Source organism: Pseudophryne corroboree, chromosome 12, assembly GCF_028390025.1.
Source record: "Pseudophryne corroboree isolate aPseCor3 chromosome 12, aPseCor3.hap2, whole genome shotgun sequence".
Lineage (NCBI taxonomy): Eukaryota > Metazoa > Chordata > Amphibia > Anura > Myobatrachidae > Pseudophryne > Pseudophryne corroboree.
Window position 1 is genome coordinate 101,628,948 of NC_086455.1, and position 288,358 is coordinate 101,917,305.

Genomic DNA, 288,358 nt, shown 5'->3' on the forward strand with positions numbered 1-288,358 from the left:
GGGTGCCATCACTTCCAAGATAAAATGATCAATTATACAATTAACTGATATACATTTCCTTGAACCTGGCCTTGAAATAGGTAAGATATGTATTTTCTTTATTACACTTAACAAGTTAAAGTTTTCGCTTACTTACTACTTACTTACATCTAACATGCATGAAAATCGTGTAGTTTTCCATGCACAACAGTCCCTTCTCCCAAACACTGACACTTTTTTATTATCTTCAACAACAAATAGATCTATAGCACTGTGTTATATAACAATTGCTGTGTACCTGGTGAGAATCTGTTACTGCCGGCACGGCGCCGGTGTCCGTCAGCACCGTACTGCACTAGTGATCAGACTAGTGTCCGGCAGCACCGCACTTGTAATCAGACTCACAATAAACTACAGTTCCCAGCAGCCCTTGCTGCCGGGAGCTCCCAGCAACAAGGGCTGCTGGGAGCTGTAGTTTATTTTGAGTCTGATTACAAGTTCGGTGCTGCCGGACACCAGCGCCGCTCCAGCAGTAACAGACTCTCACCAGGTACAGTCAGACAGTACTGCTTTTCTATCCTTTGGCCGCGAGTGGCGCAGCCAGGCGGCGCCCCCTCCTTGCCTGGCGCCCCTGGCGAGTGCCATCCTGGCCAATAGGTAGATACACCCCTGGCGGGGAACGTTCTATCACCTCAGGAGCTCAGTGTCCTGTCAACGGAGATAGTGGCTCAGACCCCGCAGGGCGGATACTACTCCCCCCCTTAGTCCCACGAAGCAGGGAGGCTGTTGCCAGCAGCCTCCCAGTAAAATAATAAACTCTAAAATAAACTTTACTAAAGAAGCTCTTTAGAGCTCCCCTAGCTGTGACCGGCTCCTACGACAAGATTTTCTAAACTGAGTCTGCTAGGAGGGGCATAGAGGGAGGAGCCAGCCCACACTCTCAAACTCTTAAAGTGCCAATGGCTCCTAGTGGGCCCGTCTATACCCCATGGTACTAATGTGGACCCCAGCATCCTCTAGGACGTAAGAGAATAATAGCTACCTACTAGCCCCTATTGGCGTTATTTTATCACCATCATTTCTCTAAAACCAGTAAGAACAAGAAGGTGTATTTCTGTTCTGAATTCCCCACATGCATTCTCATGTCAGTAAGGTCGTGCCACCATTGAGAGAACACTAATCACTGGTTTACTCAAAGCCTCCACTCGCTCAACAACTGAGTCCGACTCCTTAATCAGAACTCTTCACAGATCAGCTGCTCCAACAACAACTCCTCCTCCACAGCAAGACTGAGTATGCGCTGCTGTCCGGGCACAGGGAAGTGTGTGGAGCTGCAGACTGAGGCCGCTGGAGAGAGACGGGTACAGTATGAGATTACACGGGAAGGGAGGCGAGCTGACATGCTGGGATCAGTTGTGCTGTGATTATTCCCTGGTTGTAGAAAATAAAGCAGGCAGTGATCCCTTGTAGTCTTATTACACCATAAATAAACATCCAGTGAGCTAAGGCTGTCACTTCCCCCTGCCCCAAACAGTGACGCTAATAGAAAATTCCGGATGTTAATAAGAGACAATAGTGGCCACATTTTATAAATCCTGCCTTTACAATGGTATTTGCAGCATTGCAATCCCCTGCTGTCATTCTGTAGTAGAGTTAAGTAATAATATGATTAATGCAAGACACTTACAAAAAATACACAAAGCCGGTTTACTAGCATCACATGACAGTCGTTTGCAATGTAGCATGTTCAGTCCGTGTATGTTTTGCTGATAGGGAGGGAACCTCCCTTCTGCCAGGAAATTCTTCAGACACTGAGCTTGTGTCATATGACAGGAAGGAGGGGCAGCAGCAGATCAGTATGGTTACTCCTCTCTTAGCGCCCACACACTGTCTGCAATTATTGCTCTTCCTTACATGTTATTAGTCATGGCAACATGCAATTCTTGTGTATAGAGTGCTCTTTCTCTTTCCTGGTCTCATGTTGTCAGCCATGTGATCAATAAGTAGAACTTGACACGGATTGACCATATATTGCTCTCCAGCTTGTGTGTAATAAGTTTCAGTGTGCTGGGGCTTGTAGTACTGTACCAGTCTTTAGGTGCAGTCTGGTTTAGTTTAGTCTGTAGTTGCAGTCTGGTTATTATACCTGTATTACCTTTTGTGTCTATATATATATATATATATATATATATATATATATATATATATATATATATATATATATATATATATATGTATATATGTATATATATGTATGTATATATATGTATATATATATATATATATGTATATATATATGTATATATATGTGTATATATATATATATATATATATATATATATATGTGTATATATATATATATATATATATATATATATATATATATATATATATATATATATAATATGTATATGTAATTATTTTTCTCTGACGTCCTAGTGGATGCTGGGAACTCCGTAAGGACCATGGGGAATAGACGGGCTCCGCAGGAGACTGGGCACTCTAAAAGAAAGATTAGGTACTATCTGGTGTGCACTGGCTCCTCCCACTATGACCCTCCTCCAGACCTCAGTTAGATTTCTGTGCCCGGCTGAGCTGGATGCACACTAGGGGCTCTCCTGAGCTCCTAGAAAGAAAGTTTATTTTAGGTTTTTTATTTTACAGTGAGACCTGCTGGCAACAGGCTCACTGCATCGAGGGACTAAGGGGAGAAGAAGCGAACCTACCTGCTTGCAGCTAGCTTGGGCTTCTTAGGCTACTGGACACCATTAGCTCCAGAGGGATCGACCGCATGGAACTGGCCTTGGTGTTCGTTCCCGGAGCCGCGCCGCCGTCCCCCTTACAGAGCCAGAAGCAAGAAGAGGTCCGGAAAATCGGCGGCAGAAGACTTCGGTCTTCACCAAGGTAGCGCACAGCACTGCAGCTGTGCGCCATTGCTCCTCATGCACACTTCACACTCCGGTCACTGAGGGTGCAGGGCGCTGGGGGGGGGGCGCCCTGAGGGCAATATATGACACCTTGGCTGGCAAATCTACATCATATATAGTCCTAGAGGCTATATAGATGTAAAATTACCCCTGCCAGTATTCCAGAAAAAGCGGGAGAAAGTCAGTTGAAAAAGGGGCGGGGCTTCTCCCTCAGCACACTGGCGCCATTTTCTCTTCACAGTGCAGCTGGAAGACATCTCCCCAGGCTCTCCCCTGTAGTTTTCAGGCTCAAAGGGTTAAAAAGAGAGGGGGGGCACAAAATTTAGGCGCAATATTGTATATACAAGCAGCTATTGGGAAAAATTCACTCAATATAGTGTTAATCCCAAAATTATATAGCGCTCTGGTGTGTGCTGGCATACTCTCTCTCTGTCTCCCCAAAGGGCTGTGTGGGGTCCTGTCCTCAGTCAGAGCATTCCCTGTGTGTGTGTGCGGTGTGTCGGTACGGCTGTGTCGACACGTTTGATGAGGAGGCTTATGTGATGGCAGAGCAGATGCCGATAAAGGTGATGTCGCCCCCTGTGACACCAGAGTGGATGGATAGGTGGAAGGTATAAACCGACAGTGTCAACTCCTTACATAAAAGGCTGGATGACGTAACAGCTATGGGACAGCCGGCTTCTCAGCCCGCGCCTGCCCAGGCGTCTCAAAGGCCATCAGGGGCTCAAAAACGCCCGCTCCCTCAGATGGCAGACACAGATGTCGACACGGAGTCTGACTCCAGTGTCGACGAGGTTGAGACATATACACAATCCACTAGGAACATCCGTTGCATGATCCCGGCAATAAAAAAAATGTGTTACACATTTCTGACATTAACCCAAGTACCACTAAAAAAGGGTTTTATGTTTGGGGAGAAAAAGCAGGCAGTGTTTTGTTCCCCCATCAAATGAGTGAATGAAGTGTGAAAAAGCGTGGGTTCCCCCGATAAGAAACTGGTAATTTCTAAAAAGTTACTGATGGCGTACCCTTTCCCGCCAGAGGATAAGTTACGCTGGGAGATATCCCCTAGGGTGGATAAGGCGCTCACACGTTTGTCAAAAAAGGTGGCACTGCCGTCTTAGGATACGGCCACTTTGAAGGTACCTGCTGATAAAAAGCAGGAGGCTATCCTCCCGAAGTCTGTATTTACACACTCAGGTTCTAGACTGAGACCTGCAGATAGTGCTGCTGCAGCGTGGTCTGTAACCCTGTCAAACAGGGATACTATTTTGCGAACATAAGACGTTGTCTTATATATGAGGGATGCACAGAGGGATATTTTGCCGGCTGGCATCCAGAATTAATGCAATGTCCATTCTGTCAGGAGGGTATTAGAGACCCGACACTGGACAGGTGATGCTGACTTTAAAAGGCACATAGAGCCTTATAAGGGTGAGGAATTGTTTGGGGATGGTCTCTGGGACCTCGTATCCACAGCAACAGCTGGGAAGAAAAATTTTTACCTCAGGTTTCCTCACAGCCTAAGAAAGCACTGTATTATCAGGTACAGTCCTTTCGGCTTCAGAAAAGCAAGCGGGTCAAAGGCGCTTCCTTTTCTGCACAGAGACGAGGGAGGAGGGAAAAAGCTGCACCAGTCAGCCAGTTCCAAGAATCAAAATTCTTCCCCCGCTTCCTCTGAGTCCACCGCATGACGCGGGGGCTCCAGAGGCGTAGCCAGGTACGGTGGGGGGCCGCCTCAAAAATTTCAGCGATCAGTGGGCTCGCTCACAGGTGGATCCCTGGATCCTTCAAGTAGTATCTCAGGGGTACAAGCTGGAATTCGAGGCGTCTCCCCCCGCCGTTTCCTCAAATCTGCCTTGCCGACAACTCCCTCAGGCAGGGAGGCTGTGCTAGAGGCAATTCACAAGCTGTAATACCGAAACCGGACGGTTCGGTGAGACCCATTTTAAATTTGAAATCCTTGAACACATACATAAAAAAATTCAAGTTCAAGATGGAATCGCTCAGGGCGGTTATTGCAAGCCTGGAGGAGGGGGATTACATGGTATCCCTGGACATCAAGGATGCTTACCTACATGTCCCCATTTACCATCCTCACCAGGAGTACCTCAGATTTGTGGTACAGGATTGCCATTACCAATTCCAAACACTGCCGTTTGGACTGTCCACGGCACCGAGGGTCTTTACCAAGGTAATGGCAGAAATGATGATACTCCTTCGAAAAAAGGGAGTTTTAATTATCCCGTACTTGGACGATCTCCTTATAAAGGCGAGGTCCAAGGAGCAGTTGTTGGTCGGAGTAGCACTATCTCGGGAAGTGCTTCAACAGCACGGATGGATTCTATACATTCCAAAGTCACAGCTGGTTCCTACCACACGCCTACTGTTCCTGGGGATGGTTCTGGACACAGAACAGAAAAAAGTGTTTCTCCCGCAGGAGAAAGCCAAGGAGCTGTCATCTCTAGTCAGAGACCTCCTGAAACCAAAACAGGTATCGGTGCATCACTGCACACGAGTCCTGGAAAAAATGGTAGCTTCTTACGAAGCAAAATTCCATTCGGCAGGTTCCATGCAAGAACCTTTCAGTGGGACCTCTTGGACAAGTGGTCGGGATCGCATCTTCAGATGCATCTGCTGATATCCCTGTCTTCAAGGACCAGGGTATCTCTACTGTGGTGGCTGCAGAGTGCTCATCTTCAAGAGGGCCGCAGATTCGGCATACAGGACTGGGTCCTGGTAACCACGGATGCCAGCCTTCGCGGCTGGGGGGCAGTCACACAGGGAAGAAATTTCCAAGGACTTTGGTCAAGTCAGGAGTCGTCCCTACACATAAATATTCTGGAACTGAGGGCCATTTACAATGCCCTAAGTCTGGCAAGGCCTCTGCTTCAAAACCAGCCGGTACTGATCCAATCAGACAACATCACGGCAGTCGACCATGTAAACCGACAGGGCGGCACAAGAAGCAGGATGGCGATGGCAGAAGCCACAAGGATTCTCCGATGGGCGGAAAATCACTTCTTAGCACTGTCAGCAGTGTTCATTCCGGGAGTGGACAACTGGGAAGCAGACTTCCTCAGCAGACACGACCTACACCCGGGAGAGTGGGGACTTCATCCAGAAGTCTTCCAACTGTTGGTAAACCGTTGGGAAAGGCCACAGGTGGACATGATGGCGTCCCGCCTAAACAAAAAACTAGATATTGCGCCAGGTCAAGGGACCCTCAGGCAATAGCTGTGGACGCTCTAGTGACACCGTGGGTGTACCAGTCGGTTTATGTATTCCCTCCTCTGCCTCTCATACCAAAGGTACTGAGAATAATAAGAAAACGAGGAGTAAGAACGATACTCGTGGTTCCGGATGGGCCAAGAAGAGCTTGGTACCCAGAACTTCAAGAAATGATATCAGAGGACCCATGGCCTCTACCGCTCAGACAGGATCTGCTACAGCAGGGGCCCTGTCTGTTCCAAGACTTACCGTGGCTGCGTTTGACGGCATGGCGGTTGAATTCCGGATCCTAAAGGAAAAGGGCATTCCGGAAGAAGTCATTCCTACGCTGATAAAAGCCAGGAAAGAAGTAACCGCAAACCATTATCACCGTATTTGGCGAAAATATGTTGCGTGGTGTGAGGCCAGGAAGGCCCCAACAGAGGAATTTCAGCTGGGCCTAAACTTGGGTTCCATTAAGGTCCAGATTTCGGCTCTGTCGATTTTCTTCCAGAAAGAACTGGCTTCACTGCCTGGAGTTCAGACATTTGTAAAGGGAGTGCTACATATTCAGCCCCCTTTTGTGCCTCCTGTGGCACCTTGGGATCTCAACGTGGTGTTGAGTTTCTTAAAATCACATTGGTTTGAGCCACTTAAAACTGTGGATTTGAAATATCTCACGTGGAAAGTGGTCATGTTATTGGCCTTGGCTTCGGCCAGGCGTGTGTCAGAATTGGCGGCTTTGTCATGTAAAAGCCCTTATCTGATTTTCCATATGGATAGGGCAGAATTGAGGACTCATCCCCAGTTTCTCCCTAAGGTGGTATCAGCTTTTCACTTGAACCAACCTATTGTAGTGCCTGCGGCTACTAGGGACTTGGAAGATTCCAAGTTACTGGACGTAGTCAGGGCCTTAAAAATTTATATTTCCAGGACGGCTGGAGTCAGGAAAACTGACTCGCTTTTTATCCTGTAGGCACCCAACAAAATAGGTGCTCCTGCTTCTAAGCAGACTATTGCTCGCTGAATTTGTAGCACAATTCAGCTGGAGCATTCTGCGGCTGGATTGCCGCATCCTAAATCAGTAAAAGCCCATTCCACGAGGAAAGTGGGCTCATCCTGGGCGGCTGCCCGAGGGGTCTCGGCTTTACAATTTTGCCGAGCTGCAACTTGGTCAGGGGCAAACACGTTTGCTAAATTCTACAAAATTGATACCCTGGCTGAGGAGGACCTTGAGTTCTCTCATTCGGTGCTGCAGAGTCATCCGCACTCTCCCGCCCGTTTGGGAGCTTTGGTATAATCCCCATGGTCCTTACGGAGTTCCCAGCATCCACTAGGACGTCAGAGAAAATAAGATTTTACTCACCGGTAAATCTATTTCTCGTAGTCCGTAGTGGATGCTGGGCGCCCATCCCAAGTGCGGATTGTCTGCAATACTTGTATGTAGTTATTGCCTAACTAAGGGTTATTGTTGAGCCATCTGTTGAGAGGCTCAGTTATATTTCATACTGTTAACTGGGTGTAGTATCACGAGTTATACGGTGTGATTGGTGTGGCTGGTATGAGTCTTACCCGGGATTCAAAATCGTTCCTTATTGTGTCAGCTCTTCCGGGCACAGTATCCTAACTGAGGTCTGGAGGAGGGTCATAGTGGGAGGAGCCAGTGCACACCAGATAGTACCTAATCTTTCTTTTAGAGTGCCCAGTCTCCTGCGGAGCCCGTCTATTCCCCATGGTCCTTACGGAGTTCCCAGCATCCACTACGGACTACGAGAAATAGATTTACCGGTGAGTAAAATCTTATTTTTTTGTGTATAACCTGCATAGTTTTTAAAAAAATATATATTTCTCTAACGTCTTAGAGGATGCTGGGACTCCGTAAGGACCATGGGGAATAGAAGGGCTCCGCAGGAGGCATGGGCACTTTAAGAAAGACTTTGGACTCTGGGTGTGCACTGGCTCCTCCCTCTATGCCCCTCCTCCAGACCCCAGTTTTAGACTGTGCCCAGAGGAGAATGGGTGCACTGCAGGGAGCTCTCCTGAATTTCCTGCTTAGAAAGCATTTTTGTTCGGATTTTTTCTCTTTTTTCAGGGAGCACTGCTGGCAACAGGCTCCCTGCATCGAGGGACTCAGGAGAGAGGAGCAGACCTACTTAAATGATAGGCTCGGCTACTGGACACCATTAGCTCCAGAGGGAGTGAACACAGGTTCGTCCTGGGCGTTCACCCCAGAGCCGCGCTGCCGTTCTCCTCACAGAGCCATAAGAAACGAAGACAGAAGACTTTTCAGGCGGCAGAAGCCTTCGGTGCTTCACTGAGGTAACGCACAGCACCGCAGTTGTGCGTCATTGCTCCCATACACCTCACACAATCCGGTCACTGTAAGGGTGCAGGGCGCAGGGGGGGCGCCCTGGGCAGCAATAAAACACCTCTCCTATGGCAAAAGTCTATATACATGTACAGGTGGGCACTGTACATGTATATAAAAGAGCCCCCGCCTCTGCTGAGAGGAAGCTCCCCGGACTCTCCCCTGCTTGACACACGGTGAAAGGGTTTTTAAAGTAGAGGGGAGACACATTATTGGCGTTTATACATTAAGCAGTGCTACTGGGTAAACAATCTGTGTTTTTCTCCAGGGTTATATAGCGCTGGGGTGTGTGCTGGCATACTCTCTCTCTGTCTCTCCAAGGGGCCTCAGGGGGAACCTGTCTTCAGAAAAGAGATTCCCTGTGTGTGTGAAATGTGTCGGTACGTGTGTGTCGACATGTTTGACTAGGAAGGCTCACCTAAGGAGGAGGGGGAGTGCATGATGGTCAGGTCGCCGTCGGCAACGCCGACACCGGACTGGGTGGATATGTGGAATGTCTTGAATGCAAATGTAAATTTACTGCATAAACGATTAGACAAGGCTGAAGCTAGGGATCAGTCAGGTAGTCAGACCATGCCTGTCCCTGTGGCACCAGGACCTTCGGGGTCTCAAAAACGCACCATATCCCAGATCACTGCCACAGATTCCGACACAGATACTGACTCTAGTGTCGACTATGAGGATGCAAAATTACAGCCAAAGGTGGCGAAAGGTATTCGTTACATGATTATTGCCATTAAAGAGGTTTTGCATATCACTGAGGAACCCCCTGTCCCTGACACGAGGGTACACATGTATAAAGGGAAAAAGCCTGAGGTCCCTTTTCCGTCCTCATTTGAACTAAGCGACTTGTGCGAAAAGGCTTGGGAATCTCCAGATAGGAGACTACAAGTTCCCAAAAGGATTCTTATGGCGTATCCCTTTCCACAAAAGGACAGGATACGATGGGAATCTTCGCCGAAGGTAGACAAGGCGCTGACACGCTTATCCAAGAAGGTGGCACTGCCTTCTCAGGATACAGCTTCCCTCAAGGATCCTGCTGATCGTAAGCAGGAGGTTACCATGAAGCACATTTACATACATTCCGGTACTATCGTTAGACCGGCTATGGCATCGGCCTGGGTGTGTAGTGCTGTCGCAGCATGGACAGATTCCTTATCTACGGAACTTGACACCCTAGATAAGGATACTATTCTAATGACCCTAGAGCAGGGGTGGGCAATTATTTCAGCTGGGGGGGCCACTTAACACTTCCAGTGAATAGTCGAGGGCCACATACAAAATATCTTGTAAATCGGGTCTGAACTGCACCGCAATGTGTAGGTGCATCGGTCCGCAGCGACGGGATGGTACGAACAAAGCGATCGCACGGGCGATCGCAAGGTGATTGAGAGGAAGAGGACGTTTGTGGGTGGCAATTGACCATTTTAGAGGAGTGTCCGTAAAAACGCAGGCGGGACCTGGCGTTTGAAGGGAAGGTTTCTGACGTCCGCTCCGGTCTCGATCATCGCACTGGAAGAGTAAGTCCTGGGCTGTGCAGAGACTGCACAAACTTTTGTTTGTGCAGCTCTCTCTAGATGCGATCACACCCCTGCACAGCGATTACCCCCTCCCCTGTAGGCGGCGACTACCGGATCGCAGCAGTGCAAAAATCGCCTGCTAGCGATCAGGTCTGAATTAGGCCCATAGTTATGTATATAACAATAAAAATATAGTGTGTGTGTGTGTGTATATATATATATATATATATATATATATATATATATATAAAAAAAAAAACATACACTACAATATACATTAAATACGTAATTTTTTACAGGCAAAATACAAAATGTCTAAAGAAAAGTAATCCAGTAATAAAAAATAAATAAAATAAAAAAAAAAACTGCTGAAAACAAACAGCATTCTGTGTAATGCAGGTATTCACAGCTCCTGTCTCTCCCTGGGCACAGTTACTAGCTCCCCCCCCATCCTCCCCTGGACCCATATAGCAGTCTCTACCCCCCTCCCCGCTGGACCTATATAGCAGTCTCTATCCTCCCCTAAACCCATATAGCAGTCCCTCCCCTCCTAACCAACCCTCCCCTCCCCTGAACCTATATAGCAGCTTTTAAAGTAAAGCATAGATCCCTTTACCTTTTTTCACAGTGGCAGATCCGCTGCCTGATCCCCGCTGCCTGCTGTGCCGCACGGAGTCGCTGCTGCCCGCTCCTGCCGTGGCCCCGCCCCCCGTACCACCCAGCGCCTGACCTCACAGTGGAAATCCCGGTCAGCAGACCCAGAGACGTGACCGGGATTTCCTCTGCGGCGCCGCTTCTGGGAGCTAGGTAGCGCAATGACGTGCGGCTCAGCCAGTCGAGCCGCTTGTCATTGCACACTGGTGTGGGACAGCAAGGCCGGACAGGATCGGTTCGATGGCCGCATCCGGCCCGCGGGCCGCACGTTGCCCACCCCTACCCTAGAGCATATCAAAGATGCTGCTTTATATGTGAGGGATGCTCAAAGAGACATTTGTTTACTAAGCTCCAGAATAAATGCTATGTCTATTTCTGCTAGGCGACTCCTGTGGACCCGACGGTGGACGGGGGATGCCAACTCAAAGCGGCATATGGAGTCGTTGCCTTACAAGGGGGAGGAGTTGTTTGGAGAAGGCCTCTTGGACCTTGTCTCTACTGCTACGGCCGGTAAATCGAATTTCTTACCTTCTGTCCCCCCGCAGCATACTAAAAAGGCACCTCATTATCAAATGCAGTCCTTTCGTTCCAATAAAAGCAAGAAGGTACGGGGATCGTTCTTCCTTGCCAGAGGAAAAGGCAAGGGAAAAAAGCTGCATGCAGCTAGTTCCCAGGAGCAGAAGTCCTCCCCTACATCTGCAAAGTCCACCGCATGACGCTGGGGCTTCCCGGGGGGAGTCAGCTGAAGTGGGGGCACGTCTTCGATCTTTCAGCCAGGTCTGGGTTCACTCACAGGTGGATCCCTGGGCATTAGAGATTGTTTCCCAGGGATACAGGCTGGAATTCGAAGACTTGCCTCCTCGCCGGTTTTTCAAATCAGCTCTGCCAGCTTCCCCGTCAGAGAGGGAGTTAGTGTTGACTGCAATTCAAAATTTGTATCTTCAACAGGTGATAGTCAAAGTTCCTCTTCTCCAGCAAGGAAAGGGTTATTACTCAACCCTGTTTGTGGTCCCGAAACCGGACGGTTCGGTCAGGCCCGTTTTGAATCTAAAATCCCTGAACTTGTACTTGAAAAAGTTAAAGTTCAAGATGGAATCGCTCAGAGCGGTCATCGCCAGCCTGGAGGGGGGGGGAATTGGATGGTGTCCCTGGACATAAAGGATGCATACCTTCATGTTCCGATTTTCCCTCCTCACCAGGCGTTCCTGAGATTTGCAGTACAGGACTGTCATTACCAATTTCAGACGTTGCCATTTGGGCTTTCCACAGCCCCGAGAATTTTCACCAAGGTAATGGCGGAAATGATGGTGCTCCCGCGCAAGCAGGGTGTCACAATTATCCCACACTTGGACGATCTCCTCATAAAGGCGAGATCTCGGGAGAAGTTGCTGGACAGCGTGTCGCTGTCGGTGAGGATGTTGCAGGGGCACGGCTGGATTCTCAATATACCGAAGTCCCAGCTAGTTCCTACAACGCGCCTGACCTTTCTGGGTCTGATTCTAGACACAGACCAGAAAAAGGTTTTTCTTCCGATGGAAAAGGCTCAGGAGCTCATAGCCCTGGTCAGGAACCTATTAAAGCTAAAAAAGGTTTCAGTGCATCACTGCACGCGTGTCCTGGGGAAGATGGTGGCGTCGTACGAGGCCATCCCCTTCGAAAGGTTCCATGCGAGGACCTTTCAATGGGATCTACTGGGCAAATGGTCCGGGTCCCATTTACAAATGCATCAGAGGATCACCCTGTCTCCCAGAGCCAGGGTTTCTCTCCTGTGATGGCTGCACAGTGCTCACCTCCTAGAAGGCCGCCGGTTCGGAATTCAGGGCTGGATTCTGGTGACCACGGACGCAAGCCTCCGAGTTTGGGAAGCAGTCACACTGGGAAGAAATTTCCAAGGTCTCTGGTCGAATCTAGAGACTTGTCTCCACATCAACGTCCTGGAGTTGAGGGCCATATACAACGCCCTACGCGAGGCGGAGGCATTGCTTCGGGACAAACTTGTTCTGATTCAGTCAGACAATGTCACAGCAGTGGCTCATGTAAACCGCCAAGGCGGCACAAGGAGAAGAGCGGCCATGGCAGAAGCGACCAGGATTCTTCGCTGGGCGGAAGGCCATGTAAGCGCCCTATCAGCTGTATTCATCCCGGGGGTGGACAACTGGGAAACGGACTTAATCAGCAGGCACGACCTGCATCCGGGAGAGTGGGGACTTCATCAAGAAGTCTTCGCACAGATCGTGGGTCGGTGGGGACTGCCTCAGATAGACATGATGGCATCCCGTCTCAACAAAAAGCTAAAGCGGTATTGCGCCAGGTCAAGAGACCTTCAGGCGGTAGCGGTGGACGCTCTAGTGACACCTTGGGTGTTCAGATCGGTCTATGTGTTCCCTCCTCTACCTCTCATACCCAAGGTGTTGAGAATAATAAGACTAAGAAGAGTAAGAACAATCCTCATTGTTCCAGATTGGCCACGAAGGACTTGGTATCCGGATCTGCAAGAGTTGCTCACAGAAGATCCGTGGCCTCTTCCTCTAAGACAGGACCTGCTGCAGCAGGGGCCCTGTCTGTTCCAAGACTTAGCGCGGCTGCGTTTGACGGCATGGCGGTTGAACGCCGGATCCTAGCGAAAAAAGGTATTCCGGGGGAGGTCATTCCTACCCTGATCAAGGCTAGGAAGGACGTGACATTGAAACATTATCACCGTATATGGCGAAAATATGTTTCTTGGTGTAAGTCCAGGACTGCTCCTACGGAGGAGTTCCATTTGGGTCGTCTGCTTCACTTCCTGCAAACAGGAGTGACTTTGGGCCTTAAATTAGGGTCCATAAAGGTCCAAATTTCGGCCTTATCCATTTTCTTTCAAAAGGAATTGGCTTCTCTTCCTGAAGTACAGACATTCGTGAAGGGGGTGCTGCATATTCAGCCTCCTTTTGTACCTCCGGTGGCGCCGTGGGATCTTAATGTAGTATTAAGTTTCCTCAAGTCACCTTGGTTTGAACCACTCACAACAGTGGAGTTGAAATATCTCACTTGGAAAGTGGTCATGTTGTTGGCCTTGGCTTCTGCGAGGCGTGTTTCGGAATTAGCGGCTTTGTCACATAAAAGCCCCTATCTGGTTTTCCACGTGGATAGGGCAGAATTGAGGACTCGTCCTCAATTTCTGCCTAAAGTGGTCTTTTCTTTTCATATGAATCAACCTATTGTCGTGCCTGTGGCTACACGGGACTTGGAGGATTCCGAGTCCCTTGATGTGGTCAGGGCTTTGAAGATTTATGTGGCCAGAACAGCGAGGGTTAGGAAAACTGAAGTGCTGTTTGTTCTGTATGCAGCCAACAAAGTTGGCGCGCCTGCTTCAAAGCAGACTATTGCTCGCTGGATCTGTAACACGATTCAGCAGGCGCATTCTATGGCAGGATTGCCATTGCCTAAATCAGTTAAGGCCCATTCCACTAGGAAGGTGGTCTCGTCTTGGGCGGCTGCTCGAGGGGTCTCGGCATTACAGTTGTGCCGAGCAGCTACTTGGTCGGGGTCAAACGCCTTTGCAAAGTTCTATAAATTTGATACCCTGGCTGAGGAGGACCTCCTGTTTGCTCAATCGGTGCTGCAGAGTCATCCGCACTCTCCCGCCCGTTTGGGAGCTTTGGCATAATCCCCATGGTCCTTACGGAGTCCCAGCATCCTCTAGGACGTTAGAGAAAATAATAAGAATTTACTTACCGATAATTCTATTTCTCATAGTCCGTAGTGGATGCTGGGGACTCCGAAAGGACCATGGGGAATAGCGGCTCCGCAGGAGACTGGGCACAAAAGTAAAAGCTTTAGGACTACCTGGTGTGCACTGGCTCCTCCCCCTATGACCCTCCTCCAAGCCTCAGTTAGGATACTGTGCCCGGACGAGCGTACACAATAAGGAAGGATTTTGAATCCCGGGTAAGACTCATACCAGCCACACCAATCACACCGTACAACTTGTGATTTGAACCCAGTTAACAGCATGATAACAGAGGAGCCTCTGAAAAGATGGCTCACAACAATAATAACCCTATTTTTGTAACAATAACTATGTACAAGTATTGCAGACAATCCGCACTTGGGATGGGCGCCCAGCATCCACTACGGACTATGAGAAATAGAATTATCGGTAAGTAAATTCTTATTTTCTCTAACGTCCTAGTGGATGCTGGGGACTCCGAAAGGACCATGGGGATTATACCAAAGCTCCCAAACAGGCGGGAGAGTGCGGATGACTCTGCAGCACCGAATGAGAGAACTCCTGGTCCTCCTCAGCCAGGGTATCAAATTTGTAGAATTTTGCAAACGTATTTGCCCCTGACCAAGTAGCTGCTCGGCAAAGTTGTAAAGCCGAGACCCCTCGGGCAGCCGCCCAAGATGAGCCCACTTTCCGTGTGGAATGGGCTTTTACAGATTTTGGCTGTGGCAGGCCTGCCACAGAATGTGCAAGCTGAATTGTACTACAAATCCAACGAGCAATCGTCTGCTTAGAAGCAGGAGCACCCAGCTTGTTGGGTGCATACAGGATAAACAGCGAGTCAGATTTTCTGACTCCAGCCGTCCTGGAAACATATATTTTCAGGGCCCTGACTACGTCCAGCAACTTGGAATCCTCCAAGTCCCTAGTAGCCGCAGGCACCACAATAGGCTGGTTTAAGTGAAATGCTGAAACCACCTTCGGGAGAAATTGAGGACGAGTCCTCAATTCTGCCCTGTCCGTATGAAAAATTAGGTAAGGGCTTTTATAGGATAAAGCCGCCAATTCTGATACACGCCTGGCTGAAGCCAGGGCTAACAGCATTACCACTTTCCATGTGAGATATTTTAAGTCCACAGTGGTGAGTGGTTCAAACCAATGTGATTTTAGGAATCCCAAAACTACATTGAGATCCCAAGGTGCCACTGGAGGCACAAAAGGAGGCTGTATATGCAGTACCCCCTTGACAAACGTCTGAACTTCAGGAACTGAAGCTAGTTCTTTTTGGAAGAATATTGACAGGGCCGAAATTTGAACCTTAATGGACCCTAATTTGAGGCCCATAGACAGTCCTGTTTGCAGGAAATGCAGGAATCGACCCAGTTGAAATTCCTCTGTAGGGGCCTTCCTGGCCTCACACCACGCAACATATTTACGCCAAATACGGTGATAATGTTGCACCGTTACATCCTTCCTGGCTTTGATCAGGGTAGGGATGACTTCATCTGGAATGCCTTTTTCCTTCAGAATCCGGCGTTCAACCGCCATGCCGTCAAACGCAGCCGCGGTAAGTCTTGGAACAGACATGGTCCCTGCTGGAGCAGGTCCTTTCTTAGAGGTAGAGGCCACGGGTCTTCCGTGAGCATCTCTTGAATTTCCGGGTACCAAGTCCTTCTTGGCCAATCCGGAGCCACGAGTATAGTCTTTACACCTCTCCTTCTTATGATTCTCAGTACATTGGATATGAGAGGCAGAGGAGGGAACACTTATACTGACTGGTACACCCACGGTGTTACCAGAGCGTCCACAGCTATTGCCTGAGGGTCCCTTGACCTGGCGCAATATCTGTCCAGTTTTTTGTTGAGGCGGGACGCCATCATGTCCACCTTTGGTTTTTCCCAACGGTTCACAATCATGTGGAAGACTTCTGGGTGAAGTCCCCACTCCCCCGGGTGAAGATCGTGTCTGCTGAGGAAGTCTGCTTCCCAGTTGTCCACTCCCGGAATGAACACTGCTGACAGTGCTATCACATGATTTTCCGCCCAGCGAAGAATCCTTGCAACTTCCGTCATTGCCCTCCTGCTTCTTGTGCCGCCCTGTCTGTTTACGTGGGCGACTGCCGTGATGTTGTCCGACTGGATCAACACCGGCTGACCCTGAAGCAGAGGCCTTGCCTGACTTAGGGCATTGTAAATGGCCCTTAGTTCCAGGATATTTATGTGAAGTGACGTTTCCATGCTTGACCACAAGCCCTGGAAATTTCTCTGACGTCCTAAGTGGATGCTGGGGACTCCGTCAGGACCATGGGGAATAGCGGCTCCGCAGGAGACAGGTCACAAAAGTAAAAGCTTTAGGATCAGGTGGTGTGCACTGGCTCCTCCCCCTATGACCCTCCTCCAAGCCTCAGTTAGGTTTTTGTGCCCGGCCGAGAAGGGTGCAATCTAGGTGGCTCTCCTAAAGAGCTGCTTAGAGTAAAAGTTTTGTTAGGTTTTTTATTTTCAGTGAGTCCTGCTGGCAACAGGCTCACTGCAACGAGGGACTTAGGGGAGAAGAAGTGAACTCACCTGCGTGCAGGATGGATTGGCTTCTTAGGCTACTGGACACTAGCTCCAGAGGGACGATCACAGGTACAGCCTGGATTGGTCACCGGAGCCGCGCCGCCGACCCCCTTGCAGATGCTGAAGAGAGAAGAGGTCCAGAAATCGGCGGCTGAAGACTTCTCAGTCTTCATGAGGTAGCGCACAGCACTGCAGCTGTGCGCCATTGCTCTCAGCACACTTCACACCAACGGTCACTGAGGGTGCAGGGCGCTTGGGGGGGCGCCCTGGGCAGCAATGAAAGTACCTATGCTGGCTAAAAATACATCACATATAGCCCCTGGGGCTATATGGATGTATTTAACCCCTGCCAGGTTGTCAGAAAAACGGGAGAAGAAGCCCGCCGAAAAGGGGGCGGGGCCTATTCTCCTCAGCACACAGCGCCATTTTCCTACACAGCTCCGCTGCTAGGAAGGCTCCCAGGCTCTCCCCTGCACTGCACTACAGAAACAGGGTTAAAACAGAGAGGGGGGGCACTTATTTGTCCCTGTATAATATAGCGTTTTGGTGTGTGCTGGCAAACTCTCCCTCTGTCTCCCCAAAGGGCTAGTGGGGTCCTGTCCTCTATCAGAGCATTCCCTGTGTGTGTGCTGTGTGTCGGTACGTGTGTGTCGACATGTATGAGGACGATGTTGGTGAGGAGGCGGAGCAATTGCCTGTAATGGTGATGTCACTCTCTAGGGAGTCGACACCGGAATGGATGGCTTATTTAGGGAATTACGTGATAATGTCAACACGCTGCAAGGTCGGTTGACGACATGAGACGGCCGGCAAACCAATTAGTACCTGTCCAGGCGTCTCAAACACCGTCAGGGGCTTTAAAACGCCCATTTACCTCAGTCGGTCGACACAGACACGGACACTGACTCCAGTGTCGACGATGAAGAAACAAACGTATTTTCCATTTGGGCCACACGTTACATGTTAAGGGCAATGAAGGAGGTGTTACATATTTCTGATACTACAAGTACCACAAAAGAGGGTATTATGTGGGGTGTGAAAAAACTACCTGTAGTTTTTCCTGAATCAGATAAATTAAATGAAGTGTGTGATGATGCGTGGGTTTCCCCCGATAGAAAATTATTGGCGTTATACCCTTTCCCGCCAGAAGTTAGGGCGCGTTGGGAAACACCCCTTAGGGTGGATAAGGCACTCACACGCTTATCAAAACAAGTGGCGTTACCGTCTCCAGATACGGCCGCCCTCAAGGAGCCAGCTGATAGGAGGCTGGAAAATATCCTAAAAAGTATATACACACATACTGGTGTTATACTGCGACCAGCGATCGCCTCAGCCTGGATGTGCAGCGCTGGGGTGGCTTGGTCGGATTCCCTGACTGAAAATATTGATACCCTTGACAGGGACAGTATTTTATTGACTATAGAGCATTTAAAGGATGCATTTCTATATATGCGAGATGCACAGAGGGATATTTGCACTCTGGCATCAAGAGTAAGTGCGATGTCCATATCTGCCAGAAGATGTTTATGGACACGACAGTGGTCAGGTGATGCAGATTCCAAACGGCACATGGAAGTATTGCCGTATAAAGGGGAGGAGTTATTTGGGGTCGGTCCATCGGACCTGGTGGCCACGGCAACAGCTGGAAAATCCACCTTTTTTACCCCAAATCACATCTCAGCAGAAAAAGACACCGTCTTTTCAGCCTCGGTCCTTTCGTCCCCATAAGGGCAAGCAGGCAAAAGGCCAGTCATATCTGCCCAGGGATAGAGGAAAGGGAAGAAGACTGCAGCAGGCAGCCCATTCCCAGGAACAGAAGCCCTCCACCGCTTTTGCCAAGTCCTCAGCATGACGCTGGGGCCGTACAAGCGGACTCAGGTGCGGTGGGGGGTCGTCTCAAGAGTTTCAGCGCGCAGTGGGCTCACTCGCAAGTGGACCCCTGGATCCTACAAGTAGTATCCCAGGGGTACAGATTGGAAATTCGAGACGTCTCCCCCTCGCAGGTTCCTGAAGTCTGCTTTACCAACGTCTCCCTCCGACAGGGAGGCAGTATTGGAAACAATTCACAAGCTGTATTCCCAGCAGGTGATAATCAAAGTACCCCTCCTACAACAAGGAAAGGGGTATTATTCCACACTATATTGTGGTACTGAAGCCAGACGGCTCGGTGAGACCTATTCTAAATCTGAAATATTTGAACACTTACATACAAAGGTTCAAATCAAGATGGAGTCACTCAGAGCAGTGATAGCGAACCAGGAAGAAGGGGACTATATGGTGTCCCTGGACATCAAGGATGCTTACCTCCATGTCCCAATTTGCCCTTCTCACCAAGGGTACCTCAGGTTCGTGGTACAAAACTGTCACTATCAGTTTCAGACGCTGCCGTTTGGATTGTCCACGGCACCCCGGGTCTTTACCAAGGTAATGGCCGAAATGATGATTCTTCTTCAAAGAAAAGGCGTCTTAATTATCCCTTACTTGGACGATCTCCTGATAAGGGCAAGGTCCAGAGAACAGTTGGAGGTCGGAGTAGCACTATCTCAAGTAGTTCTACGACAGCACGGGTGGATTCTAAATATTCCAAAATCGCAGCTGTCTCCGACGACACGTCTGCTGTTCCTAGGGATGATTCTGGACACAGTCCAGAAAAAGGTGTTTCTCCCGGAGGAGAAAGCCAGGGAGTTATCCGAGCTAGTCAGAAACCTCCTAAAACCAGGAAAAGTGTCAGTGCATCATTGCACAAGGGTCCTGGGAAAAATGGTGGCTTCTTACGAAGCGATTCCATTCGGCAGATTTCACGCAAGAACTTTTCAGTGGGATCTGCTGGAAAAATGGTCCGGATCGCATCTTCAGATGCATCAGCGGATAACCCTGTCTCCAAGGACAAGGGTGTCTCTTCTGTGGTGGCTGCAGAGTGCTCATCTACTAAAGGGCCACAGATTCGGCATTCAGGACTGGGTCCTGGTGACCACGGATGCCAGCCTGAAAGGCTGGGGAGCAGTCACACAAGGAAAAAATTTCCAGGGAGTGTGATCAAGTCTGGAGACTTCTCTCCACATAAATATACTGGAGCTAAGAGCAATTTACAATGCTCTAAGCTTAGCAAGACCTCTGCTTCAAGGTCAGCCGGTATTGATCCAGTGGGACAACATCACGGCAGTCGCCCACGTAAACAGACAGGGCGGCACAAGAAGCAGGAGGGCAATGGCAGAAACTGCAAGGATTCTTCGCTGGGCGGAAAATCATGTGATAGCACTGTCAGCAGTGTTCATTCCGGGAGTGGACAACTGGGAAGCAGACTTCCTCAGCACGACCTCCACCCGGGAGAGTGGGGACTTCATCGGGAAGTCTTCCACATAATTGTGAACCGTTGGGAAAGACCAAAGGTGGACATGATGGCGTCCCGCCTGAACAAAAAACTGGACAGGTATTGCGCCAGGTCAAGAGACCCTCAGGCAATAGCTGTGGACTTTCTGGTAACACCGTGGGTGTACCAGTCGGTGTATGTGTTCCCTCCTCTGCTTCTCATACCTAAGGTACTGAGAATTATAAGACGTAGAGGAGTAAGAACTATACTCGTGGCTCCGGATTGGCCAAGAAGGACTTGGTACCCGGAACTTTAAGAGATGCTCACAGAGGACTCATGGCCTCTGCCGCTAAGAAGGGACTTGCTTCAGCAAGTACCATGTCTGTTCCAAGACTTACCGCGGCTGCGTTTGACGGCATGGCGGTTGAACGCCGGATCCTAAGGGAAAAAGGCATTCCGGAAGAGGTCATTCCTACCCTGGTCAAAGCCAGGAAGGAGGTGACCGCACAACATTATCACCACATGTGGCGAAAATATGTTGCGTGGTGTGAGGCCAGGAAGGCCCCACGAAGAAATTTCAACTCGGTTGATTCCTGCATTTCCTGCAAACAGGAGTGTCTATGGGCCTCAAATTGGGGTCCATTAAGGTTCAAATTTCGGCCCTGTCGATTTTCTTCCAGAAAGAATTGGCTTCAGTTCCTGAAGTCCAGAAGTTTGTTAAGGGAGTACTGCATATACAACCCCCTTTTGTGCCTCCAGTGGCACTGTGGGATCTCAACGTAGTTCTGGGATTCCTCAAATCACATTGGTTTAAACCGCTAAAATCTGTGGATTTGAAATATCTCACATGGAAAGTGACCATGATGTTGGCTCTGGCCTCGGCCAGGCGAGTGTCAGAATTGGCGGCTTTGTCTCACAAAAGCCCATATCTGATTGTCCATTCGGACAGGGCAGAGCTGCGGACTCGTCCCCAGTTTCTACCTAAGGTGGTGTCAGCGTTTCACCTGAACCAGCTTATTGTGGTACCTGCGGCTACTAGGGACTTGGAGGACTCCAAGTTGCTAGATGTTGTCAGGGCCCTGAAAATATAGGTTTCCAGGACGGCTGGAGTCAGGAAAACTGACTTGCTGTTATCCTGTATGCACCCAACAAACTGGGTGCTGTTGCTTCTAAGCAGACGATTGCTAGTTGGATGTGTAGTACAATTCAGCTTGCACATTCTGTGGCAGGCCTGCCACAGCCAAAATATGTAAATGCCCATTCCACAAGGAAGGTGGGCTCATCTTGGGCGGCTGCCCGAGGGGTCTCGGCTTTACAACTTTGCCGAGATGCTACTTGGTCAGGGGCACACCCTGGCTGAGGAGGACCTGGAGTTCTCTCACTCGGTGCTGCAGAGTCATCCGCACTCTCCCGCCCGTTTGGGAGCTTTGGTATAATCCCCATGGTCCTGACGGAGTCCCAGCATCCACTAGGACGTCAGAGAAAATAAGAATTTACTTACCGATAATTCTATTTCTCGTAGTCCGTAGTGGATGCTGGGCGCCCATCCCAAGTGCGGATTGTCTGCAATACTTGTACATAGTTATTGTTACAAAAATCGGGTTATTATTGTTGTGAGCCATCTTTTCAGAGGCTCCGCTGTTATCATGCTGTTAACTGGGTTCAGATCACAGGTTGTACAGTGTGATTGGTGTGGCTGGTATGAGTCTTACCCGGGATTCAAAATCCTTCCTTATTGTGTACGCTCGTCCGGGCACAGTATCCTAACTGAGGCTTGGAGGAGGGTCATAGGGGGAGGAGCCAGTGCACACCACCTGATCCTAAAGCTTTTACTTTTGTGCCCTGTCTCCTGCGGAGCCGCTATTCCCCATGGTCCTGACGGAGTCCCCAGCATCCACTACGGACTACGAGAAATAGAATTATCGGTAAGTAAATTCTTATTTTTTTCCCTGTGTGACTGCTCCCCAGCCTCTCAGGCTGGCATCCGTGGTCACCAGGACCCAATCCTGAATGCCGAATCTGCGGCCCTCTAGGAGATGAGCACTCTGTAACCACCACAGGAGAGACACCCTTGTCCTTGGAGACAGGGTTATCCGCTGATGCATTTGAAGATGCGATCCGGACCATTTGTCCAGCAGATCCCACTGAAAAGTTCTTGCGTGGAATCTGCCGAATGGAATCGCTTCGTAAGAAGCCACCATCTTTCCCAGGACCCTTGTGCATTGATGCACTGACACTTGGCCTGGTCTTAGGAGGTTCCTGACTAGGTCGGATAACTCCCTGGCTTTCTCCTCCGGGAGAAACACCTTTTTCTGTACTGTGTCCAGAATCATCCCTAGGAACAGCAGACGTGTCGTCGGAATCAGCTGCGATTTTGGAATATTTAGAATCCATCCGTGCTGTCGTAGTACTACTTGAGATAGTGCTACTCCGACCTCTAACTGTTCTCTGGACCTTGCCCTTATCAGGAGATCGTCCAAGTAAGGGATAATTAAGACGCCTTTTCTTCGAAGAATCATCATCATTTCGGCCATTACCTTGGTAAAGACCCGGGGTGCCGTGGACAATCCAAACGGCAGCGTCTGAAACTGATAGTGACAGTTCTGTACCACAAACCTGAGGTACCCTTGGTGAGAAGGGCAAATTGGGACATGGAGGTAAGCATCCTTGATGTCCAGAGACACCATATAGTCCCCTTCTTCCAGGTTCGCTATCACTGCTCTGAGTGACTCCATCTTGAACTTGAACCTTTTTTATGTAAGTGTTCAAGGATTTCAGATTTAAAATGGGTCTCACCGAGCCGTCCGGCTTCGGTACCACAAACAGCGTGGAATAATACCCCTTTCCCTGTTGTAGGAGGGGTACCTTGATTATCACCTGCTGGGAATACAGCTTGTGAATGGCTTCCAATACCGTCTCCCTGTCGGGGGGAGACGTTGGTAAAGCAGACTTCAGGAACCGGCGAGGGGGAGACGTCTCGAATTCCAATTTGTACCCCTGAGATACTACCTGCAGGATCCAGGGGTCCACTTGCGAGTGAGCCCACTGCGCGCTGAAATTCTTGAGACGGGCCCCCACCGTGCCTGAGTCCGCTTGTAAGGCCCCAGCGTCATGCTGAGGACTTGGCAGAAGCGGGGGAGGGCTTCTGTTCGTGGGAAGAGGCTGTCTGATGCAGTCTTTTTCCCCTTCCTCTGCCCCGGGGCAGATATGAGTGGCCTTTTGCCCGCTTGCCCTTATGGGGACGAAAGGACTGAGCCTGAAAAGACGGTATCTTTTTCTGCTGAGAGGTGACCTGGGGTAAAAAAGTGGATTTCCCAGCCGTTGCCGTGGCCACCAGGTCCGATAGACCGACCCCAAATAACTCCTCCCCTTTATACGGCAATACTTCCATATGCCGTTTGGAATCCGCATCACCTGACCACTGTCGCGTCCATAACCCTCTTCTGGCAGAAATGGACATCGCACTTACTCTTGATGCCAGAGTGCAAATATCCCTCTGTGCATCACGCATATATAGAAATGCATCCTTTAAATGCTCTATAGTCAATAATATATTGTCCCTGTCCAGGGTATCAATATTTTCAGTCAGGGAATCCGACCAAGCCACCCCAGCACTGCACATCCAGGCTGAGGCGATTGCTGGTCGCAGTATAATACCAGTATGTGTGTATATACTTTTTAGGATATTTTCCAGCTTCCTATCAGCTGGTTCCTTGAGGGCGGCCGTATCAGGAGACGGTAACGCCACTTGTTTTGATAAGCGTGTGAGCGCCTTATCTACCCTAGGGGGTGTTTCCCAACGTGCCCTAACCTCTGGCGGGAAAGGGTATAATGCCAATAATTTTTTAGAAATTAGCAGTTTTTTATCGGGGGAAACCCACGCTTCATCACACACCTCATTTAATTAATCTGATTCAGGAAAAACTACGGGTAGTTTTTTCACACCCCACATAATACCCTTTTTTGTGGTACTTGTAGTATCAGAAATGTTCAAAACCTCCTTCATTGCCGTGATCATGTAACGTGTGGCCCTACTGGAAAATACGTTTGTTTCCTCACCGTCGACACTGGAGTCAGTGTCCGTGTCAGTGTCTGTATCGACCTGAGGTAACGGGCGTTTTATAGCCCCTGACGGTGTTTGAGACGCCTGTACAGGTATTAACTGATTTGCCGGCTGTCTCATGTCGTCAACAGTCTTTTGTAAAGTGCTGACACTATCACGTAATTCTTTCCATAAGACCATCCAGTCTGGTGTCGACTCCCTAGGGGGTGACATCACTAACACAGGCAATTGCTCCGCCTCCACACCATTTTCCTCCTCATACATGTCGACACAACGTACCGACACACAGCACACACACAGGGAATGCTCTGATAGAGGACAGGACCCCACTAGCCCTTTGGGGAGACAGAGGGAGAGTTTGCCAGCACACACCAGAGCGCTATATATATATATATATATATATATATATATATATATATATATATATATATATATATATATAGGGATAACCTTATATAAGTGTTTTTCCCTGATATAGCTGCTGTATATATTTATCTGCCAAATTAGTGCCCCCCCCTCTCTTGTTTTACCCTGTTTCTGTAGTGCAGGACTGCAGGGGAGAGTCAGGGAGCCTTCCTCCAACGGAGCTGTGAGGAAAAAATGGCGCCAGTGTGCTGAGGAGATAGGCTCCGCCCCCTTCTCGGCGGCCTTTCTCCCGCTTTTTTATGGAAAAATTGGCAGGGGTTAAATGCATCCATATAGCCCAGGAGCTATATGTGATGTATTTTTTGCCAAAAAAGGTATTTTTATTGCGTCTCAGGGCGCCCCCCCCAGCGCCCTGCACCCTCAGTGACCGGAGTGTGAAGTGTGCTGAGAGCAATGGCGCACAGCTGCGGTGCTGTGCGCTTCCTTATTGAAGACAGGACGTCTTCTGCCGCCGATTTTCCGGACCTCTTCAGTCTTCTGGCTCTGTAAGGGGGCCGGCAGCGCGGCTCTGGGACCCATCCATGGCTGGGCCTGTGATCGTCCCTCTGGAGCTAATGTCCAGTAGCCTAAGAAGCCCAATCCACTCTGCACGCAGGTGAGTTCGCTTCTTCTCCCCTTAGTCCCTCGGTGCAGTGAGCCTGTTGCCAGCAGGTCTCACTGAAAATAAAAAACCTACTTTAAACTTTTACTCTAAGCAGCTCAGGAGAGCCCCTTAGTATGCACCCTTCTCGTTCGGGCACAAAAATCTAACTGAGGCTTGGAGGAGGGTCATAGGGGGAGGAGCCAGTGCACACCAGGTAGTCCTAAAGCTTTTACTTTTGTGCCCAGTCTCCTGCGGAGCCGCTATTCCCCATGGTCCTTTCGGAGTCCCCAGCATCCACTAGGACGTTAGAGAAAAGATTTTACACTTACCGGTAAATCTATTTCTCGCAGTCCGTAGAGGATGCTGGGCGCCCGTCCCAAGTGCGGACTTCTTCTGCAAGACTTGTATATAGTTATTGCTTACATAAGGGTTATAGTTTCATCGGTTTAGACCGAGACTATGTTGTTTGTTCATACTATTAACTGGGTAGTTTATCACAAGTTATACGGTGTGATTGGTGTGGCTGGTATGAATCTTGCCCTGGGATTCCCAAAAATCCTTTCCTCGTACTGTCCATCTCCTCTGGGCACAGTTTCTCTAACTGGGGTCTGGAGGAGGGGCATAGAGGGAGGAGCCAGTGCACACCCAGAGTCCAAAGTCTTTCTTAAAGTGCCCATGCCTCCTGCGGAGCCCGTCTATTCCCCATGGTCCTTACGGAGTCCCAGCATCCTCTACGGACTACGAGAAATAGATTTACCGGTAAGTGTAAAATCTTATTTTTTTTGTGAAACATTCTGTCAATCCTATTACCTGCATTGAGGAGTTGGCATGGCAATGGATTGGAAATGCTGCCATCAGCACCTTATGTCCCTGCCTCGCATCCGGATCACGACCCAGACTTGCGGATGTTTGTATGCAGCCCCTTGGGTCTGTGAATAAACATCAGTGAGTCAGGTGCTGCATGTACTATAGCTGCGCTTACCCTGTCTAAAGGGGGATACACACTGGGCGATTTTAGCCTAAAAGATAAACAATCACGTTATAAATGTCGTTATCATTTATTTTTAGGCTTATATCGTCCAGTGTGTATGGAGGCAATATTGGTGAACGATGCGCGCTCCTACACGTCAGCGGTCACCAATATTGAGCTGACATGCAGCTCAACCGTCAATGTCGGGCTGAGCTGCATGTCTGGGAATGCCGGCCATGATGTCAATATGTATGCGCTATATCGTTCAACTATATAGTCGCCCATCGCTGGCATTCCTGCATCGGCTAGTGTATACCTGCCTTAATAACCCTTTCAGACATAAGCAAAAACCAAGGATATTGCCAGGGCACAGCGAGTCGATCCGGGTCCTGATTTATGTTTGAAAGAGTCAGACCCGGGTTGACAGTCCCAGGTCCACAACCCTGCAACAGACCAGGGTTTATCCCCGGGACTTGCAACCAGGGTCAGTCCTTTGGCTTGTGTGTGATAGATGTAACCCTGTTCTTGATGACCTGGGTCATGCCTAAAAGAAGTTCATTGTCAGGGACAGTAGCGATTGGAGATAACAACATCTCCAAGCAACTACTGCTTGATGGAAGACCCAAGTCCGATGTGAAAGGTGACTATCTGGGAATAACCCCGGAGTGAACGGTGGGTAAGTACAACAAAAATGTCACCAATTATACCCCTTTCAGATATAAACCCTAGCTTCAACCCATGTTCTGTGTCCAGGGTTATTATCTGACTGGTATAAGTGGTAACATTTTTGTTAGCATTACAAAGTTCCCCCTTCATATAAAAATCATGTTGAAGAACACAAAATCCATTGACCTTTTAATTAAAAGATAACACATTAAGGGGGAGAGGTATCAAAGCTTGGAGAGTGATAACGTTGAGAGAGATTTAGGGTCTATTTACTAAGCCCGGAGAGATAGAAAATACCAGCCAATTAGCTCACCTAACTGCAATGTTACAGGCTGTGTATGAAAAATGAGTTAGCAGCTGATTGGTTAATATTTTATTTCTCTGCAAGCTTTGATACATCTCCACTCAATTGTAAAAATTACACTTAGGGCCCTATTTATTAAAGTTTTTTTTTTACTTAAATTCAGCATTGACACTGTTTGTCAAGTCCAAAAGTGCTGATGATGAAGCCTTTTTTTATTTTTGTTTTTTTTTTTCCAGTTATCAACGCATGCGCAGTGAGACCTTTTTCTTTGGACAAATGGACATCATTAAAGTTGATGTACTTAAAGTTCTATTTTTTTTTTTTTTTTTTTTTTTTTACTCATCAATTTATTTTATAAAGGCTTTTTTGAAAGTTTTTGTGGGGGTGGGGGCGGCAGGTGGGAGGGTTTTATTTTGCTTCGCCGGGGATGTGCTGTGTAACCTTGTGAGACTTCAGAGAGGAGGCAGACAGCAATGCATTGAGGATCTGAGGCATCCAGCTGGTAGGTTTTTAGGGGCAGCCCCTCACACCAGTTGGCAGCAGGTGGCACTGGGTGCAGCGGGCACAGGGCTGAGCTCTCTACAGAATACATGGTTTGCATGCACACTGTTCATCTGCAGCTTTAAAAGTGGACATAAGCCAATCTGCAGGTATGCAGTTGAGTTGCCGGCAGTCAGGATACCGATGCCGGGATCCCGACTGCTGAGAATGCCGACAGCCGGAATCCCATCTAACAGGGGCTAGTATTCCCACTCGTGGTTGTCCACGATACCTATAGAGTGGGAATAGAACCTGTGGTGAGTGCAGCGAGCCCACAAGGGGACTATTTGTGTTCGACCCGCTGCCGGCATACTGACGATCGGGATGCTGTTGTCGGTATACTGACATCCGGCATCCCGATCATCAGTAAATACTGCTGATCCCGATCTGCATGCTCCAGCATGCAAAACTCTCCACTCCACTCCACCATCAGTCCCAGGCCCTGAGAATGATAGTGTTCCTTCTAGCACCCTGCACCTTTCAAAATCCGTGCAGTTCCTCTTTCCTGCCTGGGGTGTCGCTCTCTGCTGTGATGCTTCTCAGCATACTCTGGTCTGTTACTCAGTGCTGTGATACAGACCTGTGTGTGCTGGGAATCACCAGAGCAAAGAGCGACACCCCAAGCAGGAAAGAGGAACTGCACAGGATTTGAAAGGTGCAGGGTGCTAGAATGTAGACAAGAATTACATCCTGAGACACTTCCAGTTTGAAAGAGCTATAGAAACTCGGCGGCTGCTAAGGATTATGGGTGTAGACTTGGGTGCCGGAGGGGGTCGCCGTGACCACAGCGCTGGTAAGCGCTGTTTAACAGCAAAAGAAAGCAGGCGAGCAGAAATCAAGTGAGCAATACTGCTTGTTGTTAAATAGTATGACACTGTTACTTCATATGCAGATATGAAATTCTAGTAGCACTGCCTATCCGAAATGATAAATAGCTTGAGCTGAAATTAACATACTTAAGGAGTTTAAAATAGATTCAATTTGTTGATAAATGGTCCCAATATTTTCCAGTGAACATCTTTTCCACTAAAATATATCATTCAGCTGTATTTTGACTTTATTCTACTCTGCTTTTCTGTCTTCTTCTTAGTAAATAGGTGTGGTCCACTTATCTGGCAGTTTAATTTTTACTGTTTTAAAATATATTCCAGACATAGGAGCTGGTGCAGAATGAGCACTGTGCCAGGTTACGTAATGCATCTTGCATTATTTTGCTCTGCAAGTGCTCAAAATGGGAATGCACGTAGATCAGCGGGATGTGGTTAATTTGCCGGCTGTCGCGATCCTGGCGGTCAGTATACCGATGTAGGAATCCCGACAGCCGGACTCTCGTCACACTAAGGAGGGTTATGTACAGTTGTGCGGAGAGGGATGGTTAGGGTTAGGCACCACCAGGGTTGGCTACGGTTAGGCTGTGGGGAGAGGGGATAGGTACCACCAGGAATGGTTAGGGTTAGGCTGCTGGGGGTGGGGGGGGGGGGAGGGTTAGGGATTAGGACTAGTATACTTGGCAAGTAGGTGTTGGGATCTTGAGTGTCGGTATTCTGACTGTTGGCATCCCAATTGCCGGGATCCCGATACTATCCCTACTTCTAGATGTGGCCGACCAATTATCACAGGGGCGTAACTAGAAATTTTTCTCCCCCCAAGCCAAAACATTCTCTGGCACCCCCCACCCATAATTGCCACTAGTAAAGTGATGGGTGTGGCTTTGCTTAAAGGGGCATGGCATTGCAGGAAAAGACTACCTTATACCCCAGTTTTGCAACCTGCACACCCAGACGTTGGCCACCACAGGGAAAAAAATTATCCTGATTCATGCCCCTTACATTATTTGTCATTTTTCCTCCTTATACTAATGCAAAGTATATATTATGCCAGATACTGTAATGGCCCTTAGACATTATGCCACACACAATAATCCCCATTACACAATATGCCACACACCGTAATGCCTGTGACACATTATGCCACGCATAGCAATGCCTGTTATACATTATGCCACACACTGCAATGCCTGAGACTTTATAGCACATACAATGCCTGTGATACAGTACACCACACACCGTCATGCCTGTGACACATTATGACACACACCGCAATGCCCATTATGCATTATGCCAAACACTACAATGCCCCTGAGACATTATACCACATACCACAATGCCTGTAATATAGTATACCACACACCGCAATGTCCGTGACACATTATGACACACACCGCAATGCCCATTACACATTAAGCCCTACAGTAAGGCTTCTAATTACTTTTCTCTGACGTCCTAGTGGATGCTGGGGACTCCGTCAGGACCATGGGGATTAGCGGCTCCGCAGGAGACAGGGCACAAAAATAAAGCTTTAGGATCAGGTGGTGTGCACTGGCTCCTCCCCCTATGACCCTCCTCCAAGCCTCAGTTAGGTTTTTGTGCCCGTCCGAGCAGGGTGCAATCTAGGTGGCTCTCCTAAAGAGCTGCTTAGAAAAAGTTTTTAGGTTTTTTATTTTACAGTGAGTCCTGCTGGCAACAGGCTCACTGCAACGAGGGACTTAGGGGAGAAGAAGTGAACTCACCTGCGTGCAGGATGGATTGGCTTCTTAGGCTACTGGACAACATTAGCTCCAGAGGGATCGAACACAGGCCCAGCCATGGAGTCCGGTCCCGGAGCCGCGCCGCCGACCCCCTTGCAGATGCCGAAAAGTGAAGAGGTCCAGAAACCGGCGGCAGAAGACTTTTCAGTCTTCATGAGGTAGCGCACAGCACTGCAGCTGTGCGCCATTGTTGTCACACACTTCACACCAACGGTCACGGAGGGTGCAGGGCGCTGCAGGGGGCGCCCTGGGCAGCAATGAGAATACCTTGTTCTGGCTAAAAAATACATCACATATAGCCCCTGGGGCTATATGGATGTATTTAACCCCTGCCAGGTCTCACAAACTCCGGAGACGAGCCCGCCGAAATAGGGGGCGGGGCCTATCTCCTCAGCACACAGCGCCATTTTCCTGCTCAGCTCCGCTGCGAGGAAGGCTCCCAGGACTCTCCCCTGCACTCCACTACAGAAACAGGGTAAAACAGAGAGGGGGGGGCACTTTTTTGGCGTTTTTTGATATATATTAAGCTGCTATAAGGGAGACAACACTTCTATAGGGTTGTTCCTATATATTTATAGCGCTTGGGTGTGTGCTGGCAAACTCTCCCTCTGTCTCCCCAAAGGGCTAGTGGGGTCCTGTCTTCGATAAGAGCATTCCCTGTGTGTCTGCTGTGTGTCGGTACGTGTGTGTCGACATGTATGAGGACGATGTTGGTGTGGAGGCGGAGCAATTGCCGGTAATGGTGATGTCACCCCCTAGGGAGTCGACACCGGAATGGATGGCTTTGTTTATGGAATTACGTGATAATGTCAGCACATTACAAAAATCAGTTGACGACATGAGACGGCCGGCAAACCAGTTAGTACCTGTACAGGCGTCTCAGACACCGTCAGGGGCTGTAAAACGCCCTTTACCTCAGTCGGTCGACACAGACCCAGACACGGACACCGAATCTAGTGTCGACGGTGAAGAAACAAACGTATTTTCCAGTAGGGCCACACGTTATATGATCACGGCAATGAAGGAGGCTTTGCATATCTCTGATACTGCATGTACCACAAAAAGGGGTATTATGTGGGGTCTGAAAAAACTACCTGTAGTTTCTCTAACGTCCTAGTGGATGCTGGGACTCCGTCAGGACCATGGGGAATAGCGGGCTCCGCAGGAGACAGGGCACATCTAAATAAAGCTTTTAGGATCACATGGTGCGTACTGGCTCCTCCCCCTATGACCCTCCTCCAAGCCCCAGTTAGGTTTTTGTGCCCGTCCGAGACATATAGCCATTAAGGCTATATGTATGTATTTAACCCAGGCCAGTTTTCTTAAAACCCGGGAGAAAAGCCCGCCGAAAAAGGGGCGGAGCTTATTCTCCTCAGCACTCAGCGCCATTTTCCTGCTCAGCTCCGCTGGTGAGGAAGGCTCCCAGGATTCTCCCCTGCACTGCACTACAGAAACAGGGTAACAAAGAGAAGGGGGGCATAATTTGGCGATATTGATATATTAAAAGCGCCTATATCAAAAACAACACCTTCTAGGGTTGTTTATATACATTTATAGCGCTTTTGGTGTGTGCTGGCAAACTCTCCCTCTGTCTCCCCAAAGGGCTAAGAGGGTCCTGTCTTCGATTAGAGCATTCCCTGTGTGGCTGCTGTGTGTCGGTACGTGTGTGTCGACATGTATGAGGACGATGTTGGTGTGGAGGCAGAGCAATTGCCGGTAATGGTGATGTCACCCCCTAGGGAGTCGACACCGGAATGGATGGCTTTAGTTATGGAATTACGTGATAATGTTAGCACATTACAAAAGTCAGTTGACGAAATGAGACGGCCGGAAAACCAGTTAGTACCGGCTCAGGCGTCTCAGACACCGTCAGGGGCTGTAAAACGTCCCTTACCTCAGTCAGTCGACACGGGTACCGACACAGATGAATCTAGTGTCGACGGTGAAGAAACAAACGTATTTTCCAATAGGGCCACACGTTATATGATCACGGCAATGAAGGAGGCTTTGCAGATCTCTGATACTGCTGGTACCTCAAAAAGGGGTATTATGTGGGGGGTGAAAAAACTACCTGTAGCTTTTCCAGAATCAGAGGAATTGAATGACGTGTGTGATGAAGCGTGGGTTAACCCAGATAGAAAACTGCTAATTTCCAAGAAGTTATTGGCATTATACCCTTTCCCACCAGAGGTTAGGGCGCGCTGGGAAACACCCCCTAGGGTGGATAAGGCGCTCACACGTTTATCAAAGCAAGTGGCGTTGCCGTCTCCTGATACGGCCGCCCTCAAGGATCCAGCAGATAGGAGGCTGGAAACTACACTGAAGAGTATATACACACATACTGGTGTTATACTGCGACCGGCAATAGCCTCAGCCTGGATGTGCAGTGCTGGGGTAGTGTGGTTGGATTCCCTGACTGAAAATATTGATACCCTGGATAGGGACAGTATTTTATTGACTCTAGAGCAATTAAAGGATGCGTTTCTTTATATGCGAGATGCTCAGAGGGATATTTGTACTCTAGCATCAAGGGTAAGCGCGATGTCCATATCTGCCAGAAGAAGTTTATGGACGCGACAGTGGTCAGGTGATGCGGATTCCAAAAGGCATATGGAAGTATTGCCATATAAAGGAGAGGAATTATTTGGGGTCGGTCTTTCGGACCTGGTGGCCACGGCAACTGCCGGCAAATCCACTTTTTTACCTCAGACCCCCTCCCAACAGAAAAAGACACCGTCTTTTCAGCCGCAGTCCTTTCGCTCCTATAAAAACAAGCGACCAAAAGGACAGTCTTATCTGCCGCGAAGCAGAGGAAAGGGTAAGAGAGGGCAGCAAGCAGCCCCTGCCCAGGACCAGAAGCCCGCCCCGGGTTCTACAAAGCCATCAGCATGACGCTGGGGCTTTACAAGCGGACTCAGGAGCGGTGGGGGGTCGACTCAAGATTTTCAGCAATCAGTGGGCTCGCTCACAAGTGGACCCGTGGATCCTGCAGATAATATCTCAGGGTTACATGTTGGAGTTCGAAAGGTCTCCCCCTCGCCGGTTCCTAAAGTCTGCTTTACCAACGTCTCCCTCAGAAAGGACGTCGGTATTGGAAGCCATTCACAAGCTGTATTCTCAGCAGGTGATAGTCAAGGTACCCCTCCTACAACAGGGAAAGGGGTATTATTCCACACTATTTGTGGTACCGAAGCCAGACGGTTCGGTAAGACCTATTCTAAACCTGAAATCCTTGAACCTGTACATACAAAAATTCAAGTTCAAGATGGAGTCACTCAGAGCAGTGATAGCGAATCTGGAGGAAGGGGACTTCATGGTGTCCCTGGACATAAAAGATGCTTATCTGCATGTCCCAATTTACCCCTCACACCAAGGGTATCTCAGGTTCGTGATACAAGACTGTCATTATCAGTTTCAAACGCTGCCGTTTGGTTTGTCCACGGCTCCTCGGGTCTTTACCAAGGTAATGACCGAAATGATGGTTCTTCTACGAAGAAAAGGCGTATTAATTATCCCTTACTTGGACGATCTCCTGATAAGGGCAAAGTCCAGAGAACAGCTGGAAGTCGGTGTAGCACTAACCCAGGTAGTGCTTCAGCAACACGGGTGGATTCTGAATCTTCCAAAATCTCAATTGACCCCGACAACACGTCTGCTGTTCCTGGGAATGATTCTGGACACGGTTCAGAAAAAGGTGTTTCTCCCGGAGGAGAAAGCCAGGGAGTTATCCGAACTTGTCAGGAACCTCCTAAAACCAGGAACTGTGTCAGTACATCAATGCACAAGAGTCCTGGGAAAGATGGTGGCTTCTTACGAAGCAATTCCATTTGGCAGATTCCATGCACGAACATTTCAGTGGGATCTGCTGGACAAATGGTCCGGATCGCATCTGCACATGCATCAGCGGATAACACTGTCACCAAGAACAAGGTTGTCTCTCCTGTGGTGGTTGCAGAGTGCCCATCTGTTAGAGGGCCGCAGATTCGGCATACAGGACTGGGTCCTGGTGACTACGGATGCCAGCCTACGAGGCTGGGGAGCAGTCACACAGGGAAGGAACTTCCAGGGCGTGTGGTCAAACCTGGAGACGTCCCTTCACATAAATATACTGGAGCTAAGAGCGATCTACAATGCTCTAAGCCTGGCAAAACCGCTGCTTCAGGGTCAGCCGGTGTTGATCCAGTCGGACAACATCACGGCAGTCGCCCACGTAAACCGACAAGGCGGCACGAGAAGCAGAAGAGCAATGACAGAAGCGGCAAGGATTCTGCGCTGGGCGGAAAATCATGTCATAGCACTGTCAGCAGTGTTCATCCCGGGAGTGGACAACTGGGAAGCAGATTTCCTCAGCAGACACGACCTTCACCCGGGAGAGTGGGGACTCCATCCAGAAGTCTTCCACATGATTGTGAACCGTTGGGAAAAACCAAAGGTGGACATGATGGCGTCTCGCCTCAACAAAAAATTGGACAGATATTGCGCCAGGTCAAGAGACCCTCAGGCAATAGCTGTGGACGCTCTGGTAACACCGTGGGTGTACCAGTCAGTGTATGTGTTCCCTCCTCTGCCTCTCATACCAAAGGTACTGAGAATTATACGGAAAAGGGGAGTAAGAACAATACTAGTGGCTCCGGACTGGCCAAGAAGAACTTGGTATCCGGAACTTCAAAAGATGCTCACGGAGGATCCGTGGCCTCTACCTCTAAGAAGGGATCTGCTTCAGCAGGGACCTTGTATGTTCCAAGACTTACCGCGTCTGCGTTTGACGGCATGGCGGTTGAACGCCGGATTCTAAAAGAAAAGGGCATTCCAGAGGAAGTTATTCCTACCTTGATGAAGGCTAGGAAGGAAGTGACTGTACAACATTATCACCGCATTTGGCGAAAATATGTTGCGTGGTGTGAGGCCAAAAAGGCCCCAACGGAAGAATTTCAATTGGGTCGATTCTTACATTTCCTGCAAGCAGGATTGTCTATGGGCCTAAAATTAGGGTCCATTAAAGTTCAAATTTCGGCCTTATCAATCTTCTTCCAGAAGGAATTGGCGTCAGTTCCTGAAGTACAAACTTTTGTCAAAGGTGTACTACATATACAACCCCCAATGGTGCCTCCAGTGGCACCGTGGGATTTGAACGTAGTTTTGAATTTTCTCAAATCTCATTGGTTTGAGCCTCTAAAATCGGTAGATTTAAAATACCTTACATGGAAGGTAACCATGTTATTGGCCCTGGCTTCAGCCAGGAGAGTTTCAGAGTTGGCGGCTTTATCGTACAAAAGCCCATATCTGATTTTCCATTCGGACAGGGCAGAACTGCGGACACGTCCTCATTTTCTCCCTAAGGTGGTTTCGGCTTTTCACTTGAACCAGCCTATTGTGGTGCCTGCGGCTACTAGCGACTTGGAGGACTCCAAGTTACTGGACGTTGTCAGAGCATTAAAAATATATATTTCAAGGACAGCTGAAGTCAGAAAATCTGACTCGTTGTTTATATTGTATGCACCCAACAAGATGGGTGCTCCTGCGTCTAAACAGACGATTGCACGTTGGATCTGTAGCACAATCCAATTTGCACATTCTGTGGCAGGCCTGCCACAGCCTAAATCTGTAAAGGCCCACTCCACAAGGAAAGTGGGCTCATCTTGGGCGGCTGCCCGAGGGGTCTCGGCATTACAACTTTGCCGAGCAGCTACGTGGTCAGGGGAGAACACGTTTGTAAAATTTTACAAATTTGATACTCTGGCTAAGGAGGACCTGGAGTTCTCTCATTCGGTGCTGCAGAGTCATCCGCACTCTCCCGCCCGTTTGGGAGCTTTGGTATAATCCCCATGGTCCTGACGGAGTCCCAGCATCCACTAGGACGTTAGAGAAAATAAGAATTTACTTACCGATAATTCTATTTCTCATAGTCCGTAGTGGATGCTGGGCGCCCATCCCAAGTGCGGATTGTCTGCAATGTTTGTACATAGTTATTGTTACAAAAATCGGGTTATTACTATTGTTGTGAGCCATCTTTTCAGAGGCTACTTCATTTGTTGTTATCATACTGTTAACTGGGTTCAGATCACAAGTTGTACGGTGTGATTGGTGTGGCTGGTATGAGTCTTACCCGGGATTCAAGATCCTTCCTTATTGTGTACGCTCGTCCGGGCACAGTACCTAACTGAGGCTTGGAGGAGGGTCATAGGGGGAGGAGCCAGTACGCACCATGTGATCCTAAAAGCTTTATTTAGATGTGCCCTGTCTCCTGCGGAGCCCGCTATTCCCCATGGTCCTGACGGAGTCCCAGCATCCACTACGGACTATGAGAAATAGAATTATCGGTAAGTAAATTCTTATTTTTTCCTGAATCAGACGAATTGAATGAAGTGTGTGATGAAGCGTGGGTTAACCCCGATAGAAAACTGCTAATTTCAAAGAAGTTATTGGCATTATATCCTTTCCCGCCAGAGGTTAGGGCGCGCTGGGAAACACCCCCTAGGGTGGATAAGGCGCTCACACGCTTATCAAAACAAGTGGCGTTACCGTCTCCTGAAACGGCCGCCCTCAAGGATCCAGCGGATAGGAGGCTGGAAACTACCCTGAAAAGTATATACACTCATACTGGTGTTATACTGCGACCAGCCATCGCCTCTGCATGGATGTGCAGTGCTGGGGTGGTTTGGTCGGATTCCCTGACTGAAAATATTGATACCCTAGATAGGGACAGTATTTTATTGACTTTAGAGCAATTAAAGGATGCTTTTCTTTATATGCGAGATGCTCAGAGGGATATTTGCACTCTGGCACCGAGAGTAAGTGCGATGTCCATATCTGCCAGAAGAAGTTTATGGACGCGACAATGGTCAGGTGATGCGGATTCCAAACGGCATATGGAAGTATTGCCGTATAAGGGGGAGGAATTATTTGGGGTCGGTCTATCGGATTTGGTGGCCACGGCAACAGCCGGGAAATCCACCTTTTTACCTCAGGTCCCCTCCCAACAGAAAAAGACACCGTCTTTTCAGCCGCAGTCCTTTCGTTCCTATAGGAACAAGCGGGCGAAAGGACAGTCATATTTGCCCCGAGGCAAAGGAAAGGGTAAGAGAGTGCACCAAGCAGCTTCTTCCCAGGAGCAGAAGCCCCCCCCCGGCTTCTGCAAAGCCCTCAGCATGACGTTGGGGCTTTACAAGCGGACTCAGGGGCGGTGGGGGGTCGACTCAAGAATTTCAGCGCACAGTGGGCTCACTCACAGGTGGACCCCTGGATCCTACAGATAGTATCTCAGGGTTACAGGTTGGAATTCGAGAAGTCTCCCCCTCGCCGGTTCCTAAAGTCTGCTCTGCCAACGTCTCCCTCAGACAGGGCGACGGTATTGGAAGCCATTCACAAGCTGTATTCTCAGCAGGTGATAGTCAAGGTACCCCTCCTACAACAGGGAAAGGGGTATTATTCCACACTATTTGTGGTACCGAAGCCGGACGGCTCGGTAAGACCTATTCTAAATCTGAAATCTTTGAACCTGTACATACAAAAATTCAAGTTCAAGATGGAGTCACTCAGAGCAGTGATAGCGAATCTGGAAGAAGGGGACTTTATGGTGTCCCTGGACATCAAGGATGCTTACCTGCATGTCCCAATTTGCCCTTCACATCAAGGGTACCTCAGGTTCGTGGTGCAAAACTGTCGTCATCAGTTTCAGACTCTGCCGTTTGGATTGTCCACGGCACCTCGGGTCTTTACCAAGGTAATGGCCGAAATGATGTTTCTTCTGCGAAGAAAAGGCGTATTAATTATCCCTTACTTGGACGATCTCCTGATAAGGGCAAGGTCCAGGGAACAGCTGGGGGACGTAGTAGCACTAACCCAAGTAGTGCTGCAACAGCACGGGTGGATTCTGAATTTTCCAAAATCTCAATTGACCCCGACGACACGTCTGCTGTTCCTGGGAATGATTCTGGACACGGTTCAGAAAAAGGTGTTTCTTCCGGAGGAGAAAGCCAGGGAGTTATCCGAACTTGTCAGGAACCTCCTAAAACCAGGAAAAGTGTCTGTGCATCAATGCACAAGAGTCCTGGGAAAGATGGTGGCTTCTTACGAAGCGATTCCATTCGGCAGATTCCACGCAAGAACTTTTCAGTGGGATCTGCTGGACAAATGGTCCGGATCGCATCTGCAGATGCATCAGCGGATAACCTTATCGCCACGGACAAGGGTGTCTCTTCTGTGGTGGTTGCAGAGTGCTCCTCTGTTAGAGGGCCGCAGATTCGGCATACAGGACTGGGTCCTGGTGACCACGGATGCCAGTCTGAGAGGCTGGGGAGCGGTCACACAGGGAAGAAACTTCCAGGGAGTATGGTCAAGCCTGGAGATGTCTCTTCATATAAATATACTGGAGCTAAGAGCGATTTACAATGCTCTAAGCCTGGCAAAACCCCTGCTTCAGGGTCAGCCGGTGTTGATCCAGTCGGACAACATCACGGCAGTCGCCCACGTAAACAGACAGGGCGGCACAAGAAGCAGGAGAGCAATGGCAGAAGCTGCAAGGATTCTTCGCTGGGCGGAAGATCATGTGATAGCACTGTCAGCAGTGTTCATTCCGGGAGTGGACAACTGGGAAGCAGACTTCCTCAGCAGACACGATCTACACCCGGGAGAGTGGGGACTACATCCAGAAGTTTTCCACATGATTGTGAACCGTTGGGAAAAACCAAAGGTGGACATGATGGCGTCTCGCCTCAACAAAAAACTGGACAGGTATTGCGCCAGGTCAAGAGACCCTCAGGCAATAGCTGTGGACGCTCTGGTAACACCGTGGGTGTTCCAGTCAGTGTATGTGTTTCCTCCTCTGCCTCTCATACCAAAAGTACTGAGAATTATACGGCAAAGGGGAGTAAGAATGATACTCGTGGCTCCGGATTGGCCAAGAAGAACTTGGTACCCGGAACTTCAGGAGATGCTCACGGAAGATCCGTGGCCCCTACCTCTAAGACGGGACCTGCTTCAGCAGGGACCGTGTCTATTCCAAGACTTACCGCGGCTGCGTTTGACGGCATGGCGGTTGAACGCCGAATTCTAAGGGAAAAAGGCATTCCGGAAGAGGTCATTCCTACACTGGTAAAAGCCAGGAAGTAGGTGACTGCACAACATTATCACCGCATTTGGAGAAAATATGTTGCGTGGTGTGAGGCCAGGAAGGCCCCCACGGAGGAATTTCAATTGGGTCGATTCCTACATTTCCTGCAAACAGGATTGTCTATGGGCCTCAAATTGGGGTCCATTAAGGTTCAAATTTCGGCCCTGTCGATTTTCTTCCAGAAAGAATTGGCTTCAGTTCCTGAAGTCCAGACTTTTGTTAAAGGAGTACTACATATACAGCCCCCGGTTGTGCCCCCAGTGGCTCCGTGGGACCTTAATGTAGTTTTGGATTTTCTCAAATCCCATTGGTTTGAGCCACTCAAATCGGTGGATTTGAAATATCTTACATGGAAAGTAACCATGCTACTGGCCCTGGCTTCAGCCAGGAGAGTGTCAGAATTGGCGGCTTTATCGTATAAAAGCCCATATCTGATTTTCCATTCGGACAGGGCAGAACTGCGGACGCGTCCTCATTTTCTGCCTAAGGTGGTGTCAGCGTTTCACCTGAACCAGCCTATTGTGGTGCCTGCGGCTACTAGCGATTTGGAGGATTCCAAGTTGCTGGACGTTGTCAGGGCATTGAAAATATATATTTCTAGGATGGCTGGGGTCAGAAAATCTGACTCGCTGTTTATACTGTATGCACCCAACAAGCTGGGTGCTCCTGCTTCTAAGCAGACGATTGCTCGTTGGATTTGTAGCACAATTCAACTTGCACATTCTGTGGCAGGCCTGCCACAGCCTAAATCTGTCAAGGCCCATTCCACAAGGAAGGTGGGCTCATCCTGGGCGGCTGCCCGAGGGGTCTCGGCATTACAACTCTGCCGAGCAGCTACGTGGTCGGGGGAGAACACGTTTGTAAAATTCTACAAATTTGATACCCTGGCTAAAGAGGACCTGGAGTTCTCTCATTCGGTGCTGCAGAGTCATCCGCACTCTCCCGCCCGTTTGGGAGCTTTGGTATAATCCCCATGGTCCTGACGGAGTCCCCAGCATCCACTAGGACGTCAGAGAAAATAAGATTTTACTTACCGATAAATCTATTTCTCGTAGTCCGTAGTGGATGCTGGGCGCCCATCCCAAGTGCGGATTGTCTGCAATGCTTGTACATAGTTATTGTTCCAAAAAAATCGGGTTGTTATTGTTGTGAGCCGTCTGTTCAGAGGCTCCTACGTTTGTCATACTGTTAACTGGGTTCAGATCACAAGTTGTACGGTGTGATTGGTGTGGCTGGTTTGAGTCTTACCCGGGATTCAAAATCCTTCCTTATTGTGTACGCTCGTCCGGGCACAGTATCCTAACTGAGGCTTGGAGGAGGGTCATAGGGGGAGGAGCCAGTGCACACCACCTGATCCTAAAGCTTTATTTTTGTGCCCTTTCTCCTGCGGAGCCGCTAATCCCCATGGTCCTGACGGATCCCCAGCATCCACTACGGACTACGAGAAATAGATTTATCGGTAAGTAAAATCTTATTTTAAATTACCTGCTCGTTGCCAGAGGTTTTCATGCTCTTGGTTCCATGCATGGTGCCAGGGGTTTTCATGCTCAGGGTGTCATGCTCGTTGCCAGGGGTTTCATGTGCTAGGTGTATTGTTTGCTGCCAGGGGTATCATGTGCTGGGTGGCAAGCTCGTTGCCAGAGGTTTCATGCACTGGGTGTCATGCTCGTTGCTAGGGAGTAATGCTTGTTGCCAGGGATTTCATGAGCTGGGTGTCGTGCTTGTTACCAGAGGGTAATGCTTGTTGCCAGGGCTGTGCCCCCAGTGCCAGATACTCCCCCACAGTGCGAGATAAAAATATGCCCCTCAGTGCCAGAAACACATACTCCCACAGTGCCACATATGCCCCCCCAGTGCCCCATATGCCCCCACCCGTGCCAGCTACACATATGCCCACTGTGCCAAATATGCCCACCCCAGTGCGAGCTACATACCCTCCCCCCGCTGCTGTGTTATCCGGGAAGGAGGTTAGTGGTATAGACCGGGAAGCGCGCCTCTCCTGTGATCCTCTTGGCGGCGGAGTGTCAGTCAAATGAAGTTCCGGTTCGTGAGCCAATCAGAGCTCGCGGACTGGCAGCTGCGGCTCCTGATTGGCTGCCGGTCCGCAAGCTCTGATTGTCTCACGAACCGGCACTTCATTTGACTGACACGCCCACCCCCAAGCGCGCTGTGCCCTCCGGCTCCTTCCCGGACTCAGTCTCTGCAACAATCAGTGGCGGCGCCCCCGCAGCCCTGCGCCTCCAAGCCTCCGCAGTGGCTGCGGGGACTGTAGTTACGCCATTGGCTATCTGACAATCGCAAAACGGTCGCTTCCATCATTATCATCTTGATCTGATGATAATCTGTGGCTCGGGCTGATAATTGCATAATGTATTACCCACTTTAGGGAGTCTGACTGATTGTCGATGTGGTAAGTCTGTGCTTACTGCTGCCTAACGGTATAGCCAGGGAGCTCTGCATTGTTCAGTAGCCTCTGTTCAGCAGCCTTTTCAGGGCTATTTGATATACAGACCATGAAGTGACTACATGCACAATTTATGATCACCTGCTACAGTTTAGTCGTGCTTCCAAACATTCGGGAGTTAGTAAAGGGTTGTGACCGAGTCACAGGGACGTGGCCTTGCAACACGCCCGTGTTGTCTATTACTCTGAGCTATTGGACTGCCCCATCTTCTTTTACATGCAGTATGTAACAATAAAACGCACACATAGGGTGGAATTCAAATGTTTGAAAAGTCGGTTGGGAGTCTGTTTTTTCCTGACTCCCAACTGACTTTTCAAACATATTGAATCTCCCCCAATACGTTTAAATATTATTACATTTACCAGAAAAATTTATATACACATGCTTTACATGTTTTTTGCTTGTCCACATTTACATGTAATTAAAAATTAAATAGAAATAACTATAATCTACTGTATGCATAATTTAAACAAAACCTTACATTGTATAAATAAATTAAGCTTCTGCACTCCTACAGTCAATGTACTGAAACATTTGTTACCCGAGCTACTGCCACATATTGTTAGACACACAACATGAATGTATATAGAATACAAGAAATGTGATTTTATTTTGGATTTGTCTGGCTGGGTCCACGGGATTATCCACAGGATAACATTGGGATATTGTCGAGCGACAGCGAAAATGGCACCAACGCGGTCACGAGCTTTCTGACCTCCCAGGATGCATTGGGGCCTTCACAATATAGTCCCGCCCACTGACTCAGTCAAATCAGTTTTTTGCTTGGTGCGGCAGGAAGCCTCATGGTCGCAGGGCTGCTGAGAGTAGCAGCCTCAAGCTTTTATTATTTTATTTTTATAGACTTACTATATTGGTTTTTTGAGCGACTTCTCTTAACAGCGTCTTAAACGCATACTAGAAAGAGTCGCTCCAACAACTCCCCACCGGGTCGCAACAACGCTTACCTTCGGGTATCAGTGCTGTCTCGACGGGCGTCTGTGTCGGATGTTCTAGCAGGTCCAGCAGACGTTACCAGGCTGTGGCCGGAGCATGGGGAGACGGTGAGTCTATGGACTTCCTCTTACTAGAGGGGCCAGGACACAGCTACACTGATTTGGTGGAGACTACAAACAGTGTGTTGATGCGCCGAACATCTCGAGTGTGACAGCGCTACGCTCCAGGGATCATAGGCGCCAGGACTAGGTAGAGGCCGCGATCCTGGGAGTTTAAGTCAACAGGGGGATTCAGACGCTCTCCTGGCCGCCCCTCCTCCGAGTTCATGCCAGTTTCCGCGCGTCTCTCGTTTCATGATCTGAATGACCTCACTTTCGGCTCAGACGCTAGCACGAGGGTACTCGGTCGCAGCTTAGACGCTGCGGTTGTGTACACTAGAAATCCCGCCCAGACCAAGTCGCAGGCCTTAGCGTCTGCATACACGTGGAAGCCGCTCAGCGTCCGTGTCCGCCAGTGAGCGACTGTGTCCGTTATCAGTTATCAAGTGCGGTAGTGTACATCAGTAGCGTCTGAATCCACTCAGCGTCTTACGAGCGTATTTGCTTGGATATGGTAGTGTGGTGAGTCTCCCTGTATCCCGCTCTCCGGAGGCAGGGTATACAGTACTAAAAATTCCCTCTACTTCTTAGTATGAATAGTTAATTTTTAGTACCTATTGCATATGAGACCTGTATATTACTGTGTTTTCTGCATGTTATGTTGAAAAAAGAACCCGTTTAAAAACAGAAGTACAATTTTCCTACTTATGTATAAGTTGTTATGGGGGTTGTATTCTCATATGGCAATGTCTAATGCTTTAACATGTGACTGACTGCTAGTATGTGTGCTGACTTTCTGTGTAATGTCAGTCCTGTTCTGACCCTCAAATCAGGTGCACTGTGGTCAGATTGATCTCACCTCTATATACTGACATACAGGGTTATTTTCAGTCACAAATTGTGTAGTCAAATAACAGATTATTACCATGTCTGTGAGCGGCAAAAGTGATGAGGAAAATTTATCAAGCACTCCTACAGCCCTAACATGCTTATCTTGTAAGTCAGGGATAATTGATATGAATCAATTGGTCACTTATGAGGGTTCGTGTGCAAACTGTTTCGCTTTTCAGCGAAGTAAAAAACAGGAGTTGGTTCAACCGGTATCCGGACTCCAGGTCGACAACAAAAAGGTCGACACACCTTAGGTCGCCGCCAATTGGTCGACACACCTTAGGTCGACATGGACAAAAGGTCGACAGGAACAAGGTCGACATGGAAAAAGGTCAACATGAGTTTTTCACAATTTTTTTCTTTTTTGGAACCTTTTCATACTTAACGATGCACGTGGACTACGATTGGAACGGTAATTTGTGCTGAGCGAAGCGAAGGCACCATGCCCGAAGCATGGCGAGCGAAGCGAGCCATGCGAGGGGACGCAGTGCACTAATTTGGGATCCCGGTCACTCTATGAAGAAAACGACACCAAAAAAAAACATTAAAAACTCATGTCGACCTTGTTCCTGTCGACCTTTTGTCCATGTCGACCGTTTGCCCATGTCGACCTAAGGTGTGTCGACCAATTGACGTCGACCTAAGGTGTGTCGACCTTTTTGTTGTCGACCCTGAGTCCCAGACCCAGTTCAACCACCAACAGAGCCACCATATGTTCGCAAAGACTTCCTATGGTTTGGTTCCAGTAGCCTCTACAAGCAACCAGGGGACAGGTAATACTAAGACAGATACGTCTGTGTGGCAGACTACACAAGATGATACATCGGATGATGATACAATAGATTTGAATACTCCGTATGATGATCAGTCGCAGAGTTTTAGTTCAGAAGATGTAGCTGAACTTATTAATGCTGTGAAGGCTGTTCTCTCGTTGGAAGAGCCAGCCAAAACAGTGTTTAAAGCTAAAGCACCTGTATTTAAACGAACAAAATCAGTGAAAGCTGAATTCCCAGCGTCAGATGAGCTGACGGAAATGATGAATGAGTCTTGGTCAGCGCCCAGTAAAAAGTATAAGATTCCTAAAAGATGGTATTCTTATTATCCATTTCCAGCTGTGGATTGTTCGAAAAGAGATGTTCCTCCAAAATTAGATGCACATGTTCTGCGACTCGTGCATAAATCTGCTTTACCACTGTCATCTACCTCACTAAATGATGTCACAGACAGAAGGGTAGAGAGCCTTTTGAAAAATATATTTTCTCTAGTAGGAGCAGTGGTAAGACCTGCTATGGCTTCGGCCTGGGTATCAAAGGCAATGGGCGAATGGATGGAGGAACTAGAGAATTACATCCCTTCTCCTACAAGGGAGCAAGAGGATCGTTTTTGCCGTTTAAGACAATCTGCCCAGTATTTGGAAGAAGCAGCAATTGATGTAGGTACAGTTGCTTCTAAAGCTTCAGCCTTGACAGTAGTCGCTCGCAGAGCAGTTTGGCTACGGACCTGGAAGGCAGATGCGGAGTCCAAGAAAGAATTGGAAGCATTGCATTTTGTCGGTAATATATTATTTCGAAAACCTTTATCGGATATCCTAGAATCAGAGGCTGAATCGAAAAAGGTCAGATTTCCGGCTGCTTATAATCCTAAATCCAAGGGTTTAAAATTTTGCTCATTTCGTTGGCAAAGCAAAGCGAAAGCTAAAGAGGAGCCTAAGCAACCCCAGTTTAAATCCAGGTGTAGGAAGCAGTGGGCTAGCAAAAAGCCAGCTTCCAAGCCTGAACAGAAACGGTCAGCCTGAAGAGACGGGCCTCCGCCTGGAGGATTCCAGGGTTGGGGGCCGACTCCTTCATTTTGCACACATATGGCAACAGTCAACAGCAGATGCTTGGGTGCAGAAGGTAGTATCTCAGGGGTATGGGTTCCCATTCAGGAGGCAGCCTCCTCAAAGATTTTTTTGCACCATCCCGTCTCGTATAGAGTCAAAGGCCAATGCCCTGCAAGAAGCAGTCCAAAAATTACTGCAGTCAGGTGTGATTGTCCCAGTACTTCCATCACAAAGGGGACAGGTGTTTTACTCCAATCTATTTCTAATCCAGAAGCCAAATGGGTCATATCGACCAATTCTCAATCTGAAAATGTTGAACAAATACATATGGATCCCAAAGTTCCACATGGAGACGTTACGCTCCATAATGTTGGCTATGGAACCGGGAGACTACATGGTATCTCTGGATGTACGGGATGCTTACCTACATGTGCCTATAGCACTGTTGCATCAGTGTTACCTCAGGTTTGCCATCCTCCAAGAACATTTTCAGTTCCAAGCTCTGCCCTTCGGGCTAGCTACAGCACCCAGATCATGGTGGTTATGGCAGCTTGTCTGCGCAAACAGGGGATAAGAATATTCCCATACCTAGAAGACCTGTTAATCTTAGCACAGTCGCAAGATTTACTGTTGAGCCATCTTCAACAGACGATAGTTTGTTTACAGAGACACGGGTGGCTCATAAATTGGGAAAAGTCGTCCCTGAATCCGTCACAGCGGATGGTTCATTTGGGGACCATATTGGATTCAGACCTACAGAAAGTTCTCCTACCAGAGAAAAAGATAGTCAAGGTGCAGGTCATGGCTCAGGAAGCGTTGCACGCCCAGACAATGTCAGTCCATGCAGCAATGCGACTGTTGGGTCTGATGGTATCAACCTTCGACATGGTGGAATATGCGCAATTCCATTCCAGACCATTGCAGCACCTTATTCTGACCCAATGGAATGGAAATCATCAGACGATAAAAAAGCAGATGATAAAGTTTCCAGTAAGCGTAAAAAGGTCTCTAGCGTGGTGGCTACAGACAGACCATTTAAACAAGGGGAGACCCTTTTGGATAAGAATGGCAAGTCCTGACAACAGATGCCAGCCTGCAGGGCTGGGGGGCGGTACTCGGAAGCCTATGGTTCCAGGGAAATTGGACCGCAAGGGAAAGTCGCCTGCCAATAAATCTTTTAGAAATCTGTTAGAAATAAGGGCCGTTTACTTGGCTCTAGTTCAGGCAAAGGACAGTCTGCAGTGAAGACCAGTCCAGATTCGCTCAGACAATGCGACGGCAGTAGCATACCTCAATCATCAAGGAGGTACTCACAGCAAGAGACTGATGGAGGAAGTAACTCCCATTCTAAGATGGGCAGAACTCCATCTCCCAGCATTGTCAGCAGTATTTGTCCCTGGTGTACTAAACTGGGAAGCGGATTTTCTCAGTCGACACACCATTCAGGAAACCGAATGGGCACTACACCCAGAAGTGTTTCAGACACTGGTGAACAGATGGGGTCTACCAGAGATAAGACCTTATGGCGTCTCGTCTAAACAACAAAGTTCCAAGGTACGGATCAAGAACAAGGGACCCAGGAGCGGTCCTTGTAGACGCACTGTCAGTAGAATGGAGGTTTCAGCTGGCGTATCTGTTCCCTCCAATATCTCTGTTACCCAGAGTAGTGAGAAAGATAAAACAAGCAAAAGGAGCAATGATTCTAATAGCTCCAGCTTAGCCAAGAAGGCATTGGTACACAGATCTGTTGAGAATGTCCATGGAAGCGCCGATACTGCTCCCTCAACTTCCAGATCTACTAATGCAGGGTCCTTGTTGCCACAATCATCTGGATCGCCTGTCTTTGACGGCGTGGCTGTTGAAACCTCTATCTTAGAGGCTAAAGGATTTTCGAAACAAGTAATCCAAACTATGCTTAGAGCAAGAAAGCCTTCTTCGGCCTGTGTGTATCCTAGAATTTGGCACACCTATATTCATTGGTGTACTGGAAAAAATTTAAATCCGAGATCCTTTAAAGTGTCCAGGATTTTGGATTTCCTTCAAGCAGGATTGGATAAAGGTTTGAAAGTTGCTTCCTTGAGGGTTCAAGTATCAGCGTTAACTGTATGGTTTCAGCAAAAGATTGCTGATTTACAGGATGTACGTACGTACATATTCAACCTCCATTTGTTCCTCCTGCAGCTCCCTGGGATTTGAATTTAGTTCTTAAATTTCTCCAGGGTTCTCTGTTTGAACCACTTAGGAGAGCAGATCTTAAGTGGTTAACGGCTAAAGTTTTTTTTTTTTTTTTTACTGGCAATGGCGTCGGCAAGAAGAGTGTCAGATTTAGGAGCATTATCGTGTAAGTCTCCTTTCCTAAGTTTTTTTCCAAAGGTGGTATCAAAGTTTCACCTGAAGGAAGAAATTGTAGTCCCAGCTTTTCAGGTATCGGGACTTTCTGTTGGAGAAGCGTCGCTGGACGTGGTCCGGGCTTTAAGAATCTACATAGATCGTACTAGTGCCATCAGAAAAACAGATTCTCTCTTCATTCTCTACGGATTCCATAGAAGAGGATGGCCTGCTAGTAAACAGACGCTGGCGAGATGGCTCCAAATGGTAATATCAGAAGCTTATTCTCATGCAGATCTCCATATTCCAGCTAATGTCTCTGCACACTCTACACGTAAGGTAGGTCCTTCTTGGGGCGGCCACTGCAGCATAAGCATAAGCATCAGTTGCTAGTATTCACTCAGTCAGTAGTAGTACCATGGGGTATAGATGGGTCCATTATGAGCCATGGGCACTTTAAGAATTTGATAGTGTGGACTGACTCCTCCCTCTATGTCCCTCCTACCAGACTCAGTTTAGAAAATGTGCCGGAGCCGGTCACGCTGAAGGAAGCTCCTGTTTTTTTTGCATTTATTTTCTATGTTTGTTGTTTTCAGGCAGGGCTGGTTAGCACCAGCCTGCCTGCTTCGTGGAACTTAGTGGGGGAAGAATGGCCCAACCTCTTGAAGGGCTAATGGTCCCGTTCCCTGCTGACCGGACACTGAGCTCCTGAGGGAACTATTCGCAAGCCCCACCACGGCGAGCGTACATTCCCGCAGCACGCCGCCACCCCTAACAGAGCCAGAAGAATGAAGAGTGAGTACTGAGCCGGCGTCCCAGCTAGCACGGCTTCTAAACGGTGCGTAATGCGTCTCCAGACACAGTACACAGCTGCGTCTTAGTACACTGTACACAGTACCCAGACTGGAAACACAGCCTTAAAACGATTTCTCTCCGTTTTAAGCACCAGATTCCTTAGCCTGTATAAAAAAAAAAGCGAGAAGGCCGTGCGCCATAGAAGTTGCGGGTCTTCACTGTGAGAGGATCCAGCAGCTCATCAGCGCCATTTTCCCTCTGCAGTGGACACAAACGCTGACAGGACAGGGATGCACAGCTCCTCCGGTGTGACTCCAAATTACCTCAGCGGTACCAGGGGGTCATAGCAAGGGGGCAGCGACTATTAGTGTACTAAGTCCCCTATCAGGGTACTTAGTCTGCGAACCGGCTAAGCTTGGCATTAGCGGTAAGGGCTGGCTCCAAACAACTCTGTGTCTACCTGAAGGGCTCTTTGTGGGTTGTAAGCTTACGAGCAGGGCCTTCCTACCTCTATGTCTGTCTGTTTCTACCCAGTTTTGTTCTATTACTGTTGTTCTAATTGAAAAGCGCAACGGAATATGCTGCACTATATAAGAAACTGTTACTAAATAAATAATTATGCTTAACCTTTTCCTCTGTGTGTGTGTGTGCTGTCACATTTACATTATGTCAGGCAAAGAGTGTGTTTCTTGTACAGCGGAGTGTTCCTCTTCAACAGGGGGCTTACTACTGGGTACTCAGGGTTCACAAGCTAGCGGGGCTGAACCGGAGTGGGTTAATTCTCTCGAAAGAATACTTTCCACTTTTTATACAAAATTGTCCCGCAATGAGAAAGAGACGCAATACTTAAAACAAACTGTGGATGAGTTTATGAACAGAGACTCCGTCCCCAAAAAAGCGTCTCAGTCCCCTCCCATTTGTCCGCAAAAGCGGTCTCTGGACCATATCCTGCAATCTGACTCTGACGCTGATGGGTCAGACTTGGAGGAGGGTGAGGTAGACTTGTTGGGGGGGGGGGAGGAGATGTTCTGCATATTCCTGACAAGGTGTCAGAGGAGTGTGAGGGATCTTATTTTAATGTAAAGAAGAAGTCCTCAGTTACTGTACTTTTCCTGTGTCAGAGGAATTGAATACCCTGTTTGAAGAACCATGGGTTAATCCTGGTAAGAAGTTTCAGATCCCTAAAAGGTTGCTCTCATCTTTTCCTTTTCCTCTGGAGGATAGGAAAAAATGGGAAAATCCACCGATAGTGGATGCATCAGTCTCTAGACTATCAAGTAAATTTGTATTGCCTGTTCCTGGTGCAGCCTCCCTAAAAGACACGGCTGATCGTAAAATTGAGAATACACTCAAATCATTGTACACAGCTGCTGGCTTGGCCTAAAGACCCACTATTACATAGGTCTGCAATCTCGGTCCTCATTACCCCACACAGTGCATGTTTTGCAGGTAACCCAGCAGGTGCACAGGTGTATTAATTACTCAGACACATTTTAAAAGTTCAGCAGGTGGAGTTAATTATTTCACTTGTGATTCTGTGAGGAGATCTGCAAAACATGCACTGTGTGGGGTAATGAGGACCGAGTTTGCAGACCTATGCACTTGCGTGGATCACTAAAGCCATTGCGAAATGGTCAGGTAACCTAATGGAGGGGTTAGATTTCTTATCTAGGGGGGATGTTGTCTTACTCCTGCAGCATATACAGGACTCTGCGAACTTTATGGTGGAAGCTTAACGCACGCACCACCACTGTGGCAGTGACGGCACGCAGGGGCTTGTGGCTACGCCAGTAGACTGCTGACGCGGACTCCAGGAAAGGTGTGGAAGGCCTACCATTCACAAGAGAGGCCTTGTTTGGAGATGAACTAAACATATGGATCTCCACAGCTACTGCGGGTAAATCTACGTATCTTCCTTCCGCAGCCCCCCTGACCAGGAAGGCTTCTAAGTTACAGTCCTTTCGGATGGCCAAGTTCAAGGGCAAATCCAGAGGTGCTTCTACGTCCTCCAGCGGTACAAGAGGTAAACCACGCAAATCAGCAACTGCAGGTGCTCAGTAACAGAGCTCAGGCTCTGCTTCCTCAAAGACTTCAGCATGACGGTGGACCACAATGCCTGGAAGGCTGTTAGGTGGGAGCCCGACTCCAATTCTTCAGTCAGATCTGGTCAAAGTCATGCCAGGATCATAGTTCTTATTTCCCAGGGCTACAGACTGGAGTTCCAAGAGCTCCCACCTCACAGATTCTTCAAATCAGGCTTGCCACTTTTACAATAGGGTTTTTGAACACGTACTTACGAGAGTTCAAACTCAAGATGGAGTCTCTGAGAGCGGTGATCTCAGGTCTGGAGGAGAGGGAATTCCTAGTGTCTCTGGATATCAAGGATGCGTACCTTTTATATTCCAATCTGGTCGCCTCATCAGGCTTATCTACGGTTTGCACTGCAGGACTGTCACTACCGGTTCCAGGCCCTGCCATTTGGTCTCTCCACGGCACCAAGGGTGTTCACCAAGGTGATGGCAGAGATGATGTTTCTACTCCGCAAACAGGGAGTGAACATAATTCCGTACCTGGACGATCTCCTGATAAAAGCGCCGTCCAGGAAGAGGTTGCTGGACAGCATTGCTCTCTCAAACAAACTACTCTAGGATCATGGGTGAATTCTGAACCTTCCAAAATCTCACCTAGAGAGAACACGGATGCTCCCATTCCTGGGAATGATACTGGACACGGAGTCACAAAAGGTGTTCCTTCCATTGGAAAAGGCATTGGTAATCCAGTCGATGGTTCGGGATGTCCTGAAGCCAACTCTGGTATCTGTGCATTCACCTTCTGGGGAAAATGGTGGCCTCTTACGAGGCACTTCAATACGGAAGGTTTCACGCAATACACTTTCAGATCAGCTCAATCTGTTGGACAAATGGTCCGAATCGCATCTTCGCATTCCACAGAGGATCCGTCTGTGGCCAGAGGCCAGGATCTCCCTTCTGTGGTGGCTACAGTCTTCTCATCGCAGGATGGAGGTTTGGAATTCAGAACTGGATTCTGTTAACCACAGACGCAAGCCTCAGAGGTTGGGGAGCAGTCACTCAGGGGATGCAGTTTCAGGATAGATGGTCAAGTCAGGAAGTCATCCTCCCAATCAACATTCTGGAACTCGGGGCCATATACAATGCCCTTCTGAAGGCCGCACATCTTCAAGATCGGGCAATTCAGGTCCAGTCGGACAATGTGACGGCAGTAACATACATAAACCGACAGGGCGGAACGAAAAGCAGAGCAGCAATGTCAGAGGTGTCAAGAATTCTTCTCTGGGCAGAAAGAAACGCTGTGGCGTGGTCATCGGTCTTCATTCCGGGATTAGACAACTGGGAAGCAGACTTCCTCAGTAGACATGACCTGCACCCCGGGGAGTGGGGCCTTCAGCCGGATCAGGTGCTTGCAAGTCGATGGGGATATCCACAAATCGACATGATGGCCTCTCGTCTCATCAAGAAGCTCAGGCGGTATTGTTCCAGGTCGAGAGACCCACAGGCGGTGGCGATAGACGCCCTAACAACTCCATGGGTCTACAGAAGGGAAGAAAAAGAAAGAAGACTCTCTCTTTTTTGGGTGCACTCTTAAAGAAGTCAGCAGATGACTACAGTGTAGAATAATAAAATATTATTATAAAACCTTAATATACATCTCACGCATTCCATCAGCAAAGAAAGAGTATCATTCTTAGACCTGAGCATCTACAAGACTGAGGATGGAGTCCTTGCTACAGAACTGTTTCTTAAAGATACACCTACCAACAGTATTCTTGCTCAGACCAGCTGCCATTTTCCACCCACATTAGAAAATATTCCCAAAGGCGAGTTTCTTAGACCGAGATGCAACTGTTCAGAAGACTATATATCTTCAAACAAAAGAGTCAGGAATTGTGCAAACGACTAGCTGCATGTGGATACAGCAAATGTTCTTTAAAACGTGCATAACACTCAGTTTCACAAATGAAGAGGGAACCCCTCATATTTCAGGATATACCTAAAACCAAGAAAAATAACGCCATGGTTAGATTTGTGGGCACATTTTCCCGAGTGGCGTTCTCTTAGGGACGCAATTCAAAAACATATGCCCATTTTACACCTTGACACTATTCTTTCGACCCTACTGGACTCCAGATTACAAATTAGCTGGCGAAGATCCTGAAACATGAAGGACCAGCTGGTACGAAGTCATTTCATCCGAGAGCCCACTAAAACGCCAAGCATAGCTGGATCTTTCCCTCGTGGACCGTGCAAGAGTTGCCCTCAGATTGAAAAAATTAATTGTGTCAAGGACAGAATGGGACATGATGTCATTATTAAACACTTCTTCAATTGCAATACACAAGGAGTAGTATACTGCATCACGTGCAGTTGTAACTTAAGATACATGGGTATGACCACGAGGAAGCTGAAAACACGAATCCTGGAGCATATGGGGACAATTTGTAATGCCACCTCTGATTAAGCCAAATCCAAAAAGTTAACATTTGTGGCCAGACATTACCACACCCAACAAAAAGACTCTCCGAGTGAAATGCGGGTATTCCGCTTAGGTATCAGAGAAGGTGACCTCCGCAAGGAACTGATCAAGAAAGAAAGCGAATGGACCTTCCTTTTGGGGGGTCTTAAACCATCTGGCTGGAATGAATACATTAATTATAGTGCATTCTTAGAGTGACTCTCTCTCTCTCTCTCTCTCTCTCTCTTTTATATATATATATATATATATATATGTATATATATCTCTATATATCCATTAAGTCCACACTCACTGCTGCAGTCCACAACATTGGCGGTGCTCCATAAAGGACTCCCAAGGAGTCCAAAATATATCCAGGGAAAGTACAGGCACTCACCACTTCCTTGATGATAAAGAAATTTATTGCCACTCACAGGTATGTCTCACATAGAGACGGTCAACAACATGTCAGCATATCGTGACATGTTGTTGACCGTCTCTATGTGAGACATACCTGTGAGTGGTAATAAATTTCTTTATCATCAAGGAAGTGGTGAGTGCCTGTACTTTCCCTGGATATATCTCTCTATATATATCTCTATCTCTCTCTCTCTCTCTATATATATATATATATATATATATATATATATATATATATATATCTATATATATATATATATATATATATATATCTTTATATATATATATCTATATCTCTATATATATCTATATCTCTATATACATATATATATATATATATATATATATATATAAAGACAAATACTCTCCCTCTGCGCTTTAACACAACAAGAAAATGGGGAATTAGATATGGCTGCCCAAATTCCGCTAAGTCCCTTGTTAGGAGGGACTAAAAATAGGAATATGTAGCAATAGAGGAATAGGCGCCTTTGGGATGTATTTCCTCCCAATAATAAATAGGATTCAGCAGGAATCTCTAGACGTATATTAATATATGTTTGCTCAATATTTTAGAGCATAAAAATCACATTAACATGTTCCATATAAAATGTATTAAAACATAAAAACACAAGCAATGGTACAATGAATTAAGTATCCATCCTTAACAAATGACACCGAACAATTATACAGAGGACAAGTAGAATAACTTTTACAGACTCCTCCTTCTCCTTATAGCAAGTTTGGAGATTGGTGTGACAAATAGAAAAACCCAACGCGTTTCGTCTTGCTCAAAGACTTCATCAGGGGTATATCTATAAGCGTAAAATAATTTATCAGAATATTCCACTAACTATACATATATACAAAAATAAAGATATAAAAAATGGGAACATGTCAATAGATGAAAAAGGTACAGGAACATGCAAAAACAGAGCTGGATAATAAAGTGCAAATCTACACCAATCGGGAACACTTACTACAGTAAAGTACTTTCAAATAAGTTGACAATGAGTCACAAAGGTTAATGATTATACACAGAAGAAAAGAGAAAGAAATAGAAGAAGAATGAGAACATCAGAACATGTCAAGGAAACTTCATATGACATACCTCGAATGCTTGATAAAAATTGATAGACTGTCACATGAATTAACACATAGGCGTTCAGGATACTTGAATACTACCCACACATCAGTGGGATATATAGATGAAAAATAGATTGGGCCTAGTTAGGGAAATATTAGTTTTAGTAACTTTAAAACCACATGATATGTACATAATAACTAATTTATAAATCAATCAGTGTGCTGGTGAATGGGAACACATACCTTTTATTTCAAATGCTTGACTGACAAGTTCAAATACACAGGTCTAACAAGGGTTCATATAGATGTGTGACCTGATAAAATTATTGATATTAGCCAATTAGAGAGAGAATCTCACTGGTCTATATAAATTCAAGAGGCTTACCAAGTAAATTTATATTCTCTAGGACATTAAAAATGCAGAATTTTGATAGGGAATATCTACCAATCTAAACCGCCTCAACACAAATCTTAGACTCAAACCGTTTTATTTATTTATATATATAGTACTGGTATTACAATTAACTTCCCTCATTGTCTATATGAATTCTAATTCACAGTAACATAATACCATAAAAGATGTGGGAATAATTACAGACCAATCAAAATAGTAAATGGAGCCATATTTTAGGGTGATGCCTACATAGTATCACATAAAATAGTCCTTACCCTCCAGCAGATCAGCAGTGTTCAGCTCAGTTCCAGTGGAATGAAACTGTGTTCTAATTTTTACCCTTAAATAGGGGGAAGGTGATGACATCACTTCCCATTAGTGCAGTGATTGGAAGGATGAATGTGTCCCATGATGCATCTTTGGACCGGGACTAGGTGTTTCATGATTCCTCTATTGCTACATATTCCTATTTTTAGTCCCTCCTAACAAGGGACTTAGCGGAATTTGGGCAGCCATATCTAATTCCCCATTTTCTTGTTGTGTTAAAGCGCAGAGGGAGAGTATTTGTCTTTGTGTATAGTGCTTTTTTGTTAGTTACTCTCCATTTGCTGCTAGGTGATATGCCTTTATTCAATGATCGTAAGAGTAGGAGTCAGAAATGCAAAACCATTTTCTTAGAGGACATGCAAGACATTGAGCAAACGGAGGATGATGATGAATACTTTCATCTACTTAATAATATGGAAAAGCTGGCTACCAGGGAGCTTAAAAGTTGGTATGACCTCATTACACTCGAGAAATATTTAGAAGTTGGACGTATTCCCAGAGGCTTGAGGTTAAATAAAACCCCGATTATGGGGTCACAGAATGATGATTTTAATAAAAGTTGGAATAAGATTTTGGATGAGAGCGCAGCCAGATTAGTAGAATTGATTGTGAAGGAGAGAAAGAAAGAGTTGGGAATTTTGGAGGAAGATCTAGCTAAATTGGAGGCCCTACTTACTAAATTCAATGAAGATGAGGAATTCAAAAGGGATGTGGCGGATCTCCAGTATAAACTTGATTCATTAGAAAAAGAGATTATTCTGCGTAAGCAAAAAAAGTTTACAAGGGATAAACTCGATTATGAGAGTGGTAAAATACACGATTGGAGTAATCATATAAATCAGAAATCTGATCAGAGAAGATTCCCTGACCAGGGTGGTTGGAGAAGAGAGGCTGAGATATTGGATGACGAAGTGTTCCATCGGAAACGGGAATATGCCCCCTCCCACCACCAAGGCCAACGAGGAGGCTACAGTATGAGGAGGAAAAGTTCATATACCTCCCCTCGTCGTAGATACGGGAGGATTTCCTCTTATCGTAATCAGTATTCCCCCACAGGGAAACAGCAAAGGCTTGCACAACGTAACAGGTATGAACAACTTAGACACGAATCCCCCAGGAGCAAGGCTTTTTTAGGGGAGAGAAAAAGAACGGTATTACCACATCTCCAAGAAAGGGAACATCTCCACACCAGGTTAGATTCCCCACAAGGTGTGAAAAGACAACTTTACCCAGGAGAAGAGGGACAAGAGGTGGAAGAAAGATCACCAAACAAAAAACGAAGAGCGATCAACTTCACTCAAGAACCGACGAATCAAGCATCATCAACCTTTCTAAGAAGGAATTATCAGCCCCACAGATCTCGGTACTAAATAAAGGTCTAAAATTCGCACCTAACCAGCATGTAGACAAGTTTAACCTTTTTGTGGACCTTAATAAGTACGTACGCAGTCTAACCTTGAAAAGACATTTTTTGAAAAATCCCACACCCAAATTGTCATACGAATCTAAGAACAAACCTTTGGTAGCACCGCCATCTAGGTATTATCCTGTTGAGTCGAGAGGGAATCATATCGATTTCTTCTTTGATGCAGTTAAGGAAGATTTTAGGAAATTAAAAGTTCAGAGTGATAAGTATTGTGGTAATCTTAATCCGCAGGAGAGGCATGCCGTCAAACAGCTTAAGAAAGATAACGAAATAGTTATCAAAACGGCAGATAAGGGAGGAGCTGTGGTCATTCAGGAGAGGACAGCCTATATTAAAGAAGCCATGACTCAAATTAGAGATGCCGCAACATACAGAGTATTAAATGAAGATCCAACTATTGAATATGGGGATGAATTGCATAAGTTGTTGAATAGAGCATTTAACAAGGGAATTATATGCAAAGATGAGTTCGATTATCTGTACAATAGAAAACCTCGAGTCCCAGTGTTCTACCATTTACCGAAAGTCCACAAAGGTGTATTCCCGCCCCCAGGCAGACCCATAGTGGCGGGAGTGGATTCCTTAACGTCCAATTTGTCTCACTTCATCGATCTAAAATTACAGCCGTATGTGAAAGAACAGCCCTCATTCTTGAAGGATTCAACCAGTCTCCTTAGGATACTTAATGAATTCCAATGGCAGCCTACTTATAGATGGGCAACAATTGACGTCCAGGCCCTGTATACCTCCATCCCACATTCTAAGGGACTTGAAGCTGTCAATGACATCTTAACTGAAGACAACAGTGTGGTCGTGGAAGAAAGAATCTTTCTATTGGAAAGCATAAAATTCATTCTGAATCATAACTACTTTGAGTTTGAAGGGGAATATTACCTACAGGAACAGGGCACAGCGATGGGGACCAAGTTTGCCCCATCATATGCCAATATCTATATGGACAGCTGGGAACGTGAGACTATCTATGCGGATAGTAATTTTCGTTGTTCAAACATCAAATTCTATAAGAGGTATATCGACGACTTGATCCTCATTTGGGACGGAGGGGTGGAGAATTTGGAAGATTTTGTTTCGGAGATCCAAAATAATGCTTTTAATCTCAAGTTTACTTCAAAACAACACCCTGTAGTTATCGATTACCTAGATGTTCTATTAAGTATTGATGATAAGGGCATTCTCAATACCAAAACATTTTTCAAGGAAACGGACGCAAATAGTTTCATACCAGCAGACAGTTGCCATCTGTCTAGATGGAAAACCTCGGTACCTTATTCACAGTTTGTGAGAGTCCGGAAAAACTGTAGCCGTTTAGAAGAATACTGGGAACAGTCTTCCGTCTTGGTTGAACAATTCATTGATAGGGGCTATAATGAGACTCACCTAAAAAGTGACCAGATCCGTGCATCCAAAATTGATAGGAATAGCCTATTAGAAGCTAAAACAAACAAGAGAGAAAAATGCCCCACTGAAAGACCTTTCATCACGCAGTATAACCAAGAGAGTACCAAGATCAAGTACATCATGAACCGACATTGGCATCTTCTTCTAAAAGATCCATTATTGGGTCCACATTTATCCACTAGACCCAATATAATTTTTAGGAAATCTAGGAACCTTAAGAGCATACTGGCTCCCAGTCAACTACAGAAAGGCAGAGATAAAGATGAGATCCTGGTTGAACATCCAGTAATGAAGAGATCAGGGCTTTTTCCGTGTAACAAATGTAAATGTTGTCGCTTCATAGACAAGAAAGGTTTCTGTTGGAGAGATGACAGCAAACGTATCTTCAAGTTGAGGACCATAGTTACCTGCAATACCAACTATGTTGTTTACAAAATAGACTGTAGTTGCAAACTCTCTTATATAGGTAAAACTAAAAGATGTCTTAAGATTAGAATACAGGAGCATTTACGAAATATTACTAATAAGGTTCAAAATCATAGTCTACCACGACATTTCCAGGAGAAACATAATTCTGAAGTTTCAGGTCTTTCATTCACGGTCGTTGAACACATTTTGTTAGATAAGAGAGGAGGTGATAGGGATAGACGGTTAGCCCAGCGTGAATCCTTTTGGATTTATACATTGAATACCCTTATCCCTTTTGGCCTAAATGAAAGTATAGATATGGTGGCATTCTTGTAGGGGTTCATGTATAGATTTTACACATTTCATATTTTATACTTTTTGTAATAAGTACCTATTTAATTATTTTTGAATACCAAGATACCATTTAATTAATGTCTTCTTGTAAAAATGGAGCCAATTTTTGGGGATGGTGCTTTAACACCTTGATAGGTAGTTCTTATTAGATAGGATATTATTAAGTATAATATTATTCATTGAGTAATATTTTCCATTCATCACTATTAGAGTTATTGGGGTATTTGGGATATAATAGTGGGTGTAGTTTAATAGTTTAATAATTTAATAATTATGGGGTGTGTCAATGATTATATTTATTGAGTATATTTATTAATTATATTTATTATATTTATTTTATTATATTAAATATACATTTTACACTTAATATATGTTTATTATCACACTAATGATGTTATGTATACACTGATAATTAGTAAAAAAAAGGATTAAAAAAAAAAAAAACAAATTTACATTTTAATTTTTTTTAATTTAATTTTTTTTATTTTTATAACATTGTATAATTAGTCCTTCACGAATATCAACCATATTAGTTATAACCTCAGCGGTCTCCTAGGTTACAGAGGGGAACGCGTCTATTGGCCGTCCGGATCACATGTCCACTAGTTCTATTGGTGAACATTGCTGTCAATCATGAAACACCTAGTCCCGGTCCTTGCTGTCAATCATGAAACACCTAGTCCCGGTCCAAAGATGCATCATGGGACACATTCATCCTTCCAATCACTGCACTAATGGGAAGTGATGTCATCACCTTCCCCCTATTTAAGGGTAAAAATTAGAACACAGTTTCATTCCACTGGAACTGAGCTGAACACTGCTGATCTGCTGGAGGGTAAGGACTATTTTATGTGATACTATGTAGGCATCACCCTAAAATATGGCTCCATTTACTATTTTGATTGGTCTGTAATTATTCCCACATCTTTTATGGTATTATGTTACTGTGAATTAGAATTCATATAGACAATGAGGGAAGTTAATTGTAATACCAGTACTATATATATAAATAAATAAAACGGTTTGAGTCTAAGATTTGTGTTGAGGCGGTTTAGATTGGTAGATATTCCCTATCAAAATTCTGCATTTTTAATGTCCTAGAGAATATAAATTTACTTGGTAAGCCTCTTGAATTTATATAGACCAGTGAGATTCTCTCTCTAATTGGCTAATATCAATAATTTTATCAGGTCACACATCTATATGAACCCTTGTTAGACCTGTGTATTTGAACTTGTCAGTCAAGCATTTGAAATAAAAGGTATGTGTTCCCATTCACCAGCACACTGATTGATTTATAAATTAGTTATTATGTACATATCATGTGGTTTTAAAGTTACTAAAACTAATATTTCCCTAACTAGGCCCAATCTATTTTTCATCTATATATCCCACTGATGTGTGGGTAGTATTCAAGTATCCTGAACGCCTATGTGTTAATTCATGTGACAGTCTATCAATTTTTATCAAGCATTCGAGGTATGTCATATGAAGTTTCCTTGACATGTTCTGATGTTCTCATTCTTCTTCTATTTCTTTCTCTTTTCTTCTGTGTATAATCATTAACCTTTGTGACTCATTGTCAACTTATTTGAAAGTACTTTAAGTGTTCCCGATTGGTGTAGATTTGCACTTTATTATCCAGCTCTGTTTTTGCATGTTCCTGTACCTTTTTCATCTATTGACATGTTCCCATTTTTTATATCTTTATTTTTGTATATATGTATAGTTAGTGGAATATTCTGATAAATTATTTTACGCTTATAGATATACCCCTGATGAAGTCTTTGAGCAAGACGAAACGCGTTGGGTTTTTCTATTTGTCACACCAATCTCCAAACTTGCTATAAGGAGAAGGAGGAGTCTGTAAAAGTTATTCTACTTGTCCTCTGTATAATTGTTCGGTGTCATTTGTTAAGGATGGATACTTAATTCATTGTACCATTGCTTGTGTTTTTATGTTTTAATACATTTTATATGGAACATGTTAATGTGATTTTTATGCTCTAAAATATTGAGCAAACATATATTAATATACGTCTAGAGATTCCTGCTGAATCCTATTTATTATTGGGAGGAAATACATCCCAAAGGCGCCTATTCCTCTATTGCTACATATATATATATATATATATATATATATATATATATATATATATATATTGTTTATATATATATATATATATTTATTGTTATATAGGTCTATGAAGTGCCTACTCTATTCACCCTGCTTCTTAATTCTAATTGACACAATAGTGTTCCCAATTTTCGTCACGGTTACCTTCACTCCTCTTATTCTACACTTCTTCACCATATTTCTCTTCACATGTACAAATGTCTAGTCATATTGACAGTCAGTGTTTAAAATATATATCACTATTTCACACCTATTTGACATTTCATCTCTTCTGTGTAGACTTGTAAATCCCCATCAAGTCAGACATTTTTATTCACATATTTGTCATTTGCATTTCTCTTACGTCCTAGAGGATGCTGGGGTCCATTTTAGTACCATGGGGTATAGACTGTTCCGCAGTTGCCTTCGGCACTTTAAGACTTTTCAACAGTGTGAACTGGCTCCTCCCTCTATGGCCCTCCTCCAGACCTCAGTTTAGAAAATGTGCCCAGGAGACTGGATGCACGTTAGTGGAGCTCTACAGAGCTTTGCTGGAAAAATACTTTCTTAGGTATTTTATTTTACAGGGAAGCTGCTGGCAACAGCTTCCCTGCTCCGTGGGACTTGGGGGAGGAGGAGGGGGGGGGGGGGGGAGTAGGAACCAACTTCTCAATTAGTTAATGGTTCTGCTTCTGCTGACAGGACAGCATTAGCTCCTGAAGGGTACTGAACACAGCCCAAGCCTGGCCAGCGGTTACTCCCACAGCACTGCCGCCACCCCGAAGTCAGAAGGTTGGTGAGTATATTACCGGAGTCCTGCAGAGAGGGGATCCTCCAGTCATCGTTGGCAGCATACAGGTATATGCGCAGCGCGCGCCATGTCTCTCAGCACAAGGGTGCAGAGCGCGGGGGAACGTGCGCTGAGGGCATGTTTTAAAACCTTACTCTCACTGGCAAAAAGGGTACATACATGTACAGCCGCTGATGTGCCATCCGCAGCCAGTATATTACATTGCTGAGGCCGAAGGGCGGGGCTTCTCCTCAGACTTGCCAGAACACTCACTGGGTGCCATTTTCTCCTGCAGGAACTCCAGTGTGAAGCTCCTGAACAATGTTTCTCCTCATGACAACGCTGATACAAGTACAGGGTGTTATAGAAGGGGCAGAGAGTGTTCATTATAATTAGGTCTGTGGGCCTATTATTGGTATATGCACTGTAAGTGGGTAATTTCTCTGACGTCCTAGTGGATGCTGGGAACTCCGTAAGGACCATGGGGAATAGACGGGCCCTGCTGGAGACTGGGCACTCTAAAAGAAAGATTAGGTACTATCTGGTGTGCACTGGCTCCTCCCTCTATGCCCCTCCTCCAGACCTCAGTTAGTATCTGTGCCCGGCCAGAGCTGGATGCACCTAGTGGGCACTCCTGAGCTTGCTAGAAAGAAAGTATTTGTTAGGTTTTTTATTTTCAGTGAGATCTGCTGGCAACAGACTCACTGCTACGTGGGACTGAGGGGAGAGAAGCAAACCTACCTGCTTGCAGCTAGCTTGTGCTTCTTAGGCTACTGGACACCATTAGCTCCAGAGGGTTCGAACACAGGGCCTGACCTCGATCGTCCGTTCCCGGAGCCGCGCCGCCGTCCCCCTTGCAGAGCCAGAAGACAGAAGAGAACGACGAAAACGGCGGCTGAAGACTCCTGTCTTCATTAAGGTAGCGCACAGCACTGCAGCTGTGCGCCATTGCTCCCACAGCACACCACACACTCCGGTCACTGTAGGGTGCAGGGCGCAGGTGGGGGGGGGGGGGGCGCCCTGGGCAGCAATTATAATACCTTTTGGCACAAATTATACACATAATACAGTCTGGCACTGTATATGTGTGCAAACCCCCGCCATTAAGTCACACAAAACGCGGGACAGAAGCCCGCCGCTGAGGGGGCGGGGCCTTCTTCCTCAGCACACCAGCGCCATTTTCCCTTCACAGCTCCGCTGGAAGCAGCTCCCCAGGCTCTCCCCTGCAGTATCTGGATACAAGAAGGGTAAAAAAGAGAGGGGGGGCACTTAAATTTAGGCGCAAATAAGATAAGTAAGCGGCTATTGGGAAAAATCACTTATTATAGTGTACATCCCTGTGTTATATAGCGCTGTGGTGTGTGCTGGCATACTCTCTCTCTGTCTCCCCAAAGGACTTTGTGGGGTCCTGTCCTCAGTCAGAGCATTCCCTGTGTGTGTGCGGTGTGTCGGTACGGCTGTGTCGACATGTTTGATGAGGAGGCTTATGTGGAGGCGGAGCAGGGGCAGATTAGTGTGGTGTCGCCCCCGACGGGGCCGACACCTGATTGGATGGATATGTGAAAGGTCTTAACCGACAGTATCAACTCCTTACATAAAAGGTTCGATGACGCAGCAGCCTTGGGACAGCCGGGGTCTCAGCCCGCGCCTGCCCAGGCGACTCAGAGGCCGTCAGGGGCTCATAAACGCCCTCTGGCTCAGATGGTAGACACAGATGTCGACACGGAGTCTGACTCCAGTGTAGATGAGGATGAGACAAATGTACAGTCTACAAAGGCCATCCGATGCATGATTACTGCAATGAAAGATGTATTGCACATTTCTGACGTTAACCCGGTTACCACCAAGAGTGGTATTATGTTTGGGGAGAAAAAGCAGCCAGTGACTTTTCCCCCATCTGATGAATTAAATGATTTGTGTGAAGAAGCGTGGAGTTCCCCTAATAAGAAACTAGTGATTTCTAAGAGGTTACTGATGGCGTACCCTTTCCCGCCAACGGATAGGTTACGTTGGGACACATCCCCTAGGGTGGACAAGGCTCTCACACGCTTATCTAAAAGGGTGGCACTGCCGTCTAAGGATACGGCCGCCCTAAAGGAGCCTGCGGATAGAAAGCAGGAAGCTATCCTGAAGTCTGTGTATACACACTCTGGTACTCTACTGAGACCTGCTATTGCTTCAGCCTGGATGTGTAGTGCTGCAGCAGCATGGACTGATACCCTGTCAGACAACATTGATTCCCTCGACAGGGATACTATTTTGCTAACCATGGAACATATAAAAGACGTCGTCTTATATATGCGGGATGCCCAGAGGGACATTTGCCTGCTGGCATCTAGAATTAATGCAATGTCCGTTTCTGCCAGGAGAGTATTATGGACTCGGCAGTGGACAGGTGATGCTGATTCTAAAAATAACATGGAGGTTTTGCCTTATAAGGGTGAGGAATTGTTCGGGGACGGTCTCTCGGACCTCGTATCCACAGCAACAGCTGGGAAGTCGACTTTTTTACCTCAGGTACCCTCACAGCCTAAGAAAGCACCGTATTATCAAATGCAGTCCTTTCGGCCTCAGAAAGGCAAGCGGGTCAGAGGCGCATCCTTTCTGGCCAGAGGCAGGGGTAGAGGAAAGAACCTGCACCAGGCAGCCAGTTTCCAGGAACAAAAATCCTCCCCTGCTTCCACTAAGGCCACCGCATGACGTTGGGGCTCCACTGGCGGAGCCAGGTGCGGTGGGGGCGCGTCTCCGAAACTTCAGCAACCAGTGGGTTCGCTCACAAGTGGATCTCTGGGCTGTACAAATTGTATCTCAGGGATACAAGCTGGAGTTCGAGGCGACTCCCCCTCCCCGTTACCTCAAATCAGCCTTGCCAGCTCCTCCCAGGGAAAGGGAGATAGTATTGGCGGCAATTCACAAGCTGTACCTCCAGCAGGTGATAATCAAGGTCCCTCTCCTTCAACAGGGAAGGGGTTACTATTCCACAATGTTTGTAGTACCGAAACCGGACGGTTCGGTGAGACCCATTGTAAATTTAAAATCCTTAAACACTCATATAAGGAAGTTCAAGTTCAAAATGGAATCGCTCAGGGCGGTTATTGCAAGCCTGGAAGAGGGGGATTTTATGGTGTCGCTGGACATCAAGGATGCTTACTTGCATGTCCCCATTTACCCACCTCACCAGGAGTACCTCAGGTTTGTGGTACAGAACTGTCATTACCAATTCCAGACGTTGCCGTTTGGTCTCTCCACGGCTCCGAGAATATTTACCAAGGTAATGGCCGAAATGATGATACTCCTTCGAAGAAAGGGAATTATAATTATCCCGTACTTGGACGATCTCCTCATAAAGGCGAGGTCCAAAGAGCAGTTGTTGGTCAGCGTAGCACTCTCTCAGGAAGTGTTGCAACAGCACGGCTGGATTCTGAATATCCCAAAGTCGCAGCTGATTCCTACGACGCGTCTGCTTTTCCTGGGAATGATTCTGGACACAGAACAGAAGAAGGTGTTTCTCCCGGAGGAGAAGGCCCAGGAATTGTCATCTCTGGTCAGGGACCTCCTGAAACCAAAACAGGTGTCGGTGCATCACTGCACGCGAGTCCTGGGAAAGATGGTGGCTTCTTACGAAGCAATTCCCTTCGGCAGGTTCCATGCAAGGATCTTTCAGTGGGATCTGTTGGACAAATGGTCCGGATCGCATCTTCAGATGCATCGGTTGATCACCCTGTCCCCAAGGGCCAGGGTGTCTCTGCTGTGGTGGCTGCAGAGTGCTCATCTTCTCGATGGACGCAGGTTCGGCATACAGGACTGGGTCCTGGTGACCATGGATGCAAGCCTCCGAGGATGGGGGGCAGTCACTCAGGGAAGAAACTTCCAAGGACAGTGGTCAAGTCTGGAGACTTCTCTACACATAAATATATTGGAACTAAGGGCCATCTACAACGCCCTGAGTCAAGCAGAGCCCCTGCTTCAAAACCAATCAGTACTGATTCAGTCAGACAACATCACGGCGGTCGCCCATGTAAACCGCCAGGGCGGCACAAGAAGCAGGATGGCAATGGCAGATGCCACAAGGATTCTTCGATGGGCGGAGAATCACGTGCTAGCACTGTCAGCAGTGTTCATTCCGGGAGTGGACAACTGGGAAGCAGACTTCCTCAGCAGGCACGACCTCCACCCGGGAGAGTGGGGACTTCATCAATAAGTCTTCACACAGATTGTAAATCGTTGGGAACTGCCACAGGTGGACATGATGGCGTCCCGCCTCAACAAAAAGCTAAAAAAATATTGCGCCAGGTCACTGGACCCTCAGGCGATAGCTGTGGACGCACTAGTGACACCGTGGGTGTACCAGTCGGTTTATGTGTTCCCTCCTCTTCCTCTCATACCCAAGGTACTGAGGATAGCAAGAAAGAGAGGAGTAAGAACTATACTCATCGTTCCGGATTGGCCAAGAAGAACTTGGTACCCAGAACTACAAGAAATGAGAATTCCAGCTGGGTCGATTTCTGCACTTCCTACAGTCAGGGGTGACTATGGGCCTAAAATTGGGGTCCATAAAGGTCCAGATTTCGGCCCTATCTATTTTCTTTCAAAAAGAACTGGCTTCACTGCCTGAAGTTCAGACGTTTGTTAAGGGAGTGCTGCATATTCAGCCCCCTTTTGTGCCTCCAGTGGCACCTTGGGATCTTAACGTTGTGTTGGATTTCCTGAAATCACACTGGTTTGAGCCACTTAGGACCGTGGAGCTAAAGTATCTCACATGGAAGGTGGTCATGCTGTTGGCCTTAGCTTCTTGTCAGAATTGGCAGCTTTGTCATGTAAAAGCCCATATCTGATCTTTCATATGGACAGGGCAGAGTTGAGGACTCGTCCCCAATTTCTCCCTAAGGTGGTATCAGCGTTTCATTTGAACCAGCCTATTGTGGTGCCTGCGGCTACTCGGGACTTGGAGGACTCCAGGTTACTTGATATAGTCAGGGCTTTGAAAATCTATGTAACCAGGACGGCTGGAGTCAGGAAAACTGACTCGCTGTTTATCCTGCATGCACCCAACAAACTGGGTGCTCCGGCTTCAAAGCAAACTATTGCGCGCTGGATCTGTAACACGATTCAGCAAGCTCATTCTGCGGCAGGGTTACCGCATCCTAAATCAGTAAAAGCCCATTCCACAAGGAAGGTGGGCTCTTCTTGGGCGGCTGCCCGAGGGGTCTCGGCTTTACAGCTTTGCCGAGCTGCTACTTGGTCGGGTTCAAACACATTTGCTAAGTTCTACAAGTTTGATACCCTGGCTGAGGAGGACCTTGCCTTTGCTCATTCGGTGCTGCAGAGTCATCCGCACTCTCCCGCCCGTTTGGGAGCTTTGGTATAATCCCCATGGTCCTTACGGAGTTCCCAGCATCCACTAGGACGTCAGAGAAAATAAGAATTTACTCATCGGTAATTCTATTTCTCGTAGTCCGTAGTGGATGCTTGGCGCCCGTCCCAAGTGCGGACTCTCTGCAATACATGTATATAGTTATTGCTTAACTAAAGGGTTATTGTTATGAGCCATCTGTTACTGAGGCTCAGTTGTTGTTCATACTGTTAACTGGGTATGGTTATCACAAGTTGTACAGTGTGATTGGTGTGGCTGGTATGAGTCTTACCCTGGATTCCAAATCCTTTCCTTGTTGTGTCAGCTCTTCCGGGCACAGTTTCCTTAACTGAGCTCTGGAGGAGGGGCATAGAGGGAGGAGCCAGTGCACACCAGATAGTACCTAATCTTCCTTTTAGAGTGCCCAGTCTCCTGCGGAGCCCGTCTATTCCCCATGGTCCTTACGGAGTTCCCAGCATCCACTACGGACTACGAGAAATAGAATTACTGGTGAGTAAATTCTTATTATTTCCACAATTCACAATAAGGCGCAGTGTGTGGATTGACGAATCCCTCTGTGTCTTTCTGACAGACTTTAGTGTGGGTCTGTCCCCAATAGCTCCCCTGTGTGATAGAGGTGTGTGTTTGTGTGTGTGTGTGTGTGTGTGTGTGTACAAGTGTGTAACATGTCAGACATTGGGGAGGGTTCTTCCCAGGAAGAACCCATTTTAGATGCACAAGAGGGTAATGTGGTGGCCCTTCCCTCTCAGAAGGAGCTGGAGTGGGTGAGAATGTTGCAAAAGAATATGTCAATGCTTGCAAAGAAATTCTCTGAGTCTGAACAACAGACTAAATATTGGAGGCAGTCTGTGGACTGTTTACTGACCCCTCCATATCATCCACTTGGGTCCCATCCAGTTCCCAGAAAAGGTATCTGGCCCAGATAATGCAAGGGGACACAGACACAGATTCTGACTCTGACGTCGACACTGGGGATTTGAGAGGGGTAGACCCCAAATTAGCCAAAAGCATACAATGTATGATAGTTGCTATAAAGAAAGTGTTGGAGTTTCCTGAAACACATCTGGTCCCAGAGGAAAAGGATTATTTTAAATTAAATAAAAAGCAGGTTGTGACTTTTCCTCCTTCAAAGGATTTGAAAAATCCTGGGCTAACCCTGAGAAGAAATTTACCCTTCCCAGAAGGATACGTGTAGCGTACCCTTTCCCTGAGGAAGACAGGCACAAATGGGAGACACCCCCAATGATAGACACCTCAGTTTCTCGGCTGTCTAAGAAAATAGTGTTGCCTGCCCCTGGTTCAGCCGCCTTAAATGATCCAGCTGACCGTAAATTAGAAACAACCCTAAAATCCATATATACGGCTGACGGAACGGTGCTCAGGCATACCATTGCTTGTGCGTGGGTAGGTAACTCTGTAAAAAAATGGTCTGACAACTTGCTTGTTAACACAGTGTAACACTGTAGGGCAGGCCTGGCCAACCTGTTGCTCTCCAGCTGTTGTGAAACTATACTTCCCAGCATTCCCTGACAGAGTTTTAGCATCCCCTAATAGCAAAACTGTGGCAGGGCATGGTGGGACTTGTAGTTTCACAACAGCTGGAGAGCCACAGGTTGTCCAGGCCTGCTGTAGGGGAACAGGGTGCTGTTTCCTGGAGTAGATGGCAGCAAGCAGCAGCTGAGAAATCGTACAAGTCCAGTTTGTGGTGCAACTGGCCGCAACCAGTTTTATTAAACAGAAAATAAAACAAACATCATAAGAAAATACCTTGCCTCTCCGGCACTAACTAAACAGAAGACGTTCCTAACTGTCTCTAAACAAAAACACAAAGTTTTCCAGTCAATACTGTATGGCTCACTTGTATAAGGAAGCGTGTTTCTCTCACAGTTTCTCCAGTCTCCTCAGGCAGTCTGCACACACTAATCATCCTAGCAGCCCTATAAGGCTCTTGCACAGCTGAAAGCCCTGATTAGCCCTCTGTGAGGCCAAAGAGCTCACGGCTTGGATCCCGGTACCACAGATGCAAGCCTCCGAGGTTGGGGAGCAGTCACGCAAGGGGAAAGCTTCCAAGGACGATGGTCAAGTCAAGAAGTACTCCTTCACATAAACATTCTGGAATTGAGAGCTGTGTACAACAGCCTTCATCAAGTGGCACACCTTCTTCAAGGTCGTCCCATACAGATCCAGTCAGACAATGTACCGGCAGTAGCTTACATAAACCGCCAGGGCGGAACGAAAAAACAGAGCGGCAATGGCAGAGGTGACAAAGATTCTCCTCTCGGCAGAAAGACATGCAAAAGCTCTGTCGGCAATTCTCATTCAGGGAGTGGACAACTGGGAAGCAGACTTCCTCAGCAGACACAATCTCCATCCAGGAGAATGGGGCCTCCACCCAGAAGTCTTTGCAGAGGTAGCAGATCGTTGGGGCGTTCCTCAAGTAGATATGATGGCATCATGTCTCAACAAGAAGCTTCAGAAATATTGTTCCAGGTCGAGAGACCCACAAGCAATAGCAATGGATGCACTGGTGACCCAGTGGGTGTTTCAGTCGGTGTATCTGTTCCCTCCACTTCCACTAATACCAAAAGTTCTCAAGATCATCAGAAGAACAAGGGTTCAAGCAATTCTCATTGCTCCAGACAATCTCAGACAATCCAGATCTTCAGGAGTTATTACTGAGAGATCCTCAGCCTCTTCCTCTTCGCAAGGACTTGCTTCAGCAGGGGCCGTTTGTTTATCAAGACTTACTGCGGCTGTGTTTGATGGCATGGCTGTTGAGCGCCAGATCCTAGCCCATAACGGTATTCCCAATGAAGTGATTCCACACTTATTCTGGTCAGGTAAGGTTTAACGTCCAAACATTACCATCGTATTTGGAGAAAATATGCATCTTGGTGTGAATCCAAGAAGTCTCCTGCGGTGGAGTTTAAATTAGGACGTCTTCTCCTATTTCTACAGGCGGGTGTGGATGCTGGCTTGAGATTAGGGTCTATCAAGGGCCAAATTTCGGCCTTGTCTATTTTCTTTCAGGAACAGTTGCCTTCCATTCCTGAGGTACAGACGTTGGTGAAGGAGGTTCTGCGCATTCAACCTCCCTTTGTGCCTCCTGCGGCGCCATGAGATCTTAATGTGGTGTTGCAGTTCCTTAAATCGGACTGGTTTGAACCTCTACAAGAGGTAGAGTTGACGTTTCTCACTTGGAAAGTGGTCATGCTGTTGGCCTTGGCCTCAGGCAGACGAGTGTCTGAATTAGGGGCTCTGTCACACAAGAGTCCTTATTTGATTTTTCATGAAGATAGAGCTGAACTGCGGACGCGTCAGCATTTTCTTCCAAAGGTTGTGTCTTCTTTCCATATCAACCAACCTGTGGTGGTGCCAGTGGCTTCTGACACCTCAGCCGTTTCAAAGTCCTTGGATGTCGTCAGAGCGTTGAGGACTTATGTTGCAAGAACGGCTCGGATAAGGAAAACAGAATCTTTGTTTGTCCTCTATGACCCCAACAAGATTGGGGGTCCTGCTTCTAAACAGACTATTGCGCACTGGATCAGAGGTCTCATTCAGCACGCTTATTCCACGGCAGGATTGCCATTACCGAGTTCGGTAAAGTCCCACTCTACAAGGAAAGTGGGTTCTTCCTGGGCTGCTTCCGGGGTGTCTCGGCATTGCAAATTTGCCGAGCAGCTACTTGGTCAGGGGCAAATACGTTTGCTAAGTTTTACAGGTTTGACACCTTGGCTGCTGACGACCTTCAGTTTGGTCAGTCAGTTCTGCAGGAACATTAGCACTTTCCCTCCCGTACTGGGAGCTTTGGTACATCCCCATGGTACTAAAATGGACCCCAGCATCCTCTAGGACGTAAGAGAAAATAGGATTTTAATTACCTACCGGTAAATCCTTTTCTCGTAGTCCGTAGAGGATGCTGGGCGCCCGCCCAGTGCTAATTTTTCCTGCAAATTACATTTTGTCTTTTTACACAGGTTCTCATGTGTTAAGATGTTTTATAGCAGTTGCTGTTACGTTATGCATGCACGTTAGCATGGGTTATGTTAAAGCCCATGTTAGGCGACATGTGTTTGGTATGGTGTGAGCTGGTGTGAATCTCGCCACTAGTTTAATATAAAATTCTTCTCTCGAAGTTGTCTGTCTCCTCGGGTACAGTTCCTATACTGAGGTCTGGGGGAGGGGCATAGAGGGAGGAGCCAGTTCACACTGTTGAAAAGTCTTAAAGTGCCGAAGGCTCCTGTGGAACCGTCTATACCCCATGACACTAAAATGGACCCCAGCATCCTCTACGGACTACGAGAAAAGGATTTACTGGTAGGTAATTAAAATCCTATTTTTCCATCACTCTGGCTCATCCTGTTCACAAGTTTAGTACAGTCAGTTTAGGCACTGTTTTTTCACTGTTGTTCACATCTCCAGTTCTTTCCTTACTTGACACTCTGTCACATGATCATCAACTTCATAATACTACACTTTTCATATACCATTCGATCCTAATCTCTATCCCCCCTCCTTTTCTTTTCCTTCCCTTCTTTCCCCTTTTCCTTCCTCTCTTCCCCTTTCTATTTCTGTTCACCCTCGTCTACACTTTAGCGTCACCATGGGAATGATACAAGCAAATGGAAACACCATTGACCGTTTCCGGGACGAAAATGTGTACACTGGCTACTTAGCAACTTTAATTGTATTGTCACACCCCCCTCAGTGATTGGATTACGATGGATGCAAGCCTAGTTTAGAGTTCCGGGACATCGTGGTCACAAGACGAGAAGTGATCAAGCCCTAGTGATGGGTGAAATGCGTCTTCCACCAGCTATGCCACCGTCAGCCTCCTGGATCACGGGTATATGCTGCATCCGGCTCCCCGCCAGTCCGGCTACCTCAACCACATGTATTTGCCGCATCCGCCTTTCCACCAAACTCCGCTGCTGCTAGAACCTCTGATTTCAGACCAGTACTGTGGATTAATGCCAGCGCAGCCCTTACCTCTGCCTGACTGTATTCTGGATTGGGTAATGAGATACATGTTCATATTCATTTAGCTACAGTAATTTATAAGGTTTTATTATAGCTCGTACCACATACTGGACCTAGCCTTTTATGAAACAACCCATAAAAGAACTCTCCTTCAGTTTATTGTTTATACCTTATATGCTGCTGCTTTCACCTATATATTTGTGTGCTTTTTTCTGTGCACCATCTATCTGGATTAAGACATGTTATACCCTAGAGGATTGTCTTTATGAATAGAACCCTGGTGAAACCTTACTTTGCACAGGCTGCTGTGAATTTATTATATTTTTATCTCTTCTGCGCTTTGAATTTCTGGACTCTCACCAGTGATCCATTGGTATATGGTAGGGACTTGTCACTACCTTATATACCTCTGCCTAACACGGGCAGCAGATCCACCTTTTTATTCTCTCATCTAATTCTGAATTATTCTACACTTTTTTTTTTTTTACATGAACTCTCATCAGTGATCCCAGAGTAGAACGGGTATTAATGCCCCTACTATCATACCACACTGTAAACGCCCGACCCCGTCTGATCTTGGAAGTGAAGCAGTGTTGGGCTTTGTCAGTACCTGGATGGGGGACCTCCCGGGAAGACTGAGTTTAGTAGAGGTTTAAGTGGTTGGCAGACTCTGTGCCTAACACTGACAGCAGATTCACAACTGCCTTCTCTTACTATAATCTCTTATGATTGCAATTTTCTTTGTATTTTCCTATATTTATATCCAAGAATTCTTATAACCTATGAACTTACCCTTTCCCTACGGTCATTAACTTTGAAGAATAATCTCCGTGAGCATACCTGTGGGTCTTTGGAGTATCAACCCTATGTGGGTTCCATTGATTATCACTGACTGTCCATTTCAAATTTCCGATCCATCCGATATGAGATCATCTCATGTATCATTTGCATTTCAGTAATCTCAGATGTGTAATTTTAAAACTCTGTGTCTATTATATGTTTAAATATGATATACCAGCTGTTTGAATTTTTTTAGTAGTAATTAATAAATATAATATATTTTATTTTTCTGCACTGTATTCTTCTGTTGACTTCTTTAAGAGTGCACCCAAAAAAGAGTCTTCTATCTTTTTCTTCTCTTCTGTTGTCCAGTATCCTACTGACTCAGGGTGCACCACAAATGCAAACATCAAGAGGAATTTTGTCCTCATGTTTGTGTAATTTTGGTCTACTTTCATGCTGACTAGCATAATGTCTATGATCAGTGCGGTATCCCCCCACATTTTTTTCATACGTAACTCCATGGGTCTATCAGATGGTGTACGTGTTTCCTCCACTTACTCTGATCCCAAGAAGTCTAAAGCGAATAAAAAGGGAAACGGTTCAAGCAAAACTCATTGCTCCGGACTGGCCAAGAAGGGCCTGGTACGCGGACCTTCTGGAGATACTCCTCGAAGATCCGTGGCCTCTTCCTCTTCGCGAGGTTCTTCTGCAACAAGGCCCGTTTGTCTATTGTGAATTACCGCGGCTACGTTTGATGGCATGGAAGTTGAACAGCTGATTCTAGCCAGGAGTGGGATCAATGAAAAGGTTATCCCGACTATGATCCAAGCCAGGAAGGGGGTAACGTCTAAGCATTACCATCATATTTGGAAGAAATACGTCTCTTGGTGTGAGTGCAGAAATTATTCTGCAGTGGAATTTCATCTAGGATGTTTCCTGCTTTTTCTTCAGGCAGGCGTGGATGTGGGCCTGCCTCTGGGCTCCATAAAAGTCCAGATATCGGCCTTGTTCATTTTCTTTCAGAAACAATTGGCTTCTCTCCCTGAAGTCCAGATGTTCTTGAAACGTGTTCTGCACATCCAACCTCCCTTTGTGCCACCGGTGGCACCATGGGATCTTAACGTGGTGTTGCGGTTACTCTGCAATCTCATTGGTTTGAACCTTTAAGTAAGGTAGAGTTGAAATTCGTCACTTGGAAATCATGCTGATCATGCTGTTGGCCTTGGCCTCTGCAAGGCGGGTGTTTGAATTGGCGGCTTTGTCTCACAAGAGCCCCTATTTGATCTTCCATGAAGATAGAGCGGAGTTGAGAATTCGTCAGCATTTTCTGCCTAAAGTGGTGTCATCGTTTCACATGAACCAACCTATTGTGGTGCCAGTGGCTACTGACGCCTTTGAGGAATCGAAGTCTCTAGATGTGGTCAGAGCTTTGAAAATGTATGTAGCCAGAACGGCTCAGGTTAGGAAAACGGAGGCTCTGTTTGTCCTGTATGATCCCAACAAGATTGGGACTCCTGCTTCCAAGCAGACTATTGAACGCTGGATCTGTAATATGCTTCGGCAAGCTCATTCTACGGCTGGATTGCCGTTACCGAAATCGGTGAAGGCCCATTCTACCAGAAAGGTGGGCTCATCCTGGGCGGCTGCCCGGGGGGTCTCGGCATTGCAACTTTGCTGAGCAGCTACTTGGTCAGGTTCAAACACTTTTGCAAAGTTTTACAAGTTTGATAACCTGGCCGATGATGACCTCAAGTTTGGTCAATCGGTGCTGCAGAGTCATCCGCACTCTCCTGCCCGTTTTAGAGCTTTGGTATAACCCCATGGTTCTAATGGTGACCCCAGCATCCTCTAGGACGTATGAGAAAATGGGATTTTAATACCTACCGGTAAATCCTTTTCACTTAATCCGTATGCTGGGCGCCCGTCCCAGTGCGTACTGTATCTGCAGGTATTGGTTATGGTTACACACGTGTTGTGTTGCGATTATAGTCAGCCTGTTGCTGTCATTATTCATGCCGTTGCATGCGTTGGGTTGAATGCCATGTTGTACGGTATGTTTGAGGTGTGAGCTGGTATGTATTTCACCTTAGTTTAAATCAAAATAAATCCTTTTTCCTTGAAATGTCCGTCTCCCTGGGCACAGTTCCTATAACTGGAGTCTGGAGGAGGGGCATAGAGGGAGGAGCCAGTTCACACCCCTTTTAAAGTCTTAAAGTGCCCATGTCTCCTGCGGATCCCGTCTATACACCATGGTCATGAAGTGGACCCCAGCATCCTCTACGGACTAAGAGAAAAGGATTTACCGGTAGGTATTAAAATCCTATTATATACCATTGCTAATTTGAGCCACTTGCCAAGAGGAGGGGGGTTCTAAAACAAATCAATATTTGGTATGTCCACCCTTTGCCTTCAAAACAGCATCTGTTCTTCTAGGTACACCTGCACACTGTGTTTGAAGGAACTCTGCAGGGAGGTTGTTTCAGACATCTTGGAAAACTAACCACAGATCTGTGGATGTAGGCTTGCTTATACTCAAATCCTTCTGTCTCTTCATATTATCCCAGACCGACACAATGATGTTAAGATCAGGACTCTGTGTGGGCAAGATCAGGACTCTGTGTGGGCAAGATCACTTCCGGGACTCCTTGTTCTTCTTTACACTGAAGATAGTTCTTAATGACATTGCAGGTTGTTGTCCTGTTGCAGAATAAATTTGGAGCAAGTCAGACGCCTCCCTGATTCTATAGCATGATAGATAAGTACCTTGCTTCACCTTGACAAAGTGGCGGCTGTTAGGCTAAGCATCTTAGTAAATTATGTATTAGAACTACTCACTAGCTGGGCTTTCTTTCAATTTTGTATTGAAATATGCAATCTGGGCCTGAACTTTCATGCCGTGTTATTACAACTTTGTGTTTGTCTACGCTATATATGTAAGCATGGCTGCCTTAACCTGGCCATACACCTAAAGATTCATTGTCGGATCTGGCTGCTTGAAATAAAATCTGCTAATGTATGGGAGCAAATGACAAAGCCTTGCAAATGCCATCTGAATGTGGTCTCCAACGAATAAATTAATCAAATGACCTTATAAAATAATTAATACTTTCTGACCGCAGCATAGCTTTATGAAGCATTAATAAATGTGCCACTGAGCTAGTTTGAGACCAGGTCCATCATGCCAGTCTGTATGCATCCTTCGCTTTGGTAGACTGGGGGGCTGGAGGGTAATTCCAACAACAGATACATTGATTTGCCCCCTAATAACTACGGAACTAATGCAATTAATGTTATCGTCCCATGTATGTTAAAAAGACTAATCGCTTGGGAGAGATAAAGTACCAACCAACCAGCTCCTAACTGTCTCCTCCTGTAAAATTACAGGAGCGGATTGGCTGATACTTTATCTCTTTCCAAACTTTGATAAATCGCCCTCTAAATTGTTGGCTGACTTCTTACACTTGTTCTTGAAGAAATATGTTTACTTGCACTATTAGTTAAACATTATTAACATCACAACTCACCTTCTTGGCTGAAGGCCTTATTTTACAGCAACTTGAACTTGCATTTATTTACATCAGTTCCTCTGTTTTTTTTTCCCAGGTGTTCATAACATTGCCCTGGCCACTTTTTCCTGAAAACAGAATTGCAAAAGCACAGCAGCCATGGCTTTTACTACCACACGGGACCCAGCACAGCTTGCACAGACCATAACTGCGAATATCCAGAGGATAACACAGAACTGTATGTCACAGCCTCATTGCTGCATATATATATATTTTGGTTTAACTAATTTACCTGTTTGTTATTATGCTATTTATGTTACTTACCACTCAATATTTTCCATTGAAAAAATGTAGACAAAATAGAACACCACCTTGTTCTGCCCAAACCATGACCGTTTCTAGCATTACCAGGCCCCTTTCTAGTTGCACAAACCATACCTCTCAACTTTGAAATTGGAGGAAGAGGGACCCCTGCGCGACCCGAAAAGTGGGTGTGGCTCACCGTGGACCCGTTTTCGGCATTTTGGGGGCGTGCCCAGCGCTCCCCTAGCACCTGGGCAGCCCCTGCTCCCCTCCCAGCATTGAGCACGGCATCTATTCAGTGATCACCGGTTGCTTTGCAGAGCAAAGCAGCAGGTGATCAAAGCCTCCCCCAACTGCCCCCCCGCCCGCGGGACACTGCGACCCGCGGGAGGGACAGCGGTACAGTGTCCGAATAGTGGGACTGTCCCGCTGAATCGGGACAGTTGGGAGGTATGACAAACCCAATCTACTGGGGAAGGGGTTATATCAGTGATGTTGGCACAACAGTCTTAAAACGGTTTCTCTCCATTTTAAGCACCAGATTCCACAGCTAGTATAAAAAAAGCGGGAAGACCGCACGCCATTGAAGGGGCGAAGCTTCACTATGAGAGAATTCAGCAGCTCGCCAGCACCATTTTCCCTCTGCAGTGGACACAGATGCTGACAGGACAGGGATGCGCAGCTCCTCCAGTGTGACTCCAGATTACCTCAGCGGTACCAGTGGTCATAGCAGGGGGGAAGCGACTATCAGTGTACTAATGCACTAAAATTACTAAAGTGACTCCTCCCACTTAGCGCTAATCCAATGCTACACTTTTTGCAGGAACTTCTATTTTCTCAATAAAATGTAATGAACCGGCTTGATGTGAATAAAATATGAATTTTAATACTACACAATGATTAAAAGTGAGACAAAAACAGAACCCAACATGGGAAACAGAGTCCTACCAAGATGATAATCGGAGCCGCAGGTGTTATGAATGCAAGGTATTTCCCGGGAACAATACCCTGCATGTGGCTCCGTCAAGCGTGTTCCCCAGTGGTCCCTTTCACAGTCAAGGATGTCCAGAAGCAGAGGAAAGTACTGGAAAGCAGGTTCCGACGCGTTTCGGGACATCAAAGTCCCTTTTTCAAGACTGTATGCTTCCAGTGTGTCAGGAGGAGTTCTTATACTGTCAAAAAATGGAACTTCCGGACCGCCGTCCGCCGGAACCGGAAGTGACCTCTGTTTACGTTCCAAAATAATTTCATCATAGAGTCTATCAACTTCATTTTGATAAACAATTTCTTCTTCAATGGAGACTATTTCCTTCAGAGCAAAGGAACCGCTATGGGCACCCGATTTGCCCCAAGTTAAGCCAACCTCTTCATGGTCTATTGGAAAGCCACTACCATCTTCTCTGGCGTAACTTGGAACAGACAGCTTAAGAACTGGGGCAGATACATCGATGATGTGATATTCACTTGGACTGGAGAGAAAGAAGAACTTGAAACATTCTGTAATTCCCTTAATGAAAATAATGTGAATTTACAACTTTCTTTTATTAATTCCCTAATGAAAATAATGTGAATTTACAACTCTCTTTCACCATCAGTCAAACTGAAGTCAATTTTTTTAGATCTTCAAATCTACATTAAAGCTGGAACAGTCCATACTAAAACTTATCACAAGCCCACTGACACGCAGAATTACATCGCGGTGGATAGTGAACATCATGCCAATTGGCTCAGGGGGATCCCAAAGGGTCAGTTCATAAGAACAAAAATAAAGTGTAGTGAACTCTCCATATGTGAAACCCAGATTCAAGACCTTAAAAAATAATTTCTAACGAAAGGATATAAGCCAGAAGATATTGAGACAGCAATCCAACAGACAATGGCTACAGACAGATCTGCACTCATTGATGAACATACAAAACCCCTTTCAAAATCCTCCAAAGATACTCAGTGGGCATTCCTTTCGGGCTTTGATTCCGACCATAGATGCTTTGAACAAATTATAAAGAAGAACTGGCATATTTTGCAGGGTGACCCCATACTTAAAGATCTGATTTCTTCATAACCTCAGTTTATTTATCGCAAAGCCCCAAACTTAAGAAACCATCTGGTACGAAGTGCTTTACCCTTCAAAAAACCGAACCCCATAAGGACTTCAGGCTTTCATCGTTGTGGAGTCTGTTTGGGGTGTAGAAACATTAAGTCTGAGAATTCAAAATTTACTGAGGTCACCGTCAATGGAACCGTTTTTAGAATCCGTGACTTCATCACATGTAATACCACAAGTGTTGTATACATGATCATATGCAAATGTGGGAAAAGCTATATAGGCAGGACATCCAGATCACTGAAAACCCGCATAGGCGAGCATCTTTGCAACATTCGCAGAGGCTTAACAACTCACCATCTTTCGGAACATTTCAGAATAGAACATCTATGTTCCACTAATTCCATCACAAACTTCATCGGTCTTATTCATATCAAAGCAACATGGAAGAATCGTAATCTGGAGATTAACCTGGCTAAAGCTGAAATGAAAACTATTTTCAATTTACAAACTCTTGCACCTATGGGTCTTAACCAAGATTTCGAAATCAAGTGGTTCCTTTAATTCCTTGTCCATATATTTCTCTAACGTCCTAAGTGGATGCTGGGGACTCCGTAAGGACCATGGGGAATAGCGGCTCCGCAGGAGACTGGGCACATCTAAAGAAAGCTTTAGGACTATCTGGTGTGCACTGGCTCCTCCCCCTATGACCCTCCTCCAAGCCTCTGTTAGATCTCTGTGCCCGAACGAGAAGGGTGCACACTAGGGGCTCTCCTGAGCTTCTTAGTGAAAGTTTTAGTTTAGGTTTTTTATTTTCAGTGAGACCTGCTGGCAACAGGCTCACTGCATCGAGGGACTAAGGGGAGAAGAAGCGAACTCACCTGCGTGCAGAGTGGATTGGGCTTCTTAGGCTACTGGACATTAGCTCCAGAGGGACGATCACAGGCCCAGCTTGGATGGGTCCCAGAGCCGCGCCGCCGGCCCCCTTACAGAGCCAGAAGGCAGAAGAGGTCCGGAAAATCGGTGGCAGAAGACGTCCTGTCTTCAACAAGGTAGCGCACAGCACTGCAGCTGTGCGCCATTGCTCTCAGCACACTTCACACTCCGGTCACTGAGGGTGCAGGGCGCTGGGGGGGGCGCCCTGAGACGCAATAATAAACACCTTGGATGGCAAAAAATGCATGACATATAGCTCCTGGGCTATATGGATGCATTTAACCCCTGCCAAAATACATAAAAAAACGGGAGATAGGCTCCGCCCCCTTATTGGCGGCCTTATCTCCTCAGCACACTGGCGCCATTTTCCCTCACAGCTCCGTTGGAGGGAAGCTCCCTGGCTCTCCCCTGCAGTCACTACACTACAGAAAGGGTTAAAAAAGAGAGGGGGGCACAAATTAGGCGCAGTATTAACTATACAGCAGCTATAAGGGGAAAAACACTTATATAAGGTTATCCCTGTATATATATAGCGCTCTGGTGTGTGCTGGCAAACTCTCCCTCTGTCTCCCCAAAGGGCTAGTGGGGTCCTGTCCTCTATCAGAGCATTCCCTGTGTGTGTGCTGTATGTCGGTACTTTTGTGTCGACATGTATGAGGAGAAAAATGATGTGGAGACGGAGCAGATTGCCTGTAATAGTGATGTCACCCCCTAGGGGGTCGACACCTGAGTGGATGAACTGTTGGAAGAAATTACGTGACAGTGTCAGCTCTGTATAAAAGACAGTGGTTGACATGAGACAGCCGGCTACTCAGCTTGTGCCTGTCCAGACGTCTCATAGGCCGTCAGGGGCTCTAAAGCGCCCGTTACCTCAGATGGCAGATATAGACGCCGACACGGATACTGACTCCAGTGTCGACGGTGAAGAGACAAATGTGACTTCCAGTAGGGCCACACGTTACATGATTGAGGCAATGAAAAATGTTTTACACATTTCTGATAATACGAGTACCACCAAAAAGGGGTATTATGTTCGGTGAGGAAAAACTACCTGTAGTTTTTCTGAATCTGAGAAATTAAATGAGGTGTGTGATGATGCGTGGGTTTCCCCCGATAACAACTGATAATTTCTAAAATGTTATTGGCATTATATCCTTTCCCGCCAGAGGTTAGGGTGCGTTGGGAAACACCCCCTAGGGTGGATAAAGCGCTCACACGCTTGTAAGGGCTCTATCCTCTCCTGAGATGACCGCCCTTAAGGATCCTGCTGATAGAAAGCAGGAGGGTATCCTAAAATGTATTTACACACATACTGGTGTTATACTGCGACCAGCAATCGCCTCAGCCTGGATGTGCAGTGCTGGGTTGGCGTGGTCGGATTCCCTGACTGAAAATATTGATACCCTAGATAGGGACAGTATATTTTTGCCTATAGAGCATTTGAAAGATGCATTGCTATATATGCGTGATGCACAGCGGAATATTTGCCGACTGGCATCAAGTCTAAGTGCGTTGTCCATTTCTACCAGTAGAGGGTTATGGACACGTCAGTGGTCAGGTGATGCGTATTCCAAACGGCATTTGGAAGTATTGCCTTATTAAGGAGAGGAGTTATTTGGGGTCGGTCTTTCAGACCTGGTGGCCACGGCAACAGCTGGGAAATCCACGTTTGTGCCCCAGGTCGCCTCTCAACATGAGAAGACGCCGTATTATCAGGCGCAGTCTTTTCGTGGATAAGCGGGCAAAAGGTTCCTCATTTCTGCCCCGTGACAGAGGGAGAGGAAAAAGGCTGCAGAAATCAGCCAGTTCCCAGGAACAGAAACCCTCTCCCGCCTCTGCCAAGCCCTCAGTATACGCTGGGGCTTTACAAGCAGAATCAGGCACGGTGGGGGGCCCGTCTCAATGAATTTCAGCGCGCAGTGGGCTCACTCGCAAGTAGACCCCTGGATCCTTCAGGTGATATCTCAGGGGTACAAATTAGAATTCGAGACGTCTCCCCCTCGCCGTTTCCTAAAGTCGGCTTTACCGATGTCTCCTTCTGACAGGGAGACAGTTTTGGAAGCCATTCACAAGCTGTATTCCCAGCAGGTGATAATCAAGATACCCCTCCTGCAACTGGGAACGGGGTATTATTCCACACTGTTGTGGTACCGAAGCCGGACGGCTCGGTGAGACCGATTCTAAATCTAAAATCTTTGAACACTTACATACAGAGGTTCAAATTCAAGATTGAGTCACTCAGAGCAGTGATTGCGAACCTGGAAGAAGGGGACTACATGATGTCTCGGGACATCAAGGATGCTTACCTTCATGTCAAAATTTACCCTTCTCACCAAGGGTACCTCAGGTTTATGGTACAGAACTGTCACTATCAGTTCAGACGCTGCCGTATGGATGGTCCACGGCACCCCGGGTCTTTACCAAGGTAATGGCCGAAATGATGATATTCCTTCAAAGGAAGGGAATTTTAGTTATCCCTTACTTGGACGATTCCCTGATAAGGGTAAGATCCAGGGAACAGTTGGAGGTCGGTGTAGCACTATCTCAGGTAGTGTTGCTGCAGCACGGTTGGATTCTCAATATTCCAAAATCGCAGCTGGTTCCGACGACTTGTCTTCTGTTCCTAGGGATGATCCTGGACACAGTCCAGAAAAAGGTGTTTCTCCCGGAGGAGAAAGCCAGGGAGTTATCCGAGCTAGTCAGGAACCTCCTAAAACCGAGCCAAGTCTCAGTGCATCAATGCACAAGGGTTCTGGGTAAAATGGTGGCTTCCTACGAAGCAATCCCATTCGGCAGATTCCACGCAAGAACTTTCCAGTGGGACCTGCTGGACAAATGGTCCGGGTCGCATCTTCAGATGCATCAGCGGATAACCCTGTCACCAAGGACAAGGGTGTCCCTCCTGTGGTGGTTGCAGAGTGCTCATCTTCTAGAGGGCCGCAGATTCGGCATTCAGGACTGGGTCCTGGTAACCACGGATGCCAGCCTGTGAGGCTGGGGAGCAGTCACACAGGGAAGGAATATCCAGGACTTATGGTCAAGCCTGGAGACATCACTTCACATAAATATCCTGAAGCTAAGGGACATTTACAATGCTCTAAGCTTAGCAAGACCTCTGCTTCAAGGTCAGCCGGTGTTGATCCAGTCGGACAACATCACGGCAGTCACCCACGTAAACAGACAGGGTGGCACAAGAAGCAGGAGGGCAATGGCAGAAGCTGCAAGGATTCTTCGCTGGGCGGAAAATCATGTGATAGCACTGTCAGCAGTATTCATTCCGGGAGTGGACAACTGGGAAGCAGACTTCCTCAGCACGACCTCCACCCGGGAGAGTGGGGACTTCACCCAGAAGTCTTCCACATGATTATAAACCGTTGGGAAAAACTCGACAGGTATTGCGCCAGGTCCAGGGACCCTCAGGCAATAGCTGTAGACGCTCTGGTAACACCGTGGGTGTACCAGTCAGGGTATGTGTTCCCTCCTCTACCTCTCATACCCAAGGTACTGAGATTGATAAGATGGAGAGGAGTAAGCACTATATTCGTGGCTCCGGATTGGCCAAGAAGGATTTGGTAACCGGAACTTCAAGAGATGCTCACGGAGGATCCGTGGCCTCTACCTCTAAGAAGGGACCTGCTCCAGCAAGGACCCTGTCTGTTCCAAGACTTACCGCGGCTGCGTTTGACGGCATGGCGGTTGAACGCCGGATCCTGAAGGAAAAAAGGCATTCCGGATGAAGTCATCCCTATCCTGATCAAAGCCAGGAAGGATGTAACCGCAAAAACATTATCACCGCAATTGGCGAAAATATGTTGCGTGGTGCGAGGCCAGTAAGGCCCGACGGTGGAAATTCAACTGGGTCGATTCCTACATTTCCTGCAAACAGGAGTGTCTATGGGCCTGAAATTGGGGTCCATTAAGGTTCAAATTTCGGCCCTGTCAATTTTCTTCCAAAAAGAACTAGCTTCAGTCCCTGAAGTTCAGACGTTTGTAAAAGGGGTACTGCATATACAGCCTCCTTTTGTGCCTCCAGTGGCACTTTGGGATCTCAATGTAGTTTTGGGTTCCAAAAGTCACATTGGTTTGAACCACTTAAATCTGTGGAGTTAAAATATCTCACATGGAAAGTGGTCATGCTGTTGGCCCTGGCCTGGGCCAGGCGCGTGTCAGAATTGGCGGCTTTATCCTGAAAAAGCCCTTATCTGATGTTCCATTCGGACAGGGCGGAATTGAGGACTCGTCCTCAGTTTCTCCCTAAGGTGGTTTCAGCGTTTCACCTGAACCAACCTATTTGTGGTGCCTGCGGCTACTAGGGACTTGAGGACTCCAAGTTGCTAGACGTTGTCAGGGCCCTGAAAATATATGTTTCCAGGAGGGCTGGAGTCAGGAAATCTGACTCGCTGTTTATCCTGTATGCACCCAACAAGCTGGGTGCTCCTGCTTCTAAGCAGACTATTGCTCGTTGGATTTGTAGTACAATTCAGCTTGCACATTCTGTGGCAGGCCTGCCACAGCCAAAAATCTGTAAATGCCCACTCCACAAGGAAGGTGGGCTCATCTTGGGCGGCTGCCCGAGGGGTCTCGGCTTTACAACTTTGCCGAGCAGCTACTTGGTCAGGAGCAAATACGTTTGTAAAATTATAGAAAATTGATATCCTGGCTGAGGAGGACCTGGAGTTCTCTCATTTGGTGCTGCAGAGTCATCCGCACTCTCCCGCCCGTTTGGGAGCTTTGGTATAATCCCCATGCTCCTTACGGAGTCCCCAGCATCCACTTAGGACGTTAGAGAAAATAAGAATTTACTTACCGATAATTCTATTTCTCATAGTCCGTAGTGGATGCTGGGCGCCCATCCCAAGTGCGGATTGTCTGCAATACTTGTACATAGTTATTGTTACAAAAATCGGGTTATTATTGTTGTGAGCCATCTTTTCTAGAGGCTCCTCTGTTATCATGCTGTTAACTGGGTTCAGATCACAGGTTATACGGTGTGATTGGTGTGGCTGGTATGAGTCTTACCCGGGATTCAAAATCCTTCCTTATTGTGTACGCTCGTCCGGGCACAGTATCCTAACTGAGGCTTGGAGGAGGGTCATAGGGGGAGGAGCCAGTGCACACCAGATAGTCCTAAAGCTTTCTTTAGATGTGCCCAGTCTCCTGCGGAGCCGCTATTCCCCATGGTCCTTACGCAGTCCCCAGCATCCACTACGGACTATGAGAAATAGAATTATCGGTGAGTAAATTCTTATTTTCTTCACCATAATTCTCTAAATTTATATATTTTATAGTTTTCATATATATATTTTATATCTATTTTTCTCTTACGTCCTAGAGGATGCTGGGGAATAGACGGGCTCCGCAGGAGACATGGGCACTAAAAAATAACTTTTAGCTATGGGTGTGCTCTGGCTCCTCCCTCTATGCCCCTCCTCCAGACCTCCGTTTGACACTGTGCCCAGAGGAGACTGGGTGCACTACAGGGAGCTCTCCTGAGTTTCTCTGAAAGTAAGAATTTTGTTAGGTTTTTTGTTTTCAGGGAGCCCTGCTGGCAACAGGCTCCCTGCATCGTGCGACTGAGGAGAGAGAAGCAGACCTACTTAAATGCTAGGCTCTGCTTCTTAGGCTACTGGACACCATTCGCTCCAGAGGGAGTCGGAACGCAGGTCTCCCCTCGCCGTTCGTCCCGGAGCCGCACCGCCGTCCTCGTTACAGAGCCGGAAGATAGAAGCCGGGTGAGTATAAGAAGATAGAAGACTTCATAGGCGGCATAAGAATTGCTCCCACACACAACACACACGGCAGGCACTGATGGGTGCAGGGCGCAGGGGGGGCGCCCTGGGCAGCAATTTTAAACCTCTAGGACTGGCCAGACGTTATATATAGGCTCTGAGGGCTGTATATAGAAAAACCCCACCAGTTTTTAAAGAAATCGAGCGGGACCGAAGCCCGCCACTGAGGGGGCGGAGCTTGATCCATCAGCACTAACCAGCGCCATTTTCTCCATATCACACCGCTGAGAAGCTGGCTCCCCGGACTCTCCCCTGCTGAACACGGTGACGGAGGGTTTTAAAGAAGGGGGGGGCACATAATTTGGCGCAGTTGATATATATATATATATATATATTTCTCTGACGTCCTAGTGGATGCTGGGACTCCGTAAGGACCATGGGGAATAGCGGCTCCGCAGGAGACAGGGCACAAGAATAAAAGCTTTAGGATCAGGTGGTGTGCACTGGCTCCTCCCCCTATGACCCTCCTCCAAGCCTCAGTTAGATTTTTGTGCCCGAACGAGAAGGGTGCAGGCTAGGTGGCTCTCCTGAGCTGCTTAGAATAAAAGTTTAATTTAGGTTTTTTTATTTTCAGTGAGTCCTGCTGGCAACAGGCTCACTGCATCGTGGGACTAAGGGGAGAAGAAGCGAACTCACCTGCGTGCAGAGTGGACATTAGCTCCAGAGGGACGATCACAGGTACAGCCTGGATGGGTCACCGGAGCCGCGCCGCCGTCCCCCTTACAGAGCCAGAAGAGACGAAGAGGTCCGGTGAAATCGGCGGCAGAAGACAATCCTGTCTTCAGACTAAGGTAGCGCACAGCACCGCAGCTGTGCGCCATTGCTCTCAGCACACTTCACACTCCGGTCACTGAGGGTGCAGGGCGCTTGGGGGGGAGCGCCCTGAGACGCAATATAAATGATAATACCTTAGGTGGCAAAAGAATACATCACATATAGCTCCTGGGCTATATGGATGTATTTTAACCCCTGCCATTTTTACACAAAAAAGCGGGAGATAAGGACGTCGTGAAGGGGCGGAGCCTATCTCCTCAGCACACAAGCGCCATTTTCCCTCACAGTTCCGCTGGAAGGACGGCTCCCTGACTCTCCCCTGCAGTCCTGCTTCAGAATCAGGGTAAAAAAGAGAAGGGGGGGCACTATTGGCAGCAAATGACAATATAAACAGCAGCTATAAGGGAATAACACTTATATAAGGTTATCCCTGTATATATATATATAGCGCTGGGTGTGTGCTGGCAGACTCTCCCTCTGTCTCTCCAAAGGGCTCGTGGGGTCCTGTCCTCTATCAGAGCATTCCCGGTGTGTGTGCTGTGTGTCGGTACGTGTGTGTCGACATGTATGAGGAGGAAAATGATGTGGAGGCGGAGCAATTGCCTGCGTTAGTGATGTCACCCCCTAGGGAGTCAACACCTGACTGGATGATCGTGTTCAAACAATTAAGTGATAATGTCAACACTTTGCAAAAAACTGTTGACGACATGAGACAGCCGGCAAATCAATTAGTGCCTGTCCAGGCGTCTCAGACACCGTCAGGGGCCCTAAAACGCCCGTTACCTCAGTGGGTCGACACAGACCCAGACACAGATACGGAGTCTAGTGTCGACGGTGATGAGTCGAACGTAATGTCCAGTAGGGCCACACGTTACATGATCACGGCAATGAAGGAAGCATTGCACATTTCTGACACTACAAATACCACTAAGAAGGGTATTATGTGGGGGGTGAAAAAACTACCAATAGTTTTTCCTGAGTCAGATGAATTGAATGAGGTATGTGATAAAGCGTGGGTTTCTCCCGACAAAAAACTGCTAATTTCTAATAAATTATTGGCACTATATCCTTTCCCATCAGAGGTTAGGACACGTTGGGAAACACCCCCTAGGGTAGATAAGGCGCTCACACGTTTATCTAAACAAGTAGCGTTACCGTCTCCTGATACGGCCACCCTCAAAGAACCAGCTGATAGAAGGCTGGAAAATATCCTAAAAAGTATATACACACATACTGGTGTTATACTGCGACCAGCAATCGCTTCAGCCTGGATGTGCAGTGCTGGAGTCGCGTGGTCGGATTCCCTGACTGAAAATATTGATACCCTGGATAGGGACAATATATTGGTAACTATAGAGCATTTGAAGGATGCATTACTATATATGCGTGATGCACAGAGGGATATTTGCACCCTGGCATCAAGAGTAAGTGCTATGTCCATCTCTGCCAGAAGAACGTTATGGACGCGTCAGTGGTCAGGGGATGCGGATTCAAAACGACATATGGAAGTATTGCCGTATAAAGGGGAGGAGTTATTTGGGGCTGGTCTTTCGGACCTGGTGGCCACGGCAACGGCTGGAAAGTCCACCTTCTTACCCCAGGTCACTTCACATCAACAGAAAAAGACACCGTCTTTTCAAACTCAGTCCTTTCGTTCCCATAAATACAAGCGAGCAAAAGGCCATTCCTTTCTGCCCCGGGGCAGAGGAAGGGGAAAAAGACTGCACCATGCAGCCGCTTCCCAGGATCAGAAGCCTTCCCCTGCTTCTGCCAAGTCTTCAGCATGACGCTGGGGCTTTACAAGCAGACTCAGGCTTGGTGGGGGCCCGTCTCAAGAATTTCAACGCGCAGTGGGCTCACTCGCAAGTGGATCCCTGGATTCTACAGGTTGTATCGCAGGGGTACAAACTGGAATTCGAGGCGTTTCCCCCTCGCCGGTTCCTGAAGTCTGCTCTGCCAAAGTCTCCCTCCGACAGGGAGGCAGTTCTGGAAGCCATTCACAAGCTGTATTCCCAGCAGGTGATAATCAAGGTACCCCTCCTACAACAAGGAAAGGGGTATTATTCCACGCTGTTTGTGGTACCGAAGCCGGACGGCTCGGTGAGACCAATTTTAAATCTGAAATCCTTGAACACTTACATAAAAAGGTTCAAATTCAAGATGGAATCACTCAGAGCGGTGATAGCGAACCTGGAAGAAGGGGACTATATGGTGTCTCTGGACATCAAAGATGCTTATCTCCACGTCCCAATCTACCCTTCTCACCAAGGGTATCTCAGGTTTGTAGTACAAGACTGTCATTATCAGTTTCAGACGCTGCCGTTTGGGTTGTCCACGGCACCTCGGGTCTTTACCAAGGTAATGGCCGAAATGATGATTCTTCTTCGAAGAAAAGGCGTATTAATTATCCCTTACTTGGACGATCTCCTGATAAGGGCAAGGTCCAGGGAACAGTTAGAAGTCGGAGTAGCACTATCTCAGATAGTGTTACGTCAGCACGGGTGGATCCTAAATATTCCAAAATCGCAGCTGATTCCAACGACACGTCTTCTGTTCCTAGGAATGATTCTGGACACAGTCCAGAAGAAGGTTTTTCTCCCGGAGGAGAAGGCCAAGGAGTTATCCGAGCTAGTCAGGAACCTCCTAAAACCAGCCCAGGTGTCAGTGCATCAGTGCACGAGGGTCCTGGGAAAAATGGTGGCTTCTTACGAAGCAATTCCATTCGGAAGATTCCATGCAAGAACGTTTCAGTGGGATCTACTGGACAAATGGTCCGGTTCGCATCTTCAGATGCAGCAGCGGATAACCCTGTCACCAAAGACAAGGGTGTCTCTCCTGTGGTGGTTGCAGAGTGCTCATCTTCTAGAGGGCCGCAGATTCGGCATTCAGGATTGGATCCTGGTGACCACGGATGCAAGCCTGAGAGGCTGGGGAGCAGTCACACAGGGAAAAAACTTCCAGGGCTTGTGGTCAAGCATGGAAACATCTCTTCATATAAACATTCTGGAACTACGGGCCATTTACAATGCCCTAAGTCAAGCGAAACCCCTGCTTCAGGGTCAGGCGGTATTGATCCAATCGGACAACATCACGTCAGTCGCCCACGTAAACAGACAGGGCGGCACGAGAAGCAGGAGGGCAATGGCAGAGGCTGCAAGGATTCTTCGCTGGGCGGAAAATCATGTGATAGCTCTGTCAGCAGTGTTCATTCCGGGAGTGGACAACTGGGAAGCAGACTTCCTCAGCAGACACGACCTTCACCCGGGAGAGTGGGGACTTCACCCAGAAGTCTTCCACCTGATTGTTAACCGTTGGGAAAAACCAAAGGTGGACATGATGGCGTCACGTCTAAACAAAAAATTAGACAGATATTGCGCCAGGTCAAGGGACCCTCAGGCAATAGCGGTGGACGCTCTGGTGACACCGTGGGTGTACCAGTCAGTGTATGTGTTCCCTCCTCTGCCTCTCATACCAAAAGTACTGAGAATCATAAGAAGGAGAGGAGTAAGAACGATACTCGTGGTTCAGGATTGGCCAAGAAGGACTTGGTACCCGGAACTTCAGGAGATGCTCACGTAAGACCCGTGGCCTCTACCTCTAAGAAAGGACCTGCTCCAGCAGGGGCCTTGTCTGTTCCAAGACTTACCGCGGCTGCGTTTGACGGCATGGCGGTTGAACGCCGGATCCTGAAGGAAAAAGGCATTCCAGATGAAGTCATCCCTACCCTGGTCAAAGCCAGGAAGGATGTAACCGCAAAACATTATCACCGCATTTGGCGAAAATATGTTGCGTGGTGTGAGGCCAAGAAGGCCCCTACAAAGGAATTTCAACTGGGTCGTTTCCTCCATTTCCTGCAAACAGGACTGTCTATGGGCCTAAAATTAGGGTCCATTAAGGTTCAAATTTCGGCCCTGTCGATTTTCTTCCAGAAAGAACTGGCTTCAGTACCTGAAGTTCAGACATTTGTAAAAGGGGTACTGCATATACAACCTCCTTTTGTGCCTCCAGTGGCACCTTGGGATCTCAATGTTGTTTTGAGGTTCCTTAAGTCACATTGGTTTGAACCACTCACCACTGTGGACTTAAAATATCTCACATGGAAGGTGACGATGCTGTTTGCCCTGGCTTCAGCCAGGCGTGTGTCAGAATTGGCGGCTTTATCATATAAAAGCCCTTACTTAATTTTTCATTCTGACAGGGCAGAATTGAGGACTCGTCCTCAATTTCTCCCTAAGGTGGTTTCTGCTTTTCACATGAACCAACCTATTGTGGTGCCTGCGGCTACTAGGGACTTGGAGGACTCCAAGTTACTTGACGTTATCAGGGCCCTGAAAATATATGTTTCCAGGACGGCTGGAGTCAGAAAGTCTGACTCGCTGTTTATCCTGTATGCACCCAACAAGCTGGGTGCTCCTGCTTCTAAGCAGACTATTGCTCGTTGGATTTGTAGTACAATTCAACTTGCACATTCTGTGGCAGGCCTGCCACAGCCTAAATCGGTAAAAGCCCATTCCACAAGGAAAGTGGGCTCATCTTAGGCGGCTGCCCGAGGGGTCTCGGCTTTACAACTTTGCCGAGCAGCTACTTGGTCAGGGGCAAACACGTTTGCTAAATTCTACAAATTTGATACCCTGGCTGAGGAGGACCTGGAGTTCTCTCATTCGGTGCTGCAGAGTCATCCGCACTCTCCCGCCCGTTTGGGAGCTTTGGTATAATCCCCATGGTCCTTACGGAGTCCCAGCATCCACTAGGACGTCAGAGAAAATAAGATTTTACTTACCGATAAATCTATTTCTCATAGTCCGTAGTGGATGCTGGGCGCCCATCCCAAGTGCGGATTGTCTGCAATACTTGTACATAGTTATTGTTAACAAAATCGGGTTATTGTTGTTGTGAGCCATCCTTTCAGAGGCTCCTTCGTTGTTATCATACTGTTAACTGGGTTCAGATCACGAGTTGTACGGTGTGATTGGTGTGGCTGGTATGAGTCTTACCCGGGATTCAATATCCTTCCTTATTATGTACGCTCGTCCGGGCACAGTATCCTAACTGAGGCTTGGAGGAGGGTCATAGGGGGAGGAGCCAGTGCACACCACCTGATCCTAAAGCTTTTATTCTTGTGCCCTGTCTCCTGCGGAGCCGCTATTCCCCATGGTCCTTACGGAGTCCCAGCATCCACTACGGACTATGAGAAATAGATTTATCGGTAAGTAAAATCTTATTATCTGGGAGTTTTTTTCCAGGGTCAGTGGCGCTAGGTGTGTGCTGGCATACTCTCTCTCTGTCTCTCCAAAGGGCCTTGTTGGGGAACTGTCTTCAGATTAGAGATTTCCCTGAGTGTGTGGGGTGTCGGTACGCGTGTGTCGGCATGTCTGAAGCGGAAGGCTCTTCTAGGGAGAAAATGGAGCAAATGAGTGTGGTGTCTCCGTCGGCAACGCCGACACCTGACTGGTTGGATATGTGGAATGTTTTAAATGCAAATTTGAATTTATTACACAAAAGGCTGGACAAAGCAGAGTCCAGGGAATGTACAGGGAGTCGAGCCCTGCCTTTCACTATGTCACAGGGACCGTCTGGGTCTCAAAAGCGCCCACTATCCCAAATAGTAGACACTGATACCGACACGGATTCTGACTCCAGTGTCGACTACGATGATGCGAAGTTGCAGCCAAGGTTGGTAAAAAGTATTCATTATATGATTATTGCAATAAAAGATGTGTAGCATATAACGGATGACCCCTCTGTACCTGACACGAGGGTCCACATGTTTAAAGAAAAGAAGCCTGAGGTTACTTTTCCCCCTTCACATGAGCTAAACGAGTTGTTTGAAAGGGCTTGGGAAACCCCAGACAAAAAAACTGCAGATTCCCAAAAGGATTCTTATGGCGTATCCTTTCCCGGCTAAGGACAGGATACGGTGGGAATCCTCCCCAAGGGTGGACAAAATGTTGACACGCTTATCCAAAAAGGTAGTGCTGCCATCTCAAGATACCGCAACCCTCAAGGATCCTGCTGATTGCACGCAGGAGACTACCTTGAAGTCAATTTACACACATACTGGTACGTTACTCAGACCGGCGATAGCGTCGGCTTGGGTTTGTAGCGCTGTTGCAGCATGGACAGATACCTTATCTGCTGATATGGATACGCTGGATAAGGAAACCATTTTAATGACCCTGGGTCATATTAAGGATGCTGTCCTATAAATGAGAGATGCTCAGAGAGACGTTGGCCTACTGGGTTCCAGAGCCAACGCTATGGCAATTTCTGCTAGGCGAGCCCTATGGACCCAACAATGGACGGGTGATGCCGACTCGAAGAGGCATATGGAGGTTTTGCCTTACAAGGGTGAGGATTTATTTGGGGAAGGTCTCACGGACCTGGTTTCCACAGCTACTGCAGGTAAATCAACTTTTTTGCCTTATGTTTCCTCACAGCCTAAGAAAACGCCTCCATCAGATGCAGTCCTTTCGGTCGCATAAATCCAAGAGAGTACGGGGATCTTCCTTTCTTGCCAGAGGTAAGGGCAGGGGGAAAAAGCTGCCAACTACAGCTAGTTCCCAGGAGCAGAAGTCCTCCCCGGCTTCTACAAAATCCACCGCATGACGCTTGGCCTCCGCTGAGGGAGTCCGCCCCAGTGGGGGCACGTCTTCGACTTTTCAGCCACGTCTGGGTTCAATCACAGGTGGATCCCTGGGCAATAGACATTGTTTCCCAGGGTTACAAGCTGGAATTCGAAGAGGTGCCTCCTCGCCGGTTTTTCAAATCTGCCCTACCGGCGTCTTCCCCAGAGAGGGAGATGGTTTTAAATGCAATTCAAAAATTGTGTCTTCAACAAGTGGTGGTCAAAGTTCCCCTGCTTCAGCAGGGGATGGGCTATTACTCAACCCTGTTTGTGGTCCCGAAACCGGATGGTTCAGTCGGACCCATTCTGAATTTAAAATCCTTAAACCTATACTTAAAAAGGTTCAAGTTCAAGATGGAATCGCTCAGAGCGGTCATCGCCAGCCTGGAGAGGGGGGATTATATGGTGTCTCTGGACATAAAGGATGCTTACCTTCATGTCCACATATATCCTCCTCATCAGGCGTTCCTGAGATTTGCTGTACAGGATTGTCATTACCAATTTCAGACGTTGCCGTTTGGGCTTTCCACGGCCCCGAGGGTTTTCACCAAGGTGATGGCGGAAATGATGGTGCTCCTGCGCAAGCAGGGAGTCACAATTATCCCGTACTTGGACGATCGCCTAATAAAAGCGAGATCAAGAGGGCAGTTGCTGAACAGCGTGTCACTCTCCCTGAGGGTGTTGCAGCAGCACGGCTGGATTGTCAATCTCCCAAAGTCACAGTTGGTTCCAACGACCCGTTGGCCTTTCTTAGGCAATATTCTGGATACAGAGCAGAAAAGGGATTTTCTCCCGAGGGAAAAGACCCGGGAACTCCAGAACATGGTCAGAGACCTGTTGAAGCCGAAAAGGGTGTCGGTGCATCAATGCACTCGAGTTCTGGGGAAGATGGTGGCGTCTTACGAGGCCATTCCATTCGGCAGGTTCCATGCGAGGACTTTTCAGTGGGACCTTCTGGACAAGTGGTCCGGGTCACATCTACATATTCATCAGATGATCAGCCTGTCCCCCAGGGCCAGGGTGTCTCTCCTGTGGTGTCTGCAGAGTGCTCACCTTCAAGAGGGTCGCAGGTTCGGCATTCAGGACTGGGTTCTGGTAACCACGGACGCGAGCCTCCGAGGATGGGGAGCAGTCACACAGGGAAGAAACTTCCAAGGTCTGTGGTCAAGCCAGGAGGCTTGTCTAAACATTAACGTACTGGAATTAAGGGCCATATACAACGGCCTTCGTCAAGCGGAGAATTTGCTTCGCGACCTACCGGTTCTGATTCAGTCAGACAACATCACCGTAGTGGCTCATGTAAACCGCCAAGGCGGAACAAAGAGCAGAGTGGCAATGGCAGAAGCCACCAGGATTCTTCGCTGGGCGGAAAATCATGTAAGCGCTCTGACAGCAGTCTTCATTCCGGGAGTGGACAACTGGGAAGCAGATTTCCTCAGCAGACACGATCTACATCCAGGAGAGTGGGGACTTCATCAGGAAGTCTTGCAGAGATTACATGTCAGTGGGGACTGCCTCAAATAGACATGATGGCGTCACGCCTCATCAAGAAGCTTCCGAGGTATTGCGCCAGGTCAAGGGACCCTCAGGCGGTAGCAGTGGACGCCCTGGTGACACCGTGGGTGTTCCAGTCGGTCTATGTGTTCCCTCCTCTTCCTCTCATCTCAAAGATTTTGAGAATCATAAGACGAAGAGGAGTACAGACAATTCTCATTGTTCCAGATTGGCCTCGAAGGGTCTGGTATCCGGATCTACAGGAAATGCTCACAGAAGATCCGTGGCCTCTTCCTCTCAGAGAGAACCTGTTGCAACAGGGGCCCTGTCTATTCCAAGACTTACCGCGGCTGCGTTTGACGGCTTGGCGGTTGAACGCCGGATCCTAGCTGAAAAGGGCATTCCGGATGAGGTCATTCCTACTCTGATAAAGGCTAGGAAGGAGGTGACAGCAAAACATTATCACCGTATATGGAGGAAGTATGTGTCTTGGTGTGAGTCCAAGAATGCTCCTCCAGAAGAATTCCATCTGGGCCGTTTTCTTCATTTCCTACAGACTGGAGTGAATTTGGGCTTAAAATTAGGCTCCATTAAAGTTCAGATTTCGGCCCTATCCATTTTCTTTCAGAAGGAATTGGCTACTCTCCCAGAAGTCCAGACTTTTGTGAAGGGAGTGCTGCATATCCAGCCTCCTTTTGTGCCTCCAGTGGCACCATGGGACCTTAACGTGGTGTTGCGGTTCCTTAAGTCTCACTGGTTTGAGCCACTTCAAACGGTGGACTTAAAGTATCTCACTTGGAAGGTGGTCATGTTGTTGGCCTTGGCATCTGCAAGGCGAGTATCTGAGTTAGCGGATTTGTCTCACAAAAGCCCCTATCTGATTTTCCATGTGGATAGAGCTGAGTTGCGGACTCGTCCACAATTTTTGCCTAAGGTGGTTTCCTCTTTTCATATGAACCAACCTATTGTGGTGCTTGTGGCTACGCGGGACGGAGGATTCCGAGTCCCTTTATGTGGTCAGGGAATTGAAAATTTATGTAGCCAGAACGGCTCAGGTTAGGAAAACAGAGGCACTGTTTGTCCTGTATGCAGCCAACAAGGTTGGCGCTCCGGCTTCTAAGCAGACTATTGCTCGCTGGATCTGTAACACGATTCAGCAGGCTCATTCTACGGCTGGATTGTCGTTACCAAATTCGGTAAAGGCCCATTCCACTAGGAAGGTGGGCTCTTCTTGGGCAGCTGCCCGAGGCGTCTCAGCATTACAGCTTTGCCGAGCGGCGACTTGGTCGGGTTCAAACACCTTTGCAAAATTTTACAAGTTTGATACCCTGGCTGATGAGGACCTCATGTTCGCTCAATCGGTGCTGCAGAGTCATCCGCACTCTCCCGCCCGTTTTGGAGCTTTGGTATAATCCTCATGGTCCTTACGGAGTCCCCAGCATCCTCTAGGACGTAAGAGAAAATAAGATTTTAAACCGACCGGTAAATCTTTTTCTCCTAGTCCGTAGAGGATGCTGGGCGCCCGTCCCAGTGCGGATAACATTCTGAAAGACTTGTATATAGTTATTGCTTGCATAAGGGTTATGTTACTGTTTGATCGGTATTTGACTGATGCTGTTTGTTTCATAATGTTGACTGGTTCGTATATTCCAGGTTATACTGTGTGGATGGTGTGGGCTGGTATGAATCTTGCCCTTGGATTAACAAAATCCTTTCCTCGTACTGTCCGTCTCCTCTGGGCACAGTTTCTCTAACTGAGGTCTGGAGGAGGAGCATAGATGGAGGAGCCAGTGCACACCCATAACTAAAGTTCTTTTTTAGTGCCCATGTCTCCTGCGGAGCCCGTCTATTCCCCATGGTCCTTACGGAGTCCCCAGCATCCTCTGCGGACTAGGAGCAAAAGATTTACCGGTAGGTTTAAAATCTAATTTTGTTATTTACACTTTTGGGTTATCATTATCTCATGTCATTTATTGTTTTGTTCTTATTTTTATGGCGCCATACTGGAGACAATATGCCTTGGGAGAAGTTTCACATTCAAAGAATTACATCCACCTGCCGGGAATACATCTAAAATTGGACCTGTTTAAAAAAAAAAAAAAGGGGAGTGAATTGTGACTCACTTCCGGTCAGTGGAACGCACCCCACTTCCGGTTTTGCGGGTGGAATGCAAACAGAGGTCACTTCCGGTTCCGGTGGACGGCGGACCGGAAGTTCAATTTTTTGACAGTATAAGAACTCCTCCTGACACACTGGAAGCATACAGCCTTGAAAAAGGGACTTTGTCCCGAAACGCATCGGCACCTGCTTTCCAGTACTTTCCTCTGCTTCTGGACATCTTTGACTGTGAAAGGGACCACTGGGGAACACGCCTGATGGAGCCACATGCAGGATATTGTTCCCGGGAAATACCTTGCATTCATAACACCTGCGGCTCCGATTATCATCTTGGTAGGACTCTGTTTCCCATGTTGGGTTCTGTTTTTGTCTCGCTTTTAATCATTATTAAAATTCATATTTTATTCACATCAAGCCGGTACATTACATTTTATTGAGAAAATAGAAGTTCCTGCAAAAAGTGTAGCATTGGATTAGCGCTAAGTGGGAGGAGTCACTTTAGTAATTTTAGTGCATTTTTACCGTTTGGAGTTTGAAGGGAACTCCCAGACTACCCCCAGGCCTGCATAAATCCTTACAGCGCAACTATCCACCTCTATTCTTCCTTTTTTATTAGTGTACTAAGTCCCCTATAAGGGAACTTAGTCTGCGACCCGGCTAAGCTTGACATTAGCGATAAGGGCGCCGTGGGAGCTGGCTCCAAACAACTCTGTGTCTCCCTTAAGGGCTCTTTGTGGGTTAATTGTGCTAAACCTTTCCTGTGTGTGTGTGTGTGCTGTCACATTTACATTATGTCAGGCAAAGAGTGTGTCTCTTGTACCGCAGAGTGTTCCTCTTCACCTGGGGGCTCACTACTGGGTACTAAGGGTTCACAGACTAGCGGTGCTGAACCGGAATGGGTCAGTTCTCTTAAGGGAATGATCTGATCTCTTTCTACAAAATTGTCCCACAATAGAAAGACGAAATACTTTAAAACAGACTGTGGATGAGTTTATGAACAGAGACTCAATCCCCAAAACAGCGTCTCAATCCCCTACCATTTGTCTGCAAAAGCAATCTCTGGCCCATATTCTGCAGTCTGACTCTGACGCTGACAGGTCAGACATGGAGGAGGGGGAGGTGGACTCAGAGGGGGGGATACAGCTCTGTCACAGGGAATATAGGCTCTTACAGAGGCTATCAGAGATGTTCTGCATATTCCTGATAAGGTGTCAGAGGAGTGTGAGGAATCTTATTTTAATATAAAAAATAAGTCCTCAGTTACTTTTCCTGTGTCAAAGGAATTGAATACCCTGTTTGAAGAACCATGGGTTAATCCTGATAAGAAGTTTCAGATCCCTAAAAGGTTGCTCTCATCTTTTCCTTTTCCTCTGGTGGATAGGAAAAAATGGGAGAATCCACCGATAGTGGACGCATCAGTATCTAGGCTGTCACGTAAAATTGTATTGCCTGTTCCTGGTGCAGCCTCCCTAAAAGACACAGCTGATCGTAAAATTGAGACTACACTCAAATCATTGTACACAGCTGCTGGGGTGGCATGTGCGTGGATCACTAAAGCCATTGCTAAATGGTCAGGTAACCTAATTGAGGGGTAGATTCCTTATCTAGGTGGGATGTTGTCTTACTCCTGCAGCATATACAGGACTCTGCAAATTTTATGGTGGAAGCCATAAAGATAATAGGTGTGCTTAACGCACGCACCACCGCTATGGCAGTGTTGTCACTCAGGGGCTTGTGGCTACGCCAGTGCACTGCTGACGCGGACTCCAGGAAAGGCATGGAAGGCCTATCATGCACAGGAGAGGCCTTGTTTGGAGATGAATTAGACAAATGGATCTCCACAGCTACTGCGGGTAAGTCTACGTATATTCCTTCCGCAGCCTCCCCTACTAAGAAGACTTATTCAGCTTCTAAGTTACAGTCCTTGCGGACGGCCAAGTTCAAGGGTAAATCCAGAGGTGCTTCTACGTCCTTCAGCGGCGCAAGAGGTAAACCACGCAAACCAGCAACAGCAGGTGCTCAGGAACAGAGCTCAGGCTCGGCTTCCTCAAAGACTTCAGCATGACGGTGAACCGCAATGCCTGGAAGGCTGTCAGGTGGGAGCCCTACTACAATTCTTCAGACAGATCTGGTCAAATTCGTGCCAGGATACCTGGGTCATAGTTCTTATTTCCCAGGGCTACAGACTGGAGTTCCAAAAGCTCCCACCTCACAGATTCTTCAAATCAGGCTTGCCAGTTTCACAGAGGCAAGTATAACTTTACAGCATGTCATCCAAAAACTGGTACAGACTCAAGTCATTGTTCCAGTTCCACCTCATCTACTAAACGCCCAACTTGTTCGTAGTACCGAAGCCGGACGGTTCGGTAAGACCAATTCTGAACCTCAAGTCTTTGAACCGGTACTTACGATTGTTCAAATTCAAGATGGAGTGTCTGAGATCTGAGAGCGGTGATCTCCGCTCTGGAGGAGAGGGAATTCCTAGTGTCTTTGGATATCAAGGATGCGTACCATCATATTCCGATCTAGCTGCCTCATCAGGCTTATCTAAGGTTTGCATTGCAGGACTGTCACTACCAGTTCCAGGCCCTGCCATTTGGTCTTTCCACGGCACCGAGGGTGTTCACAAGGTGATGGCAGAGATGATGTTTCTACTCCACAAGCAGGGAGTGTACATAATTCCGTACCTGGACGATCTTCTGATAAAATCGCCGACCAAGGAAAGGTTGCTGGACAGCATTGCTCTCTCAACCAAACTCCTCCAGGATCACGGGTGGATTCTGGACTTTCTGATACCTCACCTAGAGCCAGCACGGAGGCACCCATTCCTGGGAATGATACTGGACATGGAGTCACAAAAGGTGTTCCTTCCGTTGGAAAAGGCATTGGTAATCCAGTCAATGGTTCGGGATGTCCTGAAGCCAACCCGGGTGTCTGTGCATCTGTGCATTCGCCTTCTGTGGAAAATGGTGGCCTCTTACAAGGCACTTAAATACGGAAGGTTTCACGCAAGACCCTTCCAGCTCAATCTATTGGACAAATTGTCCAGATCGCATCTTCACATGCACCAGAGGATCCGTCTGTCGCCAAAAGCCACGATCTCCCTTCTGTGGTGGCTACAGTCTTCTCACCTCATCGCAGGACAGAGGTTCAGAATTCAGAACTGGATTCTGTTAACCACAGACGCAAGCCTCAGAGGTTGGGGAGCAGTCATTCAGGGGGTGCAGTTTCAGGGAAGATGGTGAAGTCAGTAAGTCATCCTTCCAATCAACATTCTGGAACTTAGGGCAACACCCTTCTGCAGGCCTCACATCTTCTTAAAGATCGGGCAATTCAGGTCCAGTCGGACAATGTGACAGCAGTAATGTACATAAACCGACAGGGCGGAACGAAAAGAGGAGCAGCAATGTCAGAGGTGTCAAGAATTCTCCTCTGGGCAGAAAGAAACGCTGTGGCATTGTCGGCTATCTTCATTCCAGGAGTAGACAACTGGGATTCAGACTTCCTCAGCAGACACGACCTGCACCCGGGGGAGTGGGGCCTTCACCCTGAAGTGTTCAGGTGCTTGACAACTCGATGGGGATATCCACAGATCAACATGATGGCCTCTCGTCTCAACAAGAAGCTCAGACGGTATTGTTCCATGTCAAGAGACCCACAGGCAGTGGCGGTAGACGCTCTGACGACTCCATGGGTCTATCAGATGGTGCATGTGTTTCCTCCACTTCCTCTGATCCCAAGAATTCTAAAACGAATAAAAAAGGAAAAGGTTCAAGCAATACTCATTGCTTCGGACTGGCCAAGAAGGGCCTGGTACACGGTTCTTCTGGAGATGCTCCTTGAAGATCCGTAGCCTCTACCTCTTTGCGAGGATCTTCTGCAACTGGGCCCGTTTGTCTATCAGGACTTACCGCGGCTACGTTTGACGGCATGGACGTTGAACGGCTGATTCTATCCAGAAGAGGGATCCCTAACAAGGTTATCCCGACTATGATCTAAGCCACGAACGGGGTAACGTCTAAGCATTACCATCATATTTGGAAGAAATACGTTTCTTGGTGTGAGAGCAGAAATTATTCTGCAGTGGAATTTCATCTGGGACGTTTCCTGCTTGTTCTGTAGGAAGGCGTGGATGTGGGCCTGCGTCTGCCTCCATAAAAGTCCAGATTTCGGCCTTGTCCATTTTCTTTCAGAAACAATTGGCTTCTTTCCATGAGGTCCAGACGTACTTGAAAGGTGTTCTGCACATTCAACCTCCCTTTGTGCCTCCTACGGCACCTTGGGATCTCAATGTGGTGCTGCAGTTCCTCCAATCGGACTGATATGAGCCTTTACAGGAGGTGGACGTAAAATATCTTACGTGGAAGACCATCACACTGTTGGCCTTGGCTTCAGCAAGACGTGTGTCAGAGCTGGGGGCTTTTTGTCACAAAAGTCCCTATTTAATTTTCCATGAGGACAGAGCTGAACTCAGAACTCATCAGCATTTTCTTCCTAAAGTGGTGTCCGCATTTCACATCAACCAACCTATTGTGGTCTCGGTTGTCACTGACACCTCTACTACTTCAAAGTCTTTGGATGTTGTGAGGGCTTTGAAGGTGTATGTGAACAGAACAGCTTGTCACAGAAAGACGGACTCGCTGTTTGTTCTTTATGATCCCAGTAAGATTGGGTGTCCTGCTTCAAAGCAGACAATTGCACGCTGGATCAGCCTTACTATCCAGCATGCTTATTCCACGGCAAGTTTGCTGTGTCCAAAATCTGTACAGGCCCACTCTACTAGGTCGGTGGGTTCTTCCAGGGCGGCTGCCCGGGGTGTCTCGGCTTTACAGCTCTGCCGAGCAGCTACTTGATCAGGTTCGAACACGTTTGCTAAGTTCTACAAGTTTGATACTTTGTCCTCTGAGGACCTTCAGTTTGGTCAATCAGTTCTGCAGGAACCTCAGCACTCTCCCACCCGGTTTGGGAGCTTTGGTACATCCCCATGGTACTAAATGGACCCCAGTATCCTCTAGAACTCAAGAGAAAATAGAATTTCTCTAACGTCCTAGTGGATGCTGGGGACTCCGTCAGGACCATGGGGATTAGCGGGCTCCGCAGGAGACAGGGCACATCTAAAAAAGCTTTTAGGTCACATGGTGTGTACTGGCTCCTCCCCCTATGACCCTCCTCCAAGCCTCAGTTAGGTTTTTGTGCCCGTCCGAGAGGGTGCAATCTAGGTGGCTCTCTTAAAGAGCTGTTTAGAAAAGTTTTTTTTTAGGTTTCTAATCAGTGATTCCTGCTGGCGACAGGATCACTGCAACGAGGGACTTAGGGGAGAGACTTGCAACTCACCTGCGTGCAGGAGGATTGAAGTCTTAGGCTACTGGACACTGAGCTCCAGAGGGAGTCGGAACACAGGTCAGCCTGGGGTTCGTCCCGGAGCCGCGCCGCCGATCCCCCTTACAGACGCTGAAGAACGGCAGAACGGAGGTCCGGAAACAGGCGGCAGAAGACTCCTCAGTCTTCATGAAGGTAGCGCACAGCACTGCAGCTGTGCGCCATTGTTGCTACACGGCTCACTGATCTCGGTCACGGAGGGTGCAGGGCGCTGCTGGGGGCGCCCTGGGCAGCAATATAGATTACCTTAGAGGCAAATAAATACATCACATATAGCCATTAAGGCTATATGTATGTATTTAACCCAGGCCAGTTTTCCTAATAACCGGGAGAAAAGCCCGCCGAGAAAGGGGCGGAGCTTATTCTCCTCAGCACTCAGCGCCATTTTCCTGACCAGCTCCGCTGGTGAGGAAGGCTCCCACTCTCCCCTGCACTACAGAAACAGGGTTAAAGAGAAGGGGGGCATAAATTGGCGATATAATTATATATTAAGAGCGCATATATAGAAACAACACCTTCTAGGGTTGTTATATACATTATGGCGCTTTTGGTGTGTGCTGGCAGACTCTCCCTCTGTCTCCCCAAAGGGCTAGTGGGTCCTGTCCTCTATCAGAGCATTCCCTGTGTGTGTGCTGTAGGTCGGTACGTGTGTGTCGACATGTATGAGGAAAATGTTGGTGAGGAGACGGAGAAAATTGCCTGTAATGGTGATGTCACTCTCTAGGGAGTCGACACCGGAATGGATGGCTTACTTATGGAATTACGTGATAATGTCAACACGCTGCAAGCCGGTTGACGACATGAGACAGCCGGCGGACAAATTAGTATCGGTCCAGGCGTCTGACACCGTCAGGGGCTTGTAAAAACGCCCATTTACCTCAGTCGGTCGACAGACACTGACACGGACACTGACCCCAGTGTCGACGGTGAAGAAACAAACGTATTTTTCCTTTAGGGCCACAAGTTACATGTTAAGGGCAATGAAGGAGGTGTTACATATTTCTGATACCACAAGTACCACAAATAAGGGTATTTTGTAGGGTGGGAATAAACTACTTGTAGTTTTGCCTGAATCAGATAAATTAAATGAAGTGTGTGATGATACGTGGGGTTCCTCCGATAGAAAGTTATGGGCGGTATACCCTTTTCCCGCCAGAAGTAAGGGCGAGTTGGAAAACACACCTTAGGGTGGATAAGGCGCTCACACGCTTATAAAAAACATGGCGTTACCGTTTCCAGATACGGCCGCCCTCAAGGAGCCAGCTGATAGGAAGCTGGAAAATATCATAACAGTATATACAATACTGGTGTTATACTACGACCAGCAATCGCCTCAGCCTGGATGTGCAGCGCTGAGGGGGCTTGGTCGGATTTCCTGACTGAAAATTTTGATACCCTTGACAGGGACAGGATTTTATTGTCTATAGAGCATTTTAAGGATGCATTTCTATATATGCGTGATGCGCAGAGGCATATTTGCATTCTGGCATCAAGAGTAAATGTGATGTACATATCTGCCAGACGAAGACACGACAGTGGTCAGGTGAGGCAGATTCCAGACGGCATATGGAAGTATTGCCGTATAAAGGGGCGGTCCATTGGACCTGGTGGCCATGGCAACAGCTGAAAAATCCACCTTTTGTTACCCCGAGTCACATATTGGCAGAAAAGGACACAGTCTTTTCAGTCTCAGTCCTTTCGTCCCCATACGGGCAGGCGGGCAAAGGCCAGTCATATCTGCCCAGGGGTAGAGGAAAGGGAAGAAGACTGCAGCAAGCAGCTCATTCCCAGGAACAGAAGCTCCTCACGGCTTCTGCCAAGTCCGCAGCATAACGCTGGGGCCGTACAAGCGGACTCAGGTGCGGTAGGGGGTCATCTCAAGAGTTTCAGCAACACTCGCAAGGGAACTCCGGGATCCTACATGTAATATCCCAGGTGTACATTGGAAATTCGAGACGTCTCCCCCTCACACAATTCACAGGCTGTATTCCCAGCAGGTGATAATCAAAGTACCCTTCTTACAACAAGGAAGGGGGTAGTATTCCACACTATATTGTGGTACTGAAGCCAACCGGCTCGGTGAGATCTGAAATATTTGAACACTTACATACAAGCGTTCAAATCAAGATGGAGTCACTCGGAGCAGTGATAGCGAACCAGGAAGAAGGGGACGATATGGTGTCACTGGATATCAGGGACGCTTACCTACAGGTCCAAATTTGCCCTTCTCACCAAGGGTACTTCAGGTTCCTGGTACAGAACTGTCACTATCAGTTCAGACGCTGCCGTTTGGATTGTCCACGGCGCCCCGGGTCTTTACCAAGGTAATGGCCGGAATGATGATTTTTCTTAAAAGAAACATGGACGCTTTCCTGATAAGGGCAAGGTCCAGAGAACAGTTGGAGGTCGGAGTAGCACTATCTTAAGTAGTTCTACGACAGCACGAGTGGATTCTAAATATTCCAAAATCGCAGCTTTTTCCGACGACACGTCTACTGTTCCTAGGGATGATTCTGGACACAGTCCAGAAAAACGTGTTTCTCCCAGTGGAGAAAGCCAGGGAGTTATCCGAGCTAATCGGGATCCTCCTAAAACCAGGAAAAGTGTCAGTGCATCATGGCACAAGAGTCCTGGTAAAAATGGTAGCTTATTACGAAGCAATTCCATTCGGCAGATTTCCCGCAAGAACTCTTCAGTGGGATCTGCTGGACAAATGGTCCGGATCGCATCCTCAGATGCATCAGCGGATAACCCTATATCCAAGGACAAGGGTGTCTCTCCTGTGGTGATTACAGAGTGCTCATCTTCTAGAGGGCCGCAGATTCGGCATTCAAGATTGGATGCCGGTGACCACGGAGGCCAGCCTGAGAGGCTGGGGAACAGTCACACAGGGAAAAATTTTCCAGGGAAGTGTGATTAAGTCTGGAGAATTCTCTCCGCATAAATAAGCTTAGAGCAAATTTATAATGCTCTAAACTTAGCTAGACCTCTGCTTCAAGGTCAGCCGGTATTGATCCAGTGGGATAACATCACGGCAGTCGCCCACGTAAACAGAAAGGGCGGCACAAGAAGCAGGAGGGCAGTGACAAAACTGCAAGGATTTTTCGCTAGGCGGAAAATCATGTGATAGCACTGTCAGCAGTGTTCTTTCCGGGAGTGGACGACTGGGAAGCAGACTTCCTCAGCAGGCATGACCTCCACCCGGGAGAGTGGAAACTTCATAGGGAAGTTTTTCAACATGATTGTGGACCATTGGCAAAGACCAAAGGTGGACATGATGGCGTCCCGCCCGAACAAAAAACGGGACAGGTATTCCGCCAGGTCATGAGACCTTCAGGCGATAGCTGTGGATGTTCTGGTAACACCGTGGGTGTACCAGTCAGTGTATGTGTTCCCTCCTCTGTTTCTCATAAACAAGGTATTGAGAATTATAAGACATAGAGGAGTATGAACTATACTAGTGGCTCCGGATTGGCCAAGAGGGACTTGGTACCCGGAACTTCAAGAAATGCTCACAGAGGACTAAGGGCCTGAGGAGCTAAGAAGGGATTTGCTTCAGCAAGTACCATGTCTATTCCAAGACTTACCGCGGCTGCGTTTGACGGCATGGCGGTTGAATGCCGGATCCTGAAGGGAAAAGGCATTCCATAAGAGGTCATACCTACCCTGGTCAAAGCCAGGAAGGAGGTGACCGCACAACGTCATCACCACATGTGGTGAAAATATGTTGCGTGGGTGAGGCCAGGAAGGCTCCACGACGGAAATTCAACTAGGTCGATTTCTACACTTCCTGAAAACAGGAGTGTTTTGGGCCTCAAATTGGGGTTCATTAACATTTAAATTTCGGCCCTGTAGATTTTCTTCCAGAAAGAATTGACTTCAGTTCCTGAAGTCCAGATTGTAAAGGGTGTATTGCATATACAGCTTTTTTGTGCCTCTAGGGGCACCGTGAGATCTCAACATAGTGTTGGGATTCCTTAAAATCATATTGGTTTGAACCGCTCAAATCTGTGGATTTGAAATATCTCACATGGAAAGTGACCATGCTGTTGACCAATATCTCACATGGGAAGTGACCATGTTGTTAGCCCTGGCCTCGGCCAGGTGATTGTCAGAATGGGCGGCTTTGTCTTACAAAAGCCCATATTAAAATTTTCCATTTGAACAGGGCAGAACTGGGACTCGTCTCCAGTTTCTTCCTAAAGGGGTGTCAGCGTTTTCACCTAAAAACAACCTGTTGTGGTGCCTGCGGCTACTAGGGACTTGGAGGACTCCAAGTTACTAGACGTTGTCAGGGCCCTAAAAATATATATATATATATATATATATATATATATATAGTTAGGACGGCTGGAGTCAGAAAGTCTGACTTGCTGTTTATATTGTATGCACCCAACAAGCTGGGTGCTCCTGTCTATTGCACGCTGGATTTGTAGTACAATTCAGTTTGCACATTCTGTGGCAGGCCTGCCACAGCCGAAATATGTAGATGCCCATTCCGCAAGGAAGGTGGGCTCATCCTGGGCGGCTGCCCGAGGAGTCTCGGCATTACAACTTTGCCGAGCAGCTACGTGGTCAGGGGAGAACACGTTTGTAAAATTTTACAAATTTTGATACTCTGGCTAAGGAGGACCTGGAGTTCTCTCATTCGGTGCTGCAGAGTCATCCGCACTCTCCCGCCCGTTTGGGAGCTTTGGTATAATCCCCATGGTCCTGACGGAGTCCCCAGCATCCACTAGGACGTTAGAGAAAATAAGAATTTACTTACCGATAATTCTATTTCTCGTAGTCCGTAGTGGATGCTGGGCGCCCATCCCAAGTGCGGATTGTCTGCAATGCTTGTACATAGTTATTGTTACAAAAATCGGGTTATTACTATTGTTGTGAGCCATCTTTTCAGAGGCTACTTCGTTTTGTTATCATACTGTTAACTGGGTTCAGATCACAGGTTGTACGGTGTGATTGGTGTGGCTGGTATGAGTCTTACCCGGGATTCAAGATCCTTCCTTATTGTGTACGCTCGTCCGGGCACAGTACCTAACTGAGGCTTGGAGGAGGGTCATAGGGGGAGGAGCCAGTACACACCATGTGACCTAAAAGCTTTTTTAGATGTGCCCTGTCTCCTGCGGAGCCCGCTAATCCCCATGGTCCTGACGGAGTCCCCAGCATCCACTACGGACTACGAGAAATAGAATTATCGGTAAGTAAATTCTTATTTTTAATTACCTACCGGTAAATCCTTTTCTCATAGTCCATAGAGGATACTGAGCGCCCGCCGAGTGCTTCGTTCTTTCTGCACTGTTACTTGTTTAAGTAATGTTGGTTAAGCCGTTGCTGTTCCTGTTTCAAGTTTGGTTAGCTTGGCTTTCCTCTTGTTGTATGTGCTGGTTCGAAATCTCACCACTATCCTTATCTATCCTTCTCTCGAAGTATGTCCGTCTCCTTGGGCACAGTTTCCTAGACTGAGTCTGGTAGGAGGGGCATAGAGGGAGGAGCCAGCCCAATCTATCAAATTCTTAAAGTGCCCATGGCTCCTAGTGGACCAGTCTATTCCCCAGTACTAAATGGACCCCTGTATCCTCTACGGACTACGAGAAAAGGATTTACCGGTAGGTAATTTAAATCCTATTTTCTGCTGCGGGGTACACTGGGCTCCACAAGGAAAGACAATGGGTGTAGAGTAGGATCTTGATCCGAGGCACCAACAGGCTCAAAAGCTTTGACTGTTCCCAAGATGCATAGCGCCGCCTCCTCTATAACCCCGCCTCCCTGTACAGGAGCCCAGTTTTGTAGTTGGTGCTGCAGATAGCAGGCACATAACAGAGGGGCTGCTCCAAGCAGCCCTAAGAAGAGCTTTTTTTGAAGAAAAAGTGAAGACTACAAGGGCAGCAGCAGTGTGTAAATGTCAGGAGACATTCACTGCTGCAGCTCCAGCTCTCCCCAGTGGCGCTTTACACTCCCGTGCCCTGGTTGCCGGGTAACTACAGCAGGAGGCTCCGTTTTTTCGTTTTTTTTCCAGTTAGAGACACACGGCTGGGGCTCTCCGGGATCGCGTGGCCGCGCTTCGGGAGGTGGTAAGTGGGTCCCGTTCGCGGGACCCGCGCTGTATCGCGATCCGGCGCGGCTGGTGGGAGGCGGGCCGCTCGCGCTGGGGGTGGACACTGGCATACAGGCGACCCCACTAGATCACTAGGGCAAGGGTACAGGTCAGGTTTTCTCTCATAAACCTGTTTACTGTACATTGGCCCGCAGTACCAGTTGGTTTTGCCAGCAGAGGGGATAAGGCTTAGACCTGTAGCCCCTCCCCCAACCCCAGGGCGCCATTTACAGTAAATGTTCCCGCCCTGGAGCTGCATATCTGTCTCTCCCTCACTCCCAGTCAGTGTTTGGGCGCCATTTCTCTCAGCTACACGGTTCCTGGGACTGCTTGGGCAAATCCTCCTTTGTAAAGCCGCCTGATAGTCAGCGCTGTGACTTTACAAGACACTTAAGTATTCTACATGTCATTTAGACAGTGGTAGTTAAGAAAAAGTGCATTTAGTCAGGGTTCTCTGGTACAAGTGCCCTGTGATATACATCCAGTTTTTTACAGTGCAGTGTTATATCTATTGACTACATAGCTATATATAAGCTAGTCCAGTGCAGTATTATTGTTTGTAATAACCTCTGCATTGTACAACTGTGACTATATGTGTGTGCATTAGCTGGCTGGTTGAATTTCATTTCGTGTCTCTCACTCAACTTGCTATCCCTATATTCTATAACCTGAGGGGGCTTGGTGCGTCAGGTTTATAATACTGTAATATAAGATATTCACAAGATATACTCTAATTGTATTTTCTCTGTGATTTAGTCACCATATCTCTCCTTTATCTCTGCTAGTGCTGACTACACTGCGCAGGGGTTTGGGTAAGAGGTATTGTGCTGCTGACAATTGTACTGTGTTACCTGATATTGCAAGTTATATCATGTCTGCTTCTGAGGGTAACGGTTCTGGGGCTGAACACACTACCGGTGTTGCTGACGCCACAGATCACTATGAGGAGAATATAGCAGCTGAGTGCTCTGGTTCTGGGGGCACCTTGCCCCCCAGTGGGACTGTGGCAATAGGGGTCCATAATGACCCGCCGTGGTCTACTTTCTCCACGCTTCTAAATATGCTAGTTACTAAACGAACGCCCCCTATGGGACCTCATATGCCGGTTCAACCGTATGTGGTCCCCAAGGCTAACCCGCCGTGGGCAGATAACTTGTCCACTCAATTGAAGAAATTGAACCAGTCTTTGACTACTAAAAAGTCTGACCCTCGCTTGACTAAGACCAAGGGGTCATCTAAGCGAGCTCTTACCTCCTCACAATCCACTGCTGTCACTGACACCTCGTCTGATGAAGATGGCGCTTACACTGACCCCACAGATTCTGATGCAGATACTGCTGATGGGGAGGGTAGCTCACAAGTTGATGTTCCTGATCTCTTGGAGGCTATTAAATTGATTCTACAGATTACGGATAATCCCGAGCCATCCGTCCCTCCTAAGAAACCAGATAGGTTCAAGCGTCGGAAGGTGGTTAAACAAGTTTTACCTCATTCTGATCACCTGGTGGATATACATCAGGAATCCTGGGGAAATCCAGGGAAGAAGTTTGTGCCTCACAAGAAGATGCTGGCTCGCTATCCCCTTGCGTCAGAGCTGTCAAAAAATTGGGAGACGCCTCCACCAGTGGACTCGCATGTGACAAGGATGGTGGTTTCCTCAGCTCTACCGGTCACTACCATCACGTCTCTGAAAGAGCCTACGGATAAACGTGTCGAGGGTTGTCTGAAAGCGATTTACACCCTCACGGGTGCTGCACAAAGGCCCACTATTGCAGCGACATGGGCTGCAGAGGCTATTGTAGCATGGGCCCTAGAGTTGGAAGCTGAAATCTCTTCTGACCATGCTAGACAGTGCTTGTCATATATTGTCACAGCTTCTCACTATATTAAAGAGGCGGCTTCTGATGCCGGTATTCTAGCAGCCAAGGCCTCTACTACGTCAGTCCTGGCTCACCGGATATTGTGGCTGAGATCCTGGTCCGTGGATCTGGATTCTAGAAAAACCCTGGAGGCACTCCCTTTCAAGGGAGATATTCTGTTTGGGGAGGACTTAAATAAGATACTGGCTGATTTGGCTACTGCCAAAACTGCCTGTCTGCCAAGTACCGCTCCTTCTGTGCCGAAGGCTAAAAGTACTTCCTTTCGACCCTTTCGTCCTTCAGGTAAAGCAAAAGGTTAGGTGTACCACAAACAGGCCCGCACTTCCAAACGTGGTAAGCCAAAGCCCAAAAGAGTCTGGGCTGCCCGTCACCAGCTTCCAAGACCGATAAGCCTGCCGCATGATGGGGCGGGCCTCCCCTTGGGGGACCCCAGGGTTGGGGGCCGGCTTCTAGGGTATACCCAGGGTTGGTTGAAGACCACTTCAGATGCCTGGGTACGGGAAGTCGTCACTCGAGGTTACGCCATAGCCTTCAAAAACCGCCCCCCTCATCGATTTTGCCTGACAGACGTCCCTTCGGACCAGACAAAGGCAAAGACTCCATTCGGTGGTACAGACCCTCCTGGACTCAGGAGTGGTAGTACAGGTGCCTCTTGCTCAGAGAGGCCAGGGGTACTATTCTCCGCTGTTTCTAGTCCCAAAAACAAATGGGTCCTTCCGGACCATTCTCAACCTCAAGGCTTTGAACAAGTTTGTGAGAGATCTCCAAGTTCCGTATGGAAACCCTTCGCTCTATTGTTCTGGCCTTGGAACCTTGGGATTATATGGTCTCCGTGGATATACAGGATGCTTACGTGCATATTCCTATAGCAGTGTCGCGTCAGCAATACCTGAGGTTTGCGGTTGGCAACTTCCATTACCAGTTTCGGGCGTTACCTTTTGGTTTAACCACGGCTCCATGAGTCTTCACCAAAGTTATGGCGGTGATGACGGTGGTACTCCACCGTCAAGGGGCCAGGATCCTATCGTATCTGGACGACTTGTTGATCCTGGTAAATTCCCCAGAAATTCTCCTACGTCACCTAGATCTGACTGTCCGGTTTCTACAAGCCCACGGGTGGCTCATCAACTGGAAGAAATCCTCCCTGGTCCCTGCTCATAGCATGGTGCACCTGGGAGCGGTATTGGACATTCACAACCAGTGGTTGTTCTAGTCTCAGGAGAAAGTCCTGAAGCTTCAGGACAGGATTCGTTGCTTCCTCTCTCGTCCGCAAGTGTCGATACATTCGGCGATGCAGGTGCTGGGCCTCATGGTGTCAGCATTCGACATGGTGGAGTATGCTCAATTCCATTATCGTCCCCTCCAGAGGCTGATTCTGGCCAAGTGGGACGGCCTGCCTCACCGGATCAGGTCTCACATGATCTCATTGACTCCGGAGGTCCGTCTGTTGCTGTACTGGTGGCTCCAGGACCAACGATTGTGCAGGGGCCGTCCCTTATGGATATCCGACTGGGTCCTGTTGACGACAGATGCCAGTCTAAGGGGTTGGGGCGCGGTGTTGGAGCGACTTTCCCTTCAGGGTCGGTGGACCAAGGAGGAGTCTCTCCTCCCGATCAACATTCTGGAATTGCGGGCGGTCTTCAACTCATTGAACCTGGTCCATCATTTAATTCAGAACCATCCTGTTCAAATACAGTCGGACAACGCCACCACAGTGGCTTACATAAATCATCAAGGCGGTACTCGAAGCCGCTTGGCAATGAAGGAAGTTTCACGGATTCTTCAATGGGATGAACGCCATCTACCGGCCATATTGGCGATATTCTTTACGGGAGTGCTGAATTGGGAAGCGGACTTTCTCAGTCGTCAGGACGTACACGCCGGAGAGTGGGGTCTCCATCCAGAAGTGTTTCAACTTCTAGTGGAAAGGTGGGGCCTTCCAGACATGGATCTGATGGCGTCTCGACACAATCACAAGGTTCCGGTCTTCGGAGCAAGGACAAAGGATCCTCAAGCAGCATTCGTGGATGCGCTGGCGGTGCCGTGGAAGTTTCGGCTGCCCCTCCGGTGTCGCTCCTGCCCAGGGTAATTCGGAAGTTCAAGCAGGAAGGAGGAATCCTGCTTCTCATAGCTCCAGCGTGGCCCAGACGGCACTGGTTTTCAGACCTCCAGGGCCTCTCGTCAGAGCGTCAAATTCTACTTCCACCACGCCCAGACCTCCTCGTTCAGGGCCCCTGTATCTACCAGGACCTGGCCCGACTGTCTTTGACGGCGTGGCTCTTGAAGCTTTCGTCTTGAGGGCTAAAGGGTTTTCTGAGGCGGTCATTAAAACTATGTTGCGGGCCCGGAAACCGGCTTCTGCTCGGATTTACCATAGGGTCTGGCATGTTTACTTTGTTTGGTGCGCATCTAACAAATATGACGCTTCCAAGTTTAGTACAGCCAAGCTTTTGGCTTTTCTTCAGCAGGGCCTGGATTTAGGCCTGCGTCTGGCCTCCCTCAAGGTTCACATTTCTGCCTTGTTGGTGTGGTTTCAGAGAAAAATTGCAACCTTACCTGATGTGCATACCTTTACTCAGGGTGTGTTGCGTATCCAACCTCCCTATGTCCCGCCTGTGGCTCCTTGGGACTTGTCGGTGGTTTTGGAGACGTTACAAGAGTCTCCGTTTGAACGTCTTGGTTCAGCTGATCTTAAGTGGCTTTCTCTTAAGGTGGTGTTTCTGCTGGCTGTTGCCTCAGCTAGAAGAGTGTCGGATTTGGGTGCCTTGTCTTGTAGTTCCCTATATCTGATATTTCACCGTGACCAGGCGGTTCTTAGGACTCGTCCAGGATATTCACCTAAGGTGGTTTCTTCGTTCCAACTTAACCAGGAGATTGTGGTTCCGGCACTTGTTTCTCCTGATCCGTCTCCCAAAGAGCGGTCTTTGGATGTGGTACGGGCTCTCCGTATCTATATGAAGAGAACTGCTTCTATTAGGAAATCTGATTCTCTCTTTGTTCTGTTTGGATTTCACAAGCAGACTTTGGCCAAATGGATTAGAATGGCGATTGCACATGCTTATGTGAAGGCTGGTCTGTCAGCTCCTGCTCACATTACGGCCCATTCTACTCGGTCCGTTGGGCCTTCTTGGGCGGCCCGCCGTGGTGCGACACTTGAACAATTGTGCAAGGCGGCTACGTGGTCCTCAGTGAACACGTTCATAAGGTTCTATGACTTCGATACTGCCGCTTCCCAGGATGCTTCCTTTGGACGCCGGGTTAGCATGCAGGGTGGCCTTGCCCTGTGATGGGCGGTACCCAGCATGTGATCAAGAGTATTGCAAATTCTGCTACTTAGTAATTCTGCACTGAAAGGTGAGCAAAATTGTCGTGTTTAATTGTGTACAGTACCTCGCAGAGGTTGATTTAACATCTTTTCACTTAGACTTTCATTGACACAGGTTATTTCACCATATATGCAGTTTGATTCGGTCTTTATATTTTTGAACTTTAAACCGGTAAAGTATAAAGGAGCATTTTCTCCCTTCTTCAATCACAAACAACAAAAGTACCTCACACAGCAGTCTGTACTGTAAAGACAGTCAGTCAAATATCAAAACCTAGCATGTCACATATTTACTAAGATATCAGTGTTCATGAGATTCGATATAGCAGGGGTGGCCAACCAGTCAGAGGCAAAGATCCAGAAAAGATCCGTAGTAAAGGGCAAGAGCCACTATCATACGCGCGCCGTAGGCGCGTGCCCAAAAATGAGGGCATGGCCTAGTTTTCACAAAGCCACACCCCTTTTTTGTACGCACACCTTTCGGTATGACATTTGTAGGAGTATGACCTTGTGTCATAACCCCGTTTTTAGTCATGTTGTACAGTGCCACATACATATAATGCCCCAGTACAGTGCCACATACACAAAAAATGGGTGCCTCCACAGTGCCAGATACAGATACCCCCCTCCACAGTGCCAGATACACATATGTCCACACAGTGCCAGATAAATTTATGCCCCCAGTGCCAGATACACATGCCCCCACAGTACCAGATACACATGCCCCCACAGTGCCAGCTATGCCCCAGTGACAGATACACATGTCCCCACAGTGCCAGCTATGCCCCCAGTGCCAGATACACATGCCCCCACAGTGCCAGATATGCCTCCAGTGCCAGATATGCCCCCAGTGCAGATACACTTCTCCACAGTGCCAGCTATGCATGTCCTTACAGTGCCAGCTATGCCCCCAGTGCCAGATACACATGTCCACACAGTGCAAGCTATGCCTCCAGTGCCAGATACACATGTCCTAACAGTGCCAGGTATGCCCCCAGTGCCAGATACACATGTCCTTACAGTGCCAGATATGCCCCCAGTGCCAGATACACATGTCCTTACAGTGCCAGATATGCCCCCAGTGCCAGATACACATGTCCTTACAGTGCCAGATATGCCCCAGTGCAGATACACATGCCCCCACAGTGCCAGATGTGCCCCCAGTGCAGATACACATGTCCCCACAGTGCCAGACATGCCCCCACAGTGCCAGATATACTCCCAGTGCAGATACACATGCCCCCACAGTGCCAGATATGCCCCCAGTGCAGATACACATGCCCCCACAGTGCCAGATATGCCCCCAGTGCAGATAAACATGCCCCCACAGTGCCAGATATGCCCCCAGTGCAGATCCACATGCTCCCACAGTGCCAGATATGCCCCCAGTGCAGATCCACATGCCCCCACAGTGCCAGCTATGCCCCCAGTGCAGATACACATGCCCCCACAGTGCCAGCTATGCCCCCAGTGCCAGCTATGCCCCTAGTGCAGATCCACATGCCCCCCCAGTGCCAGCTATGCCCCCAGTGCAGATCCACATGCCCCCACAGTGCCAGCTATGCCCCCAGTGCAGATCCACATGCCCCCACAGTGCCAGCTATGCCCCCATTGCAGGTCCACATGCCCCCACAGTGCCAGCTATGCCCCCAGTGCAGATCCACATGTCCCCACAGTGCCAGCTATGCCCCCAGTGCAGATCCACATGCCCCCACAGTGCCAGCTATGCCCCCAGTGCAGATCCACATGTCCCCACAGTGGCTGCCCCCCAAATGCTGGTCACCGTGCTGCTGCTGTGAGGGGAGGGGAGGAGAACACAGCGTGCTCCTCTTCTGTTCCTCTGACTCCGGCGGCGGTGTCTATCTTCAATTCAGCGCCGGACCGTGAGCCAATCAGAGCTCGTTGTCCGGCAGCCAATCAGGAGCTTAGCTGCCGGACCGCTAGCTTTAATTGGCTCATGGGCCGGCACCGAATTAAAGATCGACACCGCCGCAGGAGTCAGAGGGGCAGGAGAGGCGCGCGCTGCGCTCTCCTCCCCTCTCCTCACACGCCGGAGAGACCTTAGATTAACACACAGCAACTTCTAAGCCTTCAAAGTTGCTGTGTGTCGGGCAGCGGTGGCTGGGAGCGGATCAAGCCGCATGCGGAGGATGAAAGAGCCGCATGCGGCTCGAGAGCCGCGGGTTGGCCACCGCTGCTATATAGGATTGCTTTTAGCTAGGGCTGCACAACTTCAATACTGGAATTTGGGCTTTTGCACTGACTCAAAGTGAAACAAAAATGAGAAGTACCAACTTAAAATTTGGCTTACATTTATAAGAGACCATAATGTTTATTCATTATTCCATATAGAAGGAGAGATTCATACAGCGTGTTGACAATCACAGTGTTGACAAGCAGTATGTGGACTTTGGAGGCAGGTACTGGGATGCTGGCAAGTGTGCTACTTAAAACAATGTACTGTACGTGTGCTGGCACTACAACCACGAACATATTGTTCACAGTTGTACTGCTAGTGGGTGTAAAAAGCTGTAAGTATCGATTTATAATTGCTGATACCGTGAAGCCTGCATTCCGGGGCTCCATAATGCTTGTTAGACACTTTTTTGTTCTTCAGTTTAACTTGCAGTCTAATATTAGCATTTGTTCACTACCACAAGATAATGGTTTGGCACCGAGCTTTGAACTGGTGTTCCCAGCAAATCTCCATGTGTTCTTGTTGTGCAGGCAAGGCATACAGTATAACCATTTTCTCCCTCTTCCTCTCAGTAATTTGACAATTATGAATTACTGTATGCTTTGTGATTGGGCTACATATTGTTATATAGAAAATTAAACCTAGAATTTGATGGCAGATGAGAACCACTTGGCCCAACTTGCCTTTTTTTCTTATTTCTCTGACGTCCTAGTGGATGCTGGGAACTCCGTAAGGACCATGGGGAATAGCGGGCTCCGAAGGAGGCTGGGCACTCTAGAAAGATTTATGACTACCTGGTGTGCACTGGCTCCTCCCACTATGACCCTCCTCCAAGCCTCAGTTAGATTTTGTGCCCGGCCGAGGTTGGATGCACACTAGGGGCTCTCCTGAGCCCTTAGAAAGAAAGTATAGATTTAGGTTTTTTATTTTCAGTGAGACCTGCTGGCAACAGGCTCACTGCAGCGAGGGACTAAGGGGAGAAGAAGCGAACCTGCCTGCTTGCAGCCAGCTTGGGCTTCTTAGGCTACTGGACACCATTAGCTCCAGAGGGATCGACCGCAGGCCCAGCCTTGGTGTTCGGTCCCGGAGCCGCGCCGCCGTCCCCCTTACAGAGCCAGAAGCAAGAAGAGGTCCGGAAAATCGGCGGCAGAAGACATCAGTCTTCACCAAGGTAGCGCACAGCACTGCAGCTGTGCGCCATTGCTCCTCACACACACTTCACACTCCGGTCACTGAGGGTGCAGAGCGCTGGGGGGGGGGGCGCCCTGAGAAGCAATAATAACACCTTGGCTGGCAAAAATACCACAATATATAGCCCCAGAGGCTATATATGTGGAAAATACCCCTGCCAGAATATAGGAAAAAGCGGGAGAATAGTCCGCGGAAAAGGGGCGGAGCTATCTCCCTCAGCACACTGGCGCCATTTCTCCTTCACAGATCCGCTGGAAGGAAGCTCCCTGGCTCTCCCCTGCAGTCTACACTACAGAAAAGGGTAAAAAAGAGGGGGGGCACTAAATTTAGGCGCAGTATACAATTATATAGAAAAAGCAGCTATAGGGGACATAACTCAGTTAGTCCCTGCATTATATAGCGCTCTGGTGTGTGCTGGCATACTCTCACTCTGTCCCCCCAAAGGGCTTTTGTGGGTCCTGTCCTCTGTTGGAGCATTCCCTGTGTGTGTGCGGTGTGTCGGTACGGCTGTGTCGACATGTTTGATGAGGATAATGATGTGGAGACGGAGCAGATGCCTTTAGAAGGGATGTCACCCCCTGCGGGGCAGACACCTGAGTGGTTGAGCTTATGGAAAGAAATGAGTGCACGTATAGACTCCTTACATAAGAAATTTGACGACATGCCAAATGTGGGACAGCCGACTTCTCAGCTCGTGCCTGTCCAGGCGTCGCACAGGTCATCAGGGGCTCTAAAACGCCCGCTACCTCAGACCGCAGACCCAGATGTCGACACTGATACTGACACCAGTGTCGACGACGATGAGTCTAACCTGATGCCCACTAAGGCCATTCACTGCATGATTGAGGCAATGAAAGAGGTGTTACACATTTCTGATATAAATACAGGTACCACTAAAAAGGGTAATATGTTTGGGGAGAAAAAACTACCCGTAGTTTTCCCCCCATCAGATGAATTAAATGAAGTGTGTGAAGAAGCGTGGGCTTTCCCTGATAAAAAATTGGTAATTCCTAAGAAGGTACTAATGGCGTTCCCTTTCCCGCCAGAGGATAGGTCACGTTGGGAAACACCTCCTAAGGTGGATAAAGCGCTCACACGTTTGTCTAAAAAGGTGGCACTACCATCTCCGGATACGGCCGCCCTCAAGGAACCTGCTGATAGAAAGCAGGAGGCGATCCTGAAGTCTGTATATACACACTCAGGCATTATACTTAGGCCAGCTATTGCGTCAGCTTGGATGTGCAGTGCTGCCGCTGCGTGGTCAGATAAACTGTCAGAAAATATTGACACATTAGACAGAGACACGATCCTGCTAACCATAGACCATATCAAAGACTCAGTCTTATATATGAGAGATGCACAGAGGGAAATCTGCCGACTGGCATCTAAAGTAAGTGCATTGTCCATTTCTGCTAGGAGAGGCTTATGGACTCGCCAGTGGACAGGAGATGCAGATTCTAAAAGGCACATGGAAGTTTTGCCATGTAAGGGTGAGGAATTATTTGGGGATGGTCTCTCGGACCTAGTTTCCACAGCAACGTCTGGGAAGTCAGCATTTTTACCCCATGTCCCCTCACAGCCTAAGAAGGCGCCATTTTATCAGGTTCAGTCCTTTCGGACCCAGAAAAACAGGCGTGGAAAAGGCGGGTCTTTTCTGTCCAGAGGCAGAGGTAGGGGAAAAAGGCTGCAACAAACAGCAGGTTCCCAGGAGCAAAAGTCCTCCCCCGCTTCTTCTTCCAAGTCCGCCGCATGACGGTGGGGCTCCACAGGCGGAGCCAGGTACGGTGGGGGGCCGCCTCAAGAATTTCAGCGATCAGTGGGCTCGCTCACAGGTGGATCCCTGGATCCTTCAAATAGTATCTCAGGGGTACAAACTGGAATTCGAGGCGTCTCCACCCCACCGGTTTCTAAAATCTGCCTTGCCGATTGCTCCCTCAGACAGGGAGGCGGTGCTAGCGGCAATTCACAAGCTGTATTCCCAGCAGGTGATAATCAAGGTACCCCTACTTCAACAAGGCCGGGGTTACTATTCCACACTATTTGTGGTACCGAAACCAGACGGTTCGGTGAGACCCATTTTAAATTTGAAATCCTTGTACACATACATAAAAAAATTCAAGTTCAAGATGGAATCGCTCAGGGCGGTTATTGCAAGCCTGGACGAGGGGGATTACATGGTATCCCTGGACATCAAGGATGCTTACTTGCATGTCCCCATTTACCATCCTCACCAGGAGTACCTCAGATTTGTGGTACAGAATTGCCATTACCAATTCCAGACGCTGCCGTTTGGACTGTCCACGGCACCGAGGGTATTTACCAAGGTTATGGCGGAAATGATGATACTCCTTCAAAAAAAGGGAGTTTTAATTATCCCGTACTTGGACGATCTCCTAATAAAAGCGAGGTCCAAGGAACAGTTGTTGGTGGGAGTAGCACTATCTCAGGAGGTGCTGCACCAGCACGGCTGGATTCTGAATATCCCAAAGTCACAGCTGGTTCCGACGACGCGGGAAGCAATTCCCTTCGGCAGGTTCCATGCCAGAATCTTTCAGTGGGACCTGTTGGACCAGTGGTCCGGATCGCATCTTCAGATGCATCGCTTAATAACCCTGTCTCCAAGAACCAGGGTGTCTCTACTGTGGTGGCTGCAGAGTGCCCATCTTCTAGAGGGCCGCTGGTTCGGCATACAGGACTGGGTCCTGGTGACCACGGATGCCAGCCTTCGAGGCTGGGGGGCAGTCACACAGGGAAGAAACTTCCAATGACTATGGTCGAGTCAGGAGACTTCCCTTCACATAAATATTCTGGAACTAAGGGCCATCTACAATGCCCTAAGTCAAGCAAAATCCCTGCTCCTACACCAGCCGGTGCTGATCCAGTCAGACAACATCACGGCAGTCGCCCATGTAAATCGACAGGGAGGCACAAGAAGCAGGATGGCGATGGCAGAAGCCACAAGAATTCTCAGATGGGCGGAGAATCATGTACTAGCACTGTCAGCAGTGTTCATTCCGGGAGTGGACAACTGGGAAGCAGACTTCCTCAGCAGACACGACCTCCACCCGGGAGAGTGGGGACTTCATCCAGAAGTTTTCCAGATGCTGGTAAACCGTTGGGAAAAACCACAGGTGGACATGATGGCGTCCCGCCTCAACAAAAAGTTAAAAAGATATTGCGCCAGGTCAAGGGACCCTCAGGCGATAGCTGTGGACGCTCTAGTGACACCGTGGGTGTACCAGTCGGTTTATGTGTTCCCTCCTCTGCCTCTCATACCAAAGGTATTGAGAAGAATAAGAAAGCGAGGAGTAAACACAATTCTCGTGGTTCCGGATTGGCCAAGACGAGCGTGGTACCCGGAACTTCAAGAGATGCTCTCAGAGGACCCGTGGCCTCTACCGCTCAGACAGGACCTGCTACAGCAGGGGCCCTGTCTGTTCCAAGACTTACCGCGGCTGCGTTTGACGGCATGGCGGTTGAACACCGGATCCTGAAGGAAAAGGGTATTCCGGAAGAAGTAATTCCTACGCTTATTAAGGCCAGGAAAGATGTTACGGCAAAGCATTATCACCGCATATGGCGGAAATATGTTGCATGGTGCGAGGCAAAAAAGGCCCCAACAGAGGAATTTCAGCTGGGTCGATTTCTGCATTTCCTGCAAGCAGGAGTGAATATGGGCCTAAAGCTAGGCTCCATTAAAGTACAGATCTCGGCTCTGTCGATTTTCTTTCAAAAAGAACTAGCTTCAGTGCCTGAAGTTCAGACATTTGTGAAAGGAGTGCTGCATATTCAGCCCCCGTTTGTGCCCCCTGTGGCACCTTGGGATCTCAATGTGGTGTTGAGTTTCTTAAAATCACATTGGTTTGAGCCACTAAAAACCGTGGATCTAAAATATCTCACGTGGAAAGTGGTCATGTTATTGGCCTTGGCTTCAGCCAGGCGAGTGTCAGAATTGGCGGCTTTATCATGTAAAAGCCCTTATCTGATTTTCCATATGGATAGGGCAGAATTGAGGACTCGTCCCCAGTTTCTACCTAAGGTGGTGTCAGCGTTTCACCTGAACCAGCCTCTTGTGGTGCCTGCGGCTACTAAGGATTTGGAGGACTCCAAGTTGCTAGACGTTGTCAGGGCCCTGAAAATATATGTTTCCAGGACGGCTGGAGTCAGAAAATCTGACTCGCTGTTTATCCTGTATGCACCCAACAAGCTGGGTGCTCCTGCTTCTAAGCAGACTATTGCTCGCTGGATTTGTAGTACAATTCAGCTTGCACATTCTGTGGCAGGCCTGCCACAGCCAAAATCTGTAAATGCCCATTCCACAAGGAAGGTGGGCTCATCTTGGGCGGCTGCCCGAGGGGTCTCGGCTTTACAACTTTGCCGAGCAGCTACTTGGTCAGGGGCAAACACGTTTGCAAAATTCTACAAATTTGATACCCTGGCTGAGGAGGACCTAGAGTTCTCTCATTCGGTGCTGCAGAGTCATCCGCACTCTCCCGCCCATTTGGGAGCTTTGGTATAATCCCCATGGTCCTTACGGAGTTCCCAGCATCCACTAGGACGTCAGAGAAAATAAGAATTTACTCACCGGTAATTCTATTTCTCGTAGTCCGTAGTGGATGCTGGGCGCCCATCCCAAGTGCGGATTGTCTGCAATACTTGTAAATAGTTATTGTTAACTAAAGGGTTATTGTTGAGCCATCTGTTGAGAGGCTCAGTTGTTTTTCATACTGTCAAACTGGATATAGTATCACGAGTTGTACAGTGTGATTGGTGTGGCTGGTATGAGTCTTACCCGGGATTCAAAATCCTTCCTTATTATGTCAGCTCGTCCGGGCACAGTGTCCTAACTGAGGCTTGGAGGAGGGTCATAGTGGGAGGAGCCAGTGCACACCAGGTAGTCATAAATCTTTCTAGAGTGCCCAGCCTCCTTCGGAGCCCGCTATTCCCCATGGTCCTTACGGAGTTCCCAGCATCCACTACGGACTACGAGAAATAGAATTACCGGTGAGTAAATTCTTATTTCTCTATCGTCCTAGTGGATGCTGGGGTTCCTGAAAGGACCATGGGGGGAATAGCGGCTCCGCAGGAGACAGGGCACAAAAAGTAAAGCTTTAGGATCAGGTGGTGTGCACTGGCTCCTCCCCCTATGACCCTCCTCCAAGCCTCAGTTAGATTTTTGTGCCCGGCCGAGAAGGGTGCAATCTAGGTGGCTCTCTTAAAGAGCTGCTTAGAAAAGTTTAGCTTAGGTTTTTTATTTTACAGTGAGTCCTGCTGGCAACAGGATCACTGCAACGAGGGACTTAGGGGAGAAGAAGTGAACTCACCTGCGTGCAGGATGGATTGGCTTCTTTGGCTACTGGACATTAGCTCCAGAGGGACGATCACAGGTACAGCCTGGATGGTCACCGGAGCCTCGCCGCCGGCCCCCTTGCAGATGCTGAAAAGAGAAGAAGGTCCAGAATCGGCGGCAGAAGACTCCTCAGTCTTCTTAAGGTAGCGCACAGCACTGCAGCTGTGCGCCATTGCTCTCAGCACACTTCACACGGCAGTCACTGAGGGTGCAGGTCGCTGGGAGGGGGGCGCCCTGGGAGGCAATGTAAACCTATTTTTTGGCAAAAAATACCTCACATATAGCCTCCGGGGGCTATATGGAGATATTTAACCCCTGCCAGAATCCGTTGAAGAGCGGGAGACGAGCCCGCCGAAAACGGGGCGGGGCCTATCTCCTCAGCACACAGCGCCATTTTCCCTCACAGAAAGGCTGGAGGGAAGGCTCCCAGGCTCTCCCCTGCACTGCACTACAGAAACAGGGTTAAAACAGAGAGGGGGGGCACTAATTTGGCGTTAGAAATATATAAAAAGATGCTATAAGGGAAAACACTTATATAAGGTTGTCCCTATATAATTATAGCGTTTTTTGGTGTGTGCTGGCAAACTCTCCCTCTGTCTCTCCAAAGGGCTAGTGGGTCCTGTCCTCTATCAGAGCATTCCCTGTGTGTGTGCTGTGTGTCGGTACGTGTGTGTCGACATGTATGAGGACGATGTTGGTGAGGAGGCGGAGCAATTGCCTGTAATGGTGATGTCACTCTCTAGGGAGTCGACACCGGAATGGATGGCTTATTTAGGGAATTACGTGATAATGTCAACACGCTGCAAGGTCGGTTGACGACATGAGACGGCCGACAAACAATTAGTACCGGTCCAGACGTCTCAAAAACACCGTCAGGGGTTTTAAAACGCCCGTTTACCTTAGTCGGTCGACACAGACACGGAATCCAGTGTCGACGGTGAATAAACAAACGTATTCCTTATTAGGGCCACACGTTAAGGGCAATGAAGGAGGTGTTACATATTTCTGATACTACAAGTACCACAAAAGAGGGTATTATGTGGGATGTGAAAAAACTACCTGTAGTTTTTCCTGAATCAGATAAATTAAATGAAGTGTGTGATGATGCGTGGGTTCCCCCCGATAGAAAATTATTGGCGGTATACCCTTTCCCGCCAGAAGTTAGGGCGCGTTGGGAAACACCCCTTAGGGTGGATAAGGCGCTCACACGCTTATCAAAACAAGTGGCGGTACCGTCTATAGATAGGGCCGTCCTCAAGGAGCCAGCTGACAGGAGGCTGGAAAATATCATATAAAAGTATATACACACATACTGGTGTTATACTGCGACCAGCGATTGCCTCAGCCTGGATGTGCAGAGCTGGGGTGGCTTGGTCGGATTCCCTGACTAAAAATATTGATACCCTTGACAGGGACAGTATTTTATTGACTATAGAGCATTTAAAGGATGCATTTCTATATATGCGAGATGCACAGAGGGATATTTGCACTCTGGCATCAAGAGTAAATGCGATGTCCATATCTGCCAGAAGATGTTTATGGACACGACAGTGGTCAGGTGATGCAGATTCCAAACGGCACAAAGGTGTATTGCCGTATAAAGGAAGAGGAGTTATTTGGGGTCGGTCCATCGGACCTGGTGGCCACGGCAACTGCTGGAAAATCCACCGTTTTTACCCTAAGTCACATCTCTGCAGAAAAAGACACCGTCTTTTCAGCCTCAGTCCTTTCGTCCCTATAAGAGTCATATTTGCCCAGGGATAGAGGAAAGGGAAGAAGACTGCAGCAGGCAGCCCATTCCCAGGAACAGAAGCCTTCCACCGCTTCTGCCAAGCTCTCAGCATGACGCTGGGACCGTACAGGACCCCTGGATCCTACAAGTAGTATCCCAGGGGTACAGATTGGAATGTCGAAACGTTTCCCCCTCGCAGGCTCCTGAAGTCTGCTTTACCAAGGTATCCCTCCGACAAGGAGGCAGTATGGGAAAAAATTCACAAGCTGTATTCCCAGCAGGTGATAATCAAATTACCCCTCCTACAACAAGGAAAGGGGTATTATTCCACACTATATTGTGGTACTGAAGCCAGAAGGCTAGGTGAGACCTATTCTAAATCTAAAAAAATTTGAACACTTACAAAGGTTCAAATCAAGATGGAGTCACTCAGAGCAGTGATAACGAACCAGGAAGAAGGGGACTATATAGTGTCCCGGGACATCAGGGATGCTTACCTCCATGTCCCAAATTTGCCCTTCTCACTAAGGGTACCTCAGGTTCGTGGTATAGAACTGTCACTGTCAGTTTCAGACGCTGCCGTTTGGATTGTCCACGGCACCCCGGGTCTTTACCAAGGTAATGGCCGAAATGATGATTCTTCTTCGAAGAAAAGGCGTCTTAATTACCCCTTACTTGGACGATCTCCTGATAAGGGCAAAGTCCAGGGAACAGTTGGAGGTCGGAGTAGCACTATCTCGGATACTGCTACAACAGCACGGATGGATTCTAAATATTCCAAAATCGCAGCTGATCCTGACGACACGTCTGCTGTGCCTAGGGATGATTCTGGACACAGTCCAGAAAAAGGTGTTTCTCCCGGAAGAGAAAGCCAGGGAGTTATCCGAGCTAGTCAAGAACCTCCTAAAACCAGGAAAAGTGTCAGTGCATCATTGCACAAGGGTCCTGGTAAAAATGGTGGCTTCCTACGAAGCAATTCCATTCGGCAGATTTCACGCAAGAACTTTTCAGTGGGATCTGCTGGACAAATGGTCCGGATCGCATCTTCAGATGCATCAGCGGATAACCCTATATCCAAGGACAAGGGTGTCTCTCTGTGGTGGTTACAGAGTGCTCATCTTCTAGAGGGCCGCAGATTCGGCATTCAGGATTGGATGCTGGTGACCACGGAGGCCAGCCCGAGAGGCTGGGGAGCAGTCACACAAGGAAAAAATTTCCAGGGAGTGTGATCAAGTCTGGAGACTTTTCTCCACATAAATATACTGGAGCTAAGGGTAAATTTATAATGCTCTAAGCTTAGCAAGACCTCTGCTTCAAGGTCAGCCGGTATTGATCCAGTGGGAAAAACATCACGGCAGTCGCCCACGTAAACAGACAGGGCGGCACAAGAAGCAGGAGGGCAATGGCAAAAACTGCAAGGACTTTTCGCTGGGCGGAAAATCATGTGATAGCACTGTCAGCAGTGTTTCATTCCGGGGGTGGAAACTGGGAAGCAGACTTCCTCAGCAGGCACGACCTCCACCCGGGAGAGTGGAAACTTCATCGGGAAGTTTTTCCACATGATTGTGAACCGTTGGGAAATACCAAAGGTGGACATGATGGCGTCCCGTCTGAACAAAAAACGGGACAGGTATTGCACCAGGTCAAGAGACCCTCAGGCAATAGCTGTGGACGTTCTGGTAACACCGTGGGTGTACCAGTCAGTGTATGTGTTCCCTCCTCTGCTTCTCATACCTAAGGTACTGAGAATTATAAGACGTAGAGGAGTAAGAACTATACTCATGGCTCCGGATTGGCCAAGAAGGACTTGGTACCCGGAACTTCAAGAGATGCTCACAGAGGACTTATGGCCTCTGCCGCTAAGAAGGGACTTGCTTCAGCAAGTACCATGTCTGTTCCAAGACTTACCGCAGCTGCGTTTGACGGCATGGCGGTGGAACGCCGGATCCTAAGGGAAAAAGGCATTCCGGAAGAGGTCATTCCTACCCTGGTCAAAGCCAGGAAGGAGGTGACCGCACAACATTATCACCACATGTGGCGAAAATATGTTGCGTGGTGTGAGGCCAGGAAGGCCCCACGAAGAAATTTCAACTCGGTCGATTCCTGCATTTCCTGCAAACAGGAGTGTCTATGGGCCTCAAATTGGGGCCCATTAAGGTTCCAATTTCGGCCCTGTCGATTTTCTTCCAGAAAGAATTGGCTTCAGTTCCTGAAGTCCAGAAGTTTGTCAAGGGAGTATTGCATATACAACCCCCTTTTGTGCCTCCAGTGGCACTGTGGGATCTCAACGTAGTTCTGGGATTCCTCAAATCACATTGGTTTAAAACCAGTCAAATCTGTGGATTTGAAGCATATCACATGAAAAGTGACCATGCTCTTGGCCCTGGCCTGGGCCAGGCGAGTGTCAAATTGGTGGGTTTTTTCTCAAAAAAGCCCATATCTGTTTGTCCATTCGGACAGGGCAGAGCTGCGGACTCGTCCCCAGTTCTCTCCCTAAGGTGGTGTCAGTGTTTCACCTGAACCAGCTTATTGTGGTGCCTTGCGCCTACTAGGGACTTGGAGGACTCCAAGGTGCTGGATGTTGTCAGGGCCCTGAAAGTATAGGTTCCAGGACGGCTGGAGTCAGGAAAACTGACTTGCTGTTATCCTGTATGCACCCAACAAACTGGGTGCTCTTGCTTCTAAGCAGACTATTGCTAGTTGGATGTGTAATACAATTCAGCTTGCACATTCTGTGGCAGGCCTGCCACAGCCAAAATATGTAAATGCCCATTCCACAAGGAAGGTGGGCTCATCTTGGGCGGCTGCCCGAGGGGTCTCGGCTTTACAACTTTGCCGAGCGGCTATTTAGTCAGGGGCAAACACGTTTGTAAAATCCTACAAATTTGATACCCTGGCTAAGGAGGACCTGGAGTTCTCTCATTCGGTGCTGCAGAGTCATCCGCACTCTCCCGCCCGTTTGGGAGCTTTGGTATAATCCCCATGGTCCTTTCAGGAACCCCAGCATCCACTAGGACGATAGAGAAAATAAGAATTTACTTACCGATAATTCTATTTCTCGGAGTCCGTAGTGGATGCTGGGCGCCCATCCCAAGTGCGGATTATCTGCATTACTTGTACATAGTTACAAAAATCGGGTTATTATTGTTGTGAGCCATCTTTTCAGAGGCTCCGCTGTTATCATACTGTTAACTGGGTTCAGATCACAGGTTGTACAGTGTGATTGGTGTGGCTGGTATGAGTCTTACCCGGGATTCAAAATCCTTCCTTATTGTGTACGCTCGTCCGGGCACAGTATCCTAACTGAGGCTTGGAGGAGGGTCATAGGGGGAGGAGCCAGTGCACACCACCTGATCCTAAAGCTTTACTTTTTGTGCCCTGTCTCCTGCGGAGCCGCTATTCCCCCCATGGTCCTTTCAGGAACCCCAGCATCCACTACGGACTCCGAGAAATAGAATTATCGGTAAGTAAATTCTTATTTTTTTTTTACTTGGGATAACTTCAACCCTATATGATCCTTAGGCCCAAATGTATTAAGCCCTAATAAGAGATAAAGAGGAGATGGATAAAGATTGATAATTGACCAGCCAATCAGATCCTATCATTTTTCAAACACAGCTTGTGACATAGCAGTTAGGAAGCTGATTGACTGGTCATTTATCACTCTTTATCCGTCTCCACTTTATCTCGTGTTAAGGCTTAATACATTTGAGCCTACGTTCTTTGTAAAGGATATTCATATGCCTATCCCAAGCATGTTTAAATTGCTCTACTGTCTTAATGGTTTTAACCTGATAAACATTGAGGCTCTCTGTACTAAATGATGCACTAAAAAGTGCACCTGAACATGCTGCCAATAACTTTCTCTGTCCCATGCAGCTTCTGAAATACAGAGGATAGTAAATCAACTTGGAACCGTACAGGACACGGCAGAGCTACAGAACCAACTGTGAGTAATATTCTCACCAGCACAGCAGTCCTCACATTAGACAAGAAAGAGAGTACACTCCTACAAGTTGGAGACTTTGTTGTACAAGTTACCATATTGCATAATGTATCTTCTCCACAATGTCACAATGAGCAAAAAATATATAATTTCTGCAGCAGGATACACTGGTATTCCACAGGGAATAACATTGGGGGCGTAGAGTTGGATCTTGATCCGAGGCACCAACAGGCTAAAGCTTTGACTGTTCCCAGGACGCACTGCACCGCCTCCTCTATAGCCCCGCCTCCAGGCACTGGAGCTCAGTTTGTAAGTTGGTGCCTGCAGTGCAGGTCACTAACGAGGGGGGCTTCGCTAGGCAGCCCTGAAAATAGCTTTTAAGAAGACTTCATGGACCACAGCACTTTTATGTCATTCTGACATGCTGTGCTGCGGCTCCATCCCCTCCCTCAGCGGCGCTGCATACTCCCGCGGCCTGGTTCCCAGGTACTTGCAGTGGGGACGCACCGGTTTCTAGGCACACCACCGCTGCTGCTCTCCTTGATCGCGTGGCTGCACGACAGGGAAGAGGTAAGAAGGTCCCCAAGGTGGGCCCCGCTGGTAAATCGCGATACAGTCGCGGTCCCAGGAGACGGACTGCGCCGCTGGCATGGACACTGTGGCCATACAGGGACCCCACTATATCCACCAGGCAGTGAGCACATGTCGGATTTACTAAAATCCGTTTAATATAGGCTCCATAGTACCCAGTGGTGAAGTCTAGCAGAGGGGATAAGGCGCTGACCTGTAGCCCCTCCCCCAGCTCCGGGCGCCATCTACTGCTGGTGTTTCCGCCCTGGAGCTGCATCTCTCCCTCACTCCCTGAAGAGATTTTGGCGCCGTTACATAGCTGGGCTGATTTCCAGGACTGCTGGGCACTGTCTCCTCTGTAAAACCGCCTGTCTTGTCAGCGCTGTGTATTTACAGACACTTACGTATTCTACATGTCATTTTAGACAGTGTTAGTTAAGAACAAGTGTACTGCTATCTGAATATTTAGTGCTAGTATTCTGTGATATCCATCCAGTGTTTACTGTGCATTGTTATATCTGTATACACACACACACACACACACACACACACACACACACACACACACACACACACCTATCTCCTATATCATAGCCCTGTGATTCTGTGCCTGGGTTTCTAACGCTGGGCGTGGCTAGGAGCTCTCATTGGGTTAGTGGCAGGTCTATCACACCCAGCCCACAGTTGATTGGGCGAGAGACGCCCTCCCACACAGGTTACATCCAATGGGAGGCTCTGCCCTTTGCCTGCTGTGTTTTCACAGAGCAGGATTAGCAATGGGACTGATGGAGCTGGAGCTGCAGCTCCAGCCCCACACCCCAAAATAGTCCCACTGCATCTGCAGCAACATACCCTCCAACAATTTGCACATAAACATGCAAATTCGAAAAGGGGGCGTGGCCACGGGTACAGCGGCGTGGTCACGCCCCTTTTTCTATACTTTCAATGGAAGCTTGGAGAGTCAAAAAACGGTACAGACAATAAAAAAAAACGGTCCTGTACCTGGCAAAAAGGTGCAGCTGGAGGGTATGCCACTCCATCTGCAGCAAGTCTCTGTGCTGTAGATAGGGGAAAAAACAATCCTTTTACTGCAGCGTCCTATGGGGGTCATTCCAAGTTGTTCGCTAGCTGCATTCGTTCGCTGTGCAGCGATCAGGCAAAAACTCGGAACCTCTGCGCATGCGTATACAGCACAATGCGCACGTGCGGCTTACTATTACATCGAACGATGTAGTTTTACACAGGGTCTAGCGATGATGCTTTTCAGTCGCATAGGCAGCCGCAGAGTGATTGACAGGAAGAGGGCGTTTCTGGGTGTCAACTGAGCGTTTTCAGGGAGTGTTCGGAAAAACGCAGGCATGGCTGGCCGAACGCAGGCCGTGTTCATGACGTCAAATCAGGAGCTGAATGGTCTGAAGTGATCATCACAATTGCCGAGTAGGTCTGAAGCTGCTCTGAAACTGCACAAAAATTTTTTGTACCCACTCTCCAATCCCTTCGTTCCCACTTGTGCTAAGCTAAAATACACTCCCACTGGGCGGCGGCATAGCGTTTGCACGGCTGCTAAAAACTGCTAGCGAGTGATCAACTCTGTCTTGCTGCCAGTCCACCTGCCCCCTCCGGCATCAACAATCCCCACTCCCTAGCCGCGCCGCAGGTGGAGCAAAACCTGCTGCAGCCACCGGCATAGATGTGTATGAAAGCGGCGCAGCGGAAGACTTTCATAGGCATCCCTGCGCCGCACACTCTCTGAGCCCCGGAGCCTGCTCTACGTGTGATGTCACAGAAATGCCACTACAGCCGCACCCAGATCCCCAGAGGCCCTGACTCCAACACAGTACCTGGCCTGCCGGCCTGGAAGCCCCGAGATGGTTAATGTAGCGGATAGAGAGGGTGATATCGCGGAGGGTAATGTATGGATGCTGAATCAATGTAAAAGGTGACAGTGCTGTGCACTGCAGTGGGTGTGCAGTCTGGCCCGGTGCTAGAGTGTTCGGCGCCCCCCTGCAAACTATAAATTTGCACCCTCGCATATTTTACAAACACACATCGCACATAATGACCCCTGTAGTAGAGACACTTACACATGTAATGCCCCCTGTACCAGAGACGCTTACACATGTAATGCCCCCTGAACCGGTGACGCTTACACATGTCACGCCCCCCCCCTGTACCAGTGACACTTACACAAGTAACACCCCCTGTAGCAGTGACAATTACACACGTAATGCCCCCTGTACCAGTGCTGCTAACACACATAACGCCCCCTGTACCAGAGACGCTTACACATGTAATGCCCCCTGAACCGGTGACGCTTACACATGTCACGCCCCCCCCCTGTACCAGTGACACTTACACAAGTAACACCCCCTGTAGCAGTGACAATTACACACGTAAAGCCCCCTGTACCAGTGCTGCTTACACACATAACGCCCCCTGTACCAGTGACGCTTACACACATAACGCCCCCTGTACCAGTGACGCTTACACACGTAACGCCCCCCTGTACCAGTGACGCTTACACACGTAACGCCCCCTGTATCAGTGACGCTTACACACGTAATGCCCCCTCTCCCAGTACCGTTTACACAGATAACGCCCTCTGTACCAGTGCCGCTTACACACGTAACACCCCCTGTAGCAGTGCTGCTTACACACGTAAAGCCCCCTGTACCAGTGTCACTTACACACGTAACGCCCCCTGTACCAGTAACACTTACACACACTGGGGGTAATTCCAAGTTGATCGCAGCAGGATGTTTTTTAGCAGTTGGGCAAAACCATGTGCACTGCAGGGGGGGCAGATATAACATGTGCAGAGAGAGATAGATTTGGGTGTGGTGAGTTCAATCTGCAATCTAAATTGCAGTGTAAAAATAAAGCAGCCAGTATTTACCCTGCACAGAAACAAAATAACCCACCCAAATCTAACTCTCTCTGCAAATGTTATATCTGCCTCCCCCGCAGTGCACATGGTTTTGCTCAACTGCTAAAAAATGTCCTGCTGCGATCAACTTGGAATTACCCCCTTTGTGCAGCAGTCACACATACACACACACACACACACACACACATATGTACAAACACACACGCATACATACTGTACATACATTACACACATACACAGTCACACATATATACAGTATACACAGACACTGTATATACATACACACACACTCACTCTCTTTCCAGAAACTTATCTAATGAAGTCTGGCTGGCCGAAGCTGTAGCATCTCATCCTCCTGCTGCAGCATGGTCCCGTGTAGCTCCGCCCCTTACTCCCATCTAGCTCCACCCACTTTGGCTCCCTCTCGGCCACTGAATGTCACACAGGGGAGGGGAGGGGGGAGAGGAGGTTTTGTGCTGCCGGCGCCGAGAGGGAGAAAAGGTTTTGTGCTTCTGGCGCCGCTGTATATGTGACAGCAGCCTGCAGCAGCAGGGATAGCAGCAGAAGCTCAGCACAGGGATGCAGAGCAGGGAGAACGTCTCTCCTTCCTGGTGCCTCCCTGCACTGCATCCCTTTGCTGAGCGGCTAGCGCTGGGCCTGAGTGTAGTGTCACTGACACTGCACAGCACTCTCACCTTTTACATTGATTCAGCCAGTCACACAGTTCTGCCAGCCAGTCACTATTGTTAGCACCAGTGTCCCAACGCGCCGCATTACAGGGAAGTAGACGCACTACATAAACTACAGCTCCCAGCAGCCCTTGGCACCGAAGCATTCCGCCCCTTAGGGCTGCTGGGAGCTGTAGTTTATTGTGTACATCTTCTTCCCTGTAATGCGGCACATTGGGACACCGGCGCGAACAATAGTGACTGCCTGCTGTGCGAGTCTCTGGGAGAGCCACTGCCAAAGGGAGGACAGCAGCTTAGCTGCTGACAGGAGGAGAAGCAGGATAAGCATTACCCGCCCCTCCCCCACTCACAGTACCACCGGGCCCCATCCGCGGCCCCCCCCCCCCACACCCCTTCCAGCGCCCGCGATAGCTCCGGACCCCCTCCCCCACCCGCAGCGACCTTGCACCCGTACCTCCCACCGCATCCACCCCTCCCCCACCCGGGGCAACCCCGCAACTGCTCCTCCCCCACCCGCAGCGGCTCCGGACCACCACCCGCAGCACCCACGCACCCTCCCCCACCTGCGGCACCACCGCAACCACCGCTCCCGTGGAACCCAGGGATCCCATCCGCCTCTTCCCCGCACCCCCTACTCAGCACCTACTAGGTGATTCACCAGGCCCTGCGTGCGCTGTTCACTCCGTTGCAAGGGGCTTCCACCCCTTAACCATTGCACGCCCTTTGTCCGTGCAATATTTAACCACTCACACAATTATGATTGGATGTAATACTCCATATAATAAAAATATTGCCGCCACAAGGGTGTGCAAGGGTTAAGGGGGCGTAGCCCCTTACGACGGTGTGAAGAGCGCCCGTAGGGCGCGATGAATCACCTAGTATATATATATATTTATATATATATATATGTATGTATGTATATGTGTGTGTGTGTGTAGATTTACTAGTCCAGTGCAGTCTTATTGTTTATATGTAATAATTTCTGCATTGTACCTGTGACTGTGTATGCCTATAGCTGCTGTGTGGATTCTTTTCTGTGTATCGCACGTATTGCTATCACTATATTCTGTACCCTGTTGCATCAGGGTCTCATTTAAAATATAGTGTACCACATGATATACTATTTTGTATTTTTCACTGTGTATTTCAGTCACCTCACACCGCTTATATCCTCTGTTTTGTGCTTTGCATTTGCTATCACATAACACAGTTGTTGTTTTTTTTTGTTTTTTTTTGCAGATATTGTGTTTGTCTGGCTATAATGCAGTGTTGCGCCCTAAGGCTACATTCCCAATAATACTGCTACACAGTGAGGGAAATCTGCAGACGCTCGTGCATCATGCAGTGCTGGCGCCACGGATTTGTCTGAGGAAAAGGTTTCAGCTGAGGGTTCAGCTACTGCGTCCCCTGCACCTTCCAGTCAGTCTGCAGCACGTGTGGCAAATCAAGGCCCACCTTGGGCTGCTTTTATAAATGTGCTGACGACGCTTGTAACGTGGCTTACGCCCCCTGTGGGACCTCCTGTGCCATTGCAGCCACATATTGTCTGATGCTCTGTCTACACAGTTACAACAATTAAATCAGTCTTTGGTTAGACAAAAACCTACCCCTTGCCTGCTGGGGCCAGGGGGTCATCTAAACGGGCCATTTCTTCCTCACAATCCAGTAATATTTTGGATGATTCTTCCGATGAGGATGGGGATTATACTGATCCGTCAGACACTGAATACAGTTGCTTCTGATGAAGAATCTACAACTGAAGTTGATGTTCCTGACCTAGTGGAGGCTATCAAGCTGATTCTCTGTATTGATGATGATATTGAGCCCCCCGCTACATCTAAGAAACCTGATAAGTTTAAACGTCAGAAGGTTGCTAAAGTAGTTTTCCTGCATTCTGACCTTTTAATTGACATACGTCAGGAATCCTGGTCATCACCAGGGAAGAAATTTTCCCTGTCCAAAAAGATGCTAGCTCGTTACCATATCCCTGCGGAGTTGAGTAACAAGTGGAAACTCCACCGCTGGTGGACTCTCTTGTCTCCCGTCTAGTGGTATCTTCTACTCTACCTGTCACCACTATCATCTCACTGAAGGATCTGACGGATAAGCGTGTGGAGGGATGCCTGAACTCTATTTACACACTTACCGGTGCTGTGCATAGACCCACTGTGGCAGCCTCTTGGGCTGCAAAAGCTATTGAAGCATGGGTTCAGGCAATTCAGGATGAGCTACCTCAAAATTTTTCTGACACTGCCAGACAATATCTGTCGTATATTACCACAGCCTCTCACTATATTCAGGAGGTGGCCTCTGATGCAGGCGTAATGTCAGCCAAGGCGTCTACTACGTCTATCCTGGCTCGCCGGATTTTGTGGTTAAGGTCCTGGAAAGTGGAACTGGACTCCAAAAAGACCTTGGAGGTTCTTCCTTTTAAGGGAGACACACTATTTAGCGAGGATCTGAACAAGATCGTGACTGACTTAGCAACAGCTAAGACTGCATTTCTCCCAAGTACTAATCTTTCTGCTCCGAAGGCTAAGAGTACCACTTTTTGTTCCTTTCGACCTCCAAGTAAAGCAAAGGGTCGGGCATACATGAGACAGGCTCATACTTCCAAAACCCCCAAGTCTCTAAGCAATCTTGGGCCGCCCGACAGACCCCAGGGTGGGAGGCCGACTTCTGCAGTTCGCCCAGGCCTGGTTAAAAAGCACTTCAGACGCCTGGGTGCGGAAAGTTGTCTCTCACGGGTATGCGGTCTCCTTCAAGAGACGTCCCCCTCACCAGTTCTGCTTGACTGGTTATGCCTTCCGATCTGCTGAAAGCACAGACTTTACAGTTGGTTGTACAATCTCTCCTAGATACTGGAGTGATTGTGCCGGTACCTCTGTCACAAAGAGACTGGCTACTATTCGACCAAGTTTCTAGTTCCGAAACCAAATGGGTCCTCCATATACTCAACCTCAAATCTTTGAACAAATTTGTGAGGGTATCCAAATTCTATATGGAAACTCTACATTCTATTGTACTGGCCATGGAACCCAAGGACTATATGGTATCCCTGGACATACAGGATGCTTACCTGCACATTCCTATTGCCATGTCGCATCAGCAATATCTGCGGTTTGCTATTGGCAACCTACATTATCAATTCCAGTCCTTGCCTTTCGGACTGGCCACGGCTCCTCAGATCTTCACCAAGGTCATGGCAGTCATGACAGCTCTTCTCCGCCGTCAGGGTGTCAGGATCATGCCATCTCTGGATGACTTGCTGATCCTGGTGAACTCCCCAGAGGTTCTCCTCAGTTATCTGGAACTGACTGTCCTATTCCTGGGTCCCTGGGTTCCAGGGACCAGCGAAGACTGTAAGAAGTCCTCACTGGTCCCTGCTCAGAGCATGGTGCACCTGGGGGCATTGTTGGACACACACAACCAACGATTGTTCTTGTCTCCAGAGAAGGTCCTGAAACTTCAGGACTTGATCAGATACTTCCTCTCTCGCCAGAGAGTGTCAGTACACTCGGCGATTCAAGTACTAGGCCTCATGGTGTCAGCATTCGACATAGTAGAGTACGCTAATTTCATGCCCGCCCGCCGCAGAGGTTAATCCTTTCCAGATGGGACAGCCTGCCTCACCGGATCAGGTTTCAAATGATCTCCTTGACTCCGGAGGTTCGTCTGTCACTGAGCTGGTGGCTACAGAACCAACAGTTGAGCAGGGATCTCTGGATCTCCAACTGGGTCCTCCTGACAACGGACGCCAGTCTGCGAGGTTGGGGCGCGGTGTTGGAGCAACACTCTCTCCAAGGTCGGTGGACCAGGGAGGAATCTCTCCTCCCGATAAACATTCTGGAATTGCAGGCAGTGTTCAATTCACACCTTGACAAAGACTTTTTGAAGTTGAAACGCGTTGGTGGTTTTGGAGGCACACCCCAGTACTTAGGAGTGTGGGAGTCCGGACGTACCGCACCCCAGGTCTGTTTTCTACAACTACCTCCCAGTATTTGGTTGTGTTCCCCCATTTTTTTTTCTTGCATGGTGGATTCTTCTTGCTTTTATGAAGAAATTACCTGTTTTAAACGTTCCTTTATAAATAAATGAATATATTACCCCATAACAACAAAAGTCCCTTTCTTTTGTGTGGACTTCATACTCCTGGTATCCCTGAGGAATTTACAGTAAAGAAGGGGCAGGAGGACAGCCATCCAAAGAAACCTTGATGTGTTTTCAGAAATCCTGCAGAACGTGAGTTCGGGGTACGCATTACCCCCATTTTTTTGAATTTACAAAAGATACCTTGATAAGAACAATACATCTTTGCCTATGTGAGTTGGGTACGCATCTGCAACCCCAAATAGGATATAAAAATATCTGTAGTAATTTCTTGGTATAATTATTGTACTGAACGTATTACACTATTGGGGCTATATACCCCTTCTTTTTTCCTTTTTCGTCTCTACGTGATTGAGGAGATTTCATGAGAAAGAAGATCCTAAGTGCATGAAAGAAAAAGGAAAAAGGAAAAAGATACCTTTATGAACACATCGCGCACAACGTATATGTGAGTACGGTGCGTACCCGCATAGAACTTCTTATCAATAATTATAGACCAGGATCACTGTGAAATACCATTTAATGAAACGTCCCTGTGATTATTAGACATTTGGAATGTGGAGAATTTTTGCTATGAACTATTGAATTCGGGACTCATTATTTTCTTCATAATTGTTATTTTGGGACTTTAAGGGGAGCGCAGCAGACGGTGTACTTTTGTTTTTTGTTCTAAGTGTTCAATGCGTTGACAATGGCCCTGCCTCTGGTACAGAACAGGCCTGTTCAAGTACAATCGGACAACACCACCATGGGGGCGGACATAAATCATCAAGGCGACACTTGAAGCCGCGTGGCAATGAAGGAAGTGTCAAAAATCCTCCAATGAGTCGGTACGCCATCTGCCAGCTATATCGGCAGTGTTCATTCCGTGAGTCCTCAACTGGGAAGCGGACTTCCTCATTTGTCAGGACGTGAACGTCGGAGAGTGGAGCCTTCATCCAGAAGTCATTCAACTCCTAGTGGACAAGTGGGGCCTACCAGATGTAGACCTGATGGCATCTCGACACAATCACAAGGTTCCGGTCTTCGGAGCAAGGACAAGGGATCCTCAAGCAGCATTCGTGGACGCACTGGCAATTCCATGGAACTTTTGGCTGCCGTACGTGTTCCTTCCAGTGTCATTTCTGCCCAGGGTACTACGGAAGTTCAAGCAAGAAGGAGGAATACTACTTCTAATCGCTCCAGCATGGCCCAGACGGCATTGGTTCTCAGACCTGCATGGTCTCTCGATTGAGCGTCCTCTTTTACTTCCTCAATGCCCAGACCTCGTTCAGGGCCCTTGTGTATACCTGGACTTGGCCAGACTGGCTTTGACGGCGTGGCTCTTGAAGCATCACTCCTGAGAGCAAAAGGATTCTCTGAGGCGGTCATTCAAACTATGTTGAAAGCCCGTAAACCAGCTTCAGCTCGGATTTATTACAGGATCTGGAATTCTTACTTCACATGATGTGCTGCTAAGAATTATGATGCATATACTTTCAAAACTTCCAGAGTTTTCTACAACAAGGTCTAGACTTGGGCCTTCAAGAAAAATTGCGTCTCTTCCTGACGTTTACACTTTCACTCAGGGTGTTCTAAGGATTCAGCCTCCCTATGTACCTCCTGTGGCTACATGGAATCTGTCTGTCGTCTTAACTGCCCTGCAAGAGTCTCCATTTGAACCTTTTAAATGCCTTACACTTAACGTCGTGTTTCTGTTGGCTATTGCCTCTGCTAGAAGGGTGTTGGACTTGGGTGCTTTGTCCTGTCGTCCACCCTTTATGATTTTTCATCGTGACCGGGCAGTTCTTCGAACTTGTCCTGGTTATTTACCTAAGGTGGTATCTTTTCACCTTAACCAGGAGATTGTGGTTCCGGCGTTCATCTCTTCTGGTTTGTCCTCCAAAGATCGATCTATGCCTTTGATACTTCCGCCTCCCGGGATGCTTCCTTTGGACACCAGGTTCATGTGCCTGCTACAGTGTGTCCCCTCCCATGAGGAACTGCTTTAGGACATCCCCATTGTTATTCCCTTTGGAATACCAGTGTACCCCGCTGCAGAAGAGGAGATTTATGGTAGACTTGCCATTGTTAAGTCTCGTTCTGCGAGGTACACTGGATTCTACCGTCTCTCTTACCTGCTACTGCATTGGACTGGTTAACAAAACTGAGCTCCAGTGCCTGGAGGTGAGGCTATAGAGGAGGCGGTGCAGTGCATCCTGGGAACAGTCAATGCTTGAACCTGTTGGTGCCTTGGATCAAGATCCAACTCTACACCCTCAATGTTATTCCCTGTGGAATCCAGTGTACCTCGCAGAAAGAGATTTAACAATGGTAAGTCTACCATAAATCTCCTTTTTAATATGCATGGTTTGACCAATTACACTGTGTTAAGATACTACCCTAATTCTTAAAAAGTAATTGTACTTCAGATGTACACATATGTGCATTATTATAAAATTGTACTGAGACTGCGTATACTGTAATACCCTTTTTACACTATAACCAAAATCCCAGGTTATTGCATGTGTACGGGGCTGCATTCAGAAATTGTGGGGCCCAGGACTGCCAGAATAGGCAGGGCTCCTCCCCTCCCAAGTAGGAAAGTAGGCAACAGGAACAACCAAAGAGTCTCCCAGGATTCCAAGTCTGAACCTGAGTTTCACTCAGCTCATCTTTTTTCCATGATAGCTTGTCCGGACCCCTAGTGGTCATGGTAGTAACAGACTCCACCTTGCAATGCCAGTTCCAGTGGCAGAACAGGGTTGCTCCTCTCTTCTCCTTCAAGTGTGATATCATGAGTTACCGCTCATTCCCCAGCAACAGCAGAGGAGATGGGGAGGGGATCTGTTTCAGAAGGCAGTCAGCCTCCCCACTTTCCTCTGCTACTTGCATTAGTGAGTCACACAGCAGTATAGTATCTTAATGAGTGACTCCCACTATGGGGGTCATTCCGACTCGATCGCACGCTGCACTTCTTCGCAATCGGGTCAGAAATGCGCAGTGGAAGCATTGCGCAGGCGCGGCGTTGGCCGGCGCCAGGCAGTGACGCCTCTAGCAACGGAAGCAGTCGCAGCGGTGACCGCAAGAAGATTAACAGGAGGAAGGTGGATCCGGGCGGCAACTCACAGTTTTCGGGGTGTGGTGAGTCCAACGCAGGCGTTTGGAGGGCGGATGTCTGACGTCAGTTCCGGGACCTGCATCGCTGGAACAATCGCACAGGGTAAGTAACTCTTACCCTGGTCTTCTTTTACAGGAAACTTTTTTTTTTTTTTGCATGGCAGGGCTGCACAAGCGTTCGCAGCCCTGCTATGCAGAAATACACTCCCCCATAGGCGGCGTCTAGTTGATCGCACAGGCAGCAAAAAGTTGCTACGTGCGATTAACTCGGAATTACCCCCTATGATTCTCTGGAGAGAAATGAATATTGCACAGCTTAGTTAAGTCCCATGTCCCCATCCCTGCTCTTTACCGGGGATGGGGCTAAAGGGGGGTACTCACGGGAGAGATGTGTGCTGAGCGATCTTAACACAGACCGCTCAGCACACATCTCTCACCCCGCTCAGCACAGCGCGATGTGCTGAGCGAGGGGGAAAGCCGACGGGGGGCCGCTCACTTCACACAATGGTGAAGTGAGCGACCCGCTAGATTGAGCCTGCATGCAGCTCAATCTAGCATCGGCGATAGCGATGCGCGGGGCCGCGCATCGCTATCGCTGGAGGGCATACACACGGCAGATCCGTGCTTAAAATCTAAGCAATCTAGCAAGATTGCTTAGATTTTAAGCACGGATCTCTCCATGTTTACCCCCCTTAAGACCCAGGAAGTTGCCATCTGCTAAACCTGCCAAATTTTCGACTCCATGTCTGAAAGTGGCATTAGTGATATCAGGAAAGAAAAAGGACCTTGGATGCAGTGTAGCGGAAATTTAGACTACCACATCCACTGTTAAATGTATGTTTTGTGATTGTGCGAGGTGAAAATAAAGCCACACTTAAGAATCTACAGCTAAATTGCATTTTCTTTTTCTAGAATGCAATCTCAGCCACTAACATTAAAGTACAGTGAAACCTTAATTAACTGCTGCCTTTGTTTACTAAGTATGGTACACTCTATTACTGAACCCAGATGTGACACAGCAAACACATATTGGGTAGAATTTAATTATCCCTGATAATTTTGTGGGCTGTTTTTTCGCAATTCTTTTTCATTTTTTCACTATATTTTCATCCTCCAATTCAACTAGCCCTCGTCTTTGTCCTCGAAAAATGATACATTTTTGGACGAAAACACGTAGAATATGTGATAAGTTGATGGACCTATATGTTTTTGTGCCCGGGTTTGCGAAAATGGAGCTTACCACTGGCTTTGGGGCTAGGGAGATCAATTAGCCCTTGGTAAGTTACAGTTCGTAATTGAATTACCCCTATAGTGATAAACAGTGGGGCTAACTCTCCTGTCACACAAGCAATGCAGAGTGTGTCAGCTCTTATGTGACAACAGTAAAGCTACTACACTACCTGTTACGCCCGGGCAAATAGAATAAATAAAGCACATAGATCACCGGCTAAATCTCATGAGTACACAATGTACCCCTGTAACTTTGGATAAACATAAACGGCAACTACAGTAAAAAGTAAAAATATGAATTCATGTTTTATTCAAATGGAGTGTGAGCAAAATGTTGCTCTCTATTGACCACTATGAAATATTATGGTACAACAAGCAAAAATATATACGTAGCAATCTATTACAAAAACTCAAATTGACATACCAGACATCACTATTATTTTGTTGTTTTTATTTTTATATAGTGCTAATATTTCCTTGAATCAATACTTTTGTATGAAAATGCTGTTGTTGTTTTTTTCTTTTTTTGTTTATAGACAACAGAAGATACAGTATGTAAACAAACTTGCAAAAGATACAGACAAATGCCTAAAGGACTTTTCATCTCTCCCTGCAGACAGTGAGCAGGTACATAAATTGTATAACGTGCCTAATTTTGTTTAAATTACATTTGCACCAGCTACTATCCACCATCTCTTACCTCTTAAATAGCAATATACTTATGGAGGAGCTTCTGATAACACCAGTAGATCTAATAGATATGGTTGACTGGAGGCAAAACCTGTCTCATTTTTTGCTTGCACGAGCAGATTGCACTGCATGGATAACCTTTGTTACAGTTGTGATTTGCTTTTAGTTGTAATTTTGATTTATTCTTTAAAAGCAAAAATCTTGCTATTTACAGCCCCCTCCCCTAGATGTAATCTCTACTGTTAGAAAACTGCTCCATGCAGCTGGGAGAGTAGAAACTAGCTGGGTGATTCAAAGTCCCGCCAAGTTATCTTGTGAATGTAACTCCGGAAAAGGCAGAAGCCAGGAACAAATCTGTGAGTTCTGTTGGCCTACAGTACATACCCTCATCCTAGCTGATTAAACAGCTAGCGCAAATGTCTTAATGGTTTTAGCACTTTTAATGCACAGTGTTATGGTAAAAGTATAAGCAATTGTGATCCACGCAGTATGAGTACGTGGAGTGTGTGTCCTTAGATTAGCAGTGTTTCTACAGAGCTTTATCAGATATTTCATCATCAGGCATCATGGCTTTTCGGCACAATTTCATAGGTATGCAGTTGTGATAGGGATTTTCACTGCACATCTTTATTTTTCCACAGATCAGACTATATGTGTTGTAGAGGAAATGAAATAAAAAAAATATAACCAGCACTAAAACAATTGGGCTATAGAAATAAAATATAGATTTAAGCAGAGAAATATATTTATTATCTGAGGCCAAGAGTACAGCTGGAGGGTTGATGCTCTGCAAGACCTTAGTAAAAAAAAATGTAAAAGCTATATCTTTCCAGCACTGATCTCAGACTAAGATCACGTAATTAAAGAATCCTCACTCAAATTATAAATAATACCGCTTTTCCATTGTTATTGGGGAAATTGCTGGGTCTATCAACCCGGAAAATTTCTTCGTCTCAGCCCCAACCATGGACCTGGGACTTCATCCTAGGTAATTTTGTTTTCTTCTTCATCCACTAGGGGTCACTGGAGTACTCTTGGGAAATCGACGGGGCATTAGCAGGGATAGACACATTTAAATTAGTAACTCTCCTCCCCCTCCATACTCCCAAGAAGTCCCAGTGTTTTTTTGTGCCTCACCAGGCACGTTTAGAGGCATTTCCAGACTTTTTGTTTTGTTTTTTTCAAGATTTTTTTTCTTTCTCTTACGTCCTAGAGGATGCTGGGGACTCCGTAAGGACCATGGGGAATAGACGGGCTTCGCAGGAGACATGGGCACTATAAAGAAACGTTAGAATGGGTGTGCACTGGCTCCTCCCTCTATGCCCCTCCTCCAGACCTTAGTTAGATCCTGTGCCCAGAGGAGACTGGGTGCTTTCAGGGGAGCTCTCCTGAGTTTCTCTGTAATAAAGAATTTTGTTAGGTTTTTTATTTTCAGGGAGTCCTGCTGGCAACAGGCTCCCTGCGCCATGGGACTGAGGAGAGAAAAGCAGACCTACTTCAGTGATAGGCTCTGCTTCTTAGGCTACTGGACACCATTAGCTCCAGAGGGCTCGGAACGTAGGTCTCACCCTTGCCGTTCGTCCCAGAGCCGCGCCGCCGTCCTCATTGCAGAGCCGGAAGATTGAAGCCGGGTGAGTATACGAAGAAAGAAGACTTCACAGGCGGCAGAAGACTTTGGATCTTCACTGAGGTAACGTGCAGCGGTAACGCTGCGCGCCATTGCTCCCGCACGCACAGATGGGTGCAGGGCGCAGGGGGGGGCGCCCTGGGCAGCAATAATCCTCTTGGCTGGCATAAAAGGTATCTTCAGCTATGGCATTATAATATACAATCCCCCGCCAGGTTTTTTTGTATTTTGAGCGGGACCGAAGCCCGCCGCTGAGGGGGCGGAGCTTGATCACACAGCACTAACCAACGCCATTTTCTCCACAGCACGCCGCTGAGAAGCTGGCTCCCTGGACTCTCCCCTGCTGAACACGGTGACAGAGGGCTTTGAAGGAGGGGGGGGGGGGCACATAATTTGGGCGCAGTCAATATATATATATATATATATATATATATATATATATATATATATATATATGAAAAAGAATGGATTAGTGCGCTTATCCAAAATATACAAAGTTCCTTACTGACAAGATATAGTCTGAAGTCACAGATGAATTTGGTCGAATGACCAGTCCAGTATATAAGTTTCTCTAACGTCCTAGTGGATGCTGGGAACTCCGTAAGGACCATGGGGAATAGCGGGCTCCGAAGGAGGCTGGGCACTCTAGAAAGATTTATGACTACCTGGTGTGCACTGGCTCCTCCCACTATGACCCTCCTCCAAGCCTCAGTTAGATCTTGTGCCCGGCCGAGGTTGGATGCACACTAGGGGCTCTCCTGAGCCCTTAGAAAGAAAGTATAGATTTAGGTTTTTTATTTTCAGTGAGACCTGCTGGCAACAGGCTCACTGCAGCGAGGGACTAAGGGGAGAAGAAGCGAACTCGCCTGCTTGCAGCCGGATTGGGCTTCTTAGGCTACTGGACACCATTAGCTCCAGAGGGATCGACCGCAGGCCCAGTCCTTGGTGTTCGGTCCCGGAGCCGCGCCGCCGTCCCCCTTACAGAGCCAGAAGCAAGAAGAGGTCCGGAAAAACGGCGGCAGAAGACATCAGTCTTCACCAAGGTAGCGCACAGCACTGCAGCTGTGCGCCATTGCTCCTCATGCACACCACACACTCCGGTCACTGATGGGTGCAGGGCGCTGGGGGGGGGGCGCCCTGAGCAGCAATATAAACACCTTGGCTGGCAAAAATACATCACATATAACCCCCAGGGCTATATGGATGTATATTAACCCCTGCCAGATTCCATAAAAATGCGGGAGAAAAGTCCGAGAAAAAGGGGCGGAGCATATCTCCTCAGCACACTGGCGCCATTTTTCCCTCACAGCTCCGTTGGAGGGAAGCTCCCTGGCTCTCCCCTGCAGTCTACACTACAGAACAGGGTTAAAACAGAGAGGGGGGGCACTAAATTTAGGCGCAGTATAAATTATATAAAAGCAGCTATAGGGGACATAACTCAGTTAGTCCCTGCATTATATAGCGCTCTGGTGTGTGCTGGCATACTCTCACTCTGTCCCCCCAAAGGGCTTTTGTGGGTCCTGTCCTCATTGGAGCATTCCTTGTGTGTGTGCGGTGTGTCGGTACGGCTGTGTCGACATGTTTGATGAGGAGACTTATGTGGAGGCGGAGCAGATGCCGATAAATGAGATGTCGCCCCTGTGGGCCGACACCAGAGTGGATGGATAGGTGGAAGGTATTAACCGACAGTGTCAACTCCTTACATAAAAGGCTGGATGACGTAACAGCTATGGGACAGCCGGCTTCTCAGCCCGCGCCTGCCCAGACGTCTCAAAGGTCATCAACGCTCCCTCAGATGGCAGACACAGATGTCGACACGGAGTCTGACTCCAGTGTCGACGAGGTTGAGACATATACACAATCCACTAGGAACATCCGTTACATGATCCCGGCAATATAAAATGTGTTACACATTTCTGACATTAACCCAAGTACCACTAAAAACAAAGGGTTTTATGTGTGGGGAGAAAAAGCAGGCAGTGTTTTGTTCCCCCATCAAATGAGTGAATGAAGTGTGAAAAAGCGTGGGTTTCCCCGATAAGAAACTGGTAATTTCTAACAAGTTACTGATGGCGTACCCTTTCCCGCCAGAGGATAAGTTACGCTGGGAGATATCCCCTAGGGTGGATAAGGCGCTCACACGTTTGTCAAGGTGGCACTGCCGTCTTAGGACACGGCCACTTTGAAGGTACCTGCTGATAAATAGCAGGAGGCTATCCTGAAGTCTGTAATTACACACTCAGGTACTAGACTGAGACCTGCAGACTGCTGCAGCGTGGTCTGTACCCCTTTCAAACAGGGATACTATTTTGCGAACATAAGACGTCGTCTTATATATGAGGGATGCACAGAGGAATATTTTGCCGGCTGGCATCCTAAATTATTGCAATGTCCATTCTGTCAGGAGGGTATTGGAGACCCGACACTGGACAGGTGATGCTGACTTTAAAAGGCACATAGAGCCTTATTAAGGGTGAGGAATTGGTTGGGGATGGTCTCTGGGACCTCGTATCCACAGCAACAGCTGGGATGAAAATATTTTACCTCAGGTTTCCTCACAGCCTAAGAAACGCACTGTATTATCAGGTACAGTCCTTTCGGCTTCAAAAAAGCAGGCGGGTCAAACGAGGGAAGAGGGAAAAAGCTGCACCAGCAGCCAGTCCCCAGAATCAAAATTCTTCCCCTGCTTTCTCTGAGTCCACCGCATGACGCGGGGGCTCCACAGGCGTAGCCAGGTACGGTGGGGGGCCGCCTCAAAAATTTCAGCGATCAGTGGGCTCGCTCACAGGTGGATCCCTGGATCATTCAAGTAGTATCTCAGGGGTACAAGCTGGAAGTCGAGGCGTCTCCCCCCCGCCGTTTACTCAAATCTGCCTTGCCGACAACTCCCTCAGGCAGGGAGGCTGTGCTAGAGGCAATTCACAAGCTGTATTCCCAGCAGGTAATAGTCAAGGTGCCCCTACTTCAACAAGGACGGGGTTACTATTCCACACTGTTTGTGGTACCGAAACCAGCCGGTTCGGTGAGACCCATTTTAAAATGGAAATCCTTGAACACTTACATAACAAAGTTCAAGATGGAATCGCTCAGGGCGGTTATTGCAAGCCTGGACGAGGGGGATTACAGGGTATCCCTGGACATCAAGGATGCTTACCTGCATGTCCCTATTTACCTTCCTCACCAGGAGTACCTCAGATTGTGGTACAGGATTGCCATTACCAATTCCAGACACTACCGTTTGGACTGTCCATGGCACCGAGGGTGTTTACCAAGGTAATGGCAGAAATGATGATGCTCCTTCAAAAAAGGGAGTTTTTATTTATCCCATACTTGGATGATCTCCTTATAAAGGCAAGGTCCAGGGAGCAGTTACTGGTCGGAGTAGCACTATCTCAGGAGGTGCTACAACAGCATGGCTGGATTCTGAACATTCCAAAGTCACAGCTGGTTCCTTCCACTCGCTTACTGTTCCTGGGGATGATTTTGGACACAGAACAGAAAAAAGTGTTTCTCCTGCAGGAGAAAGCCAAGGAGCTGTCATCTCTAGTCAGAGACCTCCTAAAACCAAAAAGGGTATCGGTGCATCGTTGCACACGAGTCCTGGGAAAAATGGTGGCTTCATACGAAGAAATTCCATTCGGCAGGTTCCATGCGAGGACCTTCCCGTGAGACCTCTTAGATAAGTAGTCGGGATCGCATCTTCAAATGCATCAAATGATAACCCTGTCTCCAAGGACCAGGGTGTCTCTACTGTGGTGGATGCAGGGTGCTCATCTTCTAGAGGGCTGCAGTTTCGGCATACAGGACTGGGTCCTGGTGACCACGGATGCCAGCCTTCAAGGCTGGGGAGCAGTCACACAGGGAAGAAACTTCCAGGGCCTATGGTCAAGTCAGGAGACTTCCCTACATATAAATTCTGGAACTGAGGGCCATTTACAATGCCCTAAGTCAGGCAAGACCCCTGCTTCAAAACCAGCCGGTACTGATACAGTCAGACAACATCACGGCAGTCGCCCATGTGACCCGACAGGGCGGCACAAGAAGCAGGATGGCAATGGCAGAAGCCACAAGGATTCTCCGATGGGCGGAAAATCACGTACTAGCACTGTCAGCAGTGTTCATTCCGGGAGTGGACAACTGGGAAGCAGACTTTCTCAGCAGACACGACCTACACCCGGGAGAGTGGGGACTTCATCCAGAAGTCTTCCTGCTGTTGGTAAATCGTTGGGAAAGGCCACAGGTGGACATGATGGCGTCCCGCCTCAACAAAAAGCTAAAGAGATATTGCGCCAGTTCAAGGGACCCTCAGGCGATAGCTGTGGACGCTCTAGTGACACCGTGGGTGTACCAGTCGGTTTATGTGTTCCCTACTCTGCCTCTCATACCAAAGGTACTGAGAATAATAAGATGGCGAGGAGTAAGAACGATACTCGTGGTTCCGGATTGGCCAAGAAGGGCTTGGTACCCGGAACTTCAGGAAATGATATCAGAGGACCCATGGCCTCTGCCGCTCAGACCGGACCTGCTTCAGCAGGGGCCCTGTCTGTTCCAAGACTTACCGCGGCTGCGTTTGACGGCATGGCGATTGAGCGCCGGATCCTGAAGGAAAAGGGTATTCCGGAAGAAGTCATTCCTGCGCTTATTAAAGCCAGGAAAGATGTTACGGCAAAGCATTATCACCGCATGTGGCGGGAATATGTTGCATGGTGCGAGGCCAAAAAGGCCCCAACAGAGGAATTTCCACTAGGTCGATTTCTACATTTCCTGCAAGCAGGAGTGAATATGGGCCTAAGTCTAGGCTCCATTAAAGTACAGATCTCGGCTCTGTCGATTTTCTTTCAAAAAGAATTAGCTTCAGTACCTGAAGTTCAGGCATTGTGAAAGGAGTGCTGCATATTCAGCCCCCGTTTGTGCCCCCTGTGGCACCTTGGGATCTCAACGTGGTGTTGAGTTTTCTTAAAATCACATTGGTTTGAGCCACTAAAAACCGTGGATCTAAAATATCTCACGTGGAAAGTGGTCATGTTATTGGCCTTGGTTTCAGCCAGGCGAGTGTCAGAATTGGCGGCTTTATCATGTAAAAGCCCTTATCTGATTTTTCATATGGATAGGGCAGAATTGAGGACTCGTCCCCAATTTCTTCCTAAGGTGGTGTCAGCGTTTCACCTGAACCAGCCTATTGTGGTGCCGGCGGCTACTAGTGAATTGGAGGACTCCAAGTTGCTAGACGTTGTCAGGGCCCTGAAAATATATGTTTCCAGGACGGCTGGAGTCAGAAACTCTGACTCGCTGTTTATCCTGTATGCACCCAACAAGCTGGGTGCTCCTGCTTCTAAGCAGTCTATGGCTCGCTGGATTTGTAGTACAATTCAGCTTGCACATTCTGTGGCAGGCATACCACAGCCAAAATCTGTAAATGCCCATTCCACAAGGAAGGTGGGCTCATCTTGGGCGGCTGCCCGAGGGGTCTCGGCTTTACAACTTTGCCGAGCAGCTACTTGGTCAGGGGCAAACACGTTTGCAAAATTCTACAAATTTGATACCCTGGCTGAGGAGGACCTGGAGTTCTCTCATTCGGTGCTGCAGAGTCATCCGCACTCTCCCGCCCGTTTGGGAGCTTTGGTATAATCCCCATGGTCCTTACGGAGTTCCCAGCATCCACTAGGACGTTAGAGAAAATAAGAATTTACTCACCGGTAATTCTATTTCTCGTAGTCCGTAGTGGATGCTGGGCGCCCATCCCAAGTGCGGATTGTCTGCAATACTTGTAAATAGTTATTGTTAACTAAAGGGTTATTGTTGAGCCATCTGTTGAGAGGCTCAGTTGTTTTCATACTGTCAAACTGGATATAGTATCACGAGTTGTACGGTGTGATTGGTGTGGCTGGTAAGAGTCTTACCCGGGATTCTAAATCCTTCCTTATTATGTCTGCTCGTCCGGGCACAGTGTCCTAACTGAGGCTTGGAGGAGGGTCATAGTGGGAGGAGCCAGTGCACACTAGGTAGTCATAAATCTTTCTAGAGTGCCCAGCCTCCTTCGGAGCCCGCTATTCCCCATGGTCCTTACGGAGTTCCCAGCATCCACTACGGACTACGAGAAATAGAATTACCGGTGAGTAAATTCTTATTTTTTTACAACTTATGTTTGATTAAATAGTCAAATAGTCCACACTTTCCCCGTTTTAACGGGTGGCTGCTCAGTTCTTCAAATAGTGCCACTAGGTATACGTAGCCCAAAGGAAAATCTGAAAGTAGAGGAAGAAACAGCAGAGCGCCTATAGTGTAGTATCCCTTAAATAAGTTTTTGTCACACGCAAGAATAATATTAAGTACCAGATTACGGCTTGACTCAATGCCTATTGGTCCCCTGGTCTTCTAGTCCACGTCTCTGTCGGAATCTAGATGGAGTCAGGAGACAGGGAATCGCTATATAGCGTAGTAGTTACTCGCAAGTTAATGTCAATTGTTACGTCTCACAAAAAATTACATGCGTACCAGATGAAACAATAATTTGTGCATGTTAGTATGAATACTTAAGTCCTGGTCCTCATCAGAGGGTGGCGGTCATCTGGAGATGGATCTCCTGATGAAGCCCTGAGCTGGGCGAAACGCGTTGAGACACTGAACTACCGACCTGCCGACCTACTATTGCTGACACTCATGTCATTTATAAGCTAAGCTATTTTACTTTTTTTATTATTTCTGTACATTTAATAAATTTATAACTTCTTATAAGAATTATTGATTGGAGCATTACTATATCATCCAAAGGTCTCCAGATGACCGCCACCCTCTGATGAGGACCAGGACTTAAGTATTCATACTAACATGCACAAATTATTGTTTCATCTGGTACGCATGTAATTTTTTGTGAGACGTAACAATTGACAAGCCGTAATCCGGTACGCAATATTATTCTTGCGTGTGACAAAAAGTTATTTAAGGGATACTACACTATAGGCGCTCTGCTGTTTCTTCCTCTACTTTCATATATATATATATATATATATATATATATATATATATATATAATATATAGCAACACATGTCCATCCAAAACTTTCCAGCCAGGGTGTAGACAGAACCAGCACACTGCTAAATATTCAATCAACTTTTACTTCATGTAGCAGACATGTTATTCAACCAGCTATTCACTTCATATAGCAGTAAAGCACAAATATCTGGATTCAGCAAATACTCATCGTATGCTAGGCAAATGCAGACTGGCAAAGTCCCAAACAGCCGTTTTCGGTGCTCCTTCCTCAGGGGAATACCAGTTAAGGTGCCATAGTGCCTGTTGTTAAAGTGTCAAAGTGCTGTGCGAAATGCTGCCTCATAGGAGAGCATTATTTATGCTCACCTAATCAAGCTCATCGTTGGCACCTGTAATCACGTGCAGCCCCGGGGCCGGCCACACCACGCTCCCCTTTTCCGGAGACATCCGTCGTTGGAACGCACGCTGTGCACCACGTGACCGGAAGTTCTGGCCCGTGGAACGCAAACAGCGCGTCACCTGGGCGGAAGTCAAGGTCCGGGAGGCGCGGCCAGCGACAACGTCCCCGGCAACACTGCCAGCGGGTCCAAGTCACCAGGCAATGATGCTATACACAGTAAAGAAATGAAAAACAACACTACAATAATACAAATGAATCTAGGGATCTATTGACACTGCAGAGTATTGTTTGCAAGTCAATTTTGGACTGATATATATATCTCAATTAACATCATATTATGAATACCAAAACTATGCAGTAACAAATTGATCCCACAAGACACAATAAACAAAAATGTATAAGCAAAAATAGGAGATAACTATACCATCAATAACCAAAAGCAAAAACAGTGCATACTCTATATATCCTATACGGGGCCTATCAGAACCTGCTTAGAGGAAAGGACTGAAGGAAAATTCCTCATTTAAGCCATGGGGTACCATTGCATCCATATGATATATCCATCGACACTCTTGCTGTAACAGTAATTTATGTCTGTCACCTCCCCTTCGCAAGGGTGGAACATGGTCGATCGGCATGTACGCAAAATCACTCAGTTTGTGTCCATGTGCAACATAGTGCCTTGCAACAGGTGGCGTATTTCCATCCTCCTTCTGGTAGGCCTTTTTAATCGATGATCTATGCATTCCAATTCTCTCTTTTAGCATACGTATGGTTTTCCCTATATAAACCTCCTTGCAAGGACAGGTTATCATATAGGTCACAAATTTAGTTTCACATGTCATCCGGTAACGCAAAGGATAACGTTTTCCCCTCATGGGATGACAACAACTTTTACCAGTCAGCATGTAGTTACAATTGACACAGCCAGGACATTTATAGGCACCAGTTTGGAGTTGTAGCCAGTTTGTTCCCCTACCCACACGTGGGCTAATGTCAGAGAAGGTCACTTTTTCTTTCAGGTTACGGCTCCGCTTATATATATAATATATATATATATATATATATATATATATATATATATATATATATATATATTTCTCTAACGTCCTAGTGGATGCTGGGAACTCCGTAAGGACCATGGGGAATAGCGGGCTCCGAAGGAGGCTGGGCACTCTAGAAAGATCTTAGACTACCTGGTGTGCACTGGCTCCTCCCACTATGACCCTCCTCCAAGCCTCTGTTAGATTTCGTGCCCGGCCGAGGTTGGATGCACACTAGGGGCTCTCCTGAGCTCTTAGAAAGTTATAGTCTTAGAATTTGTTATTTTCAGTGAGACCTGCTGGCAACAGGCTCACTGCAGCGAGGGACTAAGGGGAGAAGAAGCGAACTCGCCTGCTTGCAGCCGGATTGGGCTTCTTAGGCTACTGGACACCATTAGCTCCAGAGGGATCGACCGCAGGCCCAGCCTTGATGTTCGGTCCCGGAGCCGCGCCGCCGTCCCCCTTACAGAGCCAGAAGCAAGAAGATGGTCCGGAAAATCGGCGGCATGAAGACTCTGTCTTCACCAAGGTAGCGCACAGCACTGCAGCTGTGCGCCATTGCTCCTCTCACACACTTCACACTCCGGTCACTGAGGGTGCAGGGCGCTGGGGGGGGCGCCCTGAGGCAGCAATAAAAACACCTTGGCTGGCTAAAATACCTCAATATATGGCCCCAGGGGCTATATATGAGGTAAATACCCCTGCCAGAATTCCATAAAAAACGGGAGAATAGGCCGCGAAAAAGGGGCGGAGCCTATCTCAGCACACTGGCGCCATTTTTCTCTCACAGCTCGGCTGGAGGGAAGCTCCCTGGCTCTTCCCTGCACAGTAAGAGGGAAAAGAGAGGGGGGGGCATTAAATTTGGCACTGTATACAGTATATTATATAAAAGCTATTAGGGACATAACTCAGTTAGTCCCTGTATATATATAGCGCTCTGGTGTGTGCTGGCATAATCTTACTCTGTCCCCCCAAAGGGCTTTTGTGGGTCCTGTCCTCGTTTAGAGCATTCCCTGTGTGTCTGCGGTGTGTCGGTACGGCTGTGTCGACATGTTGAATGAGGAGGCTTATATGGTGACAGAACAGAGGCCGATATATGTGATGTCGCCCCCTGTGGGGCCGACACCAGAGTGGATGGATAGGTGAAAGGTATTAACCGACAGTGTCAACTCCTTGCATAAAAGGGTGGATGACGTAACAGCTGTGGGACAGCCGGCTTCGCAGCCCGCGCCTGCCCAGGCGTCTCAAAGGCCATCAGGGGCTCAAAAACGCCCGCTCTCTCAGATGGCAGACACAGATGGCGACACGGAGTCTGACTCCAGTGTCGACAAGGTGGAGACATATACACAATCCACTAGGAACATCCGTGACGTGATCCCGGCAATAAAAAATGTGTTATACATTTCTGACTTTAACCCAAGCACCTCTAAAAATGGGTTTTAGGTTTGGGGAGAAAAAACAGGCAGTGTTTTGTTTCCCCCATCAGATGAATAAATGAAGTGTGTGAAAGCGTGGGTTCCCCCGTTAAGAAACTGGTAATTTATAAAAAGTTACTGATGGCGTACCCTTTCCCGCCAGGTGGATAAGTTACGCTGGGAGATATCCCCTAGGGTGGATAAGGCGCTCACACGTTTGTCAAAAAAGGTGGCACTGCCGTCTTAGGATACGGCCACTTTAATAGGTACCTGTTGATAAAAAACAGGAGGCTATCCTGAAGTCTGTATTTACACACTCAGGTACTAGACTGAGACCTGCAGATAGTGCTGCTGCAGCGTGGTCGGTGACCCTGTCAAACAGGGATACTAGTTGGCAAACATAAAAACATATTAAAGACGTCGTCTTATATATGGGGGATGCACAGAGGGATATTTTGCCGGCTGGCATCCAAAATAAATGTAATGTCCATTCTGTCAGGAGGGTATTAGAGACCTGTCACTGGACAGGTGATGCTGACTTAAAAAGCGCATAGAGAGCCTTATAAGGGTGAGGAATTATTTGGGGATGGTCTCTGGGACCTCGTATCCACAGCAACTGCTGGGAAGAAATAATTTTACCTCAGGTTTCCTCACAGACAAAGGTACAGTCCTTTCGGCTTCAGAAAAGCAAGCGGGTCAAATGGCGCTTCCTTTCTGTACAGAGACAAGGGTAGAGGGAAAAAAGCTGCACCAGTCAGCCTGTTCCCAGAATCAAGATTCTTCCCCCGCCTCCTGTGAGGCCACACCATGACGCGGGTGCTCCACAGGTGTAGCCAGGTACGGTGGGGGGCCGTCTCAAAAAATTTCAGCAATTAGTGGGCTCGCTCACAGGTGGATCCCTGTTTCTTTCAAGTAGTATTTCAGGGGTACAAGCTGGAATTAGAGATGTCTCCCCCCAGCCGTTTCCTAAAATATGCCTTGCTGACAACTCCCTCAGGCAGGGAGGCTGTGCTAGAGGCAATTAATAAGCGGTATTCCCAGCAGGTAATACTCAAGGTGCCCCTACTTCAACAAGGACGGGGTTACTATTCCACACGGGTTGGGGTACCGAAACCGCATGGTTCGGTGTGACCCATTTTATATTTAAAATCCTTGAACACAAAAATTCAAGTTCAAGATGGAATCACTCAGGGCGGTTATTCCAAGCCTGGACGAGGGGGATTACATGGTATCCTGGGACATCAAGGATGCTTACCTGCATGTCCCCATTTACCATCCTCGCCAGGAGTACCTCAGATTTGTGGTACAGGATTACCATTACCAAGTCCAGACACTGCCGTTTGGACTGTACATGGCACCGAGGGTGTTTTATCAAGGTAATGGCCGAAATGTTGATACTCCTTCAAAAAAAAGGGAGTTGTAATTATCCCGTACTTGGACAATCTCGTTATAAGGGCGAAGTCCAAGGAGCAGTTGGTAGTCGGGGTAGCACTATTTTGGAAAGTGCTACAACAGCATGGTTGGATTCTAAACAGTCCAAAGTCACAGCTGGTTCCTATGACACGTCTACTGTTCCTGGGGATGGTTCTGGACATAAACCAGAAATAGTGTTTCTCCCGGAGGAGAAAGCCAAGGAGTTGTCATCTCTAGTCAGAGACCTCCTGAAGCCAAAATAGGCAGCGGTGCATCATTGCACGCGAGTCCTGGGAAAAATGGTAGCTTCCTACGAAGCAATCCCATTAGGCAGGTTCCATACAAGAACTTTTCAGAGGGACCTGTTGGACAAGTGGTCCGGATCGCATCTTCCGATGCATAGGCTGATAACCCTGTCTCCAAGGACCAGGGTATCTCTACTGTGGTGGCTGCAGAGTGCCCATCTTCAAGAGGGCCGCAGGTTCGGCATACAGGACTAGGTCCTAGTGACCATGGATTCCAGCCTTTGAGGCTGGGAGGCAGTCACACAGGGAAGAAATTTCCAGGGACTTTGGTCAAGTCAGGTTATTTCCCTACACATAAATATTCTGGACCTGAGGGCCATTTACAATGCCCTGAGGCCGGCAAGGCCTCTGCTTCAAAACCAGCCGGTACTGATCCAATCAGACAACATCACGGCAGTCGCCCATGTAAACCAACAGGGCAGCACAAGAAGCAGGATGGCGATGGCAGAAGCCACAAGGATTCTCCGATAGGCGGAAAATCATGTGTTAGCACTGTCAGCAGTGTTCATTCCCGGAGTGGACAACTGGGAAGCAGATCTTCTCAACAGACACGACCTCCACCCGGGAGAATGGGGACTTCCTCCAGAAGTCTTCCAATAGGATTGTACACCATTGGGAAAGGCCACAGGTGGACATGATGGCGTCCCGCCTCAACAAAAAGCTATAAAAGATATTGCACCAGGTCAAGGGACCCTCAGGCGATAGCTATGGACGCTCTGGTAACACCGTGGGTGTACCAGTCGGTTTATGTGTTCTCCCCTCTGCCTCTCATACCAAAGGTACTGAGAATAATAAGAAGGCGAGGAGTAAGAACGATACTCGTGGATGGCCAAGAAGAGCTTGGTACCCAGAACTTCAAGAATTTATATCAGAGGACCCATGGCCTCTGCCACTCAGACAGGACCTGCGGCAGCAGGGGCCCTGTCTGTTCCAAGACTTACCGCAGCTGCGTTTGTCGGCATGGCGGTTGAACGCCGGATCCTGAAGGAAAAGGGCATTCCGGAGGAAGTCATTCCTACGCTTACTAAAGCCAGGAAAGAGGTTACAGCAACTCATTATCACCGCATATGGCGAAAATATGTTGCATGGTGTGAGGCCGAAAGGGCCCCAACAGAGGAATTTCAACTAGGTCGATTTCTGCATTTCCTGCAAGCAGGAGTGACTATGGGCCTTAAATTGGGTTCCATTAAGGTACAGATCTCGGCTCTGTCGATTTTCTTTCAAAAAGAACTAGCTTCAGTACCTGAAGTTCAGACATTTATAAAAGGAGTGCTGCAGAGTCAGCCCCCGTTTGTGCCTCCTGTGGCACCTTGGGATCTCAACGTGGTGTTGAGTTTCTTAAAATCACATTGGTTTGAACCACTAAAAACCGTGGATCTGAAATATCTCACGTGGAAGGTGGTTATGTTATTGGCCTTGGCTTCTGCCAGGCGAGTATCAAAGTTGGCGGCTTTGTCTTGTAAAAGCCCTTATTTGATTTTCCATATGGATAGGGCAGAATTGAGGACTCGTCCCCAGTTTCTCCCAGAGGTGGTGTCAGCGTTTCACCTGAACCAGCCTATTGTGGTGCCTAGGCTACTAGGGACTTGGAGGACTCCAAGTTGCTAGACGTTGTCAGGGCACTGAAAATATGTTTCCAGAACGGCTAGAGTCAGAAAATCTGACTCGCTGTTTATCCTATATGCACCTAACAAGCTGGGTGCTCCTGCTTCTAAGCAGACTATTGCTCGTTGGATTTGTAGTACAATTCAGCTTGCACATACTGTGGCAGGCCTGCCACAGCCAAAATCTGTCAATGCCCATTCCACAAGGAAGGTGGGCTCATCTTGGGCGGCTGCCCGAGAGGTCTCGGCTTTACAACTTTGCCGAGCAGCTACTTGGTCAGGGGCAAACACGTTTGCAAAATTCTACAAATTTGATACCCTGGCTGAGGAGGACCTGGAGTTCTCTCATTCAGTGCTGCAGAGTCATCCGCACTCTCCCGCCCGTTTGGGAGCTTTGGTATAATCCCCATGGTCCTTACGGAGTTCCCGGCATCCACTAGGACGTTAGAGAAAATAAGAATTTACTCACCGGTAATTCTATTTCTCGTAGTCCGTAGTGGATGCTGGGCGCCCATCCCAAGTGCGGTTTATCTGCAATACTTGTACATAGTTATGGTTAACTAAATCGGGTTATTGTTGAGCCATCTGTTGAGAGGCTCTATTGTTTCATACTGTTAACTGTGTTTCATATCACGAGTTGTACGGTGTGATTGGTGTGGCTGGTATGAGTCTTACCCGGGATTCAAAATCCTTCCTTATTGTGTACGCTCGTCCGGGCACAGTACCTAACTGAGGCTTGGAGGAGGGTCATAGTGGGAGGAGCCAGTGCACACCAGGTAGTCTAAGATCTTTCTAGAGTGCCCAGCCTCCTTCGGAGCCCGCTATTCCCCATGGTCCTTACGGAGTTCCCAGCATCCACTACGGACTACGAGAAATAGAATTACCGGTGAGTAAATTCTTATTATATATATATATAACAAAAAAGTGCTGTTTATAGCTGGGACTTGTGTTTCCAGGGTCATTGGCGCTGGGTGTGTGCTGGCATACTGTCTCTCCAAAGGGCCTTGTTGGGGGAACTGTCTCCTGATTAGAGATTTCCCTGAGTGTGTGGGGTGTCGGTACGCGTGTGTCGGCATGTCTGAAGCGGAAGGCTCTTCTAGGGAGGAGGTGGAGCAAATGAGTGTGGTGTCTCCGTCGGCAACGCCGACATCTGATTGGTTGGATATGTGAAATGTTTTAAATGCAAATGTGAATTTATTACACAAAAGGTTGGACAAAGCGGAGTCCAGGGGAAATACAGGGAGTCAATCCCTGCCTTTCACTATCTCACAGGGCCCTTCTGGTTCTCAAAAGCGCCCACTATCCCAAGTAGCAGACACTGATACCGACACGGATTCTGACTCCACTGTCGACTATGATGATGCGAGGTTGCAGCCGAAATTGGCAAAAAGTATTCATTGTATGATTATTGCAATAAAAGATGTGTTGCATATCACAGATGACCCCTCGGTCCCGGACACGAGGGTGCGCATGTATAAGGAAAAGAAACCTGAGGTTACTTTACCCCCTTCACATGAGCTAAATGAGTAGTTTGAAAGGGCTTGGGAAACTCCAGACAAGAAACTGCAGATTCCCAAAAGGATTCTTATGGCGTATCCTTTCCTGGCTAAGGACAGGATACGGTGGGAATCCTCTCCCAGGGTGGACAAAGCGTTGACGCGCTTATCCAAAAAGGTGGCGCTGCTGTCTCAAGATACCGCAACCCTCAAGGATCCTGCGGATCGCAGGCAAGAGACTACGTTGAAGTCAATTTACACACATACTGGTACATTACTCAGACCGGCGATAGCGTCGGCTTGGGTTTGTAGCGCTGTAGCAGCGTGGACAGATACCTTGTCTGCTGAAATTGATACACTGGATAAGGATACCGTTTTATTGACCTTGGGTCATATTAAGGATGCTGTCCTATAAATGAGAGATGCTCAGAGAGACGTTGGCCTTCTGGGTTCCAGAGCCAACGCCATGGCGATTTCTGCTAGGCGAGCCCTGTGGACCCGACAATGGACGGGTGATGCCGACTCAAAGAAGCATATGGAGGTTTTGCCTTACAAGGGTGAGGAATTATTTGGGGAAGGTCTCACGGACCTGGTTTCCACAGCTACTGCAGGTAAATCCACTTTTTTACCTTATGTTTCCTCACAGCCAAAGAAACGCCACATTATCAGATGCAGTCCTTTCGGTCGCATAAATCCAAGAGAGTACGGGATCTTCCTTTCTCGCCAGAGGTAAGGGCAGGGGGAAAAAGCTGCCAACAACAGCTAGTTTCCAGGAACAGCAGTCCTCCCCAGCTTCTACAAAATCCACCGCATGACGCTGGGGCTCCGCTGAGGGAGTCCGCCCCAGTGGGGGCACGTCTTCGACTTTTCAGCCACGTCTGGATTCAATCACAGGTGGATCCCTGGGCAATAGACATTGTTTCCCAGGGTTACAAGCTGGAATCCGAAGAGGTGCCTCCTCGCTGGGTTTTCAAATCGGCCCTACCAGCTTCTTCCACGGAGAGGGAAGTAGTTTTAAATGCAATTCAAAAACTGTGTCTTCAACAAGTGGTGGTCAAAGTTCCCCTGCTTCAACAGGGGACGGGGTACTACTCAACCCTGTTTGTGGTACCGAACCCGGAACGCTCGGTCAGATCCATTCTGAATTTAAAATCCTTAAACCTATACTTGAAAAGGTTCAAATTCAAGATGGAATCACTCAGAGCGGTCATCGCCAGCAAGGAGGGGGAGGATTATATGGTGTTCCTGGACATAAAGGATGCATACCTTCATGTCCCCATATATCCTCCTCATCAGGCGTTCCTGAGATTTGCTGTACAGGATTGTCATTACCAATTTCAGACGTTGCCGTTTGGGCTTTCCACGGCCCCGAGGATTTTCACCAAGGTAATTGCGGAAATGATGGTGCTCCTGCGCAAGCAGGGTGTCACAATTATCCCGTACTTGGACGATCTCCTAATAAAAGCGAGATCGGGAGAACAGTTGCTGAACAGCGTATCACTCTCCCTGAGGGTGTTGCAACAGCACGGCTGGATTCTCAATCTACCAAAGGCACAGTTGGTTCCAACGACCCGTTTGCCTTTCTTAGGCATGATTCTGGATACGGAACGAAAAAGGGTTTTTCTCCCGATGGAAAAGGCCCAGGAACTCCAGAACGTGGTCAGGGACCTGTTAAAGCCAAAAAGGGTGTAGGCCCATCAATGCACTCGAGTTCTGGGAAAGATGGTGGCGTCTTACGAGGCCATTCCATTCGGCAGGTTCCATGCGAGGATCTTTCAGTGGGACCTTCTGGACAAGTGGTCCGGGTCACATCTACATATTCATCAGATGATCAGCCTGTCCCCAGGGCCAGGGTATCTCTCTTGTGGTGGCTGCAGAGTGCTCACCTTCTAGAGGGTCGCAGGTTTGGCATTCAGGACTGGGTTCTGGTGACCACGGACGCGAGCCTCCGAGGCTGGGGAGCAGTCACACAGGGAAGAAACTTCTAGGGTCTGTGGTCAAGCCAGGAGGCTTGTCTACACATCAACATACTGGAATTGAGGGCCATATACAACGGCCTACGTCAAGCGGAGAATTTTCTTCGCGACCTACCGGTTCTGATTCAGTCGGACAATGTCATGGCTGTGGCTCATGTAAACCGCCAAGGCGGAACAAGGAGCAGAGTGGCAATGGCGGAAGCCACCAGAATTCTTCGCTGGGCGGAAAATCATTTAAAGCGCTCTGACAGCAGTCTTCATTCCGGGGATTGTAAGTCAGTGGGGACTGCCTCAAATAGACATGATGGCGTCACGCCTCAACAAACAGCTCCCGAGGTATTGTGCCCGGTCAAGGGACCCTCAGGCGGTAGCAGTGGACGCCCTGGTGACTCCGTGGGTGTTTCAGTCGGTCTATGTGTTCCCTCCTCTTCCTCTCATCTCAAAAATATTGAGAATCATAAGACGAAAAGGAGTACAGGCAATTCTCATTGTTCCAGATTGGCCTCGAAGGGCCTGGTATCCGGAGCTGCAGGAAATGCTCACAGAAGATCCGTGGCCTCTTCCTCTCAGAGAGGACCTGTTGCAACAGGGGCCCTGTCTGTTCCAAGACTTACCGCGGCTGCGTTTGACAGCATGGCGGTTAAACGCCGGATCCTAGCTGAAAAGGGCATTCCGGATGAGGTCATTCCTACTCTGATAAGGGCTAGGAAGGAGGTGACAGTGAAACATGATCACCGTATCTGGAGGAAGTATGTGTCTTGGTGTGAGACCAAGAATGCTCCTTCGGAAGAATTCCATCTGGGCCGTTTTCTCCACTTCCTACAGACTGGAGTGAATTTGGGCATAAAATTAGGTTCCATTAAGGAACAGATTTCGGCCCTGTCTATTTTCTTTCAGAAGGAATTGGCTTCTCTCCCAGAAGTCCAGACTTTTGTGAAGGGAGTGCTGCATATCCAGCCTCCTTTTGTGCCCCCAGTGGCACCATGGGACCTTAACGTGGTGTTACAGTTCCTAAAGTCTCATTGGTTTGAGCCCCTTCAAACCGTGGAATTAAAATATCTCACTTGGAAAGTGGTAATGTTGTTGGCCTTGGCGTCTGCAAGGCGAGTGTCTGAGTTGGCGGCTTTATCTCACAAAAGCCCCTATCTGATTTTCCATGTGGACAGAGCTGAGTTGCAAACTCGTCCTCAATTTTTGCCTAAGGTGGTTTCCTCTTTTCATATGAACCAACCTATCGTGGTGCCTGTGGCTACAAGGGACCTGGCCGAGTCCCTTGATGTGGTCAGGGCTTTGAAAATGTATGTAGCCAGAACGGCTAGGGTTAGGAAAACAGAGTCTCTTTTTGTCCCCTATGCAACCAACAAGGTTGGCGCTCCTGCTTCTAAGCAGACTATTGCTCGCTGGATCTGTAACACGATTCAGCAGGCTCATTCTACGGCTGGATTGCCGTTACCTAATTCGGTGAAGGCCCATTCCACTAGGAAGGTGGGATCTTCTTGGGCGGCTGCCCGAGGCGTCTCGGCATTACAGCTTTGCCGAGCGGCGACTTGGTCGGGTTCAAACACTTTTGCTAAATTCTACAAGTTTGATACCCTGGCTGAGGAGGACCTCATGTTTGCTCAATCGGTGCTGCAGAGTCATCCGCACTCTCCCGCCCGTTTGGGAGCTTTGGTATAATCCCCATGGTCCTTACGGAGTCCCCAGCATCCTCTAGGACGTAAGAGAAAATAAGATTTTAAACCTACCGGTAAATCTTTTTCTCGTAGTACGTAGAGGATGCTGGGCGCCCGTCCCAGTGCGGACAACATTCTGCAAGACTTGTATATAGTTATTTGCTTGCATAAGGGTTATGTTACAGTTTTGTTCAGTCTTTGACTGATGCTGTTCTGTTTCATACTGTTGACTGGTTCATATATTCCAGGTTATACGGTATGGATGGTGTGGGCTGGTGTGAATCTTGCCCTTGGATTAACAAAATCCATTCCTCGTACTGTCCGTCTCCTCTGGGCACAGTTTCTTTGAGGTCTGGAGGAGGGGCATAGAGGGAGGAGCCAGTGCACACCCATTCTAAAGTTTCTTTATAGTGCCCATGTCTCCTGCGGAGCCCGTCTATTCCCATTGGTCCTTACGGAGTCCCCAGCATCCTCTACGGACTAGGAGAAAAAGATTTACCGGTAGGTTTAAAATCTTATTTTTTCCATTCCCAATCCCTTCCAAATTTACTAAGAAGCGTGGGTCCGGGATAGTCGGTGCTGCTGAGTGCAGCAATGGCTTGTCGGCGCTCAGACAAGGAGCCCCGCCATAGACCTAAATCCACGTTTGCTGGTTTCAGCCTAAGGCTGCAGGAGCTGGACAGAGAAGCCCCGTAAGAGCCACCACGGTACGCAGAAGTAAGTAGTGGGCAGTCATAGATCTTATTTCCCAGGGCTACAGACTAGAGTTCCAGGAGCTCCCACCTCACAGATTCTTCAAATCAGGGTTACCAGTTTCACAAGAGGCAAGTATAACTTTACAGAACGCCATTCAAAAACTGGCACTGACCCAGGTCATTGTTCCAGTTCCACATCATCTGCAAAAAAGGGGTATTATTCCAACTTGTTTGTAGTACCGAAACCGGACGGTTCGGTGAGGCCGATTCTGAACCTCAAGTCATTGAACCCGTACTTACGAGTGTTCAAATTCAAGATGTAGTCTCTGAGGGGGTCATTCCGAGTTGTTCGCTCGCAAGCGGATTTTAGCAGATTTGCTCATGCTAAGCCGCCGCCTACTGGGAGTGAATCTTAGCATCTTAAAATTGCGAACGATGTATTCGCAATATTGCGATTACACATCTCGTAGCAGTTTCTGAGTAGCTCCAGACTTACTCGGCATCTGCGATCAGTTCACTGCTTGTCGTTCCTGGTTTGACGTCACAAACACACCCAGCGTTCGCCCAGACACTCCTCCGTTTCTCCGGCCACTCCTGCGTTTTTTCCGGAAACGGTAGCGTTTTTTCCCACACGCCCATAAAACGGCCTGTTTCCACCCAGTAACACCCATTTCCTGTCAATCACATTACGATCGCCAGAACGATGAAATAGCCGTGAGTAAAAATCCTAACTGCATAGCAAATTTACTTGGCGCAGTCGCAGTGCGGACATTGCGCATGCGCATTAAGCGGAAAATCGCTGCGATGCAAAGATTTTTACCGAGCGAACAACTCGGAATGACCCCCTGAGAGCGGTGCTCTTCGGTTTGGAGGAGGGGGAATTCCTACTGTCTCTGGATATCAAGGATGCGTACCTTCACATTCCGATCTGGCTGCCTCATAAGGCTTATCTACGATTTGCACTGCAGGACTATCACTACCAGTTCCAGGCCCTGCCATTTGGTCTCTCCACGGCACCGAGAGTGTTCACCAAAGTGATGGCAGAGATTATGTTTCTACTCCACTAACAGGGAGTGAATATAATTCCGTACCTGGATGTACTTCTAATAAAGGCATCGTCCAGGGAGCGGTTTTTGGACAGCATTGGCCTTTCAACCAGACTACTCCTAGATTACGGGTGGATTCTGAACCTTCCAAAATCTTACCTGGAACCGACACAGAGGCTACCTTTCCTGGGAATGATACTGGACACAGAGGCTCAGAGAGTGTTCCTTCCGTTGGAAAAGGCTATGGTAATCCAGTCGATGGTTCGGGCTGTCCTGAAGCCAACCCGTATCTCGGTGCATCTGTGCATTCGCCTTCTGGGGAAAATGGTGGCCTCTTATGAGGCGATTCAGTACAGAAGGTTTCATGTGAGGCTCTTCCAACTAGATCTATTGGACAAATGATCAAGATCGCATCTTTACATGCACCAGAGGATCTGTCTGTCGCCAAGAGCCAGGATCTCCCTTCTGTGGTGGCTACAGACTTCTCATCTCGTCGAGGGTCGGAGGTTCGGGATTCAGAATTGGATTCTATTAACCACAGATGCAAGCCTCAGAGGTTGGGTAGCAGTCACCCAGGGGGTGCAGTGTCAGGGAAGATGGTCAAGTCAGGAAGTCATCCTTCCAATAAACATCCTGGATCTCAGGGCTATCTACAACGCCCTTCTGCAGGCCTCATCCCTACTTTGGAATCAGGCCATTCAAGTCCAGTCGGACAATGTGACGGCGGTAATGTACATAAACCGACAGGGCGCAATGAAAAGCAGAGCAGCAATGTCAGAGGTGTCAAGAATTCTCCTCTGGGCGGAAAAACGCTGTGGCCTTGTTGGCTGTCTTCATTCTGGGAGTAGACAACTGGGAAGCAGACTTCCTCAGCAGCCACAACCTGCACCCGGGGGGCCTTCACCCGGAGGTGTTACGGTGGTTGACACGTCAGTGGGGATATCCTCAAATCGACATACTTGTCTCTCGACTCAACAAGAAGCTCAAGCGGTATTGTTCCAGGTCGAGAGACCCACAAGAAGTGGCGATAGACGCTCCTGACAGCTCCGTGGGTCTACCAGCTGGTGTACGTGTTTCCTCAAACTCCCTCTGATCCCAAGAATTCTAAAAAGAATAAAGAGGGAAAAGGTTCAAGCAATCCTCATTGTTCCGGACTGGCCATGAAGGGCCTGGTATGCGGAACTTCTCGAGATGCTGCTCGAAGATTCATGGCCTCTACTTCTTTGCGAGGATCTTCTGCAACAGGGCCCATTCGTCTACCAAGACTTACCGCGGCTACGTTTAACAGCATGGAAGTTGAACGGCTGATTCTAGCCAGGAGAGGGATTCCTGACAAGGTCATCCTGACTATGATCCAAGCCAGAAAAGGGGGTAATGTCTAAACATTACCACCGTATCTGGAAGAAGTATGTCTCTTGGTGTGAGAGCAGACAATATTCTGCAGTGGAATTTCATCTGGGACGTTTCCTGCTTTTTTTTGCAGTCGGGAATGGATGTGGGCCTACATTTAGGCTCCATAAAAGTCCAGATTTTGGCCTTATCTATTTTCTTTCATAAACAATTGGCTTCTCTCCCTGAGGTGCAAACATTCTTGAAAGGTGTTCTGCACATCCAACCTCCCTTTGTGCCTCCCACGGCACCTTGGGATCTCAATTTGGTGCTGCAGTTCCTCCAATTGGACTGGTTTGAACCGTTACAGGAGGTGGACGTAAAGTACCTTACGTGGAAGACAGTCACGCTGTTGGCCTTGGCTTAAGCAAGATGTGTGTCGGAGCTAGGTGCGTTATCTCACAAGAGATCCTACTTCATTATCCATGAGGACAGAGCTGAACTCAGGACTCGTCAGCAATTTCTTCCTAAGGTGGTGTCTGCGTTTCACATCAACCAACCTATTGTGGTGCCGGTTCTTACGGACACCTCTGCTACTTCAAAGTCTTTGGATGTTGTGAGGGCTTTGAAGGTGTATGTAAGGAGAACAGCTTGTCACAGGAAATCGGACTCGCTGTTCGTTCTCTATGAGCCCAATAAAATTGGGTGTCCTGCTTCAAAGCAGTCCAATGCACGCTGGATCAAAGCTCACTATCCAGCATGCTTATTTATTTTTATTTATTTTTAGGTGTGTTTGGGGACAAGATTCTACAGACAATGCCTGCTTGAGTGGAAAGATACTTCAGTTGTGTTAAATTGGCCGCCTTTTACATTTTCCTGGACCGATAGGTTTGAGTGGGATTTAAATAGTGTAGAAAGCCCATTGGTCACTCAGTTAAGCTCATAGGTAACATGTCCCTGGACCATTTGTGTACAAGGGAAAAACAAAAACTGATAATTTTAGCTATTATTATTTTCTCTTACGTCCTAGAGGATGCTGGGGACTCCAAAAGGACCATGGGGTATAGACGGGATCCGCAGGAGCTTGGGCACACTAAAAAGACTTTGACTGGGTGTGAACTGGCTCCTCCCTCTATGCCCCTCCGCCAGACCTCAGTTAGACTTTGTGCCCAGGAGTGACTGGACACACACTAGGGGAGCTCTACTGAGTTTCTCTAGAAAGACTTTTGTTAAGTTTTTTATTTTCAGGGAGACCTGCTGGCTACAGGCTCCCTGCATCGTGGGAGTGAGGGGAGAGAAGTCAGACCTACTTCTTCTTAGTTAAGGGCTCTGCTTCTTAGGCTACTGGACACCATTAGCTCCAGAGGGTTCGATCACTTGGGGGGTCATTCCGAGTTGTTCGCTCGGTAAAAAACTTCGCATCGCAGCGATTTTCCGCTTAATGCGCATGCGCAATGTCCGCACTGCGACTGCGCCAAGTAAATTTGCTATGCAGTTAGGAATTTTACTCACGGCTTTTTCATCGTTCTGGTGATCGTATTGTGATTGACAGGAAATGGGTGTTACTGGGCGGAAACAGGCCGTTTTATGGGCGTGTGGGAAAAAACGCTACCGTTTCTGGAAAAAACGCAGGAGTGGCTGGAGAAACGGGGGAGTGTCTGGGCGAACGCTGGGTGTGTTTGTGACGTCAAACCAGGAACGACAAGCACTGAACTGATCGCAGATGCCGAGTAAGTCTGAAGCTACTCAGAAACTGCTACGAGGTATGTAATCGCAATATTGCGAATACATCGTTCGCAATTTTAAGATGCTAAGATTCACTCCCAGTAGGCGGCGGCTTAGCATGAGCAAATCTGCTAAAATTCACTTGCGAGCGAACAACTCGGAATGACCCCCTTGGTTCGCCTAGCTGCTTGTTCCCGGAGCCGCTCCGTCACCCCCCTCACAGAAGCCAGAAGAAAGAAGCCGGGTGAGTATTAGAAGAAACGAAGACTTCAGTGACGGCAGAAGACTTCAGTAACGAGGTACAGCGCAGCGGTAGCGCTGCGCTCCATGCTCCCACACAGATCACCAACGGCACTCGCAGGGCGCTAGGGGGGAGCGCCCTGGGCAGCAGTTACTGGGATCAGTGGACTGGCAGAACCGATTATACGGTGCCCGGGCACCGTATAGATTACCGCCACCAGTATAAAAATTTGAAATTGAGCGGGCTACAGCGCCCCAGGAAGGGGCAGGGCTTAGCCGCACATTGTTCACTAGCGCCATTTTCTCTCTCTCTCTACAGTGCTGCAGAGTCGCTGGCCTGGACCTCCAAGCTCCCGCAAGTACAAGGGGGCAAAAACAGGGGGGGGGGGGGGGGCACATAAAATTTGGTGCTTTTATCATATTATAGACAGCGCAGGTCACATATATTTTATTTTTTGGTATGTGGGCGCTGAGGTGTGAGCTGGCATACTCTCTCTGTGTTTCTCTCTACAGGCTTCCCTGTGGGTCTGTCCCCTTGTTTTTGGCCAGTGTGGGTGTGTCAGTACTCCATTTCGACATGTCTGAGGCTGAGTGCTCCTCCCTGGAGGAAGTTACTGGGGGCGCAGAGAGGGATTTGGGTATGACTTTGTCGGCACAGCCGACTGCTGATTGGGTTACTATGCTGAGTGTCTACCGCTACGGCGGGTAAGTCATCTTTTCTTCCTTATGTTCACACACAACAGAAAAAGACACCCCATCAGCAGATGCAGTCCTTTCGGCCTAATAAGTACAAAAGAGGAAAGGGCTCCTCCTTCCTCACCTCAAAGGGTAGAGGAAGGGGAAAGAAGTCGCCTGCAGTATCAGGCACCCAGGACCAAAAGTCCTCCCCCGCCTCTACCAAGTCCACTGCATGACGCTGGGGCTCCCCTGTGGGAGTCCGTACCGGTGGGGGGCCGTCTCCGATTCTTCAGTCAGGTCTGGTTTCAATCGGCCCTGGATCCTTGGGTCTTAGACATAGTGTCCCAAGGGTACAAAGTGGAGTTTCAAGAGATGCCCCCCCCCCCCCGCCGCTTTTCGTGTCGGCCTTGCCAGTTTCTCTACCCGAAAGAGAAGTGGTAAAGGCTGCGATACAAAAATTGTATCAACAGAGGGTCGTTGTGCCGGTTCCCCCGTCCCAACGGGGGGAAGGGTTCTATTCGAGCCTCTTTGTCGTGACGAAGCCGGACGGCTCGGTCAGACCGATTCTGAACCTAAAATCCCTCAATCCATACTTGAAAATTTTCAAGTTCAAGATGGAGTCTCTTCGAGCTGTGATCTCCAGCCTCGAAGGGGGGGATTTTATGACGTCAGTAGACATAAAGGATGCTTACTTGCACGTCCCGATATACCCTCCTCATCAAGCCTTCTTGAGGTTTGCGGTACAGGATTATCATTACCAATTTCAGGCGTTGCCGTTTGGGCTTTCCATGGCCCCGAGGGTTTTCACCAAGGTAATGGCAGAAATGATGGTTCTCCTTTGCAAGCAAGGGGTCACAATTATCCCGTACTTGGACGATCTCCTGATTAAGGCGAGGTCCAAGGAATAGTTGTTAAGAAATGTGGATCTCTCCCTGTCGGTTCTGCGACATCACGGTTGGATTCTAAATTTGCCAAAGTCTCAGTTGATCCCGGCCACTCGGCTGTCCTTCCTGGGTATGATCCTAGACACGGAGCTACAGAGAGTGTTCTTCCGGAGGACAAAGCTCTGGAAATCCAGAACATGGTCAGGGAGCTCCTGAGGCCGACAAGTGTGTCGATTCATCAATGCACTCGGGTACTAGGGAAGATGGTTGCGGCTTACGAAGCCATTCCGTTTGGCAGGTTTTATGCCCGGGTGTTTCAGTGGGATCTGCTGAACAAATGGTCCGGGTCTCACCTGCACATGCACCGGAAAATAAGTCTCTCTTCCAGGGCCAGGATTTCTCTCCTGTGGTGGCTGCAAGGTTCTCACCTTCTAGAGGGACGCCGATTCGGAATCCAGGACTGGGTCCTGCTAACAACAGATGCAAGTCTCCGAGGCTGGGGCGCAGTCACGCAAGGAAGAAATTTCCAGGGAAAGTGGTCAAGCCAGGAATCTTGTCTCCACATAAATGTTCTCGAGTTAAGAGCCATTTACAACGGCCTGCTGCAAGCGAAGAACCTTCTTCAGGGTCTCCCTGTCCTGATCCAGTCGGACAACATAACAGCGGTGATGTACGTAAACCGCCAAGGCGGTACAAGGAGCAGGGCGGCAATGGCGGAGGCCACAAGAATCCTTCGCTGGGCGGAACAGTACGTGAGCGCTCTGTCAGCAGTCTTCCTCCCGGGCGTGGACAACTGGGAAGCAGACTTCCTCAGCAGACACGATCTCCATCTGGGAGAGTGGGCTCTTCATCAAGAGGTATTTGCAGAAGTGACAAGCCGTTGGGGAATTCCTCTGATAGACATGATGGCGTCTCGCCTCAACAACAAGCTTCCGAGGTATTGTTTCAGGTCAAGGGACCCCCAAGCCAGCGCAGTGGATGCCCTGGTAACTCTGAGTGTTTCAGTCGGTGTATGTGTTACCTCCACTTCCTCTCATTCCAAAGGTGCTGAGGATCGTACGATGAACAAGGGTTCAAGCAATACTCGTTGTTCCAGATTGGCCACGGAGGGCCTGGTATCCGGATCTTCAGGAATTGCTTGTAGAAGATCCTTGGCCGCCTCCTCTAAGAGAGGACCTGTTACTGCAGGGGCCCTGCGTGTTTCCGGACTTACCGCAGCTGCGTTTTACGGCGTGGAAGTTGAGCACCAAATCTTAGCTCGGAAAGGTATTCCCGGGGAGGTCATCCCCACTCTCCTTAAAGCTAGAAAGGAGGTTACGGCGAAGCATTATCACCGTATTTGGAGAAAGTATGTGGCTTGGTGTGAAACCAAAGCAGATCCTGCGGAGTAATTTCACTTGGGTCGTTTCCTCCATTTGGGTTCCATCAAAGTGCAGATTTCGGCTTTATCTATTTTCTTTCAAAAAGAATTGGCCGTCCTTCCTGAGGTTCAGACTTTCGTGAAGGGAGTGCTGCATATCCATCCTCCATTTGTGCCACTCGTGGCGCCGTGGGACCTTGAAGTGGTGTTGCAGTTTCTTATGTCTCACTGGTTTGAACCTTTGCGTAAGGTTCAGTTAAAGTTTCTCACTTGGAAAGTGGTCATGCTTTTGGCTCTGGCGTCTGCCAGAGGAGTGTCCGAGTTGGCGGCTTTGTCTCAAAAGAGCCCATATTTGATCTTTCATTCGGATAGAGCGGAATTGAGGACTCGTCAACAATTTCTGCCGAAGGTGGTTTCTTCGTTTCACATAAACCAACCTATTGTGGTACCTGTGGCTACGGAGGCTGTGGCGGTGCCAAAATCTCTTGACGTTGTAAGAGCTTTGAAAATGTATGTCGCCAGAACGGCTCTTACTAGGAAGACAGAGGCTCTGTTAGTCCTGTATGCTTCCAATAAGATTGTAAATCCTGCTTCTAAGCAGACTATTGCACGCTGGATTTGTAATACGATTCAGCAAGCTCATTCTTCGGCTGGGCTACCGTTGCCGAAGCCAGTAAAGGCCCATTCTACCAGGAAGGTGGGCTCTTCTTGGGCAGCTGCCCGAGGGGTCTCGTCACTTCAACTTTGCCGAGCAGCTACGTGGTCGGGTTCAAACACTTTTGCGAAGTTCTACAAGTTTGATACCCTGGCTGATGAGGACCTTATGTTTGCTCAATCGGTGCTGCAGAGTCGTCCGCACTCTCCCGCCCGGTCTGGAGCTTTGGTATAGACCCCATGGTCCTTTTGGAGTCCCCAGCATTCTCTAGGACGTAAGAGAAAATAGGATTTTAATACCTACCGGTAAATCCTTTTCTCCTAGTCAGTAGAGTATGCTGGGCGCTCATCCCAGTGCGGACTGTTACTTGCAGTTGTATTGATACTGGTTGTTTTTGGTTACACGTGGGTTGTGTATCAGTTATATTCAGCTTGTTGCTGTTGTTAGTTCATACTGTTATCTGGTTTCCTGCTACTCCGGTTGTACGGTATGTTTGTGGTGTGGGCTGGTATGTTTCTCGCCCTTAGTTTAACAAAAATCCATTCCTCGAAATGTCCGTCTCTCCTGGGCACAGTTCCTATAACTGAGGTCTGGGGGAGGGGCATAGAGGGAGGAGCCAGTTCACACCCAGTCAGTCTTTTTAGTGTGCCCAAGCTCCTGCGGATCCCGTCTATACCCCATGGTCCTTTTGGAGTCCCCAGCATCCTCTACGGACTAGGAGAAAAGAATTTACTGGTAGGCATTAAAATCCTATTATTATTATTATTATTATTATTACATTTTATTTATAAGGCGCCACAAGTGGTCCGCAGCGCCGTACAAAGGACAGTACATGGAGACAAAAATTAGCATTACAGTAAGTAAATAACAGAAATAGAATACAGGTAGTAAAGAGCACCACAATTCTCAAGACAAAATACAGCTAAGATGTAAGTAGTGAAGGAGTGATCATTGTAGAGGCTGGTGGCCATAGATGGAGATGAGCCTTTACCAGCAGGAGAAAAAGCGGGTAAAGATGGTCGCTGAGTAGGGGAGAGCTACGCGTGAAATGTGTCGAGAAGAGGGCTTAGATAACAAGAGGAAAGAGGGCCCTGCTCTGAAGAGCTAGCAATCTAGTGGGAAGGGTCGACAGACAGATGACATGAGGTGCAAGCAAGCGGGAGGTAGCCTGATGGCAGTATTTAAGCAAAGCTGAGATGTTCAAGGCAGGGGGATGGAGGAGCCGCTATGCTGTTATTTCATACTGTCTGGACCACAACACAGTGACAGTCTACTGTTTCCAGATGAAACTCAAACTTCCTGTAGAATAAATTAGAAAAATCACCCAAAAAGATTTTTCTACTTCTCTGATGGGTCAGCCGCACAATTTATAAACAAGAAAAACTTTGAAAGTAAAGTAAAAAATGTAATATGTTTTCCTGTAATGTTTTCCTCTGCCCAGTCAAAAAGTTGTTGTGGTGTAAGAATCTGATTATCATATGGACGTTGCAAGCTTGCTCAGGATGCTAACCTCTTCACTGTGCCATTTACACTATCACAAGGCCCTTTTCCATGAGCAATCGCAGAAAAGTGCTGCTCTTTCTATACCAAAATCATCTTTTATATGAGCATAAGTTGGCAAAGTTTTTCTTGTTCTTTAAATTGTTTGGCACACCCATTGGAGAAAATATTTTTGGGTGATATTTTTGGTGAAATTTATTGTACAAGAAGTTTGAGTTTACTCTGGAAGCAGTAGACTGTCACTGTGTTGTGTTACAGACAGCCTGAAATAACATCATAGCTAAGTTACTCCATTTTTTGTATATCCCTTGTAATACACCATAATTGGGAAAATTGTACAGTAGCTTCAGCACTGGGCCAATGATATCTGGGTGACTGAGGCATCTTCTTGGGAGTACAGTGTTGCTCCCAGTCTGCTGTGTCTCTCCCTCCCAGCCCCCCATTTTCCAAGTTGCTGTTCGTCCTAATATTGCTTGAGTTCGGGGGCCGTGCGGGATCCGGCCGAGCTCAGACGTTTTTTTTGAAGTGGCAATCACTTACAATGCAAAACCATGCCTTGTAAGTGGTTATCCCTTTAAAAAAAAATACAACATTTGGAGACTGAAGAAAAACAAACAATCACTTTTCCAAGTAGTCACTTACTATGTAGTTAGAAAATCTCTCCAACATGCAGTTCAATTAGTGCTTTGTGCATAGAGGGTTTACAGCCTTAACTCTGTCCTTTTCCTCTCCTGTAATCTGTAAAGTATTTTGTTATTGCAGAGGCAGAGAAAACTGCAGAAAGACAGACTCTTAAATGAGTTCTCCGCAGCACTGACAAATTTCCAGAAGATTCAAAGATTAGCTGCCGAGAAAGAGAAAGACTTTGTGGCCAGAGTCCGCGCAGGTTCCAGAGTTTCCGTAAGTTAAGGAAAAATGTTCAGTCAATGAATTGTCACAATCCTTATTTTGTGCAACTAAAGATTCCATATACAGTATTTGCATTGATAATTTGTATTGTGAGAATATGCGTAAAGCAGCCGTGTTCTCCTCTAGGACAATTATGTCTGCTCAGATGTACTCTCCTGAAACACTGTAGGAAATATGGGAAATGATTGCAATTATGACAACCAGTAAATAGACATATAGTAACTATGAAAGAGATTATCAAAGCATGGAGAGAGATAAAGTACTGACCAATCCTCCCCCTATAAACTAACTCCACTACCAAAGAAAGCACCATCTTTATGTCTGTGCTAGCCTTATCATAAGAGCACTTAATATAACATGTGAGTAATTATCCATGTTCTCACTTAAGTTAATACTTACATGCTGGGATAAAGAATATATCAGCCATATGTTCTTGTCTTTATTCAAGAAGTCATTGCTAACCCTTGTTCTAGTATTCGTATACCAGAACTGGTCAAATTAGTCCTTGTTTCTACTTGTGGTTATTCCTTGAACTAATTGCTTCAGAAAAAAACCTTAAAATGGAACAAAGAGAGGCAATAACAGGAACTAGTAAAATAATAATTTTGCCCATTGAAATGTCCTGAGTAGTTTATAATAAATATCTTTCTCTGTAAGTATTATTGTAAATTCACTGTCCATTTTCCTAAATACGCATATGTTACTAGGTGATTCATTGCGCCCTACGGGCGCTCTTCACACCGTCGTAAGGGGCTATGCCCCCTTAACCCTTGCATACCCTTGTGGCGTGCAATATTTGTATTATATGGAGTATTACCTCCAATCATAATTGTGTGAGTGGTTAAATATTGCACGGACAAAGGGCGTGCAATGGTTAATGGGTTGTAGCCCCTTGCAACGGCGTGAACAGCAGGGCCTGATGAATCACTTAGTAGGTGCTGTGGTTGGGCGGGTGCGGGAGAGACGCGGGAGAGACGCGGATTGGGGAGGGGGTCCAGGGGTGCCGTGGTTGCGGGTGGGGGAGGGGCTGGTGTGGTGTGGGAGGGGCTGGTGGTGTGGGAGAGGCAGGTGCGGTGGTGGGGGAGGGGCAGGTGCCGCGGGTGGGGGTCCTGTGCGGGTGGGGGAGGGGCGGGTAGGGGAGGGGTCCGGAGCCACCATGGGTGGTGGAGGGGGTGTGTGCGGGTGCCGCGGATGGGGTCCGGAGGTACTGCGAGTGGGGGAGAAGCGGTTAATGCTTCTCCTGGAAGCAGCTAGGCTGCTGTCCTCCCTTTGGCAGTGGCTCTCTCAGAGACTCGCACAGCAGCCAATCACTATTGTTAGCGCTGGTGTCCCAACGTGCCGCATTACTGGGAAGAAGATGCACTTGATAAACGACAGCTCCCAGCAGGCCTTAGCGCTGGAATGCTTTGTAGCAAAGGGCTGCTGGGAACTGTAGTTTATTTAGTGCATCTACTTCCCTGTAATGCGGGACGTTGGGACACCGGCGCTAACAATAGTGACTGGCTGGCAGAACTGACTGACTCACTGAATCAATGTAAAAGGTGAGAGTGCTGTGCAGTGTCAGTGACACTGCACTGCACAGCACAGCACTGTCACCTGTTACATTGATTCAGCATCCAAATATTACCCTCCACGATATGACCCACTCTATCCGTTACATTAGCCATCTCGGGGCTTCCAGGCCGGCAGCCCAAGTGCTGTGTTACGGAGTCAGGGCCCCTGGGGATCTGTGCGCGACTGTGGTGGGGAGGCACTTCTGTGACATCACACGCAGAGGAGGCTCCAGGGCTCAGAGAGTATGCGGCGCAGGGCCCCCCGCACAAGTACAAAAGCATTGCACAACGGCGTTGCTTTTGTAATTGAAGAGTAACTCTCAGCTAGCGCAACTCCTGCGGCTGGCCGGGAGTTACTCATCGCTGCCCTGGTTGCAGCGGCTGCGCGTGACGTCACGCAGCCACTGCGGGCCACCCCCTCATGGTCCGGTCACACCTGCGTTGGCCGGACTGTGCCCACAAAACGGCGGCCAAACGCCGCCGTGCTGCACCCTCCCACCTAGCAGTCAGCCATGCGCCGGCGCACTGCGGTGACGGTGCATGCGCAGTTCTGACCTGATCGCTGCGCTGCAATGAACTGCAGCGAGTGATGAGGTCTGAATGACCCCCATAGGACGCTGCAGTAAAAGGTTTTTTTTCCCCCTATCTACAGCACAGAGACTTGCTGCAGATGCAGTGACATACCCTCCAAGTGCACCTTTTTTACCTTTTTGGCAGGTACAGTACCTTTTTTTTATGGTCTGTACTGATTTTTGGCTCTCCAAACTTACATTGAAAGTATAGGAAAAGGGGTGTGACCATGCCACTGTACCCATGGCCACGCCCCCTTTTTAAATGTTTCCTGATTTTTATGTGTAAATTATTGGAGCGTATGTTGCTGCAGATGCAGTGGGCCTATTTTGGGTTGTGGAGCTGGAGCTGCAGCTCCATCAGCCCCATTGTTATTCCTGCGCTGGGGGAACACACAGCAGCCAAAGGGCAGAGCCTCCCATTGGATGTAACCTGTTTGGGAGGGCATTTCTCGCCCAATCAGCTGTGGACTGGGTGTGATAAGACCTGCTGCTAACCCAATGAGAGCTCCTAGCCACGCCCAGCGTTATCCACACAGTCACAGAGTGACAGATCTGGGCAATTATATAGGAGATGTGTGAAACAAAAGTCTTCAGGACGCTGCAAAATACACGCAACACAAAAAGTCAAGGTCTTCTGGACAGTTTTGACACCTATTGGTGATAAGGCTGTCTTGCAGCACAGATAACATACAGTAGCACAATTTACAAGTGTTGTGCACCTTGATGCATTGAGGCTACCGGTGGGCGACAAGCTGTTCTTAGAGAGGTCCTGTATAGCCATGCTGACCAGAGTTATTTCCACAATATAAAGACATTTATCAGGAATGAAGTTATTAAATAATAACATGCAAGGCCTAGCTATGGCCCTTTTTATTAGTTACTCTTAGGTAATAGTGTGAGCGCATTATACACAAAGTCTATATAAACACTGCTCGGACTGTGGGCCTTATTCAGGTTTGTTAGCAAACCAAAAAAAGTAAGCAACTGGGCAAAACCATGTTGCACTGCAGGTAGGGCAGATGTAACATGTGCCGAGAGATTTAGATTTTTGTGGAGTGTGTTCAAACTGAAATCTAAATTGCAGTGTAAAAATTAAGCAGTATTTACCATGCACAGAAACAATATAGCCCACCCAAATCTAACTCGCTCTGCACATGTTACATCTGCGCCCCCCCCCCCCCCCCCCCCCGCAGTGCAACATGGTTTTGCCCATTAGTGTGCTTTTATGGTTTACTGATAAACCTGAATAGCCTCCTGTGTATGTATTCATATTTGTATGCAAAACCCGAAGCATGCAGACAAATGCAATGTTTAGGGGTCTGCGCAGGCGAAAGATCCATTCTGCGTATGTGCAGAACGAGTCTTGCGGTGTCGCTCTCAGCCCTGTCAGCGCAGCATGATTGACAAGCTGTGGAATTTGGGAGGCAAAGCGGGAGTGGCACCATTTTTCATCGTTTTAACGACATGATGGGTACAGAGTCTACATCCTCATGACGCAGACTTCCTGGATCCTGGTGTCTAGATCCTATGGCCAACCTGAGTAAGCTTCAGCTTACGCAGGCTGGCTGGTGCCTGTAACCATCGTGATTACGTAACACATACACCTCCTGCTGCATTAGATTTTTATTAGATGTCTTGCATCTTGCAATTCCTTACAAATATGAATGCTGCTTTGATCTCCTTGTGATCTTCTTATACTTCATCAAAGTTAAGGTTTGGTCCACTTGTGGGAACAGAGCCTCTTATCAGGCTCTGTAGCATATTATTTTACCTGCTGCCTATATAAACAATGCAGAGGTTTTGCTATATTTATAAAAAAAAAAATGGTGCATAGGGTGGCTTACTTTAGATGATTTGTTTTGCATTTGTAAGGGAATTATTTCTGCATGAGGTTGTTTAAGCTGTTTGATCATTTTATCTGCATGTGTCATGGTACCCAGGTAAAGAATGGCATCTGATCAGTAAGGTAAATCTGACGACACAGTTTTTTGTGTGGTACAGTTCCTTTAATTTATCATGAATATTTTAGTCTTTTGATTTTCTCATGCTTGACACTGTATGTTTCCTTCTTAAATGTTATATTTGGCTGACAGTTGCAAAGATTAAGACTTTTATTTCATCCAGCTTTCTTCTTATGTGTTGTCATTTTTAGGGAGGAGTACCAGATGACGGTTACAAGGATGGAACACTGGTCACGTGGGAAAAGTTAGTCACAAAACAGTTTGGAAAAGATGCTGGGAACAATTTAGTAAAGATTGGTTTTGAATGGCTTTGTGAACTAAACATAAAATACAGCATTTTTTAATGGTCGTTTTGTCCTTATAAACAGAAATCGTATTGTGCCCCGTCTGTTTCTGGGGCACTATCCTGCTGCAATCCTAGGGATACAGTACATGCAGGCTTTTTTTTATTTTATTTTTTTATAATTTTTAATTTTAATTGAAACAAAAACCTCAAAACCCTTATGTCGGGTCCCCCTAAAATTATTACCAACTCTTGGCTGGTTCTTGAAAAAATGCTGTGCGCGAGGCTCCAACAAAATTTCAACTACTTAGCACTAGGCATTACCAACAAGGGCTGCAGGGCTGGTGGCACTATAGCAGGTGGGGCACTTGGCATGGAGTCCCCCTGCCATAGGGCCAGTCAGCTTGTCAGCACATTGCTAGAATCCCTAAGGAAGTGGGGCCCACAAAACAAAAAAAACGTAAAGAGAAGGCCTGTGATATACAAAAAAAAAAAACACAAAAAAAAACCAATTGGAAATAACTGCCAGTTGGTTTTGATATCTATGCTTGCAAAACACCTGTTTTCAAATATAACATGCACAATTGGCTTCTCTTATAATACAAATAATGTGTTACATAAAACAACATGACATATTCAAATGGATGGTAAAGGTGCTACTAATCCTGTCGTGTTATGATCAGTAAAAATTGTATATATTGGAATAAAATAAAATAAATGGTTTTAATAACTAGCATATACACAGTAAATATGTAAACAATAAATATATATATATATATATATATATATATATATATATACATATATATAATTTGTGAATTGATCCAGTAACAGACAAATTAGTCCTCTAAATATTTTTACATACCCAATGAAATAGTAGTCACAATCTTAAATCTGGTCACAGATAGATTAGGTATAAATATGGACGCAGGGATATATTTCAGCGTGTGGCGAGTTATCAGAATAGCTACAGTACCGGCTCTGTGTTCCTGAAGTGCAATTCAGTATCTTCATCACTTCCTCCTACTACCGTGACTTATTATATTCATAACTAATCTATATGAGACCAGATTTAAGGTAGTGACTACTATTTCTTTGGGTATGTTATAATATTTGGAGGATTCATTTGCTTGATACCTGATCAATTCATATTTATAAATTAAATGTAACAATTGTTTACATATTTACTGTTTATATGCGAGAGCTTTTTCAAAACCTTTTTAGTTTTTTGTTTTATTCCAATAGATACTATGTTTTTCTGATCATAACACGGCAGGTAGTAGCCCCTTTACCATCCATTTGAATACGTCATGTTTATGTAATAAATTGTTTGTATTATAACATAAGCCAATTTTGAATTTTACATTTGAAGCACTGGTTTTTTTTTATACCAGATAGCTCCATGGTCTTAACAACGTGCTGCAGGTGAGAATCATTCTCTACATAATTTATTATTCTAGTGCAGGGACTAGGGGGGGTTTAGCGGATCCCCACCCTTTTCTGTTTTGTGTAGATCGTCAGAGAAAATAGCCACCATGCCATTTTTTCCGATATTTTGTGCAGCGTTGACAACCCAAGACCATGGAGAGATATGGGTGGCCTGTGTGCACAGCACATCCTGCACACTTGTAGATATGCCCCTCTGCCCTCAACTAAGGACAACCTGGCCTGTGCTGATAGCACTAGAGCTATTACTTACACCATGGGCACTGAGAATGGGGTTAATAATGTATGGTGAAAATTAGATTTAATGTTTCTCCTTGCTGCCTCACATCCCCTGCTGTGTGCTGTATGACCGTGTCTAGAAATGCTGTGAATGTAAGAAATAATAATTGCATTTTAAGCAAATAAACAGAATGGCTGCATTATAGGCATTATTTCTGGATCTCAGATTATGTAATTTAATAGCAGGGAAGATACTTTTTATTATTGTTGATATGTGTACACTATTTTGTGATGTACACGTGTGATAAGAAGTATTTGAAGACACCCCAGTCTGATAGACTTAGACTGAAGCTTGGGTTTATTGCAGTGCACAGCTGCTCTCACAGTAGTACCAGTTCGTCAGCGGAGATGGAGAGGAGCATACAACAGAAGAGTCAGTCATGTATGGGTAGAGGCAATATGCAGAATATTCTAGAGTCACCAAGAGCTGAATACTACCCGTTTGTGTGCTACTGTGGTGCTCAAGCACCGTGGCAAGATCGTGCGTGCATGCGTAGAAGACCTAATGGCAACCATCTTGGTAAAGGATAAATGCTTCTCTTATGGAGCATCATGGAGACTACGCAGTAGCACACGCCATATACAGTACCAACAGTTATTTTTTTTCTGGCAGGGTCCACAGATTATCCACAGGATAACATTTGGATATGATGACGTGACAGTGGATTTGCACCAATCGGTTAAAGCTTTCGGCCTCCCAGCATGCAACGGGCCTCGCTTCCTGGCTCAGGCAAATCAGTTTTTTGTTTGGTTGCGGCAGGAGCCGGACCATGGTCAATGGGCTGCTGGTTTTTAGCAGCCATAAGCTTTTTTTATTTTATTTTTATAGTATTACTATTTTCTCTTACGTCTTAGAGAATACTGGGATTCCATTTAGTACCATGGATGTATAGACTGGTCCAATAGGAGCCATGGGCACTTTAAGAATTTGATAGTGTGGGCTGGCTCCTCCCTCAATGTCCCTCCTAACAGACTCAGTTTAGAAAATGTGCCCGGAGGACCCGTCACGCTGAATGAAGTTCCTGAAGCGTTTTCTGCATTTATTTTATATATTTGTTATTTTCAGGCAGGGCTGGTTGGCACCAGCCTGCCTGCTTCGTAGGACTTAGTGGGGGAACGGCCCAACCTCTTGAAGGGTTAATGGTCCCGTTCCCCGCTGACAGGACACTGAGCTCCTGAGGGAACTATTCGCAAGCCCCACCACGGCGAGCGTACTTTCCCGAAGCACGCCGCCACCCCTAACAGAGCCAGAAAAATGAAGAGTGGTGAGTACTGAGCCGGCGACCCGGTTAGTGGGGCGCCAGCCATTATGGTGGCATAATGGTACGGAGACACACGGCTCTCAATGGGGGGAATGCGTCTCCGGACACAGTACACAACTGCGTCTCTGTACACAGTACCCAGACTGGCAAACACAGCCTTTAAACGGGTCTGCTCCATTTAAAGCACAAAGATTACCTCAGCCAGTATAAAAAAAGCACGAAGACCGCGCGCCATTGAAGGGGTGGGGGCTTCACTATGAGAGGATCCAGCAGCTCACTAGCGCCATTTTCCCTCTGCAGTGGACACAAACGCTAACTGACAGGGATGCGCAGCTCCTCCGGTGTGACTCCAAATTACCTCAGCGGTACCAGGGAGTCAAAGAAGGGGAGGGGGGGGGGGGGGGAGCGTCTGTTAATGTACTAAGTCCCCTATCAGGGTACTTGGTCTGTGACCCAGCTAAGCTTGGCATTAGCAGCGAGAGCGCTGTGGGGGCTGGCTCCAACAACTCTGTGTCTCCCTGAAGGACTCTTTGTGGGTTAATTGTGCTTAACCTTTTCGTGTGTGTGTGTGTGCTCTGTCACATTTACATTATGTCAGGCAAAGAGTGTGTTTCATGTACAGCGGGAGTGTATTTCATCACCAGGGGGCTCATTACTAGGTACTCAGGGCAGTGCACCTTCCCAGAATAGCGGGGCTGAACCGGAGAGTGTTAATTCTCTTAAAGAAATGATCTCCACTCTTTCTACAAAATTGTCCCGCAATGAGAAAGAGACGCAATACTTAAAACAGAAAGATGATTTTATGAACAGAGACTCAGTCCCCAAAACAGCATCTCAATCCCCTCCCATTTGTCCGCAAAAGCGATTTTTGGCCCATATCCTTCAGTCTGACTCTGACAGGTCAGACATGGAGGAGGGAGAGGTGGACTTAGAGTGGGGGGGGTGAGGGGGGGGATGCAGCTCTGTCACAGGGGATAGAGGCTATTACAAAGGCTATCAGAGATGTTCTGCATATTCCTGATAAGGTGTCAGAGGAGTGTAAGGAATCTTAATGTAAAAAAGAAGTCCTCAGTCACTTTTCCTGCGTCAAAGAAATTGAATACCCTGTTTGAAGAACCATGGGTTAATCCTGATAAGAAATTTCAAATCCCTAAAAGGTTACTCTCATCTTTTCTCTAACGTCCTAGTGGATGCTGGGGACTCCGTAAGGACCATGGGGAATAGCGGCTCCGCAGGAGACTGGGCACAGCTAAGAAAGAATTAGGACTACCTGGTGTGCACTGGCTCCTCCCACTATGACCCTCCTCCAGACTTCAGTTAGAATCCTGTGCCCGGCCGAGCTGGATGCACACTAGGGGCTCTCCTGAGCTCCTAGAAAGAAAGCATATGTTAGGTTTTTTATTTTACAGTGAGATCTGCTGGCAACAGACTCACTGCAGCGAGGGACTAAGGGGAGAAGAAGCGAACCTACCTAACTGGTGGTAGCTTGGGCTTCTTAGGCTACTGGACACCATTAGCTCCAGAGGGATCGACCGCATGGAACCGGCCATTGGTGTTCGGTCCCGGAGCCGCGCCGCCGGCCCCCTTACAGAGCCAGAAGCAAGAAGAAATCCGGAAACTCGGCGGCAGAAGACATTAGTCTTCACCAAGGTAGCGCACAGCACTGCAGCTGTGCGCCATTGCTCCTCATACACACTTCACACTCCGGTCACTGAGGGTGCAGGGCGCTGCGGGGGGGCGCCCTGAGAAGCAATAAATACACCTTGGCTGGCAATATATCACAATATATAGCCCCAGAGGCTATATATGTGATAAATACCCCTGCCAGAAAACATAAAAAAGCGGGAGAAAAGTCAGCGAAAAAGGGGCGGAGCTATCTCCCTCAGCACACTGGCGCCATTTTCTCTTCACAGTGCAGCTGGAAGACAGCTCCCCAGGCTCTCCCCTGTAGTTTTCAGGCTCAAAGGGTTAAAAAGAGAGGGGGGGCACTAAATTTAGGTGCAATATTGTTTATACAAGCAGCTATTGGGGGAAAAATCACGTTATAGTGTTAATCCCTGCATTATATAGCGCTCTGGTGTGTGCTGGCATACTCTCTCTCTGTCTCCCCAAAGGACTTTGTGGGGTCCTGTCCTCAGTCAGAGCATTCCCTGTGTGTGTGCTGTGTGTCGGTACGGCTGTGTCGACATGTGGGATGAGGAAGGTTACGTGGAGGTGGAGCAGAGGCCGATAAATGGGATGTCGTCCCCTGTGGGGCCGACACCAGAGTGGATGGATAGGTGGAAGGTATTAAACGACAATGTCAACTCCTTACAAGGCTGGATGACGTAAAACAGCTGTGGGACAGCCCGCGCCTGCCCAGGCGTCTCAAAGGCCATCAGGGGCTCAAAAAAGCGCCCGTTACCTCAGATGGCAGACACAGATGTCGACACGGAGTCTGACTCCAGTGTCGACGAGATTGAGACATATACACAATCCACTAGAAACATACGTTACATGATCTCGGCAATAAAAAATGTGTTACGCATTTCTGACATGAACCCAAGTACCACATAAAAGGGGTTTTATTTTTGGGGAGAAAAAGCAGCCAGTGCTTTGTTCCCCCATCAGATAAATGAATGAAGTGTGTAAAGTAGCGTGGGTTCCCCCAATAAGAAACTGGTAATTTCTAAAAAGTTACTGATGGCGTACCCTTTCCCGCCAGAGGATGGGTCACGTTGGGAGATATCCCTTAGGGTGGATAAGGCGCTCACACGTTTGTCAAAAAAGGTGGCACTGCCGTCTTAGGATACGGCCACCTTGAAGGAGCCTGCTGATAAAAAGCAGGAGACTATCCTGAAGTCTGTATATACACACTCAGGTTATATACCGAGACCTGCAATCGCCTCAGCATAAATAGTGCTGCTGTAGCGTGGTCTGATACCCTGTCAGATAATATTAATACTCTAAGACAGGGAAAATAGTTTGCTAACATAGAGCATATTAAAGACGTTGTCTTATATATAAAGGATGCACAGAGGGATATTTGCCGGCTGGCATCCAGAATTAATGCAATGTCCATTCTGCCAGGAGGGTATTAGAAACCCGGCAGTGGACAGGTGATGCTGCCTATAAAAGGCACATGGAGACAGGTGCGGTAGGGGCGCGTCTCGGGAACTTCAGGGACCAGTGCGTTTGCCCACAGGTGGATCCCTAGGTTCTGCAAATAGTATCACAGGGATACAGGCTGGAGTTCGAGGCGACTCCCCCTCGCCGTTACCTCACCTCAGCCTTGCCTGCTGCCCTCGGAGAAAGGTAGTACTGGCGGCAATTCACAAGCTGCACTTCCAGCAGGAGAAATCTAGGTACCCCTCCTTCAACAAGGCCGGGGTTACTATTCCAAAATGTTGTGGTACCAAAACCAGACGGTTCGGTGAGACCCATTCTAAAATTGAAAGCCTTGAACACTTATATACGAAGGTTCAAGTTCGAAATGGAATCGCTCAGGGCGATTATTGCAAGCCTGGAGGGTATCACTGGACATCAAGGATGCTTACCTGCATGTCCCTATTTACCCTTTTCACCAGGAGTACCTCAAAATTGTGGTACAGGATTGTCATTACCAATTCCAGACGTTGCCGTTGGTCTGTCCCCGGCACCGAGGTATTTACCAAGGTAATGGCCGAAATAATTATCCCGTACTTGGACGATCTCCTTATAAAGGCGAGGTCCAGGGAGCAGTTGTTCGGCGGAGTAGCACTATCTCGGGAAGTGCTACAACAGCACGGCTGAATTCGGAATATTCCAAAGTCGCAGCTGGTTCCTACGATGCGTCTACTGTTCCTGATTATGGTTCTGGACACAGAACAGGATAAAAAGGGTTTCTCCCAGAGGAGAAGTCCAAGGAGTTGTCGTCTCTAGACAGAGACCTCCTAATACGTATACAGGTGTCGGTGCATCAATGCACGCGAGCCCTGGGAAGGATGGTAGCTTCTTACGAAGAAATTCCATTCGCCAGGTCCCATTCAAGGATTTTCCAGTGGGATCTGTTGGACATTTGGTCCGGGTCGCATCTTCAGATGCATCGGCGGATAACCCTGTCTCCAAGGGCCAGGGTGTCGTTGTTGTGGTGGCTGCAGAGTGCTCATCTTCTAGGGGGCCGCAGATTCGGCATACAGGACTGGGTCCTGGTGACCACGGATGCCAGCCTTCGAGGCTGGGGGGCAGTCACACAGGGAAGAAACTTCCAAGGCTATGGAAAAGTCAGGAGACTTCCCTACACATAAATATTCTGGAACTAAGAGCCATTTACAATGCCCTAAGTCAGGTTAGACCCCTGCTTCAACACCGGCCGGTGCTGATCCAGTCAGACAACATCACGGCGGTCGCTCATGTACACGACAGGGCGGCACAAGAAGCAGGATGGCGATGGCAGAAGCCACAAGGATTCTCCGATGGGCGGAAAATCATGTGTTAGCACTGTCAGCAGTGTTCATTCCCGGAGTGGACAACTGAGAAGCAGACTTTCTCAGAAGACACGACCTCCACCCAGGAGAGTGGGGACTTCATCCAGAAGTCTTCCAAATGATTGTACACCGTTGGGAAAGGCCACAGGTGGACATGATGGCGTCCCGCCTCAACTAAAAGTTACAAAGATATTGCGCCAGGTCAAGGACCCTCAGGCGATAGCTGTGGACGCTCTGGTAACACCGTGGGTGTACCAGTCGGTGTATGTGTTCCCTTCTCTGCCTCTCTTACCCAGGGTAATGAGAATAATAAGAAGGAGAGGAGTAAGAACTATACTCATTGTTCCGGGTTGGGCAAGAAGAGCTTGGTAACCAGAACTCCAAGAAATGATCTTAGAGGACCTATGGCCTCTGCCGCTCAGACAGGACCTGCTGCAGCAGGGGGCCTGTCTGTTTCAAGACGTACCGCGGCTGCGTTGACGGCATGGCGGTTGAACGCCGGATCCTGAAGGAAAAGGGAATTCCGAAGGAAGTTATCCCTACGCTATTTAAAGCTAGGAAAGAAGTGAACGCTAACCATTATCACCGCATATGGCGGAAATATGTTGCGTACTGTGAGGCCAGGAAGGCCCCAAAGGAGAAATTTCAGCTAGGTCGATTTCTGCACTTCCTACAGTCAGAGGTGACTATGGGCCTACAATTGGGTTCCATTAAGGTCCAGATTTCGGCTCTATCGATTTTCTTCCAAAATGGAACTGGCTTCACTGCCTGAAGTTCAGACATTTGTCAAGGGAGTGCTGCATATTCAGCCTCCTTTTGTGCCTCCAGTGGCACCGTGGGACCTCAACGTGGTGTTGGGTTTCCTAAAGTCACATTGGTTTGAGCCACTCAAAACCGTGGATTTAAAATATCTCACGTGGAAAGTGGTCATGCTTTTGGCCTTGGCTTCGGCAAGGCGGGTGGAAAAATTGGCGGCTTTGTCATGCAAAAGCCCCTATTGGATTTTCCATATGGATAGGGCAGAATTGAGGACTAGTCCCCAGTTTCTTCCTAAGGTGGTATCCGCTTTTCACTTGAACCAACCTATCGTGGTGCCTGCGGCTACTAGGGACTTGGAGGACTCCAAGTTACTGGTCGTAGTCAGGGCCTTGAAAATGTATGTTTCCAGGACGGCTGGAGTCAGGAAGACTGACTCGCTGTTTATCCTGTATGCACCAAACAAGATGGGTGCTCCTGCTTCAAAGCAGACTATTGCTCGCTGTATTTGTAGCACAATTCAGCTTGCGCATTCTGTGGCTGGCCTGCCGCAGCCTAAATCTGTAAAAGCCCATTCCACGAGGAAAGTGGGCTCTTCTTGGGCGGCTGCCCGAGGGGTCTCGGCTTTACAACTTTGCCGAGCTGCTACTTGGTCAGGGGCAAACACGTTTGCAAAATTCTACAAATTTGATACCCTGGCTGAGGAGGACCTTGAGTTCTCTCATTCGGTGCTGCAGAGTCATCCGCACTCTCCCGCCCGTTTGGGAGCTTTGGTATAATCCCCATGGTCCTTACGGAGTCCCCAGCATCCACTAGGACGTTAGAGAAAATAAGATTTTACTCACCGGTAAATCTATTTCTCGTAGTCCGTAGTGGATGCTGGGCGCCCGTCCCAAGTGCGGACTGTCTGCAATAGTTGTATATAGTTATTGTTAACTAAAAGGGTTATGGTTGAGCCATCTGTTGAGAGGCTCTGTTATGTTCATACTGTTAACTGGGTATAATATCACGAGTTATACGGTGTGATTGGTGTGGCTGGTATGAGTCTTACCCGGGATTCAAAATCCTTTCCTTATTGTGTCAGCTCTTCCGGGCACAGTATCCTTACTGAAGTCTGGAGGAGGGTCATAGTGGGAGGAGCCAGTGCACACCAGGTAGTCCTAATTCTTTCTTAGCTGTGCCCAGTCTCCTGCGGAGCCGCTATTCCCCATGGTCCTTACGGAGTCCCCAGCATCCACTACGGACTACGAGAAATAGATTTACCGGTGAGTAAAATCTTATTTTCCTTTTCCTTTTCCTTTGGAAGATGGGAAAAAATGGGAAAATCCGCCCATAGTGGACGCATCAGTCTCTAGCCTGCCACAAAACATTGTATTGCCTGTCCCCGGTGCAGCCTCCCTAAAAGACATGGCTGATCGTAATATTGAGACTACACTCAAATCATTGTACACAGCTGCTGAGGTGGCCCAAAGACCCACTATTGCATGTGCGTGGATCACAAAAGCCGTTGCCAAATGGTCAGGTAACCTAATTGAGGGGTTAGATTCCTTGCTGAGGGGGTACAGGGGGGGGGGGTTGTTTTACTCCTGCAGCATATACAGGACTCTGCGAACTTTATGGTGGAGGCCATAAAAGAGATAGGCTTGCTTAACGCACGCACCACTGCTATGGCAGTGTCGGCACGCAGAAGGCTAAGTTGCAGTGCTTTTGGACTGCCAAGTTCAAGGGCAAACCCAGAGGTGCTTCTACGTCCTCCAGGGGCACAAGAGGTAAACCACACAAACCAGCAACTGCAGGCACTCAGAAACAGAGCTCAGGCTCTGCTTCCTCAAAGCCTTCAGCATGACGGTGGATCGCAATGCCTGAAAGGCTGTCAGGTGGGAGCCCGACTACGATTCTTCAGTCAGATCTGGTCAAGTGCGTGCCAGGATCCCTGGGTCATGGATCTTATTTCCCAGGGCTACAGACTGGAGTTCCAACAGCTCCCACCTCACAGATTCTTCAAAACATGCTTACCAGTTTCACAAGAGGCAAGTATAACTTTACAGCATGCCATCCAAACACTGGTACAGACTCAAGTCATTATTCCAGTTCCACCTCATCTGCAAAACAAGGGGTACTATTGCAACCTGTTTGTAGTACCGAAGCCGGAAAATGATGGCCGCTTACGAGGCGCTTCAATACGGAAGGTTTCACACAAGACCCTTCCAGCTCGATCTGTTGGACAAATGGTCCAGATCACATCTTCGCATGCACCAGAGGATCCGTCTGTCGCCAAAGGCCAGGATCTCCCTTCTGTGGTGGCTACAGACTTCCCACCTTGTTGAGGGTCGCAGGTTCGAAATTCAGAACTGGATTCTGTTAACCACAGAAGCAAGCCTCAGAGGTTGGGGAGCAGTCACCCAGGGGGTGCAGTTTCAAGGAAAATGGTCAAGTCAGGAACTCATCCTTCCAGTCAACATCCTGGAACTCAGAGCCATGTACAACGCCCTTCTGCAGGCCTCACATCTTCTTCAAGATCGGGCCATTCAGGTCCAGTCTGACAATGTAATGGGGGTGACGTACATAAACTGACAGGGCGGAATGAAAAGCAGAGCAGCAATGTCGGAGGGGTCAACAATTCTCCTCTGGGCAGAAAAAAATGCTGTGGCGTTGTCAGCGGTCTTCATTCCGGGAGTAGAACACTGGGAAGCAGACTTCCTCAGCAGACACGACCTGCACCCGGCGGAGTGGGGCCTTCACCCGGAAGTGTTCAGGTGCTTGACACATCGATTGGGATATCCACAGATCGGCATGATGGCCTTTTCTCTCAATAAGAAGCTCAGGCGGTATTGTTCCAGGTCAAGAGACCCACAGGCAATGGCGGTAGACGCCCTGACGACAGATGGTGTATGTGTTTTCTCCAGTTCCTCTGATCCCAAGAATTCTAAAGTGAATAAAAAGGTAAAAGGTTCAAGCAATACTCATTGCTCCAGACTGGCCAAGAAGGGCATGCTATGTGGACCTTCTGGAGATGCTCCTCGAAGATCCGTGGCCTCTACCTCTTCACGAGGATCTTCTGCAACAGGGCCTGTTCGTCTATCAGGACTTACCGCAGCTACGTTTGACGGCATGGAAGTTGAACAGCTGATTCTAACCAGGAAAGGGATCCCTAACAAGGTTATCCTGACTATGATCCAAGCCAGGAAGGGTAACGTCTAAGCATTACTATCGTATTTGGAAAAAATACGTCTCTTGGTATGAGAGCAGAAATTATTCTTCGGTGGAATTTCATCTGGGACGTTTCCTGCTTTTTTTGCAGGCAAGTGTGGATGTGGGCCTATGTCTGGGCTCCATAAAGCTCCAGATTTCGGCCTTGTCCATTTTCTTTCAAAGACAATTAGCTTTTCTCCCTGATGTCCAGACTTTCTTGAAAGGTGTTCTGCACATCTAACCTCCCTTTGTGCCTCCCACGGCACCTTGGGATCTCAATGTGGTGCTGCAGTTCCTCCAATCGGACTGGTTTGAACCGTTAGAGGAGGTGGACATAAAATATCTTACGTGGAAGACTGTCACACTGTTGGCCTTGGCTTCAGGAAGACGTGTATCGGAGCTGAGAGCTTTGTGTCACAGAAGTCCCTGTTTAATTTTCCATGAGGACAGAGCTGAACCAGTGTTTGAACTCAGAACCCGTCAGCAATTTCTTCCTAAAGTGCTGTCTGCGTTTCACATCAACCAACCTATTGTGGTTCCGGTTGTTACCGACACCTCTGCTACTTCAAAGTCTTTGGATGTTGTGAGGACTTTGAAGGTGTATATAAAGCAAACAGCTCGTCACAGGAAATCGGACTCGCTGTTTGTTCTTTATGATCCCAATAAAATTGGGTGTCCTGCTTCACAGCAGACAATTGCACGCTGGATCAGGCTTACTATCCAGCATGCTTATTCCATGGAAGGTTTGCCATGTCCAAAATCTGTACGGGCCCACTCAACTAGGTCAGTGGGTTCTTCCTGGGCAGCTGCCCGGGGTGTATCGGCTTTACAGCTCTGCCGAGCAGCTACTTGGTCAGGTTCAAACACGTTCGTTAAGTTCTACAAGTTCGATACTTTGGCCTCTGAGGACCTTCAGTTTGGTCAATCCGTTCTGCAGGAACCTCAGCACTCTCCCACCCGGTTCGGGAGCTTTGGTACATCCCCATGATACTAAATGGAACCCCAGTATTCTCTAGGACGTAAAAGAAAATAGGATCTTAATTACCTACCGGTAAATACTTTTCTCGTAGTCCGTAGAGGATACGGGGCGCCCACCCAATGCTTCGTTTTTCCTGCACTGTTACTTAGTTAAGTAACGTTGGTTCAGCCGTTGCTGTTCCTGTTTCAAGTTTGGTTAGCTTGGCTTTCCTCTTGTTGTGTGTGCTGGTTCAGAATCTCACCACTATCCTTATCTATCCTTCTCTCAAAGTATGTCCATCTCCTAGGGCATAGTTTCCTAAACTGAGTCTGGTAGGAGGGGCATAGAGGGAGGAGCCATCCCATACTATCAAATTCTTAAAGTGCCCATGGCTCCTAGAGGACCGTCTATACCCCTTATGGTACTACATGGAACCCCAGTATCCTCTACGGACTACGAGAAAAGGATTTACTGGTAGGTAATTAAAATCCTATTATTATTTTTTTTGAGCGATCTTGTCTAAAAAGCATCTTATACGTCGCAGGAAGAAAAAGAAGACTCTGGTGTGGGCACACTCTTATGTTAAATTAGGATATAAAATTAAAATTACATCTTTATTTATTATGATTAAAAGGATAACTATCCTATAACAAGCACAACACTAAAGACCAATCAAATGGGTTGGACAATGCATCAACATAGGGATATGTGACCATGAGATCAAAGATAATGTTCTGTCACACAAGAAGCTGAAATAAATTGATATGAACTACACCATTGGTTAATTGATCAATTCAAATCCATCACACAAGACAAATCAACCAGTATTTTCCTGGATTATTGTATAAGACAGTTTACAAATATAGGTCAAAATAGATACCTATTGCTGAATAAATGAAACAATAAAAAATATATAATGTACCCAATAGAAACTGTGTGTATAGGAGCAGAAATGAGTACCAGAAAGGTAATAGGGTGAATCTGCAGTCAGTGTTAGGCACGGAGTACCTGATGTATACTGGAGTCTACTGCACTTGGTATTCCTAGGAGGTCGCCCATCGAAGTACTAACCAAGCCCAACACTGCTTAGATTCCAAGATCGGACGGTATTGGGCGTTAACAGTGTGGTATGACAATAGATCACTAATTGCGCTCCCACTCCGGGATCACTGATGAGAGCTCACAGAGTGAAAAAAGAAATAAAGGAAAAAATGTATAACTATTATTGAATGCAAAAGTGATAGAATAAAAGGAGATGTGTCCAAGGTGGATCTGCTGCCAGCGTTAGGCAAAGGAAAAGGCTCTATATACCGATATCCTCCGTATTATCCAATGGATCGCTGGTGAGAGTCCACGAATAAAAGAGTGATAGGAATACAATTGAAAGGAAAGCTATTAGTACAAACCAACCAACAACGTTTGTGCTATGGAATTAGCGAATGTATATGGTAAAATGAATAAATACAATATAAAGTGTTTAGATCATATCATATGAAGAAGAACCATTATTCAATAAGTGGCATGAACTGTAGTAGAAATTATATACAGGTCCCAATAGCAGATTCAGATCAAGCTTGTGCTCCCAAAACCACTAAGCCCAAAGCAAAACAATCCTGGGCTGCCCGTCAGCCTGCTTCCAAACAAGACAAGCCTGCTTCATGACGGGGCGGGCCTCCCGCTGACCACGTCAGACGCATGGGTGCGAGAAGTCGTCTCTCACGGGTATGCAGTCTCTTTCAAGAGACGTCCCCCTCGCCAGTTCCGACCGACGGTTGTCCTTTTGGACCCGTTGAAGGCGCAAGCTCTACATCTGGTTGTGCATTCCCTCCTGGATAAAGGAGTCGTAGTGCCGGTCCCCCTGTCCCAGAAAGGCGGAGGATACTACTCAACCCTGTTTCTAGTCCCGAAACCAAATGGGTCTTTCCGGCCTACTGTATACTCAGCCTCAAATCACTGAAAAAATTTGTGAGAGTGTCCAAGTTCCATATGGAAACTTTGCACTCGATTTGTACTGGCCATGGAACCTGGAGATTATATGGTATCCCTGGATATACAAGATGCCTATCTGCATATACCTATTGCCATATCGCATCAGCAATGTCTGCGGTTTGCTATTGGCGACCTTCATTATTAATTCTTCGGATCAAGGACAAGGGGTCCTCAAGCAGCATTCGTGGACGCACTGGCAATTCCATGGAACTTTCGGCTGCCCTACGTGTTCCCTCCAGTGTTTCTCCTCCCCAGGGTACTACGGAAGTTCAAGCAAGAAGGAGAAATACTACTCTCAGGACACTTAATTCGGGCAAAGTATTCTCCTGTTCAATCAGGAGCGTCCCCATCACTAAATTGCTTTGGGACATCCCAATGTTATCCTGTGGATAACCAGTAGACCCTGCTGGAGAAATATTCATTATGGTAAAACTTACCGTTGATGACGTTATTTCTCCTAATTCCACAGGATCCACAGGGATCCCACCCTGAGGCACCTGATTTGAGGATGCTTTCACTCACTAACCTCTTCCCTCTTGTATGGAAAGGTGTGCCTGTGTGTTCTTCTCGCCCGATTAGGGCTCTCTATGATGCTCCTGCCTTGAGCTTTGGAAAAACAACTGATTTGCCTGGACCAGGAGGCAGGGATATATGGACGGGCCCGTTGCATGCTGCATGAGGCCGAAAGCTTTCACCGATTGGTGCAAATCTGCTGTCGCGTCATCATATCCCAATGTTATCCTATGGATCCTGTGGATTTAGGAGAAATAACGTTATCAATGGTAAGTTTTACCATAACGAATATATTTCTGTATCCAAATGCCTTGACTCATGATTGCCGTTTGTTGGCAGATTTATTTGCTGTAAATTGTGAAATGTGAGCCTACCAGTAAGTAGAAATTAGTAAAACACAAACAAGATTACATTTTACATCATTACATTCACACCAGATTACAATCACACCAGTTTCTTTGTATCTGGATAGGGTTCTGAGTTCCTATTTTCAGTTTCTGCGTCAACTGCTACGTTTTCTCACTTTTTTTTTTACATACTTTTTAGAATTATATGTTTCTGTAAAAATATATTTTGCCAATAAATATGTATAAATTATAATATTGTCCAGTTAGCAGCACTAATGAGCCTGTTGCACAAAATGTCAGGAAGCTCATCACCTATAAGGGAACGGTATGCCTTCAAATTTCTAACAAGGTTACAGGTAGCTTTTTCAATTTCATATATCTTCACGCTTTTGTAATAACCACAGCTGATGTAGAATAAAGACATGCTCAGGCCCTTAACGATGCATCAATGTGGATATTTGTAGGACATTGAAAACCATATTTAGTTGGGCATAGATGATCATTTCAGATACTTCATTAGCACTTATAGTTAATAGGTGATGAGTAATATCCATGCAAATACTGCATAATCCAGTTTGAGGCTGAATCTTGTATACAATGAGGGTGCAGTATACTTATTTGGATTGTACATATATGGATAATGCATTTTTTGTATTCCAGTGACAACCAATCACAAGCAACGATGCAAGAAGAATTAATTACAGAAGAAGACCTGCGTCTCATAGAAGAGCGCGAGTCTGCTATAAATCAACTTGAGGTTGGTTTTATAATGAGCACCTACACCAGGCATGTCAAACTCAAAATCCCAACCAAGCCGAATAATCAAGGACTAAGTGTGTGATCCATATGCCCCCTGGTATCCCCTCTTGCTTCTTGTGTCTCCTCCAGCCACAAGCCCTCTGTGCCAGCCCTCTCCAGTTTACCTTCTTCATTGAGAGATGTTTTCTATCCAAATTCCAGAAGATTCCTCCTGCAATTAGGGCAGCTGGGTGTACAGGGCAGTCGGGCACACACACATTCAGGGCATGACGGCTTCAGTGCTAATGGCACTAAGCAGGGGGCAGAGCTTTGCAAAGGCAGCCGGGCATGCGCAGCAGCTCCCCCCAGTGGACATTTCCCGGTCTCTATCACTATTTTCTCGCGCATGTGCAGAACAGTGAATGCTGCGAGCAAGGCAAACGGGCCAATAGTAACTCATCCGCCTTTGGGCCGCGAGTTTGACACGTCTGCACTACACCAAAGCCACTCAAACTTTTTCAAATGTCTGAGAAGTGTGTTTTGGTCAAAATGTGTTGCTTTGAAGTGCTGAAGTACAACTGTCGCATAAATATAATAGAATCAGTCATTTTTTGGGCTACTATAGTATTCAGAATAATGCAGCCTTTCGCTTTACAGTATCCAGTTACATCTGTGGCGTTACTTCATAACCATACAGTATATTCCATAGGAGCTGTAGTCTCATGAATGATGTTCATCCCATAAAATGGCTGCCTCCGTTGTCTCTTATGACTGCTACACTTTACCAATTATTTATTTTTTTACAGAAAACAAGTGAGCATCGCTTCATAATTTACTGTACATTGATTTATTTATTTTTTTTGGGGGGAGCAGATGTTTGGTCTTAAACTCTGCAATATTTATTTTGTTTTGTAAAACATGCTTTCTGTTTGCAACTTTCTAGATGAATAAGCTTATTAAATGTATGCATTTTTATAATTTTTACAGGAGGATATCAGAGGAATAAATGACATATTTAAAGACTTGGGTATGATGGTTCATGAGCAAGGGGAGATGATTGGTACGTATTTAATTCACTAATAAATGCATGTTTTATATCTCATTCCAAGCATATACCATTTGTCTGTCAGATTAATGGGCATATCAACTTGAGGACATTGGGACAGATGTATCAAGCCTGGAGGAGTGATAAAGAAGTAACAAGTGGATGGTGATAGTGCACCAGCCAACCAGCTCCAAACTTTCATTTTTTAAATCCGTAATGATTGGCTGGTGTGTTATCACCTTCCACTTATCACTGCTTTATCACATCTCCGGGCTTAATACATCTGTCCCATAATCCCCTTATTGCTGTGTCACCTCCACCTCTTTGATAATGTCTTGTCAATCACCTTCTTCTGTCCCTTGTATGAGAAATACAAGGGACAGAAGAAGGTGATTGACAAGACATTAGGGATATTGGGGGATCTAGTACGATGGGGGTATAGACGTGGTCCAAAGGAGCCAGTGCATTTTAAATTTCTTCAACTGGGTGTGCTGGCTCCTCCCCTCTATGCCCCCTCCCACAGGCAGTTTAGAAAAAAGTGCCTCAGGAGAGGATACACATCTCTGAGCTCCAGAGAGTTTTCTTCAATTTCCTTTTTCTGTTTGTTATTTTCAGTATGCTGTCTGGGCAACAGCATACCTGCACCGAGGGAGTTAGGGGGGGACGGTCACCAGCCTTCCGAGGTGCAGAGCCGCTTCCTCGCTGCAGGACCACCGTCCTGAGGGGCTGTTGTTCAGTGGGGCATTGCGCCTTGGCTGTCACTGCCGCAGCATGCCGCACACCCCTAAAGCTGCCTGAAGGTGACATCAGTGGCGAGTACAAACCAGAGGCCCCGCTAGGGAGGTACCCCGGTTCAAAGTGCAGCTGACCATGGGCTCAGCATACAGGATACATGGGCTCAGCATACAGGACCCTCCCGGGGAGGTCCCGATAGGGTCCCCCGTGTGGAACTGGCACAAAAACGCTTGACTAGCACTTGTTGTGATGTTTTGAGCTAAACAGGAGACTTTGCCAGTATAATATATTAGTGTAACTCCGGCGCCATTGGAGGAGGTGGAGCTACATCAGAGCGGGACCTGAGGCGTTTTGGCGCCTTCCTCAGCTTACTGCAGCCATCCACAGCGCACACAGCGCTTCCTGATTCCTCCGCCACTCTGGATATCTGGTACACGGTGTAGCAAAGGGGGAGAGCCGCTTGTGTACACTACCTGGATCCTATTTAGGACAGAAATTGTTAGTGTTTACTGTATTATAGGGAGCTGACAGCCTCACTGGGGCTGTGCAGCTCAGGGTGTGCTGTGGTTCTCTCTCTCTCTGTGTCTCCTCTCACATACAGTAGGGCAGGCTTGCAATATCACTGTCTCTGTGTATGTGTATGTTGTTCTTACTGTGAAACATGGGTAAACACATGCTGTGCAGTGTATGTCACAGCAGATTCTCTCCATTATATACTGATTCTGTTTCATGTGAACAATGCAGTCAGTCTTCACAAATTAGTGAAGAGGCTGGGGGAGAGGGTCCAGAGCCCCACTGGTTAGGGTCTCTTAAAACTATGATGTCAGATATGTCATTCCAGCTCACTGCTAATGTGCAGAAGACTCAGCTACTACAACAAGCTGTTGCAGATTTAGCTACTAAGGCAGATGCACAGCCCCCCCTCTCTCATGCAGGTCTACAGAAACGTGTGTTACCTGCTCTACTCTCTGATACAGATGATATACAGGAGGATGGGGATGACTTGTATCCCGTTAGTGGGGATCCCGATTCTACTTAGGGTATTGAACCCCTAATTCTGGCTATACAGGATGTATTAAAGCTCCCTCTAGAGGACGCTGCGTCACAGCAGTCGTTTTTCTTTGTACAAAACAAACCTAATGTCACATTCCCTGACTCTACAGCAGGCATTCCTAACCGCGGTCCTCAAGGCACATCAACAGTGCAGGATTTAGTGATATCCAGGCTTCAGCGCAGATGGTTAAATCAAAATAACTGAGGTACTAATTAAGTCACCTGTGTTCAAGCCTGGATATCACTAAATCCAGGACTATTATACCCCTTTCACACCGCAGCTTGAACCCGGTAAATTGCAGATTTTTCAGGCTTCCTAAACGGTTCGAGCTGCGATGTGAAAGGGTCACCTTCAATTTACCGTTTTCAAAATACCGGTATTTTGAAACGGTAAAAAAGCAGGGTCCTACCCGTTTCAGACCCGTTTCATTGTGCAGTGTGAAAGGGTCTGAAACGGTATTTGCAAGCCCCAGAAGGTGATAGGCTGTCTCCATGTGTGATCTCACCAGGCAGAAGCAGGAAATAAACATTTAAAATGACAACCACTGTTTTGTATGGGTGAAACGGGTTCAGTGTGAAAGGTACCAAAACGGTAATGAAATGGTAATATACTGGTTACAACATGCGATGTGAAGGGGGTTTAACTGCTCAGACCCGTTTTAAGAACCATTTAAAGAACCGTTTGAAAAGCAGGTTTTGCGATGTGAAAGCAGCATTAGTGTGCCTTGAGGACCGAGGTTGGGAAACACTGCTCTACAGAGTTAGATTACCTATTCAAACAGGTCTGGAAAAATACAGACAAAAAATTCCAAGTGCACAAAAAGTTTTTGCGCACTTTCCCATTTGCTCCTGAAGGTCGAGAATTTTGGGAGGAACCCCCTGGGGTGGATGTATCCGTCTCTCGCCTGTCTAAAAAGGCGTTGCTGCCTGCCCCAGGCTCCTATACCATAAAGGATCCTGGGGATAGGAAGTTAGAGACTACCTTAAAGCCTATATACACAGCAGCCGGTATCTCACAAAGGCCGGCCATTGCAGGTTGCTGGATGACCCATGCCATTCATTCCTGGGCCACTCAGATTCAGGGGGGCCTCTCGGGGGATATGCCCTTAGTTACTATGGTAATCCTCCTAAAACACATTCAGGACACTACACGTGTCCTCTGTGATTCACTCAAGGAGATTGAGAACATTCATGCTCGGACTTCTGCCATGGCAGTGTCGGCGCGCAGGGCCTTGTGGTTGCATCAGTGGACAGCGGACGCGGAATCCAAGCGTAGTGTGGAATCCCTCTCCTTTTCTGGGGAATTTCTCTTTGGGGTTGAATTGGATACCTGGATTTACAGCTGAGAAATCCCTGCTTCTCCCCTCTGGGGCCCCACCGGCGAGATGCCCCTATCCGGGGCCATCTGTCCAGTCCTTTTGGTCTCACAGGTTTCGATCTAAGACCAGAGGTGCCTCCAGTGCGACTAGAGGCACCAGAGGTAAGTTCAAAAAACCTGCAAGCACCAGCTCTCAGGAACAGTCCACCGTTTCTGCGTCCACTTAGGCCTCAGCATCACGGTGCCCACCCACCCCGAGGGAATCTCAAGGTGGGAGCTCGACTGCATCCCTTCAGCCATGTCTGGGAGACTTCTGCCAGGATACCTGGGTCAGAGATCTCGTTTCTCAAGGCTACAAGCTGGAGTTCGACAGTACACCTCCCCAACGATTTTTCAAATCAAGCTTACCAGCTTTGGAGGATATGCAAGTTACGTTGCAACAGGCCATCCGAAAGTTGGTCCAGTCCCAACGTCATTGTTCCAGTACCAATACCGCAATGCGGCAAGGGTTTTTACTCAAACCTGTATGTGGTGCCAAAACCAGACTGTTCGGTCAGACCCATTGTGAATCTAAATTCCTTGAATCCTCATTTGAAGGTGTTCAAGTTCAAGATGGAATCCCTGCGAGCAGTGATTGCAGGCCTGGAAGAACAGGAATTTATGGTCTCCTTGGACATCAAGGACGCCTACCTCCATATTCTGATTTGGCCGCCTCATCAGGCGTACCTGCGGTTTTCCCTTCTGGACAATCACTTCCAATTCCAGGCACTGCCCTTCGGCCTGTCCACAGCCCCGAGGGTATTCACAAAGGTGATGGCTAAGATGATGTTCAAACTCTGGGTCCAGGGGGTCAATGTTGTCCCTTATCTGGACGATCGTCTGATAAAAGCACGATACAAGGAGCTTTTATTGCTCCATGATGTTCAAACTCTGGGTCCAGGGGGTCAATGTTGTCCCTTATCTGGACGATCGTCTGATAAAAGCACGATACAAGGAGCTTTTGTTGCTCCATATTGACCACACTATCCAACTTCTGTCATGCCATGGGTGGATTCTCAATCTACCGAAGTCCCACCTGGAGCCAACTCAGCGGCTCCTGTTCCTGTGGATGTTACTGGATACGGTGGCCCAGAAGGTGTTCCTCCCGGAGGACAAAGCAAGAACACTTCAAGAGATGGTCCGCATGGTGCTCTGACCTGCTCGAGTGTCCACCCATCTTTGCGTCAGATTCTTAGGGAAGATGGTCGCCTCGTACGAGGCTATCCAATATGGGAGATTCCATGCCAGAACATTTCAATTGGATCTCCTGACAAAGTGGTCCGGATCACATCTACAGATGCACCAGATGATTCGGCTGTCACCTCAGGCCAGGATTTCCCTCCTGTTGTGGCTGCAGTCCTCCAATCTCCTGGAAGGCCGGAGTTTTGGGATTAAGGATTGGACCCTCCTCACAACGGATACGAGTCTGCGAGGATGGGGAGTTGTCACCCAAGGGGCGCAGTTCCAGGGCAGATGGTCAGCCCACAAAGCCCTCCTGCCAATCAACATTCTGGAACTTCGGGCGATCTACAATGCTCTGCTTCAGGCCTCTCCTCTGCTCACGGATCACGCGATCCAAGTTCAGTCTGATAACGCCACAGTACATCAATCGGCAAGAAGGGACATAAAGCAGGGTCTGCATGTGAGAGGTGTCAAAGATACTCCTCTTGGCGGAAAAAAAATGCTAGAGTAATGCCGGCAATCTTCATTCCGGGTGTGGACAACTGGGAGGCGGACTTCATGAGTCATCATGATCTCCGCCCAGGGGAGTGGGGGCTCCACCATCTGGTGTTTCAGCAGATAATCGACTGGTGGGGCTGCCCACAAATAGACATGATGGCTTCTTGTCTCAACAAGAAACTACCCTGGTATTGCTCACAGACCAGGGACCCTTGGGCGAGGGCAGTGGATGCACTGGCGTCGCCTTGGCCTTACCGGCTGGTCTACCTTTTTCCTCTGATTCAATTGCTCCTAAGGGTGCTAAAGCGAATCAGGAAATCAGGGTGTCCAGGCAATTCTGATTGCCCCGTATTGGCCTCGGAGGACGTGGTACGTGGATCTTCTGGTCATGTCCATCGAAGACCCTTGGCCTCTACCATTAAGAAGAAATCTTCTTCAACAAGGACCGTTCGTCAACCCTGACTTACGGTGACTTTGTTTGACGGCATGGAGGTTGAGCGGAAAATCCTAGCTCACAAAGGCCTTTCCAAGAAGGTTATTGCTACCATGGTTCAGGCCAGGAAACTGGTGACGTCAAAACACTATAATCATATCTGGAGGAGATATGTCTCTTGGTGCGAGGAACACACGTATACGCCTACTGAGTTTCACTTGGAACATTTCTTAAGTTCCCTGCAGGCTGATGTTGTTAAGAGCTAACGTCTGGGTTCCATTAAGGTCCAGATTTCAGCCCTCTCCATTTTTTTCCAGAAGAAATTGGCAGTGTTGCCAGAAGTTCAGACCTTCTTGCAAAGGGGTACTCCACATACAACCTCCTTTTGTGCCGCCTAAGGCACCCTGGGATCTGAATGTAGTGTTCGAATTTCTACAGTCCTTTTTGTTTGAACCTCTGATGACGGTAGAAGACAAGTACCTCACGTTGAAGATTGTGATGTTACTGGCCCTGGTCTTCTGCTCGACGTGTCTCAGAGCTGGGGGCCTTGTCGTGTCAAAGTCGCTACTTGGTCTTTTATGAGGACAGAGCAGAGCTCCGCACTAAGCAGCAGTTCCTGCCGAAGGTTGTCTCTGCATTTCACTTGAATCAGCCTATTGTGATTCCGTACAGTTCGGGCGCTTCGGCTCCTCCAGAGGCACTGGATGCTGTGCGAGCCATGAAGATCTATGTCAAGAGAACAGCTTGGATCAGAAATACGGATTCTTTGTTCGTGCTCTATGATGCACAGAAAAAGGAGTCCATTGCAAGTTGGATTAGGCTTATTATTCAACAGGCCTATGTGTCCGCAGCCTTACCTGTTCGTAAGTCTCTGAAGGCTCACTCTACAAGATCAGTGGGTTCTTCCTTGGCGGCTGCCCGTGGAGTCTCGGCCTTAAAACTTTGCAGAGTTGCTACCTGGTCGGGGAGGAACACTTTTGTGAAGTTTTACAAGTTTGATACCCTGGCCAAAGAGGGTATCAGTTTGGGCAGGTGGTGCTGCAGCAGTCTCCGCACGTTCCCGCCCATTCTTGAACCTTTGGGACGTCCCCATCATACTAGATTCCCCAATATCCCTTATGGATGCTAGAGAAAATAGAATTTTAATTACTTACCGGTAAATCCTTTTCTCGTAGTACATAAGGGATATTGGGCGCCCGCCTCAGTGCGTTGACTTTTCTGCAGGTTCTTGTCATATGGTTACCTGTTCAGCTGTTGCTGTTGTTGTTACCAGCCATTGCTGGTTATATGTTAGTGGTGTGCTGGTGTGTAAATCTCACCACTCTTTGTTATCATATTTCCTTCTTCCTTCTCTCATATATGTCCTTTCTCCTTCGGGCACGTTTTTACCTCTAACTGCCTGTGGGAGGGAGTATAAATGGGAGGAGCCAGCACACCCAGTTGAAAAAATTTATAGTGCACTGGCTCCTTTGGACCCCGTCTATACCCCATCGTACTAGATTCCCCAATATTCCTTATGGAATACGAGAAAAGGATTTACCAGTAGGTAATTAAAATCCTATTTGTTTTGACTGAGATGTAATTTAGGATAATTATAGTCGTGTTTAAAGTTATTAGGCGTTTTCTCTTTCATCCGGGCTTCGGGGAAACCAGAACCATGGGATTGCAATGGGGACCACAGGAGCTGACACTTAGATTAAAACTATAGATTTAAGAACTAGGCATCTCCCCTCCGCAACTCCCAGCAGGCCAGTGTTATTTAAGTGGCATTCAGATGGAGTGAGAAAGAAACACTCACAGCAACACCAACACTCATATCATGTTTGTCTTGCAAAGCTATGTTATCCTCTCAGGATTTTGTACAGGATTGTTTGTGTGCAAATTGTTTTAGCTTTCACCAGGGGTTCTTGAAAAATAAAAGGCAGATTCAGGTGCAGGATGATCCACCTTGGGCTATGGTAGCACAAACGTTATCCAATATAACTGAAAGGATAATTCCTCCAACTACTGTACCGGGGATAGGTTACACGATTAACCCTTACATGCAGCTTCCCACCTGTGGTGTATCACTTCCAGCAGCTGCCTCTCAATAGAAACAAGCTGATAAGCCAGTGGTTAGTAAATCTTCATCCTCACGGGCTACTCATGGTTCAGATGAGTATTCATCGGAGGATGAAAGCTCAATTAATTCTACTTCAGCATACGAAGAGGAGGAGGAAGTTCTCAGCTCAGTGGATATAGCGGAGTTAATTAAAGCAATTAAAGCCATTCTATCTTTAGAGGATTCAGCGGAGCCTGTGTTAAAAACAAAGGCACCTGTGTTTAAACTTCCCAAAACAGTTAAGACTGAGTTTCTAGGGTCAGATCAGCAGACGGAAATCATGGAAGAGGCTTGGGCTACGTCTAATAAATTTAGAATGCCTAAGAAATGGAATTCCAATTATCCTCTTCCAGCTGGGGATTGTTTAAAAAGGGAGGTGGCTTCCAAAGTAGATACGCATGTGATTCAATTAGTGCGAAAATCTACATTACCTTTGCCTTCAACATCATTAAATGATGTCACGGATAGGAGAGTGGATGATTTTCTAAAAAACATTTTTTCCCTGTCTGCGGTAGTCCTAAGGCCAGCCATGGCTTCAACTTGGATGGCAAATGCAGTGGCTGCCTGGGCTGATGCATTGGAGGGGGATTTTTCAATAGCATCTAGAGAGCAAAAATCCCATATAGCACATATAAAACAGGCTGAGATGTTCTTGGAAGAAGCAGCATTGGATATGGGTATTATTGCCCCCAGGACATCAGCTTCAACAATAGTTGCTCGTAGAGCAGTTTGGTTATGTACGTGGAAAGCTGATTCAGAATATAAGAAGGTTTTGGAATCTTTGTCCTTTTCTGAAGATATTCTTTTTGGTAAAGAATTGACAAATATTTTGGAGTCAGAAGTAGACTCCAAGAAAGTAAAGTTCCCTTCCACGTACAATTTCAAACCTAAAGTTCCGGCTTTTCTGCCCTTTCAGTCTAGAGGAAAAGCTAAAGGTAAAAGTGATAGCAGGCAGTCCCATTACAACAAGTCTGGTAAGACTAAAAAGCATTGGGCTACCAGAGGACCGGTTGGTAAGACAGATAAGCCATCAGCCTGATGGTGCGGGCCTCCACCCGGGGGACACCAATTAACTTTGCGGTTTACAGCAGACCGCAAAGTTCCCATCATTGAGTAGAATGGAGGAGCGCTCTCCTCCATTCTAGCCAGTGCGCTCTCCTGATTGGCTGTGCGCTCCTAGCCTGTCAATCAGGAGAGCGCCATGACGTGGCGCTCCCTGATTGGCTGGTGGGACCTTCAGTGACACAAGTCACAGGCGGTCGCGGCATTCGGGGAAAGGTGTTCCATGTGTAAACAAGGAACCCCTTTAAGTGCGTGGATCGGGTTTCCGGTTTGTTATTTTATTCAAGACCCTGGATTATGACAGATAAGAAGAGGACAGATCTACACTGGATTGGTTGTAAGTGTAATTTTTATTTGACAGGTACCCCGTGGATTCTGCTTGACAAGGGGACCGAGGGGCTCCGTGGGACAATAGGTAAGTATCAGGGACGTGCAGTCAGGGGAGGCAGTGCCTCCCCTGTCATTATGATTAAAATAATAGAAAGAAGATACATAAGACACACATTCTGTGTCATATGTATTGTACCCTCTTTATTTTAATTTAATCATTTTAGCCCATCTAATACGTTTGGCAGGCACTGACAGCTAGAGCCTCCCGTAGCTAGTGATAACGGGACAAAGCGGGGGGGGGGGGGGGGGGGGGCGGGCATGCGCTGGGCTGGAAAAGCCCATTACAAAAAGACTAGAATGCGGCACTTATACAAGTGCCTCGCTGGCAGGGAAAGCACGCCCCTGCTAGCGAGGCACCTGTGATTGGACAGCGGATCCAGTGCTGGATCCGCTGGTCCAATCACATAGACGCGGCCGGGAGAAGCGGCGCCGGGACCAGTCATACTGCTCCAGCTGCGGCGGCACCGGGATGCCCAGGAGTCCATGCGGGGCTGACTTCATTAAGTGCAGCTCCCCCTCCCTGCCTCCTTACTCACAGTATCCTTGCTGTTGCTGCCGCTGCTGGTCCGGCGCCTGTCACACACAGGCAGAGCCTGAAGACAGTGAGTGCAGCAGCAGCGGTACAGGGAGGAGGGGGAGAGCGGAACGGCAGATCTTCCTACTGTAATCTAGGTAAAGTGTTTTCCATGTCCCCCCCTCCCCCTACTAGCTAATGTGTGTGTTCCATGTCCCCCCCCCTCCCCCTACTAGCTAATGTGTGTGTTCCATGTCCCCCCCCCTCCCCCTACTAGCTAATGTGTGTGTTCCATGTCCCTCCCTCCCCCTACTAGCTAATGTGTGTGTTCCATGTCCCTCCCTCCCCCTACTAGCTAATGTGTGTGTTCCATGTCCCTCCCTCCCCCTACTAGCTAATGTGTGTGTTCCATGTCCGTCCCTCCCTCCCCCTACTAGCTAATGTGTGTGTTCCATGTCCCCCCCTCCCCCTACTAGCTAATGTGTGTGTGGCATGTCCCCCCCTCCCCCTACTAGCTAATGTGTGTGTGCCGTGTCCCCCCTCCCCCTACTAGCTAATGTGTGTGTGCCATGTCCCCCGTCCCCCTACTAGCTAATGTGTGTGTGGCATGCCCCCCCCCCCCACTAGCTAATGTGTGTGTTCCATGTCCCCCCCTCCCCCTACTAGCTAATGTGTGTGTGCCATGTCCCCCCCTCCCCCTACTAGCTAATGTGTGTGTGCCATGTCCCCCCTGCCCCTACTAGCTAATGTGTGTGTTCCATGTCCCCCCCTCCCCCTACTAGCAAATGTGTGTGTGCCATGTACCCCCCTCCCCCTACTAGCTAAAGTGTGTTCCATGTCCCCCGCTGGCCCAAACGCTGGCTAATGTGCACGGCGACAGCGGTGGGAAGCCACAGACCCAGCGTGAATTGAGCGGCGCCCGGTGCTCTCCTCCTCCGCCCTCTCTCAGACAGAAGCCCCTGCTTGACGGCCGGCGGCTGTGTAGAGCGCACAGCCGCTCACCGCCGCCAGCCACTCACCGCCACCAGCCGCAACAAATGAGTCAGGTAATGTTCACCTGCTGTCACCCTCTTTCCCTGTCGTTACTGTCCCTGTCCCTACTGTCACACTCTCTCTCCCTGTCGTCAATCTCTCTCCCTGCTGTCACTGTTGTCACTCTCTCTCCCTGCTGTCACTGTCGTCTCTCTCCCTGCTGTCACTATCGTCACTCTCTCTCTCCCTGCTGTCACTCTCTCTCCCTGCTGTCACTGTCGTCACTCTCTCTCCCTGCTGTCACTATCGTCACTCTCTCCCCCTGCTGTCACTATCGTCACTCTCTCTCTCCCTGCTGTCACTCTCTCTCCCTGCTGTCACTATCGTCACTCTCTCTCTCCCTGCTGTCACTCTCTCTCCCTGCTGTCACTGTCGTCACTCTCTCTCCCTGTCGTCACTCTGGCTCTCCCTGTCGTCACTCTGGCTCTCCCTGCTATCACAATTTCAGCTCATTCAGTGTGCTACAATGTGAATTTCGGCTCATTCAGTGTGCTACAATGTGAATTTCGGCTCATTCAGTGTGCTACAATGTGAATTTCGGCTCATTCAGTGTGCTACAATGTGAATGTCGGCTCATTCAGTGTGCTACAATGTGAGTTTCGGCTCATTCAGTGTGCTACAATGTGAATTTCGGCTCATTCAGTGTGCTACAATGTGAATTTCGGCTCATTCAGTGTGCTACAATGTAAATGTCGGCTCATTCAGTGTGCTACAATGTGAATTTCGGCTCATTCAGTGTGCTACAATGTGAATTTCGGCTCATTCAGTGTGCTACAATGTAAATGTCGGCTCATTCAGTGTGCTACAATGTGAATTTCGGCTCATTCAGTGTGCTACAATGTGAATGTCGGCTCATTCAGTGTGCTACAATGTGAGTTTCGGCTCATTCAGTGTGCTACAATGTGAATTTCGGCTCATTCAGTGTGCTACAATGTGAATGTCGGCTCATTCAGTGTGCTACAATGTGAATTTCGGCTCATTCAGTGTGCTACAATGTGAATGTCGGCTCATTCAGTGTGCTACAATGTGAATTTCGGCTCATTCAGTGTGCTATAATGTGAATTTCGGCTCATTCAGTGTGCTACAATGTAAATGTCGGCTCATTCAGTGTGCTACAATGTGAATTTCGGCTCGTACCATGTGCTATAATGTGAATTTCGGCTCCTACTGTGTGCTACAAGGTAAAAGGGGCACCAGTACTAGATAGTATAAGGGGTTCTACTACACTGGACACGCCACCTATTGGGTGACCACGCCCCCTTTTAGGCGCGCACATACTTGCATCCTTAACTGTTGCATACCCCCACCTCAAAATTTCCACTTCAAACACTATATATATATATATATATATATATATATATATATATATATATAAAAAATATATATCAGTGCCTCCCCAGCCAATGACCTCACCGCACGTCACTGGTAAGTATGTGAGTGTGTAAGTGTGCATGTATGTAAAATAAAGCTTTACTTTCACAGTGTGTGTGTGTTGTTGTTTTTTTTTATATTTTTTGTTGTTGTAGAAATACAGGTACCAGCAGGCCTGGTTATTTCCCTGCATGCTGATACTTGTTGTTCTCCAAGTACCCGCTTGCGGGGGAGGCTTGCTGGGACTTGTAGTTCTACAACAAAAACCAATATTCCTATTTTTACACAAAGGCTATCAGCCTCCCATTCACCCCCCACGGATGGGGGGGGGGGGGGGGAGAAGCCTCGGGCTTCACCCCTGGTCCTTGGGTGGCTAGAGGAGGGGGGACCCCTTGATTTAAGGGGTACCCACTCATCCAGGGTACCCCGGCCAGGGGTGACTAGTTGGGGGGGGGTAATGCCACGTCCGCAAGGACCTATATAAAAGTGTTCCCCGGCTGTGGCACTATCTCTCTGGCTAGTGGAGACTGGTGCTGGTTTAAAAAATACGGGGGACCCCTACATCTTTTGTCCCCCGTATTTTTTGAACCAGGAGCGAACGCAGAGCCCGGTGCTGGTTGTATAAATATGGGGGGACCCTACGCATTTTTTCCCCTGTATTTTTACAAACAGGGCCGGCTCAAAGAGCCAGAGGCTGGCTATACATAGAAGGAGGGACCCCACACAATTTTTTTTCTATAACGTCCTAGTGGATGCTGGGGACTCCGTAAGGACCATGGGGAATAGACGGGCTCCGCAGGAGACATGGGCACTTTAAGAAATAATTTAGATTCTGGTGTGCTCTGGCTCCTCCCTCTATGTCCCTCCTCCAGACCTCAGTTTGAATCTGTGCCCGGACGAGCTGGGTGCTGTTCAGTGAGCTCTCCTGAGCTTGCTGTAAGAAAGTATTTTGTTAGGTTTTTTATTTTCAGGGAGCTCTGCTGGCAACAGACTCCCTGCATCGTGGGACTGAGGGGAGAGAAGCAGCCCTACTCTCTGAAGAAAGCTCCTGCTTCTTAGGCTACTGGACACCATTAGCTCCAGAGGGATCGTACACAGGATCTCACCCTCGTCGTCCGATCCCAGAGCCGCGCCGCCGTACCCCTCGCAGAGCCGGAAGACAGAAGCCGGGTGAGCATAAGAAGCAAGAAGACTTCGAAATCGGCGGCAGAAGACTCCAGTCTTCACTGAGGTAGCGCACAGCACTGCAGCTGTGCGCCATTGCACCCACATACTCCGGTCACTGTAAGGGTGCAGGGTGGGGGGCGCCCTGGGCAGCAATTAGAGACCTCTTTGGCAATAGTTTGCATATATACAGTTGGGCACTGTATATATGTATGAGCCCCCGCCAAAAATTGTACATTAAAGCGGGACAGAAGCCCGCCGTCGAGGGGGCGGGGCTTCTTCCTCAGCACTCACCAGCGCCATGTTTTTTCTCCACAGCACCGCTGAGAGGAAGCTCCCCAGCCTCTCCCCTGCAGTTACATGGTAGAAGAGGGTAAAAAGAGAGGGGGGGCACATAATTAGGCGCAAAAATCAATATAAACAGCAGCTACTGGGTTAACATTAAGTTACTGTGTTATTCCTGGGTTAATAGCGCTGGGGTGTGTGCTGGCATACTCTCTCTGTCTCTCCAAAGGGCCTTATGGGGGAATTGTCTTCAGATGAGCATTCCCTGAGTGTGTGGTGTGTCGGTACGTGTGTGTCGACATATCTGAGGTAAAAGGCTCCCCTAAGGAGGAGAGGGAGCAAATGTGTGTGTGAGGGTATCTCCGTCGACAACGCCGACACCTGTTTGGATATGTGTAATTAAGTGCTAAGGTGAATTTATTGCACAAAAGATTAGAGAACAGACAGGGAATCTACCCATGTCTGTCCCTATGTCGCAGAGACCTTCAGAGTCTCTCAATGCTCACTATCCAAAATAATAGACACTGATATCGACACGGAGTCTGACTCCAGTTTCGACTACGATAATGCAAAGTTACAGCCAAAATGGCAGAAAAGTATTCAATATATGATTATTTTAATAAAAGATGATTTGCATATCACTGATGACTCATCTGTCCCTGACACAAGAGTACACATGTTTAAGGGGAAGAAAGCTGAGGTAAATTTCCCTTCTCTCATGATGAAAAAGAGCGGGAATCTCCAGACAAGAGACTGCAGTTTCCCACAAAGAATTCTCAGGGAGTATCCTTTCCCTACTAGGGCCAGGATACGATGGGAATCTTAACCTAGGGTGTCACGTTTGCCCAAAAGGTAGCCCTGACTTAACAGCTATCCTCAGGGATCCTGCAGATAGCGTGCACATTCTGGTACACTACTCAGACCGGCGATTGTGTCGGCATGGGTTTATAGCGCTGTAGCAGCGTAGTCAGATACCTTATCAGCAGAGATTGAGACCCTAGTGTATATATATATATATATATATATATATATATATATATATATGTGTGTGTGTGTGTGTGTGTGTGTGTGTGTATATATATAGAGATATATATATTAAAGATGCTGTCTTAAGAAATATATATATAAAACATGCCCAAAGAGACATTGGTCTACTGGGTTCTAGAGTCAACGCTATGTCGATTTCTGCTTGACGTGTCCTGTAGAATATGCAATGGACAGATGATGCCGATTTAAGAGGCATATGGAAGGCTGAGGATTGTGTGGAGAAGGGATCTCGGACCTGGTCTCCACAGCTATAGCTGGTAATTCTGATATTTTGCCTTATATTCCTCCACAGCCTAGGAAAGCACGACATTATCAATTGCAGCCTTTCGAACACAGAGATACAAGAAAGTCTGAGGTGCGTCCTTTCTTGCCAGAGGCAGGGGCAGAGGAAAGAAGCTGCACAACACAGCTAGTTCCCAGGAACAGAAGTCCTCCCCAGCCTCTACAAAATCCACCGCATGTCGCTGGGGCTCCACAGGCGGAGCTAGGCCCGGTGGGGGCACGTCTTCGTTCATTCAGCCACAAGTGGGTTCACTCCCTGTTGGATCCCTGGGCAATAGATTTTGTGTCTCAGGGATACAAGCTGGACTTTGAGGAGATGCCCCCTCACCGACAGCCCTGCCGGCTTCCCCCCACGAGAGGGAAATAGTGTTAACTGCAATTCACAAATTGTATCTTCAACAGGTGGTGGTCAAGGTTCCCCTCCTTCAACAAGGGGTTATTATTCGACCATGTTGTAGTCCCGAAACCGGACGGTTCGGTCAGACCCATATTGAATTTAAAATCCCTGAACATATATCTGAAAAGGTTCAAGTTCAAGATGGAATCGCTAAGAGCGGTCATCGCAAGCCTGAAAGGGGGAGATTTTATGGTGTCTCTGGACATAAAGGATGCATACCTTCATGTCCTCATTTATCCACCTCATCAGGCGTACCTCAGAATTGCGGTAAAGGATTGTCATTACCAATTTCAGACGTTGCCGTTTGGTCTCTCCACGGCCCCGAGAATATTCACAAGGTAATGGCGGAAATGATGGTGCTCCTGCGGAAGCAAGGTGTCACAATTATCCCGTACTTGGACGATCTCCTCATAAAAGCGAGATCAAGAGAGCAGTTGCTGAACAGCGTATCACTTTCTCTGGATGTGTAACGGCAACACGGCTGGATTCTATATATTCCAAAGTCGCAGTTGGTTCCTACAGCTCATCTGCTTCTCCTAGGCATGATCCTAGACACAGACCAGAAAAGGGTTTATCTCCTGATAGAGAGAGCTCAGGAGCTCATGACACTGGTCAGGAATCTATTAAAACCAAAACAGGTGTCAGTGCATTACTGCACTCGAGTCCTGGGAAAGATGGTGGCATCATACGAGGCCATTCCCTTCGGCAGGTTCCATGCGAGGACCTTCCAATGGGACTTACTGGACAAGTGGTCCGGATCACATCTTCAGATGCATCGGTTAATCACCCTGTCCCCCAGGGCCAGGGTGTCACTCCTGTGGTGGCTGCAGAGTTCTCACCTTCTAGAGGGACGCAGATTCGGAATTCAGGACTGGGTCCTGGTGACCACGGACGCTAGCCTCTGAGGGTGGGAAGCAGTCACACAGGGAAGACATTTCCAAGGTCTGGTCAAGTCAAGAGACTTGCCTTCACATCAACATCCTGGAACTAAGGGCCCTATACAGCGCCCTACGTCAAGCGGAGCACTTGCTTTGCGACCACCCGGTTCTGATTCAGTCAGACAACATCACCGCAGTGGCTCATGTGAACCGCCAAGGCGGCACAAGGAGCAGAGTGGCGATGGCAGAAGCCACCAGAATTCTTTGCTGGGCGGAGAATCACATAAGCGCTCTGTCAGCAGTGTTCATCCCGGGAGTGGACAACTGGGAAGCAGACTTCCTCAGCAGACACGACCTCCACCCGGGTGAGTGGGGACTTCATCAGGAAGTCTTCACACAGATCACATATCGGTGGGAACTGCCACAGGTGGACATGATGGCATCCCGCCTCAACAAAGAAACTACAGAGGTATTGCGCCAGGTCAAGAGACCCTCAAGCAATAGCGGTAGACGCCCTAGTGACACCGTGGGTGTTCCAGTCGGTCTGTGTATTTCCTCCTCTTCCTCTCATACCCAAGGTGCTGAGGCTAATAAGAAAAAGAGTAGTGAGAACAATCCTCATTGTTCCAGATTGGCCACGAAGGACCTGGTATCCAGATCTGCAAGAAATGCTCACAGAGGACCTGTTGCCTCTTTTTCTAAGACAGGACCTGTTGCAACAGGGGCCCTGTCTGTTCCAAGACTTACCGCGGCTGCGTTTGACGGCATGGCGGTTGAACGCCGGATCCTAGCAAAAAAGGGCATTCCGGACGAGGTCATTCCTACGCTGATAAAGGCTAGGAAGGGCGTGACAGCTAAACATTATCACCTTATATGGCGAAAATATGTTTCTTGGTGTGAGGCCAGGAATGCTCCTACCGAGGAATTCCAGCTGGGCCGTTTCCTCCACTTCCTACAGTCGGGAGTGAATTTGGGCCTGAAATTAGGCTCCATTAAGGTCCAGATTTCGGCCGTATCCATTTTCTTTAAAAAAGAGTTGGCTTCTCTACCAGAAGTTCAGACGTTTGTAAAGGGAGTGCTGCATATTCAACCTCCTTTTGTGCCTCCAGTGGCACCTTGGGATCTTAACGTGGTGTTAAGTTTCCTGAAATCACACTGGTTTGAACCACTTAAAACGGTGGAGTTAAAATATCTCACGTGGAAGGTGTTCATGCTATTAGCCTTGGCTTCGGCTAGGTGTGTGTCAGAATTGGCGGCTTTGTCACATAAAAGCCCCTATCTGGTTTTCCATATGGATAGAGCAGAATTGCGGACCCGTCCACAATTTCTGCCAAAAGTGGTGTCATCTTTTCATATGAACCAACCTATTGTGGTGCCTGTGGCTACTCGTGACTTGGAGGATTCCGAGTTACTGGATGTGGTCAGGGCTTTGAAGGTTTATGTAGCCAGAACGGCTAGAGTCAGGAAAACTGAGTCGCTGTTTATCCTGTATGCATCCAACAAGCTGGGTGCTTCTGCTTCAAAGCAAACTATTGCTCGCTGGATCTGTAACACGATTCAGCAGGCTCATGGATTGACGCTGCCAAAATCAGTTAAAGCCCATTCCACTAGGAACGTGGGCTCTTCTTGGGCGGCTGCCCGAGGGGTCTCGGCATTACAACTATGCCGAGCTGATACTTGGTCAGGTTCAAACACTTTTGCAAAGTTCTACAAGTTTGATACCCTGGCTGATGAGGACCTATTGTTGCTCAATCGATGCTGCAGAGTCATCCGCACTCTCCCGCCCGTTTTGGGAGCTTTGGTATAATCCCCATGGTCCTTACGGAGTCCCCAGCATCCACTAGGACGTTAGAGAAAATAAGATTTTACTTACCGGTAAATCTATTTCTCGTAGTCCGTAGTGGATGCTGGGCGCCCGTCCCAAGTGCGGACTTCCTCTGCAATACTTGTATATAGTTATTGCTGCAATAAGGGCTATGTTATTGTTGCATCAGGGTTGAACTGATGCTCTGTTGTTGTTCATACTGTTGACTGGGTAAGTTTATCACAAGTTATACGATGTGATTGGTGTGGCTGGTATGTATCTTGCCCTGGATTACCAAAATCATTTCCTTGTACTGTCAGCTCTTCCGGGCACAGTTTCTCTAACTGAGGTCTGGAGGAGGGACATAGAGGGAGGAGCCAGAGCACACCAGAATCTAAATTCTTTCTTAAAGTGCCCATGTCTCCTGCGGAGCCCGTCTATTCCCCATGGTCCTTACGGAGTCCCCAGTATCCACTACGGACTACGAGAAATAGATTCACCGGTAAGTAAAATCTTATTTTTTTCTACTTTTAACTCTTTAAACACTACTCATAATGTACACAATGAAGCCCTGCACGGTTCTCAATGATCCAACTGGGCTTCATTGTGTTATGTCCGGCAGTGTTTTACTCATCACTCCCGTAAAACACTGCCCAACAATACGAATCACATCGACATCGGAAAATACGAAACAAGAAAACTCGGCAGCTTAGTAAATTACCGAAATTGGATTCAAGTAGTTGCAAAAAAATACGACCGATAAAAATCGAGATCAAACACCCACCAAATCGCCTGAAACATGAAGCTTAGTAAATAAACCCCTTGGCGTCTGTCTCACACATAATATAACTGCAAATATGCCTGCTTGTTTTAATGTGCACCCGCCAAATACCTTATAGCGTTTAAAGGTACACTAGTCACCTGACACTGGCTAATAAAATACTAAGGAACAGCTGACACAGGTTTAGGACAATTGAGTCTTCATAGGGATGCATGAAAAGCTTGTGGACACAGTTAGTAAGAGTTAACCATAGATTAACCCTGCAATATACAAACAGATATAAAACCACAGCACTCGTCACCCCAGAAGCGGGGTACATGACTGCACTTAACACTCATAGGGTGGGGTGCATGTAGCCCATGACCACATACTTAAATACAAACAGAAAATTTAGCACTCGCTTATATAAGTGAGCTTGTAATGGTGAGTGCTGAATTTTCTGTTTGTATTTATTTAAGTATGTGGTCATGGGCTACATGCACCCCACCCTATGAGTGGTAAGTGCAGTCATGTACCCCGCTTCTGGGATGGCGAGTGCTGTGGTTTTATATCTGTATGTGTGTATGTATATATTATATATATATATATATATATATATATATATATATTAGATACTGTAGCTATATAGATGTGATACTAATGACCCTTTTGTGCTATCATGCAGACAGCATAGAGGCCAATGTAGAAAGTGCTGATGTACATGTTCAACAAGCTAACCAACAACTGGCCAGAGCAGCAGAGTATCAGGTAAGAGGTGCTAAATCTTTTCAGAAATAACCGAGTTGATGTTGTGCTGCCTTATTCCATGAGTCATTTCATATGCAATGCCCAACCATATGATAACATATGATGGTTCCACTGGCTTAAATAACATAATTTATTAATACAACAACATTTAAAGTGAAGCTTCCTTGTCTACGTGAGGTCTGGTCATACTGAGAACAGGAGAAAAACACTGAACAGTTATTTTGTTGGTGTTATTACATTCAATAATTAATCCATTCACTTTGTTTAACTGTAAAAATATGAAATATATTACTGATAAAGTGGAGCTAAATCAAAAAGTAAAACAGGTTATTCAGAGTGATAGACGGTTAATCTACACTGACGGTCAGTCAGGCACCATCTCTTTTGTCGTGACGGATTGCACCTGACTGAGGAGGGGGCAGCGGTGCTAGGGGGAAGGATGGTTAGAAGGTTGGAGGAGATTTTAAACTAGGAGCCTGGGGGGAGGGTTTAGCTAGAAACTACGGGTCATGCAGTGAGAATAGTGGGGATGGCGGTAGTAAACGAAATGGGGGAGAAGTTGGGGGAAGGGTAAGAGCAGGCGGTAAGGTTACTAACATGGGTACTAAAAGAGATTTTACCAAAGCACTAACCAATGACGATTACAGGTCATCATTGCTGCATAAGGTGAAAGATGTCCCTAACGCAAGTGAAAATACTTATCTTAGTTGTATGTATGTAAACGCCAGAAGCATTACTGGTAAAAAGGGTGAACTAGAAATACTTGCAGCAAGCAAACAGTATGATATTATAGGCATTACTGAAACTTGGTGGGACGAATCTCATGATTGGACGGTCAATCTAGAGGGCTATACACTGTTTAGGAGAGACAGACTAAATAAAAAGGGTGGAGGGGTGTGTCTTTACGTAAAGCCATTTTTAAAACCTGATATATGGGAAGATATTCAGGAGGGGACTGTAGACACTGTCGAGACATTATGGGTAGAAATTGCATGCGGGGAAAAAGGAATAAAAAAGTTAGTATTGGGTGTATGCTATAGGCCGCCTGGTATCAACGCATCTGATGAGGAAATGTTACTAAAGCAAATTGAAAGAGCAGCAGGAGTAGGAGACATAGTAGTGATGGGAGATTTTAACTATCCAGAGATAAACTGGAAAAACGATTCATGTGATACTGCTAGGGGCAATATGTTTTTAAACACACTTAATGATAACTACTTAGTCCAACTAATTGAGGAACCAACTAGGTACAATGCAATCTTAGACCTGGTATTAACAAACAATGGGTATTTGGTATCAGGTATTATAGTAGGGGAACCCATAGGAAATAGCGACCACAATATGGTCACATTCAATATCAGTTTCCATAAACAGCCCTATACTGGCTCAACTAGGACTCTAAACTTTAGCAAAGCAAATTTTGAAAAGATGAGGGTATTTTTCAGGGATATTGAATGGGAAGGTTTGTTTTTAGGAAAAAATACTATGGAGAAATGGGAGGTACTAAAATTCCTGCTAGCTAAAAATACACTCAAATTTATTCCTATGAGCAGCAAAAAAAGGAATAAAAATCATAAACCGATGTGGCTTAACAAAAAGATTAAGGAATTTATGGGCAAGAAAAGGCGAGCATTTAAAAAATACAAATCTGACGGGGAAGCAGAGTCATTTCAGCACTATAAGGAATGTAACAAAATTTGCAAAAAGGAAATAAGAGCGGCTAAAGTAGAAACTGAAAAACTAGTAGGAAAGGAAAGCGAATCCCAAAAAATTCTTTAAATACATTAATAACAAGAGATTAAAGAAGGAGAGTATAGGCCCTTTAAAAGACAAGTTGGGAGTCTTAAGCAAAAATGATAATGACATAGCGGACACACTAAATGAGTTTTTTTCAACAGTATTTACTAGAGAGGACCCAATTCAGGGACTGAGACAATCTCATTAATGAGAATATCCCACTGATAGGTACTTATTTAAGCGAGGAAGTAGTCTGTGACCGATTAAAACATTTAAAGATTAATAAATCACCAGGTCCCGATGGTATTCACCCAAGGGTTCTAATGGAGCTTCACTCTGAACTGGCAAAACCGCTATTTTTGATCTTTAAGGATTCAGTTATATCAGGTATGGTTCCCAAAGACTGGCGTATAGCGGAAGTAGTGCCTATATTCAAAAAGGGAAGTAAAGCTGAACCAGGTAATTATAGACCAGTTAGTCTTACATCTATAGTGGGGAAAGTATTGGAAGGTATTCTAAGAGATAGTATTCAGAAGTTCCTTGAAGTCAATAAGGTCATTAAAAGGAATCAACATGGGTTTATGAAGGACAGATCCTGTCAAACCAACTTACTTGGCTTTTATGAAACAGTAAGCGCAAACCTAGATCAGGGTAAAGACGTGGATGTAATCTTTTTAGACTTTGCCAAAGCGTTCGATACTGTACCACACATGAGACTTATCTACAAGCTACAAGAATCAGGGCTAGGAAGCACAATAAGCACTTGGGTCAAAAACTGGTTAGATAATAGGGAGCAGCGCGTTGTGGTTAATGGATCTTTTTCAACTTGGACTGAAGTGCTAAGTGGTGTGCCGCAAGGCTCAGTATTAGGACCGCTATTGTTCAATATTTTCATTAACAACCTAACAGAAGGTCTAGAGAGCATGGTGTCAATTTTTGCAGATGATACCAAATTGTGTAAGGCTATAAATACAGAGGAGGATGCCGAGTCTCTTCAGAACGACTTAGTTAAATTAGAAGCATGGGCAGCCAAATGGAGAATGCGCTTCAACACAGACAAGTGTAAGGTAATGCACTGTGGTAACAAGAACATAAATTACACCTACCTACTAAATGGGGTAAAATTAGGGGATTCTGTACTGGAAAAGGACTTAGGTGTCCTCATAGATAGCAAACTAAGCAGTAGTACCCAAAGTAGGACTACAGCAAAGAAGGCTAATAAGATATTAGCATGCATAAAACGGGGTATTGATGCTAGGGACGAGAGTATTATACTCCCGTTATATAAATCACTAGTGAGGCCACACCTTGAATACTGTGTACAATTCTGGGCACCGCACTACAAAAAGGATATCCTGGAGCTAGAAAAGGTTCAGAGGAGGGCGACCAAACTAATTAAGGGCATGGAGACGATGGAATACAAGGAAAGGCTTGAAAGACTAGGCATGTTTACATTGGAAAAGCGGAGACTAAGAGGGGATATGATCAACATCTACAAATATATGGGGACAATACACAGAGCTTGCGCGGGACCTGTTTTTGGTTAGATCAACACAGAGGACTCGTGGACACTCGCTCAGGTTAGAGGAGAGGAGATTCCGCACAATACGGCGTAAAGGCTTTTTCACGGTAAGGACAATACGTGTTTGGAATTCCCTGCCTGAGGGAGTTGTAATGGCGGAATCTGTCAACACCTTTAAGAATGGGTTAGATAAATTCCTAATGGATAAGGATATCCAGGGGTATGGTGCATAGTCATGCATTATAGTTACTATAAATAGGGATAAAATGCAACTGCTGACATCAGCATCAGTCAGAAATTTTAGTCAAATCATCATGCATAGGAGACCACAAATAGGTTGAACTCGATGGACAATTGTCTTTTTTCAACCTCAGATACTTTGTTACTATGACGTAGATTGTACAGTGTTGGCTTTTATAGAATGGTGTTTCAAGATGCATTGCACTATATAAGTTGTATTCAACAGTAGATAATAGCTAAGAAATATATACCAAATAAGCATTTTGCTTTAGCCCTTTGCTAGAATATATACTTTTAATAGGGGTATTAGTTATACCATGCCATGGCGTGACATGGTAGCGCCAGGCTTCTTTTATGCTACTTATTTCATTAAAATGCGTCTTATTCGCAAAACATTGCTGGTAGGATGCACAAGCAGATTTTGCTTATTAAAATGATATGCGGCATGCCTACATTCTGTGCGCAACCGCAGTTGTATTTACATACATACGAAGGGCTACGCTACAGTGTTTTCCTAGAAAACACTGTAAAATAGCATTTCATATGCAGATACAGGTGTGCTCGCACAGAGAATATAGGCATGCCGCATATCATTTTAATCAGCAGGGTCTGCTTGTGCATCCTATTCACATTTTCATCAAAAAAAGTTGCCCAACGCTAACGATTTGCACAAGACCTGTTTTCTCACTCACGCCAGGCATCTCTTGCTGTGCTGCGTGTTGAAGCACATTTGTATGTGGCCAGCAATTTGCATTCCTAAGTACAGTGGCAACTAGAGCACAGTATGAGTATGTTAAGTGCATGTCACCATAAGTCATCACACAACATACCACCTACATAGAAGAACCATTTTAGAATGCAATCCATGTTAAAAATCTAATGTACAAAAGTTACACCCACATGGTGACCATATCTTATAACGTATTTGATTTTTGAGCAGTTTACCTTGAATTAAGCTTGTGGGTGGTATATACAGGAGACTGAGTGCCATTTAGTTGATTCTGATGGTTCTCAATGGTACACATTACTGACACCTTTTTTAGTTAATACATTTTCATTTTATAATTACTTTCAGAAACAGGAAGAAATCAGTGAATTAATTTCAGAAATGAAAGTGTCTGAAGACTTATCCAGAAAATGAAAGTTATTATAAATCTTGTATCAAGTATTCACTTTATTTGCGTACCCGTACCTTTTTTCATAGATAAAAAAAAAAAAAAAATAGTTACAAGTAATATAAAAGTATGTGAGCAAAACGCAAGCACATCTCACAAAGAAAATGTATTTTATATTTTCAGTTTTTTAACATGTGGTAGAAGGTATTTTCTCACCTGTATGTGTTGGCTGCAGTCCATTTGCTAATGTTTTTTAATCTGTTTTTCTTTGTGTCCCAGCGCAAGTCCCGGAAGAAGATCTGCATTATCATCATTGTACTTGTTCTACTTGTAGTAATCATTGCACTAATTATCTGGGGAACAACGAAATCTAACTAGCTGCCTGAAGAATAAATTCCTCATGTAATCATGTCTTTATATTCCAACTCTGTACTACAGATCATTGGAGAAGTAACTTGCACATTTCAGAAAAATACATTACCATACACAGTTGGGTTTTATATAACTTTCTTAAAAGACACACTATATTGCTTGTCACAATATACAGTTTTAGAGCTATTTCCTTGTGCTGTAGCACATGCCAAATAACTGGCTGTTACTTTTCTTTAGCCTTTTTTTGGCACTAGCCTGAAACATTATATCTGATTTACTTACAACATCTGTGCCATATCTGCAAAGTTGAAACAACAACCTCCTAACATGTTGCAAACTTAAATTTCTGAATATTTGACATTATAAAATGATTTTGAAAAATAATTAAGTGTCTGTTTAAAATCAGAATCAAATCAGAAACAAAGATTCATGTAATACTATAAATACAAAATAAATTGGTCATGTTACAGTGCCAAACCTTAAACTCTAAGGGATGTTTTTACCATACCGTGCATATTCCTTATAAAAAAAAAAAAAAAATTCTTGATTTGTGGATGCAGTTTAGTAAATATACCCTATATCTATGTCTAATTCTCTGCAACTGTACGGGGTATTATTTTAAAATTGTCTGCACTAAAGGGAGAAACCAAGACTGGCTTTGGAGCTGGTACAAGACCACAGCTTCCAATGTGCTCACAAACCTAGTGTAATTTGTTAGCTTTGGGGAAGCCAAAGGTTGCGGATATAAGATGATGCTGGGGTTACTTTTTGCTACAGCACCTCATGCCAAAAAAGTGCCGTCGCTGGCAGGCTGTCCTCTTTTTGTGCCAATCTGTGGTGGTCACTAGGCAGTATTCGGTTTATTTGTAAACAAACTCAATTAAGAGGGATATCCAATAGCAGGACTAATTGTCCCACCGGAGGCTATCTAATTAGCCCTGATAAGCCGTCGCAAAAAAACAGCTTATCTGGAATTTTTTTTCACCTGTATCAGGCAGGCAAAACCAAATCCCCGGAAACAGCCCCATTTCCATGCGAAAACATGGCTGTTTCTAGCGAAAACACACAGGTTTCACTGAACCTGTGTGTTTTCAGGGGATAATGTATTTTTTTTTTTTTTTTACAGGCGACCAAATTGGATAGCCTGTAGAAAAAAAAAAAGTATCTGTCAAACATCAGAAAAAACTGAAAAAGGACGTTTATCGCACTCGATATTGTTTCACCTCTAATTGGATATCCCTCTAAGTGTTTACTTCTAACAGGCAGCTGGTAAGACGTGCTATGAGAGCCAACCACAAGTACTCTATCACTGCCTATATTTCTCAGCAAATGTATTATTGAATTGCTACATCAGGTAGACACTCGAACAGAAAGGTGATCACCAATTGAAATGAATGGACAGCATAAGAAGAAATGCTAGATATGGCATTTTATGTACATTGCCCAATAAGTTACAGAAACATAATTGTCCTGTATTTGAGATGTAAATATACATATCTTATAGCCATATAGTATGACTAAGGATTAATTCATGGCTCTTACTAGCCTGCGTATATTCAAAAAAGGCACAAGCTGTGTGTGAAGGATGTTACTTATGCATTGTCTTATGTAAAGCACAAGATTTATATATTTGTGACTATGCCCATGGGTAGAGTAATATGCTCAAACATACTAGTCAACATGTACTGTATACTATTACCAACTATCAATCCACAGTTTTAATTTAAAGGAATTCACATACAGTATCATCTGTACATTGAAAAATTATTATTTGTATTTTTATGTATACTGTATGCAGCTTTCCAGAATTGTGCAAGTTTTTCTTGGTAAATTAAATTAACTTTAATCATTCAGTGCACTTCCTAATGTATACTATTATTTGCCAGACTTTCAACAATTTTTGTTACAGTTATATGTGATTTTAATTGTAATTTTTTTTAACTTGAAATAATGTTACTAAACTAGACACAGATATAGTTTATACTGTAACTGATGCATTTGATCATTTGTCCTATTAGAGATTGATCTGTCCTTTTTTATATTTAAAAGTGATTATGAGCAAGCAATCTATGTGGTTTTTCATTCAAAAATTTCCATTATTATTATTATTATTATTATTTTTCTAATTTCTGAAGCTGAACTATATCATAGTGGATGTATTTGGAAGCAGTCACTGAAGACTTCTGGGGAGTATATATAAGCAGTGCATCTTCCATCATATGGCTATGGACACGCCATCCGTAAATGATTTCCCTTCTATAAATATTAACATACCAATATACAAAAGAAAAGCTACTAAAACACTGTAGGTGACAAATCTTGAATTATTTGTGGATTAGGTTGGCATTTATGTTATAGCCATATGGTACATGCTTGTGCCGCCTTTAACCAGGATCCATTCAAGATACCGATGCTGGAATCGAGAACAGATCAGGATCCCAATGTCGGAATACCAACAGCCGGAATCCCAAAGGTAAGTATAGCCGAGAGGGTTAGGGTTTAACTGCTGGGGGTGGGGGGTTAGGTTTGGGCACTAAGGGGGGCATGTTATGCTGTGGAAATGGGGGAAGTATTAGGCACTAAGGTGGAGGTGAGGGTGGTGGTGGGGGGGGGGTTAATACTTACCTATTGTGACTGCCGGCATCCCGTCCACCGGGATTGCATACCGATCCCCTTTAACCTACCTGATATCACTTTGGGGGTAAAGCAGGCCTCCACTTTTCGGAGTGTTTAAGCAGGAAAACTTAAAACGGAAATATTAATATTTAAATCACGCCATGGCCTTTTTTTGCTTTGGAAAATGTTGCAGTTTTAAATCTCCATGTCACAAACTCTCAGGTGGATTTAGAGGATGCAGACTGCAATTAAGGGATTGGCAGAGATCCATTTCAGGTACACGGAGTCTCACCAGTTCACCAGACCCCCCCCCCCCCCCCCCCCCCCCCCCCCAAGGATGTTTTGGCTTTGTTGCACCCGATATGCAGGTCATTGCCCTCTGACTAAGGGGGTCATTCCGACCCGTTCGCACGCAGCGGTTCTTCGCTGCAGTGCGAACGGGTCAGAAATGCGCATTGCGCACGTGCGGTGTTACCAGGCAACGGCGCCACCAGCGAGGGATGTGATCGCAGCGGCGATCGCAAGAAGACTGACAGGCGGGAGGCGTTTCAGGGCGGATACCCACTGTTTTCCAGGCATGGTGGATCCAGGTGTTTGGAAGGCGGATGTCTGACGTCAGGACCGGAACCTTCATCGCTGGATCCGTTGCACTGGTGAGTAACTGCAGCCCTGGTCTTGTTTTACTTGAAACTTTTTTAGCATAGCTGGTGCAGCCCTGCTATGCTAAAATACACTCCCCCATAGGCGGCGTCAGGTTGATCGCACGAGCAGCAAAAAGTTGCTACGTGCGAACAACTCGGAATGACCCCCTAAGTTCCCAAGTATGGGGCTGACATACTGTGGAGCTGGTTTAGTAATTTGCTGTGAGATGTTTAACGTGGAGACGACTGGCACAGACATGGTCAGGATATGAAGGGAAGGTCAGGAACAGATGCTGCACTAGGACAACAGGAATCAGTAATGGAACACTGGGAGGACAGGAATCAAGAACGAATTGCACAGGCAAAACACTGGTAGCACAAGGCTGAACACTAAAGCAAGGTATCTGAGCCCATACTCTAGCACTCTCTTGTGATCAGAGACTCCTTTTTATAGGGAGGGGATTAAAATTTAGCGCTAAATGTGACGTCATGCTTGGCAAGCTTGTCTCTTTAAATTTTGCATAGGTCGGCGCACGTGCCTCTAGGGGAGCTTTGGCCTCCTGTGCACACAAACACACTGTACGCAGAGGAGGGAGTCAGAAGCAAAGACCTCAGCAGTGGGCGCCAGAGGGGACACCACTTGCTGCCTGTCCCTGACCAGGACCCCAGCCCTGATGGACATGGTAAGAGGACACCTGTGTCCGGCAGGCTGTGACACACCTGCTTAAACACTCCAAAAAGCAGCGCAGAGCTTAGTATATTTATCCCTTAACCATTTTATTCCACTGTGTTTCTTTGAAAGCAACAAAATAATGGCTCTCTGCTTTATACGATATTAATTCGTACATTCATTCCAGTTTAGCTTTATTTTACCAAATCTGTTCTAATGTATGACTGAAAAGGATTTAGTTCTGCAAGACTACAACTTTTACTTTTTTCTTTTCCTGCAATTATATTTTACTAAGCAATAACAGCCTTTTATAATGTGCTGTTTGAGTTTATTGAGGGCTTAAGTCCTGTACTCGTTCCTGTGCTTGCTGGTTTTCAGTTTTGAAGTGATGTGATGAAGTCTATCTGAGGACATTAGCACAGCTTTGTATAATATGTGACTTTTGAAAGTTCATGTTTTTCCATTTGAAGTATGTAATCATTTGTGTTTTTGAGACTGTTAAAGCTGCTGTGAAGATTTGTAATAAGACCACATGTTTTGTAAACTTAACATGTATTAAATGTCCAACCAAAAAAGTGTAGTTTAAGTGTAATTTACTAAAGTGCATTTTTTTTTTAGAAGTGGTGATGTTGCTCATAGTAACCAATCAGATTCTAGCTATTATCGTGTAGAAGGTGCTAGATAAGTAGATTCTAATTGGTTGCTATGGGCACCAACTCCACTTCTAAAAACCTGCACTTTAGTAAATATACCCCCAAATGTTATATGTGGATTCTAGTCTACTGTGTGGTCACCTAACGGTCTGAAAATATGAATAATGGTTGTAATAATAACATAATGATAATAAACAAAATATATTTGACATGTGATTTAAAACTCACTGTTTTTTTATGCATTTAACAGAACTTATTAATCCATTCGGTGACCTGAATCTAGCTCAGACCATAAGAAATGCACATTTACTTTTTAGTAATGTTTAGCAGGACTGTATATTGAATTTAAATAAGGTTTGGAAGTACTGTACAGTCTGTTTTCCTTGGAGCTTCGTTTCACATAGAGGTTCATAATAAATATGAAAAATAAGGTGGATATACCACCAATACTCCCGGCGCAATCATCAAAATGTTTCTTTCACTCTGATCAAAATTCACCAGCTGCACAAACAGAGGCTTTGCAAGAGCTGAATTTGGAAAGCGATATATACAAGAAGTGAGTGATATATATATATATATATGTGTGAATCAGACCAGAGTAAATGGTTAACAGGTTTTTTGCCTTCACTCATAAAATCCAAGAGACTTGTTTAAAGTACAAACATTTACTAAAGCACATACATTGTGGTCTCCTGCTGCTTCTGTTGCTGTGCCGCACATTGTGGTATCCAGCCGCTACTGCTGCCGTGCTGCCCATTGTGGTCCTCAGGCACTCCGACTGCCGTGCCGCCTACTGTCTGGAAGCCTGCAAACCTACCCGCCAGTATAAGATCCCTGCACTAGTGCTAAGTGGCGGCGGAGGGGTAACTATTAATTACAAACTCCCCAACACAAATCCCGCTTGATCGGGTAAAAAATATATATATATAATCTGCTGGAAATCCTGCACTCTCATCCACAATATGGATAGTCCTTTAGTGGTGGGTGCTCCCAATGGGCCGGGTTGGTCCACAAATATACCGCAAAAGTTCCAAAGATTTGGAGGTGCACTCTCACAAAGACAACTCTTGTATCAGCTTCTCATTTAGATCACCATTATTTTATTGACGACGTTTCGGTCTGGTCACAGGCCTTTATCAAGACAGGTGATGTAATATGTCACATATTCAATGCTTTTGACAAATCAGATAAATCTGCAAATAGACAGTAATGACAATTACAAACAATAAGCCTCACCGGCCCCTATCAGGGCCAATTCACAAACACAGATCCACCACCAATATCCACCTTAAGGTGAAAAAAACATTCAATCATGTGTACGGATGAAGTGAGTTCACAAATACCTTGAGGACCTGCTGTTGTCCACAAACTCTCGCAAGGGTTACAGGGTCACATGATTTTAAAATCATACTTGAAAAAAATCCATACTGTCAAAAAAGAACCAATACATATAGCCATAAATCCATGTGTGGTTTACAAACAATGCCGATCTGACCATATTTAACCGAGTAAATTCAAATACCTGGCTCAGGTGGCCTAGATGTATGGATGCAGCAGCTTCAATAACAAGGCTGACGCCTATAGCCGTCCAGCTGCGAATGGCAATCTATCCAAACAACAATAGTTTCAGTATCTAATATCATATTCATGGTCATGGCAACATCACTCAGGCAAAACAAAGTATGTAAATACTTACATCTGACAGGAGCCGCTGGCACGCACTGCTGCATGCTGGCTCACTGTCAGTGAACTCTATTTAAGCTTCCCGGACCGGAAGTACCCTCAGTTACCGGAAGTAACTATCACCAATGAAGCGAACTCCAAAACAACTCCCTCCAACAATCCCCCACGCGAGAGACCAAACCACAGATCCCCCAAACAAGCCACTGCAGTCGCCGCAAGTCGAGCACAGACAATGCGCCCACCAGGACGGCGCTGCACACCAAGCACCTTTCAATTCATCTCACTTCCGGGCGTGTCAACTCCCGGAAGTGCGTCACTATGCGTTCCACCGCTCATCAGCGGGGACGCACGAACCCTGCATCATCATGCGTTCCAATGCCAGCCGGTGGGGACACGCCCAGCGGCGCGCAGTCATAGACTGTCTTACTAGTGACACTGTGGGTAAACAAGTGTTCTGGTCTGTATCACCTCACGGGAATGCTGCGCTGTGCGTGCCTCCTCACATAGAGGTGGAACGCTCTAGCACAGCTCCACAATTCCCTTTCAACTAACTATTGGTTAGATGTACTAATCATTCATCTACCTCACTCCAATACATTCTGCATCTGTGACTGCAGAAAAGCTATTAACACATAATGCTAATCGGGAATTTAGGAAAGACATTAAAATACTTAAGGTATGTGTTGATACTGGGTCAACCTATAATCAGAGCTTGGTGTTGTCTGGAAGAAGGAGCTAACAGCTCCGAAACGTCACAATAAATGGACCAGCATATTTATTCATTTCAAACCCTGTGAGTGCCGTTTGTACCGATTTTGGAGATCTATATATATATATATATATATATATATATATATATACACATAATATATGCAATCATCCTGTACTGGGACGCCAGTGACAGGTAGATCTGAGACTATATCCCCTCTGGGGTTGTGAGACTTTATTGTTTCATATTGCAGGCACCAATATATGCTATGATTAATTAGCAGCTGTTCTAAATGACATTGAGCATTTCTATAAAGAGCTAATTACCTTTACAATTTGAATAATGGCCCTCATTCCGAGTTGTTCGCTCGGTATTTTTCATCGCATCGCAGTGAAAATCCGCTTAGTACGCATGCGCAATGTTCGCACTGCGACTGCGCCAAGTAACTTTACTATGAAGAAAGTAATTTTACTCACGGCTTTTTCTTCGCTCCGGCGATCGTAATGTGATTGACAGGAAATGGGTGTTACTGGGCGGAAACACGGCGTTTCAGGGGCGTGTGGCTGAAAACGCTACCGTTTCCGGAAAAAACGCAGGAGTGGCCGGGGAAACGGTGGGAGTGCCTGGCCGAACGCTGGGTGTGTTTGTGACGTCAACCAGGAACGACAAGCACTGAACTGATCGCACAGGCAGAGTAAGTCTGGAGCTACTCTGAAACTGCTAAGTAGTTAGTAATCGCAATATTGCGAATACATCGGTCGCAATTTTAAGAAGCTAAGATTCACTCCCAGTAGGCGGCGGCTTAGCGTGTGTAACTCTGCTAAATTCGCCTTGCGACCGATCAACTCGGAATGAGGGCCAATATTGGCTTAATCACTTGCAACTTTTATTGGTATTTTACTGAGCTTTTATTTATGGCATAATTGTGCTAATGTATGTTCTGATTCCTGTGTGATAAGTATTTTAATTGTGGCTGCTACAATTGTCTCAGCATTTTATTAAATTGAAACTATGTACAGTATGTGCTTTAGTAAATGTTTGTACTTTAATCAGAATCAGCTTTATTGGCCAGGTATACTTGCGTATACTAGGAATTTGTCTTCGGTTTGCTATACAACAGCCAAGTAGGTAACAGGTAAGCAGGTGTGTGTGTGTGTGGGGGGGGGAAGTAAAGTTACACAGATAGGTATACCGTAGGAACACAAGTTAGTTACATGTACGTCTAGTCAGTCAATGTTCAGGAGTTCAGCAGGCGGACCGCTTGGGGAAAGAAACTTTAGAGGCTTCTGGTGGATCTGACGGGGACAGCCCTGTAACGGCTGCCTGAAGGAAGCAAGTTAAACATGCTGTGGCCGGGGTGTAGCTGGTCTTTTACTATCTTCATTGCCCGCTTTTTAGCTCTGGACAAGTACAGGTCCTGGACTGAGGGAAGGTCGGCCCCGATGATCTTCCCTGCGGTTCTGATCACCTTTTGGAGCCTGCATCTGTCCCTCGCGCTGGCGGAGCTGTACCATACGAGTATCGAGGAGCACAGTACCGACTCCACAATCGCGGAGTAGAAGAGGAGCAGAAGCTTCTGTGGGATGTTGAACTTCCTTAGTTGCCTGAGGAAGAACAACCTCTGGATTTTATGTCTCTTGGATTTTATGAGTGAAGGCAAACACATGTTAACCATTTACTCTGGTCTGATTCACATAGCGCACTCACTTCTTGTATATTTAGCTTTCATAGTAAATATGGGTAAAGCAGTGGTCCTCAAATTGTGTGCCTAGGCACCATGAGGTCCCTAAGGGCACTTGCAGGGGTGCCTTGGATTGGTGGTGCAGGACCAATTTTCAAATTCTTTATGGTCAATGTAATAGGCCAGGGATTCTCAACCTATTTTTCTCTGGGATCCGTCTGACAATAAAAATTATTACAGGACTCCAAGTTACCACAGAATGGCTGCTACACATGCATGATCAGCAGACCGTGCATGCGAGGTAGCACTGCGGAGGGTCAGAAGTTAAGTGACCACAAATGTGATCACTTAATTTCTTACACATCATCGGGATGAGCTCCTTTCTTTGGGCCTAATAAAGATCTGATCGCTGCTGTGCGTTTCTCGCACAGCGGGCAATCAGATCCGAACTGTGCATGCGTATGCACCGCAATGCGCAGGCACGTCGGACGGCTGCAATGGGCATCGCCGGTCAGCGGCGGAATGGTGCGAATTATCCATTTGCATGGGCGTTCACAAGGAGATTGACAGGAAGAGGCCGATCGTGGATGGCAACTGACCGTTTTCAGGGAGTGACTGGAAAAACGCAGGCAGGATCAAGCATTTTCAGGGAGGGTGTCTGACCTTAGCTCCGGCCCTAGTCAGCAGGTTTTAATCGCACTGGAAGAGTAAGTCCTGGGCTGTGCAGAGACTGCACAAGGGGGGTAATTCCAAGTTGATCGCAGCAGGAAATTTTTTAGCAGTTGGGCAAAACCATGTGCACTGCAGGGGGAGCAGATATAACATGTGCAGAGAGAGTTAGATTTGGGTGGGTTATTTTGTTTCTGTGCAGAGTAAATACTGGCTGCTTTATTTTTACACTGCAATTTAGATTGCAGATTGAACTCACCACACCCAAATCTAACTCTCTCTGCACATGTTATATCTGCTCCCCCTGCAGTGCACATGGTTTTGCCCAACTGCTAAAAAATTTCCTTCTGCGATCAACTTGGAATTACCCCCATAAATAGGATTTTGGTACTTACCAGATAAATCATTTTCTTTGAATCCATAGGGGTCACTGGGGTACTGTCACGATCCGGGTATCTGGACGCCATTTCTTACCCATCAGATGCCTCCTAAGGCTGGCTCAGCGCTCCAGGACCGGATCCCATCTGTTATCCTGATGTGTACATTCCTGTATCCTCTCCTGTCACTCTGGGACGCTGTCACAGTAAACGCCATATTACACCTGGCATGGCGTCTCCCGCGGCCTCCGCCGCCGTCCCTGAACTTCTGCATGCAGAGTGTCTGAGTGGCGATTACGTCAGCCGCGGCCTCCGCTGTGTCCGCGTGGTTGGATGTGCATCTGGCGCCTCCTGTCTCCGGTGGCCGGCGCCGCCATTACTGTTTTCATTACCACATGGATTACAAACCAAACTTCCCTCCAAGTGTCTGCATGGGCGCAGCCATCTTGGATTCTGTCAGCTGATCATTTCCACCAATCTGTTCTCAGTATTGATAATCTGCATAATTGCCTAGCCAATCCCTTCCTTGCTGCAGGTATAAATACACTGTGCCTGAGCAAGGAAGGCGTCAGTGCTTTGGTTGTCAAACCTAGTTCCTGTTTGTCTCTCTCCTGTGATTGTCTTCCAGGTTCCAGCTCCTGTCTCAAGACTTCCACCATAGAGACCCGCACCAGCATTCCACCTGCGGTGTAGCCTGACTCTCCAATCCATTGTGGATTCATCTGTTTCCAGCTACAACATTACCTGCTTCCAGCTCAGCTTCCAGCAGAGTACAGCTTCCCTTAAAGGGCCGGTGTCCTTTCTACACTTTACCACTCTCCACCGGTATTATTATTTCTCCGCTCTCAAGTTCTACATTTCAGTTCATATTTCATCGCTCCCAAGTTCATTTATTATTTAACTGGTTCCAGTCAGTATCCATTCCGTGCTAACAACAGTCTGGTTCCAGCCAGTATCCACAGCAGCTGTTTTATCTTCAGCAACCCAGCTTTTCCTGGAACACCAGCTGGCACAATCCTGGGTTATCTCCATTGCTACAGTCGGGCCTGGTAAGGACTTTCCATCTAGAAGATCATAAGAACTATCTCACACTACCAGTGCCCTGTGGCTCCTGCCATCCTGTAGTACCCAGGAACTGTATTTATTCTTTGCTGACTTTTACGTTTTCTTTTACTGCTGCTGTGTTGCGGAGTTGTCATAATAAACATCATTGACTTTTATCCAAGTTGTGGTCACGCCTTCGGGCAGTTATTATTTATGTTACTTACATGTCCAGGGGTCTGATACAACCTCCCAGGTTCCGGTACATCTCAGCCCCTACAACTGAGGCTGCCTCCCGTCAGCTCAGGCCCTCAGTTGTGACAGTAAGCACTGACCTAATGAATCCAGCCGGAGACCAGGATCAAGCGGCCAGGCCGATGCAAGAACTGGCAGCCCGACTAGAACATCAGGAGGCTGCACAGGGCCACATCATCCGCTGTCTCCAGGATCTCTCTACTCGGCTGGATGGGATTCAGACAACTCTCCGTGGATCAGGCGCGTCTGGTGCGTCAACCACAGTGACTCCAGCTATAACCCCACCCACCTTACCCATTTCTGCTCCACGTCTTCATCTTCCAACGCCAGCAAAATTTGACGGATCTCCAAGATTCTGCAGGGGATTTCTCAACCAGTGTGAGATTCAGTTTAAGCTACAACCTGGCAATTTTCCCAGTGACCGTACAAAAATTGCCTACATTATTTCTCTTCTCAGTGGCTCAGCCCTTGATTGGGCATCACCGTTATGGGAGAGGTCCGACACCCTGCTATCTTCCTACACTGCCTTCGTGTCAACATTCAGGCGCATCTTCGACGAGCCAGGCCGGGTAACCTCAGCTTCATCCGAGATTCTCCGTTTACGCCAGGGGTCACGTACTGTAGGACAATATCTGATACAGTTCCAGATCCTGGCGTCCGAACTGGCATGGAACGACGAGGCCCTGTATGCTGCATTCTGGCATGGCTTATCTGAGTGTATTAAAGATGAGTTAGCTACCAGAGACTTACCTTCTAAGTTAGATGAGCTAATCTCACTCTGCACGAAAGTTGATTTACGTTTCAGAGAGAGAGCAACTGAGCGTGGAAGATCATCTGCTTCAAAATCTTCTGCTCCTCCTCCTCGTCAACTGTCACCATCTAAAGATGAGCCCATGCAACTTGGCCGTTCCCGTTTAACTCCTGCTGAGCGCCGAAGACGTCTCTCCGAGTTTCTCTGTCTCTATTGTGCAGCTCCGTCTCACACCATTAATGCCTGTCCCAAACGTCCGGGAAACTCCAAATCCTAGCTCGCCAAGGAGAGGGCCGGCTAGGAGTAATGATCTCCTCTCCATCTTCTCAAGATTGTAATCTCCCAGTCTCGCTTCAAGTTGCTCAACGTTATCGGAACGTCATTGCCCTCCTTGATTCCGGAGCAGCTGGGAACTTTATTACCGAAGCCTATGTTAAACGGTGGTCCCTACCCACCGAGAGACTTCCTTCGTCCATTTCTTTAACTGCCGTGGATGGCAGCAAAATTTTTGATGCAGTTATTTCTTTAAGGACTCTACCAGTTCGTCTGAGAGTGGGAGTTCTTCATTCCGAACTTATTTCTTTTTTAGTGATTCCAAGAGCCACACATCCTGTGGTCCTGGGCCTTCCATGGCTCCGTCTTCACAATCCTACAATTGATTGGACGACTACGCAAATCCTGGCATGGGGTTCCTCCTGTGCTGAGACATGTTTGTTTAAAGTATTGCCTGTCTGTTCTTCCTCCCCCAGGTCGTCTGATGTTCCACCTCCTCCATATCAAGATTTCACGGATGTGTTCAGTAAAGCTTCTGCTGATATCCTTCCTCCTCATAGAGAATGGGACTGTCCGATTGATCTCGTTCCAGGGAAGGTTCCACCTCGAGGCCGAACTTATCCGTTGTCTCTGCCTGAGACGCATTCTATGGAGGAATATATTAAAGAGAACCTAGCAAAGGGGTTCATTCGACCTTCTTCTTCTCCAGCCGGCGCAGGCTTCTTTTTTGTAAAAAAGAAAGATGGTGGTCTGCGGCCGTGCATCGACTACAGAGGTTTGAACGACATTACCATCAAGAACCGTTATCCTTTACCCCTGATTACTGAGCTCTTTGACAGAGTTAGCGGAGCTACCATCTTTACAAAGCTGGACTTGCGAGGTGCATACAATCTCATCCGGATCCGTGAGGGTGACGAGTGGAAGACCGCATTTAACACCCGTGACGGACATTATGAGTACCTCGTCATGCCCTTCGGATTGAGCAATGCTCCAGCTGTCTTCCAGCATTTCGTCAATGAGATCTTCAGAGACATTCTATACCATCATGTCGTGGTCTATCTAGATGATATCCTCATTTTTGCCAACAATTTAGAGGAACATCGTTTTTGGGTAAAGGAGGTTCTGTCCCGTCTCCGTGTCAATCATCTCTATTGCAAATTAGAGAAATGCGTCTTTGAAGTCAAGTCCATTCCGTTTCTAGGGTACATTGTGTCCGGTTCCGGACTAGAGATGGATCCTGAGAAACTACAAGCAATTCAGAATTGGCCGGTACCCTTAACCCTCAAAGGGGTCCAGAGGTTCTTAGGGTTCGCCAATTATTACCCAAAGTTTATACGAGACTTTTCCACCATTGTGGCGCCTATTACTGCTTTCACCAAGAAGGGTGCTAACCCGTCCAAGTGGTCTGAAGAAGCCATGCAAGCTTTTCATCTTTTAAAACAGAGGTTCATCTCTGCGCCTGTCCTGAAACAGCCTGACATCGACTCTCCTTTCATCCTAGAGGTGGATGCCTCCTCCGTTGGAGTAGGAGCGGTGTTATCTCAGAGGGCTAAAGATGGCCATTTACATCCTTGCAGTTTCTTCTCACGGAAGTTCTCCCCAGCGGAGCGCAACTATGCCATTGGCGACCAGGAGTTGCTAGCCATCAAGCTCGCTCTAGAGGAGTGGAGATATCTGTTGGAGGGAGCTTCTCATTCAATCACCATCCTTACAGACCACAAGAACCTTCTATATTTGAAAGGCGCACAATGTCTCAACCCTCGTCAGGCCAGATGGGCACTTTTCTTTTCCAGGTTCGACTTTAAACTCCAGTTCTGTCCGGGCTCTCAGAATCGCAAGGCCGATGCCCTTTCCCGCTCATGGGAGCAAGAAAATGAGTCAGAGTCTTCAGACAAGCATCCTATTATAAGTCCGTTGGCATTCTCCACGGTAGGGATGGACTCTACGCCCCCATCTGGGAAAAGTTTTGTGAAGCCGATGCTAAGGAAGAAGCTCATGCATTGGGCCCATGCTTCCCGTTTTGCCGGACATACAGGTATCCAAAAAACCCTGGAGTTTATCTCTAGGTCCTATTGGTGGCCAACTCTGAAAAAGGACGTCTTGGAGTTTATTGCATCTTGCCCAAAGTGTGCCCAACGTAAAGTATCCCGCCAGTCGCCTGCGGGGCAACTGGTTCCACTATCCGTTCCCCGTCGACCATGGACCCACTTGTCGATGGATTTCATTACAGACTTACCCATGTGCAACAAGTTCAATACCATCTGGGTGGTAGTTGACCGGTTCACCAAGATGGCACACTTCATTCCTCTCACCGGTCTTCCGTCAGCTTCCAAGTTGGCTCAAGTATTCATACAAGAGATCTTCCGACTCCACGGTCTTCCTGAAGAAATTATCTCTGATCGAGGAGTTCAATTCACAGCCAAATTCTGGCGAAGTTTATGTCAAGTCCTCCAAGTCAAGCTAAAGTTTTCCACGGCTTACCATCCTCAGACCAATGGTCAAACCGAGAGGGTGAATCAGGACTTGGAGGCCTTCCTCCGCATCTATGTGTCCTCCTCTCAAGATGACTGGGTTCAATTACTTCCCTGGGCCGAGTTCTGTCATAACAACCAGTATCATTCTTCATCTGCTTCAACACCATTCTTCACTAACTTTGGATTCCACCCTAAAGTCCCTGAGTTCCAACCGCTTCCAGCAACTTCTGTTCCCGCAGTGGATATCACCTTGCATCAGTTTGCCAATATCTGGAAGAGCGTACGATCAGCTCTGCTCAAGGCATCGTTCAGGTACAAGAAGTTTGCGGATAAGAAGCGTCGAGCAGTTCCTGCTCTCAAGGTGGGTGATCGGGTATGGTTATCCACGAAGAATTTGAGGTTAAGAGTTCCCAGTATGAAGTTTGCACCTCGCTATATCGGTCCTTTCAAGATTGAACAAGTCATCAATCCTGTTGCTTACAGACTCCAGTTGCCTCCCTTCTTAAAAATACCCAGGACATTCCATGTTTCCCTGTTGAAACCGCTGATCTTCAATCGGTTTCATTCCTCACTTCCTCCAACTCCGAAAGTCCAAACTCAACGAGGCGTTGAGTATGAAGTGGCCAAGATCCTGGACTCACGTCACCGTTACGGTCAACTACAATATCTTATTGACTGGAAGGGTTATGGTCCTGAGGAACGTTCATGGACCAATGCTTCTGATGTCCATGCTCCTGCCTTGGTCCGGAGATTCCATTCCAAGTTTCCTCAAAAGCCAAAGAAGTGTCCTGAGGCCACTCCTAAAGGGGGGGGTGCTGTCACGATCCGGGTATCTGGACGCCATTTCTTACCCATCAGATGCCTCCTAAGGCTGGCTCAGCGCTCCAGGACCGGATCCCATCTGTTATCCTGATGTGTACATTCCTGTATCCTCTCCTGTCACTCTGGGACGCTGTCACAGTAAACGCCATATTACACCTGGCATGGCGTCTCCCGCGGCCTCCGCCGCCGTCCCTGAACTTCTGCATGCCGAGTGTCTGAGTGGCGATTACGTCAGCCGCGGCCTCCGCTGTGTCCGCGTGGTTGGATGTGCATCTGTCAGCCTGGCGCCTCCTGTCTCCGGTGGCCGGCGCCGCCATTACTGTTTTCATTACCACATGGATTACAAACCAAACTTCCCTCCAAGTGTCTGCATGGGCGCAGCCATCTTGGATTCTGTCAGCTGATCATTTCCACCAATCTGTTCTCAGTATTGATAATCTGCATAATTGCCTAGCCAATCCCTTCCTTGCTGCAGGTATAAATACACTGTGCCTGAGCAAGGAAGGCGTCAGTGCTTTGGTTGTCAAACCTAGTTCCTGTTTGTCTCTCTCCTGTGATTGTCTTTCAGGTTCCAGCTCCTGTCTCAAGACTTCCACCATAGAGACCCGCACCAGCATTCCACCTGCGGTGTAGCCTGACTCTCCAATCCATTGTGGATTCATCTGTTTCCAGCTACAACATTACCTGCTTCCAGCTCAGCTTCCAGCAGAGTACAGCTTCCCTTAAAGGGCCGGTGTCCTTTCTACACTTTACCACTCTCCACCGGTATTATTATTTCTCCGCTCTCAAGTTCTACATTTCAGTTCATATTTCATCGCTCCCAAGTTCATTTATTATTTAACTGGTTCCAGCCAGTATCCACTCCGTGCTAACAACAGTCTGGTTCCAGCCAGTATCCACAGCAGCTGTTTTATCTTCAGCAACCCAGCTTTTCCTGGAACACCAGCTGGCACAATCCTGGGTTATCTCCATTGCTACAGTCGGGCCTGGTAAGGACTTTCCATCTAGAAGATCATAAGAACTATCTCACACTACCAGTGCCCTGTGGCTCCTGCCATCCTGTAGTACTCAGGAACTGTATTTATTCTTTGCTGACTTTTACGTTTTCTTTTACTGCTGCTGTGTTGCGGAGTTGTCATAATAAACATCATTGACTTTTATCCAAGTTGTCGTGGTCACGCCTTCGGGCAGTTATTTACATGTCCAGGGGTCTGATACAACCTCCCAGGTTCCGGTACATCTCAGCCCCTACAACTGAGGCTGCCTCCCGTCAGCTCAGGCCCTCAGTTGTGACAGGTACTCTTGGAATATGGACGGTGCGATAGCAGGGATAGGCACATTTTAAATATTTAAATGTGTAACCCTCCTTCCCCTTCATACTACCAAGATGCCTCAGTGATTTTTTGCTGAGCCAAACAGGAGCGAAAGAGAGGATGAACAATGATGAATTACCTCTAACATGGGATATGGATGGTGCGATAGCAGGGATAGGCACATTTTAAATTTCTCTGACGTCCTAGTGGATGCTGGGTACTCCGTAAGGACCATGGGGAATAGACAGGCTCCGCAGGAGACTGGGCACTCTTTAAAGAAAGATTAGGTACTATATCTGGTGTGCACTGGCTCCTCCCTCTATGCCCCTCCTCCAGACCTCAGTTAGAATCTGTGCCCGGCTCGAGCTGGTTGCACACTAGGGGCTCTCCTGAGCTTCTAGTAAAGAAAGTATTTGTTAGGTTTTTTATTTTCAGTGAGATCTGCTGGCAACAGACTCACTGCTACGAGGGACTTAGGGGAGAGAAGCGAACCTACCTGCTTGCAGCTAGCTTGGGCTAGGACCCGCCCCTATCCGTACTCGGCTCACGTGAAAGTTTCCAGGTGCTCCTTGGTCCCCGCTGCACCCTCCGTCTACAGCATCCGACATCAGCAGCTTCAGCATACACGCCGCCACGACCGGGTTGTGAGAGAGACGGGCTTTTCCTTTCCGCTGCACAGCGTATATGGGCATTGCAGGACATTGAAGCCGAGGACGCTCGGCTCTTACCAGCCCATTTTGGAAAGGTATTGAATCTCCATTTCAACTGAGGGACCTTGAACTCACTAGGATTCCACTAATACACCTGGTACTTATCAATTATTTAACAAGTGGAACACTGAACTCTTTCCACCCCAAAAGCTGAGTTATTACAATATACCATCCGTTCACGTCAAGTGAATGTTCTCAAACTATTTACCGGTTATATGATATATAATCTTTTTATATGTTTATATATGTTTTATTAATAAATACTGTTATTTTTTACGTTGGCTCTATGTACACTTTATCTTTTTCCTGATATTCAGCGCAGCCGCTTGTTCTTTTTCTAGCTTGGGCTTCTAGGCTACTGGACCCCATTAGCTCCAGAGGGATCGAACACAGGCCCAGCCTCGGTCGTCCGGTCCCGGAGCCACGCCGCCGTCCCCCTTGCAGAGCCAGAAGCAAGAAGAACATCCTGGAAATCGGCGGCTGAAGACTCCGGTCTTCATTAAGGTAGCGCACAGCACTGCAGCTGTGCGCCATTGCTCCCTATGCACACCACATACTACGGTCACTGATGGGTGCAGGACGCTGGGGGGGGGGGCGCCCTGGGCTGCAATTAGAGTACCTTACATTGGCGAACAGCACATAATATAGTCTAAAAAACTATATATGTGCAAAAATCCCCCGCCATAATATAAATATAAGAGCGGGAGAAGTCCGCCGAGAAGGGGGCGGGGCTATCTCCCTCAGCACACTGGCACCATTTCCTCTTCACAGCTCCGCTGGAAGACAGCTCCCCAGGCTCTCCCCTGCAGTTTCCAGACTCAAAGGGTAAAAAAGAGAGGGGGGGCACTAAATTTAGGCGCAAACTGTATATGTAAAGCAGCTATAGGGAAAAATCACTTTGTGTTAGTGTAAATCCCGGATTATATAGCGCTGTGGTGTGTGCTGGCATACTCTCTCTCTGTCTCCCCAAAGGACTTTGTGGGGTCCTGTCCTCAGTCAGAGCATTCCCTGTGTGTGTGTGGTGTCGGTACGGCTGTGTCGACATGTTTGATGAGGAGGCTTATGTGGAGGCGGAGCAGGTGCCGATAAATGTGATGTCACCCCCTGCGGGGTCGACACCAGAGTGGATGGATATGTGGAAGGTTTTACACGACAGTGTCAACAACTTGCATAAAAGGTTCGATGACATAACAGCTGTGGGACAGCCGGCTTCTCAGCCAGTGCCTGCCCAGGCGTCTCAAAGGCCATCAGGGGCTCAAAAACGCCCGCTACCTCAGATGGCAGACACAGATGTCGACACAGAGTCTGACTCCAGTGTAGACGAGGACGAGACAAATGTACATTCCACTAGGGCCATCCATTGCATGATTACGGCAATGAAAAATGTGTTGCACATTTCTGACATTAACCCAGGTACCACTAAAAAGGGTATTATGTTTGGGGAGAAAAAGCAACCAGTGGTTTTTCCCCCATCAGATGAGTTGAATGAAGTGTGCGAAGAAGCGTGGGCTTCCCCCGATAAGAAACTGGTGATTTCTAAAAAGTTACTGATGGCGTACCCTTTCCCGCCAGAGGACAGGTTACATTGGGAGACATCCCCGAGGGTGGATAAGGCGCTCACACGCTTGTCAAAAAAGGTGGCACTGCCATCTCAGGATACGGCCGCCTTAAAGGAGCCTGCGGATAGAAAGCAGGAGGCTATCCTGAAGTCTGTATATACACACTCCGGTACTATACTGAGGCCTGCAATTGCTTCAGCTTGGATGTGTAGTGCTGCAGCAGCTTGGTCCGATACCCTGTCAGAAAATATTGATAACCTCGACAGGGATACGATTTTGCTAACCATAGAGCATATTAAAGACGTCGTCTTATATATGAGAGATGCACAGAGGGATATTTGCCGGCTGGCATCTAGAATTAATGCAATGTCCATTTCTGCCAGGAGAGTATTATGGACTCGGCAGTGGACAGGTGATGCGGATTCTAAAAGGCACATGGAGGTTTTGCCTTACAAGGGTGAGGAATTGTTTGGGGATGGTCTCTCGGACCTCGTTTCCACAGCAACAGCTGGGAAGTCGACATTTTTACCTCAGGTTCCCTCACAGCCTAAGAAAGCACCGTATTATCAGGTACAGTCCTTTCGGCCCCAGAAAGGCAAGCGGGTTAAAGGCGCGTCCTTTCTGCCCAGAGGCAGGGGTAGAGGGAAAAAGCTGCACCATACAGCCAGTTCCCAAGAACAAAAATCCTCCCCTGCTTCCACTAAGTCCACCGCATGACGCTGGGGCTCCACTGGTGGAGCCAGGTGCGGTGGGGGCCCGTCTCCGGAACTTCAGCGACCGGTGGGTTCGCTCACAGGTGGATCTCTGGGTTCTACAAGTGGTATCTCAGGGATACAAGCTGGAATTCGAGACGTCTCCCCCTCGCCGTTACCTCAAATCAGCCTTGCCAGCTACTCCCCAGGACAGGGAGGTAGTGCTGGCGGCAATTCACAAACTGTACCTCCAGCAGGTGATGATAAAAGTTCCCCTCCTTCAACAGGGACGGGGTTACTATTCCACAATGTTTGTGGTACCGAAACCAGACGGTTCGGTGAGACCCATTCTAAATTTGAAATCCTTGAACACTTATATAAGGAAGTTCAAGTTCAAAATGGAATCGCTCAGGGCGGTTATTGCAAGCCTGGAAGAGGGGGATTACATGGTATCACTGGACATCAAGGATGCTTACCTACATGTCCCCATTTACCCACCTCACCAGGTGGACCTCCATTTTGTGGTACAGGACTGCCATTACCAATTCCAGACGTTGCCGTTTGGTCTGTCCACGGCACCGAGGGTATTTACCAAAGTAATGGCCGAAATGATGATACTCCTTCGAAAGAAGGGAGTTATAATTATCCCGTACTTGGACGATCTCCTTATAAAGGCGAGGTCCAGGGAGCAGTTGTTGGTCGGAGTAGCACTATCTCAGGAAGTGCTACAACAGCACGGCTGGATTCTGAATATCCCAAAGTCGCAGCTGGTTCCTACGACGCGTCTGCTGTTCCTGGGTATGATTCTGGACACAGAACAGAAGAAGGTGTTTCTCCCGGAGGAAAAGGCCAAAGAGTTCTCATCTCTGGTCAGAGACCTCCTAAAGCCGAAACAGGTGTCGGTGCATCACTGCACGCGAGTCCTGGGAAAGATGGTAGCTTCTTACGAGGCAATTCCATTCGGCAGATTCCATGCACGGATCTTTCAGTGGGATCTGTTAGACAAGTGGTCCGGATCGCATCTTCAGATGCATCGGCTGATCACTCTGTCCCCGAGGGCCAGGGTGTGTCTGCTGTGGTGGCTGCAGAGTGCTCATCTACTCGAGGGCCGCAAATTCGGCATACAGGACTGGGTCCTGGTGACCACGGATGCAAGCCTCCGAGGTTGGGGGGCAGTCACTCAGGGAAGAAACTTCCAAGGACAATGGTCGAGTCAGGAAGCTTCCCTACACATAAATATTCTGGAACTGAGGGCCATTTACAATGCCCTAAGTCAGGCAAGACCCCTGCTTCAAAACCAGCCGGTGCTGATTCAGTCAGACAACATCACGGCGGTCGCCCATGTAAACCGACAGGGCGGCACAAGAAGCAGGATGGCGATGGCAGAAGCCACAAGGATTCTCCGATGGGCGGAAAATCACGTGATAGCACTGTCAGCAGTGTTCATTCTGGGAGTGGACAACTGGGAAGCAGACTTCCTCAGCAGGCACGACCTCCACCCGGGAGAGTGGGGACTTCATCCAGAAGTCTTCCAGCTGATTGTAAATCGTTGGGAAAGGCCACAGGTGGACATGATGGCGTCCCGCCTCAACAAAAAGCTAAAAAAATATTGCACCAGGTCAAGGGACCCTCAGGCGATAGCTGTGGACGCTCTAGTGACACCGTGGGTGTACCAGTCAGTTTATGTGTTCCCTCCTCTTCCTCTCATACCAAAGGTACTGAGGATAATAAGAAAGAGAGGAGTAAGAACTATACTCATCGTTCCGGATTGGCCAAGAAGGACTTGGTACCCGGAACTACAAGAAATGATCTCAGAGGACCCTTGGCCTCTGCCTCTCAGACAGGACCTGCTACAGCAGGGGCCCTGTCTGTTCCAAGACTTACCGCGGCTGCGTTTGACGGCATGGCGGTTGAACGCCGGATCCTGATGGAAAAGGGCATTCCGATTGAAGTCATTCCTACGCTGATAAAAGCTAGGAAGGATGTGACAGCAAAACATTATCACCGCATATGGCGAAAATATGTTGCTTGGTGTGAGGCTATGAAGGCCCCAACAGAAGAATTTCAGCTGGGTCGATTTCTGCACTTCCTACAGTCAGGAGTGACTATGGGCCTAAAATTGGGATCCATTAAAGTCCAGATTTCGGCCCTGTCTATTTTCTTTCAAAAAGAACTGGCTTCACTGCCTGAAGTTCAGACGTTTGTTAAGGGAGTGCTGCATATTCAGCCACTTTTGTGCCCCCAGTGGCACCTTGGGATCTCAACGTTGTGTTGGATTTCCTAAAATCACATTGGTTTGAGCCACTTCAGACCGTGGAGTTGAAATATCTCACGTGGAAAGTGGTCATGCTTTTGGCCTTGGCTTCGGCTAGGCGGGTGTCAGAATTGGCGGCTTTGTCATGTAAAAGCCCCTATCTGATCTTCCATATGGACAGGGCAGAATTGAGGACTCGTCCCCAATTTCTCCCTAAGGTGGTATCAGCGTTTCATTTGAACCAACCTATTGTGGTGCCTGCGGCTACTCGGGACTTGGAGGCTTCCAAGTTGCTGGACGTAGTCCGGGCCCTGAAAATCTATGTTTCCAGGATGGCTAGAGTCAGAAAGACTGACTCGCTGTTTATCCTGCATGCACCCAACAAGCTGGGTGCTCCTGCTTCTAAGCAGACTATTGCTCGCTGGATCTGTTGCACGATTCAACTTGCACGTTCTGCGGCTGGACTGCCGCATCCTAAATCAGTAAAAGCCCATTCCACGAGGAAGGTGGGCTCTTCTTGGGCGGCTGCCCGAGGGGTCTCGGCTTTACAACTTTGCCGAGCTGCTACCTGGTCGGGATCAAACACGTTTGCAAAATTCTACAAGTTTGATACCCTGGCTGAGGAGGACCTTGAGTTTGCTCATTTGGTGCTGCAGAGTCATCCGCACTCTCCCGCCCGTTTGGGAGCTTTGGTATAATCCCCATGGTCCTTACGGAGTACCCAGCATCCACTAGGACGTCAGAGAAAATAAGAATTTACTCACCGGTAATTCTATTTCTCGTAGTCCGTAGTGGATGCTGGGAGCCCGTCCCAAGTGCCGATTGTCTGCAATACTTGTATATAGTTATTGCTTAACTAAAGGGTTATTGTTATGAGCCATCTGTTCAGTGAGGCTCAGTTGTTATTCATACTGTTAACTGGGTATAGTTATCACGAGTTGTACGGTGTGATTGGTGTGGCTGGTATGAGTCTTACCCTGGATTCCAAATCCTTTCCTTGTAGTGTCAGCTCTTCCGGGCACAGTTTCCCTAACTGAGGTCTGGAGGAGGGGCATAGAGGGAGGAGCCAGTGCACACCAGATATAGTACCTAATCTTTCTTTAAAGAGTGCCCAGTCTCCTGCGGAGCCCGTCTATTCCCCATGGTCCTTACGGAGTACCAAGCATCCACTACGGACTACGAGAAATAGAATTACCGGTGAGTAAATTCTTATTATTTAAATGTGTAACCCTCCTTCCCCTTCATACTACCAAGATGCCTCAGTGATTTTTTGCTGAGCCAAACAGGAGCGAAAGAGAGGATGAACAATGATGAATTACCTCTAACATTATAAGATAACGAACAACAAGAAAGTTGAAACGACAACAGATAACAGTCACCTTAAGCATTAATCAAACAGGTGGTAATGTGTACTATAAGACAAACTGCCCTACAACAAGACAGGTGAAATTGCTCTGGGCAGGCGTCCAGTGCCCCCTATGAATTCAAAGAAAAAGATTTATCTGGTAAGTACCAAAATCCTATTTTCTTTTTCATCCACTAGGGGTCACTGGAGTACTCTTGGGATGTACCAAAGTTACTCCCTTGGGCGGGAGAGCTGGTTGGCACCTGTAACTCTAGACGGTGAAAGCTAGATGCTGATGCGGTAGAATTACAAACTTGTAAAAGCGCACAAACGTGTGCACTGACGACCATGTAGCTGCACAGCAAAGTTGCGTTGTGAAAGTCCCACGACCTACTGCCCATGACATTCCCACAGAATGCGTTGAATGTTCTGAACTAGATGCAGGCGGTTGTAGACTTGCATGAAAGTAAGTTTGACGAACGGTCAGCTGAATCCATCTAGCCCAGGTCTGTTTGGAAGCTGGCCAACCTATCTGGACTGCATCATAGAGAACAAACAATGTAACTGACGTACTGTTGATGTATAAGCTACATAAATGCGAAGCACACAAACTACATCCAAAGTATGCTGGAGTTCCTGAGAAAACAGGAACTACGATTGGTTGTGTGAAAAGAAGATACTACCTTTGGTAGAAAAAAACGGAATTCGTTCAAAGTTCCGCTGTGTCATCATGAAACACCATGGGGGTCATTCCGAGTTGTTCGCTCGTTGACTATTTTCGCTATATTGCGATTAGTCGCTTACTGCGCATGCGCAAGGTTCGCAGAGCGCATGCGCTTAGTTATTTTACTCAAAAGTTAGGTATTTCACTCACGGCATAACGAGGATTTTTCATTGTTCTGGTGATCGTACTGTGATTGACAGGAAGTGGGTGTTTCTGGGCGGAAGCTGCCCATTTTCTGGGAGTGTGCGAAAAAAACGCTGGCGTTTCTGGGAAAAACGGGGGAGTGTCTGGGCGAACGCTGGGTGTTTTTGTGACGTCAAACCAGGAATGAAACTGACTGAACTGATTGCAATGGCTGAGTAAGTCTGGAGCTACTCAGAAACTGCTAAGAAATTTCTATTCGCAATTCTGCTAATCTTTCGTTCGCAATTCTGCTAAGCTAAGATACACTCCCAGAGGGCCGCGGCTTAGCGTGTGCAATGCTGCTAAAAGCAGCTAGCGAGCGAACAACTCGGAATGAGGGCCCATATACGGTGGTTTGCATGACAACGTGCCTAATTCAGAAACACACCTTGCCAAAGCTAAGGCTAATAGAAAACTGTTTTCCAAGTTCGAAAACTAACATCCACTTGTTGTAAGGATTCAAAAATTGAGGACTGCAAAAATTCTAAACTAGATTCACTAGAACATGGAGCTGTAGGTGGTGTAAACAGAGGTTGAACTTCAAGGACACCTTGCAGGAACGTATGCACGGTTGGAAAAAGAGCCAAATGGCGTTGAAAGAAAATTGACAAAGCAGAAACCTGCATCGTTAGTGTCGCTAAATGTTGTCCTCCATCTAACCCCATTTGTAAAATAGCGAAAGACAGGATAACTTGAAAGGAGATGTCAGAAACTTCAGAGTCACACCAACTAATATAAGCTTGCCAAATCCTGTGATAATGAGCTGCTGTAACTGGCTTCCTTGCACATAACATGGTTGGTATAACCTACTGTGGAATGCCCTTTCATCTTAAGAAAACGGTTTCAACAGCCACCCCGTCAGACGCAGCCGAGCTAAATCGGGGTAAAGAAAACAGACCTTGTCATAGCAGGTCTGGACGTAGTGGAAGCGGCTATGAATCGTCTGCGAGTAGCCTGCGGGGATCCGAGAACCAAGCTCTCCGAGGCCAATGAGGCGCCAGTAGTATGACGGTCGTGGACTGTCTTTTGATCTGCTTTCGCAGCTGAGGAAGCAGTGAAATTGGTGGAAATAGATACATGAGTCTGTACGTCGACACTATCATGAGAGTATCCATGGCCACTGCCCTTGGACCTCTTGTTCTGGACAGATACTTTGGTGTCTGATGTTTTTTGCTGATGCCATTGGATCCACCTGTGGGTAACCCCACCGCTGGACTAACATCTGGAACATTTCAGGATTTAAAGCCCATTCTCCCGGGTTCAAATCCTTAGATAATCTCAAGCAACTACTCGCATGGCCATGCGACTTGGAGGCCCTCCTTGAAGTATGCGACTGCCGTCGCGTTGTCTGACTGAACCTGATCAGGCTGAGACTGGAGCATGTGAGTTATCTATTATTTACTGACCGTAATCTTTCTCGTCTGACCATAAACCCTGAAACCAACCGTGCAGAACCACTGGTCCCCAACCCCTGAGACTTACATCCGTTGTCAGAATTATCCAATTCAAAACTCCGAAAATTTAACCCGCTGTGAGATTATTGTTTTGGAGCCGCCAGTGTTATGTTCAATGTACTTGGAACCCAGGAAAGTAGGTGGCAACAGAAGAGTTCCAAGTACAGATGTGTGGAGCTGCGGCAGAACTGAGATACGCAGCTTCCCCTAACAAAAATCCCTGACACCGTTGTCCTTCCCAGTGGTCAATTAACGCCTGCAAGACTATGGTTTCTTGTGCTCACGGCAGCCACATTTGAATGGGCGGATTAGGTCCGCCCAGACTCCGATGCCCCCTGGTCTTAAAAGGAGACAAGGCGTTAACTGAGACCAAGGAGAACAAGGGGAAAACTAACTAAGACTGACACGACTAAAACAGAGAAGGATATAAAAAACAATAAAGTAGTTTATGTGCTGCGAGGCTGCCTGGAACAACAGCAAATCAAGTAATGCAGCCTTACTGCCAAATATGAACCCGTCATATTAAGGCGAGGACAGCAATGCGGAAACCTCTGCAAAAAATGACACAACCAAAAATAGATAAAATACGGCTTCAGCCGTAAAGTGCGGTAGAGCCGCTACTCACGACACCACGAAAGGTGTGCGCAGGAAACGACCGGAACCCAGAGGCTTCAGATTCCAGACCACTCCACTGGAAGGCAACTCGGAGGACAGCAGGAAACGATCCCTCAGACAAGACTCAGGAAAGTGGACACAGGACACTGGAGTACACAAGCTGGATGCAGGAACACACCAGAGTCGGGAAGACAGGCTCCACAGGAAGCTGCTGACAGGGACCAGGAACAAGCTTGCAGGAAGCTAACCAAGAACTGGAACATACAGGTACAATAACAAACTTCTATCACCGGTCCTGGACTGCAGGGCTAGCTGGGTAATAAGGGAAGCACACCCCAATCAGGATGGCTGGCCAAAATACTGGCAGGTGAGGCTACACAGACTCACCACATAATGACCAAATTATCTGCCACGTGAGGCTTAACACATAGAAAACAGGCTGCAGTTACACAGACTCACAACGGGCGGCCAACAAGAGTCTTCTAAAAAAGTACAAGAGAAATCCTGGCATGCAAACAAATATAACCTAAAATTCATGAACAGAAAGCAAACAGGAATGAACCATTGCTTGTGGTTCATAACAGCCAGAGTAGTGAAACCCTGTCCCTTGGAAACAACCATTGCTGAAAAGTGAGTGAAATCTTCTGAACTGGAGTGCTTGAGTGCTTGGAAAACGCCACTATCTTCCCTAACAGTGGAATGCACAAGTGCAGTGCAACTGCCCGTGGTTCGAGCACTAACTGTACCAGATGCCGAAAACTGTGTGCTTTTACCTCTGGCAGGTAAATTTGTTGATCTACAGTATATAGAATCATTTCCATAAATTGACTTTGTGGAGATGGGACAAGACTTGATTTTGTTTTAAGTTGACAATCCAACTGTGCTGAACTATTGTACCTTAGTAAGGCCTTTTGGAGGAGTAATTGTTGAGACGAAGCCTCAATGAGTAGGTTGTCGAAATACGGGACCATTATCACTGCCAGGGATCAGAGATGCGTAATCATCACAGATATCACATTTGTGAATACCCGAGGTGCTGATGAGAGGCCAAACGGTAGTGGCTAACTTGATAATGGGTTTGTTGTACTGCAACCCTTAAGTACGCATTTTTGTGATCCAGTGACATCATGAATTCCTGTGGTTTTAAACTTGCAATAACTGACCGCAGCGATTCCATTGGAAACCGACTTAAACAGCTTAATCCACGAGATAATGATTAGCAGTCTCCTGACACAGGTAGACTTGTCTAAAAAAACAAACAAAAAAAAACGCATTGTGGTAGACAATCAAACTATAGTTTGTAACCCTTGTTCACAAAATTACGGATCTACTTATCTGTGGATGTCTAAAAACACGCTAAGTGAAATGTTTGAAAGCATGACCCACAGTGGAAGATCCGAGAAAGGCTGGAAGCCCGTGATTTCACTGGTTCATAAGCTGGCTTTGTTGACTGCAGTTAGTGGATTGTTGAATCCCACATCCTCTACCACGTTTACGGTGTATGGTTCTTTCTAGAGCATGGCCTCGAAAGAACCGAGGTCTAAAAGATCTGAATGCTGGTCTAAAGTACTTTCCTTTAGAGACTGGTGTGGGCAATGGGCAGAAAACAGATTTCCCTCCAGTAGCCTGAGAAATCCACTTGGCCAATTCAGAACAAAATGAAACATAGAGAGGCATGGATGGGTCAGCATTAGGAGGGGTTGCTGACTCCAGAGTGCCATTGGAGAAGTTAGGGGTGTCTCCAGGTAAGCTGGCTCTCAGATGCTGTAGGAGCCATTATCATGTGGCCTTACACTGGGCATTCAGACCCAGACATATGTGTAATTATTTATGGGGTGGGTGTGGGGTGCGGTGGCCCCTATGTCAGTATGGCTGGGCAGCTTCAGGTCGGCACACCCTAACACTTTATTAACACTCATGATTTTCCCTATCACTTTGTATATATTTTTGTATTATTTTTATCACACTTCACTTACATAGCACTTATGTGCTTCTTATTAACCCTTATTCATTTTCACCTGTGTGCTGACCTGGGGTAGCCGACCTGTGCCGACGTGATTGGGTCCTGCACCCCGGGCCCATACCTAGTATTAGGGACCCCCAGTGACGGAGACGCCTTGCCGATCGGCCTGGGGGCTTAACCCTATATCTGCAGATATACGCAACTAAGATCTCTGTATTATCTGATTATTATGTAGTATTACTTTTCACTCAGTGTGCATTAGTGAACACAAATTGTTTTTTCTTACCCAGAATTACCCCTCCCTTTTAGCACCTGAGTGACATCACATTCTGATTGAGCAGCTTACCAATATATGTGCAACATAAAACATTGCCAGTATAAGGCAACGCCTCTATTCCTTATTTCGACTCAGCCTCGGCCAGCCAAGTTCGCAACTAAAGCGGCCGAGCAATAATAGAAGCTGAAATCCGAAAACTTGTTCGACATCGAAATATGTCTGGCAAATTTAGCCGATTTACAAATGTGATTGGTGAGAAGTATAAGCTGCTGCTGTATCAATAGACCTTCAGCTGATGCTCTGATGGGTCTTTAAGCGTTGTTGCAACTGGTACTGGAATAGTTAACTTTTTTTGAAAGATTTGACCCATTAAGTTGACATAGTCTGTGGAAAAGGATCGTTAGACAGAAATCGCTTTGGCACAGAAAGCATTTATTTGGATTTGTTAAGATAATCTAACTACAGAAAACACACAGTCAGCCTTTGTCTCTGAGCAAATAAAAACCTCTTTTGAAAGAGACTGTTGTGTCTTAGTGAAATATAGCACATGGCGTACCGCCCTGATGACATCAACAAAGGCCGGCCTATTAGTAACCTCACTATCCAAATCCTGGCCCAGTTCACCTTCCACCTGCAAGGAGGATCAGGGCAGAGGTCCGTATTTGGACTTGTATTTGCAATACACACTGTGCAAGTGAAATATCCATCAAGTAACCATTATCACAGTTATCCCAGACAAGCCTTGACTATATAATAATTGATGTTTTAGGTTTAATATCGGTGTGACTGAGCTGTCCGGCTTCGGTACTACAAAATGATTGGAATAATAATCTTGACCTTTGCACGCAGACAAACAGTAATACAGTGAAACTACAGGCTTCACGACTGAGTAAACCAAAATAATAACAAGTGTGTATACCCGAGTGCCTGTACCCTGGTACACAGGAAGTTCTGTAAAGATTGTGCATTACTTGAAAAATGTACTAACACCCTTGACCCCACCAGTGGCCGTGTGTTACAGTGCTGACCCCACTTACTGCAGTGAAGAAGCAGGAAGTAATTCTAAAATGTAGTCCACAGCATGTGTTATTTGAAACCTGTACTATGAAACATACATCCTCAGTATATATATATATATATACTGTGTATATATATATATATATATATATATATATGTGTGTGTGTGTGTGTGTGTGTGTGTGTGTGTGTGTGTGTGTGTGTGTATATATATATATATAAAGTGTGTGTACATCCTCAGTAGAGGCTCGATAGCCCGTTTTGCCACACAGACATCTAACACGTGTATGCACAACTTATAAACACTCTGTGCACGATGCATCCCCCTGAATGTTAGGGCACAGCTGGACCGGGGCAATTAAGATAGAGATATATAGATATATATACTCCCACCGTAATAACCCAGTGCAGAGTGCCGCAATGCTGTCCTGGCGAGCGCAGGAAGCCCCGGCTAACCGTTCTCACCAGATGGAGATGAATTGCAGCGCAACTAAGCGGCAGCGTGAGACACTATAATAGATCTAAACCCCCAATATGGATATACGTTCATGTTCACCTCACCTTATGAACGGTGAATCGCTGTACCTATGTAGGCCTAATAGCCTGTATGGCAGTAGGGTCCCTTCACTGTCCCTCCACTGCTGCATCTGTCCTCCCCCTGTTATGGACGAGCTGACTGCGGCTGGAGCCGCACGGCCGCAGTACTTGGCTTTTCACTGTCACCCACCACTTGGTCAGTGAGAAGAGCGTGGTGGCCTTCTGCAGCAGACTGCTTTCTCCCCCTGTGCAGCCCACAGCAGCAGTGAGAGCTGTCCGCAGGCGAAATAGGGAATCTGTGACCAGGGACTGGCTGGCAACTTTTAGCCTGGGGGGCAAGTCCAGAGCACTGGCCCATAAATAATGGCGCCATCTTAAATGGAGGTTTTTTTTGTTTAAAATATATTTATTAATAAAAAAAAAATTAGGCCTGGTGTAAATTATCCCAAAGGTACTTTATTATAAATTTGTCAGTGCGGCCGCAGCTTCAGCAGAGCTGTGTAGTGCAGAAATGGCAAACCAGTCAGTGGCAAACAGCCAGAAAAGATCTGCAGTCAAGGGCAAGAGCCAGATCACGTGCGCGCCAAAGGTGCGCAAGCAAAAATGGGGACGTGGCATAGTCTCAAAGCCACACTCTATTTTTATGCACACTCCTTTCGGTTTGACGTTTGCAGGAGTATGACCATGTGTCATAACCCCATTTTTAGTCATGCTGTACAGTGCCACATACAAATAAAGCCCCTGTACAGTGCCACATACATATAAAAACACCAAAAAATGCGTGCTTCCACAGTGCCAAATGCATATATTCCTCCACAGTGCCAGATACATATATGTCCCCAAAGTGCTAGATACATATATGTCCCCATAGTGCCAGATATGCCCCCACTGCCAGATACACATCTCCCCGGTGCCAGATATGCCCCCAGGTGCCAGATACACATGTCCCCCCAGGTGCCAGATATGCCCACAGTGCCAGATACACATGTCCCCCCAGTGCCAAATATGCCCGCAGTGCCAGATATGCCCCCACTGCTAGCTACACTACTCCCCAGTGCCAGATATGCCCCCAGTGCCAAATATGCCCCACTGCCAGATACACCCCCCCCCCCAGTGCCAGATATGCCCGCAGTGCAAGATATGCCCCCACTGCTAGCTACACTACTCCCCAGTGCCAGATATGCCCCCAGTGCCAAATATGCCCCACTGCCAGATACACCCCCCCCCCCAGTGCCAGATATGCCCCCAGTACCAGATACACTCGCCCCAGTGCCAGATATGGCCCCAGTGTAAGATACACATGTCCCCACACTGAGCCCCCCCAAGTGCTGCTCACCACTGTGCTGCTGCTCTGCTCTTATTATTATTATTATTATTATTTACTACAAATCCTGTGTATTTTCCCTTTTTGATTATCTGAATATCATAAACATATACTTAGTATATTATTTGTGGTTAGAACATTCCATAATCTAAAATGACAATATGATGCAGCTGTAAAGTCACTACCATAGATTTTGAAGCAAATAATTCTCCCATTGCAGATTTTATATAAAAGTATTTTCCACAATTACGACAATCGTAGAGCTAACCACTGTCACCTTATTGATTTCCAGAACTGGCAAAACATAAACCAAATTTCCAAGCAATTTAGAAGAGATTGATGTCCTATGGATCTTGTAGAAGATATAATTCTGCTTGTGGACATTGTCCAGTGGGTGTAGTACGGCTGACCGGCGCTCTCCTGACCGCCGGTCAGCTTACCGACGCCGGGATCCCGGCAGCATACCGATTCCGGGATCCCGGCGGGGAGGGGCGAGTGCAGCCACGGGTTCTATTCCCACTCTATGGGTGTCGTGGACACACACGAGTGGAAATAGTCCCTGTTGGTCGGCATGCCGACCATCGGGACAGTAACCCGTCGGGCTGGTGGAGGAGGTCATGTGACTGTCGGTCAGCTGACCGGCGGTCACATGAATACCACCTTGTCCAGCCTTATGCTGTTTAAATCTGGATTTCTCAATATTTGTACATTGTTCACTGCTTCATGATAAATGTTTTCCAAATACACTAGGTGTAACCAAATAAACCAAATGAAATGTACTGTATTTCAAGTTTCTTTAAATTGTATCAATTTACACCAGTACGTATCGTGTAATGGTTAGCATTACTGCCTCACAGCACTGAGGTCATGGGTTTGATTCCCACCATGTCCTTAACTGTGTGGAGTTTGTATATTCTCCCCGAACTTGCGTGGGTTTTCTCCGGGTGCTCCTGTTTCCTCCAACAATCCAAAAATATACTGGTAGGTTAATTGGCTCCCAACAAAATTAACCATAGCATGAATGTGTGTATGTGTACATATGCTAGGGAACATAGGGGGTAATTCCAAGTTGATCGCAGCAGGAAAGTTTTTTAGCAGTTGGGCAAAACCATGTGCACTGCATGGGGGGCAGATATAACATTTGCAGAGAGAGTTAGATTTGGGTGGGTTATATTGTTTCTGTGCAGGGTAAATACTGGCTGCTTTATTTGTACACTGCAATTTAGATTGCAGATTGAACTCACCACACCCAAATCTAACTCTCTCTGCACATGTTATATCTGCCTCCCCTGCAGTGCACATGGTTTTGCCCAACTGCTAAAAAATTTCCTGCTGCGATCAACTTGGAATTACCCCCATGCGGAATATGTGTGCGCTATATAAATAACTGGTAATAAATAAATATTAAATAAGTAATCCATTGTGGGGCTGATTCCTTTCCAAGCAATGTTTGCGATGAGGCACACATTGCATCTGGAACATTATTCATTTTGCCTGCATACCATAGCACAGGAAAATGTGAGAAGTTATTGTGCCATAAATCCAAGTGATATAAGTTGCTGCACATCACGACCACATAATGTTGAATAGGCCCCCTTCAATTTAAATATAGAAAGATATCCCAGCTTGTTTATTTTTTTCCTGTTTATCTTTTCTATTTTTAATTAACAAAAATGTCACAGATGGCAACTAGATGTTTAACACAGATAAAGACACATTTATTTATTAAGATTCAGTTTTTTCCTTACTTTACAGCATGATGAAATTACATTAATATAATTGAAGAAAATACAGTATAATCTTCTAATTAGCTGTTATGTAAGGAGCAAATAGTGTAATTTGGCATTTTTATATTATGAGTATGCGATTTAAGCATATTTATCTTTACCTTATGAATTTATCATTATTATAAAGTGGTAATTAAAGGGCCAGACTAAAGTTTAAAAGCAGGGGGGGAACAGTGCATCACTGGTCCATAAACAGAAATGTAGGTACTGTAGGGGCTTGGAAATGCTGCTATAGACACTCGAACTAAGCCTCCTAATCTCTGTTTCTGGCATCCCCTTCTCACATTAGAAATGTACTACTTTAACATATATGTGTATATATATATATATATATATATATATATGTATATATATAGAGATATATATAGAGATATATATATATATATATATATATGTAGACGTCAGTGGATGGTTATGTTCTGTACTGTCTTCTTTTGCTATGAGGTCCTATTGATGTCCTAATCTCTTTATTTCTACACGATAGGATTGAACAATGGTGGACCACAGTGTATTATAGCAAAGACAATATCTTATTTATGTTCAAATTGGATGCGTTTGCTATGAGACCCTATTGTTGTCCTAATCTCCTTATTTCTAAGACTGTACACAATAGGATTGAACAATGGTGGGACGACAGTATATAGCAAAGACAAGATCTTATTTATGTTCAAATTGGATTTGTCCATTGGTACAACATATACAGCAAAGAGTGTCCCAAAGTACAGGCATACAACTATCAGATGAGAACTGCAGGTAGAGAAGGCTTTCTGTCTTCCAGAGGTGGAGGATATCCGTATAATACTTAAAAATATAGAAATATAACTTCCCATAATAAACAGAAATGGGAAAAGTACAATAGGCACAGAACACACATATATTTCCAATTTTACTTTGGAAATGTCTGAGCAGGAAATTTCCAGAAGTGGAGCAATATCACAGAAGAAATGGTCAATCACATTTGGCCCACAGAACTGGAGCTGACATACAAGGATGAGTGAAACCAAAGTCACAGTTAAACTTAGCAACCAAGATGACATAACAAGAAGGACTTGTAGACTCGAACTCATAATTGCATTGTATCGTAATGGATTGCAGATGGCTACATAGCGGTCATAAGACATAATCATTAGGAGGAATGATTCTGTGCTTGCAGAGAAACCAAAAATATGATATTGGGTAACACAGCTGGCGATGGATAAACTACTGCCATCTCTTATTATAACATGCATCATGTTTGGTAGAACATTTGTAGTAAATAAAATGTCACAAAAAGACAAATGAATGAGGAAGAAGTACATTGGATAATGGAACAATTTGCTTAATAAAACCAAAGTAATAATCAGCAGGTTACCACCCAGTGAAACAACATAAACTATCAAAAACAGAGCAAACAATGCAAATTTAAAAACAGAAAGGTTTGTAAACCCCAGAAGAAAAAATTCGGCCACTGCTGTTTTGTTGTCCGCAGTCATGGTTATTACTCTACCCAGAAGAGAAAATAGCTAAATTATGCGTTCATATAGAGTAATATCTGCTACATTTTTTGCATTTCCAGAGTCATGGTCTTTATTCACATAAATAGCATTTTGGTTAAAAAGGCAGGAGCGCGATCAACGACTCCAAAATCAGGCAAAATTCTCTTCTTGCATATAAATGACATTTTGGGCAATACTTACTCAAAACCCTGAATGCAGGTAGTTTAAACAATATTGCAGATGTTTCTACTGAAGGAAATATGAAAATGTAAAGTTAAAAAAGAGCTATATGGTCTTAACAGAATATTGTCAACTGTAAAATAGAAAGAACTAAAGGACCAGCTAGTTATTCCCTGTACTCATCTATCCCTCACTTGACACAAAGATATGACAGCTGATTCCTCTGAAGTTCCAACCATTGTAATTCCCCTTAAAGTCTGTAAAACAGATTTAACGCTGTCTGTATACCTCTTTCAAGTCAGACATTCAACTAAATATATATTATTTATATATTAGATAAAATTATTTATCTAAATTATACCTATAGTGCCAGTGTATAGAAAATAATGACTCACTGCTTTTAGAATATGATTGAGAACAGAATTTTGTTAGAATATGTTCTTTTGAGGCCCATACTTTATATGGTCATAACTATCACTTGCATTTTGTAAATGCATCAAAGATAGCAATTTATAGATGTTTGTAGTTTGACATTTTCAGTCTAGATGAAGAAAAAGCAGGTGCACAATCGCAAATTGGTTGTTCTGTGCATCTGAGTCATTAAAAATACTTTTGTATGCGTAATTTAGGAATGAACAGGGAATTCTGGTTGCACAGGGATTTTTGTTTATGTCTCAAATGTTATTAGTAGTGCATAAGGAAAAAAAATAGATGATAATTAGACAACATACAGTAGCAATAGTTTCATATTTGTTCTGACTGTAATTGGATGATTTATGCAATAAGACATAGCTGATTCGTTAAATAAAACAATGGATAAAACAATTATCCATTAAAAGTGTTGATTTCCATAACCTCCAACTGTACCTTTTGGGCAGGTACAGTACCTTTTTTTTTTTTTTTTTTTTTTTTTTTAGAGTTGAGCGGGTTCGGTTTTATTCGGATTTACTTGGGTCTCAAAACGGCATCTTATTGGCTCACAGATGTCGCGTGTTTTGGATAGCCAATAAGAAAAATCCGTGAGACCTGGGCAAATCTGAGTAAAACCGAACTCGGACATCTCTAATTTTTTTATGGTCTGTACCTGGCAAAAAGGGCTTTGTACCGACTTTCCAAATTAACATTGAAAGTATAGGAAAAGGGGTGTGACCACGCCCCCTTTACCCATGGCCACGCCCTTTCCAAATTTGTACCGGTTTGCATGTGTAAAATGTTGGAAGGTGTGGGGCTGAATGAGGCTATGGGGCTGGCACAGAGTTGGGTGAATTCTGATTTATTAGATGCTGTGGATCACCAATAACATACACATAAGTAAAGGTATGGATTGGCCATCACATCCACCGGGGATACCCCCGGTGGGCTGATCGATGTGCCTGTCAGCTGTTGGCCCTCCCCCATTGGCTGCCTGTCATGCACAAAAGCCATGGACCGGGTGACGCCCCAAGGGGGTCGGGACACAGATGACAGACGGCCCCGCACACCAATCAGGGCTACTAGTGTGGAAACCCAGCAGGAAGGGATGTCACGCACCTCGCAGGAAGAGAAGGTGCGCATCAAGCAGGAGAGGTTAGCAGCCTGCACTGTGCTCCCCAGGCTGCCATCAGCTGTGCAGAGAGGAGGGGACACAGAGGTGGGAAAATCAGGGCTGGCAGGGAGATGTCTGAGTGAGTTTGATTGCGCCGCTGTCTGTCAGTCTTTAAAAAAATATGTCATACAGCTTGCAGCACATTTGTTTTTTAAAGATTGACAGGCTACCTGCAGAGCTGCACTGGCTGCTATGGGGACATATTCTGTGCTAGAAGAGATAATCTGTTTATTCTGTGCTAGAAGAGATAATAAGTTTGTGGGGGAGGGGAGTTATTAGTTCTAAAGGGAGATGACCTATAGGGGAGGGGCTATTCTATGCTAAGGGGAGATCTGTCTGGGGGGAGGGGAGTTATATAGTGCTAAAGGGAGATGATTATCTATTTTGGCGAGCTATTCTGTGCTAGAGAGAGATGATCTGTCTTTGGGGGAGGGGGCTATTCCATTCTAAGAGAGATAATGATCTATCTGGGTGGCAGTAGAGGATTTACCACAAAGCAACAAAAGCGTCTGCTTAGGGCCCGATGTGTTGCAGAGGGCCCGTCAACAGGCTGTTGTTTATTATTCAAGCTGACGTCATTCTGTCTCCTCTCCTGCACAGTGTGCTGCTACTATGTTGTGCTTCATGTGCACAGGGAGAGGAAACAAGATGGGAAAGATATTCCATTGGAGAGTACACTAATGTACAGTATACAAGAATTGAAAGTGAGGATCTGGGGGTGGAGGGGGATGCGTTGGATCTGGCTGTGGCAGGTCCTGGCTTTGTTGGTAGGAGCAGCTGCAGTAGTTACGGGAGGTGGTGGGGGGGTTTGATGGTAGCAGCGGCACGTGGTCTGGTGATCAGGAGGGGGGGGGGCATAATATCTGGTCCAGTGGTCAGGAGGAGGTCTTATTTATTTAATAACAATTTCTTATTTAGCGCAGCATATTCTGTTGTGCTTTACAATTGGAAACAACAATTACACAAAACTGGGTAATAATAAACATTCATAGAGGTAGGACAGCCCTGTTCCCAAGCTTACAATCTATAATCTATATAATAGGGGCTCACGTAAAGTTGGATGTATTTGTATGTTCTGTGTGTAAAATATTAATTTCTACAGCGGGGTACACTGTGTTCCACAGGGAATACATCGGGGGTGTAGAGTTGGATCTTGATCCAGAGGCACCAACAGGCTAAAGCTTTGACTATTCCCAGGATGCATTGCATGGCCTCCTCTCTAACCCCGCCTGCGGACACTGGAGCTCAGTTTGTAAGTTGGTGCCTACAGAGCAGGTCACTTAACAGGAGGGCTGCGCTAGGCAGACCTGAAAAGAGCTTTTGTTAAGAAGATTCTTCAAGGGCTGCAGCACTTTTATGTCCTAGTGACATACTGTGCTGCGGCTCCAACACCTCCCCAGTAGCGCCGCATACTCCCGTGGCTGAGTTCCCGGGTACTTGCGGTGGATGCACTCCAGTTTCCAGGCACACGCCGCTGGTGCTCTCCAAGATCATGTGGCTGCTTCTATGGGAGGAGGTAAGAGGATCCCCCAGGTGGGACCTGCTGAAATCTCGTTCCGGTCTCGGTCTTAGGAGACAGACCGCGACACTAGCATGGACACTGTGGCCGTACTGGGAACCCACTATATCCACCAGGGCAAGGAGCACAGGTCGGATTTCACTAAAATTCTTTTAACAAGGCTCCACAGTACCCGGTGGTGAGGACAAGCATAGGGGATAACTCGCTTGACCTGTAGCACCTCCCCCAGCTCCGGGGCACCATCTACTGCTGGTGTTCCCACCCTTGAGCTGCTTTTCACTCTCCCTCACTCCCTGACAGAGATTTGGACGCCATCTTTACACAAATAGCTGCGGCTGATCTCCGGGACTGCAGGGCTATGTCTCCTCTGTAAATCCGCCTGCCTCATCAGCGCTGTGCATTTACAGTCACTTAAGTATTCTACATGTCATTTTAGACAGTGTTATTTAAGAACAAATGTACTTCTACCTGAATATTTAGTACAAGTATTCTGAGATATATATCCAGCATCTACTTTGCATTGTTATATCTACAGTATGTATGTATATATATATATATATATATATATATATATATATATAAAATATATGTAGTTTTACTAGTCCAGTGCAATTTTATTGTTTGTCTGAAATAATTTCTGCATTGTACCTGTGACTGAGTGTGCCTGTAGCTGCTGTGTGGATCTCATTCTCGTGTATCACACATAGGGGGTAATTCCAAGTTGATTGCAGCAGGATTTTTGTTAGCAGTTGGGCAAAACCATGTGCACTGCAGGGGAGACAGATATAACATTTGCAGAAAGAGTTAGATTTGGGTGGGTTATTTTATTTCTGTGCAGGGTAAATACTGGCTGCTTTATTTTTAAACTGCAAATTAGATTGCAGATTGAACACACCACACCCAAAGCTAACTCTCTGCACATGTTAAATCTGCCTCCCCTGCAGTGCACATGGTTTTGCCCAACTGCTAACAAAAATTCTGCTGCGATCAACTTGGAATTACCCCCATATTACTATCACTGTATTCTGTACCCTAGGGGGCTAGGTGCGTCAGGGTCTCATATATAGTGCTACACAGTATATACTGTTTTGTGTGTTTTACTGTGTATTTCAGTCACCTCATACTGCTTTAATTCTGTTTGTGTCCTGTATTTACTGTCACATAAATCAGGGGGTTACTTGCAGGCATTGTATTTGTCTGGATATATTGTACTATTATGCTCTACGGCTACATTCCCTATAATGTCTGCCACACAGGGCGGTGGGAAATCCGCGGACGCTTCTGCATCATGCAGTGCTTGCACCGAGGATTTACCTGAGGGGGAAGTTTTAACTGATGGTTTGTGCACTGGGTGCCATACATCTCCCAGTCAGCCCGCAGCGCCTGTGGCCAATCAGGAACCACCTTCGGCAGCGTTCTCAAGTATACTGAATATGCTTGTGACACATCTTACACCCCCTGTGGGTCCTCCTGTGCCATTGCAGCCACATATTGTCCCTGTAGTTAATCTGCCATGGGTGGACAGTCTGTCTACCCAGATAAAACAATTAAATCAATCTTCGGTGAGACAAAAGTCTACCACACGTCGCTCTGGGGTCAATGGGTCATCTAAGCGGGCCGCTTCCTCCTCACAATCCCCTAATATTTCAGATAATTCTGATGAGGATGGGGAATATACTGATCCGTCAGACACTGTTACAGTTGCTTCTGATGAGGAACCTACAACTCAGATTGATGTTCCTGACCTAGTGGAGTCTATTAAGCTGATTCTACAAATTGATGAGGTAGATCCCACTACTGCGTCTAAGAAACCTGATAAGTTCAAATGTCAGAAGGTTACTTCAGTACTACCACATTCTGACCATTTAATCGACATACTGTACATCAGGAATCCTGGTCTTCTGCAGGAAATTCTCCTTGTCTAAAAAGATGCTAGCTCGCTATCCTATCCCTGCAGAGTTGAGTAACAAGTGGGAAAATCCTCCACCGGTGGACTCTCCTGTCGCCCGTCTTGTGGTGTCATCTACTCTGCCTGTCACCACTGTCATCTCACTGAAGGAATCGACAGATAAGCATGTGGAGGGATGCCTGAAGTCTATGTACTCCCTTACCGGTGCTGTACACAGGCCCACTATAGCAGCCTTCTGGGCTGCAAAGGGAATTGAAGCATGGGTTCAGGCATTAGAGGAAGAGCTACCTCAGGATATTTCTGACACTGCCAGACAATATCTGTCTCATATTACCACCGCCTCCCACTATATTCAGGAGGCATCCTCTGAGGCAGGTGTAATGGCGGCAAAGGCGTCTACTACATCTATACTGGTTCACCGAATTCTGTGGTTGAGGTCCTGGAAGGTGGACCTGGACTCCAAAAAGACCTTGGAGGTGCTCCCTTTTAAGGAAGACACCCTATTTGGGGAGGATCTGAACAAGATTGTGACTGACTTGGTGACTGCTAAGACTGCATTTCTCCCAAGTACTAATCCGAAGGCTAAGAGTACCACTTTTCGTTCCTTTTGACCTCCAGGGAAAACAAAGGGTCAGGCGTACCTGAGACAGGCTCATGCTTCCAAAACCACTAAGCCCAAACCTAAACAATCCTGGGCTACCCATCAGCCTGCTTCCAAACAAGACAAGCCTGCTTCATGACAGGCCAGGCCTACCCCTAGGGGATCCCATTGTGGGAGGCTGACTTCTACAATTCGCCACGGTCTGGTTAAGGACCACTTCAGATGTCTGGGTGTGGGAAGTTGTCTCTCACGGGTACACTGTCTCTTTCAAGTGACGTCCCCCTCGCCATTACTGCATGACGGTTATTCCTTCGGATATGTTGAAAGTGCAAGCTCTACACTTGATTGTGTGATCCCTTCTGGACACAGGAGTGGTAGTGCCAGTACCCAGAGAGGCAGGGGATTTTATTCGGCCCTGTTTCTAGTCCTGAAACCCAATGGGTCCTCCCGGCCTATACTCAACCTCAAATCATTGAACAAATTTGTGAGAGTGTCCAAATTCCGTATGGAAACTCTGCGCTCTATTGTACTGGCCATTGAACACAAAGAGTATATGGTATCCCTGGACATACAGGATGCTTACCTGCATATACCTATTGCCATATCGCATCAGCAATATCTGCGGCTTGCTATTGGCAACCTACATTATCAATTTCAGGCTCTGCCATTTGAACTGGCCACGGCTCCGCAAATCTTCACCAAGGTCATGGCCGTGATGATGGCCCTTCGCCGCCGTCAGGGAATCAGGATCCTGCCGTATCTGGATGACTTGCTGATCCTGGTGAACTCCCAAGATGTTCTCCTCAGTCATCTGGAACTGACGGTCCAATTCCTACAAGCCCATGGGTGGTTCATCAACTGGAAAAAGTCTTCACTCATCCCTGCTCAGAGCATGGTGCACCTGGGAGCACTGCTGGACACACACAGCCAAAGACTGTTTCTGTCTCCAGAGAAAAGTCCTAAAACTTCAGGACAGGATCAGATACTTAATAAATATTTAGAATAAGGAGGGGGTGACATACATTTAATTATTTACAGAGTAACACAAATAACAATTACTTACCACTATTATCTTAACCACTTAACTGACTATTTTTCCCTTCAAAAGCGTTAACAACATTGTTTTTTAAAATTAATTTTATTTAATAAAGTTGAAAAAGTATTTTTTAAAATATTTAAACATTATGTTATGCACATCTGCAGAACAGATCTCCTCATCAAAAACGGGGGGACAGAGTGGGACGACGCAGTTGCATGAAATCTGACCATGCCAGTTAAGTATTAAAAGTTACGTTTTAAAATTAACAATCATATCAATTTAATCATCACATATACAAAATATAAAAGAGTGCTCCAAAAAAGCAATCTTTCTTTTTTTTGGCAACTGCCAATAAGTAGATATTAACAGGATCAGATACTTCCTTTCTCGACCAAGAGTGTCGATACACTTGGCGATGCAAGTACTAGGCCTCATGGTGTCGGCTTTCGACATGGTAGAGAATGCTCAATTTCATTCCCGCCCTTAGAAGCGGGTAATCTCTTGCCAAGTGGGACGGCCTGCCCCATTGGATCAGATCTCAAATGATCTCCTTGACTCCGGAGGTTCGTCTGTCACTGAGCTGGTGGCTACAGGACCAACGGTTGAGCAGGGGCCGTCCCTTCTGGATTTTCAACTGGGTCCTACTGACAACAGACGCCTGTCTGTAGGGTTGAGGTGCGGTGTTAGAGCAACACTCTCTCCAGGGTCGGTGGACCAAGGCGGAATCTCTCCTCCCAATAAACATTCTAGAATTGCGGGCAGTGTTCAATGCGTTGACGCTTGCCCTGCCTCTGATACAGAACATGCCTGTTCAAGTACAATCAGACAACACCACCACAGTGGCATACATAATTCATCAAGACAGCACTCGAAGCCGAATGGCAATGATGGAAGTATCAAAAATCCTTTGTTGGGTGGAACGGAATTTGCCAACAATATCAGCGGTGAGGAGTCTTCATCTGGAAGTCTTTCAACTCCTAGTGGACAAGTGGGGCCTACTCGACACAATCACAAGGTTCCGGTCTTCGGATCAAGGACAAGGGATCCTCAAGCAGCATTCGTGGATGCCCCAGCAAGTCTATGGAACTTTCGGCTGCCATACGTGTTCCCTCGAGTGTCACTCCTGGCCAGGGTACTATGGAAGTTCAAGCAAGAAGGAGAAATATTACTTCTAGTCACTCCAGCGTGGCCCAGACGACATTGGTTCTCAGACCTGCAGGGTCTATCGATCGAGCGTCCTCTTCTAATTCCTCAACGCCCAGACCTCCTCGTTCAGGGCCCTTGGGATTTATTTACTAATATTCGTGTTTGAGTCGGTTTGTGTAGAGTTTAAACTCATTTTTTATCGGGTGCATTTTCATGCAACTTTTTGAATCTATTTACGCTAATTTACGAAGCTGTCGAGTTTTTTTTCTCCGTGTTTTCCGATGTCGATGGCAGTTGTATTTTTTGGGCGATTTACGGCCGTCATTGACATTTGCGTTCGTGTTTTTGTTGTTTTTATTTGATTTTTTTCAATGTTAAATGCGGCAGGGTTTTTTACCAACCACGGCCGCATTTTCACTGTTAGTTTCGATTTTCATCCACGTTCGTGATTGGTTGAGTTTCAGATGTAGGAGTGTCTGTGCGCAACCATATAAATACGCCCCAAACCATCCGCACCTCATGGGTTTAGTTAGTGGTGAGGAGGGAGGTTGTGCTGTGGAGGTTGGTGAGTAGTTGGTTTGGTGAGGAGTTTTGTTAGCGATTTCTGAGTGTAGTATTGTGTTTGAAAGTAGTCTTGTCATTCTTGTAGTCTTGTTTTTTTTGGTTTTGTCTCATTTTTTGTCCAAGTTTTTTTGCTTTATAGTCCCATGTCAGTGTTTGTGTGTGTGTGTGTGTGTGTGTGTGTGTGTGTGTGTGTGTGTGTTGTGCAGTGGTAGTGGAGGAGTGTGTTGTTTGTCTTATTATTTTTCTGTGTTAATTGTTGAACCACACAATTATGTCTGACTCAGAGGTGGAGGGTGTGAGTGAGGGGGAGGAGGTTGGTCAGGTGGAGGAGGTGAGTGAGAGTGAGGTTAGTGAGGTGGAGGAGGTGGGTGAGATGGCTGCAGCAGCCTCAAGTGACAGTGATAGTGACAGTCAGACAGCTCCGCAGCCACGCACCACTACTAAGACTGGGCGGAATGTAAAGTTTACTTATGCTGAAAATGTGGCATTGGTACGGGAGCTGATGAAGTATCAGCGGCAGCTATTTGGGCCTGAGTCTGCCAAGGTGCCAACACGGAAGAAGACGGTGTTGTGGGCGAAAGTTGTTGCTGCTGTAAACAGTGAGGGGGTGGTCAAGCGGACGGAGGACATGTGCTGCAAACGGTACTATGACATAAAGCGACGTGTCAAGTCCAAAATGGCCAAGGAGGCAAAGTCGGCTCGCCAAACCGGTGGTGAACAGCCCTTTATTGCCAGATATCTGGACTATGAGGAGCCCATGCGGAGTTTAATACCTCCTGAAGTAGTGTCTGCAACCCATGTCCGTGATTCCGATCTGCCCAGGAAGGATGGTGAGCATGTGTATTTGTCTTAACATTCTATTACATTACTTCTGTCTTAATGTTTTTTTGTACATGTGTGTCATGTGATGTTGCATATTACTCCCATCTTCAAGTGTGCATCAGCAAAGACATCGTTTTGGGTAATGTTTTCAACAAAAGCCAATGTCACATATTACTTTATTGTATGTCATGGGGTATTTTTACAGTACATTTTCCATGTGTAGTTTGGACTTGGTGTGTCATAGAATTGTCCAGCAATAATGTTTTCCTTTAGCACATTTTACAGTTTGAAAGTAGGACTATGTTTTTTATTTCAGTTATCCATGTGCAATGTTTCCAACAGTGGTTGACATGTTAGAGGCTGGAGTAGTGCAACGTCACTTTGAAGGCAGTTACATGTGTAATTTCATTAGTACTGAATGTAATCTTGTTTAAGGCAAACCCACTATCTGTTGGTTCAGTTTTAGGCTGTATTTGTACCCTGACACAACACTGCAGACTTAGTTACCTTACTATTATGATGGGTTTTTTTTTTTTGTGTTTGTTTGTTTGTTTTGCTCATATTGTGCTAATGTGTGTTTGTAGTGCCACATCACAGAGCATTTTCTATATTGCATCTTTCATTAATTACATTACATTTTAAATGGAAGATGTGTGTGTTTTTGCTTGTTAGTGTATGTATTTGTAATTGTGTCCTATGTCAGTGTCCTGTACATTCTTACCTGTGTTGCACTTACCATAGTGCATATGGCTATTGGGCAATGTGTGTGTTTGTAATTTTTGTTGTTGTTGTTTTTTTTGTGCGTAATTTTTAATCCATAAAGAACCATTTTTGTAAGATGTAATGTTTGTAAACATAATGGGTGGCTGTATCAACAATAGCATGAATAAATAAGTTATTTTATTTGTTTCATGATTTACAGTGTTGAAAAAAAGCAGTACTGCTCATCCTACAGTCACTCCCATGACATCTAATGATGATGACGCACCGGAAGCAGGTAAAGTGTCCATTGTAGTATAGGTTTATGTTTGTAAAGGAATGGCCATAACAACATTACACTTTAAATCCTAGGTCCATCAAAAGAAGTCTTCAGCAGCAGAAGGCGGACTCCTGTACCACACCAACAAATAATACATGTGCCAACAAAGAAAGCAAGGTCTGATGTCCAGTCCCAACCACAGCAGGCTACCCCGCCACGAAGATTGTCTACAGTTTCTTCGGTCCCACCACTCCAAATTTTGGACACACCTCCAAGACGCCAACCACACTCCCCTCATCTTGATTGTGAGTAAGAAACTGTAAATTTAAAAAAAAAAATTCATCTCGTAGTAATCCATTTAATTAGACTAATTAACTCAAAAACCAGCAAAATCTGCTGAAGTCACTAAAACATCAAATGGAATCTGAGCAAAATGGCCTTGTCCACATCCAGTAAAGATACAGATGTGTCCACATACAGCTTTGCTATATCCCGCCATGTATGGCACAGTTTTGCATGCCATAGACTCAAAGATTTAGCCATGCCTTGTGATTTTTCTTAATTTGCTTCTTTAATATATTACTTTATACATATTCTATTATGGCAAACAAAAATTTTAAAATTCATCCACTCACTAGTCGTGAAAAACAGCTTAGCCGTGTTTTGCATGTTGGGCCAAATTTGTAAAAAAGCAAAGATGTAAGTGGACACATCTGTATGTATGCCCACTTCAGCCATACAGTAGCAGATTGTGTGGAAGATGTTGCAACATAAACACATGTGTAAGCTTGGCAAATAGTAAGGTTGTTTTCCACAATTTCACATGTGTTTGTCCTAACATTGGCACCAACATGCAAAAACATTACTATGTTTTTGTTTAAGACACTATAAGGCAACACATTATGGTTTAAACTGTGTTTTTATGGTGGAGTATGTCTGATCTACCATACAACTCATGTGCTTGCTTTAAGAATGAAGTAACCAGACACATTTGCCACAAACAGGCATATGTCTGTATTTAAGTTCTGAGTGATGATGTTGCTATGCTGGATATCTGAAAGCACCATTCAAATACATGTGTTCCATGTTTATTGCTTTGTATTAATTTCTCTAACATATGGATAACTAACGGCAAAATTATTCTAATTCCAGATTCTAGTACTGGTACCAGCATCTCTACGCAACAGCAGCAACACAGTGACATGGATGATACAATCATTTTACAAATGCAGCCAGTAATCAAAGGAATCAGCCACCCAGCACCACCACCACAGCAAAGCACACCACCACCACAACACAGCCCAACAACACCAGTAGCACAAGGCCCTGATCAAGTGTTTTGGGACAGTTGGGCTACACAGCAGGCCACTAATCAAGATTGCCTGTGTAGGCAGAACCAAATTTTTTCAAGCCTACTATCTCACCGCAGAAGAATCAGCAGAAATATCAGTCGCCAAAATGAACCAACCACCAGAATTGCCAATACCATGGAAATCAAGAGTGCAGACATTAAACGTCATGGGCAACTTACAACGCATAATGGAAGAACAGCACAGACAACAGCAAAGCTATATCAACATCTTAGAAAACAATCAAATGATCAATGAATCTATCATCAGAATTTTAGAAAATCAAAATGCTGCAACACGTGAACTCAATTCCACCCTCACTAACCTCAATGAAACGCTCAGATCCCAGCACCAACAGCAACCAAGCAGCAGTTCTGGTACGACTACTCCAATTATATCGCCAGTGTCCTCACCACCAAGGCGCTCCACCAGAGCACACCAACACGACAGTGGTAAAGGCAAAGGCCAGTCCAAGTAGCCACCCAAAAAAACATAAAAAAATATAGACACCGATTTCTGTATAGAGAAGAAAATAAACACAGTAAGTGTATGATTGTCAGAATATATATAACACTTAGCACCTTGTCAATTTTTACTACATCATTAATTATAAGTGTTACAAACAACAGCTGGTTGTGTTGCTAAGAATTATGATGCATACAATTTCAGAACTTCCAGACTTTTGGCTTTTCTGCAACAAGGCCTAGACTTCTTCTGGCCTCTCTCAAGGTTCATATTTCTGCCTTGTCGTGTGGTTTCAGAGGAAGACTGCCTCTATTCCTGACGTTCATACTTTCACTCAAGGCATTTTATGGATCCAGCCTCCTTATGTCTCCATTTGAACCTCTTGAGTCTGTGGACCTTAAATATCTTATGCTTAAGGTCATATTTCTGCTGGCAATTGCATCTGCTAGGAGGGTGTCGGACTTATGAGCTTTGTCCTGTCGTCTGCCCTTTCTGATCTTTCACCCTGACTGGGCAGTTCTTCAAACTCGCCCTGGCTATTTGCCTAAGGTGGTGTCATCTTTTCACCTTAACCAAAAGATCGTGGTTCCGGATTTTCTCTCTTCTGGTTTGTCCTCCAAAGAGTGGTCTTGGATGTGGTATGGGCTTTCCGTATTTACATAGAAAGGGCTGCCTCTCTCAGGAGGTCCAATACCCATTTTGTACTTTTTGATTTTCACAAATGTGGCTGGCCTGCGAATAATCAAACCTTGGCCAGATGGATTAGAATGGTAATTGCACAAGCTTATGCACAGGCAGGTCTTCCAGTTCCTGCTGCTATCAAAGCCCATTCTACTTTGCCTTTTGGACCTTCTTGGGCGGTCCGCTGAACAATTGTGCAAGGCGGCTATGTGGTGCTCAGTGAACACGTTCATTAGGTTCTATGCCTTTGGTACTTCCGCCTCCCAGGATGCTTCCTTTGGACGCCGGGTCTTGTACCCACTATGGTGCGTCCCCTCCCATGAGGAACTGCTTTAGTACATCCCCAATGTATTCCTTGTGGAACACAGTGTACCCCGCTGCAGAAAAGGAGATTTATGGTAGACTTACGATAGTTAAATCTCTTTCTGCGAGGTACACTGGGTTCCACAGGGTGCCCATCCTGTCGCACTTCGCATCTTTGGGTTTGTATGGCATTAGCCGCTGATCCCTTCTCCTGTTGTGAGAATGTGGTTCTATGTGACTAACATCTGCCTTTTCTTTTACCTGCTACTGCATTGGACTGATTAACAAAACTGAGCTCCAGTGTCCGGAAGCAGGGTTAAAGAGGAGGCCATGCAATGCATCCTGGGAACAGTCAAAGCTTTAGCCTCTTGGTGCTTCTGGACCAAGATCCAACTCTACACCCCCTGATGTATTCCCAGTGGAACCCAGTGTACCTTGCAGAAAGAGATTTAACTATGGTAAGTCTACCATAAATCTTCTTTTCTGTACTGCACAAGTAAATAAAAAAAGACTTGCGTCCATAGGCCGATTTGTTCTCATCTTGCATTTATGGCTACTCACGCTTAGAGAGGCAGAATGAGGGTGGGTCAGCGGCAGAACTTGCACTGGTGCAAGTGGTGCAGTGCACCGAGGCCCAGTGCTATCAAGGGGCCCACAGCAGTCAGCAGTATAATGAGTACGTCTGACATGCTGCCCTGCTGCTGCGCTGTGAGCCCTCAATGGAGGATACCTGGATGCGGTCCCGGGCGGCAGTGAAGGAAAAGATTAATCACATCACCCTTCAACCCAACACCGCTCTGCTGCAGCTGTCAGCTAGTTAGTTCCTGCTGATGACCCACACTGCAGTGCATGCTGGGAGAAGAGGGAGGGAGGAAGGAGAGTGAGGGGACTGAGCAACTGCCGTGATGAGCCTTTCCAGAGCCAGAGAGAGCCAACCAGGAGGGGCAAAGTACAGTATGTAACTACCATAGTGTGTGTGTTTAGCTGTGTGTATATTTTGCTATGGGAGTGTGTTTGTGTGTAATTGTTTTGCTATGTGTATTTGCTATGGGTGGAGGTGTGTGTGTTTTGCTATGTGTGTGTGTGTGTGTGTGTGTGTGTGTGTAATTTGCTATGTATGTGTGTTTTGCTATGGGTGTGTTTGTGTATAAGGGTGGAATGTACTAATGCTTACCAACACAGTTTTTACCATTTTCCGCAGTGGCTATTTAAAGCAGAGGCAAATGTACTAAACCTCAGGCACTGAGTTGCCCTTCTCACCATACTGCTGGGTGCGTGGCCGAGCCGGGTGGGGGGACAGCCAGCAGCAGCAGGAGCAGCATGCCGGATAACAGCAGCCGAGGGTGGGGGCTGTACATGCCTGAGTCAGCTTGATATATAGTACAACAACGCTGAGAGTTTCCGGAGCCCACACCCTATGCTATATGTGTGTGTGTTTAGCTGTGTGTGGGGTGTGTGTGTGTGTGTGTGTGTATTTTGCTATGGGTGTGTGTGTGTAATTGTTTTGCTTTTTGTGTTTAGCTATGTGTGTATGTGTGTTTTGCTGTGTGTGTGTGTGTGTGTGTGTGTGTGTGTGTGTGTGTTTAGCTGTGTGTATATCGGTGTTTTGCTATGAGTGTGTGTGTTTTGATATGGGATTTTATGTGTGTATATGTGTTTTGCTGTGTGTATATTTTACTATGTGTGTGTATGTGTATATATATATATATATATATATATATATATATATATATACACATATACACAGGGCCGGCCGTTACGCTGGCTACGCAGCCATGTTGAGAGTTACATGTGAAAGGCACCACCACTGCCTTCTTATCCTGACTGCCGCCTCCTAAGATGTGCTTGCACCCCAGCTGAATTGACCCGCAGAGAGAGTCCGGACTGCAGGGTCAGGTGAGTAGGGAGCCGGGGAGGGAAACCACTGGGACAGGGTCACACACTGCGGGAGTCATCTTTCTGGAAGCACACTATCTCCCTGTCACCCCTGCCTCAGTCACCCACTATCCCCCTGTCACCCCTGCCTCAATCACCCAGTATCTCCCTGTCACCCCTGCCTCAGTCACCCACTCTCTATCTGTCACCACTGCCTCAGTCACCCACTATCTCCCTGTCACCCCTTCCCAAGTCACCCACTCTCTACATACCACCACTGCCTCAGTCACCCACTGTCTCCCCGTCACCGCTGCCTCAGTCACCCATCTCTCCCTGTCACCCCTCCCTCAGTCACCCACTCTCTACCTGTCACCCCTGCCTCAGTCAACCATCTCTCCCTGTCACCCCTGACTCAGTCACCCATCTCTCCCTGTCACCACTGCCTTAGTCACCTACCCTCTACCTGTCACCGCTGCCTCAGTCACCCATCTCTCCCTGTCACCCCTGCCTCAATCACCCACTCTCTACCTGTCACCCCTGCCTCAGTGACACACTATCTCCGTCACCCCTGCCGCAGTCACCCACTAACAGTGTTTTGGGTGGTGTACGCTGTCCCTATATGGGAGGGGGGCCCAGTGCATATTATTGCACCTGGGCCCACCATTCTCTAGTTCCGCCACTGGGGTGGTTAGAGGCCAATATAATTTCAGTGAATACAGCAAGGGGGTGTTCATGAAAATGCAACCAAGAGGGGGTTGAAAAACAGAAGCATATTTATCTCTTGCTCAACCTATGCTTCAGCATATGATGATGATGTCTTAGCATCAGGTACGGTGGGGGTGTCAGCGGCAGTAGGTTGGAGGCTGTTAGTTGCAATGGTATTCCTTGTTTTTAATAGAGTACAGGTTCTCAAACGCAGTCCTCAGGACTTCAAACAGTGCATGTTTTCCAGGTCTCCTTACAGAATCACAAGTGAAATAATCAGATCCACCTTGTGAAATGTCTTAGTGAGTAATGAATACACCTGTGCACTTACTAGGTGATCTGGATAATGTGAGCTGTTTGGGGTCCTGAAGACTAAGCTTGAGAACCACTGTAATAGAGTATAGCATGACGTGGCAATAATTGTTTTAAGATGCATTTAGCAAGTGTGCAGATGATTAAATGTCACCCCAGTTTTAATTTAAATTTCTGCAGCAAAGTACATTGTGTTCCACAGGGAAACATCGGGGTGGGGGTGTAGAGTGGATCTTGATCCAGAGGCACCAACAGGCTAAAGCTTTATTCTGTCCCAGGATGCACTGGGGTCTCCTCTATAAACCCGCCTCCGGCCACTGTGAGCTCAGTTTCGGGTTGGTGCCTGCAGCAGCAGGTCACTTGACAGGGGGGCTGCACTGGGCAGCCCTGAAAGTCTTTCTAAGAAGACTTCAAGGACCGCAGAGCTGATGTGTCAGTGTGTCATTCAGTGCTGCAGCTCCATCACCTCCCAAGTGGCGTTGCATACTCCCGCGGCCTGTTCCCGGGTACTTGCGGCGGCGACGATCCGTCTTTAGGCACATGGTCATTGGTCACAGATGCTCTACTGGTTCGCATGGCTGCTACGGGGAGGAGGTAAGAGATTCCCCCGATGGGACCCGCCATTAAATCGCCTTCCTGACGTGGTCTAGGGAGACAGGCCGCAACGCTGGCGTGGACACTGTCCCCGAGCAGGGAACCCACTAGACCACTAGGGCGTGTTGAGTACTGGTCGGGTGTACTAACACCCCATTTATTAAGACTCACAGTATCCGGGGTGGAAGTCCAGCATAGGGAAGGTGGTGCTTGACATGTAGCCCCTGCTCCGGCCCAGGGTACCATCTACTGCAGATTTTCGCACCCTGGAGCTGTCTCACACTCTCCCTCACTCCCTGACTGAGACGCTGGGCGTTATCTTCTAAGCATAGCTGCAGCTGGTCTTTGGGACTGCAGAGCAAGGTCTCTCTTGTAAAGCCGCCTGTCACAGCGCTATGACTTTACAAACACTTGAGCATTCTACATGTCTTTATACAGAAAGCGTTAGTTAAGAAAGAGTGTACCTATTACAGGATATATTGTACGAGTACTCTGATATATACCTCTGGTCTAGGACCGCACTGTATTTATATATGTCTGTACATATACTAGTCCATGTGCACTTTTATTGTTATAATAATTATCTACATTGCCTATGACTGTGTATGCCTGTATCTCCTGTGTGTTTTCACTTTCAGTGTTTCCCAGATATATCTATCACTCTATTCTGTACCAGCATCTTGAATATAATTACAAACTGGGATATTACTAGAAGTTTTCTAGGCCAAGAATCTTTAGTGTAGAGGTGGCATCTTTAGAGCAAGGTATTGAGTTTCTTAACAGCACATGATTGCATTATTAATGCCATATGTAACATAAATGTCATTTACACAGTTTATGAATTAATATGGTCTCTGTGGTTTTCGTATACCGAGCTTGTCTAGTAGGAAGCTTAGGTGGATATACACAGGAGGTTGTGTCACCCACAGGATTGATAGGTGGATGCTGATACATACCCCGCTGTTATTCACACGGTTTAGGAATTAACATCACTTTTTTGGCTTCATATACCAAGCATATTTAACAAGAGGTTTATCCGATTATTTATAGGAGGTTATGTCACCCACCCGAGTGATAGGTGGATGTTGATACATACCCTGTTGTTACAAGTATTTAAGTGACAAAACTCAAAAAAGGGAGTACATACAAACTGCAACATTTCTTCCTTTTTTCAATAGGAAACTGTCAACTGTGTATTCAAATATAAATAAGAAAGGTGGTGAATGGAGCGGTCAGATTTTCCCAGATTAACCTATTGACAGCTAGATGTGGGAAAGTCTGTCCGGATACCTTACCTGCATATTTTCGCTAGTCTATAAGCAATTTGTTGCCGGATTTAATATTTATTGACAACATTAACGTATGCATGTTGCACAAAGCCTAGTATTTTAAAATCTAAATGATTGAAAGTTAATTTTTAACAAATTTATATACAAGTGTGCCCCAGAATAGGCATATAGTCTCTTTTTATTTTTTACTTCTTTGTAAAACCCCTTTTTCCCTCATAGGTCTTAGAAATCGCCCAGGTTATTTACCTAAGATGGTGTCATCTTTTCACCTTAACCAAGAGATTGTGGTTTCGGCCTTCATCCCTTCTGATTTGTCCTCCAAAGAGCGGTCTTTGGATGTGGTAAGGGATCTTTGAATATATATGTGTAGAGGACTGCCTCTATCAGGAGGTCAGATACCCTTTTGTCCTGTTTGGTTTCCATAAATGTGGCTGGCCTGTGAATAAGAAAACCTTGGCAAGAGGGATAAGAATGGTGATTGCACAAGCTTATGCGCAGGCTGGACTCCCAGCTCCTGCTGCTATTAAAGTCCATTCTACTCGGTCTATTGGACCTTCTTGGGTCACCTGCCATGGCGCGTCCACACAACAATTGTGCAAGGCGGCTACGTGGTCCTCAGTTAACACGTTCATCAGGTTCTATGACATTGATACTTCCACCTCCCAGGATGTTTCCTTTGGACGCAGGGTTCTCATACCCGCTAAGGCACTTGCGCTCCCTTGAGGAACTGCTTTAGGATATCCCCGATGTTTCCCTGTGTAACACAATGTACCCTGTTGCAAAAAAGGAGAGTTATTGTAGACTTACCATAGTTAACTCTCTTTCTGCGAGGTACATTGGTTTCCACAGGATACCCACCCTGACGCACCTAGCTTCTATAGGTTTGTATGGCATTAGCCGCTGATCTCTTCTCCTGTCGTAACATCTGCCTTCTCTCTTGCCTGCTCCTGCATTGGACTGGTTAACGAAACTGAGTTCACAGTGCCTGGAGGCGGGATTATAGAGGAGGCACCAATGCATCTTGGGACAGCCTAAAGCTTTATCCTGTTGGTGGCTCTGGATCAAGATACACTCCACCTCCCCCCTTCCCTCTGATGTTTCCCTGTGGAACCCAATGTACCTCGCAGAGAGTTAACCATGGTAAGTCTACCATAACTTTCCTTTTCTTAACTACAGTACCTTTACTGCAACACAATACTTTCTAAACTTTTTAATATGTTATGTCCAGCTAGTATGACATGCATTGCCTTTTGTTGGTGTACACTTTAATTTAGCCCTTCTACAGAATATCATTCTTCACTGTATTTACAAATTTCAATGTTGTTCAACTTAGAATGAATGTACTAATAAAGATGTGTCAATAACAAGCAATTCATTATGCTGTGTGATATGGTTGGTGAAGGACTAAAGCTAAGTACACACTATACAATTATTTGCCCCATTTGCAAATAATCAGTAGATCTGGCAAATTTATTGTATAGTGTATACGAATGATCGTTACACTGATAAATCCGGAAAATCTTGGCACAAACGATCAATTTTCCTACCTGTTGTTCCAAAGCACAAATGTCAGCCGCAATCTCCACATATCAGCCAGTGTGTGTGCATTTTCAATATTCTGACCATACTGTAGGTCCAGGTGGAAAAATCAGGTAGGTTGTGGTTGAGGCCGTTTTTGTCCAACCCCGATTTTTCGAGATATCAGGAAGAATCAGGTGAATTTTCAAAGTAAAAAATAAAGTGTGTAGCATAAATATCAGGACCCCCCTTTTGGTGAATTATCGGCCCAATTGTCTGGCCGACCAAAAATATCTGATAGTGTTTACTTCACTTTAGGCTAAATTCTGATAGTGACTCATGCAACATTTCACAGCCAAATGTAGAATGAAGTCAATGTTCCCTGCTGGAACACTGCTAGGGATTTCTCTTATATCTGCTCATAGCAGATTAGTGTTGTTAGAATTGTGAAATCTATTTTAGCGGAGTTGATTGATTTCAGGTGGAGATCTCCATTTAATCAGTAGCGGATCTTGCCACGGGCAAGCAGGACTTTTGCCCGGCGCGCCGCCTTCCGGAGGGCGCCGCACCATGGCAAGATCCGCTGCTGCTGTGGTGCCCCCCGCTGCCGCTGCCCAGCTGTCCTGTGAAGGGAAACTAGACGCTACGCGTCTAGTTTCCCTTCGTGGGCTGCCCGCTGTGAAGGGAAACTAGACGCTACGCGTCTAGTTTCCCTTCCTGGAGAGGACCTTAACTGTAATGATGTGCGGTGCGCGTTGACGTCATCGCGCACCGCACAGCAAAGGTCTTCTCCACGAAGGGAACTAGACGCTTAGCATCCTACTACAGTACAGGGGGCGTAACTGACCACGCCCCCTGTATGAAGCCACGCCCCCTAATACCGCCCGGGGTGCAAGAAGCCCCGGAACCGGCCCTGCATTTAATCATGCATCAGAGAGAATAAACACAGACAGTTTGTGTATCAGATATTCACTGGAGTTTAAATTCAAAACAGTGCAATACATATGAAATTATGCATATGTGTGTGTCATCTTGTGTTTATGCCTATTAATTTAATAAGAAATTACTGGAATATTTCCTTATCTATTGTTTATAACTTCACTTAGGTCATATGACTCGTGTCCAAATGTCACGCATATCCCTTGTTCCTGCGCCAAACATTTTAATTGCCAGGTGATACCTTCATCTTTGTTTTCTAAATTCCTTCCCTGGGAGTCTAACATAAACATCTACTTATTTTGCAAGACAAATACGTTTTACCTAAACCTAAAGGTTATAAATAAATGGGTATGGGTCGTTGGGTCGACCCAACTTAGGTCGACAGTCATTAGGTCGACCACTGAAGGTCGACATTGTCTTTATGTCAACATGCATTAGGTCGACATGGGCGTTAGGTGACATGTACTAGGTCGACCGGTCAAAAGGTCGACATGAGCTTTTTGACTTTTTTTGTGTGTCGTTTTCTCCGAAAAGTGACGGGGAACCCAAATTAGTGCACCGTGTCTCCTCGCATGGCTTGCTTCGCTCGCCATGCTTCAGGTTACCATTCCAATCGTAGTCCACGTGGATCGTTAAGTATGAAAAAATCCAAAATATGAAAAAAAAAATTGAAAAACTCATGTTGACTTTTTGACCTGTCGACTTAGTACATGTCGACCTAACATCCATGTCCACCTAATGCATGTCCACTTAATGGCAATGTCGACCTCAGTTGGGTTGACCTAATGAACGTATCCCAAATAAATACTCCATTTTGTATCAAGATGGAGTCTTGCTCACTGGATCAGATCTAACATTCCATTTTTCTGTTTATTCATAACTTTCCAAAAATAACTTACTTTAGCTTTCTCAACTGTGGTCACGGCTTGCTGAAATACAGGTACCTTACACATAAACCCAGACACATAACCTATTCCCAGTACTCGTGCATAGGGCACAACCATTTCCCATAGGAGCCCATGATCCCAGTGTCTCTGGTCATTCAGATTGTCCACAATTCCTTATTGCATAGTCATTTTGCAATACTCTTGCATCCATGGTTTTCATCATAGTCCAACATGCTTAGTCCTTCTAGTACTTTGCTGCAAATAGCATAAACATCTTGTTCATCTTATGGTGACTCCACTTTATAACACGTTGATAATTAAAGTTCATGCAATTGATCGAATCTTGTCAACATCACAGATTGTGATTCTTTTTTCTTGTCTCTGGAACAACAATCTAGTGTGAGTATATTGCATATCAGCCATACTACAACTTTTATCACAACATAGATAACTATAAACAATGATAATCCTCCAGTAATCACCAAAGTACCGGAGAATAATTCTGTAAAACCTTTAATCCAAGTCACTAGATTCTTCCATGAGTACTGCCCAGAAAGCCATTTGTTTCTACGATAAGCTTTGGAAAATTGGTTCTGTATCTCTTTAACTTGGGATAGGTGGTCCTCAATGGCCACAGCAACTTGTTATGTGTCATTAATGTAATTACAACAAGTTTCCTTTACAGTCATGCACATACCTTCTTCCTTTGCAGTCAGGTAGTCTGTAAACATTCTATGAGACTGCACCTTACGTTTTATCATTTTCAACTCTTGCCCAACAAACTCAAAAGATTTGTCATACAATTTAGTAATATTGTCCAATAGTTCAGCCAAATCTATAACAAGTGAAAATGCTTCCTTTATGCAGCACTTGTTAGTCCATGGTATGTCTGTTAAATTTCTTGGGACAACTCTCTTTTACCACTGTTGTGGCTTTTGTATATCATCAGGTGAGATAAAATCTCTATAAAAGGTTATAGGCACTAATTGGCCGAAAGTACAATTACCATATCCCCCATATGGGAGCCACTTGTATGCCTTTTTCCCCGCATAAGTAATATACATTTTCTGGTAACATATATGTGTCAGGTCTGTAACTGTGTCTGTTCCCGGAGGGGGCACTAGTGAGTCAGCAGTGGTGTGGTGGAGGAAACAAGGAGGCTGTAGAAGATTCCTACGCATGTGCACAATGATATTTATTTAGCACACAGAGGTATGAACAGTCACTGAAGCACATTAACAACAATACTGATGGTTTGAGCAGAGAAGCTGACAGAGGCATAACAACAGTCACAGGTGATGATCTGTAAACCAGTGAAATTAATAACAGTGATGACTATCCTGGAAGCCGATGGCAAACATCGATGGTCGACTTGGAAGTCGATGGTAACAGGATCCAATATGCAAACGATAGTAATGCAGCTGATAACAGTGAACACAGGCAACAGTAACTCCGGAGATTGGTCTGGAAACCAACAGCAATAGATTCACACAGTCTGTATATATGCACAAGTCCACAAAGCCAAGCAAGGCCAAAGCAGGAGACAGTTTGTAATTTGTCGGGAATCCAAGATCTTCTCAACCTCGTACTCTACGCCCCGATGAGTTTGAACTTTTGGAGCCGCTGGAAGAGCTTTCTAGAAACAGTTAAGAATCAAAGGTCTGAGGACAGAAATATGAAATGAGTTCAGGATTTTTAAATAAGGAGGTAACTTCAGCTTGTATGCCACTGGATTGATGACACGTTCAACAGGAAATGGACCAATGAACCGTAGAGCAAACTTCATAGAAGGAAGTCTGAGACGGAGGTTACGGGTGGATAACCAGACTTTATCACCTGGCTTTAAACTTGGAACTGCTCGCCTTTTCCGATCTGCAAAGACTTTGTACTGGTTAGATGTTTTCTTGAGAGAAAGGTGAATCTTTTTCCAAATCTTAGAGAACTGCTGAAGAACTGAAGAAGCAGCAGGTACATCAACAACAGGAAGATCTTGAAAATCTGGAACTCTGGGTTGTTGACCAAAAACTGCAAAGAAAGGAGTAGTAACGGTGGCTGAATGATAACAGAAGTTGTGAGGAAATTCGGCCCAGGTCAACAAATCCACCCTGTCGTCTTGCGAAAAAGAGATGTAGAGTCTTAGAAAGGTCTCAAGCTCCTGGTTTACTCTCTCTGTCTGCCCATTCATTTGTGGATGGTATGCTGTGGAAAACCTGATTTTGACTTGCAAGGCGGAACATAAGGCCCTCCAGAATCTTGCCACATATTGAACTCCAGGGTTGGAAATTATCTTGGTTGGAAGTCCACGTAATCTAAAGATTTCACGTAAAAATAATTGTGCAAGTTTTGGAGCAGAGGGCAAGCCAATGAGAAGAATGAAGTGGGCCATCTTAGAGAACCTGTCGACCACTACCCAGATGGAGGGAGGTAGATCTGAAATAAAATCCATCGACAGATGAGACCAGGGATGACTTGGTATGGAATTTGGCAACAGTTGACCAGCAGGAGCTTGACGAGGAACTTTGTGCTGGGCGCATTTGGGACATGAAGTTACAAATTCTTGGATATCGGCTTTCATATGCGGCCACCAATAGGATTGCAACAAGAACTTATAAGTTTTGAGGATTCCAGGATGAACAGTGAACTTGGAAGTGTGAGCCCAAGACAGAAGATTTGGACAAAGCTCAGGTGAAACAAACATCTTGCCAGGAGGCGGAGCTGGAGTCACATTAGTGGAAGCAAAAACCACAGGATTGAGAACTGGTTGAGAAACTTGTTCTGAAGATTCTTCATTAGCACTCATGGAGCATGATAAGGCATCCACCTTGACATTCTGAGAGCCAGGGCGAAACTGCAACTTGAAATTAAAACGGGAAAAGAATAAGGCCCACCTTGCTTGTCGAGGATTCAGACACTGTGCTGCCTTCAGGTAAAGGAGGTTTTTGTGGTCAGTATAGATGGTGATGGGAAACTTGGCGCCCTCTAACAGATACCTCTATTCTTCGAGGGCCAGTTTACTTGCAAGCAGCTCCTGGTCTCCGATGGAGTAGTTCACCTTGGCAGGTGAGAATCTACGAGAGAAGAACCCACAAGGGTGAGTCTTACCATCGGCGCCCACTAGGGACAAGACTGCGCCAACACCAACCGTCGAGACGTCCACCTCTAAAACAAAAGCCCTGTTGACCTCTGTCTGCTGTAAAACAGGCGCTGAAACAAAAGTTTGTTTAATCTTTCAAAGGGCAGACAGTGCTTCTTCAGACTACTGGGAAGGGCTCGCCCCTTTCCGAGTGAGGTAAGTAATGGGAGCTATCAATGTGGAGATTCCTTTGATAAATTTTCTATAATAGTTGGCAAAGCCAATGAAACGCTGAATTGACTTGAGTGTAGTGGGAAGAGATCAGTTCTCTATGGCTTCAACTTGGCTGGATCCATTTGAAGATCGTAACCAGAAATTATGTACCCTAGGAAGGGCATTGAAGAAGTTTCACAAGTACACTTGGACAGTTTCCCATTAAGAGGATTCTGTCAAGACGTAGAAGAACTGCTTTCACTTGTTGGTGATGGGAGGCCAAGTAATGAGAAAAGAGCAGGATGTCATCGAGATAGACTACCACATACTTGTATAAGATGTCTCGGAATATTTAATTAACAAAGTTCTGGAATACCGCCTGTGCATTACTTAGGCCAAAGGGCATCACTAGATTTTCATAGTGGCCATCGCGAGTGTTGAAGGCGGTTTTCCACTCATCGCCACTTTGAATCCTGATGATATTATAAGCCCCGCGGAGATCTAGCTTGGTGAAGATACTGGCACCTTTGACTCGTCGAATAGTTATACAATCGAAGGTGTCAGTGCGCTTCAGTGACCCTGAGCACAGTGAATATTTGATGGGTGTTTGCTTTTACTTAAAAAACCAAGAGACTTGTTATATTATAACCATTTACTAAAAACAAATAGTATTCCACTTTATAATGTTACACTTGTTAAAAATACAAGATAAAATGTATCAGCTCAGTCTTAACACATAGCAACCAGATAGCCTATTAATATAAGAGCTTAAATGTCTTATTCTATTTGCCGTTATTTATTCCTCATTACTAAATATCAGTTGTAAATAAATAAATGTCTCCAATTAGCCTGTCACTGGCGTCCCAGTGCAGGATTAGTCCTCCATACGTGTTTTACCTGATCAAGCGGGATTATAGTTACCCCCTTCTAGAAGTGTCCTCCACTAGGGCACTATAGCACAAGTGTGGGAAGTAACTTTCCAAGTGGATACCCCAGAAAGTTCCAGGCTGGTGGGCAGCATTTAAAAGCACACAATTGGAGGCAATGAAGACCGTGACAAGCCGTCAGTGCTGCGCCGAACACAGTCCGAAAACCACAGTGGACAGTGGGCCGTGTGTAAATCAAATGTCTTCAGTGTACGGCACACATTGCGGGCGGCAGCAGACCGGCACAGATGAAAGCGGCAGGAGCGGCAGGAACGGCCGGAGACACAGTGACACAAGCAGCGATTAAAAGATTCAAACGGGTGATGACGTCAACGCGTTTCGTCCCGTTAATTCTCGTGACTTCCTCAAGACTGCATCCTTCCCGCACTTGTGCTATAGTGCCCTAGTGGAGGACACTTCTAGAAGGGGGTAACTACAATCCCACTTGATCGGGTAAAACACATATGGAGGACTAATCCTGCACTGGGGCGCCAGTGACAGGCTAATTGGAGACATTTATTTATTTACAACTGATATTTAGTAATGAGGACTATGTGGCAGTAACGGCAAATAGAATAAGACATTTAAGCTCTTATATTAATAGGCTATCTTTGCAGTAATCACAGGTAAAAGTGGCTCTATATTGCAATATTTTATTAACAAAGAGTACACACTGGTTGCTATGTGTTAACCTTGAGCTGATGCATTTTATCTTGTATTTTTAACAAGTGTAACATTATAAAGTGGGAATACTATTTGTTTTTAGTAAATGGTTATAATATAACAAGTCTCTTGGTAAAAGCAAACACCCATCAAATATTCACTGTGTTCAGGGTCACTGAAGCGCACTGACACCTTCAATTGTATTCTAGTTTGTATTATAGGCTCTTGCAAAGCCTTAGTTGGTGCAGCTAGTGATCACTCAACATGAGTGAAATTAATTAACATCAGAACATTGCGCCTAGGTTATTGGGTGCTGAGTACACCCTTTGGTTTTTTCTGTCGAATAGTTCCGTGATTAATGGCAGAGGATAGCTGTTCTTAATAGTAATATCATTTAAACCTTGATTATCGATGCAGGGGCGTAATCCTCCACCTTTTTTCTTGATGAACAAGAACCCCGCTCATGCTGAAGATGAGGAAGGACGGATGAACCCTTTCTGCAGATTTTCTCGTATGTACTCACTCATACCGAGGGTCTCAGGAACGGAGAGAGGATATGTGCGTCCTTTGGGTGGGTTATTCCCAGGAGATCAATGGGACAATCCCATTCTCGATGGGGAGGCAGAACATCAGCGGCCTTTTCACTGAAGATGTCAGCAAAATCCTTGTAGGCCTCAGGAAGTCCAGACTGGGGTATTAACCCTGAAGATCTCACGGGACAGATTTGAGCCAAACAGGAATGGAAACAAGAAGAACTCCATGCTGTGAGCTGTAGTGTGGACCAATTGATTTGTCAGGTGTGTATTTGAAGCCAATGCATGCCCAGTATGATCTTATGAGTGGCTTTAGGGATGACCAACAGTTCAATGAACTCGGAATGGAGGAAGCTCACTCCCAGGACCACTGGCTTAGTCTGCTGGTTAGTGGAACCCTCTGCAATATGACTACCATCCACGGCAGTGATGAAGACTGGGCAAGACAACTTTAAAACAGGTAGATGGATTTTATCAACTACAGCCTGTGTAAAAAAGTTCCCAGCAGCACCACAATCTACTAAAGCAGAAAAAGTATGGAATCCACGCTGTGTTTCCAATGTTACAGGGAGGATGAGGTCTCGAGAAGAAGGAGCTTTGGCTGAAATTCCTAACTTGACTCCTCCTTTGCAAGTTAGGATCTGGCATTTTCCGAACGAGAAGGACAGGAACCAATCATGTGACCAGCAACAGCACAATATGGACACAGTCTCTCCCGTAACCTTCTTGACTGCTCCTCAGGGGTTAAACGGGACCTATTCACTTGTATAGGCTCATCAGAAGTAGTGGGCAGGGACTGTACATGAGGCATAGCCCGATGCATGCAAGGGTCACTTCGAGAACGTTCACTGGTTCTTTCGCGTAAATGCAGGTCCAGTTTCACACATAGGGAGATTAAAGCTTCCAGTTGCTCTGGGAGATCTCGGGTTGCCAACTCATCTTTTATACTATCAGACAGTCCATGCCAGAACGCAGCAACCAATGCTTGATTATTCCATTTAACCTCTGATGCCAATGTCTGGAACTGGATGACATATTGTCCCACGGTGCGTGTTCCCTGGTAAATCTGGAGGAGACCCAATTCAAGGCAGGACCAGTCAGGAGGGACACAATGTATGCGACCTTTGTCCTAGGTGTCGGGAAGTTGTGCGGCAGCAATTCAAAGTGGACTTCACACTGATTCAGGAATCCACGACACATTTTGGGATTGCCATCGAACTTACTAAGCATAGAAAGATGGAGACGAGACCCTGGAGAGGTAGCAACTGGAGGACCTGAAGCTGTGGAACTGGAAACTGGAGCTGGAGCTAAAGCTGGAGTAACAGAACTTGGAAGAGACTGTTGTAAAGTGTCCAGTCGGGAAGACATCCCTAGCAGGAACTGTATAAACTGCTGTTGTGCAGCCTCTTGACCATTGAGTCATGACACTAAACTTTGAAGGGCCCCGGCCCGCCCATACTCTGACCGCCATCCGGGTCCATGGGCCTTGAACAAACTGTCAGGTCTGTAACTGTGTCTGTTCCTGGAGTGGGCACTAGTGGGTCAGTGGTGGTGCGGTGGAGGAAATGAGGAGGCTGTAGAAGATTCCTGTGCATTTGCACAATGATATTTATTTAGCACACAGAGTTATGAACAGTCACTGAAGCACAATAACAATACTCATGGTTTCAGCAGGCATTGGATGCTTGAATCATGTGTGCCGACACAGCGCAGGATTTGGTGTTTGCAGGTCAGCTGACCACAAGTGTCAGGGCAGTACTCCGGGTACTCCGGTTTTCTCCCACACTCCAAAAATAACCTGGTAGGTTAATTGGCTCCCAACAAAATTAACCCTAGCGTGAATGTGTGTACTTGTAATAGGGAATATAGATTGTAAGCTCCACTGGGGCAGGGAATGATGTGAATGAGCAAATATTCTCTGTAAAGCGCTGTGGAATATGTGTGCACTATATAAATAACTGGTAATAAATAAATATTAAATAAATAAAGGTGGTGCCCATGCTGCACAGATGGTGGGTACACACTAGATGGACTTCAGGGGTACACAATGATAATGGGCACCTTGCCCACGGACAGAGCATTTATGCAGCCGCAGACTGGGGCCGTGACCTCCAGAGGCCTGCACACCAGCACGCTGGTAACTGAGATGCCACTGAACGCCAATTCCTGACAATATGGCAAACTCATTAATGTATTTTCTTCCACCTGTGAGTCTGGAGTTATACCTGTTTGGTCTGGAGTATGCTCACACCTGTGAGTTACATGTAACTTACTCCACCATTCTCGGGCAGTTTCTGCTATCTGTATTTGCATTCCACTTATTAGTGTAGTCTCTGTCACCATCATCACAACTATAAACATTATAGCCACGGGTTTGAGTAAAATTTACCTTGGAATGGGCACATTTTACTTGTCCCAGATGTTTGTATACTGGCAGTGTCGGCAACAGAAATCTCGGGGCCCAGTACACTTCTGTCTCCGGGCCCTTCCCCCCCTCCTTGAACTTGTACACATTATATATATATATATGTTCAATAGGGATAAAGTCTCTGCGCCTTCAGTGCTTTGGTGTGAAAACTTCCATCTGTGACACAAATCTTCCCTCTCTGCCTATGTAAATTGGTCCTTAACACCTCGCTGAGGGTGTTTATACATGGAGTAAGATGACAAGGAAAGACGACCAATTAAAGATACCACTACAGGCACAACTTGATCATATTTCTGGTACGCATATATTATTGGTTATACACAGATGGAAGTTTTCACACCAAAGCACTGAAGGCGCAGAGACTTTGGGGTATATGCAATTGTGGTCGAATTCCCGAAATTGTCGAATTTCGGGTCATTTTCGACCAAAAAAAAAAATTCCCCTATGCAATCCAGTGCTTTCCGACCAAAAAACGGACTTTCAAAATTCGACTTTTTGAAATTCGAATTTTTGCAAATTCGACTTTTCTGCAATGATACAAGTGCTGCAATTCGACCAAAGCATATTCAATTCAAGTTTTGAAATTCGACAGCAGTGCTTTTAGACAGCAAATTCGTCATTTTCAATCCGCCACACTTTGGAGGGTGAAAACAAATAAAAAAATTTTAAACATGTTTTTTTTGGTGTTTTTTTTTGGGGGAATAGCAGATCTATTTATATTAGAAGGGATTAGGTACTTTTTTTTTTTTTTGGGAGGCACAAATATTATTTATATATTTTTTAAAATATTATTTTTTTTATTTTTTATTTTTTTTATGCTGGAAGGGTAAAATCATAAAAAAAAATGGCGTGGGGTCCCCCCTCCAAAGCATAACCAGCCTCGGGCTCATTGAGCTGGTCCTGGTTCTAAAAATGCGGGGAAAAAATTGACAGGGGATCCCCCGTATTTTTAAAACCAGCACCGGGCTCTGCGCCTGGTGCTGGTGCCAAAAATACGGGGGACAAAAAGAGTAGGGGTCCCCAGTATTTTTAACACCAGCATCGGGCTCCACTAGCTGGACAGATAATGCCACAGCCGGGGGTCACTTTTATGCCGTGCCCTGCGGCCGTGGCATCAAATATCCAACTAGTCACCCCTGGCCGGGGTACCCTGGGGGAGTGGGGACCCCTTCAATCAAGGGGTCCCCCCCCCCCCCAGCCACCCAAGGGCCAGGGGTGAAGCCCGAGGCTGTCCCCCCCCATCCAATGGGCTGCGGATGGGGGGGCTGATAGCCTTTGTGATAATAAAAAGATATTGTTTTTTCCAATAGTACTACAAGTCCCAGCAAGCCTCCCCCGCAAGCTGGTACTTGGAGAACCACAAGTACCAGCATGCGGGAGAAAAACGGGCCCGCTGGTACCTGTAGTACTACTGGGAAAAAAATACCCAAATAAAAACAGGACACACACACCGTCGACAGTAAAACTTTATTTCATACGTCGACACACACATACTTACCTATGTTCACACGCCGACATCGGTCCTCTTCTCCATGTAGAATCCACGGATACCTGTAAAGAAAAGTTCAAAATACTCACCTCAACCATGGTCCAGAGATAAATCCACGGACTTGGCAAAATAAGAAAACGCAAATACCCGCACCAAAAACGGACTGAAAGGGGTCCCATGCTGACACATGGGACACCTTTCCACGAATGAGACCTGTCAGTGACAGCTGTCACTGACAGGTCTCTAAGCCAATCAGGAAGCGCAACTTCGTTGCGCTCACCTGATTGGCTGAGCGCTGTCTGCACTGTGACAGCGCATCGCACAGCTCCCTCCATTATATTCAATGGTGGGAACTTAGCGGCTAGCGGTGAGGTCACCCGCCGGTCAGCGGCTGACCGGCGGGTGACCCCACCGCTACCCGCAAAGTTCCCACCATTGAAAGTAATGGAGCGGCTTTGCGATGCGCTGTCACAGTACAGACAGCGGACAGCCAATCAGGTGAGCGCCACGGAAGTAGCGCTTCCTGATTGGCTGAAGGGACGTCAGTGACAGGAGTCACGTGATGTCCCGGCATTCGGGAGAAAGGGGTCTGATGTGAAAACATTGGACCCCTTTTTAGTCCGGTATGGATCGGTGTTCGGTTTGTTTTTTTGCCAAGAACGTGGATTTACCTCTGGACGTGGATGTACCTCTGGACGCTGGAAGGTGAGTATAATTTTTTCACAGGTACCCTCGGATCGTCGGCGACCGTGGCAGTCGGCGTGTCAACATAGGTAAGTATGTGTGTGTCGGCAGTATGTAATAAAGTTGTACAAGTCACGGTGTCTGTGTCCTGTTTTTATTTGGGTATTTTTTTTCCAGTAGTACTACAGGTACCAGCGGGCCCGTTTTTCTCCCGCATGCTGGTACTTGTGGTTCTCCAAGTACCAGCTTGCGGGGGAGGCTTGCTGGGACTTGTAGTACTAATGGAAAAAACAATATCTTTTTATTATCACAAAGGCTATCAGCCCCCCCATCCGCAGCCCATTGGATGGGGGGGGACAGCCTCGGGCTTCACCCCTGGCCCTTGGGTGGCTGGGGGGGGGGGACCCCTTGATTGAAGGGGTCCCCACTCCCCCAGGGTACCCCGGCCAGGGGTGACTAGTTGGATATTTGATGCCACGGCCGCAGGGCACGGCATAAAAGTGACCCCCGGCTGTGGCATTATCTGTCCAGCTAGTGGAGCCCGATGCTGGTGTTAAAAATACGGGGGATCCCTGGCCAATTTTTCCCCTGCATTTTTAGAACCAGGACCAGCTCAAAGAGCCCGAGGCTGGTTATGCTTTGGAGGGGGGACCCCACGCCATTTTTTTTTCGGGTTTTTCACGTTTTTTTCCCGTTTTTTAAAATCGCGGCAAAATCCGCCAAATCGGCCGATTTTCGCCCGCGATTCTGGCGAATCCGTTTTTCATTGAATATGGTGAATCCCGGCAGGCACCTGCCGGGATTCACCTGGCGAATTTGGTCGAATTAAAAAACGGCGATAATTGCCGCGAATTCGACCGCAATTGCATATACCCCTATATCCCTATTGAACATTTGTATTTATGACTCAGCGAAATATGAGTCAATAAGAAAGTCTATACTGCAGCCCCTACACTTGGGAGTGCTGTTTGGAATTGACGTGAATGGTTATGCACGAATTTTGTTTGATTAATTTATTCATTGTAAACGTTTAGGTATTAAGCGCTCGTTATACACCTTATTTGCACACATATATATATATATATATATATATGTATGTACAATACAAATAAAGCTGCGCATTACAGTCCACCTTAGACTTATATGTTAGTCTATAATTAGCAGTCTGTGTCCGGTTTTTTGGATATTTAAAGATGTATGCTGCCGCCTCCTCCGCCTTAGGACCAGAGCCACTGAATCCAATGTACTTGCAAGTAAAAGAAGAATGGAGGGCGCAGGTGTGAGTAAAATATTACAATTCCATTTATTAAAAAAACAAAGCTCACATACATCTTAGCTTCAGAAGATCAGCATAATCAACCGTTTGGCAGCAAAGCCTCAGGGTCACTCCGTCCCGTGTTGATTCAAACGGCAAACCGCGAGAGCCGCCAGGCACAGCCCGTCAATCGCGCCGGGACCAGACTTGGTGACGTTCACGCGTCTATCGCTCCACAAGCCACACCCAACGCGTTTCGTCGATGGACTTCGTCAGGGGGTGTGGCTATGATCGTTCATGAGGTCACTTTATACCTCTCAACACACCTGTGCTCCGTTTATAAATCAAATGCTGTCCCATGGTTAACACAGTATAAGAACACACAATTACATAAAACAGCATATTTCAGTGATATTCTCTCTATAAGTTACAAATTGAACAAACAATTTATAAGCCAAAAAACTTTCTATCTAAAATTGTCACTTAACAATAATAACTTTAAAATGATTCTGTCCAAAGTTAATCATACTAATGGACACACAATGATCTTAATAGGTCTGAAAACAAGCCAAACGTATCATCCTTAAAAATCACACCATAATAAATCATTACCAGATAAACAGTGGCTATTATAACCACTGACTACATCCAATCTATGCCCCAAATTCATCTAATAGAACCTGTAAAGATAAATAATTAATTAATTATACGCCGTGAAATACAGACATATAAGAATAGCACCTTTAAACAATTAACATGCGGATTTATACCACAGTCATGCCATCTTTCTCGATCATTAGGCCTATAACAATCCTATGATCACGATATCAATAACTGCACCCCAGTTACCCATTAGGTACCCGCCCTCTAGTGCAGCAAAGGGATCAATGATCCAACAACATTGCCGCACAGTGCGGTCACCCTGGGCAACCATTAGTGCAGAAACGGGGTAATATAATTTTCATTCAAACCTAAAGGGCTAATAGTTTCCAAAGCATGGATCCAATAGACCTCCCGTTTACTTAATTGTTTAAGAATATCCCCACCCCTCTCATCTAATTTAACGTGCTCTAAAGCTTTGAAACTAAATTTATTCAGATCACCATTATTGCACTTCAAGAAGTGTCTTGGAACGCTATGTTCATCACTCTTCTTAACTATACTACGTGTGTGTTCCAACATCCTGATTTTGAAGGGCCGTTTAGTTTTTCCTACATATCTGGCACCACATCCACATTCCACCAAATATATTACACATGTAGTCTGACAATTAATCAATTCTTTTATATTCCAATATTTCGTTTTCTTTCTATTCCAAATTTTTCTTCTTTCTTTACTCACATAGGCACACATTTTGCATTTGCCACAAGGAAAACAACCGGTTGTTTTTTTCAGCCACGAATTATCCTTTATTTGTGAAAGATTGCTCGGGGCCAGGGTGTTTTTTAAACATCTCGCTTTCCTAAAAACGATTTGCGGTCTCATAGGTAAAACACCTTTGAGGACAGGATCTATTGCCAAGACATCCCAATGCTTCATAAGAATACTCCTGATCTCTTTATTTTTAGTATTATACCCTGTAACAAAAGGCATCAGCGTATTCCTCCTAGTCTCCTTATTCTTATAGGTCAACAAGCTTCCTCTATCTATTTTATCTGCTTTTTCTTTACATTTCTCTACTAATTTCAAGGGGTATTTTTTATCTAGGAATCTCGTTTTATATAATTCTGTTTGTTGATCGTACATCGCCTCATCCGTGCAGTTCCTTTTAACCCTTAAAAATTGTGAATAGGGTATATTTTCTATCCAGTTTTTATAATGACAGCTGTTGAAGTGTACATAATTATTACTGTCCACCTCCTTAATATACGTGTATGTACTTCTACTCCTCCCAGGACTCCATTTTTCAGTATCTATGACTAAATCAAGATATTCAATTTTATTTTCCTGAAAATTCGAAGTAAACCGCAAGTTATAATTATTAATATTTAGGTATCTCATAAATGATTCAAAATCACTTTTACTTCCCCTCCACACTACTAGTATATCGTCTATATAGCGATTATAAGAATAAAGAAATTCTGAGAATGGGTTATTATTATAGATAAACTCATCTTCCCATTTACCCAAATATAAGTTTGCAAAACTCGGCGCGTATGGAGTACCCATCGCGCTGCCACACTGCTGCTTATAGAAATGCCCCTGGAATTTGAAAAAATTATTTTTAAGTACATATTCTATACATTGTAGTAAAAACAACCTAATTTCTTCCTTAAGAGATTCATCTTTCCTCAAGAAATAGTACACCCCTTCCAACCCTTCCTTATGGGGTATGCTGGTGTATAATGATTCCACATCTATCGTACACCAGCTATAACCTCCTTCCCACTTCATCTCACCCAGTATCTTCAGTATATGGGTTGAGTTTTGTACATACGACTTTAGATGAGGAACATACTTTTTAATATATATGCAGACTCTATCCCCGAGATTATGGGTCTCCCCGGAGGCTTATCCAGCCTCTTATGTATCTTGGGGAGAAAATAAAAAATAGCTAATCTGGAATTGGGATTATAAACAAAACTAATTTCTTCCTTCGTAATACACCCTTTCTGAAAACCAGTATCTAGGAGATTCTTCAGACCATCTAGTACACTTTCACTTGGATCAGCACTGAGTCTGGAATATGTAATCGTGTCATCCAACAACCTTTTCGCTTCATCTAGATAATCAGTTCTATTCATTAACCCCCCCCCCTTTATCCGCCATCTTTATTACCAGATTATGATTTCTTTCCAGCGTTCGTATAGCATTCCTCTCATCCCTCCCCAGGTAATCTTTACACTGCAGATCCCCCTTGCATAATTACTCAAAATCTTTCATTGTCAATTTCGAAAAAGTCTCTATGTAACTACCCCTCAATTCTAACGGGTAATAATTCGAGCCTATTTTTAGGCCAGTTCCATTATCCGTTTCCTTAGTACTACTAACATCAAACTCATTCACGTTTTTCAAAAAGTGGCGTTTTAGGGTCAAGGTTCTTATGAATTTATTAGCATCTATAAAGACATCAAAATTATTCGGTTTCTTATTCGGGGCAAAGGATAGCCCTCTTTTCAACAACCTTATCTCACCCGGTTTTATATCATGATCTGATAAGTTAAAAATACCGGTCACTGATTCGCCCTCCTTTGTTTGCTTCCTTTTGCCTCCTCTCTTTCCTCTCATTTCTTCTTGTATTTTTCTTTTCAACCCTGTCCTCGGACTGTCGACACCCTCCGGCCCTAACGGGGCCCATCTGTCCCTCCACCCCCAACCTCTCTGTAAAAAACGGGACTGCTCCACATTCGTAGGGGTTTCTAAGGGGTCATATCTATTACGAGTCGGAATCATAAACATATCTTTTTTCTGCTCAAATTTTCTAATGTTTCTATAAGGCACTTGCTGCCAGCCATTATACCTTTGGGGACGGTCATGCCACTTATTCCCATTCTCATATGTGCATTTGAAACCCTCATAATTTTCTTTTCTATCCCTCCCTTTGAGGAAAGATGAATCTCTTAAGGAAGAAATGAGGTTGTTTTTACTACAATGTATAGAATATGTACTTAAAAATAATTTTTTCAAATTCCAGGGGCACTTTTATAAGCAGCAGTGTGGCAGCGCGATGGGTACTCCATACGCGCCGAGTTTTGCAAACTTATATTTGGGTAAATGGGAAGA

The 288,358-nt window shown here is 46.8% G+C and overlaps 2 protein-coding genes and 2 pseudogenes across 2 annotated transcripts; 2 read left to right on the plus strand and 2 right to left on the minus strand.

Annotated features, from left to right (window-relative positions):
- The first annotated feature begins 1,118 nt into the window (after positions 1–1,118).
- On the plus strand, positions 1,119–218,056 carry STX7 (syntaxin 7). The gene is made up of 10 exons (XM_063947824.1): positions 1,119–1,340; positions 76,804–76,944; positions 127,820–127,889; positions 141,008–141,098; positions 171,982–172,119; positions 176,406–176,458; positions 192,345–192,441; positions 193,410–193,482; positions 212,498–212,580; positions 217,474–218,056. Exons 2-10 carry the CDS (start codon positions 76,866–76,868, stop codon positions 217,570–217,572), a joined length of 783 nt encoding a protein of 260 aa, XP_063803894.1. The 5' UTR covers positions 1,119–1,340; positions 76,804–76,865; the 3' UTR covers positions 217,573–218,056.
- On the plus strand, positions 72,950–73,068 carry LOC134981883 (5S ribosomal RNA; annotated as a pseudogene).
- Positions 189,858–189,976, minus strand: LOC134981810 (5S ribosomal RNA; annotated as a pseudogene).
- Positions 218,057–251,165: 33,109 nt separating the features above from the next.
- LOC134979937 (olfactory receptor 5G29-like) lies at positions 251,166–252,107 on the minus strand. The gene has a single exon (XM_063946546.1). It carries the CDS (start codon positions 252,105–252,107, stop codon positions 251,166–251,168), a length of 942 nt encoding a protein of 313 aa, XP_063802616.1.
- Positions 252,108–288,358: the final 36,251 nt, after the last annotated feature.

Bases quoted from the DNA above. Each gene is read 5' to 3' on its own strand.
- STX7 (XM_063947824.1), top strand. From the start codon at position 76,866: ATGGCTTTTACTACCACACGGGACCCAGCACAGCTTGCACAGACCATA. The intron at 76,945-127,819 runs GTATGTCACAGC...TGTCCCATGCAG, and splicing joins CCAGAGGATAACACAGAACT to CTTCTGAAATACAGAGGATA. The intron at 192,442-193,409 runs GTTGGTTTTATA...TAATTTTTACAG, and splicing joins CTGCTATAAATCAACTTGAG to GAGGATATCAGAGGAATAAA.
- LOC134979937 (XM_063946546.1), bottom strand. From the start codon at position 252,107: ATGACTGCGGACAACAAAACAGCAGTGGCCGAATTTTTTCTTCTGGGG.